The sequence below is a fragment of the Pleurodeles waltl genome, chromosome 5, assembly GCF_031143425.1.
Source record: "Pleurodeles waltl isolate 20211129_DDA chromosome 5, aPleWal1.hap1.20221129, whole genome shotgun sequence".
NCBI lineage: Eukaryota > Metazoa > Chordata > Amphibia > Caudata > Salamandridae > Pleurodeles > Pleurodeles waltl.
Window position 1 is genome coordinate 1,488,927,613 of NC_090444.1, and position 288,358 is coordinate 1,489,215,970.

General features: G+C 43.0%; 1 protein-coding gene across 1 annotated transcript; it reads left to right on the plus strand.

Annotated features, from left to right (window-relative positions):
* Nucleotides 1-25,386: 25,386 nt before the first annotated feature.
* COL21A1 (collagen type XXI alpha 1 chain) lies at nt 25,387-216,013 on the plus strand. The gene is made up of 27 exons (XM_069235782.1): nt 25,387-25,583; nt 44,476-44,582; nt 67,487-67,610; nt 72,335-72,728; nt 89,347-89,424; nt 92,864-92,959; nt 93,043-93,096; nt 103,013-103,066; nt 103,151-103,204; nt 112,138-112,191; nt 115,685-115,738; nt 116,868-116,921; nt 118,492-118,545; nt 120,443-120,496; nt 122,744-122,788; nt 122,877-122,930; nt 141,315-141,368; nt 141,465-141,518; nt 143,013-143,084; nt 143,404-143,439; nt 152,741-152,785; nt 159,347-159,379; nt 159,468-159,614; nt 160,806-160,982; nt 186,557-186,647; nt 190,896-190,973; nt 215,795-216,013. Exons 2-27 carry the CDS (start codon nt 44,501-44,503, stop codon nt 215,983-215,985), a joined length of 2,283 nt encoding a protein of 760 aa, XP_069091883.1. The 5' UTR covers nt 25,387-25,583; nt 44,476-44,500; the 3' UTR covers nt 215,986-216,013.
* The last annotated feature ends 72,345 nt before the right edge of the window (nt 216,014-288,358 follow it).

Consider the following 288,358-nt stretch of genomic DNA (forward strand, 5'->3'; position numbering starts at 1 on the left):
CCTTACCGCTATCAGTGACAGGGAATCCTTTCCCTGCCACTGATAGGGGCCTTTCCCCCCGGTTCCCTCTCCATCCCCCCTTCCTCTCCAGGCCCCCTTTCATACACGCCCCTCCCTTCAAACACACACACATGCATACACACATCCATTCCAACATTCATCCACGCATGCATACATCCATTCACACACACATCCACTCACTTACATACATACATGCAAACACGCATTTACACAACTCAACATACACGCACACCCCCCCCCAAAAATGCACACACATACAACACACAACACACACCAGCATACATGCACGGACAGACATGCACATACACCCCCCCACACACACTCAATACCTCCCACCCCTTTCCCCAGTCGGACCACCCACTTACCTGGATCTAGGGGGTCCTCCAGCAGGAGACGGGACGAGGCGCTTCTGCCAGCAGTAGCGTCCGCAGCAGAACACTGCCAGGCCCTATTAATTCTCATACGCAGCGGCACCTTACCGCCATATGCCGCCATGGCCACAGCTGGATTTCCGCCATCCTTCTGGCAGAAATCCGTCTGTGGTCATGATATGGCGGATGGCTGGTAGCCATGGCGATAGTCTTTTGCCAGCTGTCGCTATGGCGGTAGGCGGTATATACCACCAAGGTCCTAATAAGGGCCAAAGACTTTAAAGTTCTTCTAAAATGCTCTGTAACAGCTGCTTTTACCTCTGTGTGAATCACAAAATGATGAACAGCGTGCTGTTTTAATAATTTCTGAAATGATTTGTTTTTTAAAAAAATCCTGCGTCTGTTGTAGTTTTTGAGAGGTTCGACCTTTCCTGAAGATGGCTTTAAAGGCCTCGTGATGCTACTCCCACTTTTATCACTTAGCGCTTCTGCAAAGGTGTACTTGGACAATACATCTATGACCATTAATATGTATCAAGCTCTGTTATGATGCTTTGCTAAATCTTAAAGACTGATTATATCCACCTGCCATTGATAATCTATTTGGCGATTAACAATGGTAGGTCTTCTCTTAAAACGCCTCCTGGCTGGCTTGTGCAGTGAATACGCCTCTTCCCCATATAACCAAGTCTTCACCTGCGTTCTGTTTACCAGCTCATTCTCAACTAGAGCCCTCCCAAAGAGCACTTTGGCACTCTTGAAACTACCGACCCGTCTTGTATTATAATAAATCTTCCTTAACCCAGTCATCAACATGTTATCAGCCGCTTTACCCCATGAAATGAAAGACGCTTTTTTTGTGTAAGGGCATTTTATTAAAAATAAAGAATGTTAGCAAAACATAAACATGGCATACTTTATAGTTTCTTAGTACATGTCTTATCGACAGTTTTCTGTCTTTTCACTACGTGTACATAGTATGGCACATGCTACATACATTACTAGGGGCCAGGCTGCTAATCTGCCTCAGCGGCACAAGTTTTGATATTTTCATAGATATACACTCAATGGCTCTAGACACAACTTCCTACTCACCCCTCCTATAACTTTGTACAGCAGGATGCTGACTGCATTCAAAGTTTGTACAGTTCTAGGCCAGACAATGCAAAACCTTTATTTCTGAAATAATCCTCGGTTAGAAGCCCCAAGGTGCTGCGTAACCTGGTCATCGGCAATAGTCTTAACTACCGCGTAGGTCATTCGTACGCGCATTTGTATGCATCTGTTGTAGGTAGCCATGTGTTGATAGACCATTTGGCGATACACTCAGGACTGTCACACTGCATCACCGTGGGCAACTCACAAAGCTTCAGATAATGCAGAGTTACAAGGTATATTTCAGCTATTCTTTTTTTAACCAGCACATATACCAGTTTGGCAATACATATCTATCCTGGGTGTAACTCATAGGCATCTTGCGCAGAGACATTCGGATGCTTGTCCTAAAAGTAAGTATGTAACGTTAAATAACACAGTGATAACCTGCTACCATCAAACTCACTGTTTTTTTAAAACAGTCTTCATGGGACTAAAGACCTGATTCTTCGATTTTTAAAATTAATTTCGCACATATGTCTTTCTATGACCCCTTCTATCATCCTTCTATCAAAATACATACACATTCCTTGCATATGGTCGAGTTTTGAGCCTGGTTCATTCAAGTATCGGATCTCTTTGAGCTTTGTTGACAAGACCTTAATCATATCAGGGTGCCCATACACCACCCTTTACAGCTTATATACCTTGTATGGGTCTAGCCTGCTATATATAGGTGGAGGCTTTTTCTTGATGTGTATGAGTCGTATAGACACTTGAGAGCCTCCTGCTGTGGATCATTAATTTTATGACTATAACAAAGGTTATAATAGTCACGTTTGACACAGGTATTCACAACTGTTGCAGCAAAACCTTTAAAAGGCCATATGCCATCATAGGGGATGCCTGAAGTTTCCTTTTCAAAATCGCCGCTATTATAGGTACAAACACATTTATCAGGCGGTTCCATGTTTTGGCTTGTGAAACTTTCAGACTGTTTGGAAAAGTATAATCTGTAAAAATTTACGTTGTTAACCTTTGACGGTAGCCCTTCTACCATAGCTCTTTTGGCTGATACTTTCTATGGTTCAAAAAAGAAAGAAAGACAAACTATTAGTTAAAAATAAAATCTCACTGTATACGTTAAGTATCTATAGCATTTTTTGAGGGTTCTTTTTCCAACCTTGTCATTTTTGTGGCAGTTTGCAGCGGCTCTGAAGTCTTGAGAGTTGCATAAGTCCATCTGTGCATAACCGGCGTCGGAGTTTACACATGGCTGCTGCACGATGACAGCATCCAGAGCAGTTTCCTCCAGGAACCCCATATCTGTATACACCAGTGAGTTAGGAGGAGCTATAGATTCTTCTAAATCTTTTGTGTTGATGACATTGGTTCCAACATTCAATTTGACGCACAATGCATCGCTGCCCCTGTGGTCGCCCTTAATCGGGGATTTCACCTGAGGTAAATCCTTGAGGCTAAGCTTTACATCGTAGCCTCCATCTTTAGAGGCACCCTGCTGCATGTTATCATCCAATACCGATGGTGTTAGGCTACGATAATATCTATCAATATTGTTCAATCCACCATCGGAGACTGCCTTTTTGATGAGGTGGTTGTATCTCTTCATAATGACAGAGCAATCTCTGTCAGGATGGGGTTCCTGGGTTTGGCATAGGCCACTTACGAGGCTCCTTATATGCATTCTATGGTTCAAAAAGGGCATACTCCTCTACAGCACATCATGGACACGGTGGCTCTCCAGGGGGGCTCTGATTCGTTGAGTACTGGCGCATAACACTGACCATGCGGTACAACCTGGCAAGCGACTAACATGTGTTCAGCTGATGTCACAACCCACGTGACCCCACCTACACCTACGTCAGTTCTGGGCAGGGCTAGCCGTCATTTAGGACATCACTTCCTGGGCGGTGCACCTGTCACTTTTAAGTTTGATGAGTAAAGGTATCCCTGTATTCTACTTGTATTGGTGATTGGTTTATCTATGATTGGCATATTTGATTTACCAGTAAGTCCCTAGTGAAGTGCACTATGTGTGTCCACTGCCTGTACATCAAATGCTACCAGTGGGTCTGCAGCACTGATTGTGCCACCCACATGAGTACCCCTGCAAACCTGTCTCAGACCTGCCACTGCAATGTCTGTGTGTGCAGTTTTAAACTGCCATTTTGATTTGGCAAGTGCACCCACTTGCGAGGCCCAAACCTTCCCTTTTACTACATATAAGACAACTCTAAAGTAAGCCCAGGGCAGCCCCAGGGGCAGGGTGCAATGTAAGTAAAAGGTATGGAATGCATTGGTGTGCTTTGCATGTCCTAATAATGAAATGCTGCTAAATTTTGCTTTCACTATTGCAGGGCCTAACTTTCCTATAGGGTAACATGGGGATTGCATTGACATATCTTTCGGGTGTAATTTTCCATTGGGAGCAGATAGAGAGTTGGGGGTCTCTGAACTCACAATTCAAAAATACATTTTTTGGTGAAGTTGGTTTTCGATTTGTGAGTTTGAAAATGCCACTTTTAGAAAGTGAGCACTTTCTTGTTTAATCATTCTGTGCCTCTGCCTGTCTGCTGAATATGTTTGGGTCAGGATTACAGTTTGGCTGTTTGTGCATTCACTCTAGACAATGACACAAAGGGATCTAAGGTGTGCCCTGCATATCCTGATAGCACATCACCATACTGATGGTCTTCCTGAGCTACAGTGGTGGGAGTCACTGACACTTGCACCTGAGTAGGGCTGTGCCTGTCTTCACACAAAGCAGCCCCCTGGTATATGTCTGGGGCCAGGTCAGTGAAGGGCACGGTCTTGTGCATTACAAAGACTTCTCTTGGAAGTTTGCCTACTTCAAAGACAGAAATGGGTATACGTACTGGATCTCTGACACCACATAGAATACTTCTGGACTGAGGACATTCTGCCAGGAAGAAGAGCTGGATGCTGTAGGAGGGACTGCCACTTTGTCTGTTGCTTTGCTGTGCAGGCCTGCTGCTTCTGTCCTGGGAGTGAAAGGACTGGACTTTGCTTTCTGCATCCTGCTTCCAAAGGTTCTCCAGGGACTTGGACTGAGCTTGCCTCCTGTTAAGAAGTCTCAGGGACATCAAGAACTTCACCTACTGGCACCTGGGCTCTTTTGCTGAGAGTCCTGACTTGCCAAGTCGTACCAAATTCAGTTCCTGGGCCCTTAGTAGTCAGTTCTGGTGTAACAAGGAAGAAACAAGTGCATTGACCCCCAGAACGACTTTGGAACCGGCATAGCTTTCTGATCATGGGAGGATGAAAAAGTGGTGAATGGGGCTGTACTTGTTTTCATCTTTTGGCAGATCAGTCCTCCACCCTGCGACCACAATGCGACCACAATGCTTATTACAAGGTAGATGGTTGCGATCAGTTAAGGGTAACCCCAACAACAGGTGAAATACTAGTGGTAGTGAAGCATTTTCTGTGACACGTGTTCCAATGTTGTCAGTTGCAAGATTTGTGCACATGGTTATTGACACACACATACACACACACACACACACACACACAAATATAGATATTTCACATCGCTTACATACCTCTGGGTTACATTCTGTGTTTGGCAAGTATGTGCATATTGTTTGAAAATCGGATGCATTTCTTATAAAGCGCCATATGTAGAAATACAGTGCACGTTATGTATGTGACAACAGCCTAAATGCATGATAAGTTATCTTGCTTATATATTCATAAAGAAAAGTACCATCAACCATGTTATACTTCATCAGCCGTTTAAAGTACACAAGGTAAATGATGAGTTGCTTTGTTTGAAGACAAGTGTATCAGTGCCAAGCAGTCCCTCAGCATCAGCAACCATGAGAGAGCGGCTACGTATGAAGTGGTAAACCAAATTTGTCAAGGAACTCTCTGCTGCCATCAGCCTGTGAAGGCAAACGAAGCCCCTCATCAGGGAAATCATAGCACACTCTACCCACAGTGTCACTCCTAACTATTAAAAGACTCATAACAACAGGGTGGTTAGTGGGTGCCTTATGGGCTGACCTAGGAGACCTAAGTAATAGCTGGCCTGATCACCAGGTCAATAACGCTCGGACAATTAGAAATGGTGGTGAAGATGTTTATTCTATGCTCCAAACCCATACTCTGCCTCTCAGTGCTAAGCATATTCTCTCCTCTTCTCATCACCTTTTTCCCTACTTTGCTCATCTCCCTATCTACCTCATGAATTAGACAACTGTGATTGAAGTTGTCCAGTATTTCTTCATATTTGGCACAATGTAAGAATTATGAAGCTTTATTTGCAGGGCCCATGTCACACTCCTGTCACATTCCTGTCCTGAACATGCTATATAGGTCTACCAGTGCCAAGATGCCAGCCAGTTTCAATCCACCCTGTGGGCACGGACTATGAACTTGTTGCTTCTTGTGTGTATTTGGGATTCTTTTCTCTGGACATATATTCGATTATGGCACCTCTTGCCTAACTGCCTGCAGCTTTTCAATTTATATTGGTTCTATGTTTAGGCACCCCGCTGAGATGTAGACATTAGCTAAATGCAAAAGGCCATCTGCGGTGCCCTCCCCTAACCTTCCGCTGTTATTTGTATCAGGTTCAGATCTGGTCTGGGGCATTGTGCATGTCTGTTTTTGTTTAACTCATCATAATTTCAATGCTAATACAACACGTTAAAATGCAGTACGCTGTTCTGTGCTCTCACGCCTCATGCCATTTGCAACTCTGGAGCCAAAACTGTACAAGATAGGGCAATCGAAAAGGCATTTATATTTATGAGTATGTGAAAAAGTGCTGCAGTATTTCTGCTTCACATACTCAGACGTCCATGTTAATTGGCACTGAAATGCTCAACTCCGTTTTAGTAAAAGAACAAAGAGAACACAGCCCTTTTTATTCTACTAATTGTATATGAACATTAAATTTAGTTGCTGTTAGATGTTTCTGTGCCAGTTCAAAAAGGCATTTATGGCTATACGAAGTAGTACTGCAGGAGAACTACTTCACAGATTCGTAAAAGTGCTTCTTAATTAGCTTCCTTTACTTTTTGGCAATGAGCGAGAGCCAGTGACCAAGAAATTCCCTTAATAAATAACAGGCCATAAATGTTCATAAACTAAAAGTTCACCCTAACACCATGGAGTTGTTGCTATCAGTATCTTTATACATAAACCTGAAAGAATAACTAGAATGTATTCCAGATTGATTCCATCTGTGAATGAACATGGGTGCAGCTCAGCACTAACCACTGGCTAGTCTCCGATGTCAGTGGCTTGGTGCGTTCCTTCTGCACGTAGGATATTGGATGCTACAGCTACACAACAAGCTCTGCAGCCTTCAGCAGACAGGAATACAAGTCCCAATACACGAATTAAAGGACTATAGCTCATAGAGACTGTCAGACTCTGGTTTGGCTGAGGCTTTGCTGGCTGATCAGGAGGGGTGTCCGGGGAGCTGAGCGATCATTCCTGATCAGTCCAATGAGGTAAGACCAAGCAGTTATTATGGGGATGGAAGGTCGGGAGGCATGAATCCTTGCTATACGCTGTTCAAAGTGCATCGAGGGATAATACATGCCAGAAATATCATTATGCAGACACCAGATAATTGTTAGAGATGAAAGATTCTAGAACATCTAGCAAAGAAATGCTGGCTTGATACTGCGGACAGGAGTGAAAGTGGTGCTGGTGGAAGTTGTAGTGACATCTACAGAAGCATATTTAGAGGCCTGTGATGTTTCTGCCACCACCAGATGGTGAAGTGGTCTCCAGGCAAGCACCCTCACCCTTTGTGCCACTGGGTCCCTCAGTGTCTGTTCATGCACCTTCTGTTTCAGAGTTGACCATCTTTTGATCCCCAGAAGTGAGGCTAGTATCTCCCTCACTTGTTCCAGAGAAAGCTGAAAGGTAGAGGTTAATATTCTAAAGAAGGGGCAACCAATGTGAAATCACATAGAGCTTGATTTAGAATTTCGCAGAGCTGTTGCTCAAACACAAATGTCATAGATGCATTATTACAAGTGCATTATACCCTTTTGAACTTGTAATAGGGCTGATGGGATATCTGTCACTTTTATGACTGACTGGTCATCTGCAAAACTCTGGCCTTCATTTAACCCCTTCGCTGCCAGGCCTTTTCCCCTTCAGGTGGCAAGCTTTTTTTTGGCAATTTGGGGCAGTTCGCGTTTAGGCCCTCATAACTTTTTGAACACATAAGCTACCCACGCCAAATTTGCGCCCTTTTTTCCAACATCCTAGGGATTCTAGAGGTACCCAGACTTTGTGGGTTCCCCTGAAGAAGACCAAGAAATTAGCCAAAATACAGTGACAATTTCGGGTTTTTTTTTTAAAAAAAGGGAAAATAGGGCTGCAGAAGAAGGCTTGTGTTTTTTTCCCCTGAAAATGACATCATCAAAGTGTTTGCAGTGCTAAAATCACCATCTTCCCAGCTTTCAGGAACAGGCAGACTTGAATCAGAAAACCCAATTTTTCAACACAATTTTGGCACTTTACTGGGACATACCTCATTTTTACTATTTTTTGTGATTTCAGCCTCATTCCAGTTTGTGACAGAAATGGGTGTGAAACCAATGCTGAATCCCAGACAGCTAACCTTTTCTGCAACATTTTGAATTCAGCAAGGGGTAATATGTGTAGATCGTACAAGTGTTTCCTACAGAAAATAACAGCTGAAATTAAAAAAAAATTGAAATTGAGGTGAGAAAACAGCCATTTTTCTCCACGCTTTACTCTGTAACTTTTTCCTGCAATGTCAGATTTTTGAAAGCAATATGCCATTATGTCTTTTGGACTCTTCTGGTTCCTGGGATATATAGGGCTTGTAGGTTCATCAAGAACCCTAGTTACCCAGAGCCAATAAATGGCTGCACCTTGCAATGAGTTTCCATTCTATACCGGGTACACAGCTATTCATTTGCTGAAATATAAAAAGTGAAAAATAGGTATCAAGAAAACCTTTGTATTTCCAAAATGGGCACAAGATAAGGTGTTGAGAACCAGGGGTTATTTGCACATCTCTGAATTCCGGGGTGCTCATTCTAGCATGTGAATTACAGGGCATTTCTCAAATAGAAGTCTTTTTTACACACTGCCTTACATTTGGAAGGAAAAAAGTTAGAGAAAGACCAGGGGCAATAACACTTGTTTTTCTATTCTGTGTTCCTCCAAGTCTCTTGATAAAAATGGCATCTCACTTGGGTGGCTAGGCCTAATGCCTAGTTGTAGATTTTGGCCTCTAGCTCAGCTGGCACATAGGGAAACCTACCAAACCTGTGCATTTCTGAAAACTAGACACCTAGGGGAATCCAAGGTGGGGTGACTTGTGGAGCGCTCACCGGGTTCTCTTACCCAGAATCCTTTGCAAACCTTATTATGTGGCCAACAAAACACATTTTCCTCTCATTTCGGTGACAGAAAGTTCTGGAATCTGAGAGGAGCCACAAATTTCCTTCCACTCAGCGTTTCCCCAAGTCTCCTGATAAAAATGGTATCTCACTTGTATGGGTACGCTTTGTGCTCACGAAAGGAAATGCCCCAAAACACTATCTGGACACATCAAAATGATCAAATACAAAACTATCTATTTTTGCGGGGGGCACCTGCGTTTTTGGTCCTGGGTTCAGCAGCCATCTAGGGAAACCTACCAAACACAGACATTTCTGAAAACCAGACACCGGAGGGAGTCCAGGGAGGTGTGACTTGCATGGATCCCCCAATGTTTTCTTACTCCTCAGCAAACCTCAAACATAGCTAAAAAATCACATTTTCCCCACATTTTTGTGTGGGATCACCACACAGGGACAAATTACCTACCACTCAATGTTCCCCTCAGTCTCCTGGTAAAAATGATACCTCACTTGTGTAGGTGGGCCAAGTGCCTGTGACAGGGAAGAGCCAAAAACATGTCGAAATTGAGTGGGAACCAAAGCGGGTCCAAAAGGGCAGTTTGGAGAAAAAAAAATTTAGGCTGACAAGTACAGTAGAATTTTTATCGGTATAGATGAGACAATGTTGGGTGGTAGGAACTTTGTGGATTCCTGCAGATTCAGGAAGGTTCCATCACAAAAATGTGGGAAAAATGTGTGATTTCCTGCAAAGTTGGAGGTTTGCAGGGCATTGTGGGTAAGAAAATGGTGCAGGGTGCATGTGAAGCACACCACCCTGGAATCAACCAGATGTTTAGTTTTCAGATGTATCTAGGTCTTGTGGATTTTTCTACATGGCAGTGTCCCAATGTCAAAAAAGTGTAGCCCTCACCATTTCAAGTGGGACGATTTTGAGAGTTACCAAGCTCTCATAGAACAAATGTAAAACCAAAAACCAAAATAATCAAATGTACTCTTGCTTGCCACGGGATAAGATGTTTTAGTGTGTGGGGGAGAGCTGAAAGACTGTTACCCCCTTCAGGGGCATAACCAGGCCCATACTGGTTGGTAGCCAAAACCCCACTATTTTTTGTTTTTTTAAATTCCATGTAATCTAGTAGACTTTCTGCCCCCCCCCCCGGGTTGTGGATCAGGGGTAAATGCCCCATCTGCCCACTGGCGGGCAGAACAACTTTGGCCCCATTTATTTGGGGTGGGGGTATGGCCATACCCCCACCCTCTTATTTAAAAAAAAATCTTCCCTGGTGGGCTTTTGCCCCCCTTGGGGGCAGATGGGCCTTCCAAAAATAGGCCGATCTGCCTCCACAGGGGGCCTGATATGGCCAACAGTAATGTACCCCCAAGGGGAGCGACCCTTGCCCAAGGGGCTGCCTCCCCAAACAAAACACATACACACACATCAATCCCTGGTGTCTAGTGGTTTCTGCCCCCCTTGGGGGCAGATTGGCCTAACAAAAATAGGCCGATCTACCCACAAGGGGGGTAGCAGAAATTGCCTAAATACAATTTGCCCTCAGGGGAGCGACCCTTGCCTAAGGGGTCGCTCCCCATACATAAAAACATAAAGTAAATAAAAATATATATATATATATCCCTGGTGTCTGGAGGTTTCTGACCCACCGGGGGCAGATCTGCCTAATTATATTAGGCTGATCTGCCTCTGGGGTGCAGAAAAGGCCCAAAAATATTTTGCCCTCCCAGGGAGCTGCCCTTGCCCAAGGGGGCACTCCCCTAATGCATTAGTATAAAAAAAAAAAATCCTGGTGTCTAGAGCTTCTGCCCCCGGAGGGGGCAGAAATGGCCTAAAAATAACTTGGCCCCCCGGGGAGTGACCCTTGCCTAAGGGGTCAATCCTACATATAAAAAAATAAATAAACAAAACAAATGTAACCCGGGTGTCTAGGGTGGCCTAAAAATATTTTGCCCCCCTGGGAAGCATCCCTTACCCAAGGGGCCACTCCCCTTATGCGTAAGTATAAAATAAAAATAATAAAAAATCCCTGGGGTCTCGTGGTTTCTGCCCCCCCGGGGGCAGATTAGGCTGATCTGCCCCCAGGGGATGTAGAAATGGCCAAAAAATCATTTGGCCCCTGGGGGAGCGACCCTTGCCTAAGGGGTCGCTCCCCACATATATAAAAAATAATAACAATTTTTTTTATCCCTGGTGTCTTGGGGTTTTCTGCCCCCCCCCCCGGGGGCAGATTGGCCTAATTATGAGGCCGATCTGCCACCGGGGGGGGAGCAGAAATGGCCTAAAAATAATTTGGCCTCCTGGAGAGCGACCTTTGCCTAAGGGGTCGCTCACCACACAAACAAATATATATATATATATATATATATATTGTCTAGGGGTTTTCTGCCACCCCCCCCCACCCGCTCCAGGGGCAGATATGGCCTAAAAACTATTTGGCCCCATGGGGAGAGGCCCTTGCCCAAGGGGCCGCTCCCCTCATGTCCATTTAAAAAAAAAAAAAATCCCTGGTGTCTAGTGGGCATTTCTGATGCTTAATCGCATCGCTATTGGGCAGCAGAAATGCTTGCAGATACATGAAAGGAAAAGCCTTTCCTTTTCTTTCATGCCTCTGCTGCCCCCCTCCTCCCGAGCGGAAGAGAAATGCTTTTGCATTTCTCTTCCACATTGCACTGGAAGCATGCTTCCAGCCCTATGGGAGGTGACCTCTAATTAGGTCAGCACTCGATTGCGTGCTGACATCATCAGACGTCACTGTGATTCCCCTTCCAGTCCTGCCCTTCAGCCCTCGGGGGGAGCGCTTGCGCTTCCCCCGAGGGCCAGTACATGGATGTAATGGTTACGTCCGTGGTGCCTGAGAGGCGCCGCCACGGACGTAACCATTACATCCGTGGTGTACAAAGGGTTAAAAGGCCTTTGTGCCATTGTTGCGTCATTTTATTTTGATGCAGCAGTGGCCCAAGCAGTGCTTTACACTGCTCCAGATTTGCAAACTGACACATTGGACCCAATGCATCAGTTTGTAAAGCCTTGCGTCACATTATACCTGCGCCATTATATGTACTCAGAGCAGGCATAAAATTGAGACAGGACTTTTCTCTATGGGGCCTCCTCGCATTGCTGGAGTAGTGCCATTTTTTTAATGCTAGTCCAGCAAAGTGTGAGTTTACTGCTAACAGATGCATCAGAATTTCTGACGCATCTCTGAAAATGTGCACCATGGAGCTCTGTATTGTAAATACAGTGTATCCATGGCATAATTAGGGGATCAAAGGCCAGTGCCCCTAACATAGTGTAGACTCCTAGTTCATGCAAGGAATTCACATTTGTAATCAGCTGATATTACACTTTTTTATTTTATGGATCTAACCTATCACTGCTATCACATTTTTTGTACTATATGGATCCAATCGCAACTAAAACGTGTGTGTATGTGTCACAGCCTAGCCTGCCTTTGTAACAATAATCCATACACTTGTCCAGGATCTAGATTTCCACTATACATTTCACCAACAGATAATGGCCAAGGAATACTATCCCTGTCCTAGAGTATTTTTATTGGCACATTAGTGTCAAACCATCATGTTTTAACACAGATCTGAGCATGACCAACACATTTTACCTGCACCACAGTTGTGCAAGTGTAATGAAGCACTTTATAACTAGTCTGGTTTCAAGTTTGGTGGAAGAGATACTCCACCAGTAAGGTGACAGATTTACCATCTGCCATGTCACATTCTTACCTATATTATTTGTAAGACAGCAGGTGGGATACAGTTCATGTTTGCAATGAAGGGTCACAACCTCAAAACTATAGCAAATTACTTTTACAAAACATGCTTGTTATGCAGCCTATGCATGTTAGTACACACATGTATGCCTATACATGTTAGTATGCAAAGCTACAGCTATTAGCACTTTAGTGAAAGATTATTAGTACAGGCACTAAAACTATTGTGGGCTTGATGTAAAGTTTCTTTCTTAGGTTACTCATTGACTAATGTGATGGATACGTCATTAACTGAATTTAAAAGTCTATTATATCCGAAGACATTTGTGATAGGGACAATAGCATATCAGTGAAATTTGTGACAACATTTTGCAACTTTCCAACTGTAAAAAAAGGGTTACAAAGAAAATGCATATTTTCTCCTGTGATTTAACTTACCTCTATGACACTGCTCCATGGCCTTCAGCTTTGCATCCAAGTCAGGCTAGGCCACTACGAGAAGGCGCAGCATCATGGGGATCAACAACCACCATACACACTTTTTCTGCTGGTAGGACATTCTTGTTGATTTAATGAGATGAGGTTGGCCCACTGCCTAAAGTCCACCCAACGTTTGTGACAAGTGCCTGAACACACACTCTTGGATTACTTTTCATGCAATGGCCCATCAGTTCTTTTTCTTTAGATGGGGTCTAAACATAGACAGAGGGAAATAGGAAAAAAAATTGAAAATGCTATTAATAACCATGTAATAGATTGCATCACAATTGGTATGACCTCATTACATAGCTAAGATCAGACCCTGACTTAATATATATTGGGCCTGATTTATATTTTGGAGGACCTGTTACTCCCTCATGCATGTGACAGATATACCATGAACGTTATTTCAACAGCATTATAGGGTACGTCATTTGTAATAAGGTGGGCGGGACATCTGTCATTTTGTGATGGAGTAACATGTCCAACAAACTCTAAATGAGATCCATTTTTGTGATTTAATTTTGTTGACAAATGTTTATTTTAAGTTTAAGATGGGTATCACCTAATAATGTGTGAAGCAGTGCTTAATTTGTAAATAAAATTGTGCTCGTGCCCTAAGGTTTCCTCCGAAACACGTGACTGCTGCAATAAAATGTGCGAGCACAGAATACTGAGGCAGCGTAAATCCTAAAGCCATCTCGAGCAGCTGCTTTTTCCCTTTGTGATGCTTTTTCATTTTTCCCTTCCTCCATCTTACCCATATGTGTATTTTGCTCATATTAAATGTTTGAGGCAGAAAAATAAGTGCCGGCCCTTACAGAGAAGTGCCAGGGCCCCGCACCTCAAACGACCGGCTTAAATTAAGCAATGGTGTGAAGCCACTAAGTATCACACTAAGGGGCTGATATTGTTGTTTTTGGAAAAAATATTTAATCACAAACTAATAGAGAACACATCTACTTTATTACAAGTCCATTATGTAGTATGGGAACTGTAATTATGTGTACAGGATTCCGTCCCACTGTGGTGGAGTATCTCTTCTGCCAATCTGAAACTCAGGGCAATTGTATTTAATAGAGAGGGTACTCCATCAAGAACGAGATGGAGTACCCTGTTGACAAAAAATACTGTTTCAATTTAACCTCTAGAGTCAAGAGCAATGAGAGATGTCCCCATTGGCTTGGGTGTCAGAAAGCTTACTTCCACAGCCATGGCTGCCCTCGGCTCAGATAGTCCCTTATCCTAAATCACTAATGCCATTCCAAACCCATTCAGTGCAAAACATGAGATGCTTTGAAACACCATGGGTGTTATTCAGTTTTCCCCTCATAATGTTGTGAAATATAGGGTTGTTTGAATATCCTTTTCCAGGGTTTATCACAACATACCTTAGCCACACTGTGCAAAGTATGGCCGTTTAAACACTTGGCCCGTCACTAGTAATGTTGATCAATCCAAGAGTTCTTAGGAAGGTTAGTGTGGAAATTCAGCACACTCATGTTGCAACATACAGACTAGAGTGCATGCAAATAATTGAGCATCAGAATGATTCCTGTTGGTTTAAAACAGTTACATTTTGCTGTAATGTAATACTTTTAAAGTACTAAATCTAAATACATATAGGTAATAAGCTATATGGAGGTGTAAGTCAAAGTCCTCTAGGGTTGCAGATTTCCTCTAACTCAACCAACCCCCTCTTGTAGAGTTGAGTCTACTAGGAAGGTGTACAGCTCTACCCCTCACTTCTTACATATTGACAGTATTTTCCTCAACTCTGAGCATCAGCCTGGAATGGTCTACCGTCGACTAACAATCTGTTGCTAGCAGAGCTATGTTGTTCCATGGTTGAGTAAAACAGCAGAACCACTATGGTCAGCAAATGCAGGCCATTTTGCAGTGCTCTTGAATCTTGAATACATTTTATACACACATCACTCTATTTCCATTTCAAAGTAGATTAGTCAATGGATGTTTGTTGTTTTTTAAAATGAAACTCAGTACTCCATGCACTTTTCAAGCCCAACCTACTCACTGTTATGGAAGAGGATAATGTGTGTCACATTAGTGCGTTACTTAGTGCTTGGAGACATTTTCTGCACACAAATGGTATTTCAGCCACCTTTGCAGACTGCCCATCTTCATAGCAATTGAACACAGTGCTCCTCCATCAATGTGCAGTTGTCTGTGATGCCATGGTTCTCTTCATGTATGTGTATGTCTGTTTTGCTGATGTAACACGGGTATCTTCATCTTCATTCAGTCAGAGATTGCATTTTTTCAACTGAATACAGGGAAATTCAGAGCCATGTGACTACTTGGTGAGTTCAATAACTTACAGGATGTGCATGTTCATTCTGGCTATATCTGAACAATGACTGGCACACATCCTGGCACAACTCATCATATAAGTTAAAAAAGTGTGCAAGAGGGAATTGTAAAGAAATGTGAGTGAAGATATTTGCTAATCCAGTCTTCATTACACTTCACAAATGGTTATGAATATGGCATATTTGTTTCCTTCTCCTTGCCCAGCTTCAAATCCAATCAGTGGACCTCATGAGAAGTAGAGCAACACACCTTTTAACATACAACATTATACAGTGCACATTGCTTCAGGTGTCTAGCTCACATTAGGGTGCTTTATATTCCCCTGGCATATTGTGCAAGACCATCTTTACCTGTTGTTTGCTGCATAATATTGCCTTGCAGTGGGAGATACATAGTGCCTTACATCCATCTCTACTTGCACTTCAAAGGAGCTACCTGAGCCCATAGAAAAAGAAATTTACACTGGAATTTTGTGCCTCAGACATCCTGGGACCCAGGCAGGGAGGCAAGAAATTCCAGACACGTTTATAGAGGAAAAGCTCCAGAAGTTTCTGCCACTTCGAAGCTGGCACCAGGTATAAAATGAGGACTCTCAGACCCACTCTTCAGTTCACTTCTGGACCTGCAGAGGACTCTCAGAGGACCGTCCTTTAGCCTGTGGCCTGCTCTGTACTTCAGAGGTCTGCCTTCCTGCACCAAGTAGACTTCATGCTGTCTGAAGCCTATCCTGTGTGCTCAGAGAACTCCCCTGCTTCTTGAGACCTGCTTCTGTGCTTAAACCCAGGTCTACCAGAGTGACTCCAAGGGCTAGGTAGCTGGCTTCTTGATCAGAGCCTCAGCAACAGCAAAGGCTCCAACCATCTTGTACCCCTACTACAGATATCCAAACCACGCTCCATTGGGGTCAGCCATAACTTTTGACTTTTCCCCGAACTTGCGTGACTAGATGTCTGCAGTTGGTGCTTTAATATTTCAGGCACTATTTTTCACTCTAAAACAAAAATTCATAACTCGTTCTACTGATTGGTTCTTTGTCATTTTGGTGGTATATAGTTTAGCAAATTTTTCTTTCTGTGATTCTTCTTGTGTTGTGTTTTCACTTTATAACAGTTTAAGTGCTGCATAGATGCCTGACTGCTTTTGTGCCAAGTTACCAGCAGAATAAGCACAGGTTAATTTAGTGACTTTGACAGATCACCCTGACAAGGATTGTGGCTGTTGTTCAAGAAACCACCATTAGACCTGACAGCCTTAGGATGGCCTTCCCCCCAACATTTTGCCTACCACCTCATTTTTGTGGACCCTGTTTTTGATGGTATTAGGACCCTGTGCACTTTACCACTGCTAACTAGTGCTAACATGGTAACATTGATTTATCCCCAACTGACATTTAATTTACTTAAAGTGCACAATGTGTGCCCATGGCCTGTAAATTAAATGCTACTAGGGGGCCTGCAGCACTGATTGTGCCACCTGCTTAAGTGGCCCCATACCCATGTCTTAGGCCTGCCATTGCAGAGCCTGTGTGGGCAGTTTTACACTGCCATGTCAGCCTAGCAAATGAGGCTAAATAAAACTTTTACCAAGCCAAACCTTCCCTTTTTATACATATAGGTCCCCTCTAAGGTACGCCCTGGACAACCCAGAGGGCAGGATGCAATGTATTTAAAAGGCACAACATGTACTTTTATGTTTTACATGTCATGTCAGTGAAAACTCACAAAGTCGTTTTTCACTACAACAAGGCCTATCTCTCCTTTAGGATAATATTAGGATTACCTTACTACAGCATATAAGTGTAATTCACAATCTAGAACAGAGAAACAGATAAACGTTTTGAGTTTGGTGTCTCTGGATTCACAATAACAAATCACAACTTGTGGTGAAGTTGGATTTTAAATTGCCATTCTGAAAATGGCCCTTTTGGAAAGTTGGCATTTTCCTACTTTAGCCAATTGGTGCCTGCTGTCTGTCTCTGATCACTTGTCTGGGGTGGGTGGCAGCTAGGCTTTGTGTATTCCTGCACACCCAATGGGAGCTTTGGTGCGACTTGGTGAGTCATCCTGGGAGGATGGATGGGTAGAGCTGGTCACAACCTCACTTACACCTGAATAGTTTGAGTCCTGTTGCCCCACAAAGGGGTGCATAACCTAATGTAGTGAGTCTGGGGCGAGGGCAGGTAAAACAGGACCTCTGTGCACTTCAAAGGCCTGTCTATTAAGTTTCCCCCACTTCAGAGGTCCATCTGGGTTTAAGTACTGGAACTCTGAAGCAACCTCTTTAATACACTTCTTGAACTGTGGATTCTATGCCATGAAGAAGGAGTGCTGTGTTACAGGAAGACTGCCACTCTGCTGGACTGCCTCTCTGAAGGAGCTGCTGCTTTGCTAGACTGACCTGCTGCCTGCTTCCCTCCTCCTAGAGAGGAAAAACTGGACCTGGAACCCATCTTAAGCCCAGGACAGCAAAGTGAACCAGAGGGCTAGTCTGCTGGCCTCCAGATCTGAGCCTCAGGGACATATCAGGCTCCCCACAGCTCCTAGGTCCGTCTTCAATGAGCTCCTGACACCAAAGAGGTGCCTCTCAAGACCTGAACCCTTGGAACCCTTGGTCTATTTTACTCTTTAATTCAAGCTTTTGCTTACCCGGAAATCCAGTGTGAGAATCTGCAAGTTTGTCTCTTTGCACAGCAAGTATTGACGCTCGTGACTGTGAGGCTCCAGCCCGTTGGCAATGCCCAGCTGGCTGTTCGTGCCCTGCAGACCATCGCCTGCGACGCCTTCCTTACTTTGGTTGAACTTCATCCCTGTGAATGGGATTCTTAGCACAATTCCTGAGAAGGGAAAACTTCAGCAGGACTATTCTAGCACTGTATCCAGCCCTTGATCCTTTGCGGTCGGCTTGAAATTTTCAGTTTGACCCATTCTAGCATGACCAGATAGCCCCGGTTGACACTTCCTATTTCTAGACAATAGCCTGACTGCTTCGTGCCAACCTAACAGAGAAGGAGCACAGGTTAATTTAAAGCTGCCTGACACTTACCCTGATTAGGATGGTGGTTGCTGCTTGACGAGGGCTCATACCCCAGTCAATCAACAACCCAATGTCTAACAACCTCTCCCCGCTCAAATACCATCCCAGTTCCTCACAGGCACAAAAGTAGTTGGTGCACACTTATCTTCAAGTGTTGCTACTACACTGTGCCCTGAATGTAGCCCCCCATGCACATACACTTGTGATTTTATTCACCAGGTTTACAAAAAAACACTATTTCGGGTCCAAACTCAATATACTCTGGATAATAAGTTGTAGGAGAATAGTACTGTGTGAACAAGGGAAACAAGTAAAAAACGCATTAGTTACTTCTGTTTTTTAAAGTGATGCCTACGTGCTCTAGGAAAGTGATAGACATATCCAATGGCTGGGACGAACACAAGCCAGTGAATATATTTTGAGCTATGGCATGCTGCGGTGACTTTGTGCCTACCATGCTATTATCCATATCTGCAATGTTCTATGTCTAAAGTGTGCATCGTCTATCCAGTGGCAGTGACTCAAGGCTTGGGTAGGTCAAGCCATCATTATTTAGATCACTTTGACTGAAATGTACATTTTCATTGTTCCCAAAAGTACACATAGAAGGATGAAACATGTTATGGAAGGCACACGTCTTTTAGATGAGCCTATCACCCCAGTGACAGTAAGACAACTCTGTCATCACTGACTTAGAAGAAGAGCCCGTGCCCCAGAGAAAAAGATCATTCTCATGTCATCTTTGAAAGTTGGCAGAGAGGCAGGTGGTAAACCAGGATACCCTCATATGCCCTGAAGGACAGTGTGGACAGTGTGTAGGGTGGCACTCTGGGCCAGGAAAACCAATGGTGTTGAGACTTGAGTCCACCACAATGCCTCATCATGCTGTGCTAGGGCAGTCCTCTCAACAGAAGAGCAGCAGCTGAAGGTAACATTCATGCCTAGCACCCCTGAGACCGTATATGCCCTCCACTACCCCAACAGAAACCGCCTCCTTTTACAGAGACAGTCCATGGTGTGTTGAAGAAGATGTCGTCTGAACTACATGAACTCCTTTGGTTACCAAACATGGACCCCGAGGCAGCTTACTCAAACTGTGAAGAAGAGATTGTTTGCTCTGCTGCAAATGTTCTAGGCTTCCCAGCACAGGGAGTTGACATTTGTTCTGTCATCATGGACTGCATTCATTTCCACACACAACCCCTCCTTTCCATCCCATCTCATATATTTGTCAGCCCTCTCTTTACCCCTGCCTCTCTTCGACCTGAGGAGATCTCAAGGTTTGCTTTTCCTCTGCCTTTGCCTGCTCCTTATGTGGTGCCCTTCACTGTGGAAGCTGGAAAGGAAGACATGGAGGGGCAAAGCCTTCAGATGCCAGGCATGTGTGATATAGAGTGACTAGTTACATTTGCATTAGGATTTCAGTTGTGTTTCCTTTTAATGTAGACTTTTAATAGACAAGTTGTTTACATTTCCATTGAACCATTTTGGATTATTTGTTTTTAGAAAAGAGCATATATTTTTAATGATGGATATGGGATTCGTTTTCATTTAGGCCTATTTTTTGGTAATCGTTATTTTTCAACCTTCCACCTTAAGGTTCTACATTTCTCCCTGGAGTCAGGGGATAGTTTGGTTTCATATCTATATATTTTTGGTTTTGTTTTATATATATATTTTTGTATAGACCCAATCTAAACACTATCACCACCCCAAATCTTCTATGTGGGTACACCTCTCACCTTCTCAATCATGCTCCAATTTCCTTTCTATATACATATTTTGAATGTTTGAGAATTACTTTTGATTTGGGTATTGATATGGTCTCTGTCATTTTTGTAGAGTTTGACCATGCATTGTGCACACAACACAATGCACCCTACACAAACTTCCAGGGATTCATCTCAGAACTCAAGACAAGAATGCAGGCAGATTCCATTATGAACATTTTTGTAATATAACATATTGTAAGCGAGGGTAAGTAAACATTTGTATAGTTCGATATTTTCATAATTACTGAACATGCAACATATATGTGTGTGTGATTGTTTGTGATGGCTGGGCCTGAAAACAATATAGAAATGTAGTAAAGCATGTAACGAGTGACATCAATATCCACATGGCATGGGTACTGTCCACATCCCTGGCAATGCAGTACTGGTCCTGGGTTTGAGTTGCCATCTGGTTTATCACCAGGTCAACTGGGGGACATGTGAGAGTGCTGCAGATGTGACCGGAAGCCACTATATATTTCACCTGGTGTCCCCCTGCTTTACCAATGGCATATGCTGCTGGTGCTTTTCCAGTATTTACCTCAAGAGTGTGGTCTGGCCCTTCATGAGTCTGTTTTGCTCATCCAAGTTGCTATTACATGTACCAACTGTTTGTCCATGGCGAGTATCTATCCATGTTACAGTTTCTTACTTAACAAAACAATTTTCTTCCCACAGCACGGTACCGAACCCAGCTTACCATCTATACGTGTGTTGATATCTCGTACTGCATTGTGCACTGGAACTGAAGGGAAACAGGAGAGGGTGACGTAGTGAATGTAGACTGAACCGGAGCAAAAGCCCACCTGATGAGCCTTGCATATGTAGTCCGGTACAGAACACTGATGTTGGATCTTGTAACATGAGTATCATCTCTAGTACCTGCAGGGTGAGTGCTGTGAGTGGACATGTCCTGCACAGAAGGGACAACCACTGTAGCTTTTGCATATGCATCTGTGGACTTCTAACTCGGACGAGTCCCAGATGAGAATGCTGGTCAGAGGCAATGTGCCTTTGTTGCTTTTGTGGTAGGTAGAGCCTCCAGGAGCACAATCTCCTTTTCTTCATGCCTGGGTTGCATAAACAAGATGGCAGTTCTTAATGAAACTAACAATGTGTTGCTAAATAATGCCCAAATTGGGCACAGTCGTATTGATCTCTATCATTCCTTACCTGCTTAGCTGGTTTATGCGCAGATGATCTCTATCATATATGCTGCTCTGCTACAGTGGTGGTACATTGTGCTGGAATCATGAACTTAGAAGAAGAAGCTGTTGGTGAAAGAAAGGTTTAAACACATTATATGACACGGATCATGATTTATTCTCAGATGTTTCAGACACTATTGTAAGGACAAGTGGGTCAACACATGGATAATGGCGTTACCTTTGTTTTGTCTAATGAGTATCTGTGGCAGAACTGTTATCTTGTGTAAGGTCATTTTGAGCTGCATGAGGTCATACAATGTTATCAAGTACCTTGAACAAGAACTATGCCTGACTGATGGACGTCAGCAGCATGATGTCCGGCTTGCAATGCCCCCCTGACACACTACTCAGATGGGTGTCAATAATATCACCAGGGGACAATGGGGTACTGCAGCTTTGAATGGGTCCAGACTGTAGTATGATTTCACAAGTGTACATATTGAAGATTCAAGTACAAGGTATCCAAAGAATGAGGCCATATAATGGAATCATGTGCTGCCCTGCCAGAAGGATATTGGTAAAATATTGCCTTTTCCTCTATGTGTTGGGCAAGATGTGATTCATCAGTGTATCATGTTTTTTTCAAACACTATCTACTTCAACAGCAAGTACAGGGAAATCACAATATATGTTAGTAATACAGATCATGTCTACTTACTGCATATCCTCATTCTGTGAAGTGACATTTAGACAAGCAGATAGTTACTGGATTGTCATTGTTATATGCATTGGCCTATCACAGGTTTCCAGTTATCAACATAGCTACACCTTGACACAATTGGTGCCTGTGTTGCTGGGGGTTTGTGGCATCAGTGGTGGAAGACACAAGGGTGTGAGGACAATGCTAACATGAGACTTGTGATTGCACCTTATATTTTAGCTAAATAATACATGATGTGCACATGCTGGTGTAACTGCGAGAAACAATGTCGAAGATTTATAGGTGACAGTGTATGATAGCAGAAATGAAGTTGATTGGTTTTATACATGATGATAACACATACCAGGCTCTGTCATCACTTTGCGAGGCCAGTTCAGGTGGCATTGCAGCAGAAACATTATAAATGCAGGTGGTGACGTGATCAATGGAGCCTGGTATGTTTTGTTCAACAGGTCTAATCGAGATGAACTTGTTTTCTGACAATGGTAGAAGGGTACGCAACACTGTCCTTCCAAAAGTGATGTAAATGGCAAATCTGTGAAAAGTGAGGCATGCATTTGCCTCGGATTATCCTATTCTATGTGCAGGCATTAATGTGTGATATAAGATACTGAAAAAATGTCGATAGGTGATGTTAACCATGTATCGGTATTGTGAACCTTATTAGGAGTGTGCGTGTACTACCAACATTACTTTACACACCGAACTGGCTGAGTGAGTGGACTAGAATATGCCGTCAGTCCTGTGAGCCCTTGTCACACCAAAAGGAGAGCTCTGGTGATGGACCATCATATGGTGCAAGCAATTAGTCTGGGAAGAGGAATAAAGATGATTGAAGACTACTTATTAGCACCGTTGTGTGGTGATGTGGTCTCACAGGCTTCTTTTGTTTTAGTGTGTTTGTTGTGGTGTATCTGTGGCAAGGTGGCCGGTGTGTCTGATTTCTACGCATCCCTTTTCTAGGCCGGACACATTTTCCCAGGCTCCCATATGTTGGTATCTGGGCTTATGCCTGAACATTATCTGCCATTTCTAGAACTGCAAGGCCATCTAGTTGGTGATGGTGTCCTGGATACATTGATCCTTGGGTTGATTACAAGACATGTTCCAGTTCTACTACAAGGAAATGCAGCTGCCAGCTCTGTCTTGACATACATCATTCACCTATCACTTTCCTCGTCCTGCCACTTCTTTTTAACCTCCACCTCCAAAGCAATCCCCTTAGCTGTGACTGCCTGCCCCATGGTCTGCTTCCCAGGCCTCTGAGGTTGTGTGAAGACAGAGAATGACGATCCCCATAACAGCCAGCCACAATGTTTCCCCTAATACTTGCCAACTTCTCGGTTAATTTCTTCTTTCTCTTGAATGGATGGTCTTAATCTTCACTGTGGTATGACTCCAAACTGATGCGACATAAAATAGTAAGTGAGCAGAGCTCTAGTAATTTTACCTTTTTAGGGGTTTTAAATTACAGTCGGTGTAATGCGTGTTCGATTGTGGGCATCCATGGATATTTTCTAGTTTCCCCTTTAGATTATTGTGCAATTTATGTTACCAATGATCAATATTCCACCTATGCCAAAAGAGCAGAGCTCTGCATACATTCGCAGACTCCTTGCACACTGACTTATGAGTTAGAACTATTTATGTATAATTTCAGCACACTACAACCAAACCATAATTTGATTATGCAAATGGAGGCGTATCCGCATATACTTACGTGAAAGCAGTTTTACACTGGAATTGTTTGTGAATATCGAAATTGTTAAATGTTGGCGAATAATAAATGTACAGCTGCACAAGTATACGTGTAGGCTGTAAGCATTTACTCTGGGCTGCATCTGTGAGGCAACAATCAACAACATGTATATGTGCACATAGCATCGTCATTTTAATAGAGTGAATTGTAATGTGGAAGTAGCCAAGAGGAGACATGGAACACTATACAAAAGAGTAAATAAATAATACTTTGCAAAACAACGTCGTATTCAGTAAAGCTTTCCCATGTTTTATTAAAATATATGTTGTATCTGTCAGTAGATGTGTCTAGGATGTTAGGGCCAGATGTAGGAAGATTTGATTTTGTGACTCGGAAATTGCGAGTCGGTGCGACTCGCAATTTCCGAGTCGCAAAATCATATGCAGAATGGTGTCTCAGACACCATCTGCGAATCGCAAGGGTGTCGCAAAGACCCACCTCATTAATATTAATGAAGTGGGTCGCAATTTGCGACCCCCTTGCGAATCCCTGCACTCACAGGGATGGTGGCCTGCTGGAGACAGCAGACCTCCATGTCTATGACTGCTTTTTTAATAAAACAGTTTTTTTTTTTTGTATTGCAGCCCGTTTTCCTTGGAGGAAAACGAGTTGCAATACAAAAGGAAAAATGAAACCATTTGGTTTTGTTTTTTCAGAGTAGGCAGTGGTCCATTGGAAAAATATTTATGGCGACATTCACAAAGGGGAAGGGGTCCCCCGGGGACCCCTTCCCTTTTGCGAATGAGTTAGCACCCACTTGACATGGGTGCTAAATGCGAATTGCTTTGCAACCACGTTCAAGGTTTATGGCGACATTCACAAAGGGGAAGGGGTCCCCCGGGGACCCCTTCCCTTTTGCGAATGAGTTAGCACCCACTTGACATGGGTGCTAACTGCGAATTGCTTTGCAACCACGTTCAAGGTCACAAAGCAATTCTGCATTGCGGTGCGAATCGCAAATTGGAAGGGAACACCCCTTCCTATTTGCGAGTCGCATTCCCAGTTTGCGAGTCGGAACCGACTCGCAAAATGGGATTGTGCATTGCGATGTGCGTTCTGCTAATTTCGCAGTTTGCGCCATGCAAAACGCTTCGTACAGCTGGCCCTTAGTGATTAAAACAATGTACTGTGTATTATACCAGACAGATTTATTCTGATGCATCCTTACATTTTTATTTAGAAATTAAGAGTATGTATTAATTGGAAACGAGTTCGTCTTTCTGTACCATTTCATACCACTGCTTTGCCCAGCCATGTTCAGATTTGGTATACTTTTTTGTATGAATTGAGGTTAAAGTGACATTGGTATGTCTCAGTGAAAGTTCTAAGGACGGCGAGAGTCAAGTGCTCTTTCTGCCGCATAGTGTAGCCGCAGTGTGTGGACCAGCATAACAAAGGCATGTTCAGGCTGTGCAATAACTCTCTTACTGCTAACTAATCTGTCTTTAAATGCGCTGTCCAATCAGAGCTAAGGGCCGCAGATTCCACCTATGAGCAGGCAGAAGAGTCCCTAGGGACCAGAGGTGAAGCAGCTACCTGGAGTCCGGTGGCTAGTGTGAGGGCGCGCCAGCGTGCAGCGGCTGGTCATTCCCTCCTCTCACCGGCACTTTCTCCCTCTTTCCGTGTTCTCTCTATGTAGACATAGGGTCTACAGCACCGACCCAGAAGGTCTCCTGAGTTTGGCGTCTCGCAGCGTCCCCGGCTCCTTTTACTGCAGAGTATGCAAAGTGAGTATAATTTGCCTTATTAGTTCCCGGCATGGATCTTTATGCTAAAAATGCGTAGCTTCATTGCACCACACTGCAGGGTTTGAAAGTGCACCTGAACTTTCACTAGGAAGCAAGATGCGCTTTTGAAATAATCACATATGCTCTGCTTCTGTTGTCATGGAGATGCCGCGTGTGTAAGGTGCGTAAAATAGCAGGGTTTAGTGGTATAGGAAGTCTCTATAAATCACGTGTGATTGTGCATGAGTACACTATTATTACAATGAAATAGGCTCGCTCGGTGTATTTCTGCGGAGTAGTCGTTAGTCTCAGATGTTAATCAGCTTCACTCACAAAGGGTTTTCTTTGAGGTGTTTGGGCGTTTCAGTTTAGAACGTGACTTTTTTTCCAAAGTGCCTTCGACGTCAGTTTTTATGTATTAACGCTCAAATTTGTAACTTTTTTCGGTATATATTTTCATGAATCAAGGCATAAAAGAATGCAGTAAGATTTACGACCCACAACACCTTTCATTGAATATGAGAGATTACAAATGTCTATTTCACCATAAGAGTGGTAGTATTCATTTTACATCGTGACTTTAATGTATTTTTTAACTGTGTGACGATTCAAATGATGAAAACAAAATAATTGAAACGTTACTCTATTGTCAGAAAAAATTGAAACAGAGCAAAATGGTAATATCATGAGATTAATTTGTATGTGTTGAAGAGAAAACATGGTACTTTTGCAGAGATATTTGGGCCTTACAATGAGAGTGTGCTAAGCTAGAACTTCTAGACTTCCGGTCTGCTACTTTCAACATATCTTTGCCTAAATGACATTTCTCGCTAGCATGTTCGCGTGGTAAAATATTCCAAAGGACTGTTGAAGTCAAAGTAGGTTTTACGAATTTGCCCACTGCGTGAGTGAGTTTACAGAAGAAGCAAGTCATATGATTATAGTTCTGAGCCCATTGTATCATGGAAAGGCGGGCTCCCGCAGCCCTTCCCTCCCCATCATTCAGCCAAGAGCCATTATCGCCTATGGACATCTGTAATACAGCGGACGGGATACCCGTCACGTTTGTCACCGAGTAACCTATCGGCCAAAGTCTAAATCAGGCCCATAGATTAAGTTCCATGGAGTTTAAAACTCTAACGCAGTGCAGTGTTGAATTCGCACGTCCCGAGTTCATGAGATACCCTCAGGAGGTGAATGGCAGTCAGGCATGGGGTGGAATGTCACAGCAAACAGAGAGTGCGAAGTTCGGTATTTACACGTCATTCCTTGCACAGAAGGGAGAAAGTGGAGACACAGGACGTGTTGTTTGACTTGCTGCTTCACTTAGAGCCTATTACCTGGGCCTTGACACCATTGTGGCGTACACAACGTCTTCTTTAAGAGGGTTAGAGTCACTTTAGTAATTGAAAGATGTGCGCCTGGAGCTGCAGCACACACGTTATCAACTGTATGTTGTCAGATTAGATGCCTTGGCCTATCAATAAGGACTCTTCACCTTGTCATCCCAGTAGACCACCGGCCCTGAAGGCATGTAAATACCTTCAGCATATATCCTATAGATTTCTTTTAGAAACAACAGACTGACATTTTTAAAGGTTTAAGTGGGTCTTGGTTCAACGATCTGCTGTGCGCATTATTTGCTTGAAGAATACATTTCTCAGTTTTGTTTGAATAATTCGATGACACGAGTTCTGGGGCAGTGTGATAAAGGGGAAGTGGCAAAGCCAGTTTTCCTGAAGACACAACAAGGCGTTAGGTGCAGCAAAGTCAGGAGAATGACCACGTGCACATTCATCATTTACACTTTTATTTAGACACATACGTAAGTGAAAGAGATTGTCTAGCTTCCTGGACTTCCATTCACCTAAATACCAGTGGTACAAGGGACATCACACGCCATTGGACTTTGAAAACATCACACGAAGTGCTATCATATGACCTTTGAACCTGAATCTTCCCAGGAAGGGATGTCCATTACCTTAGTCCCGATGACAGTACTATAAAAGGCGTCACTAAAGTTCGACAATAAATGCATGACTAATATAATTAATATACCAACACAACACAGACAAATGTATTTTTTAAATACCATCTACATCAGGGTGCTGACTTGATCTTTTAAAGTGATCGGGTTTAGTACGTGCCCTAAATTGTAGCTGGTAAGTAAAGTGAGTGAGTCAGACCTAGTCTTGGGTGATTTGGGGTTAGGGGGGTTATCTACCTAGGAACGTTCTGAAAAACACGGGGTCAAATAGAGCATTTTAAAGCATAAGTTTCATATACATGTGCTAAAAAACATAGTTTCTGTAAGGGCCCTTACTAAAGTGTTTTTAAGGAGTATGGTGGATTTACTGAAGACAGAAATGAATGCAAGGCAACACAAACATTTGTGTTGCCCCCTCTTTGGCATTCATGTTTGTCACAGTAAACAAAAAAACATGGCCCTGATGCAGATGGAGTTTTTTCCCTGCGCGTCAGAACTATTGTCGATGTATTTCCTGCCTGAGTCTGCAATATGTTGCATGGCAGACTTGGGCAGGGGTATTCTGTGACAGTCCAGAGGCAAGCAGAGCACAGGGGCAATGGTTCTTGCTGGAGGAGCCAACTGAGGCTGCACTGGTAGAAAGACTGCATTTCTGCTGACTTTAGAAGAGGAGAACCAGGCATTTAAAGGTCTGGAGGAACTGCCGATTTACAATAGTTTTCCTATTCTGCCAAACCCTAAATCAGACCTTAATTAATTCCAAAGAAAAATTGAGCCAAATGTGTATAGAACAATCATGCAAGATAGCAGACACTTCAGAAATATACATTTAGTTTGTGTCTTCAGTTTAGGTGAGGAAAATAATGTATCAACTCAATGTGCAGTATATTTGAGTGAGCACTAAAAGGATTAAATTTAGGCATTACACAGTGCATTGAGGTCTTTGTATTTAGTGCTTTCGGATCCGGCTCGAGTCTGGTGCGACCGGTGCTACCGCACCGGGTGCTGACTTCAGTAAGGGCGCTGTGTTTGCAAGTGTATTCTTATTTTAAAATTACCTGCTGCCAGCCTTCTTTGCCTCCGGCTATTTTCAGGCAACAATAGAAATATCAAGATAACTCAGTGATTAAGAGTCTTTCTGGAGAGAGATTGGAGTTCTGTCTAGGGGGAGCTTTGACTCACTGCAAAGGGTTACTATGTCTACTGCAAAGAAACTGTACCTTGAAGATCACAAAGTGCATATAATGTAAAAAGGTCAGAGTGTTACTGCTTTTGTCAGATTCTTTTGTTATTTGCAGTTTACAAATTGAAATCCTAATATAGAACAGTAAGTAATTAACTGTCAACAAACAGCTGCATGCAAGCAGCAAGGTATAAATTAGAGAGTTATGATTTTTTTCACCAGTGTTTCATTATTCTAATGTTGCAAAAAAGGTTAATTTGGGAAGAAATCAATTCTTATTATTAAAGAGAGCCTTCAACCATGGTGTTACATTTTAAATTCTGAGTATATGCTTCTCCAGAATGAGCACTTTTAAACTGTACAGCCTACCATTATGAATTGCCTGTAACTCCTACACCTTGCAGTTGTTCATCTTACGTTACATTTCATATGCACTGATTTACACAAGTTGGATTGATTGACTCTGTGCTCGGACATCCGACCCTACACTGGTATGAGTGATGCTATAAAAATATTTAAATGCATCTGACCGAGAGTGGTTATGGAGACTTGAGTGGCTCTGTGAAAGGGTGGTAGTGAGGGAATCCATAGTGCAGGTGGTCACTGGGGTGCGTCTACAATCATTGTCGCACTAGGTGCCTCCAGCGCTAAAGCCGGCCCTGAGTGCTTTATATACTGAGCTATCTTAACAGCATTTTAAGTTCTGACCGGCATGTTCCACATGGTTTTCAGAAGCACACACATGAATCTCATGAGCAGTTCTGCTAATACTAAATTATGCGGCCGGCAGGCTACACACAGGTCTATGATCCATGCACATTAAACCTTTGAGCTATCTTATGGGGATATAAACCAATGTCCTTCAATCCTCTGGCCTGCAGACGTCGCACTAGGCTCTGCAGTGAAGGCTGCAGTAGAAAGCACTGCTCACTCTTTAGATAATGTGAACTATCTGAGTACAGAAACAGAGGACCTGGTTCAGAAATGTTATTTTGTAATACATAATGCAGTACTACAGTAGTACTACTTACATATTACAAAATGCAGTTCACAAACCGATGTCTGGATACATTCACCTCCACCTCTCCTATTGTTTCCTTATGAGATCTTCGCCACAGAGCGGGAGATCTCCACATACATAGTATATATTTTGGTAGTAAATGTTGTAGGATAAGGGGGGTGGTTTTCAAATGAAGAATGCTCACTACTAAATGGTAGGGGCTTAGGGAAATTTAAAGAGAGTTTTAGGAGGGACCTGCTTATATAAAACACACCCACATACAACAAGTAAGGCAATTTCAATTCAGAAAATAAGACTTAGAAAGTTTCCACAGCCCTAAATGTGTCAAAACAGGTGCACTGCAACACATGCTCATAAACATCAATGGATAAAGAGAATTAAACAAACTCCTAAGGTTATTTGAACATTAATATTATTTGTAATTAAATATCAGCGTATATAATTGTATAAATATATAATATTAATAACTACAGTATAAGTGTATATAATATATTGTGGTGCTTAAAACATATATTACATACACACTTTAAATTTACATTGAAATAGATATTCATACATATTTTTGTGTTTATACATAATTATTACATTTTTGAAGGTAATAATGCACTAACTTTACTTTAAAAAAAACTTAAAGTTTTATCATTTTTTAAAAAGCTGTACAAAGCTCTTCAGTTATTCAAATGTATTACTTTTAACAAAGTTTACAAAATATGAACAATAATAGAGCAAGTTTTTAAATTGTTTTTTAAAAATAAATATGTACACATTTGAGTAATATATTTAAAAGATATTTTCTTTAAAACATGATTTAATGTGTTATAGCAATTTTGTTTTTCACGTTTCAGTTAGATAATAAATATTTTAAATCAATGTACATTTACATACATAATTTTAAGAATAATAAACCTTCATAATTTTCCCTGAATTTTCTCAGACGGAGAGCTCCACTTAAGTGGTGTAGGTCTCTAAGTCTGTGGTGAAGGCCTCCTGCCCGGTGGCGGACATGTCCACCAACTAGGCAGAACATAAAATGCAGTTCTAAAGCTACATGTAGAAACGTTATATCTTAATTACAGATTCATAAGAGGCCCCATCCTCTCATTGGAAGAGGTGAAAATATGTAAGTCTACACCTTGGTGTAAACCTCCACTCAGAAATGGGGCCTACCAAAAAAAGTTGAGTGTTACCCATAGGTGTAGGAGTAAGTATAAAAGTGAGTAAATATGCATGGGCATTTTTACGTTTCTGAATCAGGCCCAGAATTTTGGAGGCCAAAAAGAGAAATGACTACATCTCACTATTCTTTTCATGCACAATCATTAAGTACAGGCCAAGCCCTGTAAAACAGTTTTTAAATAATAGTAAATCATTTGTGTCATATTGCAAGTGAATGCAAACCTACAATATTTTGAATTGTAGTTCAACACGTGTCTGAAAAGCCTTTCAGAAAAATAACAAACTGCAATATACATTCTATATTCATGGGGTTTTATATTACAGAAGACACAGAAAATCATAAATCAAATGAAAATTAAATTTAAAGATATACTTTCATAATTAAATTATTCTCTTTGTAATAGTAAATACATTATTTGCTAAGTAAACAGGGCTCTATTTAGGACTAGATGAAGGACAGGGTCAATCTGCATATTTGAGGAAACTTAGACCAGAGACCACTTTTGATGCACTACCTATTTCATGCCATTTAGGACATTCAGGATATAATACAAATCTGAAGGGTGCACCTTAATGTAAAGCATAAGTGCATCTTGAAAAACAGAATCATAATCTCTGGAAAGATGGTGATGTTGAGGCTTTGGTGGGTGGAGGTTAAAGGCCACTGCACAAGAGAAATTGTGAAGTAGAAAGGCTGAAAAGGATCGTGTAACTGAGAGAGGGCTGTTCTGACCATCTGGTCCACCCAGATTTGTTGCTTTTGGATCACCATGTTTTCAACCTTTTACTGTGGGGGAGCCTCATAGTCTGGGACTCACCCACAGTAAACTCATGGTGAAATGGACTGAGGATGTTTACAGCTGGTGGCACCATGTTAAGACAAGCCCACAGAGATGCAGCAAGAGTAGGGGTCCCAGGGCTGGTTGCAAGTGATCAAGTGTGTACACATGTGTACACGTGTGTGAGGGCTGCGCAGGAAGGACACCTATCGTGCACAGCCCAAGAACTGTTCCTAGATAGCCTGGTGCAGAAGGGCCAATGCAGAGTGGGTGGTGGCCTAGAATAGGCCTTATGATGTGAGTGTACACATGTCAGACGTAGTCAGTGTGCTTTACTGTCTAGACTGTAGGGACACCCCATTATATTCCAAGGGGAAAGGCTGTCCTAGGGTGCCACTCCATTTCCCCAGGGACCACAGACTCCAGAGTCACACCAATATACACTGTAACTTGCATGAAAAGAACAATGCAGTAGGTTACAAAAGCATATCTGTACAGCTTATTGGTCATCCAGGAATGTCATCATTTTCTGACGCAGCTCAGGATCAGGGCCCAGGCCTTTGTGATGCTGCTATGCTTGATTAATTACTGTTCTCTCCAGCTGCAGGAACAGGACCCTGGATCAGTCAGCCAGCTGTCATGCCATACCAGGAACCAGGCCGGCCCCAGACCACTCAACAAGGAGGGGCTCCTTGGAGGAATTGCTGGCGAGGCCCTGGCAGGAATGTAAGGGATGAGGGGAGCTGAGACCCTCAGAGCACATGTGGCAATTGACTTGTGGGCGATGACATTTTGAGCTATCCCAGAAGACTGTGCAGGAAGGTTGGGGCAGGGGTGGAGAGGTGATGTGGCATCAGGATAGGCCAGAGGCACAGCCCTGCTGGACACTTCTGCCCCCACTTAAAAGGCCTTCACCAGGAAAGAGAGCTCTCTCTTGGATGTGCTTTTTTGCAGAACACTGGGACTGAAGGCTGGTGTCATGGTGAACTGAAAGGAAAAAAACCTTGACTGCCCAATATGGCAAGGACTATGCTCCTGATTGACCACCAGGTCCAGTGGGCCCACCCCAGGACCAGGTAAGCTGGTCCCCTTACTCCCCCTGAAGACCAGTTGGGGGAATGACTGGGCTTCTGCACAAGGATGGCAGAGAGAGACATGCAAATCAAAGGCTGGTGCAGGAAGTCAGTGAGAATGTCTCTCTACAAAGTTGGCTAGGAGCCCTGAAGAAAGTGCTCCAGGTGGCAAGGACTCACCACCAGGAGCACAAGGAGACCCAGATTACCCAGATTGGCCCACAGGGCATTGACATATCCCTGAGTGAGACCCCTGGGGAGGACCGGGGATGCAGCGTGTGGGGCTTCACCACTGATTTCCACATTGCCCCCGGGGTGGGTCAGGGCCTGGGGACTGCCCCTAAAAAGATGAAATGGCCAGGGAGTGCTGTTGCTTGTCTCCCAGCAAAATGCCCATTGTAAGGGAGCGTCCTCTGACTCCCTTGGTGCTGGAGGGGTGGGGCCCAGGACCCCATCCCTGGGCCGCCAACCAGGAAATATGAAGTTGGGGAGCACCGTCATGCTCCCCCTGAAGATGCCCCCAGAAAACGGTGGAGGCAGGGAAGCACCGTCTCATTCCTGCCTACAGAGGTTGGGGTCTAGGGCCCCCTCCCTGGGCCTCGAGAAGACACCAAGGCCAGGGGAGCACCATCAAACTCTCCCCTGGTAAAGAAGAAGGGGCCCAGAACCCACAGGCGTGGGCCGACTGAAGAAGAGTGCTGACTCCCAATGGCAGCACTGAAACGTGCTGGGCAGGAGGGGAGCCATCGAAAAGTGGCCAGGGGCAGGCTCCCCATTTCGATGTCTAACACCACTCACCTCAGGTGGAGTGTCTGGGTGGGACCGGACATCCCGAAAAGGGAGATTCAGTGTGGTGTGAGGCCTCAGATGAGTGAGGAATCAGACCAGCTCTCCCCAATGCAGTGGGCGAGCAGCTGATTCATTATGCATGCTCCAGGAGGAGGGCCCTATGATGCTAAGTGAGGCTGATCGCCCAAGCCACCAAATTGATAATTTTGGCACAGTGGTGACCCCATGAGAGTGAGGTCACCACCAAATGGATTCCCAAGCATGGGGGGAGCTGCAGGAGAAGTGCAGCCTTCCCCTAAGAAAGTTCATACTGTTCCCACCCTCAATTTCAGTGGACTTGAAAAGGATCACCCATCAAGGGTACCAAGGTGTTTTCAAGATCTGTTCTAGCTGGAACTTTTGTTCAAGGTAGTAGAACTGCACCTTCTAGGGGTGAAGATCATGGCTGCAGTCCTTGTGGCTTGAGTGTAATTAACAATGGATTACCATCATGGTGAACATCCTCTAGGGGTGAAGGGCTGTAATTACATGCGTTTTTACACAAATGGGGTCCATTAGGGACTATGGTTAAAGTACAGCATGTTAGGCTGAATGTGATTAAAACTGTATGGCTGCAGTATTGCAGCCAATGAAGTGACATGTGTATGGTCATGCGACCTCAGGGAGGAAGAGCAACTTCCACACACCGGGGAATTGCCACTTGTACAATGCAGCAGATCTGCATTTGTGGCACATCCGCAGCAATGTGCATTTGAACTAACAAGGCATAAGTTTACATGCAAGCACATTTTTGTGCCTGTGTAGTAGTGCTGCGTGTGTACATCTGTGTTTAAGGCGGCATGTTTGCAGCGAATAAACAACACCACTTGCTTTGGGGATCTGTTCTTTGCTCTTTTAAACTAAATTATTAAATGGAACCAGGGCAGACAAGAAAACAATAACAAACAGCGGGTTTCTTCAGAGCTGCTTAAAACTGTCTAACAACTAACTTTGTTGTAAATTGCTTGCCCATAACAATCACAATTAATTACAAATCAGTTGCCTGTTCGCATTAGAACATAATTGTATTCGATGTTAACAACAGTGCTTTCTTGGACTAATTATAAGGGGATTATTTGAACTGGCAACAGTGCTCGTTTGGACCAGTAAACCAGAGATTGTCTGGAGTCTGCCACTGCGGACTGCAGCTGGATCCCACTCTTTTTCAGCTTTGCATACAGCCACCCAGGCCCAAAGAGGCTAGCGCCAACTGACAGTGCATAGACTCTAAACACGTTTTATTGTTGCTTGGTAGATGCAGTGCTTTCCTGCAATATGAATTCAATTAGCTTCTTTACTGTTCTGACAAACCTTGTTTAAAAGCAATACAAATACATTGTTGGTCACTCGAGGATTTTAGAGGATAAGACCTTCTCACCAGCTAGGAGGATCCATCGGCATCTCCCAAAACGTGCGATTCTGCGCACTAAATATGCTCTGAATCAAGGCCAGTCACATTAAATGTACCCTGTTCACCTACCAAGTGAGCGAGGCAACAGGCTGCTTATCTGCCTTCCACACTGGTGTGTGAAGTACAGGCCTCTCCTCTTTGAAAGACTAATCTGAAATTAGCACTTTTTGACAGCCAGGGATCTGCTGTCTCTGGCTGACTCCCGTTCAAGAGCCGCAGATCATCCAGAATGTAAACAGAGGGCCCTTGAGAAACAAGAGCCTGGACACTAAGCACAGGGTTTACGGTCCGTAATGACAAGGATGCTTTTATGTTCAGAAAACAGCTTACCACTCTTTCTAGACCAAACCTCGAAAGCAAATATTTACCCTTGGTACCACATCTGGGACTCTCAATTTAGAGGAAAACTAGCATTCCACTATTGTAGTCATACATCTATGATTTGTGTACATTTCTGTCATTCTGGAATTAAACAAATAGCCTGGATTCTGGCAGTGAATACGCATCTATACACGCACACTCATCTATATGTATCCAGCACATTTCGGGAAGTAACAAGTGTTACTATCACCCACCAGGAAGCATTTACCAGTCTTAGGGTAAAGAAAGACTGAAATGCTTGCAGGTTAAATGGACTTGTCTGCAGCAGATGCACAACTCACTGAAGTACGTTTTGTTTTTGTATATGTTTTTATTGCTTCAGTTTCAAAATAGAACAAATTACAGAACAACCCCTGCACAGCGGGCAGAGCAAACAATAAACTCATTACCATAGATGTCTCATACGCCCACGCATTGCAATCGCTGTAAAGTTCTATTATCCATCATGTCTTGCTAAAATAAACGTGCACTGGGCGCACTGACCTGCGGACACGGTTCGGCTGAAAAAAGGAACAAATAGTCTAACCGCTCTTATGGCCCCCTGCACCAGAAACAATAAAATAGAGAGAACAACAGAAAGAGAGAAAAAGGGGGGTAAAGAAAAGGAGGGGAAGAAGGGAAAGAGAGTCCCTGCATTCGTAGCACCCAGTCTAATAGTGTAAAGTGCAGGTTCGACCTCTCGGGGGAGGAAGCCAACCCGCCACAGCTGGCCATATATGCATTCAACAATCACTCACTGCCACGGGCCTCAAGATAGGTCTGTAGGGGAAGCCACATATCCCGTGGTCTAGACTTAGGTGGCATTAGGTCCCAGTATGCCATAAGATGTTCCAGGTAGTATGCCGGATCACGCAGCCAATCCCGGCAACGAGATGCCTCTCCCCTGCCCCAGCACATCGCCAGTACCAACAACAGTCCCACCAATCTCCGCCTGTCAGGGGAAATCTCCTTGACGTACCCCAGGCGTGCAAATTTGGGGGGCCTCGTCAATTCTACTTCAACTATGTCTTCCAGTGTATCTAACACATTCTTCCAATATCCCTGCAATGTTGCACAATTCCATGCCAAATGCAGGAAATCTGCATCCGGCGCCAAGCATTAAATCCAGCTGGCATCCAGCTGGACACCCATCCTTTTTAGGTGCAGCGGCGTAAAAAACAAGCAGTGCAGAAATTTAAAACGGATTCACAGTCTATAATTGGGGGAGAGCTCACACATGTGCATGCAGCAATACTGCCACACATCCTCCGAAAGGGCCTACCCTAGATCCACCTCCCACCACACCCTGGCTCCGGGTGTCACCGAAGGCGCTGTCTGTTGCATGCACCTGTAAATGCGTGTGATAAGGCAGCGGGCGATGAGGACCTGTATACCAGCTCCAGAGCCTGGCCCACCAGCGGCGCCATAGGAAAGCCAGGGTATTTAGCCCTCATAAGCGCCTGCATTTGTAGAAAGGCAAACTGATAATTCAGAGTATCATGCGGTTCATGAAGCACAGCTTCGGGGGAGACAAAAGAGCCCTCCAGATACCTGGATCCCAGGGTTGTCATCTCCAGAGCAATCAGATGGTCGCCCATTCGTCCTCCCTCAAGTGTGCGCGGATTGACGATGTCCCGTACCGTAACTGAAGGAGCAAAGGGTTGGCCAGTCCAAGCCCGCCGCAGGAGCATCCGTCAACCCCACGTCGTGCATACCACCATGTCAACTTTCCGAGTCCTAGCTTTAGGTGGGCCATGTAGCACCCCAGAGAGTTCACCAGGACAAATAGAATCATCTTTGGGGGCCATGTGTGGTAGATATTTCATGGGGTGCACCCAATAGTGTGCAAAATGCACCTGTGCACAGTTATAGTATAGCTCCATATACGGCGCAGCCAGGCCTCCCGGGTCAAATGGTTGAGCCAGCACCTCCCATGCAATTCTGGGCTTTTTGGAGGATGGTTTTCACAAATTTTGCTGCTAGTTTCGGATCCGTTAAAAAATGCAGTTTGCCCTTGTGTTGCACCTGCAGCTTTGCTGGGTAAATGAGAGAATATTTAGCATCCGTGCGACTCAGTGTGCGCTTGACCGGGAGGAACTCCCTATGAGCCGCCTGCAGTCCCGGAGTATAGACAGGAAAAATGCTGAGCTCATTATTATTATAGATCAGAGGTCAACGTTCGTGAGCCAGGCAAAGCACCTTGTCCCTGTCTCTGTAGCTTAGCAAGAGCACAATCACCGGGCGGGCCGCCATCCCAGGAGGCGGCCACGGCCCGAGATACCTATGCGCCTGCTCCACCACCAGCAGTGGGGAGAGCTCACCTGGGAAAAGGGCAGCCAGCATTGCCTCAACATAGTCTTCCATGTGCACCATCACTGTCGACTCCGGGAGACCTACAATAAGAATGTTATTTCATGGAGAGCTGACTTTAAGGTCTTCATTTTTATTCTGTATAACTTCCAACACCCGTTCCATCTGCAGAAGTCGCTCACCCTCTCCCTTCCGACTGTCTTCCACATCAGAAGTGCACGTTTCCACCTGTTCAAGACGGGTGTCATAGTCATCCACCCTGTCTTTTAAGCGGTCCATTTGCTCCTTCAGATGGTCTAGCTTTGCATCGATACCCGCCAGAATATGCTTAAGGTCTAAAAACATGAATTTCACGGAGGCCGGCTGTGGATCCTGAGGCAGATCGTCCATCGACCTGCTCGCTTGACTGCACTTTTTTTTGTGCCATGGAAGGAGAGCTTTGATTGCTTATGGTCCACCTTCCCCATTGTGGTAACTTCTCTCCTCCAGGGGAGCACAGCCACCCAATCTAGGTGAACGCAGCAGCATGCCCTAGCCCCGGAATTGCCTCCGGCAGTCCGCCAGGCACGTCACCTTCTCCCGGGCACCTGCCGTCACGCCCCAGCACCACAGATCCACCGCCGTGCCAGTCCTTCCGGGCCACGGCAGTTGGACAGTGCCAACTGTGATGGCGGGTCCAGCTAGTATGGCCCGCAGTCATGGGGGCGCTCTCTCACACCAGCCGTTGCACCCCCCCACCGCCACAGCACGGCAGGGGCCAAGAGTTGTGTCCAACTTCACAATAAATTGCGCCTGTCCACGGTTTTTCCCCCACTGCAGTTGGCCACCGGGTTGCCGCCCTCAGCCAGGCGTCCCTCTCTCTGGACAGAAGTGCTCTTCCAAGCGGCCCCCACCGTACAAACCTTGATCTGGTCGTGCTTTGCACCACCCCATAGGGGCCCTTCAGCCCTATCCCTGCCGCTGATTACCTGGGGCCCCCTGCTGCACAGTTCCCAACTCGGGCGCGCAGCCCAGGGGCGTCACCAAAGCACTTTACCAGGATTCTAATATGTGGGCCACAGCTTACTTATGCAATTAACGAGTACAAGAACAATAAAGACATTTGCAACTATATTAATCCACGGAGTTACCTTACATAAAATACACATTGTAACTTACACTTTACAAGCAGTGCTCTGCAAATGGCGCATTAACCCACTGAACTATTTTATAATATAAACCAGTGGCTGAAGATTGTATGCCAATCTCCACAACAAGTGCATTGACCACCTCAGCTATCTGTATAGTATTAAGTTAGCTGAGAACATGGCTCGCTGAGTTGAATGCTCGTTGCTAAAACATGCAGTGATCACCAGGTTGCAAATTCAACCCTGGCAAGTCAGATGCAGCTTTCCAGCCTTTCAAGGTAAATTAATAGCAGACCAGTACATTTTTATTTAGTGTTTTCAAACAGGAAGCATGTGCTATGAATCCTTATATAAAGGAGGACATATTGTTGTGTGCTATGATTGGGTATTATTTACAGATAACCCACAAAGTATGGCATTTCAGAGAGGGCTGTACTAAACTGGGAAAAATGAGCCCCACTGGTGTTGGCGTCTCTCCCCCACTCCCTTGTGCAAACAACATAATGCGCACAAAGAGAGGGGAGAATCGGAAGCTTCTGGAAACATGACAAAAAAAAAGGTTTCCATACATTGTGTAGTATTCTGCAAATGACACTAAAATATTTATTCAGAGTCAAGGGACTATAGAAAAAGCAGAGTACAAACCTGGGTAGGTTTTACTGATTCTGGCCACTACCCCGGTTACCGGCCATCACGTTTTTGACCCAGAATGAAGTATACTATGTGGGTCCCAGGATTACTGAGTGATTTACTGCATGTGATTCTCTGTCTCCGGACACTTTCTGCTCGCAATTTTCACCTGCTCTCAGAAGCGCCAAATATGAGCTAGGTAACATCTGGTGTTACTGGTGTATTTACTCATGTTGTTAAACTTGTAATTGAACTAGTAAAAATGCCACATAAAAGGTAAGATTATCACCCTGCACAACCTAAAATGGGAGCCAATGAAGGGGGCATTCGGCGAAGAGACTTATTACCAGCTTGTGGTATTAACCACGGACTCTGCACCCATCAATGGTAGAACAGAAAGAAACGCACCTAGGTAGGTGCAATCACAGCAGCAGTCACGTTAGAAGTCCCAAAAATTATGTACAAAACATTTTAATTATGTGTTACCTCAACTTCGGCAGACCCCCTCACATCCTTATATGCACTGCACACACTGCACCAGAGGTCTAGTGTCTCTCAGCCAATCCAGACGCTGCTCCCTTGCTGTTACACAGCATGAGAGCAGTGCCATGATTGGCTTGAGCAGGCAAACTCACCACTCATTAAGAGACCGGGGGTTGGGGCTTTGATCAGCTCCTGCTCACTAATGTGCAAGTGGAGAGAGGCCTCTAGTGTGCATGTGGGACTGCCCTGAGAAAGGTAGCCATCCAACCTGACATGCACACTTTGTGTGTCTATGTGCCATGTGCTTGCTGCCACCAGTATAAGGGTGTCAATCAAAATTGAAGCCCCACCCCTTCAGAGCCAATAAGAGAAACAGTCCGTGGCTAAAGGCTGACCACTGTGGGCTGGGCGCTGGCACAATATAACTTTTAAAGTGTTTGCACAACAAGTTTATTTATATATTTTCATGCAATGGGGCAAGGGGCCAAATTACAAGCGAGGTAACACCCCATTGTCCTAAGGCAGGAACCGGCCCTGGATCTCAGGTAACAATGAAAAACAGATTCCACATGTAGGAAGCATGGAGTGAGGAAGGGTTGCTTGTTTGTTCTTTTACCTTGAGCAGTTTTTGCAAAGCAGTGGAGTGAAAAGCAATACTGATGTCTAGCACATTGTAGTCCTTTTCTTCACTGATAGATAATATATCTGTGGGCCTCAGGGGTGGCTCCTTCGCAATGGCGAAGGATCATTGCTACCCTGGCTAAGCCAGGAGCTGAAAGATAAAACAATATTCCATTATCGTTTTATCTTTCAGCTGCTAGCTCAGCCATCAGCAGGTGCAGGGAGTGGTGGGGCTATGCCACGGGAGGGGGAGAGGGGAGTGGAATCTGTGCACTTCTAAGCATGCATGTGTGTTTAGCTGGCCGTCTTAGGCTTCAGCTCATGCTATACAGCTGGGTTGGAGAAACTGCACAGACCCCAGCGCAGTGTCTGAGCGGCAGTCCAAGACTCTCAGACCAATCCTGACACAGCTCTCATGCCAGGTTTAGCATGAGAGCAGCACCAGGATTGCTTTGGGAGCCTGTGCTGGTGTCCTAGTAAGTGCTGGGACACCAGAAGAAGAGCAAAGAGCAATGCAGCAGGCGGTGGCAACGAGAACAGGTAAGTGTTTTTTTTATCCACCCCATCAACATCCCTCCCCTTGAGATCTGCAGCAGCCACCGCTGGTGGGCCTACAGAAACGAAGTATCTCACTCAATAAATATGCTGCGGACAACAACTTTCAGGCAAATATGCAGTAGACTCAGATACAGTTCTTGACTCTATGTGCAGTATAATTGCAGAGTACCGTAACCTGAATCTGCTGTTTCATGACACTTTAACTTGGCAACCGGTGGAGGCAGCAGGCCCTTTTTTCCAACAATGAGGGTGAGAACACAATTTAACAAAAGACACTGTGGTAGAGTCAAAGATGTCTTTTCACACAAACGTTGTACCCTTACTTACATACAATGTTGCAACCTGGTTTACTCACTGCATTTATGATCTTAATAAACTGTGAGATACAATATGGAGAAGAGCCATTGGTTTGTGGACTCCTATCTCACTTGAAGCCATTGAATTAGACTTTTTAATAAGTTCCGCTGGTGACGGTGCTAGCTGAACACACCATGTGTCAGTTTCCCTGCTCTGTTTAACAAACACCTTATTAGCCCTTATTAAGGAAGGAAGAAGCTGAATTGGCATTTGGGTTCTAAAAATAGATATTATTTTGTGGCTTGATAGTGTGCTGTATCAATATTCAGTCAAGGAACCTTTGTATGCCCTGTTAACAACTAAACTCCAGTGTATGGCACTTGCAAGATCTTTTATCATGGAAAGTAAAAGTGATACTGATCTGTTTTTGTGCTCCAGACTACAGGGCTATCAATTTCTGGGTAAATGTGGGCGTAGATCTAACGACATTGAGCAATTGCTTGTTTTTTTGGCTTATGGCTATTTCCTTATTGGATGTTAAAAATTCCAACCTCCTGCCTTGCTAGGTTCATTTATATAAGTACCTAACACATACATGCATAGAAAGTGTTCTGCAACTTTTCCAGTTGTTACACAAGAATATTCCACTAAGTTGGGTTTGCTCTGTGGACATTTACATTTTGTAAAAAACCTTATTCAGTATTATATTGATGAATTTCAGCAATACAAAAGGGTGTGCAAGGAGGTCTTCCTCTGTTGGTGAATTTAGGGAGTTGGCAAATTGTTTCCAGAAATAAAAGAATCAGCAATTTGGGTGGTGAGGTTATACAAGATGTGGGACCTGATTACGACCTTGGCGGATGGGATACTCCTTCACAAATTTGACGGATGTCCCACCCTCCGCTTTACAAGTTCCATAAAATATAATGGAACTTGTAGGACGGCAGGCAGGATATCCGTCACATTTGTGATGGAGTATCCCTTCTGCCGAGGTCGTAATGAGGCCCGTAGTGTGTGTAGTTTTCATGTGCTCAGGTTTGAGGGATGCATGTTAGTGATTGGAGCGACTCATATTTTTGAAATACAAAAAAAAGTCAGCGAGGCACTACTAGATATGCCCGATTCAAACTATGCATGGCTAAAGTGCATAGATACTTGGTTATTTTTTAAATGTAATTTATAGAGAGTTGTGTACTGTAATGTGGTTTTTAATGTTGCTGTTTACATAAGCGATACGAAAAAATTACTAAAGTAAACAAAACGCTACTGTACACAGCACATAAGATAGCTAACACAATAGTCTAAAGTACAACAAAAGTATTCCTAAGGTAAGTTAGGAGGGAATGTACTGCAATTTGAATCATTCTAGTGCTTGGACTAAACCTCTTGTCTTTTAGAAAACCTTTCTAAGCAACATTCCTGTGATGCAAGCAGAAGGTTTGGGCAATTCTTCTTCCTATGAATTGTACTGTTTAAGCTTTTCGGTTTCAGCATAAGTGTAATATGAATAATTATTGGTAAAAAACAAATACCCATTGAGGAGTGGTACCAGTGCACTACAATGAGGCCTCTGGTAAAGGATGCCTTGCACGACTGTATCGCACTTGACCTCCTGCTGTCGAACAACTGTTCCATCACTGTATCATTTTAATATGAGATGTGTACAATACCGGCCAATATGTAGATAAAAGGGGTAGCTTTCATCAAAGAGATCCTTGTCAGACAGCTGGGGATTTCTAGATCCCTAGCAGTCCTCTTAGTAAAGGTGGATCCAGAAGCTACTGCTAATCCTGTGGGCTGGTGCGCTGCCCACCAACCATTGCGTGAGCCCCAATTTTCTTTCTATTGTACTGTGAGGGTAGAAACCAGAGTAATATTTGTCCAGGCTACAAGATTTTGGTTTATGCTGAAGCTCTTATCTTGATAGGTAACAGAATACCTGGATGGACACAGAAGTGGTCAAAGTTTTTTTTCAAATGCTCGAGCGTTTTGTGGGCATAGAGTGCAATTGAATGTTATTGGATCCAAAGATATGCAGAGCTTGTTGTAAGAGGCGTTTTACTGGGAAAATATATATTTCTTTATGACAGATATTTTGGTGGTTGATGCAACACAAGTGATCGACTTTGCTGGTCAATGAGTTTCGCATTTATGTTTTCTCTTAGAGAATGTTAAACATGTAACAAGGAGAAGTTTCTTCAAACAGAGCGCCTCCTGTTTGAACTGTGGGGACTGTGATTTAGTAATTGTCACGGTGGCCTAAAAAAGACACTGCCCCTTGTTATTCCACATTTCCACCCTGCAACAAGAAGAACAATGCTACATTCGACGTTCTAAAGCTCCTGCAGAGATGCAGTGCTTTGGCTGTACCCTATGCATCGTATGCACCTCTCCTATATCAGCATCCACGACAGTGGATAAACTGTACCCATCCAAAATGAGACTTGTGTGTGATATGGAATGGGAATCAGGTTTGAATTTTTTAATGTTTTCATAAATTATAGTTCAGGGGAGCTAGCGCAAAGGTTTACCTGTTACAGGCGTAAAGGACTCCCCAGGGTTTAATAAGCTAATGTTTTGTGAATGGACGAGATATTGTTTAGAAAAGCTGAAGAATAGTATATGAGGTAACAGCCTCGGTTGAAGGTGTGATCTTGAGATTCAGACAGATTTCTTCAGAGATCCCAGGATTTGGGTGGCTAGAGTAAGGGAAAACATCTGCATCTACTACTGCCTTCACTTTAGATCATCTTTGATCAACTTTTTGTATGATGTGTAGTCCTCCAATATGCATATCTATGGCACCTAAACTAAGGTTTGCACAGGCTCTACAATTAACCTACCATTATTGTATTGACAGAAACAAGTGCTGCAGCCTGAAGGGACTTTTTGCAGGACTATTATCAAACAAATTATTGAAAGTAAAGGAATATATTGTAGACAAAGCAGGCAGTATCTGAGGCATCTTTACCCGACCTTGAAAAACAGGGCAGCGTGATACTAATTGCACTAAGAACATTAAAACGTGTTATTAATATTTATTTTCAGGTTCCTGTCCTGAAGACGCCCCACAATGATATCCTCAGTTGTTACAGCTTTCTTGGCCATAATCAGTATTTCAAAATGCCAAAATGTACAAGAATCATCAGAGAGAAGTAAGTCAATTTCCACATCAGAATTGAATGTAAACTTTATAACAATTAATTTTAAAATTTACATTTCTTATTTTGACATATACGTATCAAATAGCAGGATACATGTAGGGTTATTTATCAAACTATTAGTATTGCTCATTTCTTGCTGTCTGAATGAATGACTGTCAGTGGCAGTGCACAGATTTGTTTAGGGACAAGTAACTGTTGGGAGAGTTGTGGAAAATACAGTCCCTATTACATTCATCTATCTTGAACTCACCTATTTGACACTGTACATGTTCAGACTAAACAAATGAATGTTCTGTAATCACTGTGACTGCAGTGATCACCCAGTCAAGATCAACATGCTATTATCTACACTTAATTAAAACATTGTCTCTTCTATTTACAGTCTCTGGAAAAAAATAAGCTTGTATGGAAACTTTGTAAATTTCAGTTTCTTTAGGTGGAATCCAAATTATATCGTTATGCGTGAACCTCATAGAGAGTCTTTAGTGTGTATTAATTCATTATACCTTAAATGCCGAATGCCTGCCTTTTAAAGCATTCCTGTAGCTTTGGGGGCCTGTAATAGTCCGAATTGTCCCACTTGTATGGTGTGATGGTTAGTAGTTGTGTTGGTTCTGTCACTGGTAGCAGGCCCCAGCACTTTTTTTTTTACAAACTAAGCACTGGGTGGCAGGCATGAGTGCCAACACTCAGGGACAGATTAGCATATTGTAATTTTCCCAAATAACTTGCATTGAAGTGGGAAAATGTTTGAAGTAGGAGAAAGCTAAAATGCAGCATTTTGAGCTGAAAACATTGGCAGTCTCTAGCCTATACAGGAATGATGGCACTCGCTGGACAGCTGGTAATTTAAAATATTTTGGTGGGTGAGGGGAGACCTAGGATCAGGGTGGCAGATGGCACACAGTAATTTAAAACATCTGGGCAAAGATGGGAGGGTAATGACAAGGGTAGTTGGGGCGGGCATATTCTTTAACTTAAATGCAGCTCAGAGTGACATGTTGATGCCACTTAGTTGATGGCTCATACATGACTCCTCCATCCCTGCACTGCAGACCTTAGCGAGAGAAGAGGATTTGTGTAGGGTGTAGATTACATATAATTGTTAATGGATAACTGAATTAAGTGAATCATTTTCACATCAGACTTTTGAGTGACCTCATAGACAAAACACACTTTGATCTTGTTAACACGTCCCTTTATGATAATTTATCACACATCAGTACTCGTTTTAGGCCAATGAATCTTTTCACCCAGTTGAGAGACACCTTAGGACGAGATAGTTAATCAATATATCAATCAGTACATCAATAATGTCATCAATATTTATCACGACAATGCATTTCACTTTAGTCAAAGTCATTAATCAATTCAAAGATGCTATCATGACCTTTCAGCCATGAAGGACCACCCCTGGTTTAGTAGAATGTTTATGAGTTTTGTTCCCTATTAATTATAGTCTAATAGCAAATGCGTTAATCTCAACACGAAGAAACATAATAACATAGTCATGATATGGTAACTTTGGTAAGCTTTCATTAAAGTGAGAATTACAAACATCAGAACATAACACGGAGTGAACATAGGTCAATTTAGCAGTGTCAATAACGCGTCAATTCAACAAAGCATAATCTTGATCGTTTGTCTATTGCGTCAGTTTGATGAACACCTGTCCTAACCACTGATTAGCATTCGCATGTTGGGCTTCATGCAAAACAATTTAGAACACCAATTTGGAAAATATCTAGCTAAGGTCTCTGTCAAAAGCAAGCAGTTGGTACCTAGAAAGGAAAAGCAAACAGACAAATTACAATTGCATTGTCATAATTACCCTCCAAAGTTTAGGTCAGTGCACAGGTTCAATCTTCGTCCCCAGGACCTCAGTCAAATCGCCATCAGTTAAAACTCAGCTCCGGGGCAAAAGGGCACTTTCCTCATAAGGAGGGAAAGTGTAAAAAATGGACAATCTAAGGGCGAGGATGGTTTTAAGTAACCCACCAAGTCACCAAACTGAGTGAGAAAGTTTCTGGATAAAATCAATAGCATTCCCTAACCCACCTAAATGACTCCCCGGGACATGGGTTTTTATCCCTTTTCCATTGTACATTCCCCCAAAACTTTATTGGTCACCTGTTATACCCCACTATCTTTAGCCTATCAGAAAATACATTAGGTAATCTAACTCTTCACCCATATTATTTTACAAGTCTTTGATTGGTCTTCGTAATTGACGTCTTCAGAGGTGGCACGTCCGGTGTGATTTCATCCTTCTGTAATTCTTTGCACATCTTTTGGTCAGCAGTTCCATTGTCTTCACCGGTTTGAATGACCTTGTACATTACATTAGCCTACATTGTTTCAATCTACTTTTAACATTTAGCTTATGGACGAGGGAAGATGGTGAGAACGGATCTAACATGGTTACATTCATCTTCCAAGTCGAAGAAAAAGAATAAACAGGGTCATGCCCCCTTGTGAGTCAGCACACTGGAAAATAGAAAAGTGCATTTAATATGAGAGCCAGGCAGCTAAGCTCTGGCTCATGCTAACTCAAGGCCTATGAGGTTTTCAGTACAGATTTAATAACGCAAATGTTAGTGTAAACTTATTTAAACATAAAATAATCACTTTGGTCATTATTATTAGTCTATGTATACACTGGTGGCCACTCATTGTGGTTACAATTCAAGTGCACGTCTAAGCATAATTACTATTATTATAGTTTCTATGTGACAGCATCACACCTTAATTCATAAACATTTCATGTTAATATAGATTATATAAGCTACACTCTCTCAATCTTGTTCTCTACTTGATATCTCTCAGAACCCCTGGTGAAAAACAGGCCGACATTCAAAGTCATCTGTTTATAATTTCACCTTTTATCTTGTTATTACAATTGGAATCTCATTTTATAATAACGTTGAGTTCTAGTTCAATTCATGTAGTCCAGGTTTCAAAAGTCTTAAATCTACACTTAAAAAGAGCCATTTATACAGTGGCATAGCTGATGCAGTACGTAGTCACCTTCTATGTTAAAGAATCATATTTTTTTACATATCCTGCATGCTGTTAAGACACGTGTGTAAAATCCCAGCAAAGTGGCAGTTATGTGGAAACAAGCTTCCTGAACCATCTCATAGCAATTATTCTATTTTACAATTTTTTCAACACATTTGTCCCCGAAATGCTCTACCCTCATTGTCTTTCTTCACCAGTTGATTGGAGCATCATTTTTGCTACCATGCTGTGATATCCATCATTTTTCTTCATAATGCCCCCTGCCACATTTTGCGCTCCTTACACAATTATTATGATGTTTATTCTGTACACATGCCTCTTTAACATATCATGGTAGAAGACTGAAATCGCTTCATGACTTGCTTGGCCTCCAGCTCTATTTCTCTGACTTCTTATTTGCACTGTTTACTCAGTTTTCATCACAGATTAAAATTTCTTGCCACAAAGTGCCTCTGTCTCGGTTCCAGTTGTGCAGAAGTCACAATTGCAATTCCGTTCTATCCTTATTTTATGTCCCTCTGTGATGCCCTCTGACATCCAAACATAACTGCCCAATATATTTCCCTAAAAAATGCTCTATGCTCTGATGCTGTTTTTTTCACATGCCTGATGGTACTCATATGGCAAAAGGAAAGGAGGCCAGAAGAGTTGATCGACAATATTGGAGCATCAAGATTAGTACACTACTGTAAACATGCCCTCCAGAAGTATCAATTTGTGACAGTTTTATAACCTTGAATGCACTACATAAATAGTAACGAGGAAGAGGGAGTGCAGCCAATAGTGGGCAACTGCTTCACTCTCTACCCTTCATTTCTTAAATTGTAATTCATGCAGATATCCTAAAATGGAGACATAAAGTGACTTGCCCACAGAGTAAATAAAGATGAGATGTATGCTGGGGTAAATTTGAATGCAAACGTATTTATGAATTAAAGAGCAACAATTCAATCATGGAATGTCTTTCTGAGTCACCTGTCTGGCAGTTCTTCACAAATGGTGGTCAGATCCATTTAAAACTGGAAGATGATGTCTCATGAGTTTTACTCATCCTTGACCTAAATACATCGGACTAGAATCCAGCTCCCCTCCTTGAAAATTAGGAGCTGTCTCAACCACAAGAATTGTGGTCCAGTTTTTCCTGGCTAGCCCCTCATTATTGGTTAAACAAATGCATGTACTAAGCAAGTTTGTTTTTGCCCAGTGCCACCCACAGACATATCTAAGAGCAAATTTGACAACAACAAGCCTCTTGTTGCTTCACAGTACTACAGCACTATCCGTCAGCACGTCCCTTGGCAAGCTCCCAGTACTTTGCATATGGATGCCTAATAAAATAAATAATGACTGACTTTAAAGCAGTTTCTTGGAATGTTAGCAGACATGTTGCTGTTTCTTTAGTCACTTCTCCTATGCGCTCCTGAGGACACCTATGCCTATATGGGTCAATTCTGTCTATGAAACCTTTTATAAAATAGTACAAATTCACCACCAACAAACCAAAGGCAGGCTGGAACTAGATCATAAAAAAGCAGAGTAGAAGATAAGAGGAAAAGCCATAGAACAAAGGGGATAAAAACATATTTCTCCCACCCTCATCCACCCCTATCACCAATGGATCATAAAGGCACTGTGGCTGCCACTAACCCCCACTAGCTAGATCTAGATATAGTTGTGCTTTGTCTGTGATGATAAATCACAATGCCTGTTATTACATGCTGCAAATCTATATTTCCGGAATAGGGTGGGAGACCAAATGTAGAGGTTGAGGGTATTTAGTACATCTCAATTTGTTGATTTGGTCAACAATAGTGCTGTGAACGGACAACCCCAGCTGATATAGCAATATGCTCTCCTCTGACCACAGTTTCAGTGCATCACAGAGGACCTCTTTTCCCAGACATCCGAAGGACAATCAACACCAAAGGGTAGTCTGACAAATACATTGCAAATATGTCTACATTTGTGGTTGGTGATGGAGAGCTGGGGAGTCCAGAAAATTATCTATCTGACCATATGTCTAGAGGAAACTGAGAAAAAGGTGTACTCCTTCTGTGTGGGTTTCGAGACATCACTCCTGCTGCCAGGTCCTCCCTTTCTTAGAGAGGGCTATGGTTTGTCCGAAGTGTTGGCCGGACCTGTCAATATTCATATTCATGACTACATTGAAGTCCCATCCCACAAGGATAGCTGCATCTGGGGTTTGTGTGATGTCCGTGAGGGGCCTCTTCAGAAACTTCTGATGCTCATTGGGATCATAAATATTAGATATAGTCATATGCTGTTCCCCTATTTTGAAGCAGTAGGCTAGCATTATTTCCTCAATTTCAGCTATTTTATCTCTCACTTTCCCTCGGAAATTCCGAAAGATTGAGACAACCAAACAAGCAGCCTGAGACGACAAGGGCACCACCACACCACACTGCCTGTATGTTACCATGACATCAAGGGGGTCATTCCGACCCTGGCGGTCCATGACCGCCAGGGCCGGGGACCGCGGAAGCACCGCCAACAGGCTGGCGGTGCTTCCTGGGCTATTCTGACCGCGGCGGTAAAGCCGCGGTCAGAAAAGGGGAACCGGAGGTTTCCCGCCGAGCAGCGCCGCCATAGGGATTCCGACCCCCTTCCCGCCACCCTGTTTCTGACGGTTCTTACCGCCAGGAACAGGATGGCGGGAACGGGTGTCGTGGGGCCCCTGGGGGCCCCTGCACTGCCCATGCCACTGGCATGGGCAGTGCAGGGGCCCCCTAACAGGGCCCCACAAAGATTTTCACTGTCTGCTTAGCAGACAGTGAAAATCGCAACGGGTGCCACTGCACCCGCCGCACCCCTGCAACTCCGCCGGCTCCATTCGGAGCCGGCATCCTTGCTGCAGGGGCTTTCCCGCTGGGCCGGCGGGCGGGCTTTTGGCGGTCGCCCGCCGGCCCAGTGGGGAAGCCAGAATGGCCGCCGCGGTCTCCTGACCGCGGAGCGGTCATTCGGCGGTAACCGCATGGCGGGCGGCGACCGCCACCCGCCGCGGTCAGAATTGACCGCCCAAGTGTCCTTGTGACCATTCTGTTCCGACACTCGATCCAACACCACCTGACGTTCTTCTGCCATTGTGTCTGGATCAGGTCAGTCACAGACTCCCCTGGAATCCAGTCACATGGCGCCATACATATGGTTGCAGTGTTGCTGCTCGATTTGTGTTTTGTGACAAGCTTTATGTCTCTTCCCCTTAAGAAGTAAGACATGTGGTGCCTCAAAAACCAATTAGATCTGGTAGAGTGTGCCTTGCCAGTGGAAGATGAGGGGACAAGGATCACCCCCAACTGAAGGTAGTGTTTTTGCTTCATATATAGTGATCGCCTTAAAGTTTTCTGTTTCTGAAGAGAGAGATGTGGAAAAGGTTGTGAAACAGTGCAATAATGTGCCCTCAGAACTGATAAGTGGTTTGCATCTCTTGCTCTTTTGAGTATCTCATCTATGAGTTTGAAGTTAAGAATGCAAGCCAGGTGTTGGACTTGGTCCTCTCTCCAGGGTCACCCCCAAACATTTTGCCTGTATCCTCCACTTTTTGAATATTTTATTTTTGCTTGCCTTAGAGCTCTGTGCACTTTCCCACTGCTAACAGGCTTGTTCTATCCCCTTAAAATATGGTAACATTGGCTTATCCTCACTTAACATATTTAATTTATTTGTAAGCCCCTAGTTAAGTGGCACTTTATGTGCTTAGGGCCTGTAAATTAAATGCTACTGTTGGGCCTGTAGCACTGACTGTGCCACCCACTTAAGTAGCCCTTTAACCCCTTCGCTGCCAGGCCTTTTCCCCCTCCTGTGCTGAGCCTTTTTTTGGCTATTTGGGGAAGTTTGCGCTTAGGCCCTCATAACTTTTTGTTCACATAAGCTACCCACGCCAAATTTGTGTCCTTTTTTTCCAACATCCTAGGGATTCTAAAGGTACCCAGACTTTGTGGGTTCCCCAGAAGGAGGCCAAGAAATAAGCCAAAATACAGTGAAAAGTTCGTTTTTTTCCAAAAAATGGGAAAAAGGGGCTGCAGAAGAAGGCTTGTGGTTTTTTCCCTGAAAAGGGCATCAACAAAGGGTTTGTGGTGCTAAAATCACCAGCTTCCCAGCTTTCGGGAACAGGCAGACTTGAATCAGAAAACCCAATTTTTCAACACAATTTTGGCATTTTACTGGGACATACCCCATTTTTATGATTTTTTGTGCTTTCAGCCTCCTTCCAGTCAGTGACACAAATGGGCATGAAACCAATGCTGGATCCCAGAAACCGCAACATTTCTGAAAAGTAGACAAAATTCTGAATTCAGCAAGGGGTAACTTGTGTAGATCCTACAAGGGTTTCATACAGAAAATAATAACTGAAATAAATAATATTGAAATTGAGGTGAAAAAATCAGCAATTTCTCTCTACGTTGTACTCAGTAACTTTTTACTGCAATGTCATATTTTTTAAAGCAATATACCGTTATATCTGCTGGAGGTTCATCAAGAACTCTAGGTACCCAGAGCCAATAAATGACCTGCACCCTGCAGTGGGTTTTCATTCTATACCGGGTATACAGCAATTAATTTGCTGAAATATAAAGAGTAAAAAAATAGCTATCAAATCAAGAAAACCTTTGTATTTCCAAAATGAGCACAAGATAAGGTGTTGCGGAGCAGTGGTTATTTGCACATCTCTGAATTCCGGGGTGCCCATACTAGCATGTGAATTACAGGGCATTTCTCAAATAGACGTCTTTTTTACACACTCTCTTATATTTGGAAGGAAAAAATTTAGAGAAAGACAAGGGGCAATAACAATTGTTTTGCTATTCTATGTTCCCCCAAGTCTCCCGATAAAAATGATACCTCACTTGTGTGGGTAGGCCTAGCGCCCGCGACAGGAAATGCCCCAAAACACAACGTGGACACATCCCATTTTTTGACAGAAAACAGAGGTGTTTTTTGCAAAGTGCCTACCTGTCGATTTTGGCCTCTAGCTCAGCCGGCACCTAGGGAAACCTACCAAACCTGTGCATTTTTTTAAACTAGAGACCTAGGGGAATCCAAGATGGAGTGACTTGTGGGGCTCTGACCAGGTTCTGTTACCCAGAATCCTTTGCAAACCTCAAAATTTGGCTAAAAAAACACATTTTCCTCACATTTCGGTGAAAGAAAGTTCTGGAATCTGAGAGGAGCCACGAATTTCCTTCCACCCAGCGTTCCCCCAAGTATACCGATAAAAATGGTACCTCACTTGTGTGGGTAGGCCTAGCGCCCACGAAAGGAAATGGCCCAAAACACAATGTGGACACATCCCATTTTTTTTTTTACAGAAAACAGAGGTGTTTTTTGCAAAGTGCCTACCTGTAGATTTTGGCCCCTAGCTCAGCCAGCACCTAGGGAAACCTATCAAACCTGTGCATTTTTAAAAACTAGAGACCTAGGGGAATCCAAAAATGGGGTGACTTGTGGGGCTCTGACCAGGATCTGTTACCCAGAATCCTTTGCAAACCTCAAAAGTTGGCTAAAAAAACACATTTTCCTCAAATTTCGGTGACAGAAAGTTCTGGAATCTGAGAGGAGCCACAAATTTCCTTCCACCCAGTGTTCCCCCAAGTCTCCCGATAAAAACGGTACCTCACTTGTGTGGGTAGGCCTAGTGCCCACGAAAGGAAATGGCCCAAAACACAATGTGGACACATCCCATTTTTTTTTACAGAAAACAGAGGTGTTTTTTGCCAAGTGCCTACCTGTAGATTTTGGCCCCTACCTAGGGAAACCTACCAAACCTGTGCATTTTTTAAAACTAGAGACCTAGGGGAATCCAAGATGGGGTGACTTGTGGGGCTCTGACCAGGTTCTGTTACCCAGAATCCTTTGCAAACCTCAACATTTGGCTAAAAAAACACATTTTCCTCACATTTCGGTGACAGAAAGTTCTGGAATCTGAGAGAAGCCACAAATTTCCTTCCACCCAGCGTTTCCCCAAGTCTCCCGATAAAAATGGTACCTCACTTGTGTGGGTAGACCTAGCGCCCACAAAAGGAAATGGCCCAAAACACAATGTGGACACATCCCATTTTTTTTACCGAAAACAGAGGTGTTTTTTGCAAAGTGCCTACCTGTCGATTTTGGCCCCTAGCTCAGCCGGCATCTAGGGAAACCTACCAAACCTGTGCATTTTTTAAAACTAGAGACCTAGGGGAATCCAAAATGGGGTGACTTGTGGGGCTCTGACCAGGTTCTGTTACCCAGAATCCTTTGCAAGCCTCAAAATTTGGCTAAAAAAACACATTTTCCTCACATTTCGGTGACAGAAAGTTCTGGAATCTGAGAGGAGCCTCAAATGTCCTTCCACCCAGCGTTCCCCCAAGTCTCCCAATAAAAATGGTACCTCACTTGTGTGAGTGGGCCTAGCGCCCACGAAAGGAAATGGCCCAAAACATAACGTGGACACATCACATTTTTTCACAGAAAACAGAGGTGTTTTTTGCAAAGTGCCTACCTGTGGATTTTGGCCTCTAGCTCAGCCAGCCCCGGGGGGGGCAGAAATGGCCTAAAATAAGTTTGCCCCCCCCTCAAACTCCCCGGGGAGCAACCCTTGCCTACAAGGTCACTCCCCTTGCGTGACGGCGCAAAAAAAAGATCCCTGGTGCCTAGTGGTTTCTGCCCCCCTTGGGGGCAGATTGACCTAAAATCGGCTGATCTGCCCCCAAAGCGGGCAGAAATGGCCTAAATACAACTTGCCCCTCCAGGGGAGCGACACCTTGCCTAAGGGCAGCAACAACAGCAAAAAAAAAAAAATCCCCGGTGCCTAGTGGTTTCTGCCCCCCAGATCGGCCTAATTAAAATAGGCTGATATGCCCCCCTGGGGGGCAGAAATGGCCTAAAATAAATTTGCCCCCCAGGGGAACGACCCTTGCCTACGGGGTCGCTCCCCTTACGTGAAATTCACGAACAAAAAAAACCTCCCTGGTGTCTAGTGGTTTCTGCCCCCCTTGGGGGAAGATTGGCCCCATAAAAATAGGCCAATCTGCCCCCAGGGGGGGCAGAAATGGCCTAAATATAATGTGCCCCCTATGGGAGCGACCCTTGCCCAAGGGGTCGCTCCCTTATGTCCATTTCCTTTCTAAAAAGACATCTCTGGTGTCTAGTGGGCGTTTTGACAGCCGGATTGCTTTCAATCCGGCTGCCAAAACGCTGAGAGAGACTTCAAAAGGAAGGAAATACATTTCCTTCCCTTTGAAGCCTCTCTCGGCCTCCCCCACGTGATCGGAAGAGAAATGCAAAGCATTTCTCTTCCGGGAGGCTCTGTGATTGTCAGCACGTGCTCGCGCGCTGACGTCACAGGGTGGGTGGGGGGTGTCGGGGTGGAAGGGGAAGGGCTTCCCCTTCCATCCCTGACTTGGGGGGTTGGGGGGGAAACCCCTCATAGGGAGCGCTAGCGCTCCCTCTGGGCTGTGTGCCCAGGACGTAATGGTTACGTCCTGGGCACAGCAGCACTGTGCCTCAGGACGTAACCATTACGTCCTGGGCACAGAACGGGTTAAAGATGTCTCTGGCATGCCATTGCAGTATGTCTGTGTGCAGTTTTAAACTTCCATTCTGACCTTGCAAAGTAAACCATATGCCAGACTCAAAACATCCTTTTTAATACATATAAGCCAATCCTAGGGAAGGCCCAGGACTGCCCAGAGTGAAAGGTACAGCGTATTTTAAACGTAGGACATGTTCTGTTAGGTTTTACATGTGATAGTAGTGAAAAACTCCTACATTCATTTTTCACTCCTGCAAGGCCTACCTTTCTCATAGGATGACATTGGAGGTGCTGTTTTACCTTTCATGTGTAATTTCCAAATGGGAGCAGGTTACCCCTTCATGTTTGGTGTCTCTGGAATTGTAATGAAAAATCCTAACTCATGGTGAAGTCAGATTTCAAATTTCAATTTAGAAAATTCCACTTTTAGAAAGCTGGCATTTTTTTACCTTAGCCATTTGGTGCTTGCAGCCTGTCTCTGGGTCACATTGCTGGGTGTAGTTGACTGCTGGGCTTTGCGTATTCCTGCTAGACATCCTCAAACAACACACAATGGGGAGCCTAGGTGCGAATTAATGGGCCATCACTAATAGGACTGAAGGGAGGAACTGGGCCCAGCCCCACTTACACTTGAATAGCCTGTGTAATGTCTCCACACAAAGGGCTGCATACCCCCTGGAGCCAGGGACAGGAAGGCATGCCACTAGAAACTTCACCCCTATAAAAAGGCACACCTACGTGTAAATACTAGATCTCAGACACCAACTCTTCAGTACACTTCTGCACCTGTTGATAATCTGCCAGGAAAAGGGCTGCTTTGCTGCTGAAAGTAATGCCACTCTGGTGGACTGCTCCTCTAAAGGAACTGTTGCTGTGCTGTGCTGACCTGTTGTCCTCTTGCCTGGATGAGAAAAGAACTGGACCTGCAACTTCACCCTTGAATCCATGACTCCAGAGTGAATCAGAGGCCAAGTCTGTTGACCTCCTGGTTTAAGCCTCAGGGACATAAAAGGCTCCCCAACACCCTGCACCAGCCCCTGGTCCCAGCTGCAGTGAGTTCCTGACCCCAAGTGGTGGCCCTCAGGTCCTGGAACCTTGGTGTAGCACAAGGGAGCTGTATTCAAGCTTTTGGGCTCTTCATGACTGCAAACGGGCCCATTCGCACTGAGGCATCACTGCTCGCACCACAATTCAACACGAATCTCGGGCAGCCACCTCATCACGCTATAGCATGAACTGCCAGTGGGGCACCGCCATAGAAAGCTCTAGCAACGCCCACCCACACGGCCTGACCTGGTAGTTACAATACACCAGCATCCTCCCACAGTGCTCTCTATGCTCCTACCAAACAGGACTCTTGGCAAAGAAGGTAAACTTCACTGTTTCCAGTCTGGTGACTATATCCGGCTTGCGCTCCATCGTAGTTGGCCTGAAAGTGTGACTTTGACCCCATCCAATGTGACCAGACAGCCACGGGTTGCACTTTGTGCTTTTTGGCACTATTTTACAATAAAATCTTTTAAAAAGTCATAACTCCGGTTCTACTGATTGGATTTTTGTTATTTTGGTCTATTGTATCTAAACTGGTGTGAGATCGTTTTGTGGTGTGTTTTCACTGTGTTGAAGTGTTGTAAACATACTTACACATTGCCTTTAAGTTAAGCCTGACTGCTCTATGCCAAGCTATCAGAGAGTTGAGTACAGGTTAATGTAAGGTTGGCTTGTGCCTCACCCTAACAAGGATTGTGATTGCTGCTTGACTAGGACCCACACCCCAGTCAATCAACAACTCAATTTCTTACACCGGAATATCTGGGGGCCTTGTGTTGTTTTACCACAGGCTACCTGCCTTGTGCACTTTGCCAAGCTGAATGTCCAGAGTATTCTTCCCACCAAGTATTTGGTGGACCAAAGCACACATGTACTCCTAAATGCTTTTCCCCTCTGCACTAGTGGGTTCCCCTTGGATTCCAATATAATTCCCGGCGGAGTGGTTTTCTAAATCCCATGGTCCAGTTGTTGTTCCTGAAGGTGGACCACTTCCTATTCCAGGATTTCAATTTCCCCAGCTCCAGGCCATTTCAGGTTCCAGTGCATGCGACCTGTCACCAATAGTGCTAAAATACTGCTTTACCTCTCTTAGTTCCTGAATCAAGACCTGTTTCACCACTTGCAAGTCTGCACATAGTGATTCAAGAGAGACTTTGTTAGAAATTGGGTATCTAGTTGGCAGAATTTTGCATCCTGTCCAAGTAGGGACCACAGTCCTAGTCAGGGTAAGTCAGTTACACTTCCTAAATTAACCTGTGCTCACTCCCTGGTAGCTTGGCACAGAGCAGTCAGGCTTACCTAGAAGACAATGTGTAAAGAGTTTGTGCATCTCTTAAAAACAGTAACACAGTGAAAGACACTACAAAAAAGCTCAACACCAGGTTAAAGAAGTAGAGAATACTTATCTGAGTAAAGAAGACCAAAACAATTCAATCAGTGGTAGTAGAGATGTGAATGGTTGAGGATTACATGTGAAAACAGTGCTTAGAAGTCTGTAGCGGTACAGGTTCCTTGAGGTCGCGAGGGATCACTGCAAATCCAAACTTTCAGACCAACCATGATGGAGGAGAAGCCGCCTAAAGAACCCACACAGAGTTTGCTGAACAGTACCTTTGTTGGAGGAATGCTTCGATGGCAAAGGCACAATGAGTCGATATTTCTGCTGCACTCTGTTGATGCATCCATTTTTGAAGTTTGTAGCAGCAGACCCCACTTATGAGGTCCAGGACTGGAGAGGGGCACCTCAGTCAAGGGTAGGACTCACAGATGGCAGAGTCCAGCAGTACCAGGAGAGTTGCAAGCTGTCTTTGATGTCCCTGAGACTGCAGAAGAACAGAGGGAAAGCCACAAGCCCTTGGATACTCTTGGGTGCAAGAATGTAGCGAACAAGTCCAGACCTTCTCACTGCAGGATAGAAGTAGCAAGCAGTAGGTCAACACAGCAATGCAGTTGCGGAGTGGCATTCCCTCCTGGCAGCACAGTAGTCCTTCTTCCTGGCAGAGTGTCCTTAGTTCCAGTAGAGATCTGATTAGGTGGGGCTTGGGGTCCAGTATTTATACTTTGGTGCCCTGTTCTGGAAGGTGGGGGAAACCTCCAGGCCTTCCTTTGAAACGTGCAGATGCCCTGCTTCCCCTCTCCTGGCTCCAAGCTGGCTGGAGTGACAATACAGGGTTGTTAATCCCTATTGTGGGTAGACAGGACAAGACTATTCAGGTGTAAGCGAGGCAGTGCTAAGCCCCTTAAGGCCCATCAAGCATCACCTAAATTCCCATTATGTGTGGCTGTCTAGAGGCAATGCACAAAGCCCAGCTGTCATCTACTCCAGATGTGTATTCATAGACAGACAGGTGCACAGAATGGTTAAAGGAAGAAAATACCAACTTTCTAAAAGTGGAATTTTCAGACTTACAATTTAAAATCTGACTTTATTAAAATTGGGATTTTAAATTGTGAGGTAAGGACACGAAACACCATATACCCATCTCTTCCTAATTAGAAATTACACTTAAAAGATTTTAAGGTAATCCCAATGTTGTCCTATCGAAGAGATAGGCCTTACAATAGTGAAAAATCGAATTTAAGAGTTTTTCACTATATGGGCATGTTAAATTTAAAAGTACATCTCCAACCTTTTAAATACACTACACCCTGCCCTTGGGGCTAAATAGGGCCTACCTTAGGGTTGACTTACATGTTTGGGCCTGGCAAGTGAGTACACTTGCCAGGTCGAAAGGGCAGTTTAGACCTGAACACAAAGGCTTTGCAATGGCATGCCCGAGACATGTTTGAAGGGCTACTGTAGTGGGTGGTACAATCAGTGCTGAAGGATCGCTACTAGCTTTTAATTTACAGGCCCTGGGCACATATAGTGCACTTTACTAGGGACTTACAAGTAAATTAAATATGCCAATTGTGGAGAAGCCAATGCTACCATGTTTAGAGTACAGAGTACCTTCACTTTATCACTGATCAGAAGTGGTAAGGTGCATGGATTCCTGAAGGTCAGCAAAAATGGAAACAGGAGGTCAGAGGGCACAAAGTTAGGGAAAACCACACCAAGCATGCCAGGTCTAACAGACTCCATGTAAGCTGTTTTTTTTTTTTTTTTCTTGTTTTGTCCCCATTCAGCCCCGCTTACTGAGACCCCTCTTCGTTTCTATAACCTTTTCGCCCTCTTTTCTGCGAAGAGAGACTCAAGTCAGGGGGTGCACCTTTGTAGCTCCTGGTCCGCCTGAACAGACCCGCCGAGGCGTCATACGGTGCTTAATCATTGGACTAAAGCAGAGAGAAGCTCATTAGGACATTTTCACATAAGTACCCCGCAGTAAACTTTAGCAGGGGGGCAAATTTAGTCAATTCCCTGCCAATTTAATAATGGTGACCATATTTCTACGCTTTTTTTTGAGCCCTGCGTATTTAAGTCCATATTTGCCGCACGGCGAGCCGCGTTCAACCAGTCTGTATAGCTCGGCGAGTGCTCCTTCAACCATTTTTTACAGATTTCATTTCGTCCCAGCACAATTACATAGAACAAAAATGAACGATTAGTTTTGTTCACCCTTTTCCATATCCCCTCGTCCTGGAGCTGCCCGAATATAATTAATGGGAGTGATACATTAATTTTCCAACCTAACATCGATGATACTACCCTAAAAACCTCCTCCCAGAACAACCGAACAGAGGGGCAGTCCCAGAACATGTGTACATCCGTTGCTCCCAGCCCACCACATTTCGAACACTTGATCACCTCCCCCTTCTTAAATTTAGACAATTTTGCCGGAGATATGTATGCTCTATGTAGAGTATAAAGATGATTTTTCCTTAATGGTGCCGGTTTCACTACTTCATACAATGTCATGCACGACTTCCTCCACCATAACCCAATCTTGTCGCCTAACATCGCCTTGCCCCATAGCTTGCTTGGTAAGTCAAAGTTCTCATCCAGGGTTTCTAATATTTCCCAATACCAAACCGCCACCCTCTTCCCCGAAGCCGAGACCGCCAGGTCAAAAAAGAGTCCTCCAGGCCATTTACCACTCCTAATCCCCCCTTAGTTTCTTTTACCCACTGTCTTATCTGTAAATATTTTAACCTGGACAGAGAACCGTCCGTTATTCTTACCAGTTCCTCCCAAGAAAGTAAGGTGCCATCTCGCGCAATCTCCCCCCACCTTTCCACACCTGCCCTTTTAAGTGGTAATGCGAGAATATCCTGGCAACATTCTGGGGTACCCGGGGAATCCCAGATAGGGGCCTGGTAGCTGGAATAATGTGCACCTAACCGCCTCCTCAGCTGGTACCAGCTCCTTGCCATTCCTTGCAGCACTTTTAGTTTAATTTTTTTGAAGAATTTGGGGTCGCCAAATTTAAATAGAAAAGACTGTAAGCCCCCTTTTTCCGACAAAACCATAGCCTTGTACATTCTGCCTACTGCTGAGCCGTCTGGAGATATAAACAGCATCCTTGAGTTTTTAAACAAAAAAGCCCACGCATAATATGTCAAATCAGGGAGAGTCAGTCCACCTTTTTCCCTCCTTCTGCGTAGCTTTTTCCATGATATCCTCGGCCCCTTTGAATTCCAAATGAAACTACTTATCGCTTGTTGCATTTTATCTAGATGCCCCTTGTGCATTGCCAAGGGTATAGCTGAAAACACAAAGTTCCATTTGGGCAAGATAAACATCTTAATTAGATGTATCCTCCCAAGAATCGTCAAGGGGAGAAATGCCCATTTTTGTAGCATAATTTTGCATTCCACTAATAACTTTCGAGCATTCCTCTCTGCTAAGTCTTTCAAATTTTGAGTCACTAAAATGCCCAAGTACCGTATTTCCTGCTTATTTGTTATCAACCCTCCTTCCATATTCCACTGCATAATATCTGTTTTCCCCACATTAATCCGGTACCCTGATATCCTGCCAAATTGATCAGCCAAATCTTTGACTGTGTTAAAGGTCAGGGACAGGTTATTTGTATATATTAGTACGTCGTCTGCATATAAGGAAATTTTCTTCTCCCAACCATTACAGCAGAAGGGTGCGATAAGAGGGTTTTGTCTGATTTTTCAAGCAAATGGCTCAATATATAGATTGAACAATACCGGCGACAGGGGGCAGCCCTGCCTCGTACCTCTTGAAATAGTAATAGGGCCCGTAAGTTTACCGTTCACCAGAATCTTCGCAGAAGGGGATGTATAAATCCGGTCAATTACACCACAAAACTTGGAGCCTAAATTGGCCCGCCTCAAAACCGATTAAAAAAAATTCCAATTAACTTGGTCGAAAGCCTTCATTGCGTCTAACATAATAACTGCCAAAGGCGAACCAAACGTTGTGGCCATATCTATTGCCCCGATCAGTTCGAAGGTTAATTCATGCAAATATCTGCCTTTAGAAAAGCCTTTCTGGTCGGGGTGGATTAGATTATTCGCTATCCTAGTCAGCCTATCCGCTAGAAGCTTAGCTAGCAGTTTATAATCACTGTTCAGCAATGATATCGGCCTATATGAGGCACACTTCGCTGGTTTTTTATCCGGTTTCAAAATTAAGGAGATCACTGCTTCATTCCATGAAAGAAGAATATCATTGCCAAACTCCAGGATCCCTCCAAACAATTCTGTCAATACTGGGATAACTGAATCTCCTAATACCTTATAAACTTCCACTGGGATACCATCCGGGCCAGGCGCCGTTCCAGATTTACTACTAGTCAGAGTTCTCCTAATTTCCTCAGACGTTATTGGGGCGTTCAATGCTTCCTTCTCCTGCAATGATAAACCTAAAAGTCTATCAGCCCCTATCCAGTCCGTTACCATACCTTCATCCACCACTAGCCTTTCCGAATACAATTGTGAAAAAAAGTTTCGAAAAGCCGATTCTATTACCGCCTCATCTGATCTTTTTTCACCTGTATCCTCCACTTCAACCTCCTTAATGTAGTTCCTAACCCGGTCAGCTTTACCTTTCCAGGCTAATAACTTCCCCGCATTTTCCCCGTATTCAAAATGGGCCAGTTTACTTGCTTCCCATTTACTTTGAATTCTTCCCTGTAGTATATTTTCCAGCTGACTTCTCAACCCATCCCAGCTGGACCTCAAAGCCTCCGTCTCACCTGCTTCAATTATTTTGGTTTTATATTTTCGCATTTCCTGCTCCAACGCAGAAATCTCTTTTTTCTGACGTTTATGTTTCTGAAAGGCACAACTCCTTAACTCCCCACGAATGACTGCTTTAAACGTGTCCCATACTACAGATAAAGGGGCGGAGCCCAAATTTACACTAAAAAAGAGTTCGGCTTCATTGCGCAACTTTAACAACACCTCTTGATCTAATAATAATGTCCGATCAACCGTCCACCGGGCACTACAACTTATCTGACGAAAGCACATATTTAACACCACCGCAGAATGATCTGATAAATGCGAGGGCAGATACACAATATTCTTCACCTCCTCTCTCAAACACATATCTAATAGAAAATAATCAATTTGCGACGCATGTCTGTATTTCTTATTAAAAAAAGAAAAATCCCTACTCTTCCCTGCCCTTTGCCTCCAAATATCGCCCAAACCAAATTCCTTCATCATTCTCCTTAAAAACTGTTGTGACTTAGGTGTACCTCGTGATTTACAGTTCTGCCTATCCAACTCGTTGTCTAATACCACATTAAAGTCACCCATCACAATGACCGGGTCCGAGAATTCCAAAAGCTGAGAAAAAAGCTGTTTTAAGGGTTCTATATCGTCGCAGTTGGGCCCATAGTAGCCTGCTAAAACCAGATTACGACCCCCAAATTGTATTTTAGCTATCACCCATCGCCCTGCTGAGTCTGATCTAGACTCCAGGATTCCCACACCCCCCAACTGTGCATGTTTAACTAAAATAGCCACCCCTTTATTATGATAGTTGTGTTCTGTACATGTAAATGTTCGCACCCATCTTAGTTTTTGTATTATGTTAGTACACTCCACCTTTGTGAGGTGCGTTTCCTGCAAGACTAAAATTTGTGCCGTAGAATCCTGCAGATACTGTAATATTCGTTCCCTCCTTCCTCGCACCCTTAAGCCATTAACATTCCATGAAAGAATTTGTAGTGGTATATTCTGCACCCTCTGGCTTCCCTCCCCACTAGCCATCTATTAATCTTGAATAACCAATAGTTGGGCTGAACGAGGCACTACTTTTTACTTTCTTCCAACTCCCCCTCCCCCACCCTAAACCAACCTTCAGCTTGCACTCCCCCGCTTTCCTCCCCGTACTCCTGCCTCCTTCCCCCAGTTTAGGTCTCAGGATTTTTTTTTTTGCTGATCCTCCCTTGTCCCCCTTTTCCTCTGTAGTCACAGCCGAGTTGTCCTGGGGCGACTGAGCCGTCCCCTCCACACTTGTTAAGGGGAACGGGGGGGCAGGAAAAACGCCCCCCACCCCACGCTGCCTCACCGTCTTCTTCCTGGCGTCCTTCTCTGGATTCTCTTTGGGTTGCTCACCCGGCCGCCACTTTTCCGGAGCAGCTCCGCCCGTTCTGCTGCTGCCGCTACCGCTGCCGCTATTCCCCCGGAGGGGAATTCGCGCCACACTTTTACGGGTCCGGCGCAGCTCCAGCGCGGCCCGGTGCCACCAGACAGCCCCGGCTGTCCTCCAGATTGCCTCAGGTCTCAATAGCTGCGGCGTGCACATCCGTATGCTCGCAGCTGCCCGCTCGGCCGCCGCGACCTGCCACGCCCCCAGGAACCGGAACCGGAAAGCGCCCTAGCGTGCTACGTGACCTCCGTAGCCCGCCATGTTCTCCCCTCACAGTGCACTTGTTCTGTCCATGTAAGCTGTTGTGAGAGGCTCATTTTCTTTGGTTCCAGCCTGAGGGTCATGCGGGGTTGCGACGTGGAATTAAGCTTGGGTGAATTGTTTGTTGGGCATGTCAACATGTTACTCAGGCTGTTTTTTCTTGCCTTTAATGGAGGCCATGTTTACTGGCAGAGGGGGGCCTGTCATCTCCCAAGCATCACCGAAGTGGGTCTCTTCTAACTCAACAGGCCATTCAGTCAGAGCAGTCTCTGGCAAGCATTCTCTCAGATGGACCAAGAGGACCCTTTAAGAAAGAGAGCCCAGCCCACCCTGTGTTCTTCAGATCTAGACAGCAAGGTCAGTGAAGGCAACGGGAAACCTCAAGGGCTCCCGAAAGTAGTCTCAACCAGAGGGCCCAGAGGGTAGCAGAAGTTCTTTGATTTAATTGTATATAAGTAGCTTTTATCTCAAAAAGCTGTAGATCTCTGGTCCTGACTGACCCAAATTATTTATCACTACATGCCACAACAGTGATCCACAGTGTACTGTAATGTCTACCAAATAAAATCATGACATTTACTGCAGTTCTCATAAAAATAAATATGACTGCAATACCGCACAATGACTCCAAGCCAATAAACTGCAGCCTACATAACTGAAGGGCACTTTATAGTTTTTTAGAACTGATAATAATCTAGAGTGAAGCACATGCATAAAACAGAAACCTTTTAAGATAAAATGGCTCTGTTGATGATTATTTTTAGTTTAACACTAACCTATTTCATTTTTCCAGGCATGGGAAAATAATACCTTTCAGGTACACTGTAACCCTAAACATGTGTTGAGGTACTAGGTCCTGTAGCTTTTTAACACAGATGATTTGCTAGTGTCAGGAACCTATGGTCACTTTAAAAAACAGATGAATGAGCAATTGTTCAAAAGGTAGCAGCAAAACAGTTTTTAATCAAGTTCAATGTGTGTTATTGCATGGCTTTTATTGAAGCAAATCATTAGCTGCTTACACTGCCTTTTGTGTTTAGTATGCTGCACAGGTGGCATGAAAATGCATTCCCATTTTTTCGCTCTTGAGACACTATCATTACTAACAGTGAAATATGTTCTAATTTATTTATAAGGTATGTACGTATCTTTTTGTTTTAAATGTGTTGACAAACATTAAATGATGGCTTGTTGATGTAGCCAGACACTTTTTAGATTTTTAACATGGACATAGAGCAACGATTCCCACATTACTCATGAGAAGTATGTTAGAAAGCTGTGTTCTAGTTAAAGGGAGAAAGGGAGGTAGCCCTTTGAATACTATACACTCTTTCATCTTGAGTCATTGAAGGTCAGCTGAATGATGAGAAGCCTCGAAGCCTATTGAAGAAATTCATCCCTTTCCCATCCCCTCGGGCCACAATATAAAAGGTGTCCTAGGACCGCAACAATGTACATCTGCTTTTCATGCTCCTGGAGCACTTTGCTATTCAAGAAGATCACGAAGGCGTTTGTGCATACCATTCTGTAATACAGATTGTGCTGGTGCGGAATGTGCCCCACAGCCATCCTTATGGGTATGTACTCATTTACGTGGGGGAGTGCCCTCATGAGGGCACATGAGGTGACTTGTTGCCCCGTGCCCCAGACATATTTCAGATATGGACATTTCAACAAAATGACTGTAGGAGGTGCACTGCCTGTCTGGCATAGAGAGTTGTGTCCCCTGACAGTGTCCCTTGGAAGGGGTAAAGGGATGATCCGAACAGCCCTCTGCAGGTGGGTGCAGTAGGTCACTGCACCCACTTGTTCTACCCAAACAGTAGACTGTGGACTGTGGTGCAGAGTGGAACACTGCACTGTACCCATAATAGGGACACAAGTTTTTTATTTTCAGCTTGGGGTGGAAGTAGTAGCATAAATGCAGAGGGGGGTGGGTGGAAGAAAGGAAGAATATTTTTTATTTAGTAGAGTAGGAGAGGATATTGCTGTGGGATTTCCAGGTACCTTTTTTTAAAGATTTGGTTAGTAGAGGAAAGGGATTGCAGTACACCAGGTTTAATATGAGGCAGACCCAGAAAAGTGGTGAGCCCATGCTGTGTATGGCCTCCCTGTGACTCTCCTACTGCTGTACAGCTAAGACATCAAGGGGCTATGAAACAGAGGGGATGAACATAACATAAAATGAAATATTGGTGGCTGTGAATGTAGGATATGTTCTCTATTTGATGTCACCCAGAACTTCTTGATGATAAACCAATATGTGATTCTGTATATTTTAGCCACAGCTCACCTCCAGACTACACTCTTTTTTCCCATGTCTTAGTGTTCCACTTTCCAATACCTATCTATATTGGACCTTAGTCTCTTAAAGGCCCTCTCAGTAGGATGTTCAACTCCATTGAAGGAGAGGAGAGTTAAGTGGCTGCTGGATCCTGGCTGGAGAGTCCAGCAGAGTGATCTCCCAGTACCATGAATTTGTATTGTGAGGTAGTGCCTCTGATATATACTGAGGGATATAAGTGCTAAGGCTTGTTTTGGTGCTTTCGAGGTGTATACAGGGGTGTTGATCATTTATGAAAGAATTTAGTTTTATTATGGAATTTACAGTAATGTAACAAAAGGCTTGAAATCCACAGAATGCACTCTTAGATCTGAACTGGTATCTTGAAAATCATATCAAGTTGTGCTTTCAGAGGTGGTTTATCAGAACAATAGACGCACCTCAAAACACATACTCATACTTTGAGAGAAACATGCGGTATAAAACATTATACAAAGCTTGGTCATTTGTGACAGTATCTATTGAAGTGAAGTTCTCAAAAATGTTCAGCACTACTATTGGTGTGTGAAAGGGTTATTTATGGAGGCATCCGATATCACATGTCATCTTTAGAATGGGCAAATCTAGAATAGTGAAATCTATACTCACTCCCAAACTCCTTTCCTGTCAGTCATTTTCACACTCCAGGCAAATCATTTTACAGGAAGAGATTTTCCAGCTCATTTTTCCATGGGCCCTCATGCTCCAGATGTTTCCAATTAAAAGTGTAATAAAGAAATATGTTAAAATGTAAACACCCTAACAACAAGGGCCATGGTAATAAAACTGCACCCACCTGCATGAACGGCCATGTGGCCTTTTGCTTTATAAGGAATGCAGATTGCTCTTACAGTGAACAGACATTTATTTGCATGTGCATGTGTTACTAAAGCTTGTGCAATGACTATTAGGCCAGAAGGAGCACATAAAATGACAACCACTCTGGAGGTGACGTACGTTTAACACTCATCTTTTACACTCCTGAAATACATAACCTTATAGGAAGCTAGGTATTGAAAAGATATAGAAAATATGAAATAGCTTGTTTTTTAACTTTAATTACAGAACATGCAATCTCATGGACATATTGTGAACATAGGCATAATTTTGGTATCTTATATTGAGTTGTTATAAGAAAGACAATTTGTTATTTTCCTATCAAAGTACTAAGAAATGTATCATTTTATTTGCAGTATTTGATCTTCTTCAAGAATTTAACCTATCCTCAGAATCAACTGTTCTTACAGTTGAGGGTTCTAGTGCACAGGTTTCAGCCTTCCGAATAAATCCAAATATTCATCTGAAAAAGAAGACAAGGTATGAAATTAAATCATAAGTATTTGATAAAAATCATTGGTTGAGGGGTCTTTCCACATATCTATCCGGAAACTGCAGGGCAAGTTTAAAGCTGGATTGTAAGAAAAAGCCTCCAATTAATGAAGGACGTATTAAGTTCAGCGAGGAATTCAGTGGCAAAATATCCTTCAACACAGATAAAAGCACTGTGGAAGAAAGGCTGCAAGTGGATTTTCCTCTGGATTTTAACAGTACTTCCAGTAAGCAGAGGATTTACTGTTACCACCCAACTCTAAATCAGGTCCTTTTGTATTTTAGTTTAAGAATTTTAGTGTTATTTAAGAGAATAGAGTTCAAATATGAACTATGTAATCCGGATGAAAATGCAATAGTTAACAAACAATCACTATGTAGATGATAAAAGAGTAATTAATAACATTTGTTTGACTTGAGGGTATGCTTTTGTTAATGATTATAAACTGAACTAAAGCCTTTGTATTTTGTGCAGAAATCAAATAATATGCATTCTACAGACAGAATATGGGTACTCTGATAGTACATGATTAGCAAAAGAAGGTTCTTGCTATATAGAACTGGGTGTATGCATTAGGCATGTTGAAAGAATATTTAAACTATGATGCAAAAACATCCAAAGATGTGAGAACAAACATTGAAGAAGTGGAAAACTGGAAGAAAAGCACTAATTAGAACAGCTACTAGAATTGAAAGTGTAGGTTAGACCTAAAACTTGTAAACATTTCAGGATCTCATAAAAATCCCATTATTCCCTTGACAAATACCTGTCATTACTTATGAGAAGCAGCTGCTCAGTGTACTGCAATGAATGACTGAAGGTAAAAAGCTGAAAGCATCTTTAAAATTATCTATCATATACGTCTTGCTCTGCTGTTTGATAGATCTCTTTAATTAATGGAGGCAACAATTATCTGATATCATCTGGGTGCCAAGTAAATAACAGTGAGCTTTATGCTTGAAATATTATGGTATAATAACCTGGGAATGTTGGGAACTCTCCTGAAGACAATGAAACAGCTCAGGGATAATAATGAATGATATAGGCCTTCTGCTCCCACATTTCAGTGCTTGCCTTTTGGTTTTCCCTGTTTATTCTTTAACATTCTATGCTTCCAAGGTGGAATGTTCTATCAAAATTATGACCCTTCTGCCTTAGGGTATCCATGTTTTTAAATTACCTATACATTGTTATATTCCTGCACCTGTCACGCAGGCCTGTAACTGGAGTATTGTGTTTTTAACACCAATTTATCTCTCAGTAGCAGGCTATAAACCTTAATTATAGATGGGAGAACATGTAAATACTAGATGTAAAGCATTTTATGAATGCTGATACATCATTGAACAGTCACAACGAATAAATAACATATATAACATATGCAATATGCATGCATACATAACAATCATAAATATTTCTCCTGGTCAGAAAAAGCCTTTGAGATCCACCATGAGTAGACGACTGCATAGAAAGATGCTGGATACGTCAAGATAGGACCTATTCAATCTTGAACAACATTTCCCAGAGCAAAACACACCATTGATTGGGCAGGTTATTAATGTTTATAAAGCAAACATTCATTGTCTATGTTATCTTAAAGAAGGTGTCAAAACATTTTTCGGGTACTAATCACAAGATGGTTTGTGTAAACCATATGTAAATGTTGCCCTCTAAATTAGCTCAACATTTTCTGCAGATTCCAAACCCTTCATTCTTATTTAACTGGAAACTATTTTGTTATGTGCCTCATCATTTGAGTTGACCTCCTTAAACACATTGGCATCTCCTTTTGTATTTCTTCTACTAACAATGTTAAGAGTAGGAATCCTCATTGAGGCATTAAATGTTAATTTGTTGATAGAGTCCCACAAGTCTTTCCATGAAGAGCAGCCACCATCAATAGTTCATTAAGAGGAGGCTTCAAAATGGATCTTAGCACATTGTTCTTCTTTAATCCCATCAGAGAACATTTAGTAGGAAGAACATCTCTTCGAAGAACACGACTTAGAGGAAAAATACTATCACTTAGTCTTCAAGAAGCCAGGCCTCTAAGAAATTAGCAGTTGACAGTAAGTTGATATTTGTCGAAAATTGACATATATCCTATCCACCACCTATTTCTTTTCCCTCTGTTGGAATAGTGAAAACATAGTCAGCTCTATTATCAGTGGCACTCTGTATAGCCTGTCTGGTGTAGTACAGGGCTTACCACAGCATATTTCCCATGTTTTTACCTGCCTAACACCACCTTGCAATGCTTGGTGGTCCCAGAAAGGATAAAATTGTTAATGCCCACTTGTGTTGATAGAAAACTCCCAGCTCGTTGTGGACATTCATTTTGCTTTGCATCAAAACAGTGGAACATTACCTTTTCTTATAAAGTCTTCATCAAGTCCCCTTCTTTGTGAACTAAAACATTTCACACACGAGGGCAGGGTTCACCAGTTCTCACCTCTGCACATTGCTAGAAACTTTGAAGTATTGTTTGTGAGATTGTTGATGCAGCTAGGCAATAGAAGATTCAAATAGATATCATGTAACCCATGAGAAAATAACTCACTTATTACCATTTACAAAAAAGAAAACCGATATGCAAGACATCTTTTAAACTGTGATCTTCCCACACAAATCTTTCTAGGAGGTGATAGAGGAAACCGGGATTAGAATATTACTCTTTATATCTATGTGCTGAGTTGAAAGACTGTCCTAAATGAACTCAGAACAACACACAATGATTTGTTATATAAGCCAGGGCAGTAGTCGATCTGAATGTGGTTGTTTGGTAGAATTCTCAGTATAATGAAACAGTGGCAAGGAGGAAGTAATACAAAAATAAGTGATGGGTGGAGTGCTTGAATAATTACTCAGCCACTTGTAATTACTTGGGCAGCATTCTAGCCCATCTTTTATTTGTCCACTATACCACTCCAGATAGGGAACAGCCATGTTGCAAACCAGACTTTATCCTGCTCTGGTAGGGATAGTCAATCCGAAAACTGCCAATCTGGTTCCCCTCCAAAGTTATAAACATTGTAGCTGGTGATTTGATTGATACAGTGTTTCTGATTCTGACATCCTCTCCAATTGTAATACTATAATAAAAGGCAAGGCATGATTGATAATGTTTTAATGAATCCTGAAACTGTATACCTGGCAGAGTTCATCAACAGTTTCCCCCACATAAGACATCATAATCTGGTGTTTGTGTTTAGACCAGAACACACAATACAGGCGTCCCGGCTTTTTCAGGTTGCTTGAACTAAAGAGTCTACCATTCCAATTAGTGCTCTCGATCAGGAGCCTCATGTAAAAACCACTTCAGGATGAATAAGTACCCTAACTAGAACACGGAACTCTTGCAACATTATGGGCAAGAGGTACTAAAAACTGGTCATAAAATACTGGTCACAGTTTGTACTACTAACAGGCTGGTTAACAAATTATCAGTTCCTAGGAGGTTGCAATTCGACCTACCTCATGAATATTATTGAGGTAGGTCGCAAATTGAAACCCTCCGGGAATCGCAGCCATCTTCAGAATAGTAGCCTGCTCTGGTCAACAGACCACAATGTCTGGGAGTGCTTTTAAAAATGCGATCAGTTTTGCATTAAAGGAAAACTGTATGCATACTCTTAAAACTGTTTTGTCCACATAAACAAAAGAGAAGTGGTCTCTTGTTGATACATTCCCATTTGTGAAAGTTTATCAATGTCTTTGAGGAGGAGATAAAAGATTAATACATATCAATCCAATTCAATGTATGGAAGGAATGCCCTAGACATGTTCCATCCAAATTCCAAATTAGTATTAGTTTGCAAACCCAAATTATGATTCAGTAACTTGTTACTGAACAGCAATTTGTGGTTTGTACATAAGAAAATGCATTCTTGAGATCGCAGGTGTCCATATTCTGCAAATCGGACTGCTTGCAACTGCAAAAAAACGTTGTACATCTGGCACTAACTTCTTTATCTATTTGCACAAAATTACATCTCATCTACACAACCTCTTATGAAATTTGACATTCTACTTTCATTATTTAATAAAGATGTAGTGTGGGAATATCTTTTACAGGCACATTTCAGTGTCGTATAAAAACATGACGTATATTAAGTACTGAACTCCAGAATTCTACAATGTACACACTCACTGGCTGCTATCCAAACCGTACAATTTTCTGGTAATGCTTAGATGGAGATTGCCTATACACAGATTTACTATAAATCTAAATATGAATGTTTTCAGTTCAGCACTGTCCCCTATGATAACAGCACATTCTGGTGTTACTAACTGTTTTAAAATTAGTTACACTATCAACCCAGAGATTACTCACCCCAGACCTTTGACATGTACCACAGTAAGCTTAACCATAATCCTACACACTCTTTGTAAATGTTAAAAAGTCTTTAAGACGTCCCCTTCAACTATGTTTAATCACCATACTTTTCCTAAAGGGTGACGTTATTCTCTGAACATAGTGATGAGAGGGTCATTAGACTCAGTGTCTCTTTCACATTGCTTTATAAAAATGTAAATGCCTCCTGGCATGAGCTAATGGATTTGCTCTTTGTTATTAAATATCCAAAGTGTCTGATTATGATGTTTAACTGTTTATGTATTATTGATTTTGTATTTTTTTTAACTTGATACTTTTTAATTTAAATTTTACAGTAGCTATAGTAAGGCAATACATGTTTTTGTTTCCTTGTAGTGTTGTCTATCCAGATGGATTGCCTGCAGATTATTCAGTTATAGCCACTTTTAAGATGTTGAAGGATACCCTAAAAAGCAAATGGAATCTTTGGCAAATTAATGATTCTGATGGTAAAGAGCAAGTTGGAATTCGTTTCCTAGGAGACACAAAATCATTGCACTTTTTTTATGCGACTCCTCAAAGGACACTCGTATTTAGGACATTTAGTGATGTGGGAAAACTTTTTGATGGCTCCTGGCACAAAATTGCACTGAGTGTGAAAGGAGACCAGGCCAGATTGCTCATTGACTGTCAAGAGGTCAGTGCTATTCCAATAAATGACCATAGCCCTGTGTACAGGAATGGATACACTACCATTGTCAAAAGGGCTGTGGATGAATCATCTGTTCTGGTAAGTTGATGAGACTTTTGCCTGATGTTTGATAATGTACTTCATTCTTAGAGAAATTTAGTGACATATAGGTCACTTCATATGGGATTCTGCAACAACATTGTAGAAGACATAGGTCTGTGATCTTCCAATTTGCTCATTTCCTGTAGCTCAGCTGTTCAACACCCACATTCTAAAGTCTGCAAACCCTATTTGGACTTGGGATAGCAAGGGCATGTTAGAAGTGGTTATGCATTACATTTTTAACATATCAGCCCATCAGATTTGTCTTTGATTTATTTGGCAACATATGTAAAGTTCCTGCAAAGTGAAGGATTACAACAGTCAATTAAAATCATCAAGGCATTTATCAAGGTGTTTTACATAGAGTATACCTAGTCAGTAAGTATCAGGGTTCAGAGGTAATTCTAATGAGCCTTCAACTTAAAGGGGAAATATGGAGGTAACACAACCAGTGCATGCAATGTGGTGATGTTGAGCAACACCAATGCAGCAATATACCACAGAGAATTTGAAAACACTTAAACAGACAACCAGACCAAATAGGTTCAGAGAATATTATTGATCAAGTTTTTACATAGAAAAATATTAATATGTTTGCAAACTTGTAAAGTCTGTATCTATTAGGTAGATCTTTGGGTACACTACATTTATTTTAAAAAGAAGGAATTTAGATTTTTTGTACCACCGATGTTTCATGGTGAATTAGATGTGTTATCTATTAAGTAAAATAAAGAGAACCCATTGGGTAACATGAAGGAATTGGCAATCCCATCTAACTTCTTTAAAGATGGCACTCCTACGCTAACCTTAGCAATACTAGCACTAGAAAAGGAGCCACTCACAAAATCTGAGCTCCCCAACCAACTTCCATAAACATTGCTTTTAGAACCCTTTTCAGAGGGCCATGAGGCATGCAGGGGTTACTGGGCCAAATGTGGGGGTTGAGGCCCTTTACTCCTGATGTCCCAGGGCCCGAGCTACTATGGATTCCATTCAACTGGGCCAAGTACCCTTAATGGTAGCTGTGATCGAGCAGTCAAGGCTTCCTTGGGGGATCTAGATAGTGGGCAGCGAACACGACTCATAACTCAAAGTGAAAACAATGCGAACAATAAATCAATAGCCAGTCAAATACTTGATTTTATAAGAAAAAGTAGTGAAATTCAAAATTAACAACACAATCCCACTGAGTGCTTTAGTAGTTGTCAGACAAATCTCTGTCGTAACCTCCTTCGTGTGATGTGTGCGGGGTTATTCCCCATTCACAGAGGCCGCATACAAGGAATGCTCAGTATTAGGCCATACTCAATAGTTTCCCTTTGACTCTTCAAGATTTTAGTTAAAAGTGTCTATAGTGCTGCAGCACTGTTCGCAGCAAGTCCTTTGGGGCCCAACTGGCCCAGTTCATGTCTTGCTTGCTCTCTCAGCATGGAAGAGTTTAGCGGTGCAGTGGGTACCTTCAGTGCGCACCCATAGGTCCTGCTCAGTTCGGAGAAGTTAGGCTGCTCGCCTAGTGGTGAAGGCTTTCTCTCTTGAGCACCACTGATGGTCTCTCAGTTGTCAGGCCAGCTCCCAGTTCACTAAGATGCTGTCAATTGGCTTTTCCCTGTAGGGCGGAAGGGGGGGTAAAATCCTTTCTTCAGCTCCTCACTGAGGCCAGCAAGGGTGCTACATTGTCCACATCATCTAAGGCAGTCCTCGTGGTGATTTAGGGGCTGATTTCTAGCAATTCAGGTCCAACTTAATGACAGAAACCTCCGTCTATCCTTCGGACGGCAGCCAGAATCCTTTGGCAATGTTGATACCTGCAGCCTCTCCTGTCATATGAGGATGCCTCAATATGTGCTAATGTGGGTGTAGGCTCTTCCAGCACAAGTGCCCTGGCCTAGGCGATCAAAACTATTAGCACCCCTTGAAGTAGTAACTTGCCCTCTGGCATATGAGGTCACTGCAGTGCAGTGGCCTGGGCTTAGTAAGACCCACATGGCTCTCAACACAGGGCTCAGTCTATGCCACCCCTCTCATGACATGCGGGGAGTCATGAAAACAATCCTGCTTGTGGGTTCTGGCCCGATCAGTGCACAGCCAAATCCTCATACTTTGCACAAGGAGCCCTCATGGTAGGGCTCCCCAGTGAACCTTGCTCCCTCAAATGCTCTTCTCTTCCTCACAGGGTACACTGGTCTTGGCAAGCTGTCAAGAGCTGGCTGGTGCTCCAGGCTCCAGGGACGGTGATCTTGGTTTCCCTGTGTGATTTCCCCCCATCAGCAGGGAGTCTACAAGGCCTTTCCCCCCAGTCCCTGTCACAGGCAGAAGTCTTGCAGAACTTCCTCTTCTCACACGGCCCATCTGACTGCTAGATAGATCACACGTTTTTGGGAAATCGACATCCCCATGTTATAGTTCTTTTCTAGACCCCAAAAGTGATATAGGACCTGAGTCTTTGAGGTTTTAGATTGAGGTTCTGCTTCTTTTGGAGTGGACACTTCTTTCTTCATTCCTCATGAAAGATGTCTGTTAGAGCAGGCATGACTCTGAAGCTGATTGTCTCATAGCATCACAGTGATATGTGAGTCAAAAGGTTAATCCCAGACCCCTAGTTCCACTATTCATGATTCCCTTATCAGCCTCATCTCCCTGCCTGAGATGTATCCAGGCCCCTTTCTTGTGATGTATCACTGAACCACAGAGTTGTCTTTTGAAGTGTAAAGGGGTTCTATTTCTTTTCCCTCTCCTGTGTGCTCCACCCTGCTCACTGGACTACAGAAATACACAAATCTGACTAGGGGGTCCTCTCCTCCTCATGTCTTCACCGGGCAGGCCTGAGCTTCCCAAAGTGGGACCCAGGGTCATCCATGCAATGTACCATTGCAAGCACAATTACTTATTGTACATTCACAGCACAAGTACTGTTCAGCACTAGTACCCACATGCCTTGTACCATTACATGTAAACAAGCATTCAGCACATAAACTCAGTCTGCACCAGGACTTAATTTGTAAATAAAATCATGCCAGTGCCCAAAGCTCTCCTCTAAAACACGTGGCTGCTGTAATTAAATATTGGAGCACGTAAAACGGAGGCAGCGTAAATCTAAGGCCATCTTGGGCCTTTTTAATCTATTTACAGTCACTACTTGCCCCTTCAGCTCACTCTTACAGCTTTCTGTTTTCTCCCTTTGTGGCGTTTTTCTGTCTTTCTTTTCTTCTGTGTTTCCTGTATGTTTCTTTTGCTTGCAGTACATACCTGATGTAGAAAAATAAGTGCCGGCCTCCCAAAATAAGTGCAGGTGCCCTCCCACTGCAACCACTGGCTCAAATTAAACCCTGGTCTGCAGCACATTTCAGCACTGAAGCATTTATATATTTAACCAAGGTTTGCTATTTACCAACATACACTGCCAGCACACACACACTCACCATGTGCATGTTGCACAGCATTTCACCTTTTATGTACTGTACTTCACGCAAGTACACATATTCCCAACACACACTGTCATTGCTCACTTATTTCACAGCACTATGTCTTTCATGTCATGTATTCCTCACAAGCATATATACATCCAGTACGTGCACTATCCAGACATGCACTGCATAGAACTGCTCTCTCCATGTACTGGACCTTTCCCAGGCACACATCCAACCAGCACAGTCACTACTCCTGCACTACATAGCACTACACATCTACATGAGGATGAGTTAAGTACACAGCAGCAGAACTTTTAAAAAGATGAGTTAGCCTGTACTTCTCACTCCAGTGACACAGGGTAAAAATGTGCTGTTCACTACTATTGATCACTACACAGTATGCTGCCACTACTTCACTTGTGCTGCTTAACTCTTGGTGAGAGCAGTAGCCTTTCACCACTATGAGGGTAGTCCTTGGGTGCCCCTCCCTGTTCAACAAAACCACTGTCCATGAGACAGGCCTATGTTATGGTGCACATGCATGATCTGTGTTTGCCTTAGACAAAAAAAAACAGACAGCAGTAGAGGCAACACTACAGCACTCAGGACAGGGGTATGCATCTTTACCATATAGATGACTTTTCCGTCCCAACAATTACTTAGACATTACCTAATAACGCTGACTGAAGACGACTGACCTGGACTGTTTTCTTGCTATTCTTCTCTTTGTCAGACAACAGCTCGGCCAATAAGGTGTGTAGAAATCACAACACCATTGTGAATTTGACAATTGCCCTAATTTCAGAACCTGGATTCAGAACCTGCAGTAGGATCAAGAGCTCCTCATTGTAAATAAACACAAACCTACTGATTACCTTAAAGAAAAGGTAAAGTGCATCCATGCGCTCACTAATTAAATCTTTGGCACACAGCACAGTTGATTGTTCCATTGTCTTCTCAAGCATCCTTCTAAAATGGGATAGAGTTTTTCCTCAAATTTCCAAATGCATCCAGCAAAGTAATTTCAGATCAAAGAAAATCCTAATATATATGCAAACCACAGCAGGTTTGAGCAGAATTGACATTCCAACGTTCCACAGGGACCACAACGGTTCTTACTTCCACATGACCAATGAAAGGCCTCAGAATGTCAATAGACTGTACAAGCCTAGATACATCACAGATTTCTATACATCAAAGGAAGGCAAAAGTGGAATTATATAATCAAAATATGTTTGTTTTGTCCAGCTCCTTAGCCAACGCATTATATCAGTTCCAAGGGTTAAAGGTTTTCATGGACTACAATACAACTTTAACCCGAGCATGACACAGACATTAACCCCTTCGCTGCCAGGCCTTTTCCCCCTCAGGTGCCAAGCCTTTTTTTGGCTATTTGGGGCAGTTCACGCTTAGGCCGTCATAACTTTTTGTCCACATATGCTGCCCACCCCATAATTGGGCTTTTTTCCCAACGTCCTGGGGATTCTAGAGGTTCCCAGACTTTGTGGGTTCCCCTGAAAGAGACCAAGAAATTAGCCTAAATACAGTGAAAATTTCATTTTTTTCAAAAAAATGGGAAGAAAGGGCTGTGGAAGAAGTGTTGTGGTTTTCATTCCCTGAAAATTGCATCAACAAAGGGTTTGTGGTGCTAAAATCACCAGCTTCCCAGCTTTCAGGAACAGGCAGAGCTGAATCAGAAAACCCACTTTTTCAACACAATTTTGGCATTTTACTGGGACATACCCCATTTTTACAATTTTTGGTGCTTTTAGCCTCCTTCCAGTCAGTGACAGAAATGGGTGTGAAACCAATGCTGGATCACAGAAACCTAAACATTTCTGAAAAGTAGACAATGGGTAATTTTTGTAGATCCTACAAGGGTTTCCTACAGAAAATAACAACTGAAATAAAAAAATATTGAAATTGAGGTTAAAAAAAAGCCATTTTTCTCCACGTTTCACTCTGTAACTTTTTCCTGCAATGTCAGATTTTTGAAGCAATATACCGTTATGTCTGCTGGACTCTTCTGGTTGCAGGGATGTATAGGGCTTGTAGGTTCATCAAGAACCCTAGGTACCCAGAGCCAATAAATAAGCTGCACCTTGCAATGGGTTGTTATTCTATACCGGGTATACAGCAATTCATTTGCTGAAATATGAAGAGTGAAAAATAAGTATCAAGAAAACCTTTGTATTTCCAAAATGGGCACAAGATAAGGTGTTGAGAAGCAGTGGTTATTTGCACATCTCTGAACTCCGGGGTGCCCATACTAGCATGTGAATTACAGGGCATTTCTCAATTACATGTCTTTTTTACACACTGTCCTGCATTTGGAAGGAAAAAATGAAGAGAAAGACAAGGGGCAAAAACACTTGTTTTACTATCCTGTGTTCCCCCAAGTCTTCCGATAAAAATGGTACCTCACTTGCGTGGGTAGGCCTGATGCTCGCGACAGGAAAGGCAACATGGACACATCACATTTTTACATTGAAATCTGATGTGTTTTTTTGCAAAGTGCCTAGATGTAGATTTTGACCTCTAGCACAGCCGGCACATAGGGAAACCTAGCAAACCTGCAAATTTTTTAAAACTAGACACCTAGGGGAATCCAAGACGGGGTGACTTGTGGGGCTCGGACCAGGTTCTGTTACCCAGAATCCTTTGCAAACCTCAAAAGTTTGCTAAAAAAACACCTTCTCCTCACATTTCGGTGACAGAAAGTTCTGGAATCTGAGAGGAGCCACAAATTTCCTTCCACCGAGCGTTCCTCCAAGTCTCCCGATAAAAATGATACCTCACTTGTGTGGGTAGGCCTAACGCCCACGACAGAAAATGCCCCAAAACACAATGTGGACACATCACATTTTCCCAAAGAAAACAGGTGTTTTTTGCAAAGTGCCTACCTGTGGATTTTGGCCTCTAGCTCAGCCGGCACCAAGGGAAACCTACCAAACCTGTGCATTTTTAAAAACTAGACACCTAGGGGAATCCAAGATGGGGTGACTTGTGGGGCTCTCACCGGGTTTTGTTACCCAGAATCCTTTGCAAACCTCCAAATTTGGCTAAAAAAACACTTTCTCCTCACATTTCGGTGACAGAAAGTTCTGGAATCTGAGAGAAGCCACAAATTTCCTTCCAACCAGCGTTCCCCCAAGTCTCCTGATAAAAATGATACCTCACTTGTGTGGGTAGGCCTAGCGCCAAACACAACGTGGACACATCACATTTTCCCAAAGAAAACAGAGGTGTTTTTTGCAAAGTGCCTACCTGTGGATTTTGGCCTCTAGCGTAGCCGGCACTTAGGGAAACCTACCAAACCTGTGCAGTTTTGAAAACCAGACACCTAGGGAATCCAAGATGGGGTGACTTGTGGGACTCTGACCAGGTGCTGTTACCCAGAATCCTTTGCAAACCTCAAAATGTGGCATAAAAAATACTTTCTCCTCACATTTAGGTGACAGAAAGTTCTGGAATCTGAGAGGAGCCACAGATTTCCTTCCAACCAGTGTTCCCCCAAGTCTCCCGATAAAAATGATACCTCACTTGTGTGGGTAGGCCTAGCGCCCGTGACAGGAAATGCCCCAAAACACAACGTGGACACATCACATTTTCCCAAAGAAAACAGCGGTGTTTTTTGCAAAGTGTCTACCTGTGGATTTTGGCTTTTAGCTCAGCCAGCACTTAGGGAACCCTACCAAACCTTTGCATGTTTTTAATCTGGACACCTAGGGAAATCCAAAATAGAGTGACTTGTGGGGCTCTGACCAGGTTCTGTTACCCAGAATCCTTTGCAAACCTCAAAATTTGGCTAAAAAAACACTTTCTCCTCACATTTCGGTGAAAGTTCTGGAATCTGAGAGGAGCCACAAATTTCCTTCCAACCAGCATACCCAAGTCTCCCAATAAAAATGATACCTCACTTGTGTGGGTAGGCCTAGCACCCGCAGCTGGAAATGCCCCAATACACAATGTGGACACAAATTATCAAATACAAATTACCTGTTTTTAGGGGGGGGGGCAACCTGCGTTTTAGGTCCTGGGTTCAGCAGCAATCGAGGGAAACCTACAAAACCCAGACATTTCTGAAAACTAGACACCTGAGGGAGTCCAGGGATTTGTGACTTGCATGAATCCCCCAATAATTTCTTACCCAGAATCCTCAGCAAACCTCAAATTTAGCTAAAAAATCACTTTTTTCCCACATTCCTGTGTGGGATCACCGCACTGGGACAAGTTTCCTACCACCCAACGTTCCCCTCAGTCTCCCAGTAAAAATGATACCTCACTTGTGTAGGTGGGCCAAGTGCCTGTGACAGGGAAGAGCCAAAAAAATGTCAAAATTGAGGGGGAACCAAAGAATTTTTATCGGTATAGATGGGACAATGTTGGGTGGTAGGAATTTTGTGGATTCCTGCAGATTCCGGAAGGTTCCATTACAAAAATGTGCAAGAAATGTGTGATTTTCAGCAAAGTTGGAGGTTTGCAGGGCATTGTGGGTAAGAAAATGGTGCGGGATGCACACCACCCTGGAATCAACCAGATGTTTAGTTTTCAGATGTGTCTGGGTCTTGTGGATTTTTCTACATGGCAGCGTTCCAAAGTCAAAAAAGTGCAGCCTCACCAATCCAAGTTGGATGATTTTGAGAGTTACCAAGCACTCATGGCCCAAATGTAAAACCAAAACCCAAAATAATCAAATGTTTTCTTGCTTGTCATGGGATAAAATGTTTTATTGTGCAGGAGAGAGCTAAAAGACTGTTACCCCCTTCAGTTGGGGTGGGGGCATAACCATGCCCATACTGGTTGATAGCCACCACACCACTATTTTTTGTTTTTTTTAAATACCATGCCACCTAGTAGACTTTATGCCCCCCCGGGTGTGGATCGGGGGTAATTACCCCATCTGCCCACTGGTGGGCAGAACAGATTTGGCCCCCTTTATTTGGGGTGGGGGTATGGCCATACCCCTACCCTCTTATTTAGAAAAAAAAATATTTCCTGTTCTCTGGTGGGCTTTATGCCCCCCTTGGGGGCAGATGGGCCTTCCAAAAATAGGCCTATCTGCCCCCAAGGAGGGCAGATATGGCCAACAGTAATGTGCCCCCATGGGGAGCGACCCTTGCCCAAGGGGCAGCCCCCCGAACAAAACACACACACCAATCCCTGATGTCTAGGGTTTTTCTGCCCCCTCGGGGGCAGATCGGCCTAATTATAGTAGTATAGTAGTAGCATTGCGATTGGGCAGAAGAAATGCTTGCAGAGACGTGAAAGGAAAAGAAAGGAAAGGCCTTTCCTTTCCTTTCATGTCTCTGCTGGCCCCCTCCTCCCGAGCGGAAGAGAAATGCTAAGCATTTCTCTTCCGCAATCGCACTGGAAGCATGCTTTTGTGTGCTGACGTCATCAGACGTCACTGGAGGGGTTTTGGGGGGTCGGGTGGAAGGGGAAGCGATTCCCCTTCCAGCCCTGACCTCGGGGGGAGGGAGGGAGGGCCTCAGGGCGAGCGCTAGCGCTTCCCCCGAGGGCCGGTACATGGACGTAATGGTTACGTCCATGGCGCCGAAGGGGTTAAGGAAGAACACAGTAGAATCTCATAATTCTTCACTTCTGAAAAGAAGAAGAACATAGTTGAGACTAAGGCCCCTCCACCGCCCCAGCAGCTGTTGGGAATTTTTCACTAATGGCTATACTTCCATTGCAGTGGGGGCACTTTAGGCAAAATGCTCACTGGCATGCCATACCATTTCTGCATCATGAACCACTAATTTTTTTAAAGTCAAAACCCTCAAAGCTCAGGTAGCAGACCCTTTGGTGGGCCAGGGCACATGCCAGGCAGGGCCTAATGGGCCACGACTCTGATGATTAAGGTCATTTGAGCCTGCTCCTGAGGCCTGCCCTTTTATAGCCAAACTGAGTCAAGTACACCCTTCCCCCATTTGACTTTTAGGGTAGTGCAAGTGAGCTGTTAAAAGCTTTTCAGAGAGGTAGTGTGTGGGGGTAGAAGCTACAGTGCTTGTCTTAGTAAAAAGATCACAATAAAGCTCAATGTTACCAGCAGTACTGGGGTTCCTCTATCTGATTCTACAAAGACTTCTATTGGAGCTATAGTCAAGTACAAAAATTCATATACTATTTACAGTGGTCCAGTACAGCTCTTATGGTGCTGACAGTACCTACAATGTGCTAGGAGTAATAAAAGGTCATAGACAAGAATCAGGTGTAGGTCCAAGCTCACTGTTAGATTGAGCAAACAGATACCATGCTTGGCAATCCTCGGGTCAGTTTGTTCAGATCTTGAATTAAAGAGTTTACTCTGGCAATTGTTAATATCCCTAACGTGTAGGCGTATCTTTTTGAGTTTAAGATACAGTATGTCAGTGTTTGATTTCAAGTCTCATGTTACCAGTTTGTTGGCGTGTGGCTGATTGTGAAGATTAAAGTGACACTGTCCATGGTAACCTACTTGGCATCCTCATCACCAGGCACAGGATCATGGCCAGTCGCCGTTGCTTTTAAGTCTTGTTGCTCAGAATGAACATTATAGGAGTCCTTAGCAGTCACTGCTTACCTTAGTAATGTGCCCTCCAAACTGTTATGAAGTCCTGCTGCTATGTCAGAGTTGTTGAGTCTCACAGGTCATACAACAAATCAGGGTGACCTGACTGTTGCTTGGGGTGATTCTTGACTCTGATAGCCACATGAACCATGAAGGAAGGCCAGTTGATCCCTCATAATACTGGTCAGCATCTCTGTGTGCCTCGGATAAGTTGGCTCTTCTGGGTGCTCCACACACTGGGAATGCAGTTGGATTTCTCCTCCTGGAATACCCACCCTCCTGCTTGGCCAGGGTCTTTTTTTCTTTGAGTAGTTAAGGAGGAAGACTTCTAGGCAATAGGCAGATCCACAGCTCTCCAGCAAGTTACTCAGGCTTCAGGTGTTGTCCTCTTACCTATGAGAGACTAGCTGTCTGATGGATACGAGACATGGATGACAGCAGCTCTTAACTCTTTATAGCACTCCATTCCTTGGTCAAGAAGTACTTAAAAATTGAACAAAGTCGGATAGTTTTGGTCTGACATTTATAATCATTTGATGTTGACCTGCACTCTCAAGTTCAAAGACCGGTTTTGGGTGGTTCCTTTTTTAACTTTCTGTCTGCAGTGCACCAACAGTGTTTGGGCAAGGTGATGGCTCTCACAGCAAGTATGATGATACTGGGACATTCCTATTCCCATTCCAACAGCAGATTTGTCTCTGTTGCTGCAAGGTTTCTCCCCATTTGTGGGGATAGTTCTATTTATTGGCCTGCCTGGGCCATCATGCTGTGCATGGTGGTCTGCTGCAGAAAAATACACGACAGACATGACATCAAGAGTCGGGCATACACAGGGCAGGACACAATGTCAGCCAGTGGACCAGCATGGGAATGTGTGTTTCCGCTGGAAGAATAGGCTGTGGCTCTGCAGTCAGAAACACATTTCCAGGAACCCCTTTCCAGGGTAATTGTGTACTCTATGACATTTTAAATCTATCAATAAATCATACTACTAACCCCTAAACAAGGTGGGCAAACTGAGAGCTACGTGGACAAGGCAGTAGTCGTCCACCTTTGGTATATGCCTCATTAATGCTCAACTTTGAGTGTTCTTACAAGTTATTATCATTTTGGACAACTAAAATGTAAACTAATGTAAAATAACTGCAACTGGTACAAGACAGAAACACTACCTCATATGTGCCTTAACAGCTCGAAGTAGAACAAATTAAATGATTACAATTATGACATAAATAGTCATTCGGACCACCAAATGTCCATATTTCCGTTATGACCGCATATCCATTTGAAAATTGCACCCACAAACTGCCCTAAAAAGAGATGTAGGTTTTTGCACTAAAAATAACGTCTCTAGTGGGATATGCGAACATTCACCTTGACAGACAGGCTGCTTCAATTTAGTTGCATAGATGCAATGAATACTCCTGAGTAGATCTAAGAACTGAAAGTCACTTTCAAAAGATCCTCACATGTCTAAACTCTCTCTCTTGTAACTTGGCAATGTATTCATATGGATGAGTGGACGGGTAAATTGAATGCAGCGAAGCGTCTAATGAGTACACCCTATGCCTGTGCTGTGCGTTGAAGCCCTCGTGGAGTTTAAATGATCAAATTCATGTTAAAATAATTTGCATTAATGACTTGCTAATTTACGATTGAACAACGGGGTTAAATGCTATCTCACCGGCTACTGAAAAGTAAAGCAGTCACAGATTCAAGTGTCATCAAAACGACCTCAAGTCTGTGTTCCCAAAGTAATATCGAAAAGTTAAAACATCACCTCTTGTATTTAAAGACACTGTAGCTATAGTAGAACTAGAGATTCTAATCGGATGGCTCTGAGGCAACATTGTGGCGTTCTGTGGAGTCTCCGCTGGTTCCCTATCCTTCTCTGGGAGACACTTTCACAGTAACACACGCGGATATACAGCTGAATGCACGAGGGCATGGCACGAGCTGCCTCTTGACTCGAGCTATGCTTTTATTTTTATTGGCCCTTTCAATATTTAAAATACTGTTTTTCTTGTTATCCAAGTGTTCACCTGTTTCTGTCGTGGACAAAGGGCCAGGGGCGTAGCTTCGGGTGGTGGGAGGGACGTTTGGGGTGTTATATCCCTCTAAAAAATGTATTCTGTAGGAAATATTTGAGTACAGGTGCTTTCAGTCGGGCATGGTGAGGTGGCTGTCGGCCATCCCCCTGGATCTTTACAAGCCCACGCTGAAGAAAACTCACTCTTTCTACCTCTCTCTTGTCTCCGCCTTAAAACTTGGTTAGTTGTTTTTTAAATACCCCTAATAATCCTCACTCCTCTCTCTTTCCACTGCCTCTTCACCCCTTCCCCGTGTCCTGCTTCTCACAGTGTATTTTAACAAGAGATGCCAGCGTGACTGCTGGGAAATCTGAAGCTTACAACCCCAGTCCTCCTGACCAAGCTACGCCCCTGCATAGGGCCTGATTACGAGTTGAGGTGTTATCACCCCTGATGAATAACGATACCGTAGGATATGTTATCAGATGCAATGAATAACACCTATCACAAGTTTATGGGAATAACATGCAGATTTTAGTGTTTAAGGCACAAAAATACACATGATTCTGTTAATACTGTATGTTTTCCCCTGTTACATTTTGGCAGGTTTGACCTGTATTTAAAGAACGTTGAGGTATTTAACACATCTGATAATTACTGGATGTGTTAAATACCTCCAAATGTATAATTCTGACCCATGTGTAAACAGGGATTAACGCATGGGTCGAAATCTTACTAGCAACTCGTAATCCGGCATTTAGGGACATATTTACATGGAATTAGTGCATTGGCTCTGAAGCGCCAGCTTCCTTGCATCACCCTGCGTCCCCTTATGTCAACATGGTAGCTCTGTATTTTCAATACAGCCCACCAGGGCACACATTAGGACAATAGTGTGAATTTTTTTTATTCTATTGTGGCGCTTTGCTGGACCAGCACCAACAATGTTGACACGAGTCCAGCAAAGCACAGGCAGGCCCATTGGCTAATGCTGCAGCGCCACTTGAACGCCAACCCTAGGCAGGCATTAAAAAATGACGTTAGAATGGCGCAGTGAAATCTTGTAGATTTAATTATGCCATTTTTTTACCTCTCTGTGGGGAGGGTCCCCCCTTGCATATACATAGAGCAGGAACAATGTGGCGCAAGGGGCTACAAAGTGGCGCAAAGCTTACATTGTGCCACTTTGTAAATATGGGTCAAGGTGGGTGACTGGTTAGCGCCAACTTAGCATAAAAGAAAATGATGCTAAGGTGGTGCTACGGGCTTGTAAATATGACCCTAAGTCTTCTTCTTTCACTCACTCATGCATAGAATCCACATAGTGGAGAAACAGTAGTGCCCAGTGGATTCATTTGGCTGTTAAGCTGATGAGTAATGCATAAACACATATTGTATGTGAATTGTGTTGGTGGCCAGGTAGATTGTATCCAGATGTTTCTATACGTTATGCCTTTTTATATATCAAATACATTGTTCCAAGGTTACATGAGGGGACAGCTCTTCCCACAGGAGTCAATTCAGTGCTCTTTTAAAACACAGAGGCTGTAACCAAAATTCCTCACCCATGGGCACACAGATCTGGTACTTTCCAGTGGCAGCTCGTAGGAGGGAAATCAGGTGGGGCAGCACTTGGTGCAGGGGTGGAACAAAAAAAAAAGAAAAATAATTTACTTTATACACCACGCCAGTGATCTGCTCTGCTCCTCTCCTTTACTGCAGGCACAGGCTCCTAGCCTGCCTTGCTTCCAATCCTAATGCTGCTTTCATGTTGCATGCTAGCAGCATGAAAGCAGCATTAGGATTGGAGGGAGCACCCAGCCAGGGCGCTCCGAGGCAGAGTGAAAGTCTCTGTCTGCTGTCTCCAACCCAGCAATGCAGTGCCTGCGTAGCTGGGTTGGTGAGAGCCCAGTACACATGTGTTTGGCCAGCCCGAGACTGTCAGCCAAACATACATGCGCACTGAGGGGGAGTGCTGTACACTCCCCTTGTGCTTCTCACAGCTCCATGGCCCCACCTCTTTTACTATAAAACAATAATAAACATAGTTTATTATTGTTTTAAAGTAGAAGTTTTGCAACTGCTGCTGCTGCGGGGGAAGGGGATGCGTCACTCCTCCACCATAGCAGAGGAGCCGCCCCTGCTACTGTTGCACAGAAAAATGTAAGATTTTTGTAGACACATACCACTATTGGACAAGGGGCCTAAATACCAAAATGCCCTGGAGCACAGCAGGAGTTTGTGCTTGTTTGTAGTTCTCCCCAGGCACTTCTGTAGTACATAATGGGTTACAGACAGTTGTGCAGCTCTTTCTCTAATACACTTAGGGTGGTTGTACGTTTTGCATATGAGGTCATATTTGTGCCTGTGCACCTGTACAAAATTACTGAGGCCAGTGATGTGTCAAAAAGGGCTGTCTGGCTGTATGTCATAAAGGGAGTTGGTGCACAGACAGGGTACCCCTCAAGGTTCCTCCTTGGGAGGCAGAACGGAGGGACTCAGCAGATTTCACGGAGTTTCAGGTGGAGGGTTGAAAGCATGGACTGCACACCTCTGTGGTGGTCCCTTCTTCTCCCTAAAGGGAGGCTGTTTTGCCTGCAGTAAAAGATAGAGTGGTAGTTGCAAACTGCCTCTCCGACTGACACTACTTTACTTTCTCAGGCACAGGCTAAATCTTTGAGAGTTCCTGAGTGCCCTGAAGGGAGCACATTTATTCATAATAAGGTGCTTCTGAGTTGACGAAATGCACAAAACCCCATATTCAAATGAAAAGAGCTGAAACGTTTATCACAGAAGTGGATGCTGACACCTGAGAGCGGTGGGGTGAATATTTTGACCCACTGATAGGCACTGCTCGAAACTAATAATGCCCTTAAGCTCAGTGCCAAAGCTCTCAATTGTGGTCTGTTTTACACAGTGTTTTAAATAGGCTATGATTGAGAGTTCTGGTGCTGAGGCTGACAGCAGTGTGAGTTTCTCACAGTGCCTGTCAGTGAACCAAAATGACCAAATTAAAAAGTGTACTTACCCAGTGCCTCGGTGTGCCTCTCAGGTACCCGCAGTCCATGGCTACGAACACAGAGTTCCAGATTCAACTACCCTAACCAATCCAGATACTGCTCTCATGCTGTTAATACTATAAAGCAGAATGATAGAAATACCAGAACTGTTTAAAGCAGGCTGGCTTGGCACTCCTTGATAACACTGGCTGCATTTGTCTGCTCTCCATTCGGCTGTGTACAGACAAAATGCCATTTTATTTTTCCCGTTGGCTGCTTTTGCAGCGGGGGAGAGAGGACACTCCTCCGCTCTAATGGAGAAGCTGCAGCAGTGTATACAGCATTCATACACCACACACACAGGCTTGCAAGGAATAGGGAGTTGAGAGCACACAAAGAGTGACTGAAACAAAAGCATGAGTCGAACACAGACATTTCATAGGCTTGCCTCTCACTGGCTGCGTTTTAAATACATTTGAGATTGCAAGCACAGTTCATCAACATACCAAGTACCAAAGGGCCTATAGAAGCACCACGTTAGTGCATATTCACCTGGCAATGCTGGCTTTAGGGGTTATAATGCAATACATCTTTTTGTGCATTTCCCCATGGGATACATTCACCCATTAGCATCAACAAAGCATACACAAGTGTTACTTTGTAAATCAGGTCCAATGGCATGTTTTATCCTAAACATCAGCTTGCAATTTAGGACAGCATGAACGACTTTTCAGTGTTTGGTAAAATGTATCCAAAAGCATTCATGATAGCACAGGCCATGCTCAAGCCGTGCTTTTGTAAGTGATTTGAGAGGGGTTATGGAATAGCATAAAATACTAGCTGAGTTAAATAAGAGTGAGTCGACAATTTGCATTTAAGTCAAAGCTGCCAATGTTAGTACATTTGTAAGTTTGCCTTCCACCACTGCTGCTCCTACTAGTTACATGGGATCACTACCTCTATTTTGCTAACTTTCAATTTTAGACAACTTGTCTGCATCCGTTTCCTTCACATGTGATAAGACATACCTTGAGCTGTAAAACAGTGCCTACCCTGAAAAAGGTAAGGTTATGAATAGAGATAGCCTAAAGGAGATGAAGAATCAAATTGACCCGGAGCCTGAAACTAAAGGTATAAACAAAGTATAGGCACTTGAACTGGGCCACTCCACAGGGAGAGAAGCAGAGGGAATATACACTGTAGTAGTTGTTCTACATAAATATAACCTGACCAGGCATCTCACCATGCCAGATCTGATTCAGCTAGTTAAAGCATGGTTCATTTTCTAAGTTTCATAAAAAATGTAAAGTTATCTTTGCACCACTACAACAACCTTCAATTATCATGCTCACGTCACATGGCACAGATGTTAGGAATGAGCGACTAAGAGTAGATAACAGTCTACAAATATTTCTTTAAAGTCTTTGATGGCTCGTTAGAGGCCCTCCACTGTTAATGGATATGAGACATATATTTTTACAGGCCAAGTGTTTTTGGGGCATTATTCCTGGGTATGTTTTCTTTGAGGACCGTCTATATTCTTCTTACCGTATCTGTACTCTTTATGATTCATCTAGCAGGTATCTAAGAAATCTAATATGCACAAATCTTATCTTGGTTTCTCAGGTGGATCTACAACAGCTTGAGATACACTGTGATCCTGATAAAGCTTCTGCTGAAGGTTGCTGTGAACTTAACGACATTGTAAGTACTGACCATCTGCCTTTGCATAATTGCATTATTGCATTAATGCACCTGGAACATAGCAATGATAAGCGTCATAAGGGACACCATTGGCTGGCTGTACCTTAATAGTGATAGCAATGCAAATAATAAGATGAGGAAAGGTATGCTACAAGTGTGTTTTTTTAAAGCATACCTATGCTGTATGCTTTCAAAGTAGAGTTTTTGTCTTGTGCTACAGCAATCAGTTTTTCAGAACATTTTCTAAATTTCAAAGTGTGAAATTATTACAGTTTTTGTACAGAGAGTATAGGGGATCCATGTTCATCTGCGGTTTAATTCCAACTGCCATCTTTGCAGAAATTGTAAAAAACAATCTCTCTCATTGCATATCTTTACTTCGTGCACAAACTCCCCAGCCTATCCACTTTCTTACCATGAGATGATAAAAATGTGTTTGGCTAGGGGACCTCCCCCTTGTTTCTTTTATTGTGCTTCACTTTTGCTGAACTGCATGAGATGCCTCATGCACTCTGGTCACCAGGGCAAGAGGTGTTGCTCCTGCAGCTCATGTTAATATGTTAATATCCAGCTATGCAAACACTGTGTATGAACTAGATCAAGGAGCTGGGATTTGTATGGGCAGGCAGAACAGGTACCCCCTCCATACTGCTTTCTATAGGTGGCACTGCAACAGCCAACTGGAATGTTCTGGAAGCATCTCAAACCAAGAGTAGGAGTAGTTCACTCTTTCATGTCTTTGATGATTTGTATCAAAGATTATGTAGCTTTACACATAGAAAAGCATACACCTTTGGAACCTTTTTACTGAGCCGAGTTTATGGCCTGGTTGCTATAATTCAGATTTACTATGACAGTCAACAAAAGTAAAATAAAAATAAAAAATAGACATCTCCAGACTTGTAAATGGAGAAGAAATATATTTTTCATTTTCAGGAGACACTTAAATAAAACATACCATATAAATAAGAGTACATACAATCAATGCTGGGTTATAACAAGTGGGCCACCCAGACCTTAAATGAGCCTGCACCAATTCATACTGCAGAAATGCAAGCATTGCACCTCTTGGGATTCCACTCAGGTTAAACTTGCCAAAACTGGAGTAAGGCAAATAGGACAAAGCCTCAAAATTATTTTTAAGAAGGCCATGGCCTACTATAAAATTACAGTGAAAAAAAAAGATTTTACTCAGAGATGATTACCACCATCTATAATCACAAGAGAGCTGTATTTCAAATAGTCGGAAAATTGATTCAAATGATTCATGTATTGTATGTGAACCAGAAGTCACCCATGCCCAACATTATGTAAAGATCTTAACAATTATTGTACTGGCAAAATCACACAGGAAGTTCCAACTGGGGCCTTTTCAAATTCCATGCCACTGTGTATTTTTTTAAAGCTTCTAACCTACTGTATATGAAAGACCTACACCATGCTTTAACCAACTCAAAAACTAGGCTCCCTCTGATTACTTCTGGGCTATCTTGTCAAAAAGTCAGATGATTCAAATCTCCTTTCAAGGAAAGGCTTGTTAAATGCCTCCGTAGAGTAGGGTACTACACCTACCCCTCATACAGGGCAAAGGTCACACCTCATCTATTCCAACAAAACAAATAGATGCAGATTCTAAAGTTATGAAAAATGTTCAACCAGCTGCAACATAAATGCTGGAAAATTATGTATCCATTCAACTGAGGATACATATTTTATCTACCAGTACAGTGCAACAGATTCAAGAAGATTTTGACCCTGACCATTGTATGGAATCAGTCTTTTTGGCTGCAGGTAATGACCTCAAACCAGAGGCAGACGGAATCAACGTAAATGCACTGACATTACTAAATTTGCCTGTGGCCTTCAGTATTTGCTTTGCTTGCTTCATTACTGTAAAGTTGCTGTCTGTGAGTATACCTCCTTTGAAGCCCCTTACGTCCAATAAAGTATGAAGTTCAGCAGGGCTGTGCCTTGTCGATGCAACATATATGTGTGCTCTTTGGTGAAATTACTTTATTCGAATTGTGTTAACATGTATATGATGCAGATGACACACAGTTATTTGTCTGACTGGATGGTGATTTGACATCCAGCTTCCATTTCCAACAATGTATGTCATCTAGGTGGAAATGGAGACTAGTAACTATCCTGAGCTCGGTGCCAATAACTCTGAGGTGATGGTTGACAATGGACATTAAGACTTTTGCTTCTCAGTCAGAGTCTGGGAGGAGTTAAGATTGACAGAGATCTCCCTCTTACTAGTCCAGTATCCTCAAGGATTGTTTCTTATTCATTCCATCTCAAAATGTTCTTTAAAGTGACTCCCATGCTTGACAAGACTGGAAAGGAAAGTGCTATAACAGCCTTCACTAGATCTACATATAGAGCTCCAAACGTATCTTCTCCCAAACTTCAAGTCTTCTACATTGTTGTAGTTAGATTAACTCTTAGAGCCCCTAGATGTTGTCACACGTGTCCTCTTCTGAAAGAACTCTGTTGACTTACAATGAAATAGCACTTGAAAGTTCTATGAAAGTCCTTGTACAGAAGGCTTTACACGAAGAGGTGCCTAGGTTCATATGAAAAGACATCATTAGATACAAGCCCTCAAGAAGTTTAAGCCATCCCCCAGGCAATCTCCTAATTATTTTGAAATGTATAAAAAGCTTTGTAGTTGGGAGTAGAGAGTGCGGGAGAAAGCACAACCTCCTATCGCCAGAGTTGAGTCAGGCTTGCAGAAGAGTTTCAACTGTAAGAAGCTTGCGTTCAATGCTTCCCCCCACTCCACTAAATTACAGATTGAGATTAAAAATGACTCCCAGGTTCTTGACCATGTCAGAACCTATGTTTCTCCCATAGATATCTGCTGTAACATGTACTGGCAAGGCTGACTACTTCCATTCTGCCTTCTTGTGGATGACCATTTCAGAATTTTTTTTTTTTAAAGATTTGCGGCAACTCTGGGCTAATAAAACTTTATCCTATCACATGACTCACCAAATGTCTCTTATGTTTTCACATATCACCCCTTGCAAAATGTAGTTTCAGTGGAAAATACCAGTAGTGCTAGCAGAAGCATCTAAAGTATCTCTTATTTTGGCACTCACATAAAGCAACATAAAATATTTATTAAGGTTTTATCGGACACCATATTAACCTGTCTATCAAGCTCATAACATGGTATTTAAGTAGGGTGATAGCTGGTGAAATAAACCTTTTTTTAATTCTTTTGAGCTGACACTGTACATGAAAACATAATCTGCCACTGGACAGATACTGGTGGCAGGGGGCACTTCACATTACTAAATAATTGTGTGAACCAGGTGTTGTTTGTATTTACTATACAACTTACTGCACTGACATTTGGAAAGTGTCTGAGGTGATACCAATTTTGTAGCATTCTTCCCACTAACTGAATTTCTACCTTTCATTTCACCAGTGTGGAGGAAGTGCAGAACTTGGCCTTGGTGGAGACCCAAAAAGATGCAAATGTTCCCACGGAAGGCCAGGTGTGCAAGGAATTACAGGGCCCAAGGTACCGTTGATATTGTCTTTTAACATCTGAACTTCATATTGTGAAAATAGGACTAACAGTCACTGGTGTCTCTTCTTCTTTAGGGGCAAAAAGGTCACAAAGGAGTTCCTGGAGATCCTGGAAGACTAGGAAATATGGTACTAATCAATTAATTTTACTCTGTAATATACTTTTGCATACTAGATTTAGTTGCACCCCATCATTTTTCACTGCCTGACAGACTGCATGTTACTTATAGAAATTAAGGGGGGTAACAGTGAATTACAGAAATGTATTACACATATCTCTAGGGAATTGCCTGATTTATTGTGATTTAGCCATCATGTGAGTGAAGCAATTCACTTCAAACTGTGTTGAGACTTATCTACAGTGTTTTTGTATTTGATTGGGGGAAACAATCTAATAATTAACTATCTGCTTTTTGAAAACAACAGGCTTAACCTAGGTGCCCATATAAAATATTTAGTGAAGGATGCATAACACCAACTAAAACTCATAAAACTGATAAAGAAGAAATTGAACAGGTCATAGAGCACTGTTAATCTTGAGGATCTAATATGGGATGTCCATGCTCCCTATCCTTACTTTTATATCACGTACGTCACCAAACATTGTCCCACATGAAGTTGCAAAACGGATTATAAACAGAAGAACATGTTACCATTCCACACCAACACTTACAAAACTCAATTGACTCTCATTCCACATTTCCTCTACTTTCAGATCTGCTTGCATCATACTCAGAGCTCTGAAACTAAACTCACCCACCATCTAAAAAACAAACTTGTACTGTCAGACAGATGGAGACACCCACCCAGCACCATGAATCTCCAATTAGAAAGGATTTGTAGTATCAGAGTTTCCACTGTAACAAAATCCTTATTGGATTTGGCTCCAAAGATCTGCAATGCAATGACCTTGCTGCCAGTATCGGACTTGATCCATGCTTTTATCTTCGAAAAATCGCCTGAAATATCACCTTTTCCTGAAACTGCTCTCAGTATCCTGACAGACTCCTGCACTCACTCTCAACACAATATATGGCTATATATATCAGGACTCCATGGTGCTCATAGCTTCACGGAAGAACATCCTTTGTCTAGCTACATCGGCCACTGTACCTGGAAATCCATGTTTGGAACTAATCTTATTTCCTTCCACTATAATCTGCTTTACTGTTCTAATGTGTCATATTCATGCACATTATTTTCTTATATAGGACCATTGTAAATTAAAAGTATGTTATTGTTTCACAACTATTTATTTAAGCACAATAACATATTCTTAGATCATGTATCATGTCCGAACTGTAGAAGAAAATGAACCTATTGTTAATGGTTACATGGAACGTCAAACTGAGGTACTGTGGCAGAAAGGATGCAGAGGAAACAGCATCTCTGCCCAATGGACCCCCTTGTTGCAATACCTACAACACAGACCCCTTTTGCACCCTAAAGCAGTGGTTCCCAACCTGTGGTCCGTGGACCCCTAGGGATCCGTGAAGCCTCCTCAGGGGTTCTGCGACTGCTTAGCAAATAAAATATAATTAACAGATTAGGACCCCAGCTTTCAGTAATAACTCAGTGTGGGGGGGGTCCCCATATTCAAAAAATGATTCTGTGGGGGTCGGGTTCCATTAATGATAAAGTGGAGGTCCACAGAAGTCAAAATGTTGGGAACCACTGCCCTAAAGCATTCAACTAAAAATAGAGATCATATATTTTCAATATTAGAGATGGACTCATCGACTCACTGAAGAACAAAATTCAGTTCGCTTTTCAGGATGTTTGCAATGAATGTGTATGTGGCAGCTTTTACTGCGATAAATATCAGTGAGTATTAGATACACATTTTGGAGACCTGACTGGCTTTTACTATTCAGTGCATTGACAAGTCAATCTTTGCTCGATATTCTCATTTTTAAAATAGCATCTCCCCACTAGAGCACACAGTAGTATGATTTGTAAATAGCTGACAAGGTGGTTCACTGACTTAAGCACCGACTGCTGATGTGATGTGATTTGCAGGCCATGAGTTTAAATCCTATATACCCTATTTTCATCCCAAAATCTATTACCTTTTCCACTACATTGAGCCATATTTGCGCCTGTCTTCACTGCTTTAAGTAGGCTGAGAAAGGTTGAAGGTCGCTAAAGGGGACGTAACTGAAGAGCTAAGACTCCTTTATCAGAGATGTGGCCTATGAAAATAGCAATGTACCATCATAGATGTGGATTAGAGTCATAGACCTCACATAAATGTAATGCAACCTTGTTCTGGGCCAAAAGAAATAACACATTTGATGTAGTACATGTACAATCTAAGTAGTGCCATGTATTCAAATATTTCCATTAACTGTTTAACTACCATCTTTGAAAAAAAAGTCTTAAATATAGCCAGTAGGAAAATGTGGCATGCACATTTTCATACACAATCCGTACAGGTGCAGACACTTCATGTGCATACATTGCTCCTGGTACTACAGTGCTGCTATTAATTAGCACAGTAAAAAAAGGGGTATATTTTCTGCTTTTGATTAGTGTGACCCAGACTGGTCAAGGTACAGCAGAGGCTCCTCAATTAAGGTGGAGCAGCGTCACCCCACCGACTGCACAGCATGTAAACACAGAATAATAAAATGGTCATTACCATTTTATTATTCTGTGTGACGCCTGCTGCTCCAATTTGTGAGTGTAATGATGGGGACGAGGCAGACTCTTGCAAATTGCAGGATGACATCTGCAGGTGCTCAGTGCGCATGTCAGATTGGACAGCTGTCTTCAGTTGGCTTATCTGACATGCACATTTCAAAGCCAGCAATCCTAGCACTGTCAAACAGCCAGGAGATTGTAGGCCTTAGGCCCCCAGCCTCAAAATGAGTGCTAGGTTAGCCTGCTGCAACCAATCCAGGAGCTGCTCTCATGCTGAAAACAGCATGAGTGCAGATCCAGAATTGGTTGGAATGGTAATACACAAAGTTAGACATCTTTCTTACCTTTCTGGCTTTTTGTCCGGGAGAGGAGAGACACTGACCAGCAGCATCCCAGTAAGTTTTTCGGTGCCACGCTGATTTTTAAAGTTACTAGCTGCCCTTTTTGAGGTATAAAGGTGCTTTAGATTGGAGCTTGTCAAATACAGGATGTGGAATACAGTAGGAGAGGCTACTGTAGAGTACCCTTTCCCACGGCTGGTTTAGTATTAAAGCGCACTACTTTCCACATTCCTATCTGTTTTGAGTTAATTTCCTGATTTGAACACTATCATTATCAGTTTTGAAGTTCTTTCAATGAGTGCTATTGTTAGTTCTTTTTCAAAACTATTGTAAGAGGGTTGGTATTTATGGCTGGATGGAAGGTAGATTTTCAGGACAATCCCTGAGAAGGGTTATTTTACAGTGATGGCTTTGTTGTGGTGTGGGCGCTTCTCAGAGGAAGAGAATCTGTATTTCAGAGCAGTTTGGAATCTTGTGATATGAGAAATTTCTATAAAAAATAGCTTACTGCCTTTCTGTGAGTGACTGTGTGCATTATACAGGCTGATTTGAACAGGCATGGAGCTTTTATGAGCAGCCATTTTAGAGAGATCAGTATTGGTGAGGTATGATCTAATAGTTTGGTACCACAAACTAGTTTTGCTGCCAAATTGAGGCAGCTCTTAGCAGGGCCAGGTGGATTTTGGGATTGCCAGTCAGCAAGGAGTTGCTGTAATCTATTTGCATAGCATTAGTGGTCGCACTACAGTATTGAAATGTTCTAAGAGATGAGAGACTTCATTCATTGCAGGAGTCTTGTATGATAGAAAGCTCCATTTGTTAAAGCAGCATTGAGAGATGCAGGCTTCAGAATTTGTGGATGAAAAAACCTAAAGGTTTGGTGTAATCTAAAATGGAGTGTTTGCAGTCTATTAGGTTTATTGGTGTTCTTCAGGTTTGAAATGGAGTGTTGGATGAGAGATTAGAAGAAAATACATTTTAAGGGTGTTAGGTTTGAGATGATGTTGAGCCATTTAGAATTTCAGATCATCAGGAGTACTGACCAGCCTCTCAATGTCTTCAGGGCAGGAGACTTTCAAGTTGTCCTCTGCATATATGCACAACAATATTTTTTTATTGTGTCAGGAGCGAGCCGAGGTGTTCCATGTATCTGATTGAAAAGTGTTGGGGTGAGAATGGAACCTTGTGGAACTCCTTGTCAGAGTGTTAGGGGGCTGTTGTTTTATTTGTTGAGATTCATTGCTCAGGTCTGATTCAAACTAATTCAGAATTGCTCCACAGATTTGAATCCGATCCTTCAGGATTATCAGGAGGGAGGGGTGGTGAACTTTGCAGAACACTGCAGAAAGGTCATCATTAGGATGAAAAGCTATGCTGGCTTCAATCAATCAGTTAAAAAATTATTTTATTTGGCATAAGCCTTAAAAGTATAAAAACAATAAAATATACAAGTTCATTTAAAACTATTCTAATACATATTACATTAACATACAAAGTTCTTAGATCATACTAATTCTTGTTAACCAACTCTAGTTACATGATTCATTAGATTAAAATTCAAGTTCTTACAACTTCTTGAAGTGCAACATGCCAACTAGATTATCCCACATACAGTTCTGATTAGACTCTAGTCCTTACGATCTCATAAAGTGCAATTTCCAATATAGAGTGCTCCGCCTTTTATTTCATGCCTCGTTACAGCGTGGCAAGATTGTCTAGAGTACAATCAACCAATGCAATTTTAGGATAATCAATAATAAGCTTTAGGGCTCTTCTTTCCTTTTACTTCCTGCATAATTCAAGTTCTTACAGTTTCATAAAGTGCAACATGCCAGGCCAATGTATCCCATAAACAGTTCTGAATGGGCTCCATTCCTTACTTTCTCATAAAGTGCTATTTTCAATATAAAGTGCTCTAAATTTTATTTCTTGCCTTCTCCTAACGTGGCAACATTTTCTAAAATACCATCATCCAATGTAATATAATAATAATCAATTATAATATTTAAAAATCTACATTCCACATTATTTTCTACCATATATAAACCCCTGTAAGTCTGGCTATTTCCTTTCTTAAGTCATTTAAAAATGGGCCCAGTGCACAGGTTACATTTAAAAATCTCATATCAATAAGTAACCTAAGCGCTTGGTCCCGATTAGTAATATTATATTCCATAAAAATAAGTTTTAAAAACTTCTTGTGTACTCCTAAGAACCATTGAGAATCCAAAAGTAAGTGTTGCATGGTATATTTCTGTTGTAAGCCACATGTACATAGGCCCTGGCTATCGTTAAGAAATGCTTTTACTTTGGGATCCATATAGCCTGGGTTCAGCCCAATTCGTAACTGTAACACTAAATTTCTTAATCCTGGATTAGGTAGAGCCTCTATATACGGAAGATTTTCCGGATTCCTCCATCTAATTACCATAGCCTGAGTTGATATTTTACTTTCTAAGTACTTCAGGTCTAATTCTCTTGCTCTTTCCTTCACTATTATTCTTAGATTAAGTTTCAAAATGTGCGCACCACACCATCGGTTACCGGGTAAACCTAAGAGGACACAGATCTTTTTTAACCGTCCTCTCACTTGTAATGCCCAATGTAACTCACTTATTGTTTTTTCTTTTTTACACTGTCTCGCGATCTTACAGATCCCTTAATCTGTTATACTTAACCAGAACTTCAGTGCAGCTTGTAGGCCCAGAAAAGTCCACGCCGTCATTTGACATTCTGTTCTTATAGCTTGTAGCATACTCGAGGGGGGCAGCGAGAGCATGCGCTTTACACAGATACTCTCTTCTGTTTCCCAATTTAGTTTCCCAGAGAAAGTTAAAACTCCCACCCCATATTGAAATTCTGGGCGTACCATAGCATTAAAGGCAGAGATAACCGGCTGGAGAGAAGGACCTCCATATTTACTATTGAATTGTTTTAATCCCCAGACTGAAGATAAGGCTTTCTTTTTTAGGGCTTCAGTATGAGCTTTCCATCTTAAATGTGAGTCGAACCATATGCCCAAATATTTATACTCTTTTACCTTCTCTATTTTTTCTCCCCACAGAATGTAATTGAATGCGCTTTTCTCTTTCCCTATAGACATTATTTTTGTTTTCTCAATATTTACTACCATTTGTTTCCTTTGACAGTAGGCATAAAACACCTCTAATTTCCTAAGTAGCCCTAACTCTGTCATATCCATTATCACTAAATCGTCAGCATATCATAGGCAGGAAACATGCACACCATCCATTTTTGGGCTTAGACCATTAACCTTCCATAACAACCCTGGCAGATCTGACAGGAATAATGAGAATGATATTGGGGACAACACACAACCTTGACGGAGACCATTCTTTATGGGGATCCTTTTTTAAAGTGAGCCACTCATATCTAAGATTACTTGGGCCCAATTTTGTGAATGCAGGCCCTGAAGAAGAAATATTATGTCCAAATCAATCCCTAACTGTTTTTGCATATCCCATAGCAGTTTCCTGTCTACCAAATCAAATGCAGCATGAAAATCAACGAAACAGCCAAATATGCTTCCTTGCATTTCAACAGATTTTTTTGCGAAGGCCCACAGACTAAAGCAGTGGTAGATTGTCAAATGCCCTTCTTTGAAACCACCCTGCTCTACTGGCATCAAATGTTTATCATCTGCCCATTCTTTGATTAACCCCAGCAATAGCTTTGTGAATACCTTTTCAACTACGTCTAATAAACTTATCAGCCGATAATTTTTTGGTTGAGTTGGATCCTCCTTTTTGTAAATCGGTCTTATCATGGCACCCTTCCAATTCTCTGGAAAACTGCCATAATCAAGGATTTTACAAAACGTAGCATAGAAGAATTTTGTCCACCAATCAATATCTTTTTTTATTATTATTGCTGGGAGATTGTCTGGGCCTTCTGCTTTAGTTACTTTCAATGCTGCAATAGTTTCTTTTATTTTCTGTGGGACAAAAGCTAATCTTGTGTTCTCACCGAGCTTCCTAGGAATACCATAACCTTCTTCATCATCGGTACCTTTATATATAGAAGACAAATATTTATACCAGTCTTCTTCTCCGATAAAACACCGCATAGTTCCTAGCCTTTTCCACTCCCTTACCAACTGCCAAAAACCCCTAATATTCCGTGTTTTTATCACTTACATCATTGTATCCCAATTTTTATTAACATATTCTCTTTTCCTCTGTTTTATCAGTGTTTTATAATCCTGTTTTGCTTGACATATTTCTCTTCTATAACAACGGAGGGTCTTTTCTTATAATCCCTTTTTAATCTTCACATCATTTGCTTTCTACACGTACATTCCCGATTAAACATATTTTACTATTATTAATCTTATATGGTTCTCCCTTCCTCTTTCCCTCTTGCGGTATTTTTAATTTAATTTTTAGGCAATTTACCATTAACGCAATGCCCTGATTATAGCCTTTAAATATATCTTTTGGATCTTCTTCCATATTAAGAATGGGATAGTTTACTATCAAATTATTAGGTACTTCTAGACTGCTATCTGTTAGTCGGGTTGTTATCCTATGGGGATACTCAACTAGTGCTATCAATGCCTTTTCTCTTTCTTTTTGGGTTTTATCGGCCGAACGTATTGTTAATTGGAGCCCCCAATGATCACTGCTCTCTGTATGCCCAACCTCAATGTTTTGCACTTCTCCAAAGAACCAGGTGTTTACAAAAGCATATAGGGCATTCCTGATTACCTATTCGAAAAGAACCTTTTTAGCCGGACGATCTTTCTTCATTCACCCATTTAGGCAAAACATGCCTAAAGATCCTAATGTTCTTGTTAAGAACAAATCTCGGGCGGAACATTCTACATCAGGAAAGACACTTCTAGTGATTTGTGCTGCTACCAGTAGCTCCTTATATAAATTGTCACTGCTGTTAGGATCGAGTTTATGATTAAAATCTCCCAGCATTAAAGTCAAATAACCAGCATTACCAGTGTATATTAGTTCCAGATCTTCCTCAAACAGCTCTCACTGTATATTGTAATCGAACACGTTCCCTGGTTGTATATAAACATTGAGTATCAAAAGCTGTTTAGCACCTACTATTACATCGTAGAGATCTACCTGGCCTGCCAATAGCCAACGACATTTAGTTTTTTTTTCTGTGAACTTATTCGCTATTCTGGTAGAGGCTAGAGTTATTAGTCCCCCTGATGGGTGTCCTAACGCTTGCCGAATAGCTCCCCTAAAAAGCCTCATGAAACCATCTACTGGTTCCGGTTCATCGCACAGCCACGTTTCCTGGAAACACATTGCATCATACTCTTCAAACTCTTGTTTATACCGCTCTTGTTTTAAATGTTTATTATAGCCTCCCAAGTTCCAGGATAAAATCAAATGGCTGTGCGCGGGGCTTAATTCCTAGGCACGTCACTCAATTCAACCCTACTATACTCATAACAGGGATTTATAAAGGCCTTAAAGCAATTCCTCCACTGTGGGTCGTTATATTCTGAGACTACGGTTACAGTTAGACTACCATTGTTTCCATCCACGCGCCTTCTGCGATTTTTATTATATGACAGATTACACTGGACTTGATTTGCAATTTACACTGGACTTGATTTGATGCTGGCTTCAACAAGATTAAAATCTGTATCCTTCATGCTGCCTACGGATTTCCCCAGTAGGAACCAAACCCAATATTCTGCGGTATCTTAATGACTAAACCTGCTGGTCATGTGCATCATCTGCTAATGTAGCTGAGTGGGCTAAGACACTCATTATAAATGCTATGTATTCAGTATGTGCCATCTTCTAATCTTAGTATATTGCATACCTGCATGCTGCACTGCATTGCGTGTAATCTCCAAGTTCCAAGTCTGAACCCAGAAGGTTGCTCAGTGGATGGTTGCAGAGATTCAGGTGTAACCGGAGAGTCACAGGTGTCAGTGTTAGTAAGACAGCACACGACGTGAAGACCTACAGGTACAGCAGATGGCACATGCTTAAGACAATACAAAACTTACTCCTGCTTTGACTCTTTTAAGGGCGATAAAATGAGAACCATTGCATTGGCTTTTAGCTGCTGTTGCTATGCGCCAAATAACAAATAACTTTATGCTGTGGTAACTATATCATATAAATAACTATATAAAGTTATTTAAACTTTATAGTTTAAATAAATAAATAAAATAAAAATAAAAATATATATATATATATAATATATATATATTTATAATATATATATATAACTTTATAGTTTATAAAGTTAAACTAGATAAAGTTAATAAATAAATAACTATATGGTTGGCCATTATTAGTAAAATGATTCAGCAAAACTTACAAACCATTCCATATATTGTGAACTCAAGACACATTATTTTCCCTCTTTCTCTGAAGATAAAAGTTCAGCACCACCAAATTTTAAGTTTAAACATTGAGGGCGTGCGATGCCTAGGACATGTGTGCTTAGACCTTTGCCCTCCTCCTCCGTGTACAATACACCGGCCACGCGCTCTTTAACAGTATCAAGATATATAATGGCCCAAAATAACATTCAGAAAAGGTGGTAATTGTTGGCCAGCAGGTGAGTAGTTACTGAGAGGGCTCCTTGACATCTTTCTTTCTTCTTTTGCTCAAACTTTAAGGTAAGTGTCCTTATTTTCACTTACGGTCCCTCCATTTTTGCTGTGGTCTTGGACAGACATGGAGGGCCGGGCAGGGACTCATTTCAAGATCTGAGTTATTTTCTGCCTCTGCGAAGCACTGGCAAGACTGAGCCCACTTAAAGTCCTGCCTGTCATGTACATTACATTGACATGACAGTGATGCAATAGTGCAGTATAAAGAAATATATTATTAAATAAACCTCACAATATTCATATTATATGTTTCATGAGATTTGTACAAGAACAAATAGAGGATGCTGCTAGTAACTGTGACATTCATTTTAGTAACCCAAATGCAGGCTATGTTTAAATTGTGAAAATTGACTTTTTCCTTATTTTTTGTTCTGTGGGCCTAAGATATATGTTAAATTTACTTATCTTCCAATACAAAGTCTTTCTTTCGCCTGAACAGGGGAAGCGTGGAGATCCAGGAACCTATGGCAACATTGGTAATTCAGGGCCAAAGGTGAGCATCCTTTGAAAAAAAGGCGAAATACTACGATTTCGATTTAATTTTGCTCCACTAATTGTAGGGCTTCTTATCTTTTAGGGTGAAAATGGCATTAAGGGTGAAAAAGGAATGAGAGGATTATATGGTGAACGGGTAAGTACAGGGCACTTTTTATGCAAAATGTTCATGGATATGCAGCAAACATATGTATACAACTAGTCATAAGTATGGAAATCATGTGTAAGAAGATGGGCTGCACGTGGATGATAGTTATGTAATAATGGGATCTATGGACTGAGTGTACAAAAAATAGGAAATTTAATTTCCTATGCAAGAATTCCTATAACTATTAAATAGCGATTCCTAGTGGTCGCAAATCAATCTACCTCATGAATATTATTGAGGTAGATTGCAGTTTGCAACCCAATAGGAATGATGGCTATCACAGGGATGTGGCCTGCTGGGGCCAGCACTCCACCATGTCTGTTATTGCTTTTCAAGAAAGCAACCTTTTTTCATTTTCATTTTCTAAATGTAGCCCATGTCCTTAAAGTAAAATGTGATGCATTTCAAAATAGAAAATGAAAAGTTTAAGTTTCATTTCTTGAGAGCAGGCAGTGATCCTTGCACTGCTGCCTGCTCTGAAAAAATATTTATTTTAATATTCTCAAAGGGAAAGGGGACCCATGGAGAGCCCTTCCCATTTGCGAGTGGGTTACCATCTCCTCTGACGTGTCAGTAAAATATTAATGCTTTGCAACCAGAATTTGGTTGCAAAACATTAATACATCCCATTCAGGTTCGGTATTTGAAAGGTGTGCCCTAAGTAGGTCCCTTCCAAATACCAAATTGGTATGTGTTTGCAATTCTAAACTACGGTTTGGTAACGTGTTACCTAACCACAATTTGAGATATATACAGACCAAAATGCTTTTTTGTATTTGAAAATGGGCTGATTCTGTGAATCAGCCAGTTTGCAACTGCAAAATAGTTTTGTACATCTGGCCCTATGGGTGAAGTGCATCAGCTGTCCTGGTGTATGCTCTGGGCTGCCATTGTTGCATGGCTGAACGTGTGACACAAGGCATGGGACCACTTGAAAGCTGTCATTCGTTGCATGAATGCTCAACAGAAAGGGGTTGGGCTGATGATGTTTCAAGATTAAAGTAGTTAAGCCGTAAGCTACTAGAAAGTTCAATGGATTTATCACGTTGTTGAATGCCCTGAGTGGTAGAGACCAGTCCTTTCACTTAGCAGTGATCTTCATTAGGTCAACAAGTTCTTTCCATTGAATATTTAGAATAAAATATTTTTATTCCATCCCCCATGGATTTATAAGGGAGCCAATCCCCTGTCCCACCTGCACAGTATCAAATCAGAAATGCAAGAAAAATGTGGGTGCAATGTGGTGAGTTGAAGGACTGTGATGAGAAACAATTGAACATGAACTAATTATGACTATTAATTAATGAGATCATTACTTTCTTGACTCGAGGAGAACGTAGCAAGCCTCTGAATACAATGCTCCTACAGTGTTAAGACACACCACAGAAAAGCAAAGATATGAGGAGAATCAAAAGCGAAGCAGAAAATATTCAGGACCCTGAACGCCTACACTATCCTACCTGCCAACATGCTCAAGGAGACCAAGATAGCAGCTCCATGCTGGAAGTGACACTTGTCCACTACTAACAGAAGAAGATGGTAGCACGTAGCTTACTGTTGCTGCATAATTCATGTGCAATGAATAGCAACGTGACCACCAACAGAGCATAGAAAGTACCAAACACCAGACTGAGCAGTGTCTTGCATCTACAGGAACAACCAGAAACAGGATCCTGAAACACTACCATGACAATGCATGTAGGGCATGAGACCCCAGAATGGTAAAGAGACCAACAAATATCCAGTCCATCTGCCATCGGAAGTTGGAAGGTGAAAAGAAACATTTGTAGGTGCTAAACTTTGGACAAAGTGCAGAGACAAACCCAAGTCAGCCAAACTCCTACTGGAGAGGTAACTGGTAAAAAGGGAAGTCTTAAGAAGCATACAAAGCCCACACACAGGCCCAATATTCAGACACAGGATGAATGGACACTAGAAAGCAACAAGGGACCAAGGAAAACACCTGAAAAAGTCCCCAACATCACAGGGAGCGCATGACACCATTAGAAATGCACTGACTCAGAAAAGGACATGAAGATGTCCAAACAAATCAAGAACCAAGACCAAGCGGCCGGCACCAATGGATAGAACCAAAAAACAAATGTAAATGCAAGAACTGAGCCACAAGCACAGCAGTGGGAATGCAGCAGACAGCAAGGAAACAAAATCCAACCTGGGAGAAAAGCAAACCATGCATTTGCGACAAATGTGCACTGCCAGGAGACAGCAATGAGCCCCAGCCCCTCACCTCAGAAAGAAAGAAATGTGAGCAGGCTTTGCCCAATTTAAACTTGAGCCCTGGAAGGTACAACAAACATCTCTTAGCTGTCAGTAAGAAACTACACACTCATGGCATCATCCACCAAGCGGTCAAAGAAACAAATGCACGCAGTGTTCAGCCCCATAGTAGCTGACAAAAAGCTCCCTTTGGTGGGACTCACACTCAAGCACAGGTGTTAACGGTGACAGCAAAGCCAGACACAAGAGAGCACCCCATACAGAAATAAATCAAATCACAATTAACCAGGTAACAGAGAGACACGAGACCCCACTACATGCATAGAGAAAGAGGAAACTCCAACGCTTCTTCAAGAGACCATGGCTGGATAAACCAGACCCGAACACAATACTCACAGACAACAGTACAAACATTACAAACAAATGGAAACATTGAAACAAATGGAAGGCAACTTGGAGTCAGAAGGACGAAAGGCTGAATGAGCCATTAATCAAATTTGTGCAATGGAGAACATTGCACACAGTGAAGGCTATTAAGCGGATGCATAGACCCAGCTTACTGGATCACAATGCTGACACTGCCATCCTTGTGAAGTGAAAAACACTCACACAACAAGGGCTAATGTGGGAAGCACAATGCCAGCTTACTTGTTATTGAACCACAAGGCCGCCACTGCCAAAGAGGGATAATAATTGGTGAAACCTTGATACAGCCACTAAAGCGTGAACCTATGATCCACCAGTATCCAGAGTGAAGACCCCAGTACTGAAACTATGTAACAGCTCCATTACAAGACAAAAGGCAACGTTGTCCTGCAGCAGAACTAAGACCCAAGCAAGGTTCCTACAAATACACCATGAAGATCTCAGAACAGACAGTGCAATGCAGATATAGCTCTAGAGCATCCAAGCAGAATAGCAGCTTACATAGCTGACAAAGGAACAAAAACCCTCAAGAGGAAACACAGAGGGAATCCCATTGCTCCCCCAATGAACAATGGAAGAACAGGTCCCCATAAAGGGAAACACACACAGCTATAGAAACACAGTATAGCTGAAAAAACAATTGTCACACCAAAGGATACACAACATTTTAAACAAAACAGAGCACAGCTGCAACAGTAGAGTGACCCTTAACCCCTGTCCCAAGATCGAGAGTCAAAGACCAGAATAAATAAACTAGTAGTCCCTCCTCAGCAAATACACATATAGATGACCCACAAGATATTGCAATTAAAACATCTGGGCATGTTGAAGGATTAAGACCACCAAACGTGCACGTCATACTAGAAAATTGGCCCCAAATTCACTGTGCAGGGCAGTACATGTACAGCTCCCAGCTATTGCCAGGTGAATGTCAGGCCCTCCCAATGGCATGGCACATTCAAGCTAACATCCATGCAAAAATCTCCATCTGAACCCCGCACAACCATAGGGGAGGAAGGACAGAGCCTTCACCCACAGCAACAAGGAAAGCTAAGCGCAGGAGTCCCCACTACGTAATAAGTGCCCTGCACCAGCTAATGACAAGTTACAGGCCCCCAGGGGGAACCTGGTCTGTCTCCCAGCTTGCTTTTCCTATGTAGAGCTCCCAAGGAAAACCATAAATAAATACTTGTTTTCCATCAAGCAGCCTGTGTAAAAAAGTGACCATCTCCAAAAGGGAATGGACACAACAGTGGTTAGGGTTATGGTTCCATCATGTTGTCACTATGGCAGTTATGAGTTTTTCAAATGGAGCCAAAACGTTTGGATAGGATTCATCCTCATAAAGAGGACCTTGATGAGGAAGACAGACAAAAGTGAATGGCACCTCTTTCAGAGGGATGGACCGATTACTCAAGATTGCTGTTTTTTTCAATTCAAATTCACAATCTTCAGGTTTCACTGTAACTTATTTGAGAAGCCGTGTTTTGGATTTTACTTCTACCGTTTATACGTACATACATATTTAGTGTACAGGACCAGACTGGGAATCTAAAACTTCCTCGTCTTCCTGTCTCCCTGATATCAAACTCACTCGCCCTGTGACCCCTGCCCTTTTCAGCAAACCCTGGGTGGGCTGCAGAAAGTAACAGAGGTGCCAGCGTCGTTCTTGGGCCTGCAAAAACTAACCTCCATTGTTCCAGGCCTCTCCACCCCCACATCCCTAGAGAAATCACAGCTGAAATCAGTGCCTGGTCCACATACTACTGTCAGACCTCAGACACAGTGAACTAAGTCATCTTTGCTGCTCTCCCACAATAATGAAGATTCGAAGGAACTCACTTATTTCAGAACATACTCAGCATCTTTCATTGTGTTGTTCATTGAATACTGCCAGGTTCTCTGAGATACAACAAGAGCAGTAGAGCGGGTTTTCTCTAAATACTCCAGCTGTGCTAATATCAAATCCATAGCACTTAATTTTAGATCGGAAACAAGACCAGAAACACCATTACTGAGCTTCTTTTTAATGGTAGCTGCAGATTTAGGACCTCATAGGCACATGCTGAGTCTTCCCCTGATTCAGTGCATGTAGCTTCCCTTGTGCTCTTGTCACACTGTGCAAAGGCGGATGAGGTGGTCACAATAACACGTCTCTCTGTAGGACCTGAGGCTGCTTTGTGGCATAGTAATGGAACATGCTTTCAAAAGTATTCCAATCCAGAAATGTAGGCATGTTTTCAATTTAATCTGCAATTAACTTGCAAAACAAAATCTTAGTTCAATGACACACTTAATGCACCATAATGCCCAGGTCAAACCTATAGTCCACTCTATGATGGTAACTCCCATTGTTACACGTATGGCTATATACAGAACTCGTGTGTTCCACCATAAAGCAACTCATAACATGATGATTTGGAACGATCACTACTTTGAAAATATTAATGCAAATGGCAATCCTTGTAGTTGTAGGGCCCATACTAAAATACAGGTGTTCCTAACTAAGTTGGACACTTGGTAATTGATCTGAAATAGAAGGTTGGCCCAAAGCCTCCTTAACTCTCTGCTTAGCTGAATGGATGTGGTGTGAAGGATGTATAGAGGCATAATAAAACAAATATTTTATACTTGCAAAATAATGGGATTTATAGCCAGAGTAGTTATTTTATGATAAAGAACAACACCATAATAACAGCACAAAGTACATCACAACTGAAAATAGTAATCAAGTAATCAAAAGCATGCAGACCAAGTAAAGGGACAAAATAGCATATTGAAATGCACTAGTGAAATGAAGTACACCTGAGTTACACACAACATATCTTGTTTGTGATATTTAACCGAATGTAAATGCAGTGCAGCTCGAAATACCAAGTTGCATGAGCTGTAAAAAGACATACCTGGGTCCGTATAACTATTCCACAGTCCATGGGTATTATCTTGTAAATGTAACAGATTTGTTCCTCCTGCAAACTTTTGCGAAATATCCTATGAATCCACAACTGCTGCATTTTTGTTTAGCAGCCGGACACTTTTTGCTAAAAGCCAAATGTTCTTTGCTATATCATCTATACCATCTGTTTAACTCTCTGGCTTTTGTGCCTTTAACAGGGTCCCTGGTTGTCCTGTTTTTATTTTGGATCTTGCACATAACGTCATTCTCCTTCACCTCGAGTTTTAACACACCTGCACACCTACTCTCTAACTCTGCCTTGCGAACTATTGCTAACACATAATTTAATTTAGAATCCCCATTGACCTATATGCACTCCTACATGCCAGGATTATTTGCATGCTTTGCTAGCTGGTCCCTAATTAGGTCATCTTGTAAGATCCCAAATTTGCAATCTAAAGCTAACTTCTTTAGTTACAGTTTCGTTCTTCCCCTGTTTCCTCTGAAAGATCCTATATCTGGTAATATCAATTGCAAACTTTTGGCGTGTGCTTTATTCTTCGTATTGCCTGAAGGATATAATGATACTTCCTCTGTGAGCTTCTGCTCTCACTGCTCACCTGTTACTTCCAGAGCTTAATTGGAGCAGGTGGTTTCTGGAGCTGGGCATTCACACTTATTTTTTAGGGCCGGCACTTATTTTTCAGTCGCAAGCATTTACTGGGAGTGAAAGACACCTATGGGAGAGTAAGAGGAAGAGAAAAACAAAAAAGTGACACTAAGGGAAAAAGCAGAAAGCTTCAAGAGTGAGCTAAAGGGGCAGGGAGTGGCTGTAAATGGATTACAAAAGCTCGCACATTTAATTGCAGCAGCCTCGTGTTTCAGAGGAGAGCTTTAGGCACCGGCACGTTTTTATTTACAAATTAAGCACTACTTCGCCTCTCCTCGTTATCATCCGACTCCGAACTCTCATGACTACAGGTTCCACACCTTGAACCTGATGCTGTTAGAACAAACCCACAACACCTCCTTCTTGCTCTTCTCGAATTTCTACTGCTGCCTGCACCTGCCACGCAGTGCCAGTAATCCTCCAAATCATAGAAACTGTATTTAAGTGAAGAGTGAGCAAACTATACAACACCACCGAAGAAGGAAACGTCTTATGGAGAACGGGAATATTAAGATAGAAAAAACAGCAATGAACTGCCCCAGCTAATATTGAAATCTAACAATGTTTCCCTAGCGTTGTAAGAGTCTGCAAGCCAGCAAGATAATACGGCCTCTGTTATATTCGTATGAATGGAAAACAATAATTGTACTATCGTCAGGCTTGATCAACGGGCGCCATCAAGTGGAGCTCAACTGTACTTGCAGTCGCTTCAATTCACCTTGTATCCGAGATGTAAACTTGAGAGTTATTTATCACCCCGAAAGTTTCTGAGGTGTCCTGGCAAGTCGGTTGTGAAGAGAGAGAATGCCGATCCTTGTGCCGTCAAGCTCCAGGGAAATACTAAATAAGGCTTATGAGACATGGAGAACAGTAAAGCAGTGCTACTCATTCTATCGTCCTTGGCTTAAAATAGCAAACATATTTCACGTTTTTGTTTTGTATGAAAATACTTCTCAAGCAGTATACATTTGACCATCTAATACAAAACTAAGGCGAACCTTCAAATCCTGCTTCACTTATCTTCCATTTGATGTTGTGAGCAATATGGGTAAATGGGACCGGGAGAAGTAGAAATGACCTCCTGCAGCTGATTCCACCTTCCCTTAAGCAAAGGTCTCAGATCCACATGAAACAGTTGTCCTCTGTCTTGCCAAGGACATCTGCTTATTCTGAACTGCTCCTCAATCACCATTAATGTGTATCAGGAAGGATCTTGGACCTGTCCATCGTTGTTTTCTAAGTTTACACAGCAAAGTAAGCCGTATTCCGATTTCTCTTTGCTGTTCCAATATCTATAACAAATTAAGTGATGGATGCAGTGTAAATGCTCCGGATCTTCCACAAGTGCAGCACAGTGACAATGTATTGACTCTAAAGGCTTTGGCACTCATTTTGATTTGGGTGGTGTCAGAATGCCTCCCGAACTGTAGAGAAAACATTACACCCAGAGAACAATTTGTTGGAGGAAAATACAAAACCAACAAAGCAAAGTTTCTGAATAAAGTTTGAGGTTCATGCCCAGGTTAGCGTAAACTCATTCAAAAACTTGGGCTAGGCACAAGCAAAATTGTAAAATGGGAAAAAACATCTGTTTTCTATTTCCCCTTACCCTTTTTCACCCGGCACAGATCTGCATGAAAATTAGCATGCCATACCTAGTTTGAGTATGCCAAGTGACTGTCAAATTTGGTGCAAATCCTTCCAGCGTGTCAAAAGCTGAAGGTAAATCAAAAATGCCTTTTCAGTGGAAAGTGCAATTGTGAAATATTTCACAGTTCCTGTGAAATACAGGTTTCATTGACATGATGACACCACCAAACCACGCTGCAGAACTTTGCGATTGCCACAAGCATATCTAAATAATGTAATATATTTCTTGTAACTATGAGAACAATATTTTCAATATACAGCACATTCTCTGACTGTATTGTCTTCGTCCATTTGAGCTAGAAAGTTTATTTTTGTGAATTCTGCACATTTTGAAAATTATGTAACAAATGATGTAAATGTGGTAAATGTTGTAGCCAAGGAATTACTACTGTGTAATGGGTTATATATTGCCATCTTGGGGTTGTGGAGGTATTCGGAAATTAATCAGCTCATGGCTTATGATGTCCCCAGAACCCCAGACCAATTAACACAGTTTCCCATTATGTATTGTTTCCCCTCCCTTTCTCTCTCTCGCTCTCTTTTTTCTCTGTCTCTTCCTCCTTCTAGCTCTTTCTCTCTAGCTTGCCAAATGTTATATAGGTATTTATTAACCTTGAGAGAGAATGGTATATTTTTTTACTTGGATAGTCACTTATTAACTAGGATAAAACGTAGCTATGTTTTGTGGTGGTGGTGGGGGAGGTGTATGTGACATACCTTTATATGTGTCAAGACCAAAGGTCAAGGGTCATGGAATAAGTTTTCTGCAGGCACCTCCCTGTGAATGACTTATACTTCACCACAGAGGTGTAAGGCTTCCAGTGATATACAAGGGAAATAACACAAGCTATTCTCTTTGGTTGTCCTGATAATACGTACTCTCAAGTGCTGTCAGAAAAACTGACTACACTTGAGAGAGTTGTTTTTATCTCCGAAGATTCTTCATTCATTGACACATCAAAAATTGAAGTGGAAGGCATTTAATGTAATTTTTTTAAATCTCTAAGATGATGCTACTTACAATTATTTGTTTTTTTTCAGGGTGATTTTGGGGACCAAGGGCTAAAGGGTTTACCAGGAGCAGTTGGCTTCAAGGTAAGTAATAAGGTTGTCATTTACAAAGTCAAGCTTTATTAAAAATAGAGTGTCAATTAGAAGAAAAATTATGTTTGTATTACACATGAGCCTAATCAAAGTAAAATATTAGAATGAGTGACAAAACATGTTGGAGCGGATCTTCTTGTATGGATTACTGCAGGGATATGAACCTCCGCTGATTAGTCCAGGTGTTGTGATTACTTTTTTGGAGTCAGGTGTCTAGGGAAGGAGTATGTAGGCATTTGGAGGAAGTAGATCCCAGGTAATGACTAGTTATGCACGTTGTGTATGGGACATTTGAAAGTACACTTCTTATTCATTCAACAAGTTTTTGCATTTACACATGCGGGCACTAGCAGTAACTACAGAGAATCATTAGAATGTAATGTGGGATCCATCTGGCAAAAGTTAAAGGCTAGTCTTTGTTTAAAATGCCATTTAATGTGAACTTACACATTGAATATGAAACATGTCTTTAAATGTTATCAATAAGGAAAGTTCATCATCCATAATTCCTTTATAGTTGATCTGCTTGTGTTCGCATATCCAAGCTGCTTTATCCATTTTTAGTATCCCAAATGTTCACAATGCCATTCCCCAATCCTGCTATCATATTTAATCATTTTTTGTTTGAATATTTTTAATACTATGGGACTAATTTAGAACTCGGCGGCCGGGTTACTTGGTCACAACGGTGATGGATATCTCATATACCGAATCCACATTTCATAGGATATAATGGGATTTAGATTTCGGCAGACAGGATATCTGTCGCTGCTGTGACAGCGTAACCCATCTGCTGAGTTCAGAATCAGGCCCTCACACTTACACTGATACCCTATTTCTCTGTCCATATATAAAAGAAATGTTGTAGACAAACTATCATATGTGGCATTTGGAAAGTGAGCTTTGAATACATGACTGAACATACTACTACTAGTTTATTTTATCGACAAATGTATGGGAGGGCATGCTGCACATAGGCAATTTTAGAAAAGGCACGAGGTATGAGTTTCTGACTTGCATTAAATATCACTATAAAAATTATGAATTAAAATCTTTAGATAAATTAGCAATTTAATATTTAGTAGTTAGCTTGGATCAAGAATAAACAACTTACTCCTGATTGGGTTCAATTTACCTTTTAATGATCTGCGAATAAAGCCTTGGATACAATAATTCACAGTATGATATTGCTTGATAGTGACATCAAACTGAAGATAAAAATATGTCAATATTTTGACTTTAGCAAAATTGGATAGTGAAGGAAAAGAAATGGTGGGGGCACTGGGTCAAACGAGAGGAAGAAAAAATCATATTGAAGGGTAAAGATTGTATTTTGACATGCTGTAATATGACAGAAATAAGTGAACTATTAGATAGTCATGGCATTCTCTTGTGTTAAATGTACTGATGAATTGAGTAGGAAAATTACATATAGTATTTGCCTGTGAGTCTTCCATGATGCTGCTTTATACCAAAAGATTCTAAGTCTGAAGCTACAATCAAATCGTTCTCGGAAAATAATATTTTCTACAAAGTTATTATGTTGAGTAATTGCTAGACGTTTAACCGCAGGAGATAAATGATAAAGATTTCCAATTGTTCAGAATATTCTAGGTTCTCTGAACTCTAATAATATATTTGGTTTCTTCTCTCACAAATGATGGTGTGTCAAAAAGCACCCTGGAATTTTTTGGGGGAAAGAATTGGAAGAACGGAGATGCCTTTGCCAATTCTTTAATGTTTTGTGCATATAAGTTCACATCAGGATCAGGTAGTTTGCGCTCAGTATTTTAAAAATGTGCATCATGCAGGATTATGTGTAGTTGTGGATTGTGGTGGGCAATGCATGTTCACCTAGGATTGTGATGGGGCAGCATTGTCAATATGATGATTTACCACTAGGTTTTAATTTTGTCAGTATTTTCAAGTGTTCACAATGCATTTAAAGATACTCAATGTACGTCTAAATCTATGCCTGTTTCAAAATCCTGTAAGAAGGTTAGCATGTTTTGACTCAGTAACGGTGTAGAAAACTGCCCAAAATTCCACAACGTAAGGAAAGGCAAGTGTGTTCTAATGAGAACAATGCTTTCTCTGTAAGGAAAAAAGAGATAACTAGTAAGAGAGCAATCACAAATGTGCATTAATCGCTCTGCAGAAAATGTACATTTTAGTGCCACAACTGACATGTCTATTTATACCTTGGTTGCTGACCTCTTTAAATGAACAGAGTTATGCTCGAGTGGTTACACTGGGTTTCGTGATCTTGCCCAGCAGTAGCCTTTAACTGTCAAGGCTGTGTGCATTGTGGTCCATATTTATGAAATGTTTGCGCCACCTTAGCATAATTTTTTTTCACGCTAAAGCAGTGCTAACTTAACTCCATATTTATATTTTGACGCTAGACCCCTCAAGTGTCAAAATATTGGAGTACGCCCCGTTTCTAGGAAGCGCCAGCCCACATTGCATCAATGAGATGCGAGGTAGGCTTTCCCTTCCTAAAAATGATGCTAGCCCCCTAGCGCCATATTTAACACCTGACACTGAAACGACGCGCAAGTGGGAGGTGGACCTAGATAATGGTGTTAAGCCCGCTTAGCGCCATTATTTAATGCCTGGTCAGACCAGGCGTTAATGTGCAGGTAGACCCATTTCCATGGGGAAACACCATGGAATGGGCACCAAGATGCCCACCCCAACCCCCAACATCACCACCACCCACACCACAGGGACACTACAGGAGGAGGAAGCCCATCCCAAGCAAGTTGTAGGTAAGTGTATGTGTGTGGCATGCCATTGGGGGCCCCTTACATGGGGCCCACTGCCTGCTACTGGGTATGTAGGGCTTGCCCAGGGAACACTGGTCCCTTGTGGTGGGCACTGGACTAGTGGTAATGACTCCTCTTTATAGTTAGACAAGAGTTATTATTTGTCTGCTTTTGCGTCAAAAAATGATGCTAGGCTGAAGCTTAGATGTTTTGCCGCTAATCAGCCTAACGTCATATTGGACCCCCTAGCGTCATTACCCCTAAAACCATCCCTCACTGGCTGGCGTCTTTTTTTTGAGACGTTAGCCATCCCTTAGCACCAATGTGCGTCATTTTATAAATGTAGTGCACGAATGGCGTTAGGGAATGATGTTAGCTCGCGTAATTTTTTTTAACGTACAACAGCATTAGCGCAGTTGTGCACCATTTTTCATAATATGGGCTTTAATGTCCAGTAGTAATCAGCCACAATATGAATTCAACCTTTTACCTTTCACAATCATTGCTTTTTGATCAGCTAGTTGAGCCTGAGTAATGTTGGTTTTATGCAGAACACAGACGTATGCTGGGTTTTGCATCTCTAAATGGTTGGCAATGTAAAACACGTGATTTCTAGATCACTTTCACAAACACGGCCTGTTAGATGATAGATTACAATGCGACAGAGTAAAGGAGTTGTGTGAATTTATATGTATGCCCATTTTTTTTCCACCAAGGGTGTCCGGGGATCACCAGGAGAGAGAGGAGACATTGGTCCAGAAGGAGAAAAGGTATTTTTTCATATTGCTTTGGTGGGCGTCTAATTTGAATGTTTAATTTAATCACACTGTTTTAGTTTACATGTTAGAATATTCCTTATTTTAACAAGATTGTTCTATTGCACGGAGCTGCTTTTGCTCAGATAGCCAATGGCTTGTTTTTGTTATCGGCAGCTATCTAGCGCAGAATCGTTAAATACTATTTCATCACTGTGTAACGTGTCAGTGACAGGACATAAACCTGACTGCACATGCTCTTTTTTTATACCAATTATATAACTGTGAAATGCAACTGATGTCGGTGTCTGTTCTCTGTTTTCTCATTCACTGCGTCCAAATGAATACAGACACCGAAGCTCCCAAACAAAAAAACTACCTGTAAAAAGATGGGCCTGGTGTACAACACTGTTTTGTGGATGCAAACTCTGAGATTCACAATATCACATGGCTTGCAGGTGCAAATGCAAATCAGTGTCTTGTGACGTACAAAACCCCTTTTGGAACCTTTGATGAATCACAATTTGGAGGGGGCGTGAGTGTGCATCTCCTAATTGCGGCTCACAATGGGGCATCTCACCGGTTTGTGGTTGTAGTTGTAGTCACAAATCATTTATCAGACACGGGCACCAGAGTTGAGGTGCAGTCTGATTTGCAAAGAGGAAAATGTTCCAGTAGAATAGTCACCCCTTTCGGAATCATGGGAGGTGGCCTTGGAGATTGGAGATATGGTCCATGGGCCAACTAAATGCTAACCTGATGTGTTGCCAAATAGAAAATATTTATTTTTGTAAATGCGGCACCTGTCCCTTTGAAGAACACAGGACACCTGAAAATAGAAAAACAACTGTCTTGTTTAGGAATATGAAAGCTGGGATGCGGCTCTGCCGCCATCTGTGCTTTCGTGGCCATTAGCAACATGTCACTTATAGAGACATGCAATATTTTATGGCCATCTATTCTATTGGAATTTTGGATACGAACTATTGGTACATAGGTGACATCTCAAATTGCATCTCTACTTGCAAACCAGCCCCCATGCTAATAGTGGATTACAAACCAGGATTAGTACTTCAGGCCCTATGTTTTTAAAAATGTTTACATGCGCAACATTACATGTAACGCATTATTTTTATTATTTCAGGGAGATGAGGGAGAGCAAGGATTTGAAGGGATAATGGGATTTGCTGGAGTAAAGGTAAGGCCTCCAAAAGCCATTTACTGGTTTGTTTATGAAGTTCACTGCATTCCAAATGCACTCTTGCTGTTTGTTTTTTGGGTGACCATTACATCTGCCCTTTACAATGGCACGGAGAATCATATGAAACCACAGTTCTGCAATCCGTACAATCATTTTTACACTATGTTCAGTGTTATTAACTGATTTTATTTCATGACATTTAAAAATGTCATGGCAATAATGGACAGTTTATGACCACAGTGGAAGTAAATTCGTTTTTAGCCAAGACCTAATTGGAAACTTTACTTGTTTACCTTTACTTTTATAATTCTACCAGGAATAATTTGTCCAGCTACTTTGTACATGTACATTTATTGTATAAAATGGGTTTCTAGTGATGTACAGAGGCTCCTATGAATTCATTTTTAAAAACATCAAACAAACACCATTTATTTAAAGTAAAACATTTTTCGTATTTAAAAAAATACATTTTAAAAATATTAATTTTTTACAACATTTTTAAAACTAATTTTTTTTAAAGATCAGTGATTTATAAGGCAAGGTGGAGGATGATGCAATCTTCAAAATATACACTCTTTGTACTGTGACATCATTACTCAAAATAAACTTCCATCATCTTGCCATAGTGGTTAGTCTGCAGCTCTTTCTGCCTGTGGAAAAGCTCTTCGTCTTCATGGTAACAATATATTAAATAACAATATATTAAATTCAGAGTCCTGCTAGTTGTTCCAAACATCATATAATGTTGTTTAATACAGTCTATACGTACTACTCAGTTTCATTGTGTTTTTTTAACATTTTCAACACTTTCCCAATGCTTCACACTTGTTTCCGAGCACTTTCCTTAATGATGTGCCAAAATCAATTGCTGCTTCCCCTACCTAAATAACTATGTCAGCTTAGTTTAATGAGGCTGAACTAGATATCCGGTGCACTCTCCCTATTTGTCCAGCATAGCAGCCTTAACTAGGTGCACGAAAAACATACAGGAAGAGTAATTCAGACACAAAAAACGTGCTGTTCCCACAGCCAATGTGAACCCTTCGTTGCATTGGTAACTGCGCATTAATAACATTCAGATCAGCTATTGTAATGTGGCAGAAGCAAAGGGTTGCCTCATTGGCACCATTCAAATTATGGTACATTCCTTTCTTATAGGACTGTCATATAGTGTGTGCTGGCATGAGCCGTATTACAGAAGAGGGCTGCACAAACAACTGCTGCCCCTTCTGTAATACCACAGTGCCGGGGCCTAACTAAAATTGTGCTGTGGGGCAATTTGTATGATATTTATGGCCCTTCATAGTGAATCAATCAATAGCATTCTGCTATATGGAGATTTGGCAGTCACCAAAACTCTGTGACCCTTCCACTGAGGCACTTAGGCAGGACCCCTGCACTCAGAGAATGTTGTATTTTGAGAAAAACGATACCAATTGTGGTCCTACGGGTTTAGTATCAGTAATTAAATCACATTGATAGCAAGCCAAAGTTTCTTTACATCGTGTTAAATATATTATGGAGGCAACAGAAAGAAACACTCTAACTCCATACCTCTTCCTTGCAGGGCGGCGAGGGCTTCGCTGGTGCTGAAGGCTCACCTGGAAGAGATGGAATCAGGGTAAGTTTGTGACTATCTGCAGAACATTACTTGCCATCATATTTTCAGACCATAACTTTCTGGAATATGAAAAAGTATATTTATATGTTTAATACCATGCCAAAATTAACATACTAATACCAGTTAATGTTGTATACATATATAAGCATACTGATAAATGGGTCCTGTCACATAATATTATTCAGTTCCAGCATATAGGTAGGGCAAGCGACTTCATAAAATATCAACTACCAAAAGATGCCCAGAGGGAATGTAAAAAGGGGGGAAACAGCATTGAATGAAAGGGATTATTGTTACCATATTATGATATTGGACCTGATTACGACCTTGGCGGAGGAGATTACTCTGTCCCAATAGTGACGGATATCCAGTCCACCGTTTTACAAGTTCCATAGGATATAATGGAACTTGTAATATGGTGGGTGGGATATCCGTCACGTTTGGGACATAGTAATCCCCTCCGCCAAGGTCGTAATGAGGCCGTCTATGTGGAAATCCAATGACAAAGGACGGAAATGGCTGCCGGAAATGTTGCCAGTTCAGTTTCTTTCAGTTTGCCTAACCAAGCTTTTTGTTTCAAAGCTTCTTCCAAGAATATTTTCCCACGATATTATTCCATTGGAAGTCTTGTATGTGTACCTCTGATTACTCTGTTTGGTAGCAGAAGGTGTCTCTGTCATAAAGCGCTATATTTTAGCCATTATGACAGAAAGTGTGAGAGATTCAACTGTACTCAGGGCACTTGGCATTTTTCTTTCTCTATCTCATTGTCACTCCCGGGAAAGGTTTTATTTTCTTAAACTGTTGGGCACAATTTTACATTCCCGTCAAAGTGGAAGATGTTTTTCCATGGTCTTGAGTTGTACTTTTCCATTTCCTTATACTCATTTATTGGATTTCCATTGTCCTTCCAAGAAATAAGGCCGCGTTTCTCGTATATGGCTTGAAGGATTGTATACACGAGGATGTATAGGAAACATTGTCTCAGTATTTTCGGGGGGCTTGTAGTGAATGTCCCTATATGAGGTGACCTTGGAACAGTCTAGAATGTTTCCATCCCTTTTAACGTCGACACTCCTTAACTAATCACATCAATTAGTTAACTTATCGAATGTGGCGTTTTCCACAACTCTTGACTGGTTTACCTTTTGGGAGGTTTAGTTAGATTTATAACATCACAACTGGGGCACATTCAAGTGATCAACAACAAGTACTCTCTCGTGATGTTCCTACTTGCCACCACAGGAACACAGTATCAACGTTTCGTAAACAGAATGAATTGTGAGGAACATACAGAAAATGTATCTCTAATAAACGTATTTTTCAAGCATAAATCAGCCAATACTGTGATATGCTAAAAATCACTTCATCAGGGCCTATTTGACAGTTCCAGTAGTGCAGTAAATAACCAGTATGATGAGAAGACTAACCAGCATAATGCTGTGCCGCAGCTTTTTTTGCTGATGCAGTGGTCGTGGCACAGCACTATGCTGGTTAGTCTTCTCATCATACTGGTTCTTTACTGCACTACTAGAACTGTTAAACTGGCCCTTTGCGCTTGAGCAGTACATTCATTAGAACTACACCCCCCTCGCAATTCTTTCCATAAATAAAATTGTACTTAGATTTATTTGTAGTTGGGTCAAGTAAATAGACTATTATTCAAAGCGTGTTTCCGAGCCTTATTTTTTAATCATATCAGGCCAGTCAAAGAATGTCCCCAGGAAAAGGGGGCTGATAGTGGGCAGTACGTTTTGTCATGTACCTAAAATCCACTTTATTTATTAGTATGAATCCATGATATGTTTTTCTTGATGCATTTGATTCTCATAGTTTACTTCATACGGATGATGATACATGTTTCATAATGTAATTGATTGTCTTGTGTTTCTCTCAGGGAATAGTTGGAGATCCAGGTGAACTTGGATTGCCAGGCCTTAAAGGACTTCCAGTAAGCTGCCAGTTTTGTGACTTGAATCTATAATTGCATTTCCTGTTGGGGCCATAGGTTTGATTCAGATCGTGGAAAGGTTCGATAATTATCACCCTTTAAATTGTTTCCCTCAGACTGTGGGGTGCATGCTTATTTTGGTGTTTACTGCACTAAAAATCTGCATTTCTCAGTATTTGCTAGGCATATTTCCCTTTGCACAGTCTAGCAGGTTTTACTTGCAGAAGTTTATTTACTGGTGTGATCTCTTCTCGCACCTGGTAATTACTGGTTAAAATAAACATCCCAACACATATCATTGCAATTCCTGTGCAAACGTATTTGTGCAGGAATCACAATTTATCCAGCCCCATAATAAGGGCTGAAATTGTAAACTGGAGAATAAGACATACAGGCCCATATTTATACTTTTTGACGCTAAACTGCGCTAACGCAGTTTAGCGTCAAAAAGTTTTGCGCCGGCTAACGCCATTCTGAAGCGCCATGCGGGCGCCGTATTTATTGAATGGCGTTAGCCGGCGCAAGCAGACCGGCGCTGCCTGGTGTGCGCGAGAAAAACCACGTACACCAGGCAGCGCCGGCGTAGGGGGAAAATGGCGCATGGGCGTCTTAAAATGGGGCAAGTCAGGTTACGTCGAAAAAATCGTCGTAACCCGACTTGCGCCATTTATTTTCGACGCCCATCCCCCATCAACATGACTCCTATCATTGTAAAGATAGGAGTCATGCCCCCTTGCCCAATGGCCATGCCCAGGGGACTTCTGTCCCCTGGGCATGGTCATTGGGCATAGTGGCATGTAGGGGGGCACAAATCAGGCCCCCCTATGCCAAAAAAAATTATTAAAAAAAAATAAAAAAATACTTACCTGAATGTCCCTGGGGTGGGTCCCTCCAGCCTTGGGTGTCCTCCTGGGGTGGGCAAGGGTGGCAGGGGGGGTCCCTGGGGGCAGGGGAGGGCACTCTGGGCTCATTTTGAGCCCACTTGTCCCTTAACGCCATGCCTGACCCAGGCGTTAAAAAGCGGCGCAAATGCGCCGTTTTTAGCCACGCCCACTCCCGGGCGTCTCTTTTGCCCGGGAGTATAAATACCACGTAAAGGCCTGGGAGTCATTTTTTAGACGGGAACGCCTCCCTTGCATATCATTAACGCAAGGAAGGGGTTCACGCTAAAAAATGACGCACATTCCGGGAACTTTGGCGCTATACGCCTCTAACGCCATAGTATAAATATGGCGTTAGTTGGCGTTAGTTTAGCGTCGAATTTGCGTCGAAAAAAACGACGCAAATTCGGCGCAAACGGAGTATAAATACGGCCCACAGTCCCTAAAAAGGAGAAACATTCTTGACTCTGTGTTCAGGGGTGGTTCCTGTTGGGGGAAATCGGTGGGGTGGGGTGGGGTGGTCACAAAACAAAGACAACATTACAAATAAAAAAAATAAAAAAATAAAACTTACCTGACCCGTCGCATTGCCACTGCTGCTTCGCTCTTCTGCCTCTACTAACTGTAGACACAGGCTCCCAGCTGGCTGCAGGAGAGCAGCGTTAGGATTGACCTGAGCGCCCTGGCTATGCGCTCCCAGGCAGTCTGGGAGCCTGTGCCTGCTTCCTCCAACCCAGCAACACAGTGCAGGGTTGGAGAGAGCTCAGTGCGCATGTGTGTTTTGCCATCCTAAGACAGCCAGCCAAACACACCTGCGCAATGAGGGGAGTGCACACCACTCCCCCTCCATCCCTGTCATCACCCATGGCCCCACCCCATGAAAAATAAAAACAATAATAAACACTGTTTATTATCATTTTTATTTTTCAAGTTGCAGCTGCTGCTGCTGGCGGGGGGGGTGGTGGGGGGGCAACGCTTGTCTGCCATAGCGGACGGGCCGCTGCTGTCTGTGTTACAGTATCTGTTGATATGAACGCACAGACATTATTGAAAGATTAGCATAAAACCAGCACTAGTGTTTCCATGCAATTTTAATTGTTCTGTAAATGAATAAATAAAACACATCTCACTGCTGGCATTTTACAAAGACTAAGGAGCCTTCTATTTAGATGAACAGACCAAAATATAAGTCTTTACTTTAAAGGCAGTACCGCAAGTAGAGGAAATGGTGAACCTAGGTGCTTCAGCTTGCAACAACTCTCATGAGATTTAGCTTTGCTTCATATTAATTTATAAGTCCAAATGAGTGTGCCAATCAAAAATTAATCTATTTCTTGTGACTGTTTGTTCACGTTTTCCTATGTAGGGTGTTCCAGGTCCAAAGGGGAAGCCAGGGACAGAAGGTCCTCAGGTACAGTGCAAATAAATGGACTTGTGAAACAAATGATAAGATTGTGTGTTCTGCATTCTCATTAGCTGTGCTTGTCATTCTCCATCAGGGAATAGTTGGAGACCCTGGGCGTCATGGGCGAGATGGGGACTTGGGCATTGAGGTAAGGAAAGATAATCAAAATAGAATTAATTATCCCAAAAACAAAGTAGCATACAGTCTTAAGGCGTGAGCTAAAACTTCTTGCGCCTGGTGTCTAGGCCCTGTGCCGATGGTTTCACTGTGACACATTTGTCGCAATTGACAGAAGTGATGTAATGCACATAATCAGACACAGTATCATTCACTATAAAATATTGATTATGATTCTGGTGAATTTCAGTGTGTAGTCTGAATTTGTTTTGGATATTTTTGTCTGCAGTACATGCTGCCAAAATGTACACAAAATAAAAAAATTAACCCTGCTTTTGCTGCCATTAATAGAGGTATGCACTTCACAAAGTTCTATCTATCTATCTATCTATCTATCTATCTATCTATCTATCTATCTATCTATCTATCTATCTATCTATCTATCTATCTATCTATCTATCTATCTATCTATCTATCTATCTATCTATCTGTCTATCTATCTGTCTATCTATCTATCTATCTATCTATCTATCTATCTATCTATCTATCTATCTATCTATCTATCTATCTATCTATCTATCTATCTACCTATCTACCTGCTGGTCTGTCTGTTTGTCTATCTATCTATTTGTCTATCTTTATTGTTTGAGTGCTAGGCCATCATTATGAGGGGCCCGATAAATGGGTCACATTTTCCCCACTCACATGGTTACCAATACCAGGGAAACCTGTAACTCCAGGGGAAAATGCATCAAATTATGAGATAGACCCTGAAGATCCACTCACAAATTAAGAATTTCTGGGATATCAGTAACACCTTTTAATTCCTCCTTTTGGACCGGATTTCACCCGCTGAAATCTCCAGGTGAGACTTAAGAGATCTGTAGGAGGCTGGCCGGGTTTGTAGTGGGTACCTTGGGTACTTACACCTTATACCAGGTCCAGTTATCCCTTATTACTGAAATGAAGTAGTGTTCTAGCAGCTTAGGCTGACAGAGGTAGCTATAGCAAAGCAGCATAGGCTGAACTAGGAGACATGCAAAGTTCATGCAATACCACTTATAGTTACACAGTACTTATACACAAGTAAAGACAATACTCAGTGTTACCAAAAATAAAGGTATTTATTTGGGTGACAGAGTACCAAAAATATCTTAAAGACAATACTCCTTCTGGAGGTAAGTATTATACACAATATATACACTAAACACCAAAATTAGACAAGTAAATAGTCATAGAACAATGCAAACAGTAGGAAATCCTATAGAATGCATTGGGAGAAAATAGGTCTAGGGGCAACACAAACCATATACTAAAAAAGTGGAATGCGAATCACAAATTCCCCCCAGACAAGTGTAGGGTGTTCAGAATCGCTAGGAGAGTAATAATACAGTAAAGGTAAGTAAATTACCCCACCGCAGAGCCCACAAAAAGCAGAAGTAAAGTATTGCAAGTTTCCTTAGGACACACTACACCTCATTTCTGGGATTTTGCAGCAGCCAACCTAGTCTGCAAAGAACAACTGCTGGAATATTGGACCTGAAGACCTGCAAAGGAAGGGGACCAAGTTCAGAAGTCGAAAGAAGTTCCAGGAAGGACAGGAGCCCCTGCCAACCCAGAAGAGGGTGCAAAAGAAGAGTCCACAGTTAGTCGAAGACCACTGCCAGTGGATTCCTGCATGATGCAAAAGATGTCCAGCGGCGTGGAGATCGTTACAGATGAGATTTTGTGTTGGAAGACGCCAACAAGCCTTGGCTACGACAAAAGTGTGTTTTGATTCAAAATGGCACTGGATGGACCCAGGAAGGACCTTGGGGCCTCAACTCTGTCTGAGGAGGAAGAGGAGGCTCTCAGCACTTTAGAGAGCTCTCATGATACCAGCCAGCACCCCCAGGAGTCACAGGATATGGGTTCAAAGGAGGTGCAAAACACAGTTAATGCAGCACAACAAAAGAAGGTCCCACGCCGCCGGAGAACAACTTAGCGAGTTGTGCATCACAGGATAGAGTGCTGGGGACCTGGTCCAGGCTGCGCATGAAGGAATTTTTCAAAGCGTGCACAGAGGCCTCAGGAGGCGAAGAAGACGTAGTGCACAGGGGTACCGTCCCTCTCAATGATGTCCACCCTCTGTGTCCTTAGGAGCACGCTCGTCGCTGTGAGAGGAGTCCCAGGGTACTGCTCATCATCTTGGAAGGTGCCTGCTTGGAGCAGGGGAGTGACACCGTCACTCCACAGGAAATTTCTTTGGTCCTTCTGGTGCACGATGAAGACAGGGAGTCCCCAGAGCATGCACACCATGGAAACTGTTGCATTTGCTGACTTGGAGCTGAGGTTGCTGAAGAAAAGTGTCTCTTGTAGACACTTTGTTGTAGTTACAGCGTTTCTTGGAGCAGGCTGCGGTTGATCCGAGGTCAGAAGAGTCTGAAGTTGTTGCAGAGGATTCCTGAAGGAAACTTGCAAGCAGAATCTGAAGAGAACTCACCGGAGAGACCGTAAATAGCCCTGGGAGGGGGATTGGCTACCTTATCAGGAGGGGTCTCTGACATCACCTGCTGGCACTGGTCACTCAGAGCCCTTCAGAGTGCCCCCACACCTTGCAAAGGAAGATGGCTGAAGTATGAGACACACTGGAGGAGCTCTGGGCACCACCCCTGGGGTGTCCAGTTTCCCGCCAGAGCAGGGGAGAAGGGGTCCGTGAACTGGTGTAGACTGGTTTATGCCAGGAGGGCACCATCTGTGCCCTTCTAAGCATTTACAGAGGCTGGGGAGGCTACCCCTCCCCAGCCTGTAACACCTATTTACAAAAAGAGAGGGCGTAACACTCTGCTTTCAGAGGAAATGCTTTGTTCTGCTTTCCTGGGGCTGGGCTGCCGTGTGAGGTGGCAGCAGCTGTAGCTGCAGTGCACGCCTCAGAGAGCTGGTTTGGCAGTAGTGGGGGTCCATGGTGGAGCCCCCAGAATGCATGGACTTGGCTCCCCAATACCAGATTTGGAATGGGGGTACAATTCAATGATCTTTGACATGTTATATGGCCATATTCGGAGTTACCATTGTGAAGCTACATATAGGTTTTGACCTATATGTTGTGCACGCATGTAATGGCGTCCCCAGACTCACAAAGTCTGGGGATAAGGCCCCGAACTATGTGGGGGCACCTTTGCTAGTGCAAGGGTGCCTCACACTTATTAACTTTGCACCTAACCTTCAGCAAGTGAAGGTTAGACATATAGGTGACTTATAACTTCCTTAAGTGCAGTGAAAATGGCTGTGAAATAACGTGTGCGTTATTTAACGCAGGCTGCAATGGCAGTCCTGTGTAAGGGTTTGTCTGAGCTCCCTATGGGTGGCAAAATAAATGCTGCAGCCCATATGGATCTCCTGGAACCCCAATGCCCTGCGTACCAAGGTATCATATATTAGGGACTTCTAAGAGGGGTCCAGTATGCCAATTGAAATTGGTAAATGTAGTCACTGGCCTACAGTGACAAATTTAAAAGCAGAGAGAGCATAAGAACTGAGGTTCTGATTAGCAGACCCTCAGTGACACAGTTAGGCACTATACACGCGCATACACATTAGGCCACATACTATGAGCACTGGGGTCCTGCCTAGCAGGATCCCAGTGAGACAGGCAAAACACACTCACAAACAGGCCAAAAGTGGTGTTAACTATGCTAGAAAGAGAATACTATCCTACAAGATCTATGGTGTGTCTGAAGATCTCATAATCCCGATGGTGCTCATGACTGCAGTTAACGGCCCGTTGAAATTGAGATGCCACTTATAATGAGGGCATAAGTCACGCATGGAGACATTTAAGAGGAAAAGAAAGCCAGCTGATAAAAAGTTTCATTTCATAGCTAGAGTTTAGATAGCCTTGTGTGCTTTGTGTGGCTTTCACATTTTTGCTTTGAATTGACTTCTTGTTTTTTAAATGCCATCAATTGTTGACCACAAGTTTTCTGAGTTTACAAGCTCATAGTAGGTTGCTCTACCGTGTTTCCATGAAACAGTGTTGGTTTACATCCACAAGATCTCATGTGCATGCAAAATCACATGGTATTAGCATTTATATTGCTTTGGGAAAAACATGAAGTTAAATAAAAAAGGATGTTTGACCATGTCAGGTTCTTTTTAGTAACACAGAGGCTCACAGGGAGCCTATGGACTGAAGTACATGCAATGATAATGACTCCTTTCAACAATCTGTTTTATAAGTGAGATCATGTGGGCGTGTGAGATCTCACAGTAATTGCAGCCATATTGCTTTGGGTGAAAGACAATATGGCAGAAATAGTAATATAGGGGTATGAGTTGCTTCCTTATTCTTTCAAAACAGGCTATGTGCTAGGGACACCAGCACTTCAGAAGCATCTACCAGATCCTCTGTGCTCAAAAGAGTGGTGACTGAGTGTACACTTCAGTTGTAAAGTGATGTTTGAATGTTCTTTCACAGGGAGCCAAAGAACTTAAGCATGTCATACCACTGATCCTTGCAGAAGTCTGTTTAGATGTTCTAGATCTCACATATACACAAGATCTAATGGTAATGTCCAAAATATTAGTTTGGATTAGAGACAAAAGAGTTATAGTCGTACGTGTTGTATCCTCAGTCCTTGAAAACAGATAGTATGACACGTACATCAGCACTTCAGCAGCAATCACAAGCCCCTCTGTGTTTCTAATTGTCATGAATTAATGTTCATTGTATCACAAAACAGCCAATAGCATGAGGTGAGATGGTAATACTCTTCTGGTGTTCTGGGGAAACCCAAAGCATGCTACTCAGGCAGACCAGGTCTAAAAATTCACTAAGTGCTGCTTGAAATCCAAGCAAAAATAATCCAGTTTCACTGCCTTGCTGTAATTAGCATTCTAATTAGGCCAAGGGAATGTGCTCTAAGAAATAATACATCTACATCTGAAGCCAGGAAGTCTTTATGTTGCAAACACTGACTTCTTAGCTGGGATACTCCCTTCGGAAGGGAATGAAAACCACAGATGGCATCATAAAGGACCAAAACAACAATCTTCCTGTTCACATCAAAATGCCATAAGGACACTCAAATGACAGGCACCTCTCTTTCAGAGGGTTTCCTCAAGCATTAATTTCTACTACCAACAAGAGGGGAAGCTATTCCCAGATCAGAAAGAGTGGTTGGTTTCTCATTCCATACGGTCTTAGAGCACATTAGAGGGATGACCTTGGCAATCTTGGACAAAGGTTTGTGGAAAGGTTACAGATGAAAACAGGAAGTGTTGAAAAAAGGATTACATTTTGGTGGGCATTCTGCTAGAATTGGGCAGAAAGGAATACCCAGTCACATGCTAGTTCACTGGATGAAAATGACACTTCACCACCAACTTCACAGAACATTCTTGGACATGGAGGAAACATCTGCGGAAAGAAGAATTCTGCCTGATCTGCTTCAGAAAGAAGCCTGAAGGAACCCTGCACTCCACTTGCTCCACGGACTGGAGATCCAAGGGTCAGCTGGGAAGCCTCCTGTTTGCTGCCTCATGGACACAAACTGCTGAAGAATGAGGCATCATGTGGAAGAACCAGTTACATAGTTGGGAGTGAATTTTGAATGCCCCTCTTTATTACACATATTTTATTTCTGGAAAACAAACCCATAAAAACAATGAAGACAATACAGCTGATGATGATTGTAAGCAAGTAAAACAATTTCAATATAGTGCTTTTAAAATTAGTTTTTTTTTTTAAATGTGCATATGAAACCAATATTTTTCATTAAAAAACGGAAATATGAAAGCATTAAAAAAAGGAACACTCATAATCTTAACTCATTGCTTTGGAACTCATTGCCCTAAAACTTTAAAAGTTCAAATGTCTGGTCCCTATATTAGGCTTAATTATTTGTGTGCCATTTTGTCTTTTAATTTGTTCTTGAATGCCTTAGATTGGTCTGGGAACTTTATTTTGTTGTTTTTTGCTGTTGATTATTGTATTTATTTGATTAAATTTGACCCTATCACATGCTTCACTTGTGAATTGAATGCTGATGTGTTATCAAATCACCATTTGGTTATGCGATTTGGTATTTGGAAAGTGGTGTTTCGGGTGACCCTTCCAAACAATGAATCTCAGTGTTAGGTATTAATAAAACATTAATATTTTACCATCTCTATGAAAGAGATGGTAACCGATTCACAAATGGGAAAGGGTCCCCAAGAGATTCTTTTCCCTTTGAGAATGTTAACAAATATATATTTTTAAAAGCAGACAGTGGTCCCACTATATCAAAAATATATATTACTTTATTTAAAAGCAATCACAGACATGGTGGCCTGCTGACTCCATCATGCCACCATCCCTGTGTTGCCTATCATACCTACTAGGTCGCAAACTGCAACCTTCTTCATTAGATTCAAGAGGTAGGTCAATTTGCAACCCACTAGGAATTGCTATTTAATAGTACAAAGTTTTCACACATTAGGAATCGGTATGTCCTAATTGCGATTATGTAAGAATCACAATATGGAAATCGCATTCCTAATTTTTGTACATTTGGCCCCTCATACTTCTTTCATCAAAAACAATGTGTCAATGAACGTTAGTGTTGCAGTGGGCACAGGCTACAATTTCAAAAGAAAGACACTGTTGCCTGTGCTGCCTGCTGCCTGGAGAGGGACTACACTGCCCAGAGTGGCTCTGACCAGAAGGAGGGCCAGCTGACATGCTTAATAGTGCTTTGTGACCCACGGAGCACGGAATGTGCTATTGCCTGTGTTGCTTGCCACCTGCTGTCTAAAGGGGGTCTACATTCCCCAGAATGACTCTGCCCAGAAGGAGGGCCTGCTGACTTGCTTATTAGCACTTTGTGACTTGTCGGAGGCACTTGATATGCATCTAGGCGCTAGTTCAGGTGAAGACTTGGCCAAGAGTGGGCCCGCCTGCACCTGCCTGCGACTGTTGGAGGTTGGGTTGGGTCTATTCTCTTTGTCCTCAAAGAAGGCGCTGCTCCTCCAGCTGATTTGCAAGAAAGGCCAATTTATTTTTCTTATTGTTGCTTATTTGGTGTACTTGTGCTCCTTGTCTAGGAAATGGGGTAAGGAAAGCTATTATCTCTACTCCTCCACTTGCCCCTAGCTGTGCAACCATAGCCAATTTCCTGGCCAGAGCTACGGGGATTAATACCAAGGAAATAGACCTGGCAAAGAGACGCCTAGCCTTGGATTTAATTTGCTACACTAATCAATCTTTGAGAACTGCACCCATCCCAGATCACGCCGAGCATGGGGGCTTACAGGTTCATTCGCTCCTCTGGTTATCAATGATTTGCAGTTTCTTGTATCTGCCCTTGGTTCATGTGTACAGGACTCACCTCACAGCCAAAGCCCTGCACCCAAGCTCAAGCAAAAGCTGAAGAATGTTACTCCCACCAAGAAGGGTCCTGTTAACGACTGTATGACGAAACAACGACTGCAAAAAAAACTACTGCCTTAACAACGAGGTCGGAACACCGACCTCGTTGCTACTACTAATGATTTTACCACGAATGCCTTAACAACGATATTTCGTTGTAAAGGCATTCCTGATAAAATCATTAGCAATAGGCACCATTCACCCTACATCCCTCACCCCACCCCAAAACCTAAAACCCCCTGACCCCCCACCCACTCCCCAAAACCAAAAACGCCCCACCCCCCAAAACCCACCCCAAAACCTAAAACCCCCTGCCCCCCCACCCACCCCCCAAAACCAAAAACGCCCCACCCCCCAACCCCACCCCAAAATCTAAAACCCCCCACCCACTCCCCAAAACCAAAAACGCTCCACCCCCCCAACCCCACCCCAAAACCTAAAACCCCCTGACCCTCCACCCCCTCCCCAAAACCTAAACCCACACTTACCTTCGCCAAGTCCCTTCTTTGTACCTTAACCGCGCATGTTCGTTGTTCAGAACATACATAGTTAAGGCACAAAAAACCGAAGTCGTGGTTAAAAAAAGCGTTGGTGCGCTTTCGTTAACCATGACCTTCGGAAAAAAAAAGTCGGAAAAAAGGATGTTTCCCTACCTAGGTTCCCAAGGTATTGGGGTTCCAGGAGATCCCTATGGGCTGCAGCATTTCTTTTGCCACCCATAGGGAGCTCAGACAATTCTTACACAGGACTGCCACTGCAGCCTGAGTGAAATAATGTCCACGTTATTTCACAACCATTTTACACTGCACTTAAGTAACTTATAAGTCACCTATATGTCTAGCCCTCACTTAGTGAAGGTTAGGTGCTAAGTTACTTAGTGTGAGGGCACCCTGGCACTAGCCAAGGTGACTCCACATTGTTCAGGGCAAATTCCCCGGACTTTGTGAGTGCGGGGACACCATTACGCGCGTGCACTACATATAGGGTAAATACCTATATGTAGCGTCACAATGGTAACTCCGAACATTACCGTGTAACATGTCTAGGATCATGGAATTGTAACCCCAATACCATTCTGGTATTGGGAGGACAATTCCATGCATCCCCGGGGCTCCAGCATAGAGCCCGTGTACTGCCAAACTAACTCTCTGGGGTTTTCTCTGCAGCTACTGCTCAGACAGGTTTCTGCCCCCCTGGGGCCTGGGCAGCCCAGTCCCAGGAAGGCAGAACAAAGGATTTCCTCTGAGAGAGGGTGTTACACCCTCTCTCTTTGGAAATAGGTGTGAAGGGCCTGGGAGGAGTAGCCTCTCCTGGCCTCTGGAAATGCTTTGAAGGGCACAGATGGTGCCCTCCTTGCATAAGCCAGTCTCCACCGGTTCAGGGATCCCCCCCCCAGCCCTGCTCTGGCGTGAAACTGGACAAAGGAAAGGGGAGTGACCACTCCCCTGACCAGCACCTCCCAAGGGGAGGTGCCCAGAGCTCCTCCAGTGTGTCCCAACCTCTACCATCTTGGATGCAGAGGTGTGAGGGCACAATGGAGACCTCTGAGTGGCCAGTGCCAGAAGGTGACGTCAGAGACCCCTCCTGATAGGTGCTTACCTCTCTCTGTAGCCAATCCTCCTCTGAGGGCTATTTAGGGTCTCTCCTGTGGGTTTCTCACCAGATAACAAATGCAAGAGCTCACCAGAGTTCCTCTGCATTTCTCTCTTCGACTTCTGCCAAGAATCGACCGCTGACTGCTCCAGGACGCCTGCAAAACCGCAACAAAGTAGCAAGAAGACTACCAGCAACATTGTAGCTCCTCATCCTGCTGGCTTTCTCATTTGTTTCCTGGTGGTTCATGCTCTGAGGGCTGTCTGCCTTCACCCTGCACTGGAAGCCAAGAAGAAATCTCCAGTGGGTAGACTGAATCTTCCCCCTGCCAACGCAGGCACCAAACTTCTGCATCACCGGTCCTCTGGGTCCCCTCTCATCTTTGACAAGCCTGGTGCCTGGAACACAGGTGCTGGATCCAAGTGTCCCCGACAGTCCAGGGGCCCTTCTGTCCACATTTGGTGGAGGTAAGTCCTTGCCTCCGCACGCCAGACAGTAATCCTGTGTACTGCGTGAACTGCAGCTGCTAGGGCTTCCATGCACTTTTGCAAGACTTCCTTTGTGCACAGCACAGCCCAGGTCCCCAGCACTCTGTCCTGCATTGCCCAACTTGCTGAGTTGACCTCCAACTTTGTGGGACTCCCTTTTGTTGTGCTAAGATGACTGTTGTGCTCAGATCTTTTGAACACCTGTTCAAGTACTTCTGTGGGTGCTGCTTGCTTTTGCATTGGCTCTCTGTACTGCTGAGTGCCCCCTCTGTCTCCTCCTCCAAGGAGCAACCTCCTGGTCCTTCCTGGGCCCTGGAAGCACCCAAAACTTTAAGAGTGACTCTTGCAGCTAGCAAGGCTTGTTTGTGGTCTTTCTGCATGAAAACAACTCTGCATCCTCCAGCACACCGTGGGATATCTTCTGACCAAGGAAGAAGTTGTTGCAGAATCTTTGGCTTCTTCCACCCAGAGGCTGCCCTTTTGCACCTTCATCCGTGGTTTAGTGGGCTCCTGCCCCCCCTGGACACTTGTGTGACTCTTGGACTTTATCCCCTTCCTTTACAGATCCTCAGGTCCAGGAATCCGTCTTCAGTGTTTTGCAGTTTGTTGTTGTCTTTGCAGAATCCCCTATCGCGACTTTACTGTCTTTCTGGGATAGTAGGGTAACTTTACTCCTACTTTTCAGGGTCTTGGGGTGGGGTATCTTGGAGACCCTTAGTGTTTTCTTACACTCCCAGCGACCCTCTACACACTACACTAGGCCTGGGGTCCATTTGTGGTTCACATTCCACTTTTGGAGTATATGGTTTGTGTTGCCCCTAGGCCTATTTTCTCCTATTGCATTCTAATGTGTTCTACAGTGTTTGCACTACTTTTCTAACTGTTTACTTACCTGATTTTGGTTTGTGTGTGTATTTTGTGTATATTACTTACCTCCTAAGGGAGTATATCCTCTGAGATACTTTTGGCATATTGTCACTAAAATAAAGTATCTTTGTGTTTCTTATGATATAGTGCTAAGTGATATAAATGGTATAGTAGTAGCTTTGCATGTCTCCTATTTCAGCCTAAGCTGCTCTGCTATAGCTACCTCTACCAGCCTAAGCTGCTAGAACACTACTAATCTACTAACAAGGGATAACTGGACCTGGCACAGGGTGTAAGTACCATCAGGTACACACTATAAGCCAGGCCAGCCTCCTACAACATGGAGTTGTGCATCAGAGGCCTCCCGGAAGATCCACTGGGTACTTCTTGAATGGCTGATACAGAAGGTCCACATCCCTGGCTTCCCTAACAGTTAATGCAGGTGAAGCTATCAAGGGTGTAACAGAAAGGCTCTCAAGATCTGAGGAAGTGGTTTCAGTGCAGCAAGAACTGAAGATCTTGATAATTTTGATTTCAATCTTATCAAGCCTATCAACCAAGGGTGGCAGACAGATCTTAAGGGTATCGGCAAGTTCTGTGAAAAAAGAAGTCCAAGTGGACACGTTTGAGGGACTTTGAGGATCTTCACCCAAAACCGTAAGAAGGCCAGGCTCCAGGCTGTTAACAGGGGGAAACATCCTTTTTTATGACTTTTTTTTTCTGAAGGTCGTGGTTAACGAAAGAGCAACAACGCTTTTTTTAACCACGACTTTAGTTTTTTGTGCCTTAACTACGTATGTTCTGAACAACGAACATGCGTGGTTAAGGTACAAAGAAGGGACTTGGCGAAGGTAAGTGTGGGTTTAGGTTTTGGGGGGGGGGGGTGGGGGGTCAGGGGGTTTTAGGTTTTGGGGTGGGGTTGGGGGGGATGGGACGTTTTTGGTTTTGGGGAGTGGGTGGGGGGTCAGGGGGTTTTAGGTTTTAGGGTGGGGTTGGGGGGTTGGGGCGTTTTGGGTTTTGGGGAGTGGGTGGGGGGTCAGGGGGTTTTAGGTTTTGGGGTGGGGTTGGGGGGGTGGGGTGAGGAATGTAGGGTGAATGGTGCCTATTGCTAATGATTTTATCAGGAATGCCTTTACAACAAAATATCGTTGTTAAGGCATTTGTGGTAAAATCATTAGTAGTAGCAACGAGGTCGGTGTTCCGACCTCGTTGTTAAGGCAGTCGTTTTTTTTGCAGTCATTGTTTCGTCGTACAGTCACCTAGGTACCATATACTAGGGAATTATAAAGGTGTTCCAGTGTGCCAATAAGAATTGGTAAAATTAGTCACTAGCCTGCAGTGACAATTTTAAAAGCAGAGAGAGCAGAAACACTGAGGTTCTGGTTAGCAGAGCCTCAGTGATACAGTTAGGCACCACCCAGGGAACACATACAGGACACACTTTATGAGCACTGGGGTCCTGGCTGGCAGGATCCCAGTGACAAAGGCAAAAGCAAACATACACACAGTACAAATGGGGGTAACATGCCAGGCAAGATGGTACTTTCCTACACATGGGCTGGACTTTAGATGGTCAGAGTTGTACTAGGTACTGCAATCTCTCTCAAGCTAAATTGATTTCTCTTTCTGACCCTAATAATGCCTTCTTATGTATCATCCTGACTTCGGAATGCTGACCTTACGTGGTGGTTCTGGTGAATGTACCCAAACTTGATGACCCTCTTTTAGAGACCTGTGATCTACTTATGAATAAAGTTTGCCATTAGCTAGCTGGCTATTCTAATGTTTCAATGAAGGGCTACCATAATATTATGATGGTGCGATGTGTGGATTGGATTGGACTTACAGATCTGTAGATGGCATTATTATTAACTTTAGATAGCCTTTCCCTGCCAGGCATATCTTATGCTATCATCAACAACATCCTCTTTCAGTAAATGGCTCCATCAATGTTCTCCTCTTAGGTTTTTTCTACAACACTTCCACTAAATACAGGGCGTTAGTGGGGGGCTTAGAGGGAAGTTCCCTAATTCCAGCTTCAACATAGTTTGGATACTCTGCAGTGGTCTGCTCTGATCGTAGGATTAAACTGATCTGTTGGAATGTCTCTGGGATAACTTCTAAATTAGATGATGCAGACTGGCTTAGATTTATGGTTGGTTTTGACCTCGTCCTCCTTTCAAGAGACTTGGGATCAGATGTACAAAAAAGTCAGTTTGTGATTTCCTAATAGCGAAACTTTGCGATTCGCAACTAGGAAATTGCAAACACCCATCTTTGGCACATTTTACGATTCCCTGTGGGTAGCAAACAGACCTACCTCATTAATATTCATGAGTTAAGTCTCGCTTTGCAACCCATTGGGGATGGTGGTCTGCTGTGGTCAGCAGACCATCATGTCTGTGATTGCTTTAAATAAAGCAATCATGTTTTTTGACATGCAGCTAATCTTCCTTAAAGGAAAATGGAGTGCATTTCAAAAATAAAAATGAACATTTTTCTTTCCATTCTTTAATAGTAGGCAGTGGTTTGTGGGAGCCCTGCCTGCTCTTAAGAATATGTTTTCATCCATTCTCAAAGGGGAAGGTGTCCCTTGGGGACCTCTTCCCATTTGCAAATGGCTTACCACCAACTCAGAGTTGATGGTAAACTGGGAATGTTTTGCAAACATTATTAGGAAGGGATGCCTTAAACAAGTACCTTCTTAATACCGAATTGCAAACCCTATTTGCAATTCTGTAATAGGTTATCGAATTGCAAATAGGGCTTCTGAACATGAAAAAATGCTTTTAGCGGACACAAACAGACTGATTCTGTGAATCTGACTGTTTGCGACTACTGCAAACATGTGTACATCAGCCTTTTGGTGCTTGGATCATCCTACATGGGAAGGCTTCGAGTTCTTTAGTGTCCCTATCCAGAGATCCCTTAGAGGAAGGTCCAGTGTTGGTTTGGCAGTTTTAGTTCGTAGGACATGTAATTTCTAGATATTTCCAAGCTAAATTAAACACTTGGAGATACAGATTTTGTGGGTGTTTCTTCCTAGTCTATTTGATTTTTGTTTTATTCATTTTTACAACTCTGTGGGGTCTAATAATTCTTCAGAGGACTTGTTTTTCACTATAAACTGTATCAAAAGAAGGCTTTCTCATTTATTGCACAACTTTAATATATTAATAGGAGGCATTTCAGTGCTAAGTTGGGCTTATATCCCATGGTATTTCAGCCCTTCCAGGGAGTATGGGAAGTATGCAACATGGATCGTAAGGGTGGAAAGTTGATAAAGTTTCTACTTGTGCTTAGGTTGTACAATGGAATGAAGCTCAGGGGAAATATTGACTGTGTTACTCCTACCTTTACTGGGATGAGACTAAGCTCTGTCACTGATTATGTCCTGGTCTTACCCCTTATGGGAAAGACTATTGAATCTATTTCTGTCTCGGCCAAAGAATTCAGTGACCATAACACCTTTGAGGCCTCCTTAGTCTTTCTTTGTTGTGTTGTTCCCCCGCTAAGATCAGCCCTTACGACCAAGGGCTGTAGCTTAAGTAGTTTAGTACTGAACACCCTAAAATCCTCATTTCATGAATAATATACAATCTACCCCTAATATTGGATTATTTGCTGGTGGAAATCAATCCCAGTGACATTATACATAGGAATTCTAGTTCTTTAAATGCCCAGATCAAAACAAATCTTATTGGACATGTAAAGATCAGAGAAAATGCTGAACCAGGCCGGTTCGATAAGGATTGTAGGCAAGCAAATAAATGTCTGGAAGAAGCACTAACTTCTGTCCTTAGGTATAAGGGTAAAGTAGTGGTATGTGGTGCTGCCTACAAATTATCCATTAGGACTATAAAGCAAACCACTAATCAAGAGATATGGGGCGATCTTGGGGCAGCCATCCAACTCAAAGATACTGGGGGCTCCTGGAAAAATAATAATAGACCTAAGCCCACTGAATCCCTGACCACGTGCCTGGGATCTAAAATCAGTGCAGAGAATTGGGTTACTCACTTTAAAGTTATTTTTTCATTTATGAGCCAGAGTGTTACTAAGGCTGTGGATCGGTCTTCTTTTTTCCCCATCCATAAAAGTTTAATTTTTAAGGTGTGGAAAGTGATCATTAATAGCCCATTAAAGAAAGCACCAGGGGCGGATGGTGTCCCGATGGAACTATATGAGGAAAATGTGGAATTTTAGCCCCGAATCTTACAAATATGATTAGCAAAGCAACTTTATGTGGTTTTCCCCAGTCCTTCATAATGCTGTGATAGTCCAGGTAGAAAAAAATGGTCCAGCGAAGATCCATGGTGTTATAGACCAATCTCTCTTCTGGAGTCGATGGTCAAGATTATCAGGCATAAAGCCCTTAGAAGGATTGAGGAATGTACTAGTTCTAACCATGAAATTGCCCCTTCACAATATAGGTTTAGGCACTATTGAGAAATGTCTTAATCTCCACCTAGTTATTAGTAAACATACACTTGCTAAGGGAGGATCGCTATTCCTCTCCTTTATGGACTTAAGTAGTGCATTCAATAGAGTCACCTGCAGCAAGCTCTGAGATTTCCTCATTGACCTTGAGCTTAATGTGGACCTGGTTATTTTTCTTTGGGCCATACACTGTGGGGTTAGTGCATCAGTTAGATTTGGGCCAGGTGGGGAATCTACTGACTCCTTTAAGCTACAACTAGGTGTCCCTCAGGGATGTGTCCTGGCCCTAATCTTGTTTTTAATGTGTATTAATGGATGAAATGCTGGCTCTGCTTTACGCAGATGATGCTGTGTTAATGTCTCACACTCTCTGAATGGCCTGAGGACTCTACTTAGCATTTCGGTCACCTTTATGGAAGTTTTAAATCTGGTACATTAACACAGCTAAAACTAAATATGTGGTTTGTGGTTTTAAATAAAAAAAAGAAGGCTCATTTTGGATCAAAGATAGCAGATTTGGAAGGGTTAAAGATTTACTTTACTTTAGAGTTGTGTTTGATCAGAAATGTTCATGGCTGCCTTGTGCCTTTAATCATTCTGTGGGTGTACTGTTTGAGTTTGTCAAGAGAGGGGCAACAAACCAGTCCAGCCCTTCTTGAAGGTTTTTCAGCATAAATGCCTACTAGTCTTAATGAATGGTGCAGAGGGTGGGGCTATACAGAGATTATTTCCATCTAGGATGAGGAGAATCATTTTTGTCGTTGACTCCTCAAGCTACCAATCTCGACCTTGCATTATTTCCTCTGTGATTAATTGGGCATCACCTATGTGTCATATTTGATTAGGATGCCCCCATTTGTCCTTTGGGTTTCTGTTTGGCTAACAAGTTTACCACATTGAGTAGAGAGATTATTATTGATTGCTTCAGCTGTGGGAAGGGCTTTACTATTCCCTTGTTGAACTACGTGAGATCTATGGTCAAAGATATTGGCTGGGAGGATATGTTTTTCTCCCTTACCAAAGATGATATCCCTAAGGTCAAAAAGTTACGTTACTGTGTAATCATACAACCTCAACCAGCCTCAAGCAATATCTGAGCCAGGTACTGAGTCCGTGGGACAATTCACTTCAGCTAAGTTCCATTTAGGGACTATTGAGCCTTCCAAAGCTTTCCCTTGTGCCACTATGATAACAGCTCAGTTTGGGTTTGTCCTTGTGACGAGTCCGCAGAGCAATCTCTTGAGCATTTTGGGGGTCATTCCGACCTTGGCGGGCGGCTACCGCCGCACGCCAGGCGGAAACCGCCATGCGGCCGCCAATGCGGCCACACTCACGCGGCCCCCATTCTGACATTCCCCCTGGGCCGGCGGGAATGAGGCCGCAACACAGGAGCCGGCTCCAAATGGAGCTGGCGGTGTTGCGGCCGTGCGACGGGTGCAGTTGCACCCGTCGCGCTTTTCACTGTCTGCTATGCAGACAGTGAAAAGCTGTCCGGGGCCCTGTTAGGGGGCCCCAGCACTGCCCATGCCAATGGCATGGGCAGTGCAGGGGCCCCCAGGGGCCCCAGGACACCCCTTACCGCCAGCCTCTTCCTGGCGGTGAAAACCGCCAGAAACAGGCTGGCGGTAAGGGGGTCATAATCCCCAGGGCAGCACTGCTTGCAGCGCTGCCCTGGCGGATTATCACCGCCGGGGCAGAAACGGCGGAAAACCGCTGGCCCCGGCGGTGCAATCGTGGCTTTACCGCCGCGGTCAGAATAGGGATGAAAGCACCGCCAGCCTGTTGGCGGTGCTTTCAGTCATAATAGCCCTGGCGGTCCGACCGCCAGGGTCAGAATGACCCCCTTTGTCTTTTGTTTTTAATATTATTTATCACTAACAATAAAGTTTATAAAACCTATTCTAAATATATATGGATTTTGACAATAGAAGTCTGCCCTGTATTTTTTACACATTTCCCAATATTCAGGTCGGCTCTAATGTTAGATGTTTTCTAAAATCAGCTGTTTCTAAGCAAAAACTTGTTACTATTTGATCAGTTGTCTTTTTTTGTTATATGTAATTTATTTTTCTAATCGTTTTATCTTAATGATGGTGTTTTTATCTACTGTTATGCTTTCATGATTGGCTTAAAAATCGAATACAGCTTTGTTGATGATGATGCAAAAAGTAAAAATTAAAAAATACTGAAACAAATCACCTGAAGTGATTTTCTAATACAAAAAAATCACTATGAAAACCATACCTTTTCATAACTAGTGCATGAAATCATCTCATGAGTTGTCAATACTGGTGAATTACTTAAGAGATTTCTATGGCCTTATAATGAGCTTATTCAAAAGCATTATAAGTGGTGTACTACTGCAGTGTTGCACCACCAGGAGCATGCATCAAAAAGTGCCATATGACAGAGGTAAGTTGCAGATAAGGTCCTTTTGAAGACAATCAAAATAAGGGTTGCCTGTGGAACAAATTATCCTTGCACAATTCCTGCCTCTTATCAGAAACGTTTGCTGAAGCTGGGGGATGACAGAGTTCAATAGTTATCCTCGGTCAAGATTTAATTGAGCATTATGTGTTAGTATGTTGCATGGCCAAAGGAACCAGCAACGTAACCATTACAGAGAACAATCTTTAGTTCAGGGTACCATACCATACAAGTGTCATGCTAAGATCTGTTATTATGTAATATTCAACAGTTACCAGTGCTTATGAGTATGTTGCAAGTTTTGGTATTGATTCTGTATTGTGCTGGCTCTTTCGACAATCACACATCTGCTCAGTTTCTGCCCTTCACGAGGGTTACTACAATCAACATATTTCCAAATGCGTCCATTTTTCAGCATTCTATTTGTTACAGAGGACAGGCATAAGACATTCTCCCCACTGACTGCAACAGAGTTGATTCATGCACTAACTTTGCTCTGCAAATTCTGTACTTTTATTATATGCTGGTAAATACAGTATGAACAGAACAATAACTACAAAATTGTGCATAACCAGTGCCATTTTTTTGCAAATCTTCATTTGGTGGTGGGAACCCAAATATTTTGTAAGCACTGTTCTTAACACAGATGAGGTTGAGACTAATGGAAATGGAAGAGTGTGCTATAAAATGCACCATTAGATGCTGTTTGTCCCAGGAATTAGAACCTGGAAAACTCCATCTTATCAAGTTCAATGGCTTAATATTAAATAAAATCAAATTAACATTTGTTATTAATTCTTCTAAAATTTATTGAGGGAGAACCCTAAACCCATATTAAGAGTCTTTAAATCTTGTTATGCTAAGACCAACGTTACTTCCCAGTGAACTGAAAAATGCCTTCCTGGCCATGTATCATTAAGAAAAAATACCCTATATCATGTTTTTCACAAGAAGAGTGAATGGAGCCCCCTCAAGTGATTTAGATACACCTCTGAAGATGGCTCCGCCACCACTGCTCTAAGTGTTGGCCCCCCTGAAGTTGGGTCTAGTTGCTGCCCTGACTCCAGCATCTCAGCTGACACCTCAGTCCAGAAACAAAGTGAAGCAATGCATGATCAGCCTTAAAATGACGGCTGTAGCCAGGCTGGGGGATACTGGAGTCAGCCTGTGACACTAACAAAATCTCTGTTATTTTGGTGATTTCTTTCAGGCCTATCAAGGACCTCAGGGACAAGAGGGTCGGCGAGGCTACATTGGAACAAAGGTAAAATGAATTTCACATTTCTGTTAAATGCACACAAGTACAAGCCTTTTAAGAAATTTGACTGGAATAACAACCTGTTCTTCTTGTTCCAATTAGGGCGAGAAGGGGCTGCCCGGGCAGCCAGGGCATGAGGGACCAAGAGGAAAGCAGGTGAGTGCAGGTTTATAGAGAGCTCATGCGCAGTAGAATCGCAGAGTAGATTATTTTGCAAACCAGTTAAAAGGGTACAGAGTCCACTGAATCGAGATAGAGGGTTCAGTGAATACAGACAGAGGAATGAGTGCTGTAGGTCCTGCTTTATTTGGAGGTTTATAAAGCGCAGCCTTCCTCCCGTGGTTGCTTCAGTGCTCTGAGCGCTCAGACCGTCAACAAGATGTTCAAAGCACCACAGCGGGCCAATGGCTTCGTCAAGCCGAAAAGCTCAGTTATTCATCAGTGACGTCTCTAAAAGTGAATTTTATGGGGGAGAGGGTCGAGGGAGCACATTTACACATTGATTCAGAGGAAAAGCAACTTTTGCGGCTGCCTAGAAATGTCAATCATAATGAGTGCGAGTGCCTGTGTGTGTGTGTATGTAGTGTATATGTGTTTATTTAAATTGTTAAAATCTGATTTTGTGGAGATGTGTGTATACATAAATATGTACAAACATGCCTACAAACAGATTCAAACGCTCCTTTTCAGTGAACGATAATACAGACACATGAATGCGTGTAACAAGGTGCAGTGTCTGTTTCGTACTGTTTCTCATCCTTGCACATCCAGCAGCTGTGGGGGTGGAGCCCAAAGGTGTGGCCGAGACAAATAGGTCTGGGGCAAGGGCCCCCTGTGCCCATCTCAGAGTCACTGGTGTTGCTCAAGTGCAGTAGTACAGCGGAAAGCATGGCTGGCAAGTGAGAATGCAGGATACAGATAGGATCAGTCTTGGAATTTCAAACAACAGGAAGACTATTTTAAAGGAAGATTTTTAGGGCTTTAGGAAATATGGTGCGTTTTCTCAGTCCTCTGCTAGATGTTTGTTCCATCATGTCGCCTTGAACACATATCTCCTTATTGAGAGTGCAGCAGTAATGTTGAATTGAGATGCAAACTCCAAATTGAATGGTGTTTTCCTGTTTTTGTTCTGCCTGGTTCTAGTGTAGCAAATATAACGAGGACATTAGTGTCCTTCCGCCTTGCTTCTTTGTTTTGCATGTTTGTTGGGGGTTAAGGTAGGCATGCCCTGGGCATTAGGTTTTGCTGGAAACAAACTGTGTAATTAACATTTTCAATTAGTTTGGATTTCATCTTCAAAGCATGTTGCGTGTTGTGCATAGATCCTTGCATGTTATTGGTTCTACTGTAAACCAATGGAAAGCTTTCAATGCTGGTTGTATGTCCCGATTCAGAAAGCCTATTTTCATAAGCAATGTAGCTTGTGCCCTGGAAATTTAGGAGTAAGTCATACCAAATGCAGTAGTAAGTCAAACTAACAGAAAGATATTTTTGAGAAAGACCCAAAGATCTTAAGCTAAACACAATTCTAGCGTGATATTTTAACTCATGAATTACAGATATTCTGAGAAACGGGATTACAGTTGATGCAATAATGTAAACACATATACATTGACTTCCTGTTTTAATATCTCCATTATTTCCTGATAGGGAGCTCAAGGACAAAAAGGTGAAGCTGGAAAACCTGGCAGACCCGGCTTCATCGGCCCACCCGGAGCTGCAGTGAGTAGTTTATGTCTTTGTTTTACTGTGACTTCACATGCAGCAGTCTAGGGTGCAAATGGGAACTTGTTTATATGTTTCATAGACCCATGTTCAGGAAGGACACTGAAATAACGTTTTAGTGTTGCCTTAATATTTTTCTTCACCAAGTAATGGCAAAGTACTTTCAATGCTGACCCAACATATGACAAAACCATTAAAGTAATAATGTTTTTAGACCAGGACTAGGAAAATAACAACCCAGCCAACTTGAATATGCAAAACAAACATACATATCTGCAAAATGGGCCAACAGTTGTGCTTTGTATGTCTTTTACAGGGTCATGTGGGTCTGCAAGGACGAACTGGAATAAAGGTATTTACTAACAGACGTATCAGAAAGCGGGGTTTCAGTGAAGGATGCTTCTAGATGTCTTGTTATGGGAAGTATTTTATTAAAAACTTTTCAATGTTGTTTCATGAAATTGTTTACAAGAAAACGTTAGTAGTTAATTAGGCATAATCTAGGCAGTTTCTGCGGGTCAATGCATTATGAGAAAGCTTAGATACACGTGATCATTCCGTAGAAATGTAAGAACATAGAGATATCTACAAATATTTATATATTTAAATATAGGTTATCACTGTATGCATAATGGAAATATAAATTTAATTCCTTAAGCTAATAATAGTTTCAAATAGATATTCATTATAGAAATTAACAGTTTTCTCCAACATAGATGCCCAAAAATTAACAAAGTTTTTACACGGAAATCAATTATTTTGACCACTCTAATGACTAGTGGAAAGGTGTGGTAACACATATAAAGACAACACACAGTAATTCATGTTTTTAGAAGTGCTGTCCGACTGATACATATGTATATATTGCTTTCTCCTGAGACTGAAATGATTAATCATATATTCAACAACCTATTATTTCCTTGAAGCAACCCTCCATAAAGATGTAACTTTGAAGAAATATACATTGTTTTTATTTTCTAGCGAGTGTGATGATCGAATCATGATCAAATCGGTATTTTTCATCAATGACCATTGTAAATATTGTGATCGATATCATGCTTCTCATGTATCCATATGCAAATTTGGCTAAACAGAATTAGCTAAGTGTGAATATATATAAGTGCTATGAAGGGTATTCCTATATTTCCGCATATGGGTAAAATCAATATATTCTGTCAGAAATTAAATAAATACACTCTGTGGGAACCGGTAAAAAAACTTTGAGTGCCACTGACATTTTTCATAACATCTTTGCTGTGAATTCTCTGCTATTTTCCCCTTTCTATGAAAATCGTTTATGCAGCCCCAAATGATTGCCAACGGCTAAGACTTTTGAAAGCACTTCACCCATCATATTTAGTTTTTCTTGTTGTGATGCTATGTTTGCTGTGTCATAATCCAAGCTGCGCCTCATTGATGTGGGGTGCTCATGTTCCATTTTAAATGAGATATAGCCATGGCTGAATTGGATATTGTTCTTCTCTATCCGCCATGGCACAGTTGGCAAAAAATACAATGGACTGGAATGTGAACCTGACCAGCCGCCAGTGGCTGAAACGTTTGCAACCATTCTTACCATCAACTTGTAAACCATGCCTTATGCAAGTGATTGTACTCCTCCTTAGGGAAATTCAGAAAGTGTTCTGGGTTTAGATTGCAATGTTATAATCATCTGGAAGGCCTTTTGCCTGGGTGCCAGGAAGTACCTTCTCTGACTTTAGCATTTCTTTCGGAAACCTGTTTTCCATTACCAGGCACCTCAAACTCAGACCCAGGTCTCTAACTAGTCAAGATCCTCCACTTCCTTTTGTCTAAAGGTGCATAAGCTCCAGAGATGTCCAAATACTATGCCCCAGAAACCCTCAGTCTAAAACGCGTGAGGTTTATGAGCAGTGCAAAGCCCGAAGTACAATAGCCCCAACATTGGGCAGCTGTTGTATGTAAACACCCAGTTGCCACTCTGATGCAACCAATACAATGCACAGTGCCAGCAACCATTTATGTTAGGTGAGAAAATGGGGAGATTGAATCAAAACCTCAAACTCCGTAGTGAGGCTCTACCCTGCATCATGAATAAAGGTCTCTCAAACATCCTCCAGTTATACCACATGCCTCACTGATGAATCCTCAATCAAGTGAGAGGTGCGTAATTGCTTTATGTAGGTTGTAGTCACCTAATTATTGAATAAACAAACAATGGATTCAGAAGTCCTACTCATAAATTACTAATTCCATGAATTCACTAAACCAGTCAAAAATGGAAATGTCGCTGCTGTATTCTGTCAAAACCCACAACTCTTGTGCTAACATCCTATATTACTAGATTCTGAAATGTTTCAAACATGTAAGCAAATGCTTATTCTTCAATGTAGATTTATATTAGTGGGTTGCTGTCACATCAGCAGCTGTGCCACACCTGTTTATATAAAAGCGCATCACCTTAACCCAGTTCACTGGTAAACTTTGCTCTGGTTTCGATTTATACAGAATTTAGAAAATATTCATGGAGTCATGTTTCCTTTTTAAAGGTTCATCCATTAACTTCATCTTTCTTAATGGAACACCCAAAAGTATTTACAATAATCTGCCAGACACCATATCGCATATACTTTTACTCTAGCTAATGTATGTCACCCAAAAGTATTTACAATAATCTGCCAGACACCCTGTCGCATATATTTGTACTCTAGCTAATGTATGCCATACAATATAGGTGTTTATTTGGCCGCATATAACTATTGATAAGCTTCTGCATTTCCTACCGGAATTTTGCTAGTATCTCAATGTGCATAATCTGAAGTGGAAACTGCTGAAATCTAAACTGATTCGCTTTACAGAAAAAGTATAGTTCACTCCCCTATTTAAATTGTTCTTGCATATATGCTCAGTCGAAAGAATCTCTCGAACATTAAATTATGTAGGCATTGCTGTATTCTGCAAAGCGGCAGCAGACCCTAGGTACTGTGGTTCATACCACTCAATCTTCTTACTGGATGTGATTCTAAAACGTACACTAGCATCCTGGCTAAACACCTTAAGAGGTCTGCCAGATATGGTGATCATAGAAGATCAGGGGTTCATCCTGGGAAGGGATTTGTCTGATATGGGCCATATATTGACAATCATAATAGAGGCTGACCGATAGTAGCTATTCCTGCCTAGTGCCTGGTGCCTAGTACTGATGCTGGGAAAGCACTTGACAGAATACATTTATTAAGGTACTGCAATCTCTCTAAACTTCCCTGGTGCCCAAATTAACTCAGTCAGTGCACTTTTGTTTTTATCTAACTAGAAGGAAGTTGTAGGGGTTCCCTAGTTCTCCACTCTTGTTTGCTGTTTTTATGGAGGCCTTTAGCTGCCAACTTTTAAACTATGAGAGAATGCTGTGAATTTAAGTACATATATATAGCGGCAAAAATCCTGTAAGCTAGATGTTAACTTGGCAACACCTATTGACATTCTTTGGCATTGTTGCTGGTATATAGTCCATTAACCTAAAATATACTGTTTAGTTAGAGATTACCAAGGCTACCACAACTAAGGACAAGCTTTTCTATATCTTGGGATAAACGTTCCTTGAGGTAAGCCATGCAATTCAAATAATAAAAACCGTTACAATTAAAAGCCATTTGAAAACAAACAGCATATCCATGCTCAACATTATATAGCTACTCATAATATGAAGCATGCCAGTAAAAATATACATACATATTGAAAATATTAACAGTTTAAAATTACAATTTACAATTTCCTGCCCTTTAAAAGACAAACTAAAGCCACATTTTTCACAGTGAGCAAAAGTAGAGCCATTAATGTAATCAATACTTTCGGTACAGCATTCATCTCATATTTACTTGCTGCTAAGATCTCCAAAACAGAGGACAGAAATGTAGACATGCGTGCATATATCATATCATATCAATGTCACCTTTATAGCAAGAATCGGCTGCTTCTGCCATTATTTTCATTAGAAAAAGTAATGAAGTTCAGCGTCTTAAGTGAGAAATTCCTAGGCAGGTGGAAAGCAAACAACGTATATACTATAAATGATACTTAAGCATTCTACAAATGAAACACATGGGAGAGACAACCTTCCAGTTTCCTCTGAATTCACCATTCAGCAATGCACAGGACCTAAATTGGAGATAAGTGCGTTTTTCATAGGACAATTCAGCAATGCAGATGACTCATATTGGAGATAATTGTGCTTTGCATAGGCCCATTCAGCAATGCAGAGGACTCATTTTGGAGATAATTGTGCTTTGCATAGGCCCATTCAGCAATGCAGATGACTCATATTGGAGATAATTGTGCTTTGCATAGGCCCATTCAGCAATGCAGAGGACTCATTTTGGAGATAATTGTGCTTTGCATAGGCCCATTGCTGCAGAGGACTCATATTGGAGTTAATTGCGCTTTGCATAGGCCCATTCAGCAATGCAGAGGACTCATTTTGGAGATAATTGTGCTTTGCATAGGCCCATTGCTGCAGAGGACTCATATTGGAGTTAATTGCGCTTTGCATAGGCCCATTCAGCAATGCAGAGGACTCATTTTGGAGATAATTGTGCTTTGCATAGGCCCATTGCTGCAGAGGACTCATATTGGAGTTAATTGCGCTTTGCATAGGCCCATTCAGCAATGCAGAGGACTCATTTTGGAGATAATTGTGCTTTGCATAGGCCCATTGCTGCAGAGGACTCATATTGGAGTTAATTGTGCTTTGCATAGGCCCATTCAGCAATGCAGAGGACTCATTTTGGAGATAATTGTGCTTTGCATAGGCCCATTGCTGCAGAGGACTCATATTGGAGTTAATTGCGCTTTGCATAGGCCCATTCAGCAATGCAGAGGACTCATTTTGGAGATAATTGTGCTTTGCATAGGCCCATTGCTGCAGAGGACTCATATTGGAGTTAATTGTGCTTTGCATAGGCCCATTCAGCAATGCAGAGGACTCATATTGGAGATAATTGTGCTTTGCATGGGCATTCATATTACCCAATAAATACCCTTTCAGCTGCACTTCATTCAAGGTGAGTGTTACATACTGTGCTAGTTTTACATCATCGAAATATTCTGCAAACAACCTTGCACAGATATAATAATTTATTAGGTTTTCCAGTGATTTACAGAAAATTGAGTTTTCATCCCAGTGTAATGCAATAATAGGGTTATTAGTTATAGGACCAATATATTCGAACATAAGGACGTACGAACAGTCTCATTATTACCTATGTACATCTAGATAAGTAGTCTTAAAATGCCTATTTCAGATTCTGTTAAAGTTAATTTGTATGAAAGTAATAATTTACTAGCTAAAACCTATATCTTTAGTTACCTAAATAACAAATTAATACATGCTTGCAGAACACTATTCTCAACTCTAAAATGTTTCCTCTTGGTGTTACTTAGCATTAAGTTAAACTATGAATTTTACTGACTAGAATGAACTGCACTTTAATATTGAAGAAATTAGTTTGGCATGCAGGTATTATAATGTGTTAGTAAGAGGACCATTTAGTATATTAAAAGATGTAATAATGTAAGTATAGTAGAATGCATGAACTATTAAATTAACAGCTTCCTATATTCTTTCTCTACTTACGTCAACATCAATGCAACTATATTATCCATAGTGGAACTTCCTTTTACAGTCATCTTTTTTTATACAGCAGTTGTAAGCTTGACCTTCTTCAAAGTCTCGGATTTGCCTACACCCAGTACTGAATTTTACATAATAAAAAAAAAATGCAAAAAATTAGACTACAAAGTTGCAAATGCCATATATATGAGAAAATGATAAATTCATTTGCACTAAGCACATATGTATTTTTCATATATATAATTTAATCTACTTGTTTTCTTTGTGCTTAAAGACAGTTTTTTTGCAACTTTCTTTATTTGTAGTAGAACGTCTAAGCATAAAAGACACATGTACAATTACAATTAAGCAGACCATTGCATTGTGGCAACAAAAATATAAATTATAAATACATGCATGAAGTCAAGCCACTGATACAAAATGATTCCCCACGAATCAGGAAAACCTGGTGAACATAGTTCTTAGTCAAATGTCCTCCCCGGAACACAGCACTGACATTTGGCAGAGACCAGGTGGCAGGCACATTGCACAGGGAGGAATGGTAAAGAGGTCTTTACATACTCATGTCTACAATTTGTATGGAGATCTGGCAAAAGGGGAAGGGAACGAAGAGAGAGCAGTTAAGCAAAATAGTCAAGTGAGGGGGCAGGCCAATAGGGCCTTGGTAACAACTTGAGCATTCAACACGGCAATACATCAAAGCAGGGGCAATACCTTAATCCAAAACAGGAGCATAAACATTCCCAGGTTTCAATCATAAGCAGTATCAGCAGTATCAGGGGCCTTTTGAGGGTGCCCACTTCCATTGCCCCATCATATAGGGTACATGAATGAAGACAGATTCAATTGATATATACCAGCTGCTGTAGTAACTCTTCATATGGACCCCACATGTAATTCATTAACGCACATACATAATTAAACATGGTTTGGCCTGTTGAAACACACACTCCAGGCTATTAATTATGCCTCCAAAATTTACAAATATTCTGGTTCACTAGTGCTTTGAAAATGTTAACCCATTTAGACCATTTGAATTGACTTTTTGTAGTCTTTCCTACGTTGAACTTCAATGGTTCTACAAGCAGAACCCTGAGCTAAAAAATCAATATTCACAAGTTCATAATGCAGTTCTCTTCTGTTTTAATGCTGTAGAGAAACTTAGATTATGGCAGTAATGTTTAATAACATCTGTTTTAGCATTTTTTTGCCAGAGAAATAATATCTTCACTAACACCTGCACCCATGTATCACAATTTTTTCCTCTACTTTCAGAGCCCAAAACATGCTCTCCATCATAAGGAGCAGTAGTAACTTAGCTCATTCCTGAAAATGATTCTCAATTTTTTCTGACCATCACTTTATCTTTATTATATGTCTGCCTTCATTTATACTCAAATCTGCAATAATCCCCTAAGAACATACATCGATATCAGTGAGTGTATTGGGGAAAGTGACCACTTTCTATTGAGCTAATGATTTGAAAATCAGTAAATCAATCCAAGAGGGCACCATATACACAGTTATGAACTAGAACTAGACACATCACAGTTCATCATTGAACATTCTTAAGGTAATTTCTATTAAATGAGGTCATTATTTAATTTTAATATGCGTTAAAGTTTCAGCAGGGGATCAAATGATCTGGCTGACGCTAACAAACAATGCACATAAGCAAATTGGAGACAGGGTATTATCATATTTGTACACTACACATGTACATGTGCAGCAAAATGAACTGAGCCCATCACTTTCAATGACTGGCATAGTCTGTGATTTAGATTTTAGAACCCATGAACAGATATCACTTTATGACTATATTTTGGTGATATATATGAAATCCACATTCATCCAGTCAAAGATTAACTCATTTATACTAAGTGTATATAACCCATACCTTAACTATGCCAGTCTAACAGATGGGGAAGGCTATGTTTTTCATTGGATGCTAAATTTGCATCATTGGATTCTTGATAGAGAGTGTATTTCAAGTGACTCATGTGCTTCTCAGAGTGGAATGTGGAAACAGGCACTACAGTTCCCTGTTCCATACATACCTCTATACTCAATCACTGCAATGCCAGCAGCCAGGTTATTGAGTTCAGTGATATAATGGTGGTTTTAACATGCGGAAAGTGGTCTTGTAATGTGGTGTCCCCTAACAAGGACAGTGGATTTGCCTTATATTACTGTTGTGATGTCCCCTTGTCAACCCTTATAGGCTTGTCTTTTACTGTCATGTGGGGACCCCTTGACAAAGCCACTAGACCTGTTTTGTTTAGAGTGACATCCCCTTATACTTTGATGTTGTATCTGTTATAGGTGGGGGGTGCTATGACTTTGGAAGTCATGACTTTGTTTGGGGTCAAATGTGATTTTAGAATGACACCAAAGGGTAACTTCATCTACTTTATGTATATATTTGTAAACTAATATGTATTATTTAGTAGTGTGTGTAATAAATGTATGTTTACTTTTTCAAAGAAAAAGCAATGAGTAGAAATCATTTATTGAGTGATAATATTTGGTGTTCATTAGCCCACACCAGCTCCCCTGAGTAGGCCTTGGACTGCTCTGCTTCGCTACCCTGAGAGTGTCAGGAGCTACAATGAAGTGCTTGGTTCCTAGTGAGAAGACAATTGTAGAACTATTTGCTAATGAGGCCTCACATCCTGCATAACTATTAACCCAATTTCCTACACTGCTGGAAGTGTTACATCCATCACAATGCATTTAAATCTATGCAACCTCTAGACTTTGGATGTTTTTATTTCAAACAAGTCCTATTGTATTTGTGAAAGTAAAATAACCTAGAATCATGTAATCTGTCATGTACTCTTTCACCTATAGAATATGTGCATATGGACATTTTAACAGGTGACCTACAGAGACACTGTCATATGTCATAAAATCCATTGTCAAGCATTCTCTGTGTATGGGTGATAAATGTGTGATTCTTGATGGCAATGTTTGAAATAGCAACGTCTACAGTTACAGGTTTACTTGTCTTTCCATACTCATGTCCACAATTTGTATGAAGCAGCTTGCTGTGCAGAATAAATTATTCACAGACTTCCCCTTTACTAGTCTGCCTCTTGTTTCTGCATGTGAGTATGACAAAACTGGATGTGCATAGTCAATGATGTGAATTTTTGACACTTTATGCAGTGCAGAGATCAGTTTTTATTTCAGGACATTTTTTCCTAAGACGTGTAAGGCCATCATCCTCTAAATCTTCTTTTACTTCTTTGTATTAATGACTCTTATAGAAATTTACAGTTTATTCTTGAATATGTAAGAATATGTATGATATAGCAAATGCCAAAAAGACATTAAATCACAACTTCCAAAGTAATCCCCACAATATTTAGAAAAAACAATATATGCAAACCTGCAATCCCTGTATAGAAGCTATATCTAATTTCCATAATACAGGCAAGTTGTGATATCTCTAGTTATCTGTAATAAATGACATAGCTGCTCTGTTGTCTAGTGAACAGGGATCAGCAGAAAAGAGATATTTATAGCAATATTCTTTTTTTTTTTTTAACACACCTTAGGTAATTATAGTAAAAATATAATCTCTCTGCATTTCGTTACACATTCAGAGCTACAGTGTGCGTGTTTATTAAATCTGACTTGTATCTACCTGATTCTGACATATATTTACAACAATATCTTACTGCTTTTTGGAGAGTTTAATTTTGCATTACATATTCTACTTGTATTATTCATGTTTGCAAACATCCCATCCCTTTGATATGAAAGAGCAACACAACAACAATTTAAACTGGTTTGTGGGAAGGGTAATGTTGTGAGTATGTATTATAAGGAATAACGTACCCCATGACATACATTATCAGGATATAGCAAGTCACTTCTGAGTTCCATGTCCTTACAAAATAACTTGGCCTTCAGCCTTGTTCCACTGTATGGTCACAAAACTCCTTGGTGACTCACACTATCCTTATAATGTATGTCAGAGAGAATTTTATCCCATATACAATTTTAAGAAATGCTTCTTAAAAGTTTGTGTTTTTTTTCCTAGGGCTCACTTGGAGTCACTGGCATTAAAGGCAAAGAAGGTGCCAAGGTATGTTTTCTTTACTTGAGACAATGAAACTGATTTACTGCTGTAGATTTAGCAATCAATGCAAATCAGGTTTGCTTGTTGAATCAACAAAGCTGCTAAGATTCTAAGAAATATTTTACAAAGTGAGTTATTGTCACAGCAATAGAAATTATTGTCATCTTTTCATTACAATGATTTCCTTACTACATGTAAGTGCTTCATTTGTTAAAAAAAAAAGTGCCAGGTCCCTCATTAGGTGGTATAGCGGCTTGCACCACTCATTGCCCCTGCCAGAGCTGCCAATGAGATTATCAACACAACTACTAACCATCACGTTCCTAAAAGTGTGATAATTCAGAATGTTCCAGACCCCCAAAGCTATATTAATGAGCTGGTTGGCAGTTTATTAATTATTTTGAAGTATAATGAATTAATAAGCATATGTTGTGATTATCTCTAAAATAGATAAATGGCACAACCATGTGTCAGAGTGTAATAAGTGCTGGTGTTAGCAATTAAGTGCCGGTGCTGAGCACAGGAAACCACTGATTCACATTAAGCACTGGCCACCCCCAATGAGAATAAGGGAAGTTCAAAAGGGAGATAACCAAAGGGCAAAAAGCTGAAGGGGAAGCAAAACTGAAAAGGTGTTCTGCATCTTGAACTCAACTCTGAAATATGTGGAAGAGAACGAGCTTTATCGTATGGTAAAGCAGCAAACACACATTATTAGCCAACACATTTATTTATTTTTGTACAATTGTGACAAAACATACTGCCAACTATTATCCAAATTTGATTGAAACAGAGGTTTAATTGCTCAAAAGACTAATTAGTATCACTAGGTGACAGCACCGTGATTCTGCTTAGCACTTCGTGTTCATAGCATTGGAGGTGGAATTTTTAAAAAATATATCTTTATTGTCATTTTTCATATACAGTTACGGTCTCAAATTGTTTTTGACTACATTTCCTTCATGTCATATAACATACATTGGACAGATAACAATATTCTCATATAATACTCAGCTATGACATTGCCACGACTAATTGTTTCCCATCAAGGCTTGTCTCATCCAATATTTCAACTGGATGAGATGTTAGACGGATGGGTACCTTGCTAGTGAGGGCTCAGTATAACTACCCAGAGCGGATTTGGTTATGTGTGGGGTTCTGAAAGTCCATTGCACATCTGGTCTGTGAGGATTTATATGTGTCTTGCCAAGCGGCTCTTATGGGGTGCATGCTGTGGGAAGAGACATTAATCAAATATGTTTTTCTTTCTTAAACTTAAACTACAAACTGAGCTAATCATCCCTGGGAGTAAAGTACACAACATCTTGATATTGCCAGGAGGAAGGCACTTGTTCTGTGTCTCTGCCTGTGGCAGTAGTTATTGCTACTGTGAGGGTATGTAGGTGGCCTTTCGGAGTGGGCCCACTCCTTTCCCCTCTCAGCATAGTGTTTTTGTGAATGGGGGAAGCGGGAGTGGCATGTTTATGTAAAAAGACTCTGCAAATTGTCCCCAGTCTCTGCCCTTAGTTTGTCCTGTCTGGCTCCTAAATTAGGTCTCATGTGGATTGTGCCCACCACTTGAACTTTCATCATCTGTTGTTTCCAAATCACTATCTACCAGTAGTTTTGATGGAGTGTCCCAGCTATTCAATACCTCCAACCACAGCTCTGCCATAGGTTGCCTCCTGAGGCCCTTCTCATCCTCTCAACTAAGACTTTTTCTTCAGCCTTAGCCCAGGTGGAGACATCTTTTACCAAGGCCTTGACTGCTAGCTCTGACCGGAATTTTGAAGCCATTGCAATCCTGCATTTGGCTAAAGTACATGCCAGGCCTATGAACCTTATGCCCACCTTTCACTTTACAGGCCTTCGGAAGCTCCCCAACTAGCACACCTCTAACGTACGTGGCGGTGTCCATTCAATCTTCTCCTCAAGATGTTTTAAAACTGCTTCCCAGAAGAGTTGGATTGTGCAGCAATCCCAAACCATATGTTTGAAGTCTGCATTTGGTGCTTGACATTGTGGGCAACACTTAGTGTTCCCTCCATAGAAAACCTGGAGCCAATGAGGGTTGAGGTATGTCATATGTAGGTAGTTGAACTGGATATACTTTAACCTTGTGTTGCGGGACACTTTCTGGGGGTATATGGGCATTTTATCCCAATCTGAATCTACTCTTTCATGCCCCAATATCCTCTCCCACTGGGTTTTGAGTGCGTCCAAGGGTAGTCCTTCCATGGGAGTCAGTGCTTTATATATCCAGGTCACCTGTTGTCTTGTGGAGCCAAGTGTAAGCAGTGAATGCAGTGTCAAGGCCCTCATTACAAATTTGGCGGTCTTGAAGAAAGACTGCAGAAGCCGTGGGAGCCAACATACTGCGAGTGCTGGGGGTATGCTTGGCCCCCTATTATGACATTTCCGCTTGGCCAGAGGACGAAAACAGCGTTTCATAATCGAGACAGCAGCAATGTTGATGTGCAGCGGGTGCAGCAGCACTCATCGCACATTTCACTGCCCGTAATCCGGGCAGTGAAATGCGCTATGGGGCTGTGCCTGGGGGCCCCTGCACTATGGCACCATGCCAGGTGCATTGTCAGTGCAGTGGACCACACTGGCACCCCGAGTCCCCCTTACCACCATGGACAGGCTAGCGGTTGGGGACTCATAATCCCCAGGGCAGCACTGCTTGCAGCGCTGCCCTGGGGATTATGACTGCCCGGCGGAAGCCTGGCGGTAGATTGGAGGGACCAGCGGTATGACCGTGGCGAATGCGCCATGGCCATAATATGCTGCCGGAACACCGCCAGCCTGTTGGCGGTGTTACCGCCAGTGTTCCGCCGACCGCCATGGTTGTAATGAGGGCCTAAGTGTTGTGGAGGTTCCTCTCTCCCCACTCCCCGCAGGATTCTGAAGGATCGCACCAGTGCCTCGTATAACAGGAATTGGCCTCTGGGTACCTAGAGTCTGTCAAGTAGGTCCTCTAGAGGGACAAGGATCCCCATCTCAAAACAATATCCTGCTGTTGTTACCTCCACCGCAGTCCATGCCTGTAGTTGGGTCTCAGTGAAGTAGCTAACCGGCATACCATGGGGTAAACCCACCAGTAGTAATGCTTGTGTATATAACCAAGCTCTCTGCATTCTCACCACCCTTCGATGCCACCAATATAGAGCCACCTGTAGTAGCAAGCTCATCTGGTGCAGTGGAGTATCGGGGGAAGTAATTTAGCAAGGAGTGCACTCTGATGTGGTGTCAATTCCAAATGATCCAAGAAATGGCTGCTGGCATAGCCCAGCCACCTGGGCACCCACTGCAGTTGGGCAGCTAAGTAGTATAACTCAAAGTCTGGCACCCCAAGGCTGCCCTGTGTCACTGGTCTACGTAACCCTTGGAGTGCAACTCTGTGTCTGTCCCCATTCCAAATTAGGTCCCTGAACAGAACATCAAGCTGCATGAACCACGTTCCTGGGAACTTCCTCTGGGTATTAGCAAAATAATGTAACAGCCTGCACAGCATCACCAACTTGGAAAGTATCACATGAGTGGTAGGCGAAGAGCTCTCCAGAAGGTGACACTAGCTCACAGGGAGGATAGTGCCCTGTCTAAATTCCCCTCTTTCATATCTACAAGCTGGTAATAGATTTGAATTCCCAGATATTTAAAGGTTGCTGGTGCCCACTGAAGTCCCTTAGGGAGATCCAGTGGTAGTGAGGTATCTCTCTTGCACGGGAACAGATATGTTTTAGATTTGTTGATCCGTAGGCCAGAAATGGCTCTGAAATCATCAAGAAGATGACCTGCTTTTATTTTCCGGCTATGCCACTCGATAAGTGTAGAAGGATATAATTGGCGTAAAGGGAGATAATGTGCTCTAGGCCATTCACTGTGATACCCTCCCCCTTCACACATTGTCTAAATAGTTCTGCCAGAGGCTGTATAGTCAGGCTAAACAAAAGGGGTGACAACAGACAGCCCTGTCTCATGCTTCAATAGATAATGTACTCTTCAGAAATGGTAGTTCCTGTTTTAACCGTTGCAGTTGGGTTTTCGTACAATAAGGCGACCCATTTAATCCAGCCCTCTCCAAGTGGCATCTAGTGCATTTCCCCTATCAGATAGACCCACTGCACTGAGTAAATGGTATGTTCAAGGTCTATGGACAAAATGTATGCTTCTGGCTGCTCTAGAGCTTCTGGAAGAGAAAGTACCTGATAGAGGCTTCTAAGATTGACTGAAGTGTTCCATTGAGGGATAAAACCATTTTAGTCTCCATGAATGAGGGACTGCGTATGAGGGAGTAACCTGATTGCTGGGAATTTCCTTAGGATTTTAAAATCCATACTAAGCATTAATAATGGATGGAATGCAGTAATGGGTGCCCCAGGTGTCGCAGAGTTGGGGAGCGGTACAACATTGGCATTACGGGTTGTATCGGGGAGGCAGCTACATCTTAAGGATTCAGCATAAAGTGATTCCAGTTTTGGCGCCAGTAAGATAACATACATTGTATATAACTTTGCCGGGGGTCCATCCAGGCCTGGGGTTTTATCCCTTGCCATTTCTTTGATAGCCTGTCTCATTTCTAGAGCGGTTATCAGGCCTCCCAGTTCTGTCTTCGCTTTGCAAGCTAAAGTCGGAAGATGGAGCCCATCTATGAAATCATTCATTGTGTGACCCACAGGAGTCCTTGGTTCGCTGTATAGAGCTTCATATTATTTCTGGAATTTCTCAGTTTATCTCCCTTGGCAGATGAACCTGTGTTCCCGCCTCTGTCCTCAGGTGTGTGATGGGGGAACCCTGCGATTCAGGGCGAATTAGCCACACTAACAACTTCCCTGTTTTACCTTCCCCATTATGTGCCTTGTTTAAGTATGGTTTGTGATCATGGCACCTCAGCTTTTCCAGATTGACATCACGCTGTTCTTTCGCGTCAGGTAACCGTTGGTGGGTAGCAGTGTCTGCGCCCAAGGAGATCTCCATTGTATGAAGTGTCTTATCTAATGTGCGGAGCTCTGCATTTAGTTCCCTACTAATGCCTACTGACTGTCCCATACAGTAACCCCGAAATACTACTTTGAACGCCTCCTATTCTAGTAAGTGGGAGGACACTGTTCCCTGTTTCTTGTCAAAGTATTCAATAATGGCTGTGTGTAGAGTCTCTCTATAAGTCAGTTCCTCCAGTGTCTCCAGTTGAAGGCGCAATGTTGGGATTACTGGCTTATCCTCCAACAGTCAGAGTCCCTGGAGTATAGTACTATGGTCTGACAGTGTTCGCTCCAGGCACTCTGTAAAGGTTACAGATCGACTCAGGTGTTCAAAACAGACGAAGCTATCCAATCGTGTGTGCAATGCGTAAATAGGGGAGTAAAAGGAGTGATCTAGTTCCCTGCCATGTTGGACCCTCCAGATGTCCACCAACCCCCATCTTTGAAGCCAGTCCCCAAAGCCTGCGGCCAGTTTATCGAGGGTTGTTTCCGGCAGGGGTGCATGGTTTCAGGTGGAGTTTAATATTGAAAGCAAGACATGAAAAAGTCAAACCTGAACTATTGAACACTCTGTTACCTATTTGGGCTTTCATTAAACGTTGCTGTATTTGGGAATACTCGTGCTGAACGACTGGTTACGTCAGGGTATATTTTAGCACAACGGCTGTACGTCATTTATTTTCTGGTGAGACGTTTATTTTCTAGTTGGCAGGAAGTCTCTACATAAGTGTCCATCTTCCCGCTTGAATCTGGTTCAATGACCAGTGTTTATATATTTGTTCAAATTTTTTTTTATAGAGCTTTTCTGACCGGTTTAGGAGAACTCTTTACACAGTAAATCAAGAAATAACCGGTGATACAAATCAGTGCATTTTCACAGTGAGAACGAGTCCCGCCCCTCAATATTAGTGGCATTGTAAACGAGCTGAAGCAGCACAGCATTAGCAATGCATGTAGACATGCAAAAGTATAGGGAACAAGGGCTTACAAACGTTGGAGTCTTTCAGGAAACAAGTAACCAGCGCATTGTCTCTTTCCCTGCTTTTCCCAGCTACCTCACGTCTTGCCAGAACACCATTATTACCACGAACTGATGCATTATCACGCAGCACTTGTCCCATTACAGAAGTATTTGGCGCATCTAGTTTTTGGTGTGTTCTTGATTCGTATATTCCATATTGTGACAGTGGTAGGAATTTCAAACCGCAAAGATTTTGACCATGACTCAAAGTCCAGACGCCTTCTCGCTTCTAAATGACATTGTTTAAGTAAGCATTCAGCAGCACTCAGAGGGCTGGAGTGCCACCTAAAGACCTGTAAATTATGACTGGGCGTTGCCTTTCGAGGCCTGATTCAGCCTTTTATCCTTCCTATGTTGAGAAAATGAGCATACATTAGTTGGCTAATGCCAACGGCTATTATCTATTCTGTGCACTATGTCAGCGCCCATTGCTGTTGTTACTTTTCCCATCCCAGTAAACCGAATTTAAGTTGCCGTTTAAATGTGATGTGAAACAACACGAACAACAGGTTACCAATAACTGTGAAATAAACAATGCTTATTTTCTGCTTTCATTAATAGGGAGAAAAGGGGACCAAAGGGCCAAAAGGAACTGTGAGTAGAGAACTCATGCAGTTATCACAGCCGCCGGGGTAGGGTGGGGCGAAGTCCTTTCTATCCAAATAATCTTTTTTCTTCCTAGATTGGTGACCGAGGACTACGGGGACCAGAAGGGCAGATGGGTAAACGTGGTCAAGCGGGGGAGCTGGGACGTCGAGGCCCTTCTGGAGAGATGGGTGTTCGTGGTGATGATGGTGTCCCTGGGAACGCTGGCCCAGTGGGCCGTCCGGTGAGGTTTGCTTTTCAGTTCACGATCAGTGTGTTGCCAATATCATTACCCTGATCACGGGTGCTCTAGAACAAGCTTCACAGCCTAAACGCTCTGACCTCGGCAGTGACGGGTTAGGATCCTTACAATGGTTCCTTTTTAAGAGGGTTCACTCCAGGATCCAGTTTTATTCTTCAGTTTCTTCATTATTTACACTTATATAACTGTTTTGAAAACCGTTTATTTGGGTAACTTCATTGCAGAAAACTAATCACCCTCAAGTTGGTACTTGACATGTCATTCAGCTTATCATGGGCATCAGACATCTTTATGACAAACCCCCAGAGCATCACTTCCTAGATAGTCATTCTCTGCATGGAGTGAATAAAAAGGAACATAGGGGGTCATTCTGAGCTTGATGGGCGGCGGGAGCCGCCCGCCAAGCGGGAACCGCCAGAATACCGCTGCGCGGTCAAAAGACCGCTGCGGTTATTCTGAGTTTCCCGCTGGGCTGGCGGGCGACTGCCAGAAGGCCGCCCGCCAGCCCAGCGGGAAACCCCCTTCCATGAGGATGCCGGCTCCGAATGGAGCCGGCGGAGTGGAAGGGGTGCGACGGGTGCAGTTGCACCCGTCGCGATTTTCAGTGTCTGCTCGGCAGACACTGAAAATCTTGGTGGGGCCCTGTTAGGGGGCCCCTGCAGTGCCCATGCCAGTGGCATGGGCACTGCAGGGGCCCCCAGGTGCCCCGCGACACCCGTTACCGCCAGCCAGGTTCTGGCGGTCAAAACCGCCAGAGCCAGGCTGGCGGTAAGGGGGTCGGAATCCCCATGGCGGCGCTGCCTTCAGCGCCGCCATGGAGGATTCCCCAGGGCAGCGGGAAACCGGCGGGATACCGCCGGTTTTCAGTTTCTGACCGCGGCTGTACCGCCGCGGTCAGAATGCCCATGGGAGCACCGCCAGCCTGTTGGTGGTGCTCCCGCAGTCGTTGGCCCTGGCGGTCCATGACCGCCAGGGTCAGAATGACCCCCATGATGTTTTGGAAAACTATCCTCAAAAAGTTTAAACAGGTCAACCACTGTTTGTACATTAATCATAAAGCAATGTTTCAGAAAGGAAAAGAAAAGGGAATCTATACGGCGTAATGGAAAATAAAGATAATGTGATAAGTTTACATTGCTTTAATATTAACATTTTAACGTTTTCTCCAAATAGGGATTATCTTTTCCACCATCCCGGGTGATAGAAGTGTGCAAAAAGATCTTTCTAGAACAAATGTCAACATATGCACATGCTGTAAGGAGGAAATGCGCAAGTGCCTGCCCCTTGAATGGAGATGTTCCAATGGGACCGCCTGGACCTGCAGGCTCACCAGGACCACCTGGAGAAACTGTAAGTTGATATGACTATATTGAGATAGGGACTTCTCAAAAGAGAGGGAGAGAGAGAGAAGGAAAGAAATAAACAGTGATTGATAGAAGGGTCAGGGTGAAAATATTATATACATTTATAAAGAATGAAATAAAAATAGGACTAAGGGAGAAAAGGAAACAATGAATTGAAGAAAGGAGAAAAAAGAAGGAAAGAGAATGAAAGAAAATATTAGGCACTAGAATAATGAAAAAAGAGATTACAGGAGACAAAAAGAGAGTGAGAGAGAAATAGATATTTATGCAAAGTATTTGCAATAAGCTACTGCAACATGTATATGGTGAAAATACTGCAAGTCACCAAGGAGTTCTATGACGGAAGAGAGGCACTTTTTTGCATGGACAGTGCCTTTGTAAGGTCATGAAAATCAGCAGTTACATGTGCAAGGGATCACAGCTTTCTTACATCGCAGTATGGCTACTGCATTCAAACCCAATTTACAAGGCATTTCTGATATCTTCAATACCTCATAGAGAACGTCTCATGAAAAATAAAACAGATGACTGCCTCATATCAGAAGATCTTAGGTTGAAGTTGTCGACTTTCTGCAATGGTAGGCAGCTGTCAGGTAGCAGGCATTTGCTGCTTAGATGGAACTACAGGAACAGGACACATTTTAAAGGGGCTAGAAGGGAAATTAAATAGTCAGGGATCAGACACATTATTCGAGCCGAAACACAATCCACCACCGAATACCATGGAACCTTTTTCAAATTCCATGAGATCCAGTGTCAAGTTAGAATGGAAGACTTGAAGGGAGAAGAAATTAGAGAAGGGAGGAACAGGTGAAACGCTGGAGGGGTAGCTGAAAGAGAAGGATGAGGAACAATTTAGAAACAACCATGAATCATTACAAAGCTAATATCCTGCAAGCAAAGGGTAAATGAATAATAATACCTCTGTAAAATGATAACCACCTCTGTGTTTGATCTCAGTGTTTGTTCTTTTGTGATTATGATATGACAACTGCATTTGTGTACTCCTTGAAGTGTCTGTTACTCCATTTAGAGGATTTGCGGTGGAGTGGAGGTACAGATGTAGCAAAGAGAAATTCATTGACTGACGGCCAGGGCAAGTCAATCAATCAATCAATCATTGCATTTGTAAAGCGCGCTACATACCCACGAGGGTCTCAAGGCGCTAGGGAGGGGGGTGTTACTGGTCGAAGAGCCAGGTCTTGAGGAGTATTCTGAAGGCCAGCAGATCCTGGGTCTGTCGTAGGATGGTGGGGAGAGTGTTCCAGGTCTTGGCGGCGAGGTAGGAGAAGGATCTGCCACCGGCGGTGGTTTTTCAGATGCGGGGGACTGTGGCGATTGCGAGGTTGGCTGAGCAGAGGCTTCGGGTGGGGGTGTGGAAGCTGAGTCGGTTGTTGAGGTAGGTGGGTCCGGTGTTGTGCAGTGCTTTGTGTGCGTGGATCAGGAGCTTAAAGGTGATCCTTTTGTTGACAGGGAGCCAGTGCAGGCCTCTCAGGTGGAGTGTGATGTGGCTGCGGCGGGGGACATCGAGGATGAGTCGGCCGAAGCGTTCTGGATGCGTTGGAGTCGTCTCAGGAGCTTGTTTGTAGTTCCTGAGTAGAGGGCGTTCCCGTAGTCGAGTCTGTTGGTGTAACGGTTTTTCTCGTGTCGAGGGGGATCCATTCGAAGATCCTGCGGAGCATACGGAGGGTGTTGAAGCAGGACGCGGAGACAGCGTTGACTTGCCTGGTAATGGAGAGAGTGGAGTCGAGGATTACCCCCAGGTTGCGTGCGTGGTTCGTGGGTTCCGGGGCTGTGCCTAGTGACGTGGGCCACCAAGAGTCGTCCCAGGCTGATGGGGTGGGTCCGAGAATGAGGACCTCCGTCTTGTCTGAGTTCAGCTTCAGTCAATCAATCAATCAATCAATCAATCACAGAATTTGTAGAGCGCACTACGTACCCGTTAGAGTTTCAGGGCGCTGAGGGGGGGGCTGCTACTGGTCGAAGAGCCAGGTCTTAAGAAGTCTCCTGAAGGCGTGTAGGTCCTGGGTCTGTGGTAGATAGGTAGGGAGGGTGTTCCAGGTCTCGGCGGCGAGGAAGGAGAAGGATCTGCCGCCGGCGGTCTTGCGCTGGATGCGGGGAACGTTGGCAAGGGCGAGGTTGGCGGAGCGGAGTTGGCGGGTAGGGGTGTAGAAGTTGAGTCTGCTGTTCAGGTAGGCTGGACCAGTGTTGTGGAGTGCTTTGTGTGCGTGGGTGAGGAGCTTGAAGGTGATCCTCTTGTCCACGGGGAGCCAGTGGAGGTTTCTCAGGTGATGCAAGATGTGGCAATAGCAGGGTACGTTGAAGACCAGTCTGGTGGAGGCGTTCTGGATGCGTTGGAGGCGTCATATGTTTTTTGCTGAGATGCCTGTGTAGAGTGCGTTGCCGTAGTCTAGCCTGTGGCTGACGAGGGCCTGGGTAACCGTTCTTCTTGTTTCTGTCGGGATCCATTTGTAGATTCTGGGGAGCATATGGAGGGTGTGGTAGCAGGAGGAAGAGACTGCATTAACCTGATTGGACATGGAGAGCGAAGAGTCGAGGATAAAGCCCAGGTTGCGAGCGTGGTTGGTGGGTGTTGGCGGGGCTCCCAGTGAGGTGGGCCACCAGGAGTCGTCCCAGGCGGAGGGGGTGCGTCCGAGGATGAGGACCTCCGTCTTGCCAGAATTCAGCTTCAGGCGGCTGTATCTCATCCATTCGGTGATGGACTTCATTCCCTCATGGAGGTTGGCCTTGGCGGTGTGAGGGTCTTTGGTGAGGGATAGGATGGGCTGGGTGTCGTGGGCGTAAGAGAGAATGTTGAGGTTGTGCTGACAGGCCAGTTGAGCGAGGGGGGCCATGTAGAGGTTGAGCAGCGTTGGGCTCAGAGAGGAGCCTTGGGGGACGCCGCAGATGATGTTGGTGGCCTCGGAGTGGAAGGGTGGGAGGCGGACTCTCTGGGTTGGGCCGGAGAGGAAAGAGGAGATCCAGTTGAGGGCTTTTTTCCTGAATTCCGGCTTCGTGGAGGCGGGTTATTAGGGTGCGGTGGCAGACCGTGTTGAAGGCGGTGGATAGGTCCAGGAGGATGAGGGCAGATGTTTCGCTGTTGTCCATTAGCTGTCTGACATCGTCTGTGGCGGCGTGGAGGGCAGTCTCGGTGCTGTGGTTTCGCCTGAAACCAGACTGGGAGGGATCCAGGATGGAGTTGCTCTCGAGGTGGTGGGTTAACTGAGGGTTAACGATCTTCTCGGTGACCTTCGCCGGGAAGGGGAGCAGGGAGATCGGTCAGAAGTTTTTGAGGTCGTTGGGGTCTGCTTTGGGCTTCTTAAGGAGGGCATGGATTTCGGCGTGCTTCCAGTTTTCTGGAAATGTCGCAGTTTCGAAGGATAGGTTTATGACTTTTCGAAGTTGGGGGGCGATGGAAGAAGTCTGCTGTCCTTCATCCAGTTGGCTACGGCCTTCATTCCTCGGTGGAGGTTAGCTTTGGCGGTGTGGGGATCTTCGGTGAGGGATATGATCAGCTGGGTGTCGTCGGCGTAGGAGATGATGTTGAGGTTGTGTTGTCGTGCGACGTGGGCGAGGGGGGCCATGTAGATATTGAAAGTGTCGGGCTGAGGGAGGATCACTGTGGGACGCCACAGATGGTCTCTGTGGTTTTGGAGCGGAAGGGTGGGAGACGGACGCTTTGGGTTCTGCCGGAGAGGAAGGATGTGGTCCAGGCCAGGGCCTTCTCTTGGATACCGGCGTCATGGAGGCGTGCTGATAGGGTGCGGTGGCAGACCGTGTCAAAGGCTGCTGATAGGTCCAGAAGGATGAGGGCGGCTGTTTCTCCTTTTTCCATCAGGGTCCGGATGTCGTCAGTGGCGGCTATGAGGGCGGTCTCGGTGCTGTGGTTACTGCGAAAACCGGATTGGGAAGGGTCCAGGATGTTGTTGACTTCGAGGTAGCAGGTCAGCTGTTTGTTGACAATCACCTCGGTCACTTTTGCCGGGAAAGGGAGGAGGGAGATGGGCCGGAAGTTCTTGAGGTCCGCCTTGGGCTTCTTCAGAAGGGCGTTGATTTCGGCGGGCTTCCAGCTTTCTGGGAAGGTTGCTGTCTCGAAAGAACAGTTGATTGTTTTCCGGAGGTGGGGCGCGATGGCAGCACTGGCTTTGTTGAAAATGTCATGAGGGCAGGGGTCCAATAGGGATCCGGAGTGGATGGAGTTCATGGTTTTGATGGTGGACCAGACAGTCAGGCGACTGGTGCGAGTGGTAGTCACAGGGGTGGTGAACTCGGTGGTGGGTGCGCGGGGGTCGGGGTTGAAGCTGTCGTGGATGTCGGTGATCTTGCGGTGGAAGAAGGTGGCCAAGGAGTCGCACAGGTCTTGAGATGGCGGTATGTCGTTGGTGATGGAGCTGGGGTTGGAGAGTTCTTTCACGATGCTGAAGAGCTCTTTGGTGTTGTGTGCGTTGTTGTCTAGTCGGTCCTTGAAGGCGGTCTTCCAGGCGGTCCTGATGAGTTGGTGGTGTCTGCGGGTGGCGCTCTTGAGGGCTGTGTGGTTGTCTGGTGTTCGGTCGTGGAGCCATTTCTTCTCCAGCTTCCAACAGGTGTACTTGGAGATCCGGAGGTCCTCGGTGAACTAGGCGGCTTTCTTGTTGGTGTGGTTGGTTGTAGAGGTCTTGAGAGGGGCAAGGGTGTTGGCACAGTCGTTGATCCACTGTGTGAGGTTGTTCGCGGTAGTGTCTGGGTCGGTGGGGTCGGTGGGTGGTCTCAGGGCGAGGGCGGTAGTGAAGTTGGTCCTCGGTGAGCTTGCCCCAGCAGCGGCGTGGTAGCTGTTGGGTGCGGTTGTGTGTGGTGGGTTTTCTGAAGGTGAAGTGGACGCATCTGTGGTCGGTCCAGTGTGGTTCGGTGGTGTGGTTGAAGGAGACGTGGGGGCTTGCGGAGAAGATGGGGTCGAGCGTGTTTGAGTCCGAGGTTGTCGATCAGGGCGGTGGAGTTGGCGTCGTTGTTGTTCTCGAGGTGGAAGTTCAGGTTCCCGAGGAGGCTGTAGTCCGTGGAAGCGAGGGAGTGGGTGCTGATGAGGTCGGCGATGGTGTCACTGAACTGTGGGCGGGGTCCGGGAGGTCTGTAGATGAGAGTTCCTCTGAGGGTGGCGTTGGAGTCGTTGTGGATCTGGAAGTGCATGTGCTTGGCGGTGGTGAGGGTGTCATCGGTGTTCGTTGAGATTTTGATGGAGTCTTTGTGGATGATGGCGATTCCTCCTCCCACTCCGTTGGTGCGGTCTCTGTGGAAGATCTTGTAGCCCTGTTGGGTGGGCTATGGCGATGTCTGGTGCTGAGGTGGCGTTCAGCCAGGTCACCGTCAGGAAGGCGACGTCGGGGTGGTGGAGTCTAGGAGGTCCCAAAGTTCGATGCCGTGCTTGCGAGCGGAGCGGGTGTTGAGGATGCAGCGGAGGTGGTTGGGTTCTCTGGCTGGTGGTTTGGAGGGTTGGATGCTGGTGAATCTACAGTTCCGGCAGGTGAAAGGCCCCTGGGTGCGTTTCGGGATGGCCCGGTAGCAGGGGTGGTCTCGTCTGGTGTTGAGTGCGTGGAGGGTGCTTGCGTCACAGTGCAGTCTGGCGTTGCAGTGGGTGCAGGTTCCAGGGGTTCTGGTGCTGGGTGCGGTCCAGGCGCGGACGGGTGCAGACGGGCTTGCCTTAGGCAGAGGGCAGAGGGAGGGAGGAGCAGCTGGGAGGTGGGAGCGGGGCGGGCAATGGGAGTGAAGGGGGCGGGGCAGCAGGGGCTCAGCGGCGAGGGAAAAACCCATGGAAAAACCTGGGGAAAAAACGGCAGGAAAAGACGGCGGGAGAGGGACAACAGAGCACAGGGGTACAGAAAGCAAAACACAGGGGCACAGAATGAAAAAACGAAGTGGCACAGAAGCCAAGCGCAGGGGTACAGAAAAAAGGGAGCGAGTAGTCAGGCGGCAAAAGCGGCAACAGAGGTTCAATCCACAGGGGGCTGCGTGGCAGATGGGGGGAGCGACCTGCCTGGTGACAGGATCAAAGATCACTCTCTACCACCGCTTCGCGGCCTCCAGATGAGGGTAGAGGGAGGGAGGAGCAGCTGGGAGGTGGGAGCGGGCCGGCCAATGGGAGTGAAGGGGGCGGGGCAGCAGGGGCTCAGCGGCGAGGGAAAAACCCGGGGAAAAATCAGCGGGAAAAGACGGCGGGAGAGGGACAACAGAGCACAGGGGAACAGAAAGCAAAACACAGGGGCACAGAATGAAAAAACAAAGTGGCACAGAAGCCAAGCGCAGGGGTACAGAAAAAAGGGAGCGAGTAGTCAGGCGGCAAAAGCGGCAACGGAGGTTCAACCCACAGTGCATGACAAGATCTGTTGTTTTGTCATTTTAGTAGAAAAAATCTTTAGCCAAAATATTTGTGGAGTAGATTTTTGGTCTCTTTTGTTAAGACCAGCCAGCCAGTCTTTTAGCAGCAACTTGTGGAGGCATTCACATGCACAGCGATTAAGGTTATGCAGTGGAATTTGAATTTCAAAGATGGCTTAATAGGGCAGCAGTATAAATTCACCTATATGGGAGTCATATGGTTAGACTGTTTTATAGTGAAAAATGAGGTTAAGATAAGTGGTATATTTTGGCTCTTTGGAGTGTGGCAGACTCTTGGCAGAGACTCACAACTAACATGTTGCCATCGATATGGGGGAGAAGTATTGTTAGCCAAAGTGGGGCAAGAGATAGAACCCTATGGAGGAATCAAAGATGCTGGATTTTTTTTAGTGAGTCAGTGTGCAAATAGGATGGCATGGCTGATAGCATTTGCTATGGGTTTGGTGGAGCACCCCTCGCTGCAGCCAGTTGTGGTAACTTGGATTGTAACTACACAGGCTCCTGCTAAAATGTTGTAGCCTTGTTGTTATCATGCCAGTTAGACCCATCATAATAGTTCTCACACTCTATTTTCGAGAGACACTTAAACAGAATTATCGGAACTCTTGTAATATCCCTGACAGGATTCTTACCCAAGGGCAAGCCAAGAGTCTTTCTATAGTACATGCTTATTAGTTTCTCTTTTATTTTGATTGGACGAAGACAACAGGTAAGGTGTAATGTTTTGAGGTGGTGTACAATAGAGATTAATTGAAAATATGAACGCACAATAGGTCTTGATGTAAAAACCCTATCCCTGTCACCATCAAACACAAATCCTCTTCTTTTGTTATATTTTATGTTTCACCCTGTTCTGATTACCATTTTTTCCACATTTAACTTAATTACCCTGTCTAGTTTCATTGTTTGAATAAGATGTAACTTTTGTTTACAAACATCTATTAGACCACAATCAACAGAAATTAAATTGAATTGAAATTGAATATAACGTAAAATGAGAAACACAGAGAATACCCTATATGCTACCTGTTTACTAAAAGTTGATTTTTGAAAACTATTTTTTGGGCATGCATTCCTCTTTTGCAGGTGCTCTACTTTCCAACTAGTAGTTGTGCATTTACTATAGCCCTACATCCTGCCATAGGGGACTATACCGGCCATTAAAGGCCTGCTCCCACATTAAAGTTCCGAGCATTTATATAGTCTTTAATCTAGTGAATATTAGAGTGAGAAAAAACTAACAATAATCCCAGTTTAATTAGATACAGCAAACCCATGCATTATCCTTAGAGGTGATTGAGGAAAAGGTAATTAAGCAATAAACACGGTTTTAGGAAAAATGTCAGCCAAGAAGTGCCTAACTACTGCCCAAAGGTTTGTAAATGTGCAAGCTCTCCTGATTCCTCCATAAAATTCACACAAGTGGATATCTGTCTAATATGCCACTGTAATTGCCATCAAACACAACATGAGTACAGTTTCAAGAGAGTGAGTTCTTAAAATAGATGACACGAGAGCTTAACAAACGAAGACCAAAGATTTAATACAAATATGATTTAACAGGAGGCTACAAAATTATGTAATCACAGAGATCTTTCACTGCATTTACTTCTGTAATAATGTATCAGTGGTAGCATTGGTGAGAAGCAACTTACTATTTTGTAATAATTTTATAAACAGTGAAAATCTAGACAGTGTGCATAGCTCATACCATACAACACAAAGAACGCGGGAAAGCAAATGCTAAAGAATACACTACAATTTAAAGGAATACTTTTGAGGGAAACCATAGTTGAATCATAGATCTTCAAAATGAATAACATAATAAGTGTAACTAAATGAAGTAAAGTAAACTCCGCTAGCTGGCCAATAGAACTGATGCAGTGACAATCCCACTGTCTGCTAGGATGCCTTAAAATGATCAGTTCAAACCCTGAATCATCAGTCGTCCTGGACTGACAATGTCCTCACCAATTTTTCCATGCTGGGAGAATTCTATATTATCAGATTAATGCCCTCACTGAGCAGGATATCCCAATGAGGGGGGTTGGCAGAAAACAGGTGAATCCTAGACATTTTTCAGAGGTACTTTCAGTGTCATCATGAGTTCTGGGCTTCTAGAGCTGTATTCAAATGATTGAAGTGATCATATGATAATGGCAGCTTAGCCATGTGAAGTTCAAAGCAGAAGAGCCTGCTGTTCAGAGTGAAGTTGTTAGACTTGTCAGCCTTATTGTGGTCTTCCCTCAAACCTTTTGCCTGCTTGCCACCAAATTTGCTGAATTCGTTTTTGCTGACCTTAGGACTCTGTGCACTTTACCACTGCTAACCAGTGCTAAAGTGCTTGGGCTGTCTCCTTAAAACATGGTTAGATTGGTATGTACCGAATTGGCATATTTAATTTACTCATAAGTTCTTAGTAAATTGCACTAATTGTGCCCAGGGCAACACATTAAATGCTACTAGTGGACGTACAGCACTGCTTGTGCCACCCACTTAAATAGCACTTGAAATCATGTCCCAGGCCTGCTACTGCAGCCTGAATGCACGTCATCTTGACTTTCAAAACCCCTTGCCAAGCCTTAAACTCCCCTTTTATTACATATGTCACCCATAGGGTAGGCCACAGGTAGCTCATAGGGCAGGGTGCTGTGTAAATAAATGAAAGGGCATATACTTTTAAGATTTGCATGCCCTAGTAGTGAAACACTCTCAAATTCATTTTTTCCCACTGTGAGGCCTACCCCTCTCATAGAATATCATTGGGGAGTTGTTATTACATTTAATAAGCTGTAATTCCTGATTGGGAAGGGGTAGATCTACCATATTTAGAACCTATGGAATTGTAAAGATAAAGGTAGATTTATTGGTACAATTTTGAAAATGCCACTTTTAGAAGGTTGGCATTTTCCTTCTCTTAGCCCTATATGCCTGCAGCCTAAAAATACATGTCTGGGATAGGTGACAACTGGGCTTTGTATATTCCCTCTAGACAGCCATACACAAAGGGAGCTTAGTTGTGAGTGATGGGCCACCTACATCCTGACGGGTCCTCCTTGACAGGAGGGGAGGGAGGAGCTGAATACAGCCTCATGCTTACACCCGAATAGGCTGTGTCCTGTCCCAACACAAAGGACTGTTTAACCTCCTGTAGTGAATCTGGAGCCAGGGCAGAAAGGGAAGACCTCTGTGACTTCAAACCCTTCTGTGAAGTCTCCCCCACCTCAAAGGCACTACTGGGTATAAGAAATGGAATTCTGACCCTACCAACTAAGTACACTTCTGGACCTGTAGGTTCTCTGCCAGGAAGAAGGTCTACTCTGCTGCTGCAAGGATTGCCACTCATCTGGACTGCTGTTGTGGAAGAACTGCGTTCTTGCTGTGCAAACCTTCTGCTGCTATCCTCCTTGCCTGGATAAGAAGGAATGGACCCACATGACTTGAACCCAATATCCAGAATGACTCCAAACATCAGATGACTGGTCTTCTGTTTTCTGAAGTCTCAGGAACACAATAGACTTCCAAATTCCCTGTTATAGCACCTGGACTCTGAAATCTGTGAGTCATGCCCTGCCAAGTGGTGCCAATCAGTACTGGGCTCTTAGAAGTAGGTATAAAGTGCTGCTTCAACCGGAATCCCAGCATCAATGCTGTTGTGCCACTTGGAACCAACGCATCTCCATTGCTGCAAGGATTGAGTGACGCATCTCCATTGCTGCAAGAATCGAGTGAAGCCCATCACCAACTGCGTGGTGCATGACCTCCATTTCTGACACTTCTCCTCCTCTGTGCGGCTCGGAATCAATGCATCGCCTCCATCCCGAGGATCGATGATGATGCATCACCTCCTCTGCTCCTCACATCTTCCTCGATGTTGATGCAAACAAGGTACTTTTTGAGCTGACCAAGACTGACCCCAATACCTGACCCATGATCCATTGCGATTAGACTGAACGTTTAGATTTGACCGGGCCTAGCAAAACCAGATAGTCCCAGTTGGCGCTTTAATGCTCTACACTACATTTCAGTTTATTCTTTAAAAAATCATATCTCAAGTCCTGCTTATTGGATTTTTGTCATTTTGGTCTTGTTTTGTTCATTAAAGTAGGCTCTATTTGTCTAAGGAGATGTGGTATCTTTTGTTTGGTGTTTGTACTGTGTTACTGTTTGAAGTCTTGCACAAATACCTTACACATTTCCTCTTCGGTTAAGCCTGACTGCTCTGTGCCAAGCTACCAGGGGTTGAGCACAGGTTAATTTAGGATGTGTTGGTGACTTACTCTGACTAGGATTATAGTTCCTGCTTGGACAGGGTGCATACCTCTGCCAGCCAGAACCCAATTTCTAACATTGGTGATCAGCGATGAGGGGAGGACTTGTGTTTGTGCAGTGCCATCTGTAATTTGGTGTACACTACTATTTCACACATGAGACCAATTTGAGTCCACTCTCCCGGCCTGGCATTTTTAGATTTTCCAAATTTATCCTCTCTCAGCCTGCCTGTTGGATTTGTGGTTTCACCTGTAAAAAGGGAGCCAATCTAGAAAGCTACACAGTGACCCAGCATGAGGAGTTTTGCCAGGAGAAGGGCTGCCTCACAAAGAGGAGCATCAAGATGCCTGTGCTCCAAATTGCTTTAAGTGCATGGGCAGAGGCCCTTCAAGCCCCCACAGACAGTGAGGAGGAAGAGGGGCTGAATGATGACCAAGACTCACAGGAGGGTCTGGGACTGCTACCTGTAGAGGAGAAGGGTCAACATCTTTCCATGATTGGAAATACCACCCTGGGCAGGGAGCAGTGTGTCATCCAGAGGTCTTTCCCCAGAGGAGCTGGAGGACAGGAGGGAGGAGAGAAAGCATAAAGCTAGAACTTGCAAAACTAAAACTGGAGAAAGAGCGAGCTTTGGAAGAGAAGAGGCTGGCCATGGAGGAAAAGAGAATGTCCCATGAGCTGAGATTCAGACACCTGGACATGAAAGCCATTAACTGCCAATGTATGGCCCCAATGTGGATGATCCTGGGTTCTTCACTACTGCCTGGCGCCATATTCATGCATTTACACCAAATAATGTCATATGGGGCAGAGGTCTCAATACATACTTAGACCCCACACTGGAAAGGTCAGCTGTAACAGACTGGCATGGAAAACAAGCTACAGGGGTTTTACCGATTGGACTAGAGGTATAAGGACTGGAAGATACCCGGAGGCTGCGCCACTGTGTGTGAGAGCACATTTATTTCTTACGTGTATAAGTCATGGTCCAGACTTGACTATTGGTTGATCTCCTGAGAACTGTGTGCATGGGTGGAGGAGATCACTCATATGTTCAAGACACTTTCAGATAATGCACCAGTAAAGCTGAGGCTACGACTGCCCACCAAAATCATGCCCAATACACATGGAGGTTCCAAGCGCCATCTGTGCTGGAATTTGTATTTTGAGAAGGGATAAAATCAGCTGTCATTGAATATTTTGAAACCAACGTGGGGTCAGTAGAAGGAAAAGATATCATATGGGAGCCATTCAAGGTCATGATTAGGGACATACGTATAGGTATGCAGACGGGGGTCCTAAAGTCAATCTGTACTCAACTGCAAAAAAACGAGGGTACACTGCGCACACTAGAGCAGGACTATGCAAGCACTCCAAGACAAACCACACTAGCTGGAATCAGGGAGCACCTCACTGACTTTAATGATTTAGTGACACAAGGGTTACAGTTTTTATCCAAGCACCAAAAAACAAGAGCCTACATGAAGGGGGACCATCCCGGCTGCAGCTTGGTTGAGAAGCTGCAGATGCCGCAAGGCCAAGAACACATAGTGAAGTTAATCACCCCAGATGCGAGCAATATGGCACACCCTTCATATTTATGGCTTTTAAACACTACTGTATAGGGTTATATAGCAGTAGCATGTAGACTACAGAAGCTGAGATTAATGCCTGTCTAGGCGATTAAGTGTTAGCATGGCTGTCCAATGGATAGAGAGAACTCTAAGTGCAGCCCAAAGGGTTGAAGAGATCAAAGACGCAATACATAAGCTCCCTAATGGCTCAGATGGCATAACCGAAGAGTTCTATGAAGAGTTTGCTGAGATTTTAGTCCCAAACCTACATGCCATGCATGAAGAGACATATTATGAACAGTAGCTGCCACCCTCCCTACTCGAGGCTCTAATGGTGACCTTGTTAAAACCAGACAAAGCACCTGAACATAGTGAGTCATAAAGATCGCTGTCCCTTATAAATATTGATGCACAAATCATATTTAAAATGGTAATGACTATACTTCAACCACTGATCCCCAAGTTGGTGTTCCTTGATCAGTCAGGGTTCATGCCATCCACATCCTCCGCACAGAACCACTGTACCCTCCTTGCTCTACTCCATTAACTGAATCCTGCATTCCTGGCTGTGGCAGTCCTACTGGATGCAGTTAAAGCATTTATGTTTAAGGTTCTAGCACAAATGGGGATATCAGATGCAGTCTTGCTCTGGATTTGACTTCTATACAAGAACCTGGTAGTCCTTTTACACATTAACGGACACACATCTGATGACTTTCCTATAGGAAGGAGTACGCAACATAAGTGCCCTTTGTCGCACTTAAAATTTGCTTTAATACTCAAACCGTTGGCCTGCTTTATATAGCAGAGATATACTGCATCAACATTACACTTCAGTCTGCACCCACTCAGCAAATCTTTGTATGCTGATGATATGGTACTGTACATCAGAGTCCTGCTAAAACACTTGTCACCTGTAATGTGGGAGTACATTTGGTTTGACGCTTTTCAGGTTTCAGTATAAACTGGTCAAAATCAGTTATATTACCCCTAACGTCCAACACTCAGGAGTGCCCTCTCTAATTTTCATTGGTGTGGAGCACGGACCCGGTCAAATATCTAGGCATATAGAGCCACAGGGAGCCTGTAATTAGACCTAACTATGGCAGAACAATCGCAACTTTGGAATATCAGGTTAGTTTGTGGATGAGGTTACCACTATCGCTAGCGGATAGAATCACAAAAATGGTGGTCCTAACCAAATTTCTATACCTCTTTGTTAATATACTCATTATCTTCCTGAGGCATTTTTAAAAAACACTCAAGACACGTCTGTTAACACTGGTTTGGGCTGGGAAACAACTTAGAACCAATTGGGAGACACTCACATTGGCATACTCAATTGGTGGTTTTAATGCATTCAACTACCATCTCTATTATCTATGTGAGCAAGCTAATTTTGCACACTGTTGTTAGGCATCACAGGAATACATACCCCATGTTGCAGTGGAACACGACAACGCCTATCCCCTTCCACTTAGGGCCTTACTGCCACATTGGAGGGATGGACTGATATGCATGGAAATTAACATAGTGCATACTATGACAACGGCCTGGTGCGTGCTGGGAAGTAGAGCAGGGAAAACCCCTATATATGCAGTAGCATTACCATTACACTATCACCCTGCAATTTCAGTATCCAGGGAAGACACTGCGCTGCTGTTACTCACACGTGCAGGCCTCATAACTATGGGGAAGGCATTCAAAAATGGCTTTTTTTGTGGCCCTGTAAGACATATCACATACACAATCATGCACCCCGCTGCTGACAGTCATGTACTACCAGCTTAGAGCTGCCCTGCATGAATTTTACCCACAATTTCGAAAGGAACCGCCGGCATTGAATGCACTGCAGGTCCTACTCACCAGTGAAATGTGTAGACACCTGATTACTAAACTGTATAATGCGGTGCAGATAGACAAACTGCAGACAACTAGTAGGGCACTGGAGGGCTGGGACGCCATCCTTGAAAAACCAGTGGAAGAAGCAGATAGCCGGTTCTTTTGTACACAACTGCACATCCTCACATCCAACTGCAATCTGCACATAATACATTTTAAATACTTACATCAAATGTATTGAACATCTGCTAAATTCTACAAATTTGCGCTTCAGATGGATGTGAGGTGTGTGCGATGTGGGGCACCGGAGGCGGACCTCCTGCACCAAGTCTGGCATTGTGAGCCTGTTAGACGCTACTGGGCTCACATTACAGAGACACTTAAAGCTATGGTGTTAGAACAAGTAGAATGTGACCCTGCATGCAGTGTGCCTGCTGGGATGGGTAAAGGGTCTACAACCAACCAACCAAAAACTTGTGTCAGTAGCTCTCTTGATGGCAAAGCGAAGAGTGGTGCCCCAATAGGTTGTATGAGCAATACCTACCAAGAAGCTATGGCTGTTGGATATGACTCACTGCAAGTCTCATTTGGGACTATGTGCAGAAGAGCTACCAAAGCCCTTGAGGCCTACAAACATTTGGGGGTCTCTAGCAACATACTTGCGGTCCACTCCAGATGAGCCATAGGGTTGATGTACCAAGAGAATTGAATAAAATTCTTATGTCATTTATTAATATTAGCATATGTACTTGTGCCTTGTTATGGTATATGTATTCAATTATTACGAGAAGGGTGCTGGTGAATGTACTGTTCCTGGCGTGTTTGCTGGTGCTGTTTTTATGTCTTAATAACAATAAAATGCTATTACACAAAAAGTTCAGTGGTCCAATATTTTCTGTGACTTGACTGCCAGAACGATAAAGGTCAATGGGCACTCACAGCACACCTGAGCATTTAGTCCAATGAAGTCTCTCCTTAATTTACAAAGGTAAGGCCTCTTTCACATTCATATACCTAATAAGGGTAATACTACTCCTCACAGGCATATTGGATCACTACCACAATTTGTTCAACCTTACGAGCAGATCATGCACATTTCCACTACATCCACAGTGTTATCCCCCTCTCTTTTCTCAAATGGCCCAACACAGTGAGATGCTCAAATCACCTCACACACATACACATAGTATAATGCATCTCTTTGAAGGTAACATGGAACGTGTCTCTTGCACGTGCCTACCACTCTCCCAAGACTTCTGGAGCCTAGTGTAAACCAAGAGAAAGCAGGAGTCCATGCATCTTTCAGTGAGCACACATTCAGTCTCACACACTTTTACCTGGACGCTATGAATATTTGACTTGAGTCACTGAATAATCACTGCAGTGAACTAGGTGAAAGCAAATAGGTCTTTTGTTATTGATCTCAGTTAAAAACAAGAAGGATAGCCCTCTCTTAGAAATTGGCTTTCTGGTTGGCAGAGGTGTGCACCCTGTCCAAGCAGGAACCACATTCCTAGTCAGGATAAGTCACTAACACACCCTAAATTAATCTGTGCTCACCCCCTGGTAGCTTGGCACAAAACAGTCAGGCAGTCAGGCTTAATTTAAAGTCAATGTGTAGTGTATTTGTGCAACACTTCAAATAACAACATATTAAAAAACACACACAAAAAGATACCACACCTGGTTAGAAAGTAGAGCTCAATTGAATGACCAGAACAAGACCAAAATTACACAAATGCAAAAAGTAGACCTTCAGATATACATTTTTAAAGAATAAACTGAAATGTAGTGCTTAAGAGCATAAAGTGCCAACCAGGGCTATCTGGTTTTGCTAGTCCAAGTCAAATCTGAATGTTCAGGCTGACTGCGATGGAGTGTGATAAAGTGCTGGCCATCAGATTACTCCTTACCATAGTCAGACTGGCTCCTGTGTCCCTTGGAGCCTCAGCACTAATGGTGGCCACTGCCTATACTTTGCAGTATTGGAAGAAATATGTGCTTTAGGTACCAACTCCACATCACACAGGGACACTAAGGGTAACCTCACTGACTCCCCTCCACTTCCTGGGACAAACGCCTCCCCCAGCACTACAGTCGACACCCCTGGTGTGGTTCCTCCAGTGGGAGGCTGTGCCCTTTTAGGACACTTTGCATCACTCTTGTAATGCCCATTCTCATAGCACTCATGGAACCTGGGAGTCTTGTCCCGACCCTTGTCAGAGAAGCTCTTTTTCTCATGGCCAGATTGGAAATGGAACCTTACCCCTGAGAAATGTTTTAGGGTCCTAGCGAGGACTCCTCCTTTTTATCCAGAAACTGCATTTGCCTCTGCTCAAGCAGATATGCTCTTTTAAAGCCGTACATTACTGATATGAGGCATTTGTCAACAAAGGTCCACAGTACCTCCAATCCTTTGCCAATCCCTATGTTCCACCTAAGAATTTAAGATCAGCACTCCTCGTGTTGGCTAGTGTTCCTATAGTGAGGAAAGAAAGTATGGGTGGCAGCTCTTTCAAATATTTAGGGGGTCATTTTGACCCTGGCGGTCATGGACCGCCAGGGCCAACGACCGCGGAAGCACTGCCAACAGGCTGGCGGTGCTTCTGGGGCCATTCTGACCGCGGCGGTACAGCCGCGGTCAGAACAGGGAAACCGGCGGTTTCCTGCCGGTTTCCCGCGGCCCCAGGGAATCCTCCACGGTGGCGCTGCAAGCAGCGCCGCCATGGGGATTCCGACCCCCTTCCCGCCATCCTGTTTCTGGCGGTTTTCACCGCCAGAAACAGGATGGCGGGAACGGGTGTCGTGGGGCCCCCTAACAGGGCCCCATTAAGATTTTCAGTGTCTGCTTGGCAGACACTGAAAATCGCGACGGGTGCAACTGCACCCGTCGCACACCAGCAACTCCGCCGGCTCCATTCAGAGCCGGCTTCCTCGTTGCTGGTGCTTTCCCGCTGGGCGGGCGGGCGGCCTTTTGGCGGTCGCCCGCCAGCCCAGCGGGAAAGTCAGAATGACCGCCGCGATCTTTTGACCGCGGTACGGTCTTCTGGCGGTTCCCCCCAGGCGGGCGGCTTCAGCCGCCCGCGGGGGTCAGAATGACCCCCTTAGTGCCTAAACTTTGGAACGCTCTTCCCCTTGCAGTTCGTTAGGCCTCGCTGGAAACTCTTTTTCAGAAGAAACATAAATCCTGGTTATGCAGTTCTGGCTCATGGGTGCTGGGACATTTGACCTGAAGTAGGGTGTAGCTACACGCTTTATAGAATACATTATTATTATTATATATATATGTATATTTATTGTGGAATCCAGCAAAGTCAGCAACATACCGAGAATTCTTTAGCATTTCCATTTAGCCAGGCCTTACACGTTTCAGACATCTATGTCCTTGTTCACAGGCCGAGTGCATGGTTGATCAGCAGATTTAATTGCAATCACCTGATCACACAGTTAAATACCAGTTCTTCCCCAATGGGCCTTTGAAGTGAGTTGCAAAGTGCATCCTGGTAAAGGTAGTCCACACATTTTTGTTTTATCCCAAGTTGTTTGCTGAAGCCAACCAAAATTATAAAAACACAGTTAATCACCTCAGTGGGCAAATCCAAAGTAAAATTACCGGGTTTGCTGTAAGTGTTCCAACCTGCTGCTCTTTATGTGACAATCCATAAAGTCACACAGACCTGCTCCTTCATGCAGTGGTGCTGCCTTTTTATGTATATATACATAAATAGAATAAAAAAAAATACATGGAACCTCACTTTAAAAAACCAAGGGTTACAGGGATGTTATAGCTAGGCTCCCATTTTACATATTCAAAGTCATAGAAATTCATGTGTTATAGTGCCCTAACGTAACTATAACTCATGCCCTCACTATGCACAGTTTTTTCATCCAAGAGTTTACTGAAAAAGTTACATTGATATTATCAATGATGTCATCAAGGATCTCATGAGTGCCGTAATTTTTCCATAATTAGCAGTGCATGGCAAGGGCGAAAGTTATAGTTACCTTAGGGACTGAGATACAGTTACTTGAGATAAATCTAGCAGGTGAAATTCTGTGGTATAGTACGTTTAAAATGTAAGCCTAGCTCTAAAGTTTATTTTTTTTTTTTAATGAACTTTTATGGCTTTTTTTTTATTCTATTCCCTAACTATAATGTCCCTGTAACCTTTGTATGCTTTTGCATTGTGGGAACTATCAGCTCCCATCCAGCAAAAGCAAACAGCTATGTCCCGGGGGTGGACACCCCCGGACATAGCAGGAGCTGCCCCTGAGGGGTGGTGGTCCCCAGGGCCATTATTAGCTTTTCAAAGGGGGGCCGCATGGCCCCCTCCAACATGTATTGCCTCGGGGAGGTAGCGGTCTCCAGGTATAGGGTCTGAAACAGACCCCCTCATTGTTTAATTTTATCCCAGGGAGGTGGTGGTCCCTGGGGCTGCAGGGGGCTTCTCCGTCCCCGCACACAGCAAAATCTTTGCCCCAGGAAGTTGGTGGTCCCCCAGGCCGTGGGGGGCCACACTACCCCCTGCACACAACTAAATTTTTGCCTAGGGGAAGTGGTGGTCCACAGTGATGCAGGAGGGCCACGTGGCCCCCATGCATTCACTACTATCTTTGCCTTAGGGAGCTGGCAGGTCCCAGGTCTGTGGGAGGGTCATGCGGCCCCCCTGCATACATTACTAATTTAGCCCGGGGGAGGTGGTGTTCCCCAGAGCTGTGGGGGACTGTGCTTTACTGAAAGGCATGGAGTGGCCTACAGGACTCCCCTATATTAACAAAAGCATTTTGCTCTCGGAATGTGGTGTTTTTGCAGTGGACCGCATGCCCCTGCATGCAATCTAATAACCGTCCAAGGGAGGTGGCGGTCTCTGGGGATTCAGCAAGCCCAGGAGGAGTGTCCTTAGTGCCCCCTCCTTATTTTTGGAATGCCCCTGGGACCTGGACCACCTGGGTGCTTCAGTAAAAGAAAAGGACGAGTTGAATTGTTGGCAGCCAATCAGATATCGGTTTGGGCTGTAGTCGTTCATAAATGTGAAAAATCCCGTTGACTTAAAATGAGGAAAAAGTGTTTTAGGGCTCCCTTTTTTCTCAGGCCCCACTTGACCCATCACCTCGGAACTTTCAACACAGCAGCTGAACTGAGTAAGGTATATGTTCTGACAATCTCGTCAAGATTTGTCAAGCGGTGCCAAAGTTATTGGCAAAAACAAAAAATGTTCCTTCCGTGGAAAAAGTGTTTTTAACTATAGCTATATATATATATATAGCTCCAAAAGCTGAATGTGTTTGCAGGACAGTTTCCAGGCAGCACTCGCGCCCAAGTGCTTATATATTTGCAACTCTGTTTCCCTGCCTGCGAAAAACAAGAACGGCACTCTGAGCAGTGTGAATGATTTTTTTTTCTATTAAATCAAGCATAAGCAGAAAGCAATGAAGCAATAAAGCACATTTTCATAACCCTTGCCTTTGTCACAGCAAAGATAGTAGATAGATAGATAGATAGATAGATAGATAGATAGATAGATAGATAGATAGATAGATATATATTGGCAATCTAGAAATTACAAGTTATGTTGTCTAAATAAAATAATGCCCACATGACGAATAAAGACTGTGTGCTGCAACATAATCCATCATTGACGGGGGTAACCCATATGACAAATATCTATTGTAAAATATGCATTCAGTGACCTAAAGACTCTGGGTAGGTGAAGTATTTTTGTCAATACTTGACAACTATTTAGGTATAACTGAGCCAGCCAAGTTGTGGTATTGGTGCATAATGTTTAGGCTAGGTCAGTTGACCATCACTGCCTTCATGGGCAGGTTGTCTTGGGTAGAATCTAAATAAAGAGAGGGTATTCTTGTATGCCTGTGAGGCTTTGTGGACCCCAATATACATGTTTCTCTGTTTGTCTTCTGCCCTTTGTCTAGTAGGTTGAATACGTTTTGGCTTGTACCTTTCCTTATCAACAACTGAGTCAGCCTAGTAAGGATGGCTATGAGCCTGATATGGGATAATAGAACCATGTCTGTATGAAATTGGGTTACGGGTTAAGGGTGGGGGTGAAACCCCACTAAAGCAGGAACTACAATCCTTGTCAGGGTGAAGTCTCAAGCAAACCCCAAATTAACCTGTTTTCAGCCGTTGGTACAGAGAAGGTGTGGTAAGTATTTGTACAACATTTCAAACTGTAATAAAATGAAAACACCACACAAGACAAACCCCACACCAGATTAGAAAATATAGTACGTTTTAATAAATAAAACAAAACCAAAATGACAAAACTCCAATCAGTAGAATAGGAGATGTGCAGGTTTAAAGATTTAAGTCAGGTGTGCAACACCCATTGGGCTAAAATATCTCTGTGCTAATCACCCCCAGAATCCTTCCTCCCCCTTTTGTCGTTGTGTGTCTTAGCCCGCGCTGCCTCAGCTTCCACAACAGACACACACATTTCTTTATCTGCTATGTTCTGGGCTGTGCTGCAGATGGGGTCTCAATGAAAGCCTGATAGAAAGTATTTCACAGGTCATCTGGAAGGTGAGTGCACAAATCAAGTAAGGCAACTGCGATCCTGAGTACAGTGGGGTGGAGGACAAAAAGGCTGCAGAAAAAGAACAATAAATTATTAAACTCCGGGATGCCTCCTAATGACCAGAACTGTTGAGTTTAGAACAGGGAAACCTAATATTGTTCTTGTGCTGCATATGCATTTGCTCTAATGCCTTGTGTCAACTTTGCAATAAATCAGAACAGCAAAAACAATATTCTATTGGCCTTTCCTGTTCAGATAAATGCACACTAAATATAATGCATTTAAACCAATTGGTGGGGAATGCATTATTTAATGTCAAGAAATTTCAGTTGGCTAATAATGTCACTGAGTATGGCTCTGTGTGTAACTGGACAGTCACAGAACTGAATTCTAGTTTGTGCACTGTGGAATAGTGACGTATTTATAGTGCTTTGAGGTTCCAGCCTGTGACAGAAAGCTCTGTGAACGTGCAAGTCAATATTTTATAATTTGATTACACACAGTATAAAATATGCTTCCACAAAATGTGCAAAAGATTTAGAAACTGATTTTACATTTTCATGGAAGGCACAAACCAAAGTGACTGTGCTGCATTACATGAAAGGAAGAGAGCAAGACCGCACCATATTTACAAAGATATGATATTCTTGCTCTCTTCCTGAGCATTGGTTCACAGACTGGCTGCACTGACGGCATAGCACCACATACATATGTTTGCACCATAGTGCAAACATGGGTGTGTGCTATCTAGTACAGGTTAAAATTCCAGTACATAGTATTAGGTTGAGGTGTAATTTAAAGGTTTTCTCATATGTGAGCCATACAGTGCAGCACATGTTATGTGGAAAACGTTTGGAGAAATAAAATAGTTTATTTTTTTAATGCCTGTTTCAGGATAGTGTAATTTTTGGCACAAGTCCCTGATAACCATTGTTAGTAGATAGGGTATTGCATCAAAAACCATGGATGCTTGCATGGCAAAGTCCATGTACTATCCATGGATTGCCACCTTGACGCAAAACAGCTAAAACCCTACTGTGTATAACTTTAGGGCTAGATAATGTTTTGAGCTGAAAAGTAAATCCCATTTCTGAACTTTCTGCCATGTTTAAGCAACTGCCCAATTTAGGGTTTAAGTTAAAACAAGTTTGTTAAAAATATGTTTTTTATTAATCTGCAATCAGACTGTACTTAATACAAACCTTTTTTATGTTTTCATTGGAAGGACAAAGTACAAAACTCAGTTGATAACACTCTTGCATTACTTCTCAAATGGAATGAATCCCTGACACCATAAAGACTCAAATTACCCCATTAATTAAAAACATTTACTGGCTCCCAAGCAGCCTTTAAATTTGCTGACTAACTGATTATAAAGCACTCTACTTTGTCCAGAAATCCTAATACGAATCAGACCCCATGTTGCTTATGTGTTTGCTTCAAACCCTAAGACATCCCTTTATTTTGGTTCTTTCCCTCCTATCCCTCACCTGATTTAGACTGACACAGTTGAAGCGGGGATGTAGGGAGTGACAATTTTTCTCTATTTTTGTTTCATATATTTGGAATGAACTCCATTGTGGCCTGATAAAAATAGAAGACAGCCATCTACTTTATTGTTATTTTAATCTCTTTTATGATGGTCTTAGTTCAGCACCCAGATTCCTTAGGAATTGTATTGAACCTTATGCGTGACTTTTCAACTCAACTTGCATTCTGGATGTATACGTTTTCAGTATATTTATTGAGTGCACCCAGACACTAAATGCAGGGCCAGAAGCAATTTTAGGACAAATTGACCAGATATAATGGATTGTGACACTTTTCCTTTGGTAATGGAGCATTGCCACCAGAGGTGTTTGGACTCCTACCCAATGAGTAGACTGAGAGATAATTCAGCTAGGTGAAGCCTGAACATATAATTAAAAACTAGAGCATACTTCCGCCACCTAAAACAAATGCCTCTCTCATGGATTTCTCAGGGTGCACTGTAAGACAAATGTAGAATTCGCTTTAACATATGTGTATGCCTTGTGTGGTTTTCCTCCAGGATGGTAGCTTTGCAAAGGCAGTACATTAGCACTTTCCCTTATGAAGGCATTGCCTTAGGAGTTTTGCAGAAAAATGCTTGTGAGACCTTATTCTGTAGTCAAACTAAACTTGGAGTGTCAAAAGCAGCATAGCTCTGATATTGTGTATAATAGGTTATCAATACAAAAACATTGCACAACACTACTTTGTGCTCTACTTGTTCGAGTGTTACTTTGAGAAACTGGTAACCTTGTTGTCAGCATGGTACCTCTCTGGGTGGCCCCTTTCTGTACCGAAGCCAGGCTAATTTCTATAATTAGTGAAGACATTAAGAAACAAATATTAAAGGAAATGTGATCAATCTTCACAAATGATTTTTTGAGACATTCATAAGAAATGTTACATTTTATAATGCACATTGCCTCTGTATGGTTTATAGCAAATTCATATTTTAGCTGAATTATGCATCATGTGCTGTGGGCTTAAGAGCAGAAGTGAAAGCCTGGTTGTTGTTATGATCACATATGCTATTAAGAGGCACTATTTCTATTTCTGTAAGGTGACCTCTTTGCAGGACATTGTGCATTATATTCTGGATCTTGAAGGAACATTTGTATCTTTTGCATGCTACAACACCATTGAATGCAAAGGGATTTCAACTACCACTTTTACCAGTTCTTCAGGCCTAGTGGCTTCTTGTATGGACATGGCTCAGTCATCTCATTTGAGAACTGCTGAATGTGGGGCAAACGATAATATTGCTAATTGATTGTCATTTACATATTCAGTCTCCCAAGAAATGCAAGATGCTTTGGGGATCAAACTTGACACTTGCCTGTCACACATCCTGAAATCATATATATTTATCCGTTAAGTTCAATATTCTGAGTCAAGTACACATGTGCAGCCTGAAATTAGCATATGTTGTAACTTTCTGAGGTGCAGAATAAAAAGGTACCTTTGGCCAACCGTCACACTGGAACAGCTTTCTGGAGATGGATTCAAAAATATTTAATTACCTCTTTGTCATTTCACAGAAGGAATTTTGAGAGAATTGGCAAAAAATGTTGTCATCTTGAAATAACTTTTGGAAAACTGGTTATTGAATGCTTAGTGCTGAAATTTGTAAAAGTAGATTTTTAGTTCAAAACACTCATTCCTCTTTTTTAAATACCTCTGTTATTAGCTTGTATGCATTGTTACATCCACTAAAACATGTTTCGTGTAAATCGTATTGGGTTTGACTAATATTTTTAAAATGCACAATTCGTCACTGTTTTACTGCTTCTTGTATTGGCTCCAAGGATAGCTCTGCCCCATTGGCTGAAATGTTAGCCCTGCCTCCATTGGTTGCCTTCCTAGCCCCTCAAAAAGTTCAAGTCTAATTGTGCCCCTAATTAAAGTGAAAATAGCACCAAAATGTACAAAGCGCTACCTGGTCACACTAGACCGGGACATAGTGACAAGTTCAGGCTGACCACGATGGAGTGCGGGCCAACTCCAGGGACTAGTTAGGTCACTGAATAAGGGTACCTTAAATCCTGGTTGAGCATTGCGAGGTCCCACATGGAGGTTGTGCTGCACAGCTGAGGCGATGTGGGATCTGGCCAGAAAATATTTCTGAGGAGCTGCAAGGCTGTAATGCGAGGTCCTGCATCATCATCAATGTGGCCGTTGATGATAGAGCTTCCAAAGAAATTCCTGCATTGGGGTTTTGTAGTGCACCGGCTGGTTCTGAAGAAGCTGCCAGAGTTGCTACGGAAAGTCCTGCATCACTGTTGAGAATGCTGTGAACAGGAGCTTTGCGATGTGAGGGCCTGTGTGGGGGATGCATTGTGAAGCGTTGGTTCAAATGAAACTGTGGGCTGTGCGGTTGATGTGAAGTCCTTGTGCTGGGACAATCCTAACAACAGGTCTAATATTTATACCCGGTGCCTTCTTTGTAGTGGGAGAAACGTTTAGAGGATTCTCTTTGAAATGCTCAGGTTTCCTGCCTCCCCTTCCCTGGTCCCAGACTAATAACAGGAAGTATGCTATCTCTAGTGTGAAGGCAGGACATAGCCTAGTCAGGTAAGTAGGGCTATGCACAGCTCCGCCTTCCCATCCTGCCAGTGATGAACCATCCACACACCCCTTTATTGTGTGTGGATGTCTAGGAGAAATATACCCGGTCATGTGACCTAAAGGCAGGTGTACAAGGCCATTTAAGAAGGCGGTACAACAAATGTTGCACTGGTAGCATTTAATTTACAGGCCCTAGGCGCAGGTTATTACCATTCTACTAGGGACTTATAGTTAAATTAAATATGCTAATTGTGGGCATTAGTCAATGTTACCATGTTTTAAAAACCAAGCATGCACACGTTACCACTGATTAGCAATGGTAAAGTTCACAGAGTCCTAAGGCTGAAAAAAACAAGATCAGGAAAATATGGAGAAGTAAGGCAAAAAGTTAGGGTGAAGAGCACCTTAAGGCTGGCTGGTCTAACAGAGTCCAATTATTGAGACCATTGCACAGCAGAGCTTGGCAACAAAGAAGGAAGGCATACCAGAATAATCCCTAAGCCACAGGCAGACAGCACGAAGCCTGTATTTACTTTTTTATGACAAATCCCATGCCTCTTAGTTTTTATATAATATACTGTTAGATTTTATGCTTTTTATTGAGAGTTTCATGTGTATGTATTTATTAGGTAATATGTACCTGTACTAAGATTAAGGAAGTTACGTATCCAATGAAGAATGTTGTTATTTAGCAATGTTAAACATTTCTTTGGAAACCACTTTTAACATTGGGTTTCAGTGGTCAAATTCAAGACCTGCCATTCCAGCTCTGGAATAAATTTATAACCTGTCTGCTTCAGATTAATAACAATGCATAACACAGACAGGTAAATGATCTTGTCTGACACAGAACTGACTGAGCCTATTTACAGGGGAAGCCTGGGTTGGATGGATTGAAAGGGGAGCGTGGACCTGAAGGCTTTTATGGAGAGCAAGGTGACGCAGGAAAACAAGGAGATAAAGGTAGGTGGATTTAGTAAATAATAAATATTAATGGTGTATCTTGTACCAAGGCTTCTGAAAATAATATCTGGTTGTGGGGAAAGTTTCACAATGAATCATTGTTATGTTAAATCATATCCAAAGAAGGTGCACATGGCACAGACTAGGGTAATGTGCCCAATTCACAAAATACAGCTTCTTGTGTTGGGGCACAAGTCCTCTGCATAGCTTGTAAATACTAAGTAGCCTGACCTATTCTTTGTTCAGGCCTCATCTATATTTTTCATCCAGGGAACTTGACAGTCTCTAATAGTCCACTGGAGGTGCTCCATGGTTTACTGTGGTGTTCATCAGCTGACAGTGGTCACCCAAAGTGACCCTGCCATCTGAATAAGGAAGGCTACTGCCCATTGCTCCTGGCTTGCATTTACCTAGAGGTGGTAGTAGAATTATAGTACAGAAGCTCCTGCATTTATGTGACCACCACTTTGGAGAGACTGTCTAATGGCACTGCCTGTGCAGAAGGGTGTGAAGGAAATGGGTACATTGTTGTAGTTCATATTTGCGCTGTTTTTGTTGTCTTGAAAAGAAACTGGAGAGGTTCTTAGCACAGTCACAGCCTGAAGATGCCTTTGATGGGGCAGCACTCCAAATGCCTGATCAACAAACAGGGATAGACCATCTCAGGTTTTACAGATAAAATAACATGAAATTACACAAAAAGTTGATCGACCACCACCCTTGTGTCAACTAATCTACTTATTTAGTTTTACTGCAGTACATTACCCACTACTTTTACTAGTCCTTTATTCGCAGATATTCTGCAAAAAGGCAACAAAGTCCAAACCCCCAACTTTATGAAAGGGAAAATAAAAGATACACTACTCTGCTACCATTCCACTGAAGCTCTATAGCTCATTTAATTAGTGCCATGAATTCGAAAGTGTGAACCTAGTGACATGCTCGAATAACTCCCAAAAAATTGGCTTTATTCTTAAAAGGCAAATGCTTTAAAGTTCACATCAACCATTTTGCACAACCTTTTGCTCTGACACACCGCCACATATTATTCAAAGTACAAAAATGTTGGATAGATGGTAGAAAAGCAAGAGCCCACTTAGATCACTGAAAGGGATGAAGGGACAACTCCCTATGCCTCTTTAATCATCATAAAATGCATCCAATATAACCCAGACAGGTGAGAATCTGTGTTAACTTGTACTTTTGCCAAGTAGCCAACAAAAAGGGAGTGCACATCCACCCCCAACCACTGAAAAACTTACAGCTGAGCCTCTGTAAATTGCCACTTTCTTGATTCACTTTGGTTTGCAGCAATACAGATGCCTCAATTTCAGTATTTCATGCGCAGCCCAGGTCTATGAGCCCTGCAAGTCACAATGTAATTTCATTACCTGTTAGGATTATGTTAGTGATGGCATCTTAGTTTATGAAACCACTGTTGAGCACCACCATGACAGACTCTGAACTGTAACAATTGTCAGTTCTAGCAATCTGGCATCAATTTCTTAGGCTACCTGTTGCCTCCTGATGGAACAGACACAGTTCTGAAGAAGGTAGCAGATGTCAAAATTGGCACCATGCCCCTGGATGCATCCAAGTTTATAGATTGTCTGTGCATGGTGATATACTATAGACATTTCTTCACACATCTGATGTTTCTTACAGAGCTCATATGCAATTTACGCCATACAATGCCTTACACTAGACAGAAGAACTCTACTAATTATATGAAGTCTGGAAAGATGTCTGTATAGATGACACTCTTTTGAAATATCTTGTTCCAAACAAAGACAGCAACAAGGGAGTTTTCACAAGTCCTGGAGGCCTCTGACGTTGTCCTGTTTCATATGCACCCATTGGTGTTTCCATCCTTATCCGATTTGTCACCCTAGTTATTTTAGTGAGAAAAGCAATACTGTGGCAGTTTTGCCATTTTTACCTCTCTATACGGACAGCAGGTGTCCATACCCTTTAATCCTAAAACCCTTGTTGCTCACTTCCTCAAGCCGTTCAGTAAAGCACCTCAAAAAGGTAACCTCCAGGATCTATGAATACTGATTTAATGTAATCCACAAGCACAGGTATCATCCTACTGATTATTTTTTAGAGATACCTTCCTTACCACAGAAGGAGAGCATGTACAAAGAGAAGAGTATGTGTGGTTCATTTGGAATGGAATGGATTTAGACCACAACCAATACCCCTCAATGATGACAGAGAGGCCACCTTTTCTGATGGGTGCTGTTATCTTCTGCCAACGTCCACTGACAAAAACAAATGGAAAAGGGCCCTGCAGAGAAATAACCATTGCTCCTGTGAGGCAAGTAGTATTCATTTGGCCACTTGTGATCTTCAGTGGGAATTATCACCTGCTGAAGGTGGTTTCTTTATTTACTCGAATAGTACTGTTTTTACTAACAAATAACACATCTTCAATCAGACCCCTGTTGGGTATCAAGTTCGGATCAAAGTTGGGTCAATGGGAAGGCATAGTTTGCAGACTTTGGCACTAAAAGTTTAAACCCTGGCTCTAGCACAGCTCCAACCATCACAGAGGATGTCCCAACCATTCTGGACAGTGCTGACCATGCAGCTTGCTAGTTGTTATTTTACAATTCCTCTAATCACCTTGAGAAACTAATTGTCAATGCCTCTTCACATTTTTAAGTGAAATTTCTGGTGAAATTTATGGAAATTCTAGGCTAAAGAAGGAGCTCCAGACTGACAAAGTCTCTTGTTCCAGGGTCATGAATTCACAGAATCCCTTGAATCTCTTACAATGATACATGCCCACATCACAGCCTGGTGGTTGCAGGTGATTGCTTTATTCAGCAAGATGATTTGCACTGCTGGAGGCAAAAGCTGAAATGCTCATCTATAAATTCATTAGAGAATAGCAAAACATGCCCTACATGACCCCCAACTAGACAGCCACAAGCATATGCCATGTTGGGACTCCTTTTATCTGCTATCATCCATCCTCACCTCTTCCCCACAAATTCTTGAGAGATAAATAATTGCCAGCAATGGAAATACAGAAAGATCATCTGGAAGCAATACTGCTACCAGTCACATCTTTAGGTTTGGGACTTGATCTTCATGCTTGACTGGTGCCATGAGAGCAACTTCCTAATGTATTTTTAATGATGGCCTGGGATACCACAGTAAGGAAAGGGATACTGGTCATGGATCAAGGAAACAGGCAAGAGATGTCCCACAATCTAGCCTTTTTTCAAGAGACAAAACTCAAATTCTGACTTTCCCATTACTTGCAATATAACCATTTGTTCTAGAGGCAAAAGTTAAGGCAAATGGGATTTTGAAACACGAATGGACAGCAATCAGGCAGTTCAAGCTATCAATCAATATAAGAGTGCCTAATGTAAAAGCTCACCCCTCTTCAGGGCTCATTTCCTGAAAGCCCATCAGATTTTGTGCACGTGTGTGTGTCCTTCTTGCTATGCTCTACATCTTCACACTGTTCTCTTTCCAAACCTAAGTTGCTGCAGTTATGTTCAGGAATGTCCACACTGCACAGGAAAATGGGGTACTGTTACCTTTAAAAGAGCCCAGTTCACCTCATTTCTAGCTAGAAATGGATGCCATGTCCATGATGTAATCTTCCTCCCTGGAGACACACATCTTATGGGTCTATTTCTTACATCACATTTACCTACAATTGGTGATTGAAAGACAGCCATTGGCACCAAAAGCTAGTGTGGTGCTAGTTATCAAACTACTTTGTGTTTTTTTGATGAGCTAACCATGCCTGCTCTCATGAACACCACAACTCTTTGATTTCACCACAATGTTGCATTTCCACAACATTCTACTGAAATCTCTCTATGTGCTTCTATGTTCTCGTCATGCCACGTTGGAAACTAATGTCATTTTCCACTGATCCTCTCCTCTTGAGATGAAAGGGAAGAACATTGCTCCCCTTCAACATGTGATGAAATCAAATAACCAGAATCTCAGAAGCTAAATACTCAGAAAATAGGCACTGCTTCTCCTCTAATATGCTGTCTTTGGTTGCATAATGTGTAATAAGAGCAATTAATTTTAGGTCTGTGACCGTTTGTTGGAGATTTATATGCAAAGTACATCAAAGTCAAAACTATTGATTAGATATCCTATAATAACACATATATGTTCAGATCTATTCATAAAAACCTAAAGGCTAACTATGCCCTGACTGTACAACAACTATTAATGAGTAAAATGAATCATTGTTATATTAAATTCTAGGTGAGCCAGGAGATGAAGGCGATAAGGGCCCCAAGGGATATGGTCTTGTAGGTCCCGAAGGAGATCAAGGCCCCAGAGGTAAATTTTGTGATAATATTCATAAAAGCTCTTTTCTTGTAAAACATTGTATAAATGCACAAAAATAATATGACTATAAATATACATTTGTAAAAAATCATTGTATGTTAATTCAATTAGTTAAACCAACAAATAAGTGTTTGATTGTCAACAAGTGTTGAGTGCATTGTACTTTGGAACTGATGACTGGATTCACAAAGGTTTTTGTGCAACTAATCTCAGGTAGAGCACACACATAATTCCACACCCTCGTTGAAAAAATCAGGATTTGTGGAATTTTATATCATAAAGAGAACTTAAACATGCAGAATATCCATCAGTAGGGCATGATTGCTGCATTTGTATTTTTACAGTTATAGTCAAGAATGTCCGCTTTCATGGCAAAATGGGGTAACCTATTTTGCAGTGAGCACCTACAAATGTGTAGGTTTGAGACTATTGATTAACAATTTTTAAGTGAAAGGACATAGTCAACTTAACATCTTCTCCTCTACAACTTGTCTGACAAATGCTCACACCATATAGCTCAATGATTCTGGCTAAAGGAAAATAATTTCCTACAGTATTGCTTTTTTGTCGTACAATGACACCAGAACACACATAACCAATAATTATACTACATATTGGATATTGTAACGGTGAAGTGATCCATGCTTTCTTCCTTCTCAACCTCTTCTGTGGTCAACTTTTCTAGTACTAAGACAAGTCTTGATTGTGAGAAAATATATAGATATACACGAGGCAGCTGACATGTGTTTTGTCTGGTTAAGACTTTTTCAAGGCTGCAATGGTTATAAGATAAAGATCATCTTATAAGATAAAGTTTATCTTGTAAATTATATACAGTTGACATATGTATTTTGACATGATGAAAATTCAGTCATAACAGAGTGGCCACAGGTATACTGTGGAGGAAGATCCATGAGAAAGGACGAAGGAAAAAGTGTGAAAAGTGCAAATTATTATTCTTGACATGCCATGTTATTTTGCAGAGAACGAGCTGCAAAAAGCAACAGAAAAGTAGTAAGTTTCGAAGGATAGAGACTCCTAACCCCTTACAGCCACCTTCCTTTGACAGGTGCAGCTAGTATTGTTTCCAGAAACCTACAGATGAGAAAGCCATGAGAAAGCCATTGGAGTTGAAGTTTATAAGTATTATGTGGCCAGATGTACAAAGGGAAGGAGTAGCGATTTTCAGTTAGCGATTTTATCTATGTATCTATGAACCACTTGCTCACGATATTAAAAATACAGCAATTTATTAATTTATTTGTTAGAATCCCCACAGGGCTAACTCTTATGTTCATACTTTGTAAAATGAGCCCAATTTAGTTGGAAAAAAAGTGATAACTGATATTCCCAGTACTAAGATTTCATTAATTAAGTGATAGAAATCCCTAGTTACAATGCAGAATGCTTTAAAATAGTAATTACACAGAGCATAACAGTGAGGTAACGTGTTTATGAGGAATTTCAATCTGTATCAGAAACAAGTATACAAAGGCATACAGTTCTGTAAAGATATTCAAGAAAACATAGATGAAGAACCTTTCATTATTAGCAAACTGTGAGATATATTAGTTATTCACTGGTAAAGTTTGAGTTTCAAAGGCTTGTCACACTCCTCATTAATGGACATTGAGGAGTTTGTTGACCTGGAGATACATCTCAAGTAGATAGGAATGAGGACAAAACTACTACAGTTCATACATAATGGTGTGTCACAAAGCTGACAACACAGCCAAAACCTTCTAATTGTTTAAGCACACAATTGAGCATTTCAAGCAAACAGGGCACATTTACACATAGTATTTTTTTTACAGTTTTACATAGCAGAGACCATGGCCTCTTGTTGTCAGTTAATTCAACATGAATGAAAACTAGAGCCTTATATATAAGAAGCAGTGGCAAAGCCAATCAGTCTCGGCAATGTGAGAGCCATTGGCATTGTCAATGTTAATGTCTTTTAACCAAAAGCACAACATTCAAGTGTATAAGTAAGTTTTTGGTTTGGTACAGAAGTTACTTTCTTCTATTGAAAACCTGCCTGGACCTAAAATAGGATGTCAAGGGTGTAAAAATATATTATAGTTGGGGAACTGCAGCAGTAAGCAGAGGAGGGTGTTTTTCTATGTGATCCACACGGAAAGGCTGGACTATGAGCACAGGATTGCTCAGGATACTGAGACAGACTGCGGATGGTGTTAGTCTGGAAAAAGTACCTAGTGGCATATTTATACTTTTTGGTGCAAAACGCAGTTTTGCATCAAAAGTTTAGCACCGGCTTGCGCCATTCCTGAGCACCAACCCGGCACTATATTTATGGAATGGCACAAGCCGGTGCAAAGGGTGGGCTAGCATTAAAAAATAAATTACGTTAGCCAGGTGGGGCTGGTAGTATGGGAGAAGGGGGTTTTGCACCAAATAATGAAGTTAGGCTGGATAGAGTAAAAAAAGATGACTCTAACCAGCCTAGCGTCATTTTCTGATGCAAAGCCATCCATACCTCATGACTCCTATCTTATAAAAGACAGGAGTCATGCCCACCACCCCAGTGGCCAGCACAGGTGACCAGTGTCCCCTGAGCATGGCCATTCCACCTTGTGCCATGCAGGGGGGTCCAAGTTGGGCCCCTGACGGCACTTTAATTAAAAAAAAAAGTACTTACATATACTAAACCTACTTACCTGGGATGGGGTCCCCCATCCTCCGGTGTCCCTCTGGTGTGGGTGGGGGTGTTCCTGGGGCTTGAGGAGGGCACCTGTAGACCCATTCCATGGTGTTTAATTATGGAAATGTGTCCACAGGTCCCTTAACGCCTGGTCTGACCCAGGACTTAAATAATGGTACAAAGCAAGCTTTGCACCATTATTTAGCCCCTTCTCCCACCAGTGTGTCATTTTAGCATGGGGATAAAGATGGGGCTATGAGGTTAGCACCATTTTTTAGACAGGAACGTCTACCTTGCATCTCATTAAAAATGGTGCAAACTCCAATATTTTGACGTTAGATGGGTCTAACGTCAAAACATAAATATGGAGTTAGTTTTGTGGCAAATTTGCATTAAAAGAAATGATGCAAATTTGGCACAAATGGGGAATAAATATGCCCCCTAGTCTCTGTCATTTTGTCCCATTATGTGTGTGTACATTCGCTCTAATGGTAAGAGATATGGTTGTTTCTTTGCATCAGTATCATAGCTGCTTTTGTTAGTTCTTTAACACATGAACATTTGTGCTTTTTATGTGAACTGTATCTCGCCCACCTAGTGTGTAAAGAATTTACACACTGTTCCTTCCCAGGGAACGTCATAGTAGTAAAAGAAAATGTGTATTCTAAGTTGCTGGATTTAGGCTTAATTCTTTTCGATGGTGTGGTTTTGAATCCCGCCAAGCTGCCTTTACTTTTGTCATTTAATAATAACCCCAAATTATGAACAGTGCTAAGTCGCACCAGAACAAAGTATGATTTCGACCCATTTCCTTAAGCTTGCACTCGTTGCCTTTATTTCAGCAGTTAGTTGTGGGTTTTTTTCTATTTAGGTTTTAGAAGAAGACCGAGTTTGCTTAGGGTTGTCTGGTCCATTAAAATACTGTGTGATGCAGTATCACTGGACCGATACTTACCAACAGAATCATCCACCGTTCGGGTCAATAGAGCAGTGGGAACTGGTGAGGAAGTGTCAGAGAATTAATCCTGAACGATTGGCTGATTGCTCACACAGAGGGCATAATGCAGGCCCGCATTCCTAAAGTCCTAAAGCCTCTGCATGTTTGAAGGCGGCGGCGGGAAATGGTAGTCAACTCCAGTGCCTCGCCTGTAAATCTTAGATCAGATTTACGGCCTTGTGGTTAGAGAAGGTCTGAATGGTTTATCATCAGACTTTTGTACCTATACTTAATACTGCTATTTCCTCGGCTTAACAATCAGCACTCATAAAATCCAACTGTAAGGCATGTACACAGGATGGCACATACTGAACGCTTGCTTTTGACATCTGCTGTGATCAGACATCCAACATTATGATGTCACTGAACGAAGCCCTTTTAAACTCCGTAACAGAAACACCAGCCCGCTACTGCACCTAAGGACAGAAGTACCATTAGAGGCACTATCAAAATTTACATATGATCTGCATTGGATGCATCTGAAATTTCAGCAAGATGGAGGCCACAAAAAACTCATAAAAGTGTCACAAGAAGGCATCTTTTCCAGATTGCAGTTTAGCAAATGTTCACCCATTAGGAGAATGCCGAACGCTAACATACTCTTGGGAGGAGGGGCAACAGGCACAAGTGAGACATTATTTAGGACATAGGGAATGTTGCATGCCTCAAGGTTGATGATGTCTCTCAGTGGTAAAGGAAAAAAGATAAGCATGTGGACAGCGTTGACTGCGTCATAGAGTTTTTTTTTAAAGCCACAAGCAACATGGGTAGGGGAGAAACCGATGATGGGGAAGCAACAATATTTGATGGATGTGTTTGATTGTAGTTTTTGACCCAAGTCCCACTGTAGCTTCTCAGAGGCCTCGTCAATGCTGTTTTAGGGGTCGGGCATAGGTTCAGTGAGTTCCCTTGTAGCTCGAGAACAAAACATGGATTAATCAAGACTGTTATGCTTTTGAAAGTACATGCTCTGTGTTAGAAATGGGTTTTTCTGAATGGCTAGTGTAGGTACCCAGGCCAGGCAGCATAACTCACCACTCTAGTCAAGGCAATTAAGTTACACACCAAAGATAACCTATTCTCACCCTTGGTAGCTTGGCACAGAAAAGTCAGGCTTATCCCCAGAGATTATGTGTAAAGTGTATGCACAACACATTCACACCAGTAACTCAATAAATACACCAGAAAAGAGGCTCCACACAAGGTTATGTAAAATATGTTCTTGTATATACATATACATATATCACCAAAACGACATGATTCATAAATACTGTACTGTGCAGATATCAGAACGACCCACATAACCACCGTAGGGCATGAAGTAATAAAGCATGTGTATCATCACAGGCAGTACGACAAATACGTGAACCATCAGTTACCTGCCTAAGCACATATGTCACAGTGCACCTGCGCTTATATAAGGCGTTGTCTGGTACTCAGGAAGCGGATAATGCAAGACTCATCATGGTAATGGTACCAGGGCATGAAATGCAATAGTGAAACCGGACAGAAAACACACGTCATCGCAGATTACCATACGCACATCAATAACTATGCAGGAACACAGTTACATGAACCGCTGCTCACCTATTAGCAGGATTATGGTCATTGTAGTGGCCTGGTTGCAACAAGTGTGTTGGTGCCAAGAGCATAGGCTGTCAGAGGCCCTGCCTGCCTAACCTAAGATATACAGTAACCTTTTACAATGTAGACACACTTTGGTTAGCAGGTCAGTATCAAGTAAACAATCACAAGTATTGCAGTACTATCATGTGAACAATTGTATGGTCATAATATATTCAGTACTTGATAAGTGCCCCCAGACCTCACCACACACAGTCTTGGATGGAGGGGAAAGGCACAAGTGGTGTGGAACAACCACACTGAGCCAGGTGAGCTACAACGGCCCCGTGGGTTCCTGTGTAGAAGTACAGTACCTTGTGGGGCCAGGTCAGGCAGAGGGGAAAGCTCCCTTTGTCTCCCTGGGCATCCTGTTTCCTGGGAATCCAAAAGGCTACTGCCTGAGGGCACGCGGTGCAGATGCTTCAAGGATGGGCTATCGGGAGCTGGTCCCCACTTTAGGCAGGATTCCTTCCTGACCCAGAGAGGGGGTTTCAATGCCAGGGAAATCCTTGGGGGTGGCGTGCATGGTGCAGCAGCTTACTTTAGTGCAGCGTGGCCAGAGCCCCATCTTCCATCTGCTACTAGCGGCCTCACTCTGTAGAGACTGCTCTCTGGGGTTAGGGGTCAGTGGTGCCAGCATTGTTGGGGATTTCCTTGTTCCTCAAGCAACGGATTCAGATGTCGGCCAGGGCTGGGTCTTCCTCTCATCAGCCTGAGATGCCACTCCCAGTCAGCGAGACACGAGGCACGGTTCCCACACAAGAGAATGTGTGGCCACAAGTCACAGGCTGCGCTGGGTGCCATGCTAGATAACAATGATTGCACGCACTGCAGCTCGGCCCCAACAAAGCGTACAATATGCGCCAAGGTGCAGAAGGTACCCAGTGCTCCACTCAAACTGAAGAATGAAACACTCACCACAAGTTTCTTTTGTAAAGATCAGCATGGTCAACCCCAGAATTCCACTGGCATGGGAACTCTTGGGGAGCAGGGGTCCTCCAACCAGCCCTAGAGAACACTTGTAGTTGGGCAAAGCAGGCAGGTCAGCACACCAAGCCACAATGGGTGTAACTCCTGGCAGTCCCACAGGGTCTGGTGCCCTCCAGTCACAGGACAGCTGGCAACAGGGCAACAAGCAGAAAAGCAATCCAGATGAGTCCTTTGTGCCACCCAGCAGATAGCGGGCAGCAGGGCATCATACAGAAGAGCTGTCCAAATGAATCTTTTTGCAGCTCAGCAATCCTTCCGACAGAGGATTGGTCCCAGTTCCAAAACTGCTCTAAAATCAGGGGCAAGAGCTCTTCTACTTATACTCAAACTGCCTTTGTTCAGGGGGTTACTTCAAAGGGACCCTTTCGAGGGAATCACAACATGCTTTCAAACCAGCCCTGTCTCGAAACATCAGTAGTAGGTAATTACACCATTGTATGAGGTCAGGACACAGCCTATTGACATGTAGGGTGTGAAGGACCCTCCCTCTTCCCAGCCCAGGATGACTATTAATGTGCAGATGCCTCTTCTGTCACACCCAGCCCTTCCTGTGTTATGGCTGTCTGGAAAGTATGTACCAAATAGAGCTGCCACTCTGCCCCAGACGTGGATTGGAGTCAGGCTGAAAAGAACTAGAGTCATAAGCACAGAAAAATGTCCACTACCTCAAAGTGGCATTTCTAAAATAGTAATATAAAATCCTCCTACACTAGTAAGCAGCATTTCTCACTACCATCCCAAACATAATAAACATGCCCATGCTACTCCTTATAGATCAGAGATTACCACTTAGACATATATAAGAGAATTCCAAATGCAAACCTATGAGAGGAGCTGCAATAACAGCAGTGAAAAAAATGAGTCTGTACATATCCTGTCTTGGACGGAGGAGCAGATTTGCGCACAGCGTACTGAAATATGAAACCAGTAAACCTCACAGCCAGTGGCGTGAAGAAACTGGAGGGGACTCCCCTGCAAAGAACATTGAGGGGCCCCTTCTCGGGACTCACTCAGGCCAGGTGCTGTGCTGAAGGGGCCCCCAGGAGCTCGGGAACCAACCTGTACCGTGGGGGCTGCAGGCGCCTTTGTTACGCACACTGCACATGGTGTGGGGGTAACTAAAGAAAGACAGTTGGCAGATTTTAAGTCTACCAAACAGCTGAAAATGTGCTCCTTATGCACATGCGGAGTGAGGAGAATGGTAATACTTTTAATACTTTTGGGGAAATATTTTCCATCGTCTGTTTCAGATATTTAAAAAAAAAACAACAGCATGGTTATGATGGCAGTTGAGGAAGGACAGAATTTGAAAGCTATTGTAAGAGTCCATTCTGTAAAATGGCAGAGACGCCATTGGCAAAGTGAATAACTTGCAGTGTTCTAGGATGCAAAGTTATGGGCATATTTAAGCAAAACAAAAGGGCTGCATTAAGTAATGCAAACACAGCCTGCCTGGTGCAACAGAGCGGAGCACAATGAGTGTTTTGGTGGGGTGAGGGTGGATGGGACGAAACAGAGCTTTTAAAAGCATGAGCACCGTGTGCAGGGCTGAAATTTGTTTTTTAAAGTAGGTTTTAAAATGGTCCTACAAAATAGAACAGTGGAGGTTTACAAGTACTTGGCCCGTATGCTGGGAGGAGGGCTAAACACAACAAGAGGCATGACCTTGCATGCCGTTGACTAATGGTGACAAAGAATAGGAGGCAGATGATGCAGCGAGCAAATAGGAAGCCTGCGTTCAAACTGAACCCCACAGATTAAAGCACAACAATCTCTTCCAAACAGTGTATGCACTGTCTGGCCAAGACCTTAAAAGGAAAGAATACATTCAAATTAAGCATATATTTCACTTAGAATACAAGAAATGTGCAACTGTTTTCTGAAAAATACAGATGTAGGGGTTGTGGATGATGAAAATGTGGCAATCTATTTGCAGAAGAAGTATGATGATGGAAAAGTTCAGGGGAGTAGTAATAGGGTATTGGGCAGAACAAGACAAGCTACTGAAGAAAGTTTTGTAAATGTTACACAAGATAAAGTATCTTCCTTCTTGGTGATTTCATTTAGAGTTTTCACCCTGATGAAGGGTACAGGAAGTCAATGTATCTCATTAGAAGTGAGCAAAGGTGTCTGTAGGGATTAAGAAGGTGTTGTTACACAGAACAGCAAGTAACCTGATGGGAAACAAAATATATATTTCTTCAACTGAAACAACAAAGCACAAGACATTCATTGATAAGCTTTATTATAGGTATAAAGCATAAACAAACAATATAACTTTATATATACTGATATGTAAGTCAAATGCTGTGTGATTTCCCTCTCGCAAGTGCTCTCCTAGTCCTCAGAGAGGCACACCAAGCCACAATGGGTGTAACTCCTGGCAGTCCCACAGGGTCTGGTGCCCTCCAGTTACAGGACAGCTGGCAACAGGGCAACAAGCAGAAAAGCAATCCAGATGAGTCCTTTGTGCCACCCAGCAGATAGCGGGCAGCAGGGCATCATACAGAAGAGCTGTCCAGATGAATCTTTTTGCAGCTCAGCAATCCTTCCGACAGAGGATTGGTCCCAGTTCCAAAACTGCTCTAAAATCAGGGGCAAGAGCTCTTCTACTTATACTCAAACTGCCTTTGTTCAGGGGGTTACTTCAAAGGGACCCTTTCGAGGGAATCACAACATGCTTTCAAACCAGCGCTGTCTCGAAACATCAGTAGTAGGTAATTACTCCATTGTATGAGGTCAGGACACAGCCTATTGACATGTAGGGTGTGAAGGACCCTCCCTCTTCCCAGCCCAGGATGACTATTAATGTGCAGATGCCTCTTCTGTCACACCCAGCCCTTCCTGTGTTATGGCTGTCTGGAAAGTATGCACCAAATAGAGCTGCCACTCTGCCCCAGAAGTGGATTGGAGTCAGGCTGAAAAGAACTAGAGTCATAAGCACAGAGAAATGTGTACTTCCTCAAAGTGGCATTTCTAAAATAGTAATGTAAAATCCTCCTACACTAGTAAGCAGTATTTCTCACTACCATCCCAAACATACCAAACATGCCCATGCTACTCCTTATAGATCAGAGATTACCACTTAGACATTTATAAGAGAATTCCCAATGCAAACCTATGAGAGGAGCAGCAATAACAGCAGTGAAAAAAATGAGTCTGTTTGTCACTACTTGGACATGTAACACATAAGAATATATGTCCTACCTTTACATACACAGCACCCTGCACATAGGGCTATCTAGGGCATACCTTAGGATGATTTAGGTGTAGTAAAAAGGGAGTTTAGGCCTTGACAAGTAGTTTTACTTGCCAAGTCAGTGTGGCAGTAAATGGTGCAAGCAGGCACTGCAGTGGCAGGCCTGAGACAAGTTTGAAAGGCTTCTCCTATGGGTTGACCAATCTGCGCTGCAGGCCTACAAGTAGCATTTAATTTACAGGCCATGGGTATATGGTATACCACTTTACAAGAGACTTAGAAGTAAATTAAATAAGCCACACATGTGTACATAAATTATACCACGTTTTAGGGAAGGGAGAACATGTCCTAAAACCAACAAGAAGAGGGTCTGAAAAATAAGAGGAGAAAGGTAAAAAGTTTGTGAATAACCCTGCAGAAAGGGCCTTTTCAAACAGCAAGGTATAGTTATATTTAGCCATTCTTCTAAATGCATATTCCTGGTGTGTTGGGTGATGGCTGTACATATCCTGTCTTGGACGGATGAGCAGATTTGCGCACAGCGTTCTGAAATATGAAACCAGTAAACCTCACGGCCAGTGGCGTGAAGAAACTGGAGGGGACTCCCCTGCAAAGAACATTGAGGGGCCCCTTCTCGGGACTCACTCAGGCCAGGTGCTGTGCTGAAGGGGCCCCCAGGAGCTCGGGAACCACCCTGTACCGTGGGGGCTGCAGGCGCCTTTGTTACGCACACTGCACATGGTGTGGGGGTAACTAAACAAAGACAGTTGGCAGATTTTAAGTCTACCAAACAGCTGAAAATGTGCTCCTTGTGCACCTGCGGAGTGAGGAGAATGGTAATACTTTTAATACTTTTGGGGAAATATTTTCCATCGTCTGTTTCAAATATAAAAAAAAAAAAACAACAGCATGGTTATGATGGCAGTTGAGTAAGGACAGAATTTGAAAGCTATTGTAAGAGTCCATTCTGTAAAATGGCAGAGACGCCATTGGCAAAGTGAATAACTTGCAGTGTTCTAGGATGCAAAGTTATGGGCATATTTAAGCAAAACAAAAGGGCTGCATTAAGTAATGCAAATACAGCCTGCCTGGTGCAACAGAGCGGAGCACAATGAGTGTTTTGGTGGGGTGAGGGTAGATAGGACGAAACAGAGCTCTTAAAAGCATGAGCACTGTGTGCAGGGCTGAAATTTGTTTTTTAAAGTAGGTTTTAAAATGATCCTAAAAAATAGAACAGTGGAGGTTTACAAGTACTTGGCCCGTATGCTGGGAGGAGGGCTAAACACAACAAGAGGCATGACCTTGCATGCCGTTGACTAATGGTGACAAAGAATAGGAGGCAGATGATGCAGCCAGCAAATAGGAAGCCTGCGTTCGAACTGAACCCCCCAGATTAAAGCACAACAATCTCTTCCAAACGGTGTATGCACTGTCTGGCCAAGACCTTAAAAGGAAAGAATACATTCAAATTAAGCATATATTTCACTTAGAATACAAGAAATGTGCAACTGTTTTCTGAAAAATACAGATGTAGGGGTTGTGGATGATGAAAATGTGGCACTCTATTTGCGGAAGAAGTATGATGATGGAAAAGTTCAGGGGAGTAGTAATAGGGTATTGGGCAGAACAAGACAAGCTACTGAAGAAAGTTTTGTAAATGTTACACAAGATAAAGTATCTTCCCTCTTGGTGATTTCATTTAGGGTTTTCACCCTGATGAAGGGTACAGGAAGTCAATGTATCTCACTAGAAGTGAGCAAAGGTGTCTGTAGGGATTAAGAAGGTGTTGTTACACAGAACAGCAAGTAACCTGATGGGAAACAAAATATAAATGTCTTCAACTGAAACAACAAAGCACAAGACATTCATTGATAAGCTTTATTATAGGTATAAAGCATAAACAAACAATATAACTTTATATATACTGATATGTAAGTCAAATGCTGTGTGATTTCCCTCTCGCAAGTGCTCTCCTAGTCCTCAGAGCCTCAGATTTGTTGAAGTACAAATGATTGGGCACTTGAGCAATTCTGAATTGCTCCATGGATTAGGAGCTGAAATAGTAATACAACTGAGGAGCAGCCAACAGGCAATAGTTTTTATAGGTAAAGTAAATCTGAAGATAATATGAACATTGTGTGAAAAATTGATGAGTGGAGAACATCACCTTGTTATGTTATGTTATGTTATGTTAGGTTAGGTTAGGTTAGGTTATGTGTATTTGTAAGTTGCACTATCACCCATGAGGTATCCTGGTGCTGAGCAGGTGTGTGTGCCTAGCCCGGCCTATGGATGCTGGTTAATTTAAAAGCTAAGTGTTCAGCTTCTTACAGAATCAAAAAGAGAGAAGAAGTCTGTGATGTGCAGTGGGAGGGAACTCCAGACTTTAGGAGCGATGTAAGAGAACAGTTGTCCTGATCTGGTTCTGGTTATGCATGGGATGTGTGGGAGTAGGAGTTCTGTGGACTGACGTGTCTCAGTGACTCTTAGAAGGAGATGCAACTGTTCAGGTAAGTGAGTCAGAAGTTGTGTAGTGCTTTGAATGTGTGTGTGTGAGTTTGAAATGAGTGTGATTGTGTATCAGGAGTATGTGGAGCACCCTGAGGTGATGTGAGTTCTGTGTGGAAGGTGGAGGACGAGTCTGGCTGCTGAGTACTGAATGGCTTCTAGTCTTCTAGAGAGTTGTTTGGTGATCTTGGTGTATGGAGTGTTCATGTAGACAAACTTGCTGGTGACTAGGGCATGTGTGACTAGTGTCGCTTGTGAGCTGTTTGAAGATCTTACTCAGCATCTTCAGCATCTGGAATCAGGATGCAGTGATAGCATTGTCTTGTGAGGTCATGTCCTGGTTGTTGTTGATGACTATTCTGACGTTCCTTGCGTGGGTGGTGGGTGTGGGCCCGGATCCAAGTTCGGGCAGCCACCAGTTGCAATCCCACTTTCAGGTGTCCTTTCTGAAGATCACTACTTCTGTCTTGTCGGTGTTGAGCTGGGGACAGTTGGCTTTCATCCTTTTAGCAATGTCAGTCATGCAGATAGTGAACTTGTATCTTGTATTGGAGAATCTTATCCAAGAGGGAGCGTGGGATTTGTGTGTCCCCCACAGAAGAGAGGATGTTGATGTGTGCACAAATTATGTTGAAAAGAAGGATCATGTAGGCACTGAAGAGGGTTGGCCTGAATAATGACCCTCTCTACAGATGAGTTTGCAGGCTTCTTAGGAGTAAGGTGCCAGGCTGACAGCTTGTGTTCTATCCTTTAAAGAAGAAGCAGATCAAGTGGAATGTGGGTCCTTGAATGCCAATTTCATGCAGGTGCATGGTGAGAATGGGGTGTGCAACTATGCCAAATGCTGCAGAGAGTTTCAGGAGAATGAGGGCTGCCACACCTTTTCTTTCAAGGATCATGCAGATGTTGTACTCTTTGTACTGTTTCTGCTTTTGTACCTTGCAATGCAAATTTGTGTCTCTGAATATAATCATTAAATACTTCTGCTGTACCAGTCTTATACTGCCTTTCAGGGAAAATCACAAAGTAAGTTAGTAACATTTCCACACTGCCTTACTATTGGGTGAATATAGTGGGGTTTTCTACAGTACTTTGCTCTGAAACCGCCCTTTCTGTTGAAAACATTCTTACTTGATCCTGTGTAGCAGTGTTGAATCACTGGTTATTCTTCAGGGATTACAATGCATAAGGGAACACCAACCAGTGACAAAAGCTGCAGTCTCTAGATTTCATCTTTGAGGGGATCCACGCACTGTTTGGTGTGAATGTAGGCCATGTCAATGGTGTTTGGGGAAGGACCATTTGATAAATTTCTTATTAAATCCCCCTGAAGCCCCGGGAACCAACTATCCTATAAGTGCGAAGGCTCCAAAGGCTCTTTGAAGACTTTAACACTTGACCTGGGTTTGTGAACTCTATTTTTCTATAATAGCCTACTTCCCAGGGTATCCATCTGGGCACCTAGAGAAAGAGCAGAAATGTTAATGGTCACTTTGTTTTGGCCTGTTAACATTTGCAAGGGGCCTGGGCCTTTCCCCTGTGTTGCTGATTACTGTGAATACCTGGTGCCTGAAGCAGAATCTTTGACTGGACTTTACCTCCACAGGTCCTGGATACACCCGTACAATCTTAGCAATTGGTGTTTTTTGGAGAATGCGTCTTCACATGGATTGCAACCTCTGCTGCTCCATGTAGATTATTAACAGTTGGTGGTTTAGGAGTGCTGCATCTTTTGTCAAGGGTGCGCCCAAAGTTTTTCTTACAATTTTTTGTTTTAGGAGGCTGCATCTTCCAGTGAGTTTCACCTCTCCTGCTGCTTATGGGTGGATTCTCATTAACATGGGAGATTTGTGACACTGCATCTCCTAGTGGATTGTACTTCCATTGCTTATGGGTGGACTCCACATATTCATATAAATGTGGAGTTTTCTGTGTGCTGTGTTCTGTGATGTACATTTTCTACTGGTGAATAGGCACCTTGGATTCTCAAAACATGTCTGGGTTAGGTTATAGAAGCTCCATCTTCCTGTGGTCCATGCCAGTGCCACACCTGGGCGGATATAGGTACAATTAGTACCTTGCGCATCAGGAATCTATACCTTCCTTGGATTATTGGAGTATTAGTACCTGATGCTTGAGGAAGATCCATTTTCCTTGGGTTGCACCTCTGCTTCTATCAGGTAGGCCCATAATATCATGTTATGTAGAGGGTACTTGTCAAATCCGGTGGTCAAAAGCTATACCTTCCTATAGTGGTCACCTAGATTCTTAGTCCCTTGTGACCTCCAAGAAATATTGCCTCTTCATCCCTCTCAACTTCCATTTCAAGTATAACTTGCCTGATGATGTCCCTCTGCAGACAGATAAATCTCCCAACTTTACCACATTCATTCCTGTTTCACAAAGGGACTATTTGTTATCAACTCTATTCCAACTTCCCAAGTTCACTCCTCCACACCTTTATTTAACTCCTATTCATTTTCTGCCATATCTACCCTCAACCTACCCACTTAACTAATGGATCCCACAATGCCTCACTAACTGCTACTTACCTTTCTGTCTTTTACATCCTTGTCACCCTACTACAACTTTATCCTTCACGCCTCAATGGCAGCAACCATGTCTTTCTCTACTTTCTGCTTAGTCAACATCTTCTGCTACCTATCTGTCCTATGACTCTCTCAAACCCCATTCCTCCTCTAGCTAGCTCTCCTCATACCATCTGTCACACCCCCCTACACACCCAATCTGCATCTGTTCTACATCTGTCATTAAATATTTCCAGTCAACCTATGCCTGCTTGTTCTTGCACATGTATCCCATAACCCTATTAAACATGACACATAAGATGGAGACCCCACACCTTTCTTTTTCACTCTTACCCTTTGTTTCAGTTTCTGTGTATCCCTTTATTCGTATTCTCCTCTTCTTCTTCTTCCATCTCCACCTTTTCCCTTACCCCTTTTTTCAACCGTGTTCTCAGAGGTTTGTAATCTACCAACCAGTATCATTACCTTTCCCTCTTGTGCTCCTCTAAACCCTATCAAATCACTCCTAATACTTCTACTCACTAGTCTAATAGTGAGCTTAGTACCTCTGTCCAACCTTTAACTTATCAGTGCAAGATCAATGAAACAGAGCTACTGGAACACCCCTGACCCAATCTCAGATTCCAGACCTAAACTCTTCTTCAAAACACAAACATTGTTAGGGGGTGACACAGAACCAATGGTAGATGGGGCCTTCTGTCCAGGCTACCAAATTATCATCATGATCTGTCATCAGTACTTCTCATCCTCAGAATGTGAATTCTGACTCATCTGGTGTTCACCTTTTCCCAATATCACTCCATTATGCAACCCAGGAATTATATCCAACTAATGGAGTGACTACAATCTCATCCACCTCCACCTCCAGTTTCCCTGTGGTCCCTTCACTTCAACCTCCGTATACTCACACTATGAACAGAATTCTGACAGAACTCAGACTGGTACTACTTTGCTGTAAATGCATTCAAAATAAAATATAATCACTGATGGTCAATGCCAAAAAATAAGCAAGCTTAACAATAGGCTCAATTTCCAACATTACTCCTGAAAATACACAGTTGGTATCACGTCTAAAAAGCAGCACACTCATCAAGGGATCTGCTGAAAATCACTACTGCAATCTTCGACAAATAAATCACCTTCTTGTGTATCATACACTCAAAAGAACTCTGACATACATTAGGAGACCACTTAATCTCTAAAGAAAAGAACCCAGAGAATTACCTTGTGAATATTTCCCATTGTGAGCTGGTACTTTAGACCCTAGTCAACTAGTTTGTCCTTGAGTCTTTTCTCTAGCAGTAATGATACCAAACTCATCAGGGCCAGTAATACTGCTAACCAACTGGCAAATCCATGCCCGGCACATGTATTTAAGAACACATCCCTCTTCTTCTATGCTGCTTTCCCAGCAAGAGACATGATCAACTACTCCCTCAAGTCAGACAACATCCCAGGTGATGTCAATATGTCCTACATTAAGCCCATCCAACAGAGACAAAACCTTGACCCATCAGTCCTGGCTACATTCTCCAACTAACCCCTCATCACTAGATCAGCCTTCATTTAGATATTTGCCTTTTTCAATGAAAGTAGACTTCTCTCTGACAATCAAGCAAGATTATGTCCAGATAAATACTAAATTCAAGATACCTTTCTATTTTTCTTGATGAAAGATCTCACATCATCTCCATTACTTCTTTATTTTTTACACTTCTTTTCTCTCTTGCTACCATACTACATGGGTACACAGTCAATCATATATCTCAGTGTTCACAAGGACACCAACAAATCCTGCAAACTTATCAAAGCAGTAATCTTGAGGACACTGAGATTATCTTAACAACAGAAAAATGATTAAAACAGGACTCTTGGGCCCCTGGCCAACGCTTGTAACCACCTCATACCTAGCTAATCAAAAAGTAAGATTTTTATATGTGGAACGTGGACAGTGTATCAGCCCTGTCCTCTATCCTCTGGCATAATTCCTTGAAAAAATAACTAATCTTTCACTAATTACTGATTTCAACTTCTCCTGCTTCCTGTCGCACCTAGACTACATCACAGGACTCTACTTTGGTTCCCCTTACTGTGGGTCATACCTCTGCACCCCACACTCTACAGCAAAAGCAAAGGTAGAATAGGGCCCCTAGAAGATGCATGCAGCAATGCATATATGACCACATTACCCAGACCCTTCAAGCTCAACACTGTCCTCCTCTTCCCAGATGTTGTGTATTATAGACACTCTTCATCACCCAACTTCAAAGAATGTTGGTGGCAGCTTTATGGGTAAACCACAGCACCATGATAATTAAGGGAGTCAGTGTAGCAGTGCAACATGATGAGATCTAAGGTAATGCAGTAAAAATGGCAAGTGCCTAATATTTGAGGTACAACTGCATGCTGTACATGCCCCCACTGCATTACCCACCATTTGTAGGAATGTACTTTTACTATGCTTAAGCACCTGGAGCAGGCTTCCCCCTAAAATAAAACTATTTAACTTACTTGTTGAGCTATACTGTGCATCACTCATGAAGTAACACGTGAAGTCATTCTTAGCCCCCTTTGAATTGGCACCTAAAATGGGGATTACACCAACCACCCCCTAAAGGCTAGATGTTTGGAAGTCCTATTAAAATCTCATCATTTGTTTACTTGTCAAGTTGATGCTGTTGGGAAATGTGTAATCCAGCAAATGCCCTAGCTTTGGCAATTTCTAACATTTCCTTCAACCACCCATTAGATGGAGTGGACAACAACACAGGTGATGGTTTGGTTAGACTTTCCACATGAACTCAGATATCATAAGGTTTGAAACAATGCCTAAAAAACTCCCCAATGGCTCCAGGCAAATGCAAGGATAACATTTCTAAACATCTGCTCTGCATGTAAGGCTTACAGGAGGCAGGCCATGATACTTCTGAAAACCAAGACCCACTCTACCCTCATCTTCTGGCCAACTTCTTGCTCTGGGTAATTCTCCATCTTAAATAATCAGCTCTTGGAACCAGAGCTCTAGTGAAGGTCCCTTTGGAGTTGTCAGGACTCACTGTATTGACCAACGAGCATGACAATGCCCAACCTGAAAATGTCTGACCATTTAAAATTACTCAATTTCTCCAACACTCAGAAATAGCTGCAAGGCAAAGTATTGTACTTTACCAAGTAAATACATTCATTATATATCTGGTTTGTTAATTTAATATGATTTATGTTTCCTTGAATTTGACAATGAAAGTGATAGTTTGAAAATGGCAGCTGGGGGACTGTGGCTAATATACCCTTCTGTATTTAAGACAGCCTTTTTATATTGGAGGCTGCCACAGTTTTTCAACGTTCCAATAATGTAAATCTTTGACTTATGTTTTCCTCCTAATTTGCAGTAATGGATATATGTGTGGGAAAATATATTTACGGTGCACACATCACCAATGTTTTTGCTACTTGGGCCCTAGGCTTGTGATCCTTCTTGAGGATTGAGGCTTACTTAACAGGACTGACCATTTTAGCACTGTTTTAAATGGTATGTTTCTGTACCTTTAATGCAGCAATGCTAATGTGTGATTGCCCTTACATCAGCCAGGTCGTTTGGCTTGCACTTAAAGGTGTATGAAGATTCAGAACTGACATAATGTAAGTTAACTATAAAAGTGATATGCTGATCGATTGAACAGCTAAAAATACGATCATATGGAGGACAATGAAGCAGAATGTTTTATTCTTAAAGTCTCCAAAAATGCCTTTTTTCACAGAGACAAAAACAGAAGGCTTACAGTAGTTTCAAAATGAAACGACAATTATCTCAACATATTAATAAAAGTAAAATTGCGATCCCATGCCTGGCAATGTTTCAGCATAAGTGCAGTTTAGACTGAAAGAGACAAATCTTTGAACAGATCAAGGGATTGAGTTATAGTTTGACGGACAGTACTCCATTGTCACAGTGGCACAGGATAGTACTTCTACCGCCCTGACTGATTACTGTCTGTCAGATTTAGAGATGACAGCCAGATCAACGGTCATCTATGTACCTTGAAGGAAACCGCCGTCTCAGTGGCTCCTTTCAAGGTAATAAACGTTTGGTGGATGGCTGCAATCTGTTTTTAATGGAATTCACCAAACTTTTTCAAAGGTTTAGCTATTCAGAAACAGACTCCCAAAATCAGGAGCTTGCTTCAGAAAAACAAAATAAAAAAATTACACCCGAGCCCTGGCACATACCTTGCAGTTTGTGCTGGAAAGTACTTAAAAGTGCTGGACATTTTTATTTAAAAAAAACATGCGGCTAGTGTAAAATATTTCTATTGACTTCTATTCATTTGAGAGGGCATATTTTCAGTAAGAAAGCCTCATTCAGTTTGGATTTTACTAAAATATCAGTGGGATTTAGTGAGTCAGAAAGCACATTTTGGGGAAATAGGGGGATGCTTGGTGTAGATTTAACCAATGCCATGGGATTACTTTTTCTTAAGAGCAACATACAATCCGTGTAAGACGCTGGGTCTGGTTGCAGTGCTCCCCTCTTTTGGCCTGTGTTTGATGCAACTTTGACTGAAGTGTACTGGGTTCCTGCCAACCAGGTCCCCAGTGCCAGTGTTCCTTCCACAAGACAAGATGCCTGGTCACTTAATCCCCAATTGGCCAGGCCCTTTAGCACCTCTGTAAGTCCTAAGTAGATGGTTCCTCTGGTGCCTGGTACTAAAGAGGGTCCCTAAGAACTGCAGCATCACTTATGTTACTCTAAGGAATCTATCACCAAACTCATGCAGACTGCCATTGCAGGCTGCATGTTAAGGTGTTCCCAAAACGTGAGAACACCACATGACATACGCTTGTGTTCCATGCCCCCTTACACTGCCTGTAATTTTTGTAAGTTACCCCTACAGCAGGCCTTACAGCCTGAAGGCAGGGTGCATTATATTACAGATGAGGGCATATATGCATGAGCAAATATGCCCCTCCTATGTCTTTGTGGATTCTTAGACATAGTAAGTGAACAGGGAAGGCATTCTAAATACATGTGCTGAACACTGGTCAATACAGGTTCTCCAGCTACATGATGGTTTCCCTCAAACTAAGGATGTTTGGTATCAAACATCTCCTAATAATAAACCCTCACTGATTCCAGTGATTGATTTATTAATACATGCACTGAGAGGGCACCTTAGAGATGCCCCCTGAAAACCTACTATCTGCTGGTTGGCTAACTGACTAGTTCTAGCCAGCCTGCCACTAACACACAACTTTCTTACCCCCGGGGGTGAAAGCCTTTGCTCTCTGGTGGTCAGGAACAAAAGCCTGCTCTGGCAGGGGTGTTACACACCTCTCCCAACAGGATGACCTGCAAATCTGCATTCCAAGGCTGGAAGCTTCATAGAAGCCCACCACCTTTGGTTTCCAAATCTGGGTATCCTCGGAGGCAGCTGCTGACCCCCCTGCCCCAGGGCCCATATGGCACCTGGGTAGGTGGGAAAATTAGCTATGCTGGAGGTGCATTGCATTTGCAGGCTGGACACACCCCTAGGGTAACCAGCCTGAAGTGAACACAGCCTTAGGAATTCTGCCATCTTGTGTGTGGTGGAATTAGGATGTTTGTGACTGGGTGATGCCCACTTCCCAAAAGAAGTGCTCATCTAGGGGGTGTAGTGACCCCAAGGTTAAGTAGCCCATTAGCTAATACCCTTCACTGCCCTTAATGCCCCTAAATTGAGTACTTAGGGGACCCCTTGATACCAGGAAAACTGATCTTTGCTGGACAGAAAGGAAGTGGAGAAGAAGCCTGCTGACCTGAGATCCGAGGAGCATGACAAACTTGGATCCAATCCTGCCAGCCTGCCTGATGCACTCCGACCCTTGAGGAGGAACTGACCTGTCCTGCTGCTGCAGCATCCAAGAAACCGGAAGAGCTTCCAGTGTTTCCAAATTGCCAAGAAGAACTCCCTGGGATCAGGGAGCTGCTTCCCTGCATCTACAGGCAAGAAAAGAACTGTGAGGACCTGGGACAGCAAAACCCAATGCTGGACATCACTAATGCACCCAAGCAGCCTATCCCGAGCTGAAGTGGGCCTACTGTGACAATGTGGTTCCCAGGCCCTTCAGAGATGAAGCCCACCTTGAGTTTGCCCGCTGTAGACTTCCTTTTTCTGCTGACCCCCCCTTCACTGCGACTGCCTCTGGTGACGGAGACCAGGTAGTCCGCTGCACCTCTGCATCCGGATGCTCCGGACCAAGGACCACTGGTTCCCTATGTCTCCCATGCTCATGAGACCCAAGCCCATGTGTTGGTATGGCCAGATTGGTCCCCCAGTCCGTGCCTGCAGCCTGTTTCTGTGGGCCCCCTCTACCATGACTCCCCCAGGTGATGGTAACCAGATGGTTCAAACCACCTCTGCACCCAGCTGCCCCAGAGCAAGGGGAATGGGACCACTGGTGTCCCCATGTCCCCAAGCACTGCAAGAACTGAACCCCCTTGGTGGTTCACCCAGGTTGGACTCTTGGTCCATCCCTGCAGCATCTTTGTAACCAGACTGATCCCTATTTACTTACATAGGCACCCGATGCTGAACTGCACCACTACACCCGGCCTCCCCAGAGCCGCCCAAGGTGGCCTATTGGTGTGGCCTAGGACTCTACCTTTTATTCACCTTATGTCCAGAAGAACAGTCCTGTAAGTTGCTGGGAAGTACCTTTTTGCTGTGTATGCTTCCTTTCCCATACAGTAACATTGCAGCTACTAAAAAATGCAGTTGACTTTTGAAAACTCTAAAAATTACTATCTCAAAAAGTACCCACCTGATTCTGGGGATCTTGGGATCAAATTTTATATAGAAGTATGTGTTATTTTTATAAATTGGTGTCAGATTTCTTTATTGAGCGTGTGTCTCACTTACTGCCCATGTGTGTGTCTAACATGCTTAGCACTACCCTCGGATATGCCTAACTGCTCACCCACACTACCATAAAAGAGAGCATTTGCGAGGCCATTTGTGCCTCTGTGATATCCTTGGCTTTTGCCTGGTCTCTTTGCATAGTATACCTCTTTTTTTAGTCCACAGTATAAAGAGCCAGCTTCCTAGAGTCCCCTCCCTGTCATTCAAGACTTGAGATCAGAGAACATTATGTGAATGTTCTTCAGTTTCAAGTCTTGAACAAAAGGGATGTACCAATGCATGTGTAGAACAAACATTTGGGATTTGAGATTAAGCATTTGTTGTTTTTCTGTTGGAAAGAAATTGCTCAACGACAGTAAAGAGACAGTCTCCTGAACCAGGTTGCAGAAAAATTGAGCTTGTGGGCCTCATTATGAAGCTGACAGTCACAAGACCGTCAGCCTTGGTGTGGTGGTCAGACCACGGTGACTGTAGCAGTCCGACCGCCACATTACAAATTTGGCAGTCAGACCTCCAAATGACCACAATCTCCGTCAGATTCCATGATACTGACGGGGTCACAGCAGTCTTGGTTGTAATCAGTGAAGGCCGCACTGAACTCAGCGTAGCCCTGCTGATTACAACCTTGTTCTCCGCTGGCCACCATGAAAAGGCTGGCGGAGAACAAGTGCAGGGGGCCTCAGGGACCCCACCTGATAGCACCATTGGAATGGGCACTGTCTGTTTTGCTTTGCGTTCTGAGGATTCTGGTCAGCTTCTCTGTGCTCATGAGATAACACTTGGCTCCTTTAAGGGAGCTGAGTGCTATCTCGTAGCACTGTTCCCACTTGTCAGACCGGTGGGAATGCTCTATTTCATGGTTTTCACTGGTCAGTCAGTTCAGGCGGGCAGAAACCTTGCAATGGGTTCAAGGGTGGGGATGCCACTGCCATGGCAGTGGTGTCTCCCTGCAACTTTGGCGGTCCTGTGTTGGGACCGCCAAACTTGTAATGAGCCCCTGTGTCTTCTGAGGAAACTTTGATTGCCTGATGAACACTTTTCACTGTTTCTGAGGGATCCTGAGCCATAAAAAAGGATCTGTGAGTTCAGAGAATGCTGCTTATGTGTGGGGGGTTGCTGCTTAACTTGAATACTAGAATCCTGAAGTGAAGTAACACCTGTTATGTTGGAAAATGCAGATCTGTATTGACTGGTGTCTGGTGGCTGGGCACCCCTACACCTTATTCTGAAAGATGGCAGTCTCTGAAGAGCAATCACTCCTGAAAATGTCAAGTAGACTAGGAAAATGGTTAGGTGAGAATCAGACAAGCATAAATTACCATGCTGGTTTTGACTTTCAACTTGGTGGACGTACATTTACCCAAGTCCACTGGAAGTTAATCTCTGGGCCCTGAGCTTTTTGAACTGGAGGATGAACATTTGACCGAGGGTGCCACAAAGTATTGTATGACCCTGTGGAACTGAAATTAAATACACCCTTCAGGCTGGTATGCTGTAAAGTTTTGAATTTCACAAACATGGATTTGAATGCGAAATACCACTCCGAAGTATACCCCCACCTTGTATCTGACCAAAAGTGCTCATGAATTTGTTACAGGAATGAAATATACAATTTAATTTCAGGTCATTTGCATCCAGAGATCTGTTTGTGGCTTTGGTCTGGTATTTAACATCAACACTGAATTCACCTTAACATTAGGACACGAGTGCTCTGCCAAGTCATACCTCCTCTTGAGAATTCTCAAGTTCAAAAAGCTTGAGGGTGTGCCTTCTGGCGCATCTGCTTTACCCTTACCCTCGTGGCATGAAACCTTTACAGACACATGCACTGAATAAGTACCCTTTAACAGATCAACTTAGCGCATTTCTACCACATCAAAGCAATGTAAATATCCGGTGTTACTATTACCAAATATAATTGCACCCAATTTGCTGACATCAGAAAGATGTAAGGCTGATACCAATAGTCATACTTGTAACCTACTCATCACTGAATATGTAAGTGGCAAATACTTAGATCCCTGTACCATCGTGAAGGCTTAAGGTGCTTCCTATTGTAGATTTCAAAATAGATTTTAGGTTGGGTAATTTCTCCTTTGATACAGTTGGAAACAATCTGGGCATTGGAATTCAGAGTTGTGCTCAAACATCCTCTGAAGGAGTGTTTTTAAGGCAGCATATGTTTGCTTGTCTTGTTTGAGGTTTGAACGATTCGCAATCCGTGGAATTCGCTACTTTCACAGTGGGGGTACTAGTTCACAATGCTTGTTTGTGTGACTAGGGGCCAGATGTATCAAGCGATTTTGCATTTGCAAACGGTGCGAATCGCAAAATTCGGCCGTTTGCGAATGCAAAAATGCCTTTCAGAATGTATGAAAGGCAGTCGCAGTGCAATTTTAAGGAATCGCTAAAATAGCGATTCTTTAAAATTTGCGACCCCATTTAGAGAATCGCAAATTGCGATTCTCTAAATAGGAAATCGCAAATAAGGAATCCTTATTTGCGATTTCTTAAATGTATCAAGCATTTCCTAAATGCGAATTGGGCATTTAGGAAATGCACTTACCACCAACAGAAGTTTGGTGGTAACCATGTGCAAATTTTAAAAATGCATTTTAAATGCATTTTTAAAATTGACCTGTAGCGTACACATGCCCCTAAGGCATGTGTGTGCTTCATATGTCCGTAAAAATAATTTTGGGGTGCAGCAGAGGGGGCCTTAGTCCCCCAGCACCCTGGGATTTGCATTTCCTAAATTGCGAATTCCTAAATGGAATTCGAAATTTTGGAAATGCAAAACCATTTGCAGCAGGCCCATAGGTGCAAATGGAGTTGGATTCTCTATTTGCGATTCGGTAATAGCATTTGCGAATTTTAAGAAATCGTTATTACTGAATCGCAAAAATCATGCATACTATTTTGCATTTCTTAAATAGCGATTTCTTAAAATTCGCTATTTAAGAAATGCAATTTGGTTTTTTGATACATCTGGCCCCAGATCTTTAGTATCTTTGTAAACTAATCCGCAGTAAGCATAGTGCTTTAAAATCATTGCCAAACGTTGTTATTGGTTTCCACTAAGACCAGGCAGTAAGATAAGTGTATCATATACACCCAAGTGCCAATGGTGTAGAGAGGCCATCCATAAGGGACTGTGAATGGGGGGGGGGCATAGTTGAGAAAAATGTGAAATGGTCCCTCTGCGAAATCGGTGGCAGACGTTGTCTTAGTTGTCCATCAACCAAGCCGTTCCAATAAACATGCCCCAGGGCTTTGTGTTTCCTGGTATTAATTGTGTCTTCTTGAAGAGAAGCTGACAACAGCCACTGGTTGATTGTTGAAATGTACAGCTTGATGATTTATCTTTTTTCCTTTGTCAACTATGCAGGTGAGAGAGGAAGAACCGGACTTGCATTTGATGGCTCACCGGGTCTTGTGGGCCCGCGTGGACACATGGGGCAGCTTGGACTGCAGGGATACACCGGTGAGAGGGGACCACCTGGTAACTGTATAACGACCGGCTGTAGTGATCTTCAGAATAACAATATTTCGCAAACAGAAGTCGATGACACAAACTAGCCTGTAAATAAACGCATTTTAAGTGAAATTAATTGTCGTCTCTCTTTTGTTCAATTAAACAGTTTCGTTTGCCTAGTGATTCGTGAGTTTGTTTACTGATTCTTGAAAATGCAACATCCATTCAAGGACAGAGCCTAGGATTCTGTATAACGATAACTGAATTATTAGCTTCTATTCATGCAACATATCGAGTTACATAATCATATATTTTCTTCTACCAACTGTTTTTTGTGAACAAGAAGAGTATGTTGGTGAAATATAACATGCAGTGTGTGTGATGTTGTGGCTTAAGTAATGTTCATTCATACCATTCTGTAACTGTTGTTTTCTGTTTATATAAATACAAAACGTTAAATACATTATATGAACAAAAGTGATAAGAAATTACATTAACTGTAAACATAAATATATAGACATTTGGATACATATGCATTTTTTTAAACTATAGGTTTGTCTCATGAACTAATGCAACAGATGTTTCAATGATAAATTATTAGGCTATGCTTATTAAGTATCTATGAAACATTGTTACCCATAATAGAGACAGTGTATCCCAAAACACATTTTCAAACATGTTTATTCATTTCGTATTATTTGCAGAAATGTATATAGATATATCTCAGTTGTTGGTGTAATTTTTCTTTGTGAATAATATTACATATTTATTTCGCTTCTAGAATGCTGTGCATTTCCACTCTCAATAAATATGCAATAATTCCTGTTAAATACTGGATAGTTTTTTTAACCGTGGGTGGGCCTATTTCCCGCACAGGAAATAGCACAATATGCAACATGGAAATATCATATTTTCACCATAGAAAATGATCCATTTATGCCATGTAGGTGCAGTGGTATCTGGGCAGACATTCCTGAAAACTTGACACCATTGGGAGTCCAAGGTGGTGTGACATGCAAAAAAATCCATACTGCGTTCTTACCCAGAATGCCCTGCAAATCTCAAACTTTGGCTAAGATTCCACATGTCCCTCACATTTCTCTGAGTAAAAGTTCAGAAATTCCCACCATCCAGCTTTCACACTCTTATCCTTATAAGAATTGCACCCCACTTGTGTGACAGGGCATAGTGCCTGCAACACAATAGGCCACAAAACTACAATGTTTGCCCCAAGGTAATTGACTGATTTTGCTGATGTACCCGTGGTAGAAATATATGAAAACTAGTCACCCAGGGAATAACAGGGCATGGTGACCTTATGAACTAAACACCATTTCATGTTCTTACCCATACTGCCGTGCAAACCTTAAATGTAGGCAAAAATCAATCATTTTGCTCATATTTCTGTGAAGGAAAAGTTCTGGAATCTGCAGGGATCCACAAAATTCCTACCACCCTGCATTCCCACACTTCTCCTGAAAAAAGAGTGTATCCATTCACATGTTTCATGCACCACATACAAAGCTGTTTACACTGCCAGCTGTGGGCCAAATACAACACGACACTCACATCAACAAACCAGCACCATTCAATACCTCATCAAGGGCCAGATGTATGATTCTGGCCCATTGGGATTCTGTAATTGCGATTTTTAAGAAATCGCTATTACCGACTCGCAAAGGGCCATGTATCACATTTGCGAATCGGTAATAGCGATTTCTTAAAAATCGCAAATGCAATTACCGAATCGCAAATTGCGATACTGGCCCCATTCGCAGCTATGGGCCTGTTGGCCCATAGCTGCGAATTTTTAGCATTTCCAAAATTGCGATTTCTGAACCAGAAATCGCAATTTTGGAAATGCAAAAGGGCAGGGTGCTGGGGGCCTAAAGCCCCCTCTCCTGCACCCCAATTTATTTATTTTTAACATGTAAAGTACACACATGCTTACATGTTACATTTAAAAATGCAGTTTTACTGCATTTATAATTTTTGCACCAGGTTACCACCTGGTTGCAGACCATGGTATTTCACATGTGCAAAATACCATTGTGCGAAAAATCGCAATTTGAGATTTTTTGCAGAATTGCCTTGCGACCTGGATTTTGCAAATCGCAATTTGCGATTCGCAAAATCCAGGTCGCAACGCAAAAAATCGCAATTTTTGCGATTTCTATTTTGTGGTCTGCGAATGCCTTTGATGCATTGCAGACCACTATTTTGCACTCGCAAACAGGCAATTTTGCTGTTTGCGAGTGCAAATATTTTTGATACATCTGGCCCCAAATTCGTACACCCATAGGACCGAAACATCAATCACTCTGCCACTCATCCAGTCATCAGCCTACGTATATAGAAACACACTCCCGGGAAACTACATACTGCCAGTCAACAGCCACACAACCACCGCTGCACACATATAATCATTCTTGCTAGGTATTTGTGGGTGCAGTGATCTGTATGTCACTCCTACCTTGACAAGATGAGATCTCAGTGAGACTAAGCCTAGGCTTTTTGACTCAGAGTCCTGACTAATACTGGTAGGGGGCCGGTAAACCTTTCCTAACACCTCTCAGTGTCAGCCTGCTTAAGCTTAGGAAGAATTATTTTTGAGGTACCTCTAGCCCACTCACTGCACTAAATCCAAATCCTTCCATTGCATGGTATGTTAGGCTGTCAGAGGATTCCTAGAGGCCTAGTTGTAAGACAGTGTGACAGACATTTGGGCATGACAAACAAAAGACACAGTCAGGCCAAATTAGTATATGTGAAGTCATACAGCGAATGGTGAACATTAACTGGTGCACCTTTTGTAATCTTTTCCCTGGATATTGCTGTTTGTACCTTTGCTCTCCTGCATTTTCTTTTCCTTAGAGGGCTTTTTAAGCATTTACACTGCAGCACTTTATTGTACGATTTTTTTTTATCCTTTCAAAATTTGTATGGATGAATTTGATTGAACATCCGCTCAAAGCAGCTTTTAATCTCTCCTTGGTTTAAACAACACAGTATATCAGAAAGAAGAAAGCTAGTTGAAAGTACAAACTGAGGGTTTCCTTTTAAATAAGTTAACATTCTTTTGTGAGGTACAACGTGAAGCAAGTTGGAAAATGCAGTCCTGGCTAAGATGGGCACTTGGGACAGTAATGAAGACGATCCTGAGTTATGGTTGCTTCATTTTCTTTGTGGCAGAAATGCAGACAACAAAGAGTGGGTCCTGCAGCCTTGCAACGTCCTCCACAACAGCTGAAGTAGAGAGTACTACTTCTACAGCAGTAAGACTTTAAACAAAGGAAAATCAAGGAACGGCATCAGTCTACCCATGGTAGTCCGATGATAGACAAGATACATATTGTATACTGATTTGTTGATCTGATGGGTCTCCAACTTCTTATACCACGAGAAAGTTTTATAACTTGCATTATATGATTCAAGTTTCTAGTGATTTTTATCTACTTCACCAATGTACTTGTGGTAATTGAGTAAATAATTGGGCTGGCTTACATTTGCCAACTGACCTCTATCCATGACTGAAGAAGTATACTCTCATTGTGAACTATAGTGAGCACATATATTTGTCACCTTTTTGAGAATTTGATAGTTGGCAGTTCATTGCAACATAATACACCAGTGGTTCCCAACCTTTTGACTTCTGTGGACCCCCACTTTATCACTAATGGAACCCAGGGACCCCCACTGAATCATCATTGGAATCCGGGGACCCCCCACTGAGTCATTACTGGAAGTTTGGGACCTAATTTGTCAATATTTATTAATATTTTTTAATTTTCTAAGCAGTCGCGGACCCCCTGAGAAGGCTTTGCGGACCACAGGTTGGGAACCACTGTAATACACTGCTCTGTGGAAATTGTGGAGCTTTTTACTAACACATTCTTAAGAGAATCCTTTGCAGTGACTACGAGTGTATCTGCACATCAGTGTGACAAGATTGTAAAGCAAGCAGTACATGGAGGCTCCTGTATAGGAGCTGCCAACCTGAAGTTTATAACCTTTAAGAAGGAATGATTGTGCAATCTTCCATAAATCTTCCTGCTAACTTATTCACTAACTTCGGACCAACTCATAACATGGAAGGGCAACCCGTACGATTTACATTGGAGTCTGTCTAAGCATATACTCTCAAACTGTATACATAACTATCTGAGCTCTTGCACAAAGTGTTCAACTTGATGCCGTAATAAGCTTGTTTGCTGGCCTTCGTATTGGATTATTGACTAATCAATAGCTCTATTTTTCGCAGGAGTGTAAATCTCTGGAAACATGGCAGACAAATATCCATCAGGCTGAATATGTAACAAGGTCTGAATAGTACTGTGTGTAGGAGGCTACCCCTATATGTAGTGTGCAGAACCAGGTGCACTCTGTAGAGGGTTGTGGCAACCATATTTTGGTTAATAGAGGTAAAAACTAGTCCACCTAATGCTCTAATTTTTATTGTACCTTGGTCAAGCAGTTAAGCTAATCTTGGAGAAGTGCAAAGCGTTTGTTGTACTCACAGCATCAATAAAGCAAGACACACACTCAAAAGAATAACTCAAGATCAATTTTCAAAAATACTTCAGATGTTCATAACATTTTTAAGACCAAGATCATCAAAATTTGGGTAGTATCTTTTAAGTTATGAGTTTTCAAAGTTTAGAAAATGTCTCAGTTCTGTGCATAATTACACACCATAGAAATCAATGGAGGGAATACTTAAAAAATGCATATAAAATCAGGCAATGCATTTACCAATGCATCCTTTTTCAGATAGGTCTAGGTCATTGGTGGTCCCTGTGGACCTGCTTGAGAAGTTCAGGTGGCTCCCAGTTTCAGCGGGAGCAGCTGCAGAAAGTCGTGGGAGCTGATGCAAGGCCACTGTAGGGGACCACTTGGAAAAGTATTGCACAGGGGGACTTTAGGGTGAGTCCGGTGGGTCCCCTTGGAATGTCGAGATCGCAAGGGGTGGGGGATCCTCAGAACACAGGTGGATCTTTGGTGCAGGGTACAGAGTGACCAGGTGCAGAGCGAATCAGTGAACAGGGAGCTTTGCTCAAAGGTGCTCATGGAAGGAGGTAAGTTGCTTTGAGGATCGCTTGCAGGTCAGCAGGGGCACTGTGGTGGGAGGTCCTTGTGTCTTCTGAACTCCTTGACTGGGGCTTCCTTCAGGTCCTTTTTCAGTCCGGAGTGGACCGTCCTTCGCTAAGTGACAAGTACCTAGGACTATAACACTTTTCAGACAGTGGTGGTTGCAGTTCCACCAAACTTGGCACACTTGCAGGTTTTGTTCTCGTGGTCTGTTGGGTGAAATCTGGTCCAGCTGTGGTGTCTAGTTCTTTGGTCAGCAGCCGGTCAGTGAACTGGACGTCACTGGTATTTTGGTCTTTGCTGCAGGAGAGTGATACCTTCACTCTGGAGTGAGATCTTTAGTGATTTTCAGATGTGTGGAGGTCGTCTGGGGGCTTTAGAGTCTGTCTGATTTCAGAGCAACCCCTCAGTAGCGATTGTCGAGTCCTGGGTGGAACAGGCAGGATTTGGTCCCTCTTTATTGGTGCAGCAGGACTTCAGTTCTCAAGACTTTGGTCTTCTTTTTTGCTGTTCTTCTTGGGTCCTTGGAATCTGAACCTATGGTCTAGGGGTGCCCACTACATACTGTATATAGTGGGCATTTTAGGAGAGTTCCTAGTAGTGACCAATAGGTCAGCTACCTTAGGGTAGCTACACCCACTAAGTGACCACTTCCTGCAGACATGGGTCACTTCCCTATCCGTTATAAGCTATTTTTCTACCATGAAAGATGGAGAAAAATGAAATGGAGGGGTCAGATTGCATGCCGCACCTTAGGGGTAGTGCAGGCTGGGGCTGACCACTCCTGTCCTTTTTGTATTTTCCCACCGTTGCTCCGACCAAAAGTGGAGGTTTGCAATGGGGGTGGCCATCAGCTGCTAGCAGCACCTTGGGGGTAAAGTTTCATAGGTGGTAAGCCCTTTGAAGCTCAATAGCAGGGCAGTGCACATTCCTGATGGGGGGAGGTTTGACACCTCAACCCCGGATGGGCATTGTTCTGGGAACCAGAGAGCAGGAGTTCTCACCCCAGGGCTTCAGAATCTTGTCTGGTAATGGCAGGCTGGTTGTGGTCGGCCAGCAACAATGCCAGGGTAGTTAGCTTTTGCAGGAGGCACCTTTAAGGTGACCCCTGGGTACATTTTGGAATCTGTCCAAAGCTGATACCAGTTTGGATTTACCATTCTGAGTTGTTTGATACCAAAGTAGAGCAGAGCAGCCATCATGTAGCTGTAAAACTCATACTGACCAGTGTCCAGCACATGCATGTAAAATAGCTGCTCTGTTCACTTACTATGTCCCAGGTTTGGCAAGGACACAGTAGGGGCATATTGCCCTTGCATCTATGCCCACACATACAGTATAGTGCATCCTGCCTTACGGCTGGAAGTTTCAGACCACAGGTAGGGGAGTATTAGGTACAGAGTGGGAGTGTTGCTTTGAGGAAAGTGTGACTACAAGCACACACCCCTCCCGGAGGAGCTATGATATGAGAGTCTAAATACTACAGAGTATCAATGACGGACACCATAAATGATAGGTATCATCTTCTGACGCCACATTAGTTAGGTGAATTGCACCATATTACAGAGGATGTATTATTTATGCTTTTATTAGAGTTAGTCAGACAAGGAGTGGCACCAGGGAGTCCTGAATAGGAGCCTACGGGCAAGGCTCTGAAACATGTAGAATGGGAAGACAAGTACATTACATCCCCCACTTCCACAGCCCCCTTTTTCATCATACCGCCTTCAAGAGATCTATTAACCCCTTTGCTGCCAGGCCTTTTCCCCCTCCTGTGCCGAGCCTTTTTTTGGCTATTTGGAGCAGTTGGCGCTTAGGCCCTCATAACTTTTTGTTCACATAAGCTACCCACGCCAAATTTGCATCCTTTTTTTCCAACATCCTAGGGATTCTAGAGGTACTCAGACTTTGTGGGTTCCCCAGAAGGAGGCCAAGAAATTAGCCAAAATACAGCTAAAAATTTGTATTTTTCAAAAAAATGGGAAAAAGGGGCTGCAGAAGAAGGCTTGTGGTTTTTTCCCTGAAAATGGCATCAACAAAGGGTTTGCAGTGCTAAAATCACCAGCTTCCCAGCTTTCAGGAACAGGCAGAATTGAATCAGAAAACCCAACTTTTCAACACAATTTGGGCATTTTACTGGGACATACCCCATTTGTAAGATTTTTTGTGCTTTCAGCCTCCTTCCAGTCAGTGACAGAAATTGGCATGAAACCAATGCTGGATCCCAGAAACCACAACATTTCTGAAAAGTAGACAAAATTCTGAATTCAGCAAGGTGTAATTTGTGTAGATCCTACAAGGGTTTCCTACAGAAAATAACAACTGAAAAAGAAAAATATTGAAATTGAGGTGAAAAAAACATACATTTTTCTCTACGTTTTACTCTGTAACTTTTTCCTGTAATGGCAAATTTTCGAAAGCAATATACCGTTACGTCTGCTGGACTCTTATGGTTGCGGGGATATATAGGGCTTGTAGGTTCATCAAGAACTCTAGGTACCCAGAGCCAATAAATGACCTGCACCCTGCAGTGGGTTTTCATTCTATGCCGGGTATACAGCAATTCATTTGCTGAAATATAAAGAGTAAAAAATTGCTATCAAGAAAACCTTTGTATTTCCAAAATGGGCACAAGATAAGGTGTTGAGAAGCAGTGGTTATTTGCACATCTCTGAATTCCGGGGTGCCCATACTAGCATGTGAATTACAGGGCATTTCCCAAATAGACGTCTTTTTTACAAACTGTCTTACATTTGGAAGGGAAAAATGTAGAGAAAGACAAGGGGCAATAACACTTGTTGTGCTATTCTATGTTCCCCCAAGTCTCCTGATAAAAATTATACCTCACTTGTGTGGGTAGGCCTAGCGCCCGCGAAAGGATATGCCCCAAAACACAACGTGGACACATCACAGAAAACAGAGCTGTTTATAGCAAAGTGCCTACCTGTAGATTTTGGCCTCTAGCTCAGCCGGCACCTAGGGAAACCTACCAAACCTGTGCATTTCTACAAACTAGAGACCTAGGGGAATCCAAGATGGGGTGACTTGTGTGGCTCGGACCAGGTTCTGTTACCCAGAATCCTTTGCAAACCTCAAAATTTGGCTAAAAAAACACATGTTCCTCACATTTCTGTGGCAAAAAGTTCTGGAATCTGAGAGGAGCCACAAATTTCCTTCCACCCAGCGTTCCCCCAAGTCTCCCGATAAAAATGATACCTCACTTGTGTGGGTAGGCCTAGCACCCGTGACAGGAAACGCCCCAAAGCGCAACGTGGACACATCCAATTTTTTGAAAGAAAACAGAGGTGTTTTTTGCAAAGTGCCTACCTGTAGATTTTGGCCTCTAGCTCAGCCGGCACCTAGGGAAACCTACCAAACCTGTACATTTCTGAAAACTAGAGACCTAGGGGAATCCAAGATGGGGTGAATTGTGCGGCCCAAAACACAACGTGGACACCTCACATTTTTTCATAGAAAACAGTGCCTACCTGTGGATTTTGGGCTCTAGCTCAGCCGGCACCTAGGGAAACCTAGCAAACCAGCGCATTTTTTAAAACTAGAGACCTTGCCTGATGGGTCGCTCCCTATCTCTAAAAAAACAAACAAACAAAAAAAAAACACAAAAAAATCTATTTGCCCTGGCGCCTAGAGGTTTCTGCCCCCCCTGGGGGCAGATCAGCCTAATACCAATAGGCCGATCTGCCCCCAGGGGGGGCAGAAATGGCCTAAAATAAATTTGTCCCCCCACCCCCGGGAGCGACCCTTGCCTACAAGGTCGCTCGCCTTGCGTGACGGCGCAAAAAAAAGATCCCTGGTGCCTAGTGGTTTCTGCCCCCCTTGGGGGCAGATAGACCTACAATCGGCCAATCTGCCTCCAAGGGGGCAGATATGGTCTAAATACAATTTGCCCCCCAGGGGAGCGACCCTTGCCTGATGGGTCGCTCCCCATCTCTAAAAAAACAAACAAACAAACAAAAGACCACAAAAAAACTATTTGCCCTGGCCCCTACAGGTTTCTGCCCCCCGGGGGCAGGTCGGCCTAATACCAATAGGCCGATCTGCCCCCAGGGGGGCAGAAATGGCCTAAAATAAATTTGCCCCCACCCCCGGGGCGACCCTTGTCTACAAGGTCGCTCCCCTTGCGTGACGGCGCAAAAAAAAGATCCCTGATGCCTAGTGGTTTCTGCCCTCCTTGGGGGCAGATTGACCTACAATCGGCCAATCTGCCCCCAAGGGGGGCAGAAATGGTCTAAATACAATTTGCCCCCCAGGGGAGCGACCCTTGCCTGATGGGTCGCTCCCCATCTCTAAAAAACAAACAAACAAAAAAAAAAATAATAATCTATTTGCCCTGGCGCCTAGAGGTTTCTGCCCCCCCCGGAGGCAGATCGGCCTAATACCAATAGGCCTATCTGCCCCCAGGGGGGCCAGAAATGGCCTAAAATAAATTTGCCCCCCACCCCCCCCGGGGAGCGACCCTTGGCTACAAGGTCGCTCCCCTTGCGTGACGGTGCAAAAAAAAGATCCCTGGTGCCTAGTGGTTTCTGCCCCCCTTGGGGGCAGATTGACCTACAATCGGCCAATCTGCCCACAAGGGGGCAGAAATGGTCTAAATACAATTTGCCCCCCAGGGGAGCGACCCTTGCCTGATGGGTCGCTCCCCATCTCTAAAAAAACAAACAAAAAAAAAAAAAACACAAAAAAACTATTTGCCCTGGTGCCTAGTGGTTTCTGCCCCCAGGGGGGGCAGAAATGGCCTAAAATAAATTTGCCCCCCATCCCCCGGGGAGCGACCCTTGCCTACAAGGTCGCTCCCCTTGCGTGACGGCGCAAAAAAAAGATCCCTGGTGCCTAGTGGTTTCTGCCCCCCTTGGGGGCAGATTGACCTACAATCGGCCAATCTGCCCCCAAGGGGGGCAGAAATGGTCTAAATACAATATGTCCCCCAGGGGTGCGACCCTTGCCTGATGGGTCGCTCCCCATCTCTAAAAAAACAAAGAAACAAAAAAAAAACCACAAAAAACTATTTGCCCTGGCGCCTAGAGGTTTCTGCCCCTCCTGGGGGCTGATCAGCCTAATACCCATAGGCCGATCTGCCCCCAGGGGGGCAGAAATGGCCTAAAATAAATTTGCCCCCCCCACACCCCCTGGGGAGTGACCCTTGCCTACAAGGTCGCTCCCCTTGCGTGATGGCGCAAAAAAAAGATCCCTGGTGCTTAGTGGTTTCTGCCCCCCTTGGGGGCAGATTGACCAACAATCGGCCAATCTGCCCCCAAGGGGGGCAGAAATGGTCTAAATACAATTTGCCCCCCAGGGGAGCGACCCTTGCCTGATGGGTCGCTACCCATCTCTAAAAAAACAAACAAACAAAAAAAAAAGACAAAAAAACTATTTGCCCTGGCGCCTAGAGGTTTCTGCCCCCCCTGGGGGCAGATCGGCCTAATACCAATAGGCCGATCTGCCCCCAGGGGGGCCAGAAATGGCCTAAAATAAATTTGCCCCCCACCCGTGGAGCGACCCTTGCCTACAAGGTCGCTCCCCTTGCGTGACGGCGCAAAAAAAAGATCCCTGGTGCCTAGTGGTTTCTGCCCCCCTTGGGGGCAGATTGACCTACAATCGGCCAATCTGCCCCCAAGGGGGGCAGAAATGGTCTAAATACAATTTGCCCCCCAGGGGAGCGACCGTTGCCTGATAGGTCGCTCCCCATCTCTAAAAAAACAAACAAACAAACAAAAACAAAAAACACAAAAAAACTATTTGCCCTGGTGCCTAGTGGTTTCTGCCCTGGGGGCAGATCGGCCTAATACCAATAGGCCGATCTGCCCCCAGGGGGGGCAGAAATGGCCTAAAATAAATTTGCCCCCCCCACCCTCCCTGGGGAGTGACCCTTGCCTACAAGGTCGCTCCCCTTGCGTGACGGCGCAAAAAAAAGATCCCTGGTGCCTAGTGGTTTCTGCCCCCTTTGGGGCAGATTGACCTACAATCGGCCAATCTGCCCCCAAGGGGGGCAGAAATGGTCTAAATACAATTTGCCCCCCAGGGGAGCGACCCTTGCCTGATGGGTCGCTCCCCATCTCTAAAAAAACCAAAGAAACAAAAAAAAAAACACAAAAAAACTATTTGCCCTGGCGCCTAGAGGTTTCTGCCCCTCCTGGGGGCTGATCGGCCTAATACCAATATTCCGATCTGCCCCCAGGGGGGGCAGAAATGGCCTAAAATAAATTTGCCTAATATTAGGCCGATCTGCCCCCAGGGGGGGAAGAAAAGTCCTTCCCAAAAAAATGCCCCCCTGTGAGCGACCCTTGCCCAAGGGGTCGCTCCCTTTTGACAATTTCAGTAAAAAAAAAAAAAATCCCTGGTTTCTAGTGGGGTTTCAAAAGCCGGATTGCAAGCAATCCGGCTTTTGAAACCCTGTGAGAGACTTCAAAGGGAAGGAACTACATTTCCTTCCCTTTGAAGCCCCTCCGGGCCTCCCCCATGGGATTGAAAGAGAAATGCTTTGCATTTCTCTTTCAATCGCGCTGGAAGCAGAGCTTCCAGCGCGATGGGGAGACCCTGTGACTAATCATCGCGCGCTCGCGCGCTGACGTCACGGGGGGTTGGGGGGGTCGGGGTGGAAGGGGAAGGGCTTCCCCTTACATCCCTGACTTGGGGGGTGGGGGGGAACCCCACAGAGGGAGCGAGAGCGCTCCCTCTGGGCTGTGTGCCGAGGACATAGTGGTTACGTCCTCGGCACAGCAGCACTGTGCCGAAGGACGTAACCACTACGTCCTCGGCACAGAAGGGGTTAAATCACTAGGAGACACGTATTTATAACTCACCCATGACCCCACCACACCTGTCCCTCCTGTGAGTCACATTGACGTGACTACATCAGTGCTATCACGTATCCTGTAGGTCGTAGCACGCCCTGCTTCATAGCAGAATGGGAAGAAACCCAATGATGAAGCATACCACCAAGGAGTAACCCTGGTGGGTGAGAGTTTTTCTTACAGGAAAATCCTTTTTTCTATCCATCTTGTGGTAGTTCTTTTAACTGGGCCTCTTTTGCAACATTATATAGTAGAGACATGGTCATTTCAATGATCAATGAGCAATGCTGTTCACTCACATATGGCAATGTTTTTAAGCTAATCAAAATAGAGCGTGATTTAGATATTGGCGGGTGGGTTACTCCATCACAATGGTGGCGGATATCCCATCCGCCGAAATCTAAATCCAGTTATTTCCTATGGGATTTAGATTTCAGGTGATGGGATATCCATCACAATTACCATGGAGTAATCCATCCGCAAATATCCACATCAGGCCCATAGTCACTGCCAAATGGAAAGCAAAAACTGAGCCCAGTCATCTACGATCCTGCCAAGTTATTATGCTGTCTTTAGCCATACATCAAGTCAAGCTGTTATGTCATCAAATCCTTGTACTTATGTGAAATTACCCATGTTCCGACTTTCCTTTAACCTCTCGACCCATTCGAACCCTGTGGGTTATTTGAAAGCATTATTACACACATAAGTAAGTTCTGTAAATGTCCTAAAGTACATGGCTTTTTCCCCTCATTAATAAATCCAAGTCTAATCCTCTCCCAGAAAGCACACAGTCATTCAATCAAATTATTTGAAAACATTAAATTCATTATGTCAGATGAGTTCTTCAGATGTGAAAAAGGCCATTTACAACACTCTCATGTCCTCTGCTTCCTTTGGAAGAAACATTTTAAAGAAAGATCTTATCTAAACTATATCCTCCAACCCCTTCTGTAACCACATTTTAAACCTTGAATGTCAAAGTCCTCTAGTAGCTAAAATGTTGGGCAAAACGTTCCCATATTATTCAATCTGCCAATTCAATTCAATTGTGTCACTAATCCTAATGGGTGCCAAAGTATTTAAATATTGAATCCAATAGTGCTTCGTTCTTGCTAATAATTCTATATATCGCTGGGTCTTTTTGGTGTTATGTTCAAAATCTGGATCCGATTTGACTGATTTTTCCAACATTTTTCCAATGGGTTGCTAATGATGCTTTGGAGGTCATTGTTTCTTATGCTAATCTTACGCTGTGCCACCTTTATGTTTGCTATGAGCAATGTTTTGCGAACATATTCTATAACATAAAAAATACACAAGGTTTCTAAAAAGTAGTTCTTAAAAACTTCTAATGATACATTTTTATATTTTAAGACAGTAAACAATCATGTTCTAAATTCTGAGTCTAATCCTGCACAATTTAAAGATTTGACCATGCGTTGATAACAGTGTTCTTGAACAGATCAGGCCCCATAGGCAATCCTCATGTTTTGGATTTTAAAAATATTCATCTCACCTAAAGCTCCCAAGCAAATTAAGGGCATCAATACGAGTCTGGCAGTCGGAAAAGCCAACCCCCAGACTCACGGTGAAGAGACTGCCTTGGAGATGGAGGTCTCCCCACCAGACCCATTACAAGGTTTCTGCAGGGCAAACTGGCGGACACCAAGGTTCCCGTCAGTCAGCCCAGTGAAAACTGTGCAGCGGCATTGGTCTCGGCTCCACACGGGGGCCTCCAGCACCATTGGAAGTGCAGACAGTCACAGCTGGTTACAAGCCCGACTGCCACCACACTGCTAGGATCCATGATTCTGGCGGTAGCGTTGGTCTCCTGGCGGTCCAACTGCCAAGGTTGTAATCTGGTGGTCGGACCACCAGGAGTGAGGTGGTCCAACAGCCACGCGGGTTTGACAGTCCTTGGATCGCCAAGCTCATAATAGTGCCCTAAGTATTGTTGCATTGACTTACTTTTTGCATTTTCTATGAAATGGCTTAACTCAGACATTTTTCGAGCAATACAGAGTGACAGTGATATTTTAATTTACTTGATTTTCCAGTTGCAGCAACCTTGAAGTTTAACGCAAAATTCCAATCTTTGGTTATATTCATTTAGTTCAAGACGTTATAGCTAATAATTTGAAGACAGTTACCAAGGTCTTGTGCAACATAGTTCAAATATTCCAATGCCAGCTTCAAATTAAACTAATAATGCAACACATGAGCATTAGATTTCAACCTTATCCCAGTTAAAGCTATTTCTTGTCTTGAGGCTTCCACATGTGAGGCATGGATAATTTACATACAATGCCACTAGTAATATTAAAACAAAACATGTACATTTCATGCCATATAAACCATGGAGTGAAATTGCAAAGATTTCACTAATGCTCTAACTCAGGCCCAGATTTATACTTTTTTTTGCGCTGCATTTGCGTCACTTTTTGATGCAAGAGCGGCGCAAACTTCCAAAATATAATAGTATTTAGTAAGTTTGCCCCACTTTTGCGTCAAAAAATGATGCAAATGCGGTGCTAAAAAAGTATAAATATGGGCCTCAGTGGTTCCCAAACTGTGGGTCACGACCGACCAATTTTTCATGGGTCTCTAAAGCCCAGGCAGTAAATAAAAGTGCCTTTAAATTCTGTATTTATCATATCACACTTGCACTTAAAGACATAGGTCAAATTTCAGGATTTGACTTCTGCTGCTTATTTTTTAACACAGAGACTGCTGTTTATGAACTCTTCTCACTTTGCAGTAGGGGAGAGAAAAATGTGAATTTTGTGACAATCCTACTGGGGTACATGAAGTGTGAAAGGATAGCTAAAGGATGTAATTTATTCCTCACACAGCGAAAAGTAAATGCCTGTAAATGAACTGTACACATTCAGCAGATAGGAAAGCAAAACAATGCACATTTTCTGTAATTCTGAGGTGTGGTGGAAACAAAGATTTTAGTTGGATCAGAACAAATCAAGGCACTTTGCCTGGCGATGACCAAATAATAAATATTCATTGCAGCCTGATTTCTACATATGATCATTTGTATGCAATATACAACTGTATGCGTGAGTGCAAATGCAGTGACCATTTCAATGAGAAATGTGCTGTCTGCAAACAACAATGCACAACCACGCAATGCTTTATTACATTAAAAGTTGTCTGCCTCAAGTCCATTAAAGCTAGGTAGAGGAACAAATGTTTGTTGTGCCAAACAGTGGGTTGTGTTCTAAAACGTTTGGGAACCACTGCTCACATGTTCTGCCCAATCATGTTGCCAAAGAATGGTCAAAGCCCATTGTCTATTACTAATGTTTTTTCTCATTATGCATTTTTGCTCCCAATTACCCAATTCCTACTTGTTTTATGTTTATTGTTCATTCAGGAAATTATTATTTTACTCCTTTCAGTGTTAATGGAAGATTTAACTTTATCTATATACTTGTCAAAATGAGGTAGTTTCTTGTGCAAGTCGATTGCAGCTTAATCTGAAAAGGTAAATAGTATGCATGCAATATACAAATACATTTCCGACCATCTAACACAATAAAATGTTATACGCAAGTCAAGATATCACTTTTTAGAGGTTTGAGTAAGCCTTAATCCATGGAGATCAATATATATCTCACTTTAGCATAAAATACCTGAGATGCAGCAAAAAAAACAATGCTGGGGTCGTGCGGCAAAGGTGATGCATAGATCCTTTCCTGGCAGGCAAGGTGATGCATCGATTTCCGGGCTTGCAGCCTTGGTTCCTTACTGCAGTGTAGAGTTTGATGACAAATTGACTCCCAGGGACAATGCGTGGATAATCCAAACAAGATGTGATGATGGAACAGGCGCTGTGTCAATTATGTAGTAGTCAATTTTTCTCCCTTAGGTAAAGGTACCAGGAGGCAAGCTGACAAGCTCTTGGAGATCACTTGTGAGGGAAAGCTAAGTCCTTCCAGCAGAGCTAGGGAGCAGCAGGCAGCAGGGCAACAAGCAGGACAGCAGTCTTTCCAGAAAAGCAGTCCGGATGAGTCCTTTTGGCAGCACAGCAGTCCTTCTAACAGAGTCCAGTTTTAGATCCAGAAGTGTCCGATTTTATGCACTCACAGACCCAGTATATATAGCCAAATGTGCCTGTAAAGTGGGGAATCTTCAAAGAGTAGTTTTGAAGTGCACTAGTTCCCCATTCAGCTTGGTCCTGTCTGCCAGAAGATCTGTGGGGGGTTATCAGTCCTTTGTGTGGGATCAGGCCACTAGCCTTTGAAGTGTGAGAGCCCCTCCACCCTTCCTGCCCAGGAACACCAATCAGTAAGCAGATGAATTCAGATGAAGCTAAGTGTCCTGTGTTTATGGCTGTCTGGGTGAAATGCACAAGGGAGCTGTCCCCCAGCACAGACCAGAAATGGATTGGAGACAGGCTGTAAGGCACAGAGAGAAGTAAGTGCAGAGAAATGCCTGCTTTCTAAAAGTGGTATTTCTAAAATAGCAATGTTAAATCCAACTTCACCAGTAAGCAGAATTTCTTACTAGCATTCCAGCCGTACCAAACATGACAATGCCACTCCTTTCAGAATAGAAGTGACCACTTAAAAGTATTTAAGGGAATTTCCAATGCCTGCCTAAGAGAGGAGCAGGCTTCACAATAGTGAAAAATGACGACTTTGGGTGTCTTTCACTATCAGGACATGTAAAAACAAGTACATGTCCTGCCTTTTTCTTCCATAACACCTTGCTCTGTGGGCTACCTATGACCTACCTTAGGGGTGACTTATTTGTAATAAAAGGGGAGTTTAAAGCTTTGCAAGAAGTTTTAAATGCCAAGTCGAAGTGACAGTGAAACTGCACACACAGGCCTTGCAATGGCAGGCCTAAGACAATGTTAAGGGCCTATGTATGTGGGTGGCACAGGCCCACACGTAGCATTTAATTTACATGCTCTGGGCACATCTAGTGCTCTTTAATGGGGATTTATAGGTGATTTATATGTCAATTTGTTAGGAGTCAATGTTACCATGCTTAGGGGCGAGAGCACAAGCAGCTTAGCACTGGTTAGCAGTGGTATAGTACTCAGAGTCCAAAAACCAGAAAAACCAAGAACAGAAAAATGGAGGAAGGCAGGCAAAACCTTGGGGGAAGACCACATTAAAGGCTGTGCAGTCTAACATTCAGTATCAAATATGTCTGAGAATTCAGCACAACATAAAGAAAACTAGATATTGGCAAGGATGCATACTGGCCTTGATCAATTCTGCTGTAATTAATCACGAGGAAGTTGCCTTAGTATCTAATAAAATTCTAGTCCAGGTATTCTTATGGAGCACCAAAAGCATGTGGGATGAAGGTAGGGCAGCTTGTCTCTGAGAGGCACATCAGTGAGAGCTTTGCACAATGCTTGCACCATGCAATGTGGTACATGCCTGGTGCAAACCACTAAGTCATATTTTTGAAGTCATGCAAAGCCACTTCGTTTGGCTTTGAATGGCTTAAAAAATATGGATCAAGGCAATGCAGCAAAATAGCTGTGCTACCTTACTGTGCTCTAGGGAGGTGTTCTATGGGCGGGTGTTGTGTGGGTGTTTCCACACAACTCCCATGGTTTTTTATGCATTCCCAGATTTACCAACCCTGGTAAACCCAGAAGTGTGTCCAAATCCTACCCCTCCCCAAGTGAGACATAACAAGGAGAAATATCTTTATTTCTCCTTGTTTTTTTCCTCTTTCTATGCGTGCTACATTCTGCAGTACACATAGCAAGAGAAAAATGTCTCTCAGGATTGTGTTGTGCAGGAAAGTGCCCCTTCCTGCACAGAAACAATCCTGCATGCAACTGAGGCACCCTTCCACCATGGTGTAAGGGTGCCTGCGTTTGTGCTGGGCAGTCAAAAAAGCACCATCGCTGGGGGGCAGAACAGGAATCAGCAGTGGCGGCGTCAAATCTCAAGGTGATGGGTGGGGGGACAGGTGGAATGAAAGAATAATTTAAAAAAGAACATACCTGTTCCTGCCACTGCTGGCTGCCTCACTCATCTCTTGATGGTGAGGGTGTCTCAGCAGTCCCTGGGAAACCAGCACAGGCTCCCCCAAGCAATCCTGGTGCTGCTCTCATGCTGTACCTAGCATGAGAGCCGCACCAGGATTGGTCTGAGCGGATTGATCGTTGCTCAGACAGTGCACTGGAGTCTGTGCAGTTTCTCCAAGGGTTGGAGAAACCTGAGTTTGCATGTCAGTTTAGGAGCCTAAGACGGCAGCCATAGATAGATAGGGGGATTCCGTGCTTACTGATAGCGGGGATTCCGATTGTACTCAGCAGTACTTGATGTAAGTAAGCAGTGCAGGTCGGTTCTCAGCAAAAGTCTCTCCTTTGTATTGAGCAATGAAACATTAACGCACTGAAGTGAAGATGATATCTGCATCTGCAAGTGGAGTTAAAATCTCAAACATCAGCCTAAGACAGAAAAGCTCACAGCAAGAGCGGAAACATATTATTTGATGTAAACTTATACAGGAGGAAGCACAACATACTATAGATTTTCCTCACCTCTTCAGTGGTGTGCTCATAGAGCTGAGAGGACACCTGAATTGAAAGTCAGAGATAAGTTTTTGTCCTTGTTTGGTGGCCCCTGGTGTGGTTTGTTGAGTGAGAAATGAGGATAAAGGAAACAAAATTTCACTTTTGATGCAAGCTTGAAATACATAAAGTTTTCCGGGATGGGATCACATTTGCCCTGTAAACAAAAGAGACAAGAACTTGTAAAAGAGCAGATAATACATTTTAAAAAACTTCATTTAAGACAGATGCTAAATTGCTTAGGAAACCCCAGAAAGACAAAACCAAGGGCAAGCAATTTTATGGTGGAAGTACTTTGTAGTGCAGTATAGCTTTAGGTAGCCAATTCTAAGTTTTTAGAAAATATAGAAAAGCAAGCAATGCTTTCAAATGGTGCAGGAGGGTAGGTGATTAATCACAAACCTAATATCACAGTATGCACTAATATTCTTAATAATGAATCTGCAGAGGTGATTCATAGAGGTGTTGTCATTCTTCTTAGAAAGGGGTGGGGAATAAAAATGTTGGAATCTTATTCAGCTAAGATAAAATGCTGGGTCTGGGTTACCGTATTGCTACATGAGAAGATGTTTACCATAATTAATTAGATGGGAGATACTTCCCTATCCATAAATGAATCATTTGTTTTATTAATTACTGTAACACGAATATTAGTAGTAGGTGGAGGTTTTACTTTTTGCAGTGTGCTAAACTACATTCGACAAAAGAAAGCAGCAAGTAGAACAGAACTTCCAGAACAAGTCTAAGGTGATAAAAAAGTTTTCAGTAATAACCCTTTGAGGAAATTGCAATCCAGTATTCAGGAAGTATACATGTTTTTCAAGAAGTTCCAGTGCAGCTGCAAGAATAGACTATTTCTTGATGTAAAAGTCGCTAAGGAACGATACAGTTTTCACCGTCCCTACTAATTTACTTTTCAGATCATACAGCCATACAACTGGATGGGAATCTTGGAAATGTTTTAAATAATCCCAGGAAACAGACTAACACACATATTTTAAATTAAATAATGTATAAGAGAGTTTTTTTCAAGATTAAATTGAATACAGCTAGTTTATGTGTACTATGAGACATATTCAAAGCAACTCTAAGATGTAAAATAATTTTCAATAATAGTGTGTTCACAAAACCTAGACAAACCAAGATCTGCAAAGTGTGGGAAGAAGTGAGAACTATGTGAAAAGTCTTTTAATATAGAAAGTAACTGGTGAATGGAAGTAAAATATGTTAAAAAAGGCTATGAGGAGAGGACATTTGGAAGATATATTATTGCTTGGTGTAAAAGGAAATAGAATAGAGAGGATTTACAAGCCTGAATAAATGGAACATTTGCAACAAATATAACATGTTTTCATAGACCATTATAAAAGGCCTATCAAATAGATTCTGAGATAAGTAATTCATTTTTGTTAAAATACGTAGCTCAAATTCAGTTAGGAAAACTTTCAAACAACATGGTGCCAAATATAAAAAGACAAATCACTATTGAAGAAATAGGAGAGATTCAACAACCTGGAAAATAGTACTGCAAGTGAGGATAATGACATCCTATCGAAACTCTATAAAAAATATTTTTGATGGTTTGAAATTGATCCTTTTCAGATATTATGGAAAGATATAAAATTATAGCTTTATTATCCAGGCTCTGGAAGTCATTTTTTTAAAGCTGGGATAAAAGGTTGAGGATCCAAGATCTTTTAGCCCAGTAAGCCTTTTTAACATGGATTATAAATGGTACACCAAGGTTTTACCCAAAAGATTATTAGTTCCTGTGGCAGATTTGGTACACTGCAACCAAAATAGATTTATACCTGATTAGCAGCTCCTCAAAAATACTAATTATTTCGAGGAGGCTATTATTTTTATAGCTCTCAGAAAAAGGCTGCATTGTTTGGATGTAGAAAAAGCCTTTGACCTTGTGAGGTGGAAATGCTTATTTCGTATTCTGGAAAAAAATGGATTTCCAACACAGTTTATGAGGATCTTGGGTAATCTGTATGGCAAAGCCTCAGCCAATTAGTGGTGGATTATCAGATGCACCCACCAAGCCTTCACGATATCCCCATATGTATAGTTTTGTTCATTTTTCTGCTGAGAATTGGCAACATTCATGAAGGCAGTAGAATAAAAAGTGGCACCATTTCTCACAATGGCAAAATGTAGCTTATTTGCTGATGACATTAGGCCTGATTTAGGGTTTAATGGATGGGTTACTCTGTCACAAACATGACGGATATCCCATCCACCATATTGTAATTTCCATAGGATATAATAGAATCATAATATGGCAGACGTGATATCCGTCATGTTTGTGATGGAGTAACCGCATCTGCCAAACCTCAAATCAGGACCATATTCATGTTACTAAAAGCTGAGGCTGCGCATATCAAATCATCTTTGGAACAATTAAATGAATTCCCATTAAATTGAGGAAATGCAATCAGCCACCAAAAAATAGAAGTCATAGGGCCACATGTTGGAAACTTTTTGCACGTCGCTGTTTGTGACGTGCAAAAAGCACATCGCAATGCACAAACCCTGTTTTGTGATTTGGTAACTTGGTTACCGAATCGCAAAATGGGTTTGCGACTAGCAATTAGGAAGGGGTGTTCCCTTCCTAATTGCGACTCGCAGTGCAATGTAGGGTTGGTTTCTGAACACGAGCGCGGTTGCAAACCAATCGCATTTTGCACCCATTTCAAATGGGTTGTAACCCATTTGCAAAAGGGAAGGGGTCCCCATTCCCATTGTGAATGGCACTGTAAACATTTTTTCTGAAAAAATGAAACGAAAACGTTTCATTTTTCGTTTTTGTAATGCATCTCGTTTTCCTTTAAGGAAAATGGGCTGCATTACAAAAAAAAAAAACTGCTTTATTGAAAAGCAGTCACAGACATGGTGGTCTGCTGTTCGCAGCAGGCCACCATCCCTGTGAGGGCCGCCATTCGCACGGGGGTCACAAATTGCGACCCACCTCATGATTATTCATGAGATGGGCATTTGCGACCCACTTGCGAATCGCAGATGGTGTCAGGGACACCATCCAACATTCGGATTTGAGACTCGCAATTTGCGAGTCATTCTGACTTGCAATTTGCAGGTCGCAAATCTGAATGTTGCTACATGTGGGCCCCTTGTCTTTAATACTTCTTTGGAGGTTCTACCATTTCCATTGAAGATGGAGTATAACAAAACTAAGCCCAAAAGATACCTTTTGAATGATATTATCGAAAATTATGAAGCTCATTATAGTTTAAATCACTCTCCTCCCCTGGAGAAATCAAAACATTCTATTCCAGATTGGAAGTTCTTCCATTATTAGTTGTGGCTAGAGTGTTAATTTTACCATTATTTATATTTCTGTTTTCTGTACATGCAATAATATAACATTTTACAACAGTCAGAGGTTATAATTCGAGCTTTTTGGTGGCGCAACGATGGACCAATGAATGAATTCGCCCAAATTATACATATCATAGTAGTAATGTGGTCCAGGGGTCGGGTCTTGGGGGGTGAAATATAATTATTTTGTTGATTTAATATACTATTTATTTGTTACAATATGTGTGTATATCTTGGATGCTTATTTCAATGTTTTGGTTTAACATAAAACATAGTTATTTTTATGCTTATTAATGATACTGCAACTATTTTGGTGATGTTGTTGTAGTGAATATTGTGTGAAATGTTATTTTTAACAAATAATATATCTAAAGGTAATGATATTTTTTCTTCCAATATTTTTATTTTTGATCAAAGTAAAAATAGTTATCCTAAACAGTGATATGTGTGTTCTCAATATTTGTGGTTATATTAGTTGAGTATAAGTAGGCAATATTTAACTTGCTATACTTTTCTACACCAATAGTATGTGCATCAATATTGTGTCAGTGATCCCTCCAGTATGGAGCGCATTGTAAAAAATTAGAACACTCTAGTACAGAGTTGATAACTACAGTGCTATCAGGTATACTTCTCTATGGACAAGATACTGAATCACTCTGACGTGAAGACACAAAGAAGTCCAACTTTGGTGAACAGGGGTTCAGGTTGCTGCAACACAAACATCACTTGACTAGCAATAAATGCCAAACAACACAAGGAACTTAAATCCAAAGGACCAAGATGGTCACTACTGCTGCAAGTCCCCATAGTGCAGGCGCCATTTTAGGATTGAAATGCCATTGCATACTTTGTGTAGAGTGGGTGTTACAGACTCATAGCCTCTGTTCAAGCAACTCCTTTGTACTACACACACCTATGGCCTCCTATAAAATGAAGAACTTGCATGCCCATGAAATTCAGACAATTATCTTGCAACTGTCACCTAACAACCTCAGGCAAGCGTAACCCAGGGATTCTTGAATCTGACCAGCTGGCATTGCCAAAGCTTGCCATGGACAACAGACTTATTTGAAGAGAAAGATTCACTTTCTCATGTTAGTGGAATGGTGTGGGGGAGAAATCTGCAAAGGGTGATTAGCTCACACTCACTGTTAATCCTGGGCATGTCCTTCTTACAGGGACAAAGGAGGCACAGACAGAATTCTGAAACCAGTCACACCTGGGCTTTCCTTTTGTTAGAAAGTTGATTTTTAGTAAGGGCAGGTAGGTACCTACACATAGGGCCTCATTACAAGGCTGGTGGTCACAACCGCCGCTGCCATGGTGATCCGACTGCCACATTAAGACGCTGGTGGTCAGACCGCCAGGGTACTGCCAGCACCGCAGGGATCCATGATCCTGACAGCCTGGTGGTGGCAGAGTTTGCAATCCGCTAGGGCGGTGCTGCATGCAGCACCGCCCTGCTGACCACCACCTCATTCTCTGCCAGCCTTTTCATGGCGGTATCACCATTGGCTGGAGGAGAACAGGTGCAGGATGCCTCAGAGGGGGCCCTGCACTGCCCATGCACTTGGCATGGGGAGTGCAGGGGTCCCCCTGCCCTGCACCCTCGCAGACAGTGAATGTTGCAAGGGTGCTGGTGCCCCCTTTGGTGGCAGAAGTGCCGCCGGCTCAATTACGAGCCAGAGACAATGCTGCCACCAGTTTCCCGTTAGGCTGGTGAGTGGAAACTGAAGTTTCTGCCCATCAGCCTAGTGGGAAATACCTAATAGGTACGACCGGGTAGTCACCACTAAGGCGGCGGCCATCCTGTTGGGAGTTTGGTGGATGGGCTTTCCCAGCTGCCAAACTCAAAATGAAGCCCTTAGTATTACCACCACAACCACAAATAAGGTGCAGTCAAAGTCTCATTCAATTAATCATTGTTCAACCCTTGGTAGCTTGGTTGATGAGCAGTCAGGCTTAACTAAGGACACAGGTGTGTAAAGCATTTAATATCATAAAAAAGTAGATAAGCAAAACACAACACACAATAAAAATCCAACACCAATTTATAGCAATATTTTTTTAATTACACCAAAAGTATCCAATGTAGGGAACCAGAGATATGATTTTTAAAGTTTACATAAAAAAATGTGCTTTCTAGTGCCTAAAAGTGAAAAGCGCCAACCGCGTATCTGGTCACAGTCACAGTTTGAGGCGGACCTCTATGGAGCTGGGGTCAGATACTCTGAGCGATAGGCCGCGGTCAAAGTTTTACCTTCGTACTTCGTTACTTTTTAGGTTGTTTTCCTTTTATGATCAAGTGGGTCTCCTCTGCAGGCCGGCTTTTGAGTCAACAAAATCAGCTTGCTTCAACATGAGGCCTCAGTGAACTCCTGGAGGTGTTACCGCTGAGATTTTAATAAAATTCTAAATTAATATTAATGTAATTCAAGTGTTGAATTTTCATAGAAAATGTAATAACTTAGAGAAAAATAATGCACGCATTTGAAAGTGTGACCACGTGAGTGGCCACCAGTGTTCACAAAGTGTACTTATTAATGGCTTATTAATATGAAATGTTGAGCTTATGTTTGAATAATGTAGTAATATGTCAGATTTAGGGTTATGCATAATGTATTAGTGTTATTAATTGTAGGCTTTAACTTAGCGGAGGTCTTGGCCTAGTTGCACGGCCTCATGTCAAGCTATATTTTTTAGTCTTTTAATAAAAAGTCTGTTTAAAGAATTAAATTGAGATTTTCCACAGTGCTGACCTAATGTGCTCGTAGCTAAAAGTCTTTCTCATGAGAACTGCTTACTAGAAGATGCTGCAACATTGTTTTATGTAATGTGTGTGAGACTGACTTTCTCAGTAGAATACAGTGAAGACACTGAATGGAGTATAGGCTGCAACAATATTGTTACATGACGAACCGGATGGATGAGAACAGTACGAAAGGAGCCAACCATCGACATGTGACCGATGTACCAGTAGAAATGTAGATTTGAAGTTTTAGTTTTATTGGACAAAGTGTGAACATGCGATCCCTTGACCAATAGGGACCTGGGAAGTAGTTTTAGGACATCTAAATTAGCCAGACTGCACGGAGATAGGACCACCATTTCTTTCGAACTGCCCAACGAGCCACTTTGGGGCATTTGCCCATTTTCTATCTTGCCATAAGGCTATTACTTTCTTGACTGTCTTGCTAAGAGAGTGCCTAAATTTATTGCTTAAAAGACTTTGGGCCGTATTTATACTTTTTTAGCGCCGCAGTTTTGCCGCTTTTTTATGCAAATGCAGCGCAAACTTACAAAATACAATTGTATTTTGTAAGTTTGCGCCACTTTTACGTAAAAAAATGACGCAAATGCAGCGCTAAAAAAGTATCAATACGGCCCTTTGCCTTTTCTGAACTTTGATCCTGAATCCTGATGCCTCGCCGACCAGACTGATGTCCTGAGGACGAAGACTGTCACAGCTTGCTGATCCAAACTGAGGATAGGTATATTGAATACAATGTTGTTTGCTATGTCTATTTGCTTTTGTTTCTAGGTACCAACCACTATTTTGATAGAGCCATAGTTAGATGTTTTTTCAAATTTGTGTTGACTGAAATTGTTTTGCATGAAGCCCAAACATGCTAATTCTAATCTGATGTTAGTTAGGGCCCTCACTGATGACGTTTGCTATATGAAATAACAGCTGATGTCTTTTCTTTACTGAATCTAAATACATACTATCGTTTGCACAGATATTCTTGCTATTAATTTGCACTGTAACCTTGGAATGTGTAGTAGCTCAAGCCTTGATTAGATTGCGTTTCTTTTGCCACTTTGGACAGCCAGTGTTGTTTCTGTATGTTTATCATTTGATTTTGAGATTAACGTATGTGGCATTAGCGTTGTTAATATAGGGAAATAAATATTCTAACTTTTACATTAAAGGTGTGGTTATTCATGACTGTGAGGTCATGGTGTGTGACAGTTACTGACTCCAATTGATTATTAATGTTATTGGTTGTTATTCATTATTGATCTGCACATACTGGATATATGGTGGGAACATCTTAAGTGCAGTCAAAAGGTACATCGGCCTGTTCGCCTCCCCTTGTAAATTTACTTTTTAAGGTCAGACGCGCTAACAGAGGTCCCTGAGCTCCTGGGTTTTCAGCTGGATGAACCTGGAATCCAGGCCAGGTCACAACTCCACGTCAGTGGCCTGACTCTCGACGACAGGTCAGTCAACTTATGGAGATTTTTCACAAAACTTCTCCAAATGTCTCCAAACATCTGGATCTTCCAGAAGGCCTTCATGGAGTCTTGACACATCCACAACACCTGCCAAAGTTCCAGAAGCTCTGGGAAGCTCTTTGGAGGGTTGGGACTACAATTCCCACAATGCACCAGGTGAACTCCTTAAAAAACTGCTGGATGCTGGTCAGATGGGCTCTTCTTGCAGGAGTTGATGCAGGAGACTATTGGTAGCCCTTTTCTGTTCTTTTCTGTTGCTTACAGGGAGTTCACTCATGAGTCTGTGAAGGAAGACAAAGTCCTCTTTTGGTGAAGTCCAGAGTGTGCATTCCTTAGGGGTGCAGTACTCTCTTGGTGCAGACGAGGGGTTCAGCAGGGCAGTCCTTCAGATTTCTTTCAGCAGGGATCTGAGGTGCTGGGCAGTCCTCCCATAGTTATCCATGTTTCTGGGCTGGCAAGCAGGATGGCACCCCTGACCAATGGGATACAGGGTGCCGCCCTCTGTGATGATCACTCCGTTAGAATAGTGGCACATCTTTGTCCCATAAAGCACTGTTTCTCAAAAATCTAAGACAGAGAAAATCTTTCCTGGAGATTCAGGTCTTGCTCAGGCAACCCACAGTTACATTTCTCCTACACTTCCCTTCCAGCCCCTCTCCTAATTCAATTACAGAGACTTACTGGCTGGGGGTGCAGTAAGTGGTGTTGGGCCTGGGTCTCACATTTTCTGTCTTTTTCCCTTTGAAGTCAAGTTTGGCTACCCATCTCCCTTCCTGTCCTGGCATTTGCTTCTGCAGATCTCCTTCCACCAGATGTCTCATTTGTCTTAGCCCAGGGCACATAACACCTCATTAAAGCAGCTGGACTTAGCCTGTCAAAGGCTGACCAATCAGAAGAGGCTACTAGAGGGCTGATTTTAGGTAAGTTCTACAACTCCTTTCCTGTAATAGTTATAATAAATCATACCTTGGCAAGTTATTGGATTTATGTTAACTATTATTTTGACACTTTGATTCACTACTCTAGTCCATTCCTATCAAATGTTAAGACTTTATTAAAGTTTAATAAAGCCTTCCAATTTTATCCTAAGGAGCTAGCAGTGCTACAATGAGGGAAAACAAAATTTGCAGTGTTCCATCAACAGGGCATATAAAACATTTTTTATAATGTCCCTGCTTATACTTACAGTGCACCTTACCCTTGGGGCATGTAGGGCAGAACATAGGGGTGACCTTTGTGTACACATCGGGTAGTTGGAGACTTAGGAAGTACTTTTAATTTCAAAGTCGAATTGGATTTAATTCTATTTTAAAGGCAGGACTGGCTTTCAAATGACAGCAGAAACCATTGCAGTGCACCCTTAAGGACCTTCACTCCACTAGGCTCTCTAACTTTACATACCCTACCATATACTAGGGACTTATGGTAAGTTGTCAGAGCCAATTGTAAGTATGCTTAATTAACATATACCTTTTAAACAAAGCACTGGCCCTGGGCCTGGTTAGCAGAGCCCAGGGCACAATCAGTTAATAATCACTAGTGTCACTCCAAAAAATGGGGGTGATGAGGGCAAAAAAGATTACTTTTCTCACATGCTCTGACAAAAGCTTAGAAAGGTCCATCTGCATTGGCATGGGTACACCCGGGTCTATGTTCAACTGTGAAGTCTATCCTCTGTAGGGAAATGGACCACCTCATCAGTTTTGGATTTTCCCCCTCATCTGCATGAGCCAACTGGTAGGCCTGTGGTCAATTTGAACATGGACATGAGTACCAAACAGGTATGGCCTCAACTTCTTCAGTGACCAGACCACAGCAAAGGTGCTCCATCTTTGTTTTCTGGGGTTATTACTCCCCAGAAAACAAAGATGGAGCACCTTTGCAATTATAGGCAACAGGCTGATCCTGGACCTCTTCATTTACTTGTGCCAACACTGCCACAATGCATTGCTCTGAAGCATCTAGCTGTACAATTAACTTCTTATTGTAATCAGGGACCAATAACACTCCCTCACAGTGTCAAAGGCCTTCTGACCCTCTGGGGTCTAAATTACTTTTTTGGGTTGCTTCTTGCAGGTAAGGTCTGTAATGGGGGGCATAGTGGTCCCACAAATCTTAGCAAACCTCCTCTAGTACCCAGTTAGGCCAATAAAGGCTCTGACCTGAGTCAGGGTTTTAGGACCCTCCCAAACCAGGATGGTCGGGATCTTAAGCTGATAGTTTGTACAAGGTATACATGGTCCACTCAGAAGGTGTCCCAGGTACACCACTGAACACTGCCCTATCTGGAATGTTTATGCCTTAAAGTCAAGCATGTTTGTTGCAGGGTCTGAAGCACTTCCTGCCTTAACTCCACTGAGGTCCCTAACCCTACATGCCCTACTATATATCAGGGGCTTAAAGGTACGTTGTCAGAGCCAATCGTAACTATGCTCAGTTACCATACACCTCTTAAACAGAACACTGGCCCTAGGCCTGTTTATCAGAGCCCAGGGCACAGTCAGAGTCAGTCCCCACCAGTATCAGTCAAACAAATGGAGGTGGTCAGTGCAAAAAGGATGCTTTTCTCACACCTTTCATTTCCTGGAGGGAAGGCACCAGTTCAGTTTTATTAGTTTGGGTTCTAAGGTACAGAGGGAGATCTTGCAGACAAGAAGGTAATTGTGCCATCTTTAAATATTGTAAGATGATATGCAAGGGTATGTGCCAGTTTGTGTACTGCTGTGAAAAGGCTATGTGGCATCATTAGAATGTGCAGGGATTCCCACCCTCTGGAATTCCCACTGTGGCAGAGACTTTGAGTTGAATGTATAAGGGTAAGAGGAAAGACTGCAGACCCACTATGTTCCTAAACTCCCTCCCCACTACCTTTGCTGTACAGTATTGGGTGGACTTGTGAGGGACTTAGAAAGGGAAGGCTTCTTTGGACATTTGTGGATCGATCCTTTTGTGGGTATACTTGAAGTGGGTCCTCCCAACTCCTGATGGACACACAGATGCCCACCAAGTGGCCAGGAGACTGTGTAGCCTGTGGGTTGCTTGTAGCAAGAGTAATCTGCCATGGGGCTATTGGATGGACTTACGAGGGACTTAGAAGTGGAAGACTTCTTTGGACATTTGTGGATCGATCCTTTTGTGGGTATCCTTGAAGTGGGTCCTCCCAACTCCTGATGGACACACAGATGCCCACCAAGTGGCCAGGAGACTGTGTAGCCTGTGGGTTGCTTGTAGCAAGAGTAATCTGCCATGGGGCTATTGGATGGACTTAGGAGGGACTTAGAAGTGGAAGACTTCTTTGGACATATGTGGATCGATCCTTTTGTGGCTACCCTTGGAGTGGGTCCTCCTAACTCCTGAATGACACACAGATGCCCAACAAGTGGCCAGGACCCTGCGTGGCCTGTGGGTTGCTTGTAGCAAGAGTAATCTGCCATGGGGGTTATTAGGTGCTGTTGTTTAAAACCTGAGGGCTAGGTGGTCACAAGGAGCTTGGGACAGGAGGGCAGGTCCCTGATGCTCTTCCTCAGTGGATGAAAAGCAGTTTAAACCAAAGTCTACCAGGATAAGCCTGCAAAGATTTTAGAGGCCAAAAGACAAGGAATAAACAGTCCTCATGGCTTGCAGGTGGCAGGTGGGGCACAGCAAAGTCAACTGCTTTACATTTGAACCATCAGGGTCAGAGACATTGGTATTTACCACCTGCTGCTCATGCATGGTTTACAAGTAGAGCTTATTGGGTCCCTTGAGACTGCTGAGCATGTCTGGTTTACCAAAATCTTTACAGCATCCAGCCATTGATAGAAAATTCCCTGAGCCTACCAAGCAGGGAGTCACCTTGGGTGGCTATCCTTATTTTTAATATGGCTCCTCCTGTAGGTTGAAAACAACATCCAACAGATTGCTTGAGGAGCCCCCAGGTCTGCAAGGAGTGTCCCAGTGAAAGGTGTGTCCCCAGACCAGAAAGGCTCGGCTTACAATCATCCAAATACCTCTGCCTGTGTTATTGGACCAGCCTGTTCACCCTTCTTGTTGCAGCATGGGGCTGCAGAAGAAGGAGACAGGTGTGGAGTGGGGAACCATTAGACCTCCTGCCTGTGCTGCATTCCGATCCGTGTTACAGGAGAGTGTGTGCAGAACATGGAGAGAGAGTATAGCAGATACTGGCAGCCCTGTATCTGGTAGGAGGGGAGAAGAAGTAACGGTTAGGAGGGCATCTGACCTGACGGTGTAGGCTTGGGCTTCCACACATTCCATATAAAAATACTGGAGGCTTTGCTGCCTGTTTAAAAAAAAAAGACAGGTACTTAGGCCCATATTTATACTTTTTAAGCCACATTTGTGTCATTTTTTGACACAAAAGTAGCACAAACTTACAAAATACAATTGTATTTTGTAAGTTTGCACCGCTTTTCTGTCAAAAAGTGGCACAAATGCAGCGCTAAAAAAGTATAAATATGGGCCTAAGTGCTTAGGAGGCGCTTTTGTTTAAAAGCAAAAAGGTACAAGTAAATGGGCCAGTGGTGGCAAGATTAAAAAAACTTCACTCTATAAGTACCTGCAGGGTACCTTGCGAACTGCGGGGCCTATTTAGGAGAGCTTTGTGTCATGCTTGCACCACGTAATGTGGTGCATGCATGACCAAACCTCTAAGACATATTTTTGAAGCCACTCAAAGGCACTTTGAGTGGCTTTGAATGGCTTAAAAAGTCTGCAGTAATGTAACACTGCACAAGTTGCTGCATTGAATTACTCTGCACAGTGGAGGCTTTCCATTGGCATTGTGTGGGTGTTCCCATGCAACTCCCATGGTTTTTAATGCATTCACAGGTTTACCAAACCTGGTAAACTTTGGAAGGCGCCAAAAAGATATGCCTTCCCAGGAGAGGCATAACTAGGAGAAATATCTTTAATTCTCATCATTACTTCCTCTTTCTATGTGCGCTGCATTCTGCTCCACACCTAGTAAGCGAAATATGTATCTAAAGATTGTTTTTGTGCAGGAAGGTGGCCACACAAACAATTCTGCATGCAATGCAGGCACCATTGCACCATGATGCAAGGTTGACTGCTTTCGCACTAGGCAACCCTTTGTGCACCAGCACAGGAGGAAAGGACAGGAATGTGCTGTATACCTTAAATACTGTGCATTCCTGCCCTTTCCCATTGATGCTGTGCAGCAAGGTCACCTGCTGCACTAACTGTGCCACGTTGCCATAAATATGACCCTGCATGTTTTGTGTGTGGCTTCCCAAGAAGGCAGAGGTATCACAGGCAAAGACACCCAAGAATGTCAGTTGTCCCCACCAATAAGGACCAGTAGAGCTATCAGTTTGCTTTGTACCACCCTAAAACTCCTGAGGTCATGAAGGGGTGACCACGTAGAAGTTTCAACCCAACAATAGTGCTTTTGACGCTGGCGCTTTTGCCCAGAGGTTCTTGGGTAAATTGATTTGTTTGCTGGGCCCACTATGGTCGCTAGGCAACTTTGTTCAATGTAGAAACAAAACTCTGATATAATCTGAAATGTTTTTATGGCTGAAATATATTTTTAGTGGAGGTTGTATGCATTATATGTTGACAACCTCACAAAACCCCTATGGTTGCATTTGCTTCGTTAATGCGCTTATCCACTTTGTTCATCACCACAACACAGTACAAATGCTGAGAACTTGTTTCAACTTCCATTGCTGAATTTCTTTCAATATGTGATCATTTCCTTTCCATTGTATCCATGATTCATTTTGAACAGTTGTCCTTCAGAAAGGATTAGCTAATCCTCAATTATTATTTTAGAATAGACGAGATTCTGTAATCCATGTATAAACGGCAATCTCTAATTTCATGTGACACACTCTGCTGCTAATTATAAAGAAACATCACCAGACCTCGACTATTTTAAATTATTACAGTCGAATTCTGACAGCAGCCAAGGCGAAAGGCAGGCTAGTTCACAGAGTATAATTTGAGCAGCTGTTTAAAGGGACGAAAATGAAAGTTGATTTTAAATTCTAACAGCTTAAATGAAAAGCAGAGAGAATAGTTTTCTTTTTTTCACTACATACAAAAAAGCTAGAATCTTTCTGCATGTTTTTACACATTATGAGCTACTGCAGCTTTAAAAAAAATAAAAAGACGACATATTGAACTGTTTTTACCATCTGTTTGCAATAAATATCTAAGGTGTTTTTGATGTGTTTAATTTTAGAATAGAATTTTTATTTTTATTTTGATGAAAGGTGAAAGGTGATGGTGTGACCACGTATTGTATGATACACTACCCCCTGGCATTCATGATAAAAATATTTTGCAAGTTACTTCTGAGTTCCATAAACTTATAAATGAACTCGTCTTTCAGCCTCGTTCCTCTATAAGGTTATGGAATTCCTTAGTGATTTACGATATCCTAATAATGTAGGGGGTACTTTATTCCTTATATAATGCAATGTGCCAAACTGCAAATCATAAAAAACGAAACGTAATCAAAAGAAATTCATGCAACCTATCTCTCAGTGGATCCTATTACCCTATTGAATAGAACTAAGGAGGCACAGAAGGGAAAGACATAATTAGTGGACACTTTGTGATGGTATAATTGATGCCAAAAACGTAAAGCATTATGAGTGAGTAACCTGCATCTAATTACTATTCAGATAGAAAGGATCCTTTAAGGGCGCTGATGCTACTTGTGATCCATGGCAGTGGGATGCGGTAAATATAGGGTGGAAGGACTGAGTCGGTTGGGGGTAGATAGGGTAAATGAGGAGAGGTGTAGCTGGCTTTTTCGAAAAATGAGTGCCAATAGTAGAGAAACTAAAGGACATGAGAGTCGAAGCTCATGACTTTGTTATCGGAGACTTAAATCATATTTTTACTCTTGTTATAAATACAAAAAATTGAGACTGCCGCTTCGGAGGATATCGTGGGAGAGATGGGAAGTGTCCATCCATACAGACTTAAGGAATTCTGACAGACAGCTAGAGAGAGAGCTTAATGTCCTTCATCCAGAGGGAGGGGCTTGAAGATAAAACTATGTGGTTATTTTTCCGACACCCTCTACAGTGACGTTATTGTATATCATGATGGGAGCTTCAGGGCATAGGTATATTTGGTTAGTAGTTTTTTGGCAGTATTCTTAAATAAGTTCCATGGGTAGACTGTGTTATAGAAAGGAGAGCGTGACTTAAACATTCGAGATGTGTTAAACAGAGTAAGTGTACGTTTCATGGCATTGAGTGGGACAACAGACAAGCTCGAAGCCTGGTATAAGCTGGTAAACCAAAAAGGAAGCTCGGGCATGTTATGAAAGAAGGGTGGCAGAGAAAACAAGAGGGCTTTTAAAACCTTTGAGAACATTGAAATCATCAACTGTCCAGTTACAGGAGAAGGCGTGCCATGCTGTCCGTTCTGTTTACATCAGCGACAGTCTGAAACAGAAATGTTTAAAGGCCAGAATGGGATCTTGCTAGATGTCTGTCTGATTGTCACTAGTTCTAGTTCATCCTTTATTCTGATCGGATGGGACAATGTGCACCTACTGCTGTCCTGCGGCACTCACAACATAAAGAGCTCTCCCATTAGAATGACATTCAGGATGGTCTTTCTCCCTGAGATGTGCCAGAGTTTGCACTGCCGTCTTCCTTAATAGTCTCCTGGCTCTTCACCTCTGTGGTATTTTGTTTTTGTTCAATATGACTGTCTCAGACTTGTTCGGTTATGTATTCCTGCCAACCTTTCTATATATGCATCAACACCAATGGGATAGATTCCTTTTGATCAATAAGAAAAACTTGCCTAGACTCCAGCTTAGATAGTTCTCTCCCTTTTTTATTGGGCGATTTCCAGTGGGAAACCTACGTCGTCAAGAAACTACTTTTTATTTGTGCAGGCTGTCAATCTATTAGTTTCTATTTACTTCACATATCTGTGTCATGAGGAAAAAGTTACCATTCCCCTGATTACGCCACAGGTATGTGTGAATGTGTCCCAGAATCATTTCGTTTAAAACCGCAGAAGTACTTCCGTGTGGGGCATGTTTACAAGAAAGTGGAGCATCAGCTATGATGAGCCACTTTTCTTGCGCCCCCTTAACATCACCATGGTAGCGCTGTATTTACAATACTGCGCACCATGGTGCACGTTAGCACAATAGTGTCAACATTTTTAGTGCTATTGAGACACATTGGTCCACTAGTGCCAAAAATTATAGTGCTAGTTCAGCAATGCGCGGAGAGGCCTTTTGGAAACAATGGGACGGTCACTTTAATGCCTGCCTTGGGCAGGCGTTAAAAATGACGGGAAAAATGTTGCAGTGAAGTCCTGTAAATTTTACTGCGCCATTTTTCTTAGTCTCCTAACGGGGAAACGCCCCCCTTGCATACATTATGTCTGGTGCAGGCATATTGTAGTGCAAGGGGTTGCAGAGAGGCGCAATGCTCGCATTGCAACACTTTATAAATCTGGCGTGGGTAAAAGGCCTCATTAATGCCGCCTTAGCGTAAAACAAAATGTATGCTAGGGTGGCACAAAAAGCTCTACGGGCTTGTAAATATGCCCCAATATGTCATTGCATTGTACCTAATGAAATCCAGAATTTTGCAGTAATTGTTTTGTGTAATAATGACTAAATTAATATTGGAGACCTTTATAAAAAAAGAACATACATCAACGCAAACATTCAAGTAATACTTACAGCTCATCATAAATGAAAAGGACTGATTGAAGCTGACATTTTTGCCTTCTGTACTCAGAACCCAGGTGTTGCAATACAGGCTTTTCCTGTCCTGAAATACCTGCTTTTAGGAAACCAAATATAATCAAGACCAAGACAGCCATCTCTCTACAAAGATGGTGTTGATACAACTGGAACTACCTGTGAGACTCAGATGTGAGTTTCCATTGAGGAAATGAGCAATTGGTAATGTTATGTTGTGTTATGTGCATTTGTATACTGCAGAACTCGCTGTTTAGGTTATACTAGTGCTGAAACAGGAGCTGTATGGGCTGAGCCATGGTTGTGGGTAGGTGAAGAGCCAGGTCTTTAATTTCTTGTGGAATTCATCAACTGAGGAGGAGGGTGTGATGTTCAGGGGCAGGTGTTCTGGGCGTTTGGAGAAGGTAGAAGGCACAACGATGGAATCTTGTTCTGCATATGGGAGGGTATGTGTGAATAGTAATCTGGCTCAGAGTAGGGGTATGGTAGGTTTCTGGAATTATGTGTGGTTGTTTAGGTACATGGGACTAATGTTGTGTAGGGCTTTGTATTTGTGTGTGAGGAGTTTGAAGAGTGCTTGTTCGTGGACTGGGAGCCAGTGGAGCTCTTTGCGGTGCTGGGTTATATGAGGAGGTTGAGGGTGAGCCTGGCTGCTGAGTTTTGTATAGTCTGGAGTCTTCTGGTCAGTTGAGCACAGAGATGGGCAAGCACTGGAAACCCAAGCCTGGCTCAATCCTGAAACCGGCAGTAAATAGAGGGACGGAAGGAATGAGTCTGCTCTGGCTCAGCTCAAGCTCCTGTTGGAGTCTCGAGCCCATAAAAAGCCAAGATTTCATGCGGCTTCTGTCTGCCACTCTTGCTCTGCCCTCATGCACAAAGAGGTAAAAACAAAACATCTAGGGGCATATTTATACTCTGTTTGCGCCGGATTTGCTTCATTTTTTTTATGCAAATCCGGCTCAAACTTAACTCCATATTTATACTTTGACGCTAGACCCGTCTAGTGCCACATTTATGGAGTTTGAGTCATTTTTTTACCGTGGAAACCTACCTTGCGGTAATGAGATGCAAGGTAGGCGTTCCAGGGCAATAAATGACTCTAAGGCCTTTGCGCCTTATTTATTCTCCCATGCAAAATTGACGCACAGGAGGGGGAGGGCCTTAAAAAATGACTCTAAACCACTTTAGAGTCATTTTTTAACGCCTGGGTCAGGGTAGCCGTTAAGGGACCTGTGGGCTCATTTCCATGGTCTCTGACCATGGAAGCAGTCTACAGGTGCCCTTCCCTGCCCCCAAGGACACCCCCGGCCACCCTCGCCCATCCCCTGAGGACACCCATGAATGGGGGACCCATCTACGGTAAGTAGAGGTAAGATTTTTTTTAATTATTTTGTAAAGTGGCATGGTGGGTCCTAACTTGTGCCCCCCTACATGCCATTGTGCCCAATGGCCATGCCCAGGGGACAGAAGTCCCGGGCAGGGGGGCATGACTCCTGTCTTTGCTAAGACAGGAGTCATTTCCACAGGGGTTGTGCATCAAAAAATGATGCTAGTCAGGTTTGAGTCAATATTTTTTACTCTAACCTGACTTGCACGATTCTTTGACGCACAACCCCCATTCTTCCCTACGCCTCCACTGCCCGTTGAGAGTCATTTATTTTGACGCTAACCAGGCCGCAGCGCCGGCTAACATCATTCAATAAATAAGGCGCCCGGCTGGCACATTGGAATGGCGTTAGCCGGCGGTAAACTTTTTGACGCAAATCTGCGCTAGCGCTGATTTGTGTCAAAAAGTATAAATATGGGCCTTTTTGAGGTAAAAAGGAAAGACAAATGTAGTGGATTTGTTCAAATTGAAACCAGAAAACCTGGCTTAATCGTAGCTTTCCGCTTAGCAAATATTTTATTTTACAGATTCTCATTTTTCTATCACATATGAGTGCACCCTCAAATACATGAGTTTAGAATACTAGCTCTACAAAAACCTAAACACGTATTGTGTTTGATTTAATAGATTCTAGTGCTACTCTGTTTATAATAATCTTGCCAACATACATGGTTCATATGACAATTGTTTTGCTTCTTAGATCTCTAATGACAGTTGTGTAAGGGTGGAGCAGCAATGGTTTAAAGTTCATGTTTAAAAACTAATCTTTTTAATAAGTACTTCTCAGTGCAATGCTATAATGTGACTTATTAATGTCACAGCTTCCACTTGTTAAAGAAATGCACTTTTTTTAAATTTTGAAGAGACTTTGGGCCCGATTTAAAGTGTGGCAGAGAGGGTGCTCAATTGCAAGTTTGACAAAATACTCTCTCCTCCAAACTGAAAGTCCATCTACCTGATTTACAGACAGGTAGATCTTCAGTGTGTAGATGGTAGAGACTACTCTGTCGACCACCTACATACCCCTCCGACAGCCTGCGAGAGTAAGGCCCATCAGAGGTATGGTCATGTGTCTGTGGGAGGATTCATGGGCAGCTTTTCACTTTTCCAAACTGCAACCCAAAACATAGTGCTAGGTAAAAGTAAACACTTTTGAGTAACCCTATGCTATGGGAGAAAACTCCCACGGGCAGAGGGATCATGTTTTACTTTTATGAGCAAAATCCTACTTTGGGATTTTGTTTTTGAAACAAAAAAAAAGAAAATTAAAGTGTACTGCGGCTCCATCTTTTTAATAGCACCTTGCGGCACGCTTTTAATGCATTTACAGGAAACGCTGTCATGAAATATCTGCCGGACTGGTGGACATCTTCAAATTTTGGTGACGACGTACCTTCTCCATGGCGGGAGTAAAGTTCTTTGCCGTAGCAACAGTACTATTACCTTCCACCAAAGTCAAGTTTAGACCCGTTATCATATTTTACATGAGGTTTAGTGTATGATTTGCATAGCAAACATTTTCATACCTTGGCCCATGCAGGGACTCGAAAAGCCGAGCCAGACCCTCGGCTCACCCTATTATTTGTTGGCTAGCCCACATCTATACCTCAGTGCAATGAAACAAAGACGTCTGATAACAACTGCAAAACACGTTGCAAAGGCACATCCAACATTGCATTATAAAGCTGAAAGTAATACTTTGAGAGGGGTTGCATTCATACAGCCCTTACACGCACCACAACCTTACTTCTCCATGTTTTTCATATATTCTCTGAATTGTGTGAATGCTAGACACTGACAACAAACACGAAGAATGTCTTGTCTTGCAACACAAATTAGCAGTTGAGATTATGGAGGTTATTTACTACTGTTTTCCACAGGATCTCTCAAAGTGACACTAAGCATTGCATCGATTTACTCACTATTAAAAGTGCCCATGGGGGCCATGCCAATTGTGGATCATGGTGCGACCACCTGCACAACCCTTACTAAACCCAAGCCTATATTACTACAGAAATGTATGCACATTCTTCGAAACAGTAAAAACAACCTGAAAGTGACACCTGCCAAGAGACTGACTGCACATAACTGCACTATACACACTCAGACAAAGAAGTGACATGACCCTAAGGCATGCTCAACTGGGAAGAGCCAGTAGGGAGGTGGACATTTCCACATAGGACTTCCAGCAAAACTTGCAGTAGTACTTGTAAACTTGTATTATGGATAACAACAAATAATATGCAAGTCACGACTAGCCTATTTGCTGATTATTATGCTAAGAAACAGTTTGCATAAAAGTCATCCTGCCCATAACATCTCACCAGCAGGGGTGTGAGCGAAGCAGACATCAAGGAAAGTAAGAACTGATGCATGGAATATGTGCATCCCAAAATGGTAAAGGTTTGAGCATCTATATTCTGTATTTCTATCACTGCTATGGTCTGGTAGCACTTTCGAGATATGGGCGCTTTTCCATGTGCTCCTAAACTTTTTGCCAACTGAAGCATGGTTTATTTGGGTTATCTGGCTTAGTAAATCAGGATTGGCTTGTCTGATATTTGTAAATGTTCATATAAGTTAAAAGGAAGAGTAAGATGTGTTGTGTACAATAATTATCAGTATTTACCATGCATGTGTTTACCATGCATGTAATGCAACACTTTGACATTTGCAACGTGCTATATTACAACGTTGATCTTTATCACGCATTTCCTTGGTAACAGCTGCTCAAATTTTGTGTTGATTGGGAGAGCACCACCCAAAATACTTTTTTTACTAAATAGATATATATATTGGGCGGGATTGTGCATTTTTGTGCCCGTTTTATTTTGGCCTGAATAAACACGTTTGGTTGAAGGAGTAAGTGACTGCGGTATTTCCTTTCCTTTCTTGAAAGGAACAATTAATTTAGTTATATATACACACACAAACACACATATACATATAAATATTTTTTAATTCATCCAAATCCCTCTCCCAAACCCTCTACCCTAATAAACGCTTTGCTACCCCCATACCCATCCCTGATCCTAGGCACCTCATCTCTCAACTCTTGAAACCCTAATAAACATTTACTACCCCATACCTTTACCCATCCCTGAACCCTAAAAATCCCTTATTAGCCCTTAGAAACCCCTACCCAAGTCTGGCTTTAGGGCGGTGCGACTGGTGCAGTCGCACTGTGTGCTGACGGATAATCATTTTTATCACACATTTAGACTGACAACAAAAAGAAAATTCATATTTAATGGAAATTAAGTCTATCACATAAACAGCCAAAACAACTATTTGCAGACAGTGCCATAATAATTAAGAAATGGATGCAACGTTTATATATATAATTGAACTTAATAAAATAATTCTTTTTTTTTTGTAAATTGTTACTTGAGCAAGGGGTAAACAAATAGGGGGAGGGGAGTGAAGGTATCGCCCCACCCATGTTTATATTTGCATTTTAAATCATTTACCTTTCTTATTTTACAAATCGTCCATCCATTTGTAAATATGAATACGCCTTTCATTTTAATAAAACTGCAATAAGTGCACATTATAAAATATCTTAAACTAGAAGTGATTGTTCGAGTAACTTGGCACTTATCCCCAGGTGTTCATGAGAAGCAAAGACCTGATTTGTTTTAAATAGAAGACTTTCTTGTGATCCATGGGAAAACGATGTGAAATTAATATATTGATGTCTTAACACTTGATGAAATTGACTCGAGTACAACCCCCAATTAATTTGTCTTTGGGGAAAACGGACAACCTTTGTGACCTTCCAGTAGTTAAAGGATCAGTGGATTGACATTTGTACTTGTGTACTAAAGAATGAATAACTGACATGACACGGAAAGTGGCAATAGTCTTTATATATATATTACACTTGCATGTGTAATGCTAACTGTGAGCAAATCTGCTCCAAATTGTAGGAAATTGGTGTTCCAGAATTAGAATGCTTCGAAAGATGAACAATCACTCACTTGCAAGTATAGGAGTATTCACAAACGTTGTAAAGCACATTCCTATCCTAGACATAGTCAGGCATTATCTCATGTAAAGTGCAGAAGTAAATCTGTTTCCACGGTGGGAATAAGGAGGTATACCCACATAAATAGTGGGGTGTAACAGAGAGAGCTTCACCCCATGAAAAGGTATAGTTATGCAATTGTAGCATTGAAAAATACTTATTTATGAATAAATGCATACTTGCTATATGCAAATGGAAATTCATTCTAACACATCATTAGTTTATTATTTTCACAAATAGCCATAATAATTCGAAAAAGCATGCAGCATTTACACATAATTACCCTTAACAAAAATAATAATTGTGTTACTCCAAATTGTTACTTGAGCAAGGGGTAAATGAATAGAGTGAGGGGAGTGGTGTTATTAGACAATACTAATGTCAAATAAAAGGGGCACTAAAAGGGGACTCCCCCTTATTTATGGTTATCAGTGAAATGTATTGATTGATTGTTTGCAACTATGTTGGGACTGCAAATGGTGATCAGTTTTGGAGTGGTAACTGATTCTCAAAGAATTGTAACAAAGACGCTTGAGAGGAGCAAACAGTGTTCCAGAGAACCATTGCATGCTCCCTCAATATCTTGCCTTCCAAGCGAACATGTTTTTCCAAGCGGTCTATATCCTTTTAAGGAATAGAAGCTACTCTTAAAAACTGTTTACTTGGAAGGTGTGCAAATGTACGGATGAAGGTTTGATGTGTGCTGTTTCATGCATGCCTTCATCCCTGCATATGCAGGTATTAGTAGAGGGTGGCAAACTGCCATCTGTCCAATTAAAATGCGGGGGGTTTGTAGCTCTAATCGTAAACCTGATATTATCCATTTTGAACTTAGTGGTTTGTAGAAAAGCTTTGTACATTGAACACTCCTAATATGAGTAACTCTACTGGATTCATAACTTTTTTAAGTGTCAGACTCAACATTATAGATTATTGGAGCATATTATTGGCAAGACTAGTAGTATTAATACCATTAAAAGTAGCCATAGTAACTGTACCATTGTAGTACAATTAATAACACATTGAGCACTACTCCTAAGTATAAGCCTTACTTTTACCTTATTGTTAGACCGCAAAGCCTTAGGGCCAGATTTAAGGAAAAGTGGCACAGCGCGGTGCTGCACCAAAATTGCCTGCGCTGTGTCATTTTAGAAACGCAGGGATGCACCGTATTTAAGTGAATACAGCGCACCCCTGCATTTCCCTCTGCGCTGGCGCTAAATTTACGTGCCAACACAGGCATCCCTGCACCATCGTACAAGGAAGTCTGTGTTGAGGGGTGTGATTGTTTACCTTCCTCCACATAAACAATCACTAATGGCGCTTTGGCACTTCTGTGTGTGTTGCACAATGCAGCACACACAGAAATGCCAAAGCGTCATTTTCAAATGATTGTTTATGTGCAGGAAGGGACACCTTCCCGCACATAAACAATCATTTCTGTCATTTTGCTCTTTCTATGCAGAATGCAGCACACATAGAAAAAGCAAAAAATGAGGAGGAAGAAAAGGATTCCTCCTCGTTGTGCCCTGTTAACATTGGCGTACACCTGATTGGCATATTTAATTTAAGTGCAGGTCCCTAGTAAAGTGGTATATCATACACCCAGGGCTGGTAAATTAAAACGCTCCCAATGGGCCTGTAGCAATTATTGTCCTACTCACTTAAGTAGCCCCATAAAAAATGTCTGAGGCCTGACCCTGCAGCTGGTATGCAGTTCTAAAGTGACATTTTACATATGTGTCACACCTAATGTAGGCCATAACAGCTCACAGGGTGGGGTGCAGTCTATTTAAAAAGTAGGACATGTACTCCTAAGTTTTCCATGTGCTTGTAGTGAAAAACTCACAAAGTTGTATTTCATTAATGTGAGGCCTACCGCCCACATAGGATAACATTGGGATGCCTTATTACATTTACAAAGTGATATCTGACAAATATATATGACAAAGTGATATCTGGGGCTGGTAGAAACATCATGTTTTGTGTCTAAGAAATTGTAAAGTTAGATTTTAAGTCACAACTCTGACATTGCCACTTTTAGAAAGTTGGCATTTTCTTGGGGCCTGCAGCATGTTCCTGGTTCACATGACTAAGGGCCTGATTTAGATCTTGGCCATAACTTTTCTGCTGTCGTCTTTTCAACTGAAAACCTGTCCACCTCTGCAATGGTCCACACACTGTATTTAGAAATTAGCGATCCCATAGACGAAAGCCTGCATTTGAACTGCCATCTCTGCCAAGAAACACTGCTCATGTCAACGTCGGGAGAGAGAAAAGTGACTAACGGCAGAACCCCATACACCATTCTCACCGTGCAGATTTGGATGTGCCTTACTGCTAAGAAGAAAGTGGCAATCTGTCCTCCATGGTTGAGTTGGCAGATAGGGGATGGGAAAGGGGTGAAAACTCATCAGATTTTTTTACACATTACACCTTCGTCTTTGACTGAACATGACTGGACAACACCGGCCATCGGATGCTGCCACTCACCTAAGGGGAAAACACAACCCCCTGTCACCAGACTTGAAAGTAGGGACTATGCATTGCAGGAATAGACGTGTCACAGTAATTTTTTGTTATCGCAGTGACATGCATATGTCGGGGCTGCAATTTTGTCACACCTGGCTGGGGACACACTGGCACAACACACATATTGCTCACATACACCACTGTCATGGTGGTGTCATCATTCATTGCAAAATTAATGCCGGCACAACAATGGCATTACACTTACACTGAACAACGGTGTCCATGTGTGCGCATTGGAAGGAAGGAGATCTGTATGGGTAGGTGTGTGCTGTCTGTTGCATTTGTGAGTCAGTACACACACGTGTGTGTGTGTGGATTGTCTGTTTGAGATGGAGGGAGCTGGAGTGGGCGGTGTGCTTTTGTCTGTGTGTGTGTCACTTGCATGTGAGACCAATATTGTTGTGTATGCTGTGTGGCTGTGTGACACAGCCAGGTGAGTGTTGTTGTGTGGCTGTTGTCATGCTGTGTGTGAGTGTGTACATGTAGCTGAATGTGTAGTTGTGTTGGGTGTTGCAGCTGTACCATGTGTAGGTGCAGTGTCAATGGTGTGTGTATGTTGTGACATGGAATGCATGTCAATGTGTGTTTTCGGCATGCATGGGTTGTGTTATGTTGGAATGGCAATGGGTTATTGTGTGTATGTGATGTGTTGTGTAGTGTGTAGTGTTTAGTGCAGGGGCACACATATGGCTGAGGGATAAGGGATAGTGTGTGTGTGTGTCACTTACCTCTCCTCCACAGCCCCTGCCATTGTATGAAGTCCATTAGAATCCACTGTGTCTCCCTCCATCAGCAGTCCATCGCCATTCAGTCTGCTTGTAGAACTGTAACATCTAAATAAGGCGGGCAGAACACAGTTGGCTTGATGGTCTTTTTGGGTCCGCCGTCGATGTGGCTGGACAGCAACACCGCCAAGATCTGAATAGGCCCTAAGTGTAGTTGTCAGTTAGCCTTTGTGTATTCCTCCCAGACAGCCACACAATATAGGCAACAGGTGTTGGCAGAATGGGCCAGCCAGCTAAGCACAATGGGGGTGGGAGTGCAAAGCTATGCACAGCATTCTTGCATTTCAAAGGCACTGCATTAGCACACACCTAAGGAGCTTCACACTAGCCTATTGTGCCTCCAGAAAACCTGAGACCAGGGCAGGGAGGCAGGAAATTCCAAGCACTTTTGTCAGGGGAAGACTCCGGGCATTTCTTTCACTATAAAACTGGCACCCCAAATAATATTAGGACACTCGTACCCACTCTTCAGTTCACTTCAGGACCTGTGGACAGGACTCTCAGAGGACTATCCTACTGCCTGTGACCTGCTTCTTAGACATTTTTCTCTAAAAATTATTTTAAGGCCGAAGGTAAGTGGAAACCATGCTTCATTGCCGTGATCCATAACTGTTAACTTTTCCCCAGTCTTGCATGACTAAGAGGCTTATTTACTAATATTTTCGTACAGGGCAGTGCCTTTAGGCTTCTTGCTGTGTTGTCCTACGTCAAAAGAAAAGAGCAGAAATGCACCATAAGTGTGAGAAACAGCAGTCCTCTTCTACTGTGCTAGCACACAAGTGGCTATCTGGCACCAACACAGGCACCCTTGCACCATGGTGCAAGGATGTCTGCATTGTAGGAATGATTGTTTTTGTGCTGTAAGGGACACCCTGCCCTGGGGAGGTATAGGTTTTTGATGCATGCACAGGTTTACAAGTCCTTGTAAATCTGGGAATTCGTTAAAATCTATGGGTGTTACATGGGAGCTCCCACTGCAGTGCCCATCAAATGCCTCTTTAATGCAGAGAAAGGCAAATCAGCAACTTGCACTCCTTTGCCTTACTCCATATCTACGATGTCATGAAAAGCAACACAAAGTGGCTTTGCATGGCCTCATAGATATGGGTCTGCACTCTGTGCTTCCGATGCATCAAAAAAAGTGGTGCATCAGCAGCTCAATAGGCTTGTAAATAACCCCTGTTACCTCTAAACTAAACCTAAATGCTTTTGTGCCAAGCTACCATAGGGTTAATCACAGGTTAATGAAGTAACTTTTTGCGGTTCACTCTGACAAGGATTGTGACTGTTGCTTGAGAAGAGCTCACACTTCCCTCATCCAAAAACCTAATTTCCCAAACTTATCCCTGCTCTTGGAAAAAAGCATGGTAATGATGACCCTCTCTTGACTGTCTGCTACCTTTTGTAAGCTAACAATCTGGAATAACAGTTGTCCTTGTTAAAGTGCCTAGAAATGTCAATGAAGAATCAGAATCCAAAGCTTGCGGAAACCTTAGGCTCCTATGGAAAATGGAAAAAGTACAAAAAACACAGAAAAAAATCAAATAACAAGTAGAAGGATAACATAATCAGTAAAAAATGGCTAAATAAAGAAGTGACTGGATATACAAGAAGAAAACTCAAAATGTTATATTTCATGTTTTTGGACAAAAGGGATCAAGGTTTAGCAGTACTCCTTTGAGACATCTAGTCTGCCATGGTCTGTCAAACAGGATCATTGTCCAGTCTAAAAAACAACATTTTGTCAACACAGAAAATTCAGAAGGGAGAGAGAAAGTCTTGCCACCCTTCCACTTAGAACAAAAGTGAATAACGATTTCAGGATGGCAGGACATTTAATTTCTTCTATTTTTGGCCTAGTAATGTAAGTCCCGAAAATTCAGAGTGATGCAAGAACCTTGTTTAGCTTAGAAAAATGATTATTGAGTTCATTTAAAAAAATGCATAACTTTTCTCCTAAACCCAATTTTCATTCATTAGATTTCTCAATATTTAATAATGCATCATCATGGTACTCAATGAAAATACATTCTAAGCTGAGGCTCACCTAATAGTATAGGAACTGAGTGTTATTTGACAAAACTATGAAGCTCTCTATCCAGAATAGTGTAGAGTCTAGCAGAAGTAATAATGCAATATTTTTGTATATTGAACTTCAAAAAAAAAGTTAAAGATGAAAACCTTGTTACTGCTTTTTCTTGTTTCCCGTGTATATGCACTATTTTTTATTTCACTGACTAGTATCTTTAGGAAAGCCTTGATCTAAACAAATGACCTCTTGATTTCAGAAATGTATAGCATTCAGCGTTCATCCATGGATTTCACAATTTGATGTAAACTGCAATAATAGAAACTATTCAACACCACTTGTGAAACTGCAAAAAATATGATGTTTCTTTCCACTCTACCCATCTCTGAAAGCTGAGAAATTTGTGATCTTATCACTTTTTTCTATTTCCTGAAATAACTAAACTTTGTCCTATTTTCTCCATTCTCTCAGGTCCTTCTGGGTAAATCAGAAACACTTGATACCTTTACAACCCCCTAATATATATGGAAAAGACATGGCTTTTCGAACAGTAAAACGGCAGCCCACCCCCCTCCCCCAATTTCCCCCCCACCCACCAGAACTGTGAAACCCTTACGGGTGAGTAGCGCGCTCTATACATTTTTTGATTGATTGATTGAGTGATTTATTGAACATATATGAAACAATGGTGCAAGTTTGGCCTCAAGGAGCCTGATCCACAAAGGTAAACTTACACTTTTGTGTAAGTTTACTCTTTTTTGGTATTCACAAACAATTTATTAGTGACTTTGCGACTTCAGAGAATCCACAGGCGAGGTGGCAGATGCATGCATAAAATGATATAGGCCTGGCCTATCTTTTTATGTGCGGAGTTCTCCACCCCTACTGCAGAGTCTTGGGGTAAAAGTCATCCATGTAAGCAATGTAAATCTCCACTGCAGCCTCCATTTGGAATCTAACATTCATACAATAGTGCTTTTTCTGCACCAATGTAATGTGGGTGCTCTTCCTTATATACTGATTTAAAAAATATTATTTGGCAATAGTATGGTTATCAAAATATTTTGACTACAAAAAATTGTGACAAAAAACAGTTAGGGTAAGTATAACTTTTTAAAACTTTTTCACAATAACATTGAAGTTTAAAATATTGTTTAATATAGTGTCTTTTTACGTTGTTTCATTGTAACTTTTTAAACTTTAATTATGCTATTTTGAAATGTTTTTTAATAGTTTTACAATAACTTATATTTTAGGGATATAGCATTTACTGTGGGATTATCTGTGTAGAGTTATTTAAATTATATATTCATTTTAAATAATTTATTTGATTTCCTTTAGTTGTGATGTTTTACATCTTAATACTTTTTTAATTGTTTTTTTAATTGAAATTTCTTGTTGTGAGGTTTATGTGGGTGTCTGTGGGTACTATTTTTAATTATTTAATAATTATTCTTAATTGAGTCTTTTTTTCATTGTGGTTTATTTGTTTTCATGTAGTATACATTGTTGAATTATTTACAAAATATTTATTTGGTGTATACAAAGTGAAATATTGTTTTAAGCATAACAGATACAACCTTTCAGTTATTTGTATTGTATTACACTTTCTTCAATGTATTCTAAACTGGAGTTAGAATAGCAAATGTGACCCCCCCCCCAATATATGAAAATTCTGTAATGTTTGTTAGACTAGAGTTATAAACCTAAATATAAACTCCCCTCCACCCCAATGTATTCCTTTTCAAAAGTTTAAATCTAATATCACTCACTCTCCCAACATATGCATTTTCCCCAATGTTTGCTAGACTGGGGTTAGCATAGCAAATCTGCCTCCTCCAACTTAAATGTTTTCCCTAATGTTTGTTAGACTGGAGAATGACTGTTAGATGAGAGTTAGAATAGCAAATTGTGGGGCAGATTTAAGAGCCCCTAGCGCCACCTTAGTGCTGCCATATCGTCATTTTTTTTACACTAAGGTGGTGCTAAAATGTCATTTCCCCCGCACCATATTTACAAAGTGGCACAATGCATGCATTGCACCACTTTGTAAATCCTTGCACCACATTGTGCCTGCGCCAGGCATAAATTATGCAAGGGGGGCAGATTTTCTTGTGCCATTTATTTCTGGCACCTTTAACATCTGCTCAGAGCAGGCATTAAAAGTGGGCTTCCATTATTTATAATGGGCCCCTATGCACTCTGAAGGAGTAGCACCAACATTTTGGCACTCAATATTTTGTTATCTAACTGGAATGTGTCTTTGCCTAAAAGTTAGAGAAACATGTTGAACTCAGCCAATTATTTATCTTGTTTAGGGTTAAGAGCACTTGCACCTGACACTGTGCAGTATCTCCTCAGTGCTCATGGCCAAAATCATGCCAGTAGTACATTTCCATAAAAGCAAAAAATTGTTGAGAGCATGCAAAAAGTAAATTGCCTTTATGCAAAAACAGCTATGCCTTTTATGCCAAGACTCCAGGAGTAGTTATCCTATCATTCAGCGTAACTTACCAACCTGAAATTGAAAATGATATGCCACTTTTGGAATGTTCTACAAAGTTTCCCACCTTTGATTCATTTTCTCATAACTTTACACTGTTAAACTTACTTTCAGAATTGAATTTTTGAAACATTCATACGGATCTGTCAGATAGAGGCAAAGTTATGAATAATCAAACAGCACATTTCAAGTAGACTAACTATATATAACTCTGGAATCGCACTTAAAGACTGTAAAACATTTACTTTAAGGAAGTCCACCATTAAATCCATCCACTTAGAGGCTCCATCAGACTCCTACCTCCCATGCCTACTCCAGAGGACTGCAACCCAGCAGTACTGTGCTCCTACCCATTCTGAATGCCTCTTCCTCTTTCGAAACCTTCCTAGATACTTGGAAACACTCAGATGTCATCCCATAGCTGAAGAAACCCTGATTGGGCCCTTCAATGCTTGCCATGGATACAGACCGATCTCCCTTCTACCATTTCCAGCAAAGGTCTGAGGGAAACTCATCAACAGACTCCTCATTAAGTACCTCAAAAACCACAAACTCCTCAGCATTACAGATCCAAATACAACAACCTGCCTGATTACTGCTACAGATGACATGCATCTGACACTGGATGGAGTAGTCACAGAGGTCCTCATCCTCATGGACCTCTCCACAGCATCTGGCCCGGTCTCCCACCCCATCTTGATCCAACGCCTACCTGACCTCGGAATCCAAGGTCATGCACTCTGATGGATCTCCTCTTTCCTGAGTGGAAGGACCCTGTTAGTCTAAAATTGTACACCTCGGATGCCCACAACTTCATCTGTGGCATTCCAGAAGGATCCTCCTTGAGTCTGATCCTCTGCGATGCATACATGATCCCTCTGCTCAGCATCATCCATTCTCAGGACTCCAACGTCCTCTTCCATGCCAAAGACATACAACTAATTCTCTCTGTCACAGACAAGATGCCCAGTACCTGCATCAAGTTCAATACCTGCATGACTGAAATCACCCACGTACTTTCAATATAAACATAAATCAACATGAAATTAGTTCGTAGTCACAAACTCATTATGAACTCTGTTTGACCTGTGCTACTTGACTTGCTGAAGGAAAACTGTTAATGTTAACAAATTCTTTGCAAAGCAAATGTGTTGCTTTTATCCATTGCATGGCCTCTGCATGTTGTAAAACGTCTTCTGTCTTAAACAATGGAAGCAGTATTGTGTATACTTTTTTGCTTGCTAATCTGCTTTGGAATGCACTGACTTGCACAAATTATATACTGAATTGATTTTTTTTATGAATGGACCTACAATGTGGAAGCTATGTGAAGGGAGATGATGATTGTATTAATGCATGTTCTTTATTCTTTCAGAAGTAAGCTATGCACGGGAAACCATACTGATGTTTCAATTCTTCTCTGAATATGAACAGAATAATTGTTTTAGAAGTTTCTACATGTGATGAAAAAATTACAAGTATGATAAATTGTTAATGATTGTAGCTATTTTTTTGTTATAAATGGTGTCCGAGTAGGGGGCACCGAATGCATAGCGAGGCAGATACAAAAGGATGCAGCTTGGGTTTCTCATGCTTGGTTATCTCATTTTATTTTATCATTTGAGCTATTTTGTTTCTTCAAAGAGCAGATTTCTGACTACTGCTAGAGAGGAGGGAGCTGGATAGACTGTTGCAGAATAGCGTGAATGCTGAAGCTTTTTGAGTTGATAGCGGCAAAAGATGTATTAGAGATAGACTAAACAATTACTTTTTAAAATTCTTAACTGTATTTTCTCAGACTTCTTCAATGCGACTAGACCTAAATGCAACTGTATTCTTTATGAGCTCAGTGAACTTCAATATTGTCTTCTATAGGGTTAACTTGTGATTAACAAAGTTTATGTTTCAGCTTATTTTATATCTAACAGTCACCCCAAAGATCCAAAGACCAGTTTTGGGATTGGTAGTAGGGTAGGGTAATGATATGAGTAGTGTTTAGCAATACGCTGCCCCAGTTGATGAAGACCAACTGATCAATGACAAGGCCAAAATCATGAGATTCTGGAAGGGCACTTGATCGTGGGCCTTTGCCTCGTGGCCAACAGAGCTGCGGCCAACAGTGCCAAGAACCTCAGGCTTGTCATCAACAGCAAACTCGACATGGCCATCCAAGTCAGTGCTGTCACCGCTTCATGCTTCCACACCCTTGTCACGAACAAGCTGGACTACAGGAACACAAAAACTCACAAGAAGTTTGCAGAAATTCAGAACTCAGTGGCTAGAATCACTTTAAACCTCTCACCTCACACCACACCTAAAGGAGTGCCACTGTCTCCCCATAATCAAACAATCATAATTTAAACTTCTCACTCACATTTTCAAGGTACTACATAACACTGGCCCAGCATACTTCAACAATTTCTTTACAGACCCATATCTCTGCTTCCAGTGTTATCTAAGGGTTCTCAGGAAGCATGTCAATCGTCAGCTCTCTTAATACCTGGAAAGCAATAATTTATCACATCTGAGCCAGTTGGGCTTTCAGGCCAGCCTTGGCGGGAGACAGTGCTAGTCGAGGTGGCAGATTTAATCAGATGCATGTTAGATGTGGGAGGAAAGGCAGAATTAAGTATGCTAGATCTTTCTGGAACCTTTGACTTGGTACCCCATGCTGCACTCCTAACCCTCCTTCAGTCTATTGGAATTGTGGGTCGAGCATGGGACTGGCTGGCGTGTGTCCACATTGCGTTTTGGGGCACTTCCTGTCGCGGGCGCTAGGCCTACCCACACAAGTGAGGTATCATTTTTATCGGGAGACTTGGGGGAACACTGGGTGGAAGGAAATTTGTGGCTCCTCTCTGATTCCAGAACTTTCTGTCACCAAAATATGAGGAAAATGTGTTTTTTTAGCCAAAGTTTGAGGTTTGCAAAGGATTCTGGGTAACAGAACCTGGTCAGAGCCCCACAAGTCACCCCAACTTGGATTCCCCTAGGTCTCTAGTTTTAAAAAATGCACAGGTTTGGTAGGTTTCCCTAGGTGCCGGCTGAGCTAGACGCCAAAATCTACAGGTAGGCACTTTGCAAAAAAACCTCTCTTTTCTTTAAAAAAATTTGATGTGTCCACGTTGCATTTTGGGGCATTTCCTGTCGCGGGCGCTAGGCCTACCCACACAAGTGAGGTATCATTTTTATCGGGAGACTTGGGGGAACTCTGGGCGGAAGGAAATTTGTGGCTCATCTCTGATTCCAGAACTTTCTGTCACCAAAATGTGAGGAAAATGTGTTTTTTTATCCACATTTTGAGGTTTGCAAAGGATTCTGGGTAACAGAACCTGGTCCGAGCCCCACAAGTCACCCCATCTTGGATTCCCCTAGGTCTCTAGTTTGTAAAAATGCATAGGTTTGGTAGGTTTCCCTAGGTGCCGGCTGAGCTAAAGGCCAAAATCTACAGGTAGGCACTTTGCAAAAAACACCTCTGTTTTCTTTCAAAAAATGTTATGTGTCCACGTTGCGTTTTGGGGCACTTCCTGTCGCGGGCGCTAGGCCTACCCACACAAGTGAGGTATCATTTTTATCGAGAGACGTGGGGGAACACTGGGTGGAAGGAAATTTGTGGCTCCTCTCTGATTCCAGAACTTTCTGTCACCAAAATGTGAGGAAAATGTGTTTTTTTAGCCAAAGTTTGAGGTTTGCAAAGGATTCTGGGTAACAAAACCTGGTCAGAGCCCCACAAGTCACCCAATCTTGGATTCCCCTAGGTCTCTAGTTTTTAAAAATGCATAGGTTTGGTAGGTTTCCCTGGGTGCCGGCTGAGCTAGAGGCCAAAATCTACAGGTAGGCACTTTGCAAAAAACACCTCTGTTTTCTTTAAAAAAATTTAATGTGTGCACGTTGCGGTTTGGGGCATTTCCTGTCGCGGGCGCTAGGCCTACCCACACAAGTGAGGTATCATTTTTATCGAGAGTCTTGGGGGAACGCTGGGTGGAAGGAAATTTGTGGCTCCTCTCTGATTCCAGAACTTTCTGTAACCAAAATATGAGGAAAATGTGTTTTTTTAGCCAAAGTTTGAGGTTTGCAAAGGATTCTGGGTAACAGAACCTGGTCAGAGCCCCACAAGTCACCCCAACTTCACAAGTCACCCCAACTTGGATTCCCCTAGGTCTCTAGTTTTCAAAAATGCACAGGTTTGGTAGGTTTCCCTAGGTGCCGGCTGAGCTAGACGCCAAAATCTACAGGTAGGCACTTTGCAAAAAAAACTCTCTTTTCTTTAAAAAAATGTGATGTGTCCACGTTGCATTTTGGGGCATTTCCTGTCGCGGGCGCTAGGCCTACCCACACAAGTGAGGTATCATTTTTATCGGGAGACTTGGGGGAACTCTGGGCGGAAGGAAATTTGTGGCTCATCTCTGATTCCAGAACTTTCTGTCACCAAAATGTGAGGAAAATGTGTTTTTTTATCCACATTTTGAGGTTTGCAAAGGATTCTGGGTAACAGAACCTGGTCCGAGCCCCACAAGTCACCCCATCTTGGATTCCCCTAGGTCTCTAGTTTGTAAAAATGCATAGGTTTGGTAGGTTTCCCTAGGTGCCGGCTGAGCTAGAGGCCAAAATCTACAGGTAGGCACTTTGCAAAAAACACCTCTGTTTTCTTTAAAAAAATGTTATGTGTCCACGTTGCGTTTTGGGGCACTTCCTGTCGCGGGCGCTAGGCCTACCCACACAAGTGAGGTATCATTTTTATCGAGAGACGTGGGGGAACACTGGGTGGAAGGAAATTTGTGGCTCCTCTCTGATTCCAGAACTTTCTGTCACCAAAATGTGAGGAAAATGTGTTTTTTTAGCCAAATTTTGAGGTTTGTAAAGGATTCTGGGTAACAAAACCTGGTCAGAGCCCCACAAGTCACCCAATCTTGGATTCCCCTAGGTCTCTAGTTTTTAAAAATGCATAGGTTTGGTAGGTTTCCCTGGGTGCCGGCTGAGCTAGAGGCCAAAATCTACAGGTAGGCACTTTGCAAAAAACACCTCTGTTTTCTTTAAAAAAATTTAATGTGTGCACGTTGCGGTTTGGGGCATTTCCTGTCGCGGGCGCTAGGCCTACCCACACAAGTGAGGTATCATTTTTATCGGGAGTCTTGGGGGAACGCTGGGTGGAAGGAAATTTGTGGCTCCTCTCTGATTCCAGAACTTTCTGTCACCAAAATGTGAGGAAAATGTGTTTTTTTAGCCAAATTTTGAGGTTTGCAAAGGATTCTGGGTAACAAAACCTGGTCAGAGCCCCACAAGTCACCCAATCGTGGATTCCCCTAGGTCTCTAGTTTTCAAAAATGCATAGGTTTTAGTAGGTTTCCCTAGGTTCCGGCTGAGCTAGAGGCCAAAATCTACAGGTAGGCACTTTGCAAAAAACACCTCTGTTTTCTTTCAAAAAATGTGATGCGTCCACGTTGCGTTTTGGGGCACTTCCTGTCGCAGGCGCTAGGCCTACCCACACAAGTGAGGTATCATTTTTATCGGGAGACTTGGGGAGCACTGGGTGGAAGGAAATTTGTGGCTCCTCTCTGATTCCAGAACTTTCTGTCACCAAAATGTGAGGAAAATGTGTTTTTTTAGCCACATTTTGAAGTTTGCAAAGGATTCTGGGTAACAAAACCTGGTCAGAGCCCCACAAGTCACCCTATCTTGGATTCCCCTAGGTCTCTAGTTTTCAAAAATGCATAGGTTTGGTAGGTTTCCCTAGGTGCCGGCTGAGGTAGAGGCCAAAATCTACAGGTAGGCACTTTGCAAAAAACACCTCTGTTTTCTTTCAAAAAATGTTATGTGTCCACGTTGCGTTTTGGGGCACTTCCTGTCGCGGGCGCTAGGCCTACCCACACAAGTGAGGTATCATTTTTATCGAGAGACGTGGGGGAACACTGGGTGGAAGGAAATTTGTGGCTCCTCTCTGATTCCAGAACTTTCTGTCACCAAAATGTGAGGAAAATGTGTTTTTTTAGCCAAAGTTTGAGGTTTGCAAAGGATTCTGGGTAACAAAACCTGGTCAGAGCCCCACAAGTCACCCAATCTTGGATTCCCCTAGGTCTCTAGTTTTTAAAAATGCATAGGTTTGGTAGGTTTCCCTGGGTGCCGGCTGAGCTAGAGGCCAAAATCTACAGGTAGGCACTTTGCAAAAAACACCTCTGTTTTCTTTAAAAAAATTTAATGTGTGCACGTTGCGGTTTGGGGCATTTCCTGTCGCGGGCGCTAGGCCTACCCACACAAGTGAGGTATCATTTTTATCGGGAGTCTTGGGGGAACGCGGGGTGGAAGGAAATTTGTGGCTCCTCTCTGATTCCAGAACTTTCTGTAACCAAAATATGAGGAAAATGTGTTTTTTTAGCCAAAGTTTAAGGTTTGCAAAGGATTCTGGGTAACAGAACCTGGTCAGAGCCCCACAAGTCACCCCAACTTCACAAGTCACCCCAACTTGGATTCCCCTAGGTCTCTAGTTTTCAAAAATGCACAGGTTTGGTATGTTTCCCTAGGTGCCGGCTGAGCTAGACGCCAAAATCTACAGGTAGGCACTTTGCAAAAAAAACTCTCTTTTCTTTAAAAAAATGTGATGTGTCCACGTTGCATTTTGGGGCATTTCCTGTCGCGGGCGCTAGGCCTACCCACACAAGTGAGGTATCATTTTTATCGGGAGACTTGGGGGAACTCTGGGCGGAAGGAAATTTGTGGCTCATCTCTGATTCCAGAACTTTCTGTCACCAAAATGTGAGGAAAATGTGTTTTTTTATCCACATTTTGAGGTTTGCAAAGGATTCTGGGTAACAGAACCTGGTCCGAGCCCCACAAGTCACCCCATCTTGGATTCCCCTAGGTCTCTAGTTTGTAAAAATGCATAGGTTTGGTAGGTTTCCCTAGGTGCCGGCTGAGCTAGAGGCCAAAATCTACAGGTAGGCACTTTGCAAAAAACACCTCTGTTTTCTTTAAAAAAATGTTATGTGTCCACGTTGCGTTTTGGGGCACTTCCTGTCGCGGGCGCTAGGCCTACCCACACAAGTGAGGTATCATTTTTATCGAGAGACGTGGGGGAACACTGGGTGGAAGGAAATTTGTGGCTCCTCTCTGATTCCAGAACTTTCTGTCACCAAAATGTGAGGAAAATGTGTTTTTTTAGCCAAATTTTGAGGTTTGTAAAGGATTCTGGGTAACAAAACCTGGTCAGAGCCCCACAAGTCACCCAATCTTGGATTCCCCTAGGTCTCTAGTTTTTAAAAATGCATAGGTTTGGTAGGTTTCCCTGGGTGCCGGCTGAGCTAGAGGCCAAAATCTACAGGTAGGCACTTTGCATAAAACACCTCTGTTTTCTTTAAAAAAATGTAATGTGTGCACGTTGCGGTTTGGGGCATTTCCTGTCGCGGGCGCTAGGCCTACCCACACAAGTGAGGTATCATTTTTATCGGGAGTCTTGGGGGAACGCTGGGTGGAAGGAAATTTGTGGCTCCTCTCTGATTCCAGAACTTTCTGTCACCAAAATGTGAGGAAAATGTGTTTTTTTAGCCAAATTTTGAGGTTTGCAAAGGATTCTGGGTAACAAAACCTGGTCAGAGCCCCACAAGTCACCCAATCGTGGATTCCCCTAGGTCTCTAGTTTTCAAAAATGCATAGGTTTTAGTAGGTTTCCCTAGGTTCCGGCTGAGCTAGAGGCCAAAATCTACAGGTAGGCACTTTGCAAAAAACACCTCTGTTTTCTTTCAAAAAATGTGATGCGTCCACGTTGCGTTTTGGGGCACTTCCTGTCGCAGGCGCTAGGCCTACCCACACAAGTGAGGTATCATTTTTATCGGGAGACTTGGGGAGCACTGGGTGGAAGGAAATTTGTGGCTCCTCTCTGATTCCAGAACTTTCTGTCACCAAAATGTGAGGAAAATGTGTTTTTTTAGCCACATTTTGAAGTTTGCAAAGGATTCTGGGTAACAAAACCTGGTCAGAGCCCCACAAGTCACCCTATCTTGGATTCCCCTAGGTCTCTAGTTTTCAAAAATGCATAGGTTTGGTAGGTTTCCCTAGGTGCCGGCTGAGGTAGAGGCCAAAATCTACAGGTAGGCACTTTGCAAAAAACACCTCTGTTTTCTTTCAAAAAATGTTATGTGTCCACGTTGCGTTTTGGGGCACTTCCTGTCGCGGGCGCTAGGCCTACCCACACAAGTGAGGTATCATTTTTATCGAGAGACGTGGGGGAACACTGGGTGGAAGGACATTTATGGCTCCTCTCTGATTCCAGAACTTTCTGTCACCAAAATGTGAGGAAAATGTGTTTTTTTAGCCAAATTTTGAGGTTTGTAAAGGATTCTGGGTAACAAAACCTGGTCAGAGCCCCACAAGTCACCCAATCTTGGATTCCCCTAGGTCTCTAGTTTTTAAAAATGCATAGGTTTGGTAGGTTTCCCTGGGTGCCGGCTGAGCTAGAGGCCAAAATCTACAGGTAGGCACTTTGCAAAAAACACCTCTGTTTTCTTTAAAAAAATTTAATGTGTGCACGTTGCGGTTTGGGGCATTTCCTGTCGCGGGCGCTAGGCCTACCCACACAAGTGAGGTATCATTTTTATCGGGAGTCTTGGGGGAACGCTGGGTGGAAGGAAATTTGTGGCTCCTCTCTGATTCCAGAACTTTCTGTCACCAAAATGTGAGGAAAATGTGTTTTTTTAGCCAAATTTTGAGGTTTGCAAAGGATTCTGGGTAACAAAATCTGGTCAGAGCCCCACAAGTCACCCAATCTTGGATTTCCCTAGGTCTCTAGTTTTCAAAAATGCATAGGTTTTAGTAGGTTTCCCTAGGTTCCGGCTGAGCTAGAGGCCAAAATCTACAGGTAGGCACTTTGCAAAAAACACCTCTGTTTTCTTTCAAAAAATGTGATGCGTCCACGTTGCGTTTTGGGCACTTCCTGTCGCAGGCGCTAGGCCTACCCACACAAGTGAGGTATCATTTTTATCGGGAGACTTGGGGAGCACTGGGTGGAAGGAAATTTGTGGCTCCTCTCTGATTCCAGAACTTTCTGTCACCAAAATGTGAGGAAAATGTGTTTTTTTAGCCACATTTTGAGGTTTGCAAAGGATTCTGGGTAACAAAACCTGGTCAGAGCCCCACAAGTCACCCTATCTTGGATTCCCCTAGGTCTCTAGTTTTCAAAAATGCATAGGTTTGGTAGGTTTCCCTAGGTGCCGGCTGAGGTAGAGGCCAAAATCTACAGGTAGGCACTTTGCAAAAAACACCTCTGTTTTCTTTCAAAAAATGTGATGTGTCCACGTTGCGTTTTGGGCCACTTCCTGTAGCGGGCGCCAGCCTACCCACACAAGTGAGGTATCATTTTTATCGGGAGACTTGGGGGAACGCTGGGTGGAAGGAAATTTGTGGCTCCTCTCTGATTCCAGAACTTTCTGTCACCAAAATGTGAGGAAAATGTGTTTTTTTATCCACATTTTGAGGTTTGCAAAGGATTCTGGGTAACAAAACCTGATCAGAGTCCCACAAGTCACCCCAACTTGGATTCCCCTAGGTCTCTAGTTTTCAAAAATGCACAGGTTTGGTAGGTTTCCCTAGGTGCCGGCTGAGCTAGACGCCAAAATCTACAGGTAGGCACTTTGCAAAAAAAACTCTCTTTTCTTTAAAAAAATGTGATGTGTCCACGTTGCGTTTTGGGGCATTTCCTGTCGCGGGCGCTAGGCCTACCCACACAAGTGAGGTATCATTTTTATCGGGAGACTTGGGGGAACTCTGGGCGGAAGGAAATTTGTGGCTCATCTCTGATTCCAGAACTTTCTGTCACCAAAATGTGAGGAAAATGTGTTTTTTTATCCACATTTTGAGGTTTGCAAAGGATTCTGGGTAACAGAACCTGGTCCGAGCCCCACAAGTCACCCCATCTTGGATTCCCCTAGGTCTCTAGTTTGTAAAAATGCATAGGTTTGGTAGGTTTCCCTAGGTGCCGGCTGAGCTAGAGGCCAAAATCTACAGGTAGGCACTTTGCAAAAAACACCTCTGTTTTCTTTCAAAAAATGTTATGTGTCCACGTTGCGTTTTGGGGCACTTCCTGTCGCGGGCGCTAGGCCTACCCACACAAGTGAGGTATCATTTTTATCGAGAGACGTGGGGGAACACTGGGTGGAAGGAAATTTGTGGCTCCTCTCTGATTCCAGAACTTTCTGTCACCAAAATGTGAGGAAAATGTGTTTTTTAGCCAAATTTTGAGGTTTGCAAAGGATTCTGGGTAACAAAACCTGGTCAGAGCCCCACAAGTCACCCAATCTTGGATTCCCCTAGGTCTCTAGTTTTTAAAAATGAATAGGTTTGGTAGGTTTCCCTGGGTGCCGGCTGAGCTAGAGGCCAAAATCTACAGGTAGGCACTTTGCAAAAAACACCTCTGTTTTCTTTAAAAAAATTTAATGTGTGCACTTTGCGGTTTGGGGCATTTCCTGTCGCGGGCGCTAGGCCTACCCACACAAGTGAGGTATCATTTTTATCGGGAGTCTTGGGGGAACGCTGGGTGGAAGGAAATTTGTGGCTCCTCTCTGATTCCAGAACTTTCTGTCACCAAAATGTGAGGAAAATGTGTTTTTTAGCCAAATTTTGAGGTTTGCAAAGGATTCTGGGTAACAAAACCTGGTCAGAGCCACACAAGTCACCCAATCTTGGATTCCCCTAGGTCTCTAGTTTTCAAAAATGCATAGGTTTTAGTAGGTTTCCCTAGGTTCCGGCTGAGCTAGAGGCCAAAATCTACAGGTAGGCACTTTGCAAAAAACACCTCTGTTTTCTTTCAAAAAATGTGATGCGTCCACGTTGCGTTTTGGGGCACTTCCTGTCGCAGGCGCTAGGCCTACCCACACAAGTGAGGTATCATTTTTATCGGGAGACTTGGGGAGCACTGGGTGGAAGGAAATTTGTGGCTCCTCTCTGATTCCAGAACTTTCTGTCACCAAAATGTGAGGAAAATGTGTTTTTTTAGCCACATTTTGAGGTTTGCAAAGGATTCTGGGTAACAAAACCTGGTCAGAGCCCCACAAGTCACCCTATCTTGGATTCCCCTAGGTCTCTAGTTTTAAAAAATGCATAGGTTTCGTAGGTTTCCCTAGGTGCTGGCTGAGGTAGAGGCCAAAATCTACAGGTAGGCACTTTGCAAAAAACACCTCTGTTTTCTTTCAAAAAATGTGATGTGTCCACGTTGCGTTTTGGGCCACTTCCTGTAGCGGGCGCCAGCCTACCCACACAAGTGAGGTATCATTTTTATCGGGAGACTTGGGGGAACGCTGGGTGGAAGGAAATTTGTGGCTCCTCTCTGACTCCAGAACTTTCTGTCACCAAAATGTGAGGAAAATGTGTTTTTTTATCCACATTTTGAGGTTTGCAAAGGATTCTGGGTAACAGAACCTGATCAGAGCCCCACAAGTCACCCCAACTTGGATTCCCCTAGGTCTCTAGTTTTAAAAAATGCACAGGTTTGGTAGGTTTCCCTAGGTGCCGGCTGAGCTAGACGCCAAAATCTACAGGTAGGCACTTTGCAAAAAAACCTCTCTTTTCTTTAAAAAAATGTGATGTGTCCACGTTGCGTTTTGGGGCATTTCCTGTCGCGGGCGCTAGGCCTACCCACACAAGTGAAGTATCATTTTTATCGGGAGACTTGGGGGAACTCTGGGCGGAAGGAAATTTGTGGCTCATCTCTGATTCCAGAACTTTCTGTCACCAAAATGTGAGGAAAATGTGTTTTTTTATCCACATTTTGAGGTTTGCAAAGGATTCTGGGTAACAGAACCTGGTCCGAGCCCCACAAGTCACCCCATCTTGGATTCCCATAGGTCTCTAGTTTGTAAAAATGCATAGGTTTGGTAGGTTTCCCTAGGTGCCGGCTGAGCTAGAGGCCAAAATCTACAGGTAGGCACTTTGCAAAAAACACCTCTGTTTTCTTTCAAAAAATGTTATGTGTCCACGTTGCGTTTTGGGGCACTTCCTGTCGCGGGCGCTAGGCCTACCCACACAAGTGAGGTATCATTTTTATCGAGAGACGTGGGGGAACACTGGGTGGAAGGAAATTTGTGGCTCCTCTCTGATTCCAAAACTTTCTGTCACCAAAATGTGAGGAAAATGTGTTTTTTTAGCCAAATTTTGAGGTTTGCAAAGGATTCTGGGTAACAAAACCTGGTCAGAGCCCCACAAGTCACCCAATCTTGGATTCCCCTAGGTCTCTAGTTTTTAAAAATGCATAGGTTTGGTAGGTTTCCCTGGGTGCCGGCTGAGCTAGAGGCCAAAATCTACAGGTAGGCACTTTGCAAAAAACACCTCTGTTTTCTTTAAAAAAAAATAATGTATGCACGTTGCGGTTTGGGGCATTTCCTGTCGCAGGCGCTAGGCCTACCCACACAAGTGAGGTATCATTTTTATCGGGAGTCTTGGGGGAACGCTGGGTGGAAGGAAATTTGTGGCTCCTCTCTGATTCCAGAACTTTCTGTCACCAAAATGTGAGGAAAATGTGTTTTTTTAGCCACATTTTGAGGTTTGCAAAGGATTCTGGGTAATAAAACCTGGTCAGAGTCCCACAAGTCACCCTATCCTGGATTCCCCTAGGTCTCTAGTTTTCAAAAATGCATAGGTTTGGTAGGTTTCCCTAGGTGCCGGCTGAGGTAGAGGCCAAAATCTACACGTAGGCACTTTGCAAAAAACACCTCTGTTTTCTTTCAAAAAATGTGATGTGTCCACGTTGCGTTTTGGGCCACTTCCTGTAGCGGGCGCCAGCCTACCCACACAAGTGAGGTATCATTTTTATCGGGAGACTTGGGGGAACGCTGGGTGGAAGGAAATTTGTGGCTCCTCTCTGATTCCAGAACTTTCTGTCACCAAAATGTGAGGAAAATGTGTTTTTTTATCCACATTTTGAGGTTTGCAAAGGATTCTGGGTAACAGAACCTGATCAGAGCCCCACAAGTCACCCCAACTTGGATTCCCCTAGGTCTCTAGTTTTAAAAAATGCACAGGATTGGTAGGTTTCCCTAGGTGCCGGCTGAGCTAGACGCCAAAATCTACAGGTAGGCACTTTGCAAAAAAACCTCTCTTTTCTTTAAAAAAATGTGATGTGTCCACGTTGCGTTTTGGGGCATTTCCTGTCGCGGGCGCTAGGCCTACCCACACAAGTGAAGTATCATTTTTATCGGGAGACTTGGGGGAACTCTGGGCGGAAGGAAATTTGTGGCTCATCTCTGATTCCAGAACTTTCTGTCACCAAAATGTGAGGAAAATGTGTTTTTTTATCCACATTTTGAGGTTTGCAAAGGATTCTGGGTAACAGAACCTGGTCCGAGCCCCACAAGTCACCCCATCTTGGATTCCCATAGGTCTCTAGTTTGTAAAAATGCATAGGTTTGGTAGGTTTCCCTAGGTGCCGGCTGAGCTAGAGGCCAAAATCTACAGGTAGGCACTTTGCAAAAAACACCTCTGTTTTCTTTCAAAAAATGTTATGTGTCCACGTTGCGTTTTGGGGCACTTCCTGTCGCGGGCGCTAGGCCTACCCACACAAGTGAGGTATCATTTTTATCGAGAGACGTGGGGGAACACTGGGTGGAAGGAAATTTGTGGCTCCTCTCTGATTCCAAAACTTTCTGTCACCAAAATGTGAGGAAAATGTGTTTTTTTAGCCAAATTTTGAGGTTTGCAAAGGATTCTGGGTAACAAAACCTGGTCAGAGCCCCACAAGTCACCCAATCTTGGATTCCCCTAGGTCTCTAGTTTTTAAAAATGCATAGGTTTGGTAGGTTTCCCTGGGTGCCGGCTGAGCTAGAGGCCAAAATCTACAGGTAGGCACTTTGCAAAAAACACCTCTGTTTTCTTTAAAAAAAAATAATGTGTGCACGTTGCGGTTTGGGGCATTTCCTGTCGCAGGCGCTAGGCCTACCCACACAAGTGAGGTATCATTTTTATCGGGAGTCTTGGGGGAACGCTGGGTGGAAGGAAATTTGTGGCTCCTCTCTGATTCCAGAACTTTCTGTCACCAAAATGTGAGGAAAATGTGTTTTTTTAGCCACATTTTGAGGTTTGCAAAGGATTCTGGGTAATAAAACCTGGTCAGAGTCCCACAAGTCACCCTATCTTGGATTCCCCTAGGTCTCTAGTTTTCAAAAATGCATAGGTTTGGTAGGTTTCCCTAGGTGCCGGCTGAGGTAGAGGCCAAAATCTACACGTAGGCACTTTTCAAAAAACACCTCTGTTTTCTTTCAAAAAATGTGATGTGTCCACGTTGCGTTTTGGGCCACTTCCTGTAGCGGGCGCCAGCCTACCCACACAAGTGAGGTATCATTTTTATCGGGAGACTTGGGGGAACGCTGGGTGGAAGGAAATTTGTGGCTCCTCTCTGATTCCAGAACTTTCTGTCACCAAAATGTGAGGAAAATGTGTTTTTTTATCCACATTTTGAGGTTTGCAAAGGATTCTGGGTAACAGAACCTGATCAGAGCCCCACAAGTCACCCCAACTTGGATTCCCCTAGGTCTCCAGTTTTCAAAAATGCACAGGTTTGGTAGGTTTCCCTAGGTGCCGGCTGAGCTAGACGCCAAAATCTACAGGTAGGCACTTTGCAAAAAAACCTCTCTTTTCTTTAAAAAAATGTGATGTGTCCACGTTGCGTTTTGGGGCATTTCCTGTCGCGGGCGCTAGGCCTACCCACACAAGTGAGGTATCATTTTTATCGGGAGACTTGGGGGAACTCTGGGCGGAAGGAAATTTGTGGCTCATCTCTGATTCCAGAACTTTCTGTCACCAAAATGTGAGGAAAATGTGTTTTTTTATCCACATTTTGAGGTTTGCAAAGGATTCTGGGTAACAGAACCTGGTCCGAGCCCCACAAGTCACCCCATCTTGGATTCCCATAGGTCTCTAGTTTGTAAAAATGCATAGGTTTGGTAGGTTTCCCTAGGAGCCGGCTGAGCTAGAGGCCAAAATCTACAGGTAGGCACTTTGCAAAAAACACCTCTGTTTTCTTTCAAAAAATGTTATGTGTCCACGTTGCGTTTTGGGGCACTTCCTGTCGCGGGCGCTAGGCCTACCCACACAAGTGAGGTATCATTTTTATCGAGAGACGTGGGGGAACACTGGGTGGAAGGAAATTTGTGGCTCCTCTCTGATTCCAGAACTTTCTGTCACCAAAATGTGAGGAAAATTTGTTTTTTTAGCCAAATTTTGAGGTTTGCAAAGGATTCTGGGTAACAAAACCTGGTCAGAGCCCCACAAGTCACCCAATCTTGGATTCCCCTAGGTCTCTAGTTTTTAAAAATGCATAGGTTTGGTAGGTTTCCCTAGGTGCCGGCTGAGCTAGAGGCCAAAATCTACAGGTAGGCACTTTGCAAAAAACACCTCTGTTTTCTTTAAAAAAATGTAATGTGTGCACGTTGCGGTTTGGGGCATTTCCTGTCGCAGGCGCTAGGCCTACCCACACAAGTGAGGTATAATTTTTATCGGGAGTCTTGGGGGAACGCTGGGTGGAAGGAAATTTGTGGCTCCTCTCTGATTCCAGAACTTTCTGTCACCAAAATGTGAGGAAAATGTGTTTTTTTAGCCAAATTTTGAGGTTTGGAAAGGATTCTGGGTAACAAAACCTGGTCAGAGCCCCACAAGTCACCCAATCTTGGATTCCCCTAGGTCTCTAGTTTTAAAAAATGCATAGGTTTTAGTAGGTTTCCCTAGGTTCCGGCTGAGCTAGAGGCCAAAATCTACAGGTAGGCACTTTGCAAAAAACACCTCTGTTTTCTTTCAAAAAATGTGATGTGTCCACGTTGCGTTTTGGGGCACTTCCTGTCGCAGGCGCTAGGCCTACCCACACAAGTGAGGTATCATTTTTATCGGGAGACTTGGGGAGCACTGGGTGGAAGGAAATATGTGGCTCATCTCTGATTCCAGAACTTTCTGTCACCAAAATGTGAGGAAAATGTGTTTTTTTAGCCAAATTTTGAGGTTTGCAAAGGATTCTGGGTAACAAAACCTGGTCAGAGCCCCACAAGTCACCCAATCTTGGATTCCCCTAGGTCTCTAGTTTTCAGAAATGCATAGGTTTGGTAGGTTTCCCTAGGTGCCGGGTGAGCTAGAGGCCAAAATCTACAGGTAGGCACTTTTCAAAAAACACCTCTGTTTTCTTTAAAAAAATGTGATGTGTCCACGTTGCGTTTTGGGGCATTTCCTGTCGCGGGCGCTAGGCCTACCCACACAAGTGAGGTATCATTTTTATCGGGAGACTTGGGGGAACGCTGGGTGGAAGGAAATTTGTGGCTCCTCTCTGATTCCAGAACTTTCTGTCACCAAAATGTGAGGAAAATGTGTTTTTTTAGCCAAATTGTTAGGTTTGCAAAGGATTCTGGGTAACAGAACCTGGTCAGAGCCCCACATGTCACCCCATCTTGGATTCCCCTAGGTCTCTAGTTTTCAAAAATGCATAGGTTTGGTAGGTTTCTATAGGTGCCGGCTGAGCTAGAGGCCAACATCTACAGGTAGGCACTTTGCAAAAAACACCTCTATTTTCTTTCAAAAAATGTGATGTGTGCACGTTGCGTTTTGGGGCATTTCCTGTCGCGGGCGCTAGGCCTACCCACACAAGTGAGGTATCATTTTTATTGGGAGACTTGGGGGAACGCTGGGTGGAAGGAAATTTGTGGCTCCTCTCTGATTCCAGAACTTTCTGTCACCAAAATGTAAGGAAAATGTGTTTTTTTATCCACATTTTGAGGTTTGCAAAGGATTCTGGGTAACAGAACCTGGTCGGAGCCCCACAAGTCACCCCATCTTGGATTCCCCTAGGTCTCTAGTTTTCAAAAATGCATAGGTTTGGTAGGTTTCCCTAGGTGCCGGCTGAGCTAGAGGCCAAAATCTACAGGTAGGCACTTAGCAAAAAACACCTCTGTTTTCCTTAAAAAAATGTAATGTGTGCACCTTGCGGTTTGGGGTATTTCCTGTCGCGGGCGCTAGGCCTACCCACACAAGTGAGGTATCATTTTTATCGGGAGACTTGGGGGAACGCTGGGTGGAAGGAAATTTGTGGCTCCTCTCTGATTCCAGAACTTTCTGTCACCAAAATGTGAGGAAAATTTGTTTTTTTAGCCAAATTTTCAGGTTTGCAAAGGATTCTGGGTAACAGAACCTGGTCAGAGCCCCACAAGTCACCCCATCTTGGATTCCCCTAGGTCTCTAGTTTTAAAAAATGCATAGGTTTGGTAGGTTTCCATAGGTGCTGGCTGAGCTAGAGACCAACATCTACAGGTAGGCACTTTGTAAAAAACACCTCTATTTTCTTTAAAAAAATGTGATGTGTGCACATTGCGTTTTGGGGCATTTCCTGTCACGGGCGCTAGGCCTACCCACACAAGTGAGGTATCATTTTTATCGGGAGACTTGGGGGAACGCTGGGTGGAAGGAAATTTGTGGCTCCTCTCTGATTCCAGAACTTTCTGTCACCAAAATATGAGGAAAATGTGTTTTTTTAGCCACATTTTGAGGTTTGCAAAGGATTCTGGGTAACAGAACCTGGTCAGAGCCCCACAAGTCACCCCATCTTGGATTCCCCTAGGTCTCTAGTTTTCAAAAATGCACAGGTTTAGTAGGTTTCCCTAGGTGCCGGCTGAGCTAGAGGCCAAAATCTACAGGTAGGCACTTTGCAAAAAACACCTCTGTTTTCTTTAAAAAAAAAGTGATGTGTGCATGTTGCGTTTTGGGGCGTTTCCTGTCGCGGGCGCTAGGCCTACCCACACAAGTGAGGTATCATTTTTATCGGGAGACTTGGGGGAACATAGATTAGCAAAACAAGTGTTATTGCCTATTGTCTTTCTCTACATTTTTTCCTTCCAAATATAAGAGAGTGTGTAAAAAAGACATCTATTTGAGAAATGCCCTTTAATTCACATGCTAGTATGGTCACCCCGGAATTCAGAGATGTGCAAATAACCACTGCTCCTCAACACCTTATCTTGTGCCCATTTTGGAAATACAAAGGTTTTCTTGATAGCTATTTTTGACTCTTTATATTTCAGCAAATGAATTGCTGTATACCCGGAATAGAATAAAAACGCACTGCAGGGTGCAGCTCATTTATTGGCAATGGGTACCTTGGGTTCTTGATGAACCTACAAGCCCTATATATCCCCGCAACCAGAGGAGTCCAGCAGACGTAACGGTATATTGCTTTCGAAAATCTGACATTGCAGGAAAATGTTACAGAGTAAAACGTAGAGAAAAACTGCTGTTTTTTTCACCTCAATTTCAATATTTTTCTTTTTCGGTTGTTATTTTCTGTAGGAAACCCTTGTAGGATCTACACAAATGACCCTTTGCTGAATTCAGAATTTCAGAAAAGTTTAGGTTTCTGGGATCCAGCATTGGTTTCACGCCCATTTCTGTCACTGACTGGAAGGAGGCTGAAAGCACAAAAAATTGTAAAAATGGGGTATGTCCCAGTAAAATGCCAAATTTGTGTTGAAAAATTGGGTTTTCTGATTAACGTCTGCCTGTTCCTGAAAGCTGGGAAGCTGGTGATTTTAGCACTGCAAACCCTTTGTTGATGCCATTTTCAGGGGAAAAACCACAAACCATCTTCTGCAGCCACTTTTTCCCATTTTTTTGAAAAAAACTAAATGTTCACTGTATTTTGGCAAATTTCTTGGCCTCCTTCAGGGGAACCCACAAAGTCTGGGTACCTCTAGAATCCCTAGGATGTTGGGAAAAAGGACGCAAATTTGGCTTGGCTAGCTTATGTGGACAAAAAGTTATGAGGGCCTAAGTGCAAACTGCCCCAAATAGACAAAAAAAGGCAAGGCACAGGAGGGGGAAAAGGCCTGGCAGCGAAGGGGTTAAGTGGCTCACACAACACCAGCTCAAATGTAATGCAGAAAAGACAGAGCTGCTTTTCTTTGGCATGGAAACATAGCAGACTTTTTGGCCTGCAGACGCCCCTCCCCCTAGGTGGCAGGCGAACTCTGTAAAGAATCTGGGAATTCATTTTGATGACTTCCTCTCTTTTCTACCACAGGTTATTATGGTGGTAGGGACCTGCTTTGGACTGCTGCTCACTTTAAGGAAGATTTTACACTTTCTCTCACGATCAGCCATGTAACTGGTCATACAGTGTCTAATAATATCAAGGTTGGACTATGGCAATGCAATATATTTGAGATTTCCCTGACGATCTGTCCAATAAATTGCAGGTGGTCCAAAATGCAGCAGCTCGCACTCTCTTGGCCTTGCCACTGAGAGCAATGTGACTGTTAGAAATGGGATCTTTGGTTGGCAGTCAGGTTACCCCCTGTCCAAGCAAGGACCCTCACTCTAGTCAGGGTGAAAGAGAATCACACTCAGCTAATCCCTGCTTACTCCCTTGGTAGCTTGGCACGAGCAGTAGGCTTAACTTCAGAGTGCTAGGTGTAAAGTATTTGTACAAACACACACAGTAACTTAATGAAAACACTACAAAATGACACAAAACAGATTTAGAAAAATAGAGAATACTTTTCTAAACAAAACAAGACCAAAACGACAAAATTCCACAATACACAAGTCAAGTTATCAATTAAAAAGCAAAAAGAGTCTTCATGTAGTTTTAAACACACACTAACACTGTTAGCGTGAAAATGTACCTTGGGTGCATCAAAAATACCCCTGCACGGGTGAGTGTGTGTCAAAAAGGACTTGCGATGTGTCAATTTCACTCACGAGCAAGACCTTGCATCGTTTCTCCTTTCGTCAGGCCGGGGTGCGTCGTTGCGTCGTTTCTTCTCTCCGCAGGAGAGTGATGCATCGATCTGGTCAGCACTCTTGGGTCTGGGCAGGCCTTGTGTCGTTTTTACACACCCAGCTGTACTTGCGTCGGAAATCCAGCCGCACGATGATCCGAAAACCACACAGCACGGGTTGCGATCTCCCAGCCTCCGTCAGCGATGCTGCTCGCCATTTCTCCAGCTCCGTGCGTCGATTCTTCAGTCGCGTTGCAGGAGCGCGTCGATTTTCAATCTCGAAGCCGGGGGTGCGTTGATTTTTCAGCTTCAGATCGGATTCACGTCGATCTTTTTCCCGCACGGCGTTCTGGGTGTGGATTTCTTTCTGTTAGGCTGCCAGCTTCTCCTTTCAGGGTCCCAGGAACTGGATGGGCCCCACTTGGCAGAGTAGGAGTCTCTCCAGAGACTCCAGGTGCTGTCAGAGAGAAGTCTTTGCTGTCCCTGAGACTTCAAACAACAGGAGACAAGCTCTAAATCAAGCCCTTGGAGATCTTCACAAGATGGAAGGCACACAAAGTCCAGTCTTTGCCCTCATACTCTGGCAGAAGCAGCAACTGCAGGATAGCTCCACAAAGCAGAAGTGTTCTCAAGTCTGTGGTTTTGGGTGCCCTTCTTATACCCAATTTCTCCTTTGAAGTAGGCCTACTTCAAAGCAAAGTCTCTCTTGAATGTGGAATCCTGCCTTACCCAGGCCAGGCCCCAGACACTAAACAGGGGGTTGGAGACTGTTTTGTGTGAGGACAGGCACAGCCCTTTCAGGTATGAGTGACCACTCCTCCCCTCCCTCCTAGCACAGATGGCTCATCAGGAAATGCAGCCTACACCCCAGCTCCCTTTGTGTCACTGACTAGTGTGAGGTGAACCAAGCCCACCTGTCAAACTGACCCAGACAGGGAATCCCCAAACAGGCAGAGTCACAAAAATGGTATAAGCAAGAAAATGCTCACTTTCTAAAAGTGGCATTTTTCAAACACACAATCTCAAAATCAACTTTACTAAAAGATATATTTTTAAATTGTGAACCCAGAGACCCCAAACTCCACATGTCCATCCGCTCCTAAAGGGAATCTATACTTTAATCAGATTTAAAGGTAGCCCCCATGTTAACCTATGAGAGGGACAGGCCTTGCAACAGTGAAAAACAAATTTAGCAATATTTCACTGTCAGGACATATAAAACACATTGCCATATGTCCTACCTTAACCATACACTGCACCCTGCCCTTGGGGCTACCCAGGGCCAACCTCAGGGGTGTCTGACATGTAAGAAAAGGGAAGGTTTAGGCCTGGCAAGTGGGTACACTTGCCAAGTCAAAATTACAGTTAAAAATGCACACACAGACACTGCAATGGCAGGTCTGAGACATGATTACAGAGCCACTTATATGGGTGGCACAACCCCTGCTGCAGGCCCACTAGTAGCATTTGATTAACAGGCCCTGGCCACCTCTAGTGCACTCTACTAGGGACATACTAATAAATCAAATATGCCAATCATGGATAAGCCAATTACATACACATTTTGTAAATGAGCACTTGCACTTTAGCACTGCATAGCAGTGGTAAAGTGCCCAGAGTAACAAAAAACAGCAAAATCAGAGTCCAGCACACATCAACAGCCTGGGAAACAGAGGCAGAAAGTTAAGGGAGACCACGCCAAGGATGAACAGTCTAACAGTGACCCCGTACCTTAGCGCTCTTCATTGGCTTCCTGTAAAAAACAGATGATTTAAGACTCTTGTTGTGGTCCACAGAGCCCTTCATCAGTCTAGTGCAGGGTATCTCAGGGCTAGGATTAGTTTCTATGCTCCCTCTGGGTACCTGTGCTTGGCCAATGCCTTTTTGGCCAAAATGCCAAAGATGGTGTTCTAGGGCCGGCCTTTTTTATGGCCGGCAGCCTGGAATAAGCTGCCTTTCGAGTTGCTGACCATTTCTGCCAATGCTCAGTTTAGAAAGAAAGTGAAAGCGTGGCTCTTTAATCAGGTTAACAGTTTGTTACTATGATGGGCATTTCAACAGAGGTGCAAAGCACCAGGATACTTCTCGGAGTGCCAGTGCCCTATATAAGTGCCCTTTCATTTAATTTCATTTTACAAACCTTCCCGACACCTCCAGTCATCCAGACTCCTACTTGCATACATCCCACATATAAAGAATACCAGATCTGGCAGTCGCTCCTTCTCCTATATCGCTCCCAAACCATGAAGTGACCTGCTGCTACACATAAGAGCCTCCACCTCACTTCTTGAGCTCCCGCAAAAAAGCTGACGTCCTGGCTTTTTGAGCAGTCCCACTAGGTTCTAGGTTTGGCTAGATCAAACCCAAGTGGGCAGTTCCCTTACTTTCTGTTAAAGGAAAATTGTCTCGGGACAGTTAATTCTGATAGTTGAGATACCTCAGCTGAAGTGGAAGTAAGGAAGTCTGTTCTGTGAAGCTGGGGAGGAGCATAAGCTAAAAAGAAAACCAGTTTTCTTGCCAGGGTGCCTGCTGCCTGACCGTAATTTGAATGTGTCCAGATGGTCAATCTGCAAATGGAAGGGCTACCTAGAAGTCGGTATTGCATTAAAGTGATGGAGTTTACTTCAAGCTTTGTGCTGACAGAAATATATTCTTCTTGATGTGTATTGTATGGGTGTTACCAGCTGAGCTCTTTAGTGCCTGCCTCCAGGGGGCAATTATAAAATATGTTTGCACTAAGTACAGTCTGTGTATTACTGACACCTGTTTTGGAAGCACTTTTAAAAAAACGTAAACAGAAATATTTTCTTGTATTTTGTGGCAGCCTATTTTATACAGTGTGCAATGCAAATTTTAAATAATAACTTAAATATTCGCAGTGCATTATGTCACAGGCTTTGTCCCCATCGAACTAAAAATACACAAGTCACTATTCCTAACTACACCAACCAGGATTAAATTCTGTGTATGTCTGGTTACACATTCAGACATCTGTAGTGATAACATTCACCCATAGATGTTTTATAATGTAAAAAGGTGCTGGTGTAAGGTTATTTTAGCTTTTTACATGGGCACATTACCCACCTCTGGGCATGATGCTTGTGCCCTTTTACCTAGTTACATTTCACTTATGTTCCTTTTATTATTTTAGCAGAGCTTCATTTTAGTGGAGATGTTTTTTATTCCTTTTATCAGTTGTCCTTCCTTGCAGAATCTGTTATTCATTTTTTGCACAACATTTTCATCCTGTGCCCAACCCAAGGCAGTACATGATTTTTACTGGGTATTGCCGGTCCAAAGGGTTCATTGTCTACCCTACACAGACAAATATGTGTTGTCACATCAGGGCAGTTCTTAGAACAACAGACATGTCATTATAAAACATCACGCTGCCCTCACTATCTTGGAGGGGGCATTCTAGCCAGTTTGCCATCTTATGCTGCCGTTGCAGTTTCTGCCAAAACCTTTTGGTTCCTCTTCATATATGTGGGAGGACTCTCAGCAGACTAAGAGACCTCTTCTTTGCCTCACAGGTATGGGGGTTGGGCTTCCTTTCAGGGACCAAAAGGGTGGATCAGGGCTACCACTGCTACTTGCTTTCATGTAGAAACTTAGGCCCACATTTAGGAAAAGTGGCGCTTCATTGCATGAAGCAACACTTTTATTTGCACTCCATTGAGCCCCCCTAACACCAGCATGTGTGCCCCACAGTAATGATACAGTGCATCATGGCCAATAGCATAATAATTTATAATGCTATTGTGTACTTTGCAGGATTAGCGGCAAAGGTTATTGTGCTAATCCTGCAAAGTACATATAGGCCCATTATAAACAATGGTGTGCCTCAATTTGCACTGAGCAGGCATTAAAAGTGATGAGAAAAATGGCACAGTGCAATCTCAGAAATTCCACTGCACCACTTATCTGGGCCTCCTGATAGAGGAATGTCCCCTTTGCATACATTATGCCTGGCACAGGCACAATGTGGCGCAAGGGTTTACAAAATGGCGCAATGCGTGCGTTGCACCACTTTGTAAATTTGGCGCTGCATTTTTGCAGACCTAACGCCACATTAGTATTAAACAAATTATGTTAATGTGGCACTAGGTGGCGCTAGGCCCTTCTTAAGTTTGGGCCTTGGTAGTGTAGGTAGGACTGTTAGGCACACTATTGTGACAAGATGGTGGGACTCTTCTTGTGTTTCACTCTTTTGGTCACAGCTGTAATAAGCTGAATTTCATCATGCTTATTAATCGCAATTCATGCTTTCTACATAAAACACAGTTGCTTCAATAAAACCTATTGAACCAGGATTCTGCTTCTGCATTTTCTTTGCATGTATGAGACTTGTATAACTGAGAGAAAGGGGTATGATCTGTTCCACCATGACTTCCCTGAGGAGTCTGAGTGTCATGCACAAGACTGCCACAAATCACTTCTACCTCTGGTACTTATGAGGTGCTGCTAGCTAGCAAGAAAGGGTTAAGCCAACAGCTGTCACACTATGTGGGTTCAGAATCAGTCCCCCATGCTCTGTGGCACTGCTGCTCAAAATCCAGCAGTCTTGTTACCATAACAGGAGTCTATGACATGACACCCTCAACATTGGTTAGGCATTGACTTTACAGATCTCATAAGTATCTGTGTCTCATTACATGCTGTTAGGGAATATAGGGCCAGATGTATGAATCTGGCCCATTGCGACCGACTCGCAAAGGGCCATGTATCACATTT

What these genes read in the sequence shown, in the direction of transcription:
- COL21A1 (XM_069235782.1), top strand. Translation starts at nt 44,501, where the DNA reads ATGATATCCTCAGTTGTTACAGCTTTCTTGGCCATAATCAGTATTTCA. An exon ending in CCAAAGGGCCAAAAGGAACT is followed by an intron (nt 159,380 to 159,467) that starts GTGAGTAGAGAA and finishes TTTTCTTCCTAG; the next exon opens with ATTGGTGACCGAGGACTACG. An exon ending in CTGGCCCAGTGGGCCGTCCG is followed by an intron (nt 159,615 to 160,805) that starts GTGAGGTTTGCT and finishes TTCTCCAAATAG; the next exon opens with GGATTATCTTTTCCACCATC.